We start from the raw sequence: 253,391 nt of genomic DNA, 5'->3' as shown, positions 1-253,391 counted from the left end.
GGGAAAGTAAACAGCATTTCCGTGCGCTGCTCTGGTTTGCCAGAAGTGGCTTAGTCATGCTGGCCGCATGACCCGGAAGCTGTATGCCGGCTCCCTTGGCCAATAAAGCGAGATGAGCACCGCAACCCCAGAGTCAGCCACGACTGGACCTAACGGTCAGGGGTCCCTTTACCTTTACCTTTAAGGGTTGAGAGTTGGAGAGTGCTGAGAGTGCTGAGAGTTGTACAGTGGTACCTTGGTTCTCAAACTTAATCCGATTCGGAGGTCCGTTCCAAAACCAAGGCATGCTTTCACATTGAAAGTACAGTGGAACCTCGGGTTGCAGATGTAATCCGTGACGGAGGCACCTTCGCATCCTGAAGTGCCGCGTCTGTGCAGGCGCCGGCACGATTTGGTGCTTCTGTGGAAGCGGCGAAACCCGAAGTAACCCAGTTCAGTACTTTCGGGTTTCCTGTGGTCTGCAACCCAAAAACGCGTAACCTGAAGCAACCGTAACATGAGGTATGACTGTAATGCAAAACAGATTAACCCGTTCCAGACTTTTAAAAACAACCCCTAAAACAGCAATTTAACATGAATTTTACTATCTAACGACACCATTGATCCATAAAATGAAAGAAATAATCAATGTACTATAAAATAAATAAGGCAGTATTGTAGATGATAAAAATTATCATCCACACAGTCACAAAAACAAATTAACCAGAAAAGCCTCAGAAACAAAAATGCAAAATAAATAGCAAAAACAAAAGTGCCAAACTTAATCCATACTGGAAGTCTGTTTGACTTCTGAAATGTTCAAAAACCAAGGCGCAGCTTCTGATTGGTGCAGGTGCCTGGAAACAATAGCGGACAATTGCAGCAGCCATTTGGCTTCCGAAAAACCTTCAAAAACTGGAACACTTACTTCTGGGTTTTCAGTGTTTGAGAACCAAGGTGTTTGAGAACCAAGGTACCACTGTACTGTGAAGAGTGGGTGATTGATAAATCACTCTGGAAATGGTAGCTATGGGAGGGGAACAGAGTTTTAACAACTCTCAGCACCCTTAGCAAATTGCAGTGCCCATAATACTTTGGGGGAAGCCATGGCTGTTTAAAGTGGCATCATAGTGTTTTAAATGTATGGTGTGGGTGTGGCAAAACTTCTTTTACTGCTCCTCTCCTCTACATGGAACATTTCCACCATTTTTTTTTCTTGTGTGCAGAGAACACACTCAGGTCTGTGCTTCTCCTTAGTGGCCTGCTACCAAGTTTTAGGCCTGATGACTGGCCACACAGAGGTGAAAGTGGGACTCAAGTTGCCTCCAGACGCTCACTATTTTGTGTTTGCCCAGTGAAAGTGCTCTGTCACCCCAGTGCAGCAAATTTGCTTAAAAAATAAAACTAAATAAAACAGTAACAGACTTTTGCATGGGGGAAATGCACTGAAAAGTGGGGGATAAATGATAAATGGGAAAACAGCCACAAAAGAAAGAAATCAGTTGGCCGACACACTCTAACTCTGTGCAAGCTTTGTGAAATCAAATCAGGATGAGTGCTCAACAAACAAGTTTCATTTGAGCTGGAACTCTCAGTGGTTTAGCGCCAGAACCTGTTCTCAATATCGGCACGGAAGCCATAATTTGTGGCTTTATAAATAAGAGTATTGTGGACATGTGCATAATATTTTCTCTCACTGCCCTAACTATCCTAAACAAGCTTGGGGTAGGAGGGAAAGGCTGTCAGAGTGGTCTGGAAAGACGCGGGTTTCCAAGGCAGACTTGGTCCATTGTCTTTGCTTTTTGGAACAGTGTTCTGAAAACATCCTCTCTCCAATGTATTTACGCTCAGCTCCATTGCCTTCAACAGTTCAGTTTGTATCTGGGCAAGCGTGTACATCAGAAGGGCTCGTGATAAGACTATGGTTAGATTAAAGTGTTGTGTAAAGGATCATTTTTTTCAACATTTGTGCCTTCTTACCACTTTAGTGATCTGTATGCCTGTGCTTTGAGTCCCTAATCCCACAAAAGGTGACACAGTTGGTCTGTTTGTAGCCATTCAAATCCCCAGTGCCTGTTGTTAGCTGTTCTATTGAGAGCAGTTCACTGTTAAAAAATCTTTAAACCACACTCCTTCTCAATTGGATTATATTGTAATAGGAGTAGCGAAGCCAGGCAAAGAATCGTTGCACCCACCTCTTTTCTCGAAAACTGCTCAGACTTCCGCGTATGACATCACAGTTGATTAACATAAGGCAACCAGAAGCCTTTGCGACTGCATATCGGATTTGTAACTAAGAAAGTGGGGAACCCACACGCAATTGAATGAAAGTGTGGCTGTGGATATTTTGAGATTCAGGGTATCAACTGATCGGCACCCCATCTTTTGCCTGGTTGACTGCTCACCATAGCCTGATTAATTGTTGCTTGCTTGGGGGCCGAAGGGCCTTGCAAACGAACGTTAGCTTTGCGCAGTGGCAGTATCGTAGCCAATGAGGTTAATCCGAGGCGCGATTATTGCTAATTGAAAACTTTTCCCAATACCCCGCCATGACGACTTGAAATATAGTCGGCAATGGCAATTTTTGACAGTCTCTACGGAGACTGAATTTTCTGGTTTAAAAATAGATTTATGCAATTTCATCTTAGTTGTGAGTGTCGGATGTAGTGCGTTAGTTTATCGCTATAATATTGCTTTTTACTGTTACAGTTTGTGCTTTGGGTTTAAAGTTGTAGCTTGACTTTTCTTAAGAAAAAAGTTTTGTAAAATCCTGAAAAGAGGTAATCATACAAGGAATTAGTTTTTTTCCAACCTGTGTTTGTTTTGGATCACAACTCCAGGTCAGAGATAATGGGAGTTGTAGCCCAAATATTTGGAGAGAACCTGGGTGGTAAACGCAGATGCAAAACATTTGTTGTATAGATGTTGGCTCAGTTTTAGGATGATAGAGTTGTAGAAGGAAATAGTGATAAAGTGGCATTTTCTGACTGTAAATACAGTATGTAATCCCTGCATTGCAGGGGATTGGACTAGATGACCCTCATGTTCCCTTCCAACTCTACGGTTCTATATATAAATTGGTTGTCCGTTTGTTGGCATTAGTCTGTCTTGGGAGCCAAGTCAAACTGTCACAGTGCCTGAGCTGCCCAGACGACAAGACTAAGAGGGGGGGTCTCGGCCTTGCTGATGTGGTCCAAAGGAAACCAAAGCAATACGTTTGGCCCCAGCTTGGCTGCAGGAGCTGCCGAAGGGAAGTGTACAAGATTCCACCTGACCGTCTTAGGGACTCTAGATTTGCACATGTTGTTGTTGTTTAGTCATTTAGTCGTGTCCAACTCTTCGTGACCCCATGGACCAGAGCACGCCAGACACTTCTGTCTTCCACTGCCTCCCGCAGTCTGGTCAAACTCATGCTGGTAGCTCCGAGAACACTGTCCAACCATCTTGTCCTCTGTCGTCCCCTTCTCCTTGTGTCCTCCATCTTTCCCAACATCAGGGTCTTTTCCAGGGAGTCTTTTCTTCTCATGTGGTGGCCAAAGTACTGGAGCCTCAGCTTCATGATCTGTCCTTCCAGTAAGCACTCAGGGCTGATTTCCTTCAGAATGGAGAGGTTTGATCTTCTTGCAGTCCATGGGACTCTCAAGAGTCTCCTCCAGCACCAGAATTCAAAAGCATCAATTCTTTGGCGATCAGCCTTCTTTATGGTCCAGCTCTCACTTCCATACATCACTACTGGGAAAACCATGGCTTTAACTATACAGACCTTTGTTGGCAAGGTGATGTCTTTGCTTTTTAAGATGCTGTCTAGGTTTGCCATCGCTTTTCTCCCAAGAAGCAGGCGTATTTTAATTTCGTGGCTGCTGTCACCATCTGCAGTGATCATGGAGCCCAAGAAGGTAAAATCTCTCACTGCCTCCATTCCTTCCCCTTCTATTTGCCAGGAGGTGATGGGCCCAGTGGCCATGATCTTCGTTTTTTTGATGTTAAGCTTCAGACCATATTTTGTGCTCTCCTCTTAATTCCTTGTATTTTTGTGTGTAGTACCAAGTCAGACCACGAGTTCATCTAGCTCAGTATTGTCTACACTGACTGGCAGTGGCTCTCCAAGTTTTCAGATGGGATACATTCCCATCCTTACCCATCCTTACCTGGAGCAGCTGAGGATTGAACCTGGGACCTTCAGCATTCAAAGCAGATGCTGCACCACTGAGCTATGAGTGACAGCGTGCTGTGGAAGTTAGAGTGTCAAACTAAGGCCTCAGGAGTTCAAGGCTCCTCTCAACCATCAAGAGGAGCTCACTGGCTGACCTTGGAGCAGCCACCCCTCTCTCAGCCTAACCTACCACATAGAGGCTGCAGCAAAGATTAAAACAGGGAGTGGGAGAATAATGTAAGTCACCTTGAGGAAGGCCAGAATGAAAATCATAGAACTGTACACTGGACCATCTAGTCCAACTGCCTTTGAATATTCACATCAATAACTGGACCATCTAGTCCAACCCCCATCAATGCAGGAATATGCAGCTGTCCCATACGGGAGTCGAACCTGCAACCTCGGGGTTATCAGCACCCACCCAGCTGAGCTATTCGGAAGGTATGTTATAACACTTAAGAACACATGGCCAGAGCTCTTGTGATTGTTGACCTCCCAGTAAACAACAAGGACATCTGAAGTAGGGTGGGGTGGGGATGATGGGCACACATTTCAACAGGTCCGTTCAACCTCTCTCACCACCAAAGGACACAAGTGAACGGCAAAGAACCTGCACGAGCAACGCTTACACCAAACCCTACATATATTAAGTAAAATAGAAACATCGTCACCCGACCCCCCCATCCTTCCCCCCCACCTCTTTCCCCCTTTTCTTCCTAATGTCTCAACAAATGAAACTGATTTGTAAAAATGTTACATGGAAAAGAAACAGAGATATTGCACATACTTTTGTAAATCAAGAAAATCTTTAATAAAAATACATTTAAAAAAAAGGTTATGCTGGAGTGGAAGGATCTGTTCCATTATTTACATCTATATCCCACCTTTCAATCCCGGAGCTCACCCCCACGTCTCCCATTTATTATTATTATTATTATTATTATTATTATTATTATTATTATACTGCCCTATACCCGGAGGCCTCAGGGCGCTTCGCAGATCAAAATCAAAACATTAAACCACAAAAATCATCCCCACAACAACCCTGCGAGGTAGGCGAGCTTGTGACTGTACGACGCAGCCTAATGACGGCGTGCGTTCCTTTCTTCCTACCCCGGAGGGTCGAATATTGGCCTCACACACATCCCGCGGGTGGCCGCTAGGAGGCGGTGGCGCTTCTAAGCCTATTCGGGGGTCTCGCTTTCTCTCCCTCTCTCAGTATAGATTTATGTCGCGGGTTGGTTGGGAGTGTGGCGGGGGGGGGGGGGGGAGGCGTGCGCGTACCTGAGTTCGAGCTCGCGGCCGCGTGAGGTGGTTTGCTGCTGCTGCTACGGCGGCGAGAGGGCGGTTTGTGTGTGTGTGTGTGAGCGCGCGCGAGAGAGAGAGAGAGAAGCGAGCGGGGCTTCTCCGGGCGACGCGCTGCCTGCGCGAGCGAAGGGAAGAAGAAGAAGAAGAGGGCAAAGTTGCGGCTGCGCTTCCCTCCAGTCGAGCGGGGAGTGGCGGCCAGGCGGCGGCAACATGGACGACCTCGGTGAGCTTGAAGGGCGGGAGGGCGAGGGAGGGAAGGAGGCAGGCAGGAGGTCCGACATGGGGCAACTTCCCCTTCCCCTCAGGGTCGGACTCCCACCCCCTTCCCCAAACCGCCGCCACAATTTTGTCTCCTTTCCTCTTCGGACACTACCCCCCCCCCCTTTCTCATAACTCCACCTTTCTTTACTTTTTCTTTCCCCAATGGTGCCTTCCATTATGTCCTCTCAACACCGTTCAGGGGTGTGTTTTTTTTTAGGGTGGGGGAAAAGAGGCGTGTAGGTCCGTTATGCCCTCCCTTGTTGTTCCTTTTGGGGAGGTCTCCCTTTGGCCCGCTGGTCTACTTTGATTTACCTTTACTTGGGGTGTTTGGTGGGGATGTATCACTGGCCCGTTTTGAGATTTCCCCTTACTATTTTTATTATTTATTGAATTATTATATACAGTACAGCCCTATACCCGGAGGTCTTAGGAGGAAGTCTCACGGATCCAGTATCTTTCCTTTTCGTGGGGGTAGGAAGGGTCCCAGTAGTTTATTACGTGCTTCCATTGCTGGCTCTTTTTTTTGGGGGGGTGAGTCCCCGCTGGTCCCTAACTGTTGCATCTTCCAACTTCTTCCCCTTCCCTCCTCTAACTTCTTCCCCTTCCCTCCTTACCAGCTTCCTCTCCACCTTAACTGGGCTCTTGCCATTTCCTCCCTCCCCCCCAAAAAAAAAATGAATTTCCATATTGTAACATCACTGTAACATCACCCTCCATAAAAGCCTCTCCGCTAAGCCTAACTTCGTGCCTCCTTCCTCTCACTTTGCTTAAATTCCTTTTGTTGTTAAATTGACTCTTTCTATTCCTCTTGTTGTTAAATTGATTCTTTCTTGCTCCCTCCCTGCGAAACCCTCACTTATTTGCTATATCTCCACGCTGTGCACCTTCTGCGTTCTCTCTGCTTCTCCCCTTCTCTAAGTGGTGTCTTTATAATTTCTTCATGCACCCCACTTGAGTCTCAGAAGTCAGTAAGGAAGCAATCTCCCACCCCCAATTTTCTGGCCGTATTTGAGAGATTTGGGTGAAGTGCTTGACGCAAATGTGCCTTCAGATACATTCAGATACAATTTGGAGGTCATCCTTTTCTGAATCTTGCGTGTACACAATAAAGGCAGGTAGCTGTTTCTGTCCACTAAGAAAACCCCCAAGCTCAGCAGCAGCACACAGCATTTTATTATTATGCCTGCTAAGATGCCACACAAAGTAGTTGGCAAACTTTTTAAACATCCCGAAGCACAAATGTTTTGCTTTACAAAACAGCCTGAAGAAGTGTGCAAGGGAAGTTGTGAGCTTGTGTCCTACTTTGTGCATCTTTTTTAGTCTTAATAAAGGTATTCAAACTCTTCCTGTTGCTTTGAGGTTTTATTTTATTTTATTTATAGGTTCTGCCGACTGTGAAAGTTGTGTAAAGCTTGGCTGCCCCTTTGGATATTAAGTCTGTGATTAAGTCTGCACAGTTCCTTGGGCAATTGCGTAAGCATGTTTAGGATTGTAGTGTTGCACCTCAGCTATATTTAAGCTATGCAGCTTGGGTTATTGCCAACTAAATTCACCTCAGAGGAGACCCGTTGACACTAAGGGACTTCAATCAGTCATGTCCTTTAATTTAGGTCTACTTTAAATTGGGTCTGCTTTGAGTATGACCAGCAGTGGACACAACCCCTTTAGCAGATTAATTTGCGTGTTTTCTCAGTTAGCAGGACTCTTCATGCTAATGATGTTTTTTCATGTTGTTCTGGGCTTTTATTTATTTATTTATTTATTTATTTATTTATTTCTACATAAATATGCTTCCATTTGTCACATGTCTCAAAATAGCATTTTTAGGAACTCATTTTTTTTTCCTCTACAAAAATCAGCAATAAGTAAAAGTTAGGCTTTTTAAAAGTTAAAACTTCCAATCACCTGATTTTCTTGGTTCCTCTCCAGTTTTCCAGCTTTCACTTGGATTCTAGATACCCTTTCCCAGTCTAGGTTACAATTCACCTAGCCCCTTTTCCTTGCAGCTTCATCCTTTCATAGCCTCTGTATGGGCCAAGTTTTTCTCACGGCTCTTCCTGCATCAGACTCTTGGTTGATCATTTCCCTTTGTTGGCTGCATTTCCCACCCCCCACCCCATGGAGGGAAAATTCTTGGTTGGGATAACTGAAAATGTGCCCAAGTCATAACCTGAATGTCACAGTATATTTTCAGTTTCTTATAAGATTTGTTTAAATGTTTCTGCTACCTGCACATGTTGCAGTAAATGTCACATTTTTATGTGGGAGTGGCAAGAAGTTGGCAAGGCAACCAAAGCTTATACTCGTAAAATGGTTACTCCATTTACTGTTATCTTTGCACACCTTATGCTTTCTACATATTGATGGCCCCACACTAATCCAAATTATAGGCTTCGTTCACCAGAATACATTTAAAGCACTTAAAGAACCCTGTGAACTGTATTTTGCTAAGGGTGCTGGGAATTGTAGGTTTGTGAGGGGTAAACTACACTTCCCAGAATCCTATGGGCGGAGTTAATGTGGTTTAAATGTACAGTGGTGCCCCGCAAGACGAACGCCTCGCAAGACGGAAAACCCGCTAGACGAAAGGGTTTTCCGTTTTGGAGGCGCTTCGCAAAACGAATTTCCCTATGGGCTTGCTTCGCAAGACGAAAATGCCTTGCGAGTTCCTGCGGGTTTTTTCCCCTCCCCCCCTTTTCCTAAGCCGCTAAGCCGCTTATCAGCTGATCTGCTGATAAGCCGCTTAACAGCTGATCGCTAAAAGCCGCTAAACCGCTAATAGCGCTAATCCGCTAAGCTGTCAATGGGCTTGCTTCGCAAGATGAAAAAACCGCTATACGAAGAGCCTCACGGAACGGATTAATTTCGTCTTGCGAGGCACCACTGTATAGCGTGTACAAAGCCTGTGTGTGTGATTATTGGCTGTATCCTGTATGCTCAGAACCTAGAGGAAATTCATATCATATCTTCTGCATATCATATTTACTGTAAAAACCAGGCACACTGCTTTCTGATAATATTCTACTTACAAATCCTCCATCTCTACCCCATCAAACCACATTTCTTATTGAGCTTCTCCCTTACCTAACCTATCCCTCCATGTTATTGATTCCTGTTGCCATGTGTTTAGCTAAGATAACTGCATGCTCCCCCAAAGCTTAACAGCAGCCTTGACCCCCAAACATCTGCATGTCGTATGTGGTATAATATATATGTAACATACCTGCTTTCCAATTTCCTCGTTCAACCCTGAATTATTCATTGTTCGGATATGGATGTGGGCTTGTTTTGACTGTTGAGTTCCCTTCATGTTATAGCCTGTTTACTTTAATGTTTTCTAGCACACATCCTTTTACCAGCAGCAACATCTGGTGCAACCTGAGATGGCACACATGCTATTCTTTTTGTACACCATTTTTCTTGCTTTCTGCCCTAAGTTGACTGCCTGTCTTCTTTCTCATGTTTCATGTGTTGGAAAGTTGTTGATAATTGTACCCTCTATGTACTTGATGTGAATATTCAAAGGCAGACCGGGAGGGGTGCTTACCATGTATGCTTATAGCACAATCCAAAATAGCTGCTCAGACATTCTGTTGAATTCAGCTGAATTCTCTTGAGGGGAGGGAACAGGGCTCATTGGTAGGGCACTTGATTTGAATGCAGAAGGTCCTTGGTTCAGTCCCTGGCATCTCCAGGTAGAGCTGTGCTTGTCCCCTACATGAAATCCCAAAGAGCCACTGCAGTTTTAAAAATGCTGTGCTAGATTCACCATTGATCAGACTTGGTCTGCAACAGTTCCTATGTTCCCCCAGGGAAGTGAGGTTAGAATTGCAGCCTTATTCTTTTAGGATTCTCTCACCTATAATAATAACCACCTTAGTCACATGCATCAGTTTCTGAAATTGATTTATCCAGCCACACTTTCCATTCATAGCCTGTCTGGAACTTCTTGTTTCAGCCCTGCAATTCCATTTATACCATTAGACTTCTAGGCATCACACATTGCCTTCTCTTGGCGTTGATATTAACAAGACCTGGCTCCTATATTTAGTTTTGGCTTGTCATTTTTGCATTTGTAAAATGATCCCCTTGGACGTGAAATGAGCCATCTGATTTTACAACTAAACTAAAATACAGCCATGTTGATGTTGGAGGCTCCTACTACCATGTCATCCTTTCTCCCAATGCATGGATTCTGAGTGCCCTTCTCAAGTCATCTTCAGCTCCTCAGGTTTGAACAAGAGTTGAAAAAACTCTTTGAGTGAAGGGCCCTGGAAAGTATTTGCTCCCTACAACTCTCATTGGAGAAAGAATCTCTATCACAAGTAACCTAAGATCCATTTATGGCATCTTCATCGTTCCTCTAATAGCAACCAAATGTTCTGTTCAGATGTGCTCCAAGAAAATCTCTGTTTTATTACTAGACTTAGAGTATTCAATTACCGTGCTAATTTAAAGTCGGCAATAACACCTACAGAAGAGGAAGTCTAAACTGAGCCTGTGACAAATGCACCAAGACACTGTGTCCATCAGCCAGCTGAGTACCTGAGACTGTGCTCTGCACCCTTCATATGGGAGGGTGCAGACTGCTTAAAATGTCTGAGAATCTCAGTAATGTGATAAAACAATTCTCAAAAAAGTTAAGTTCTCTTTTTTTTTTTAAATGATTTTTATTCGTTTTTCAAACACATAATAAAAACAGAACGAAACAAAAAACAAACAAACAAGAAATTCAAAGCACAAACAAAAACATACAAAACATTTAACCCAATATAACTTCAAAATTATAATTTCATACCCTTCTTTCTTTTGACTTCCCCATACCTCCCCATCCCTGCATCCTTGTTTAGTGATCCTTTAGCAACCCTTTAGTCAATTATCCTGATTCCCTTTCATTAATTTTCCTTTAGATTTTTAGTTACAGCTGCAATTCTCTGCTTCTTACCCCATGACATCTTAGCATTCCTCAATTTTACAATAGTTTTTAAGGTATATTTTGAATTTCTTCCAGTCCTCTTCCACTGTCTCCTTCCCCTGATCGCGGATTCTGCCCGTCATCTCAGCCAGTCCCATAAAGTCCATCACCTTTGTTTGCCATTCTTCCAGAGTAGGTAGTTCTTGCGTCTTCCAATACTTCGCCAGTAGAATTCTTGCTGCTGTGGTGGCATACATAAAGAAAATCCTATCCTTCTTTAACACCAATTGGCCAACCATGCCCAAGAGAAAAGCCTCTGGTTTCTTAGGAAAAGTCCACTTAAGGACCTTCTTAATTTCATTATAGATCATTTCCCAGAAAGCTTTAATCTTTGGGCAGGTCCACCAAAGGTGGTAAAAAGTGCCTTCAGTCTCATTACATTTCCAACACTTATTATTAGGCAGATGATAAATTTTTGCAAGCTTGACTGGGGTCATGTACCACCGATAGATCATCTTCATAATGTTTTCTTTTAAAGCATTACATGCAGTAAATTTAATACCGGTAGTCCATAACTGTTCCCAGTCAGCAAACATAATATCATGGCCGATGTCTTCAAAAAAGTTAAGTTCTCATTGGAGTATAGAAGTCCATGTTTTCCTCTGATGTATTTCTCCTTCCCAAGAACCCGTTGGGTTGTAAGGCCAGCCCCTTTGGTAGGCAGACTGAGGTGACTGCCTTAGGCAGGAGGGAGGAGAAATTTGATTCAGTTCGTATTTATTTATTTATTAAATAATAGTTATTAAGGTTTTAAAGGTTACAAAAAGAAAAAGAAAACACACCAAGTTAAACACAAACTTGTAAAAAAAACAGAAAAATAGAAACAATTAAAAAAAAGAAGAAAAAAAACACAACAAACCTTCCCATAACTTATCTTTCATTTGCTTGTTTCCTTGACCTCCTCACACCTCCCTTTTTTGTATTCTAGTTCGGTTAGCTATTTCAACAAATCCTTTCCATCCTTCCCAATTTTTATCCTATAATTTATCTTAATATAATGTAACTATACCTTTCCTCCTTTCATCCATTAACAGTCTATTTTTACTTAGTCCTTTATAATATTTCTGCTAAAGCCACATAACTTCATTCCAGCCTCCTTCTAACATTCCTTAATTTTACAATGTTTCTGTAAATAAACTTTAAATTTCTTCCAATCTTCTTCCACCGACTCTTCTCCCTGGTCTCGGATTCTGCCAGTCATTTCCGCCAGTTCCATGTAGTCCATCACCTTCATCTGCCATTCTTCCCGGGTGGGTAGATCTTGTGTCTTCTAGTACTTTGCAATAAGTATTCTTGCTGCTGGTGTAGCATACATAAAGAAAGTTCTATCCTTCTTTGGCACCAATTGGCCGACCATGCCCAGGAGAAAGGCCTCTGGTTTCTTCAGATCATTTCCCAGAAAGTCTTAATCCTTGGGCATGTTGTCCACCAAAGGTGAAAGAATGTACCTTCAGTCTCTACCTAATTTGCACTGTCTGAAACAATATGTGAATCAAAGCCCAGTCATCCTCTGGCATTCACACTTGTCCAAACTTTGCAGTGCAGTTCTCCAGACGAGTAATATGTACAAAAATGCATATGCTGGAGGCAAAGTGTTCATTAAAATGCATAGATTAGTGAAAATAACATAAAAATGCATGCTGTTAGGGAACATTGCTTTGCAAAAATGTGTGCATTAGGCAAAATTGCATGCAAACATGTGTATATTAAAATAAATTTGCACTAAAATGCTGATTTTTTTTGTAAATTGCAAGTTTATGTGGAAATACGGAGAGCTGATTTTAAGATTACACAAATGAGAAACTGAGAGAAGCCAAAATTGACTGATTGACACATCCCTAGCATCAGAGAGGAGCTGGGGAAGGGAAGTGGCTGCAAGGTTTCAGAGGACAGTCCTGTGTGTGCAAGTGTCACACGCCTTCCCTTTAACTCAGGGTAGTCTAACACAAAGCCCGAGGGCCACATGTGGCTCTTGAGGCCTTTTCATGGCCCTTGGCAACATTCAACACTCGCCCCGCCACCCTTACGTTGCCTTCCCAAAGTTGAGTAAGCGAGGGGCTGGGCTTTGGGAATGAGAATCCTTCCTTCTTCCCAAAGCTTATTAAGCACTTTTCCAGCTTTGAGAAGGAGCTGGGAGGGCTCACACCTCCTTCCCAAATACAGGTGTCTTGCTCAGCTGATTTGGGAAGGCAGTGTGAGGGCTAGGGGGAGGCGTCAAATTTTGGACTCTCTCTAGCCCTCACACTGCGACAAGACTGTGGCCCACAGGTTCTGTCACCATGTCAAAGTACTCTTGTGACCCACTTGGTATGAAAATTTGGACCACCCTGCTCTAACTAACCTGCTGTTTTTAGAGGCAATGGGAGAATGCTACCCCTTTACCACCACTGAAATGTCAGTTGCCAGTTGGGTTGGCTTCTGTAGATGGAATTTGGAGAGTGAGGCGGTGGGGGGGGAGGGGCTTGTCCTTCCTAAGGAAGTAAAATACTTTGGGTTGGCCCTGACTGGGTATATCTTAGACCGCATCTGCTCCATACGTATGAAGGGTAATCATACCACATTAACAGTCATGTTTCCCTCCAAAGAATCTTGGGACCTGTAGTTTAAGGGTGCTGAGAGTTGTAGGAGACCCCTATTCCCCTCACAGAGCTACAGTTCCAAGCTACAATTTTACAATCAATTTTTCTTCACAGAGAACTGTGGAAATTGTAGTTACATGAGAGGAAATGGGGTGTGTGTCTCCTAATAGCTGCCAGCATCTTAAACTACAATTCCCAGGATTATTTTGGGGAAGCAATGACAGTTTGAAGTGGTATGGCACTGCTTAAAACGTGTGGATGTGGCCTTGGCATATGTGGTTCTGTCTGAAGGGTCCTTTGGGCTCTTCCTCCAAGGTTTAAAAGTTTTCCCATAATTGCAATCCATTTTTGTGAACAGTTTTCAACTTTCCGTGAGAGGTTCTCTAGCTAAGCACACACAATTTGATGACGTTTATGAAATGAGCAGAGAAACTTTCCAGTATGTGCTAAGATCATGGGTATTGAAATATACAAGCTACAGCTGTTGCATTCCATAAATTCACTGAGGTATTTGTGACTCTGCCATCTGGTCAGATGGTGTACTGCTGCACCAGTGACTATTCTCCATAGAGGGATGCTTAATCTGTTTCTTTCTTTTCTTTTTGTAGGTTTGTCATGTGTATTGTTAACTTGCAGTATTTGAAATGATTTATTTCCAGTTGTATTACTAGACTTGTTTGTTGGTTGGTGGTATCAATGAAAACATAGGAGAGATGATTGAAATTGTTCCCTTTTTCCTGCTGTTTGTTACACACTTAGATTAAGCATGTAGTAGTTAAAACTATGAACTTATGTGTTTGAAAAGATTGATATCTAGCATAGGCCTGCTTCCATCTAGCCCACTTCCTTGTGAAGTGGGAAGCTAGAATGGCGGAAGAGATACTCTGCCAGATGTAGATGTGCTGTGGTTCCCCTTAAAACATCTTTTCCCTCTCCACCAAAGAATCTTACTGTATGTTTTGAATTTTGGTTTCTCTCCTGGTGCATTTCTCTTTCCTCTTTCTGTGGTAGGGAATTTTCCCCTGCTCCTGTAGAAGGCAGCAATACCTTTGCCTGTTGACTTTGATTGGAGCTCTTTTGGGTCTGAAGTAAAGCACCTACACTCACATACGTCTGTTTTCTCATAGAAAAAAGAGAGAGAAAGAGCCCTATCTTCTGCCTGTTTGAGAGTGGGCTTGATCTGCACAGGCTTCATTATTGTTAGATGCACTGCAGTGTTTGAATGGTGATCTGTTTCTGGACTTAACTGACTGTTGTTGAAACACCCTCCTTGTGAGCTACAACCAGGAAATGGCTTTAGTTTGGAATGTTGGGTTTTTGTTTTGCTTTGTTTTTTTGATTGCTGAGGTTCCTGCGAGTGTTGCCCCAACTGGGGTATGTACTGTATGTAAACTGGTCTGTAACCCCACCAGAGTGAAGAGTGATTCTCCCCTTCCTACTGCCTTCCTCCTTAAGTGCTTCAATTCCCTTGTAAAACAGAGGTGCTATTGTCTTGCAGGACTTGGACGAAGTCCTGTGCCTGAAGCAGTGTGTGATGCAAAGCCCCCCCCCTTGCCCCCCTTTCTGTAGCATTTCCATGGAAAGTCAGGACTCTGCAGATACTTTTTAACTCCTTTGTGTCTCAGAGTATGCAAGTGTCTGCTCTCCCTGGAGCAATAATCTCTGTCTCTGTCTCTCATGATATATATATCCCATGCTTGCTTTCTCCATGTCCTTCTAGCTTTCTGTTACATCACCTATTTCTCTCCATGAAGCTAGACAGAATATTTCAAAGCGAAAGGAGTATACATTCTGCCTTGTCCTTCAGAGGCTTCCCATTCCTTTTCTGGAGTTGTATGTCTTACTCCAGGACATCGCTCCTAGGGGACAGTTAAACCTCAGATTTATTGTTGTTGTTGTTGTTATTTATTTCATTTCATTTTTCTAATTTTAATAAAAAAATCTCAAAGCGGTTTACACCCTAAATTAATACATCTAGTAAAGCAATCCAGAATAAAACATTACTGAAGCAAGTCAAATATAAAGTATATATTCAAACTAACGTAATTAATAGGAACCTTAAAATATTATCTTAAAGATTTCAAAATAAAACATTACAAATGAGGTCTACTACAGAATGCACATTTAATGCAGCAAAGTTAACAGCCTTGGGAAGCCCTAGGAAGAATTGCTTCCAGATTTCTTTAATGCTTTCCTCTGACTTTGCCTGCTTCACTGCTCACAAGTTTGCTCTTTAAGCGTAGACATTTAGCCAGCATCCATGTAATTTGGAATTCACAATGGTGCCTTTATGGCTTTCCTGAACTCTGATGGCTTGTGAGACCTGAAGCTATTGTGCTATGCTTGGATCTCTTTAGCTACTGTAGCATTGGAGGCAGGGCAGGGTGTGGGTGCACATACAGCCAGCGCAAGGACTGCAGCTCACATTTTGTATTGGCTACGTAATTCGCTTGGCTCTGTCATTCAGAGCCAATAACACCATAATTCCTACAGATGTGAACTTCTGCAACCCTGAATGCTAGGAACATAAGCAGAGGGTGGAATGTAGGCTTGTCGACACAGCTAGGAATCCAAGTGGTTATCTTCTGTCCTGGTATTATTCATGGTTCATGAATTCCATAGTATTTCAGTACTCTTCTAGATGTGATAGGGGCAGATGCATGTTTATAAGAACATACGTTAGAGCTGGCTGGATTGGGCCAATGGCCAATCTATTCCAGCATCCTGTTCTCACAGTGGTCATTTATGTACATGACTGTACTGTTGACATATAACACAGGGGAATACAGTCCTTCAAAAAAATAAAAATAAGAAAAAGAGCATGCAGATGAAGGTAACAATTCGCTCCCCCTCACCCCCAGGCCATGCTTTATTGCTTTAAGTGGTTTTTTCCCTAGCTGGCTCTTTACTGAATTTTAGTTGGGACGAAAGTTATTTGAAGAATGGAGGTAAGCTGAAATAATAGAATTGTAGAGTTGGGACCCCAAGGGTAATCTAGTCCAACTCCCTGCAATGAAGGAACCTCAAAACACAGTCTTCCATCCAGTTTGAAACCATACCGGACCCTGCTTAGCTTCGCAAATGTGCTAGTAGGTTGTTTGTTGCTGCACCACTAGGAAGAGGGGGAGCGTTTAGCAATCCTGATCTTCCCACTCCTTTCTGTGTAAAAAATAAAAATAGATGCTCCTCCCTGCTTTAAATGTGAACAGGGCAGACACTGTTCGGCTTTCCCACCCCGTCACCCTTTACTGACTCTGTTGGTTCTTTTTCGGGTCATTGCCTTTCCCTGCAGGGAAAATAGGAATTCCACCCACTGGAGATGCTAACTTGAATTATTGTTCACCTGGAACCCCAGGATTAATGTAGGTTGAGTTAGGAGTCTCCCTGCTGTCATGAGGGATGGTAGGCTGTCTGCTTACTTCAACCTCAAATTCGTCCTTTGAACATGTAAACAAATCGGGCTGAAGTGATTACAGGGGTGTTTATTGCAGCACAATAACCGACTGTGTAAACACGGCGCTGGGATGGCTACAAAAGGTTTTGTTTTGTTTTTAATGAAGGATTTTAGTAGACAAATACCATGGTGTACCAAACCTTAATGCGATTTGAGATTGCAGTTCTGTCTGGCATGAACAAATAGCACAAGTGGGAGTATCAAGTGGGTACTTAGTCTTCTCAGAGAGAAAAAAACCCTCAGACTCACGTCCCTGTGGTCCATTTAGAAAGCTTGTATCTCAACATGGTGTCCTTAAATTCCTTTTCATCCAAAGAAAGGCACACCTGATGGCCCCAAACAAGCTTTAATCTGAGCCAGAGCTCAGAACTGAGCTTGGTAACTTATTTAAAGCACAAGGGCTTAAGCTGTCTGTAACTAGTGCCTTTTAAAAAAAGACCAGTGGCCCATCTAGTCCCTTCATCCTGTTTTCACAGGGTCCAACCAAAAGAAGTACCATGTTTTTCCATGTATAAGACTATATTTTTTCCCTATTTTTTCAAGTTTAAAATTGGGGATCGTTTTATACACGGATAGTGCGTATGGGGGATTTATTTATTTGGAGTCCCAAAAAATAGGGTTCGTGTTATACATGGGGGCATTTTATACACTGAAAAATACGGTATCTGAGAGTGCAACAGCACTCTCATATCCTTCAGTAGTCCCAGTTTATGTGAAATATCCCAGAATTACAGAAGCCATCCGGTGTTTTAGTCTCACGCTCTGGTACAAATTAGCTGGCTCGCACCAGAGCACAGGACCAAAACATGCTCTTTTTTGGGGTCTTGCGCTCACACACAAATCAGCTGACTTATGTCAGAATACCAGACCAAAAGACACTCTTTTTTGGTGTCATTTGAATCAGCTGGCTCCCGCTAGAACTTGGGACCAAAACCCTAGCATCCTGATTTTGATCAGTGGGAAGGGTATGTGGTCTACCCACGTGTGATTCCCAGGAACTGGCATTCAGGGACATACTGCCTCTGACAGCAGATGTAGAACATTGCCAGCATTGTTAGTAGCCATTGATAGCATTATCCTCCATGAATTTATCTAATAAATGCACGGTGTGCCTTTCCCATGCCACTAAGAAACCACAGCTGTCTACTTCACACGAGTCTATGATTGGTGAAAGCACTTTATGGTTCAGAGATGTGGCAATTCGCTCTTATTTTAGAAATGAACTGCTGAGCTTGTCTAAGCAATTAATAGACTCAGGAGACTGGGTTGTATCTAACAAAGCTGTCCTGTTAACACAATGACTTTTCCCTATGCAACAGGTCTTCCTCTTTCTTTGCCTACCTCCAGATCTGTTGTAGGTGTTCTCCCTCCCCTCCAGAGCAGATTTGAGGGGTGGGGGAATAGAAAAGGGAAGGAGATCTTATTGTTCTGGTACATCTGGTGGCAAGTCGTTTTATGGGAGGGCCACTTTGAGGTGGGTTGAAGGAGAGGGGTTGAGCCAGGGGCCCACTTACCAGCCCCTAAATCTGAGATGGGGGGATTTCAACTCCCATCGGCCCCAGTCAGTGGTCAGGGATGATGGGAGCTGTAGTTCCAACAGCATATGGAGGGTCGCAGGTTCCCTATCCCTGCCCTTAATAAACTCCAAGCAAGTCCCATTGCCACAGCCACATCCCTGACACCATTTCTCTTGTCCTCAAGTTGGCAAATGGATGTTTAGCACGTTGATTGGAGGGCTAGATTTGGCCCCAGGGCCTCTGTTTCCTTTTCCTACTGTGTGGGCTTCATGGTCCTTGGCATTTATAAAGCTGGAGCTGTTCCTACTAGCTGTAAGTCTCTCTGGCATTTCAAAAGAAACTCTGCATAAAGAGTAGGAGGGGAAGAAATACCATCTCTTTGACATCACATCATCTCTTATCAGTGCCTCCAGTTGTGCACGTGGGTAAGGCATAACCAAGGACAACTGGTCTCTTTTCACTCCTGTAAAATGCAAGAAAGTCTCGTCTGTCAGTCAAACCGAAGACAGTCATTGTCCTACAATTGGATAATTTTAATTCAAGGGCTGGAACTGCTTTTTAATGGACATGCTCCTTTAACTAGTGTTTCTTTTAGTGTTTTCTTTTGTGTAGCTGATAAGGGCTCTGCAACTGTAGCTCACTGGCAGAGCACAAGGTCTGCATGCAAAAGTTATAAATTTCCAGCATCTCCAGAAAGGGCTGAAAATTCCAGACAGCTGCTGCCAGTTAGTGTTGATTGAACTGATGGATCAAGGGTTTGACTTGGTGTATAGCAGCTCCCTATGTTCAGATCTCTGCTGCAAGCAAGAAGGTATCAAATCCTGATTTATTAAAAGCAGGTTGTATTATGTAACATTTTGTTTTCAGAATGGAATAATTAAGCAAGTTTTCAAGGTGTTAGATGAGAAGCCAGATGCTAGCCTGCTCAGAGGCAAGGTATTGAGTGCCAACAGGCCACGCAGAGTTGTACTATAGCACCTTCTCATTAGCCCTGTGCCCTGCAGCACACAAAAAAGTTCCAGCCATTCTAGTGGAGAAGGAGAAAACTGGAGAAATAATGACATTGGACGACATCAGCTGTCAGATTTTTTACAAAATAGGAAGGGTGGGATATATAAATTGAATTAATGAATAAAATATTTAAAATTAAATAGGTTCAGTTGTTGGAGCCGTGGGGGCTTGGCATTTCAGCAGTGTTGCTGTCAAAGATTCACCACTATTCTTAACTTGCCTTGCTACTGATTCTTGGAAGTGGGGTCGACATTAGAGGAAACTTCCTCAAATGCTGAAGAACAGTGGTATCTCCGGTTAAGTACTTAATTCGTTCTGGAGGTCTGTTCTTAACCTGAAACTGTTCTTAACCTGAAGCACCACTTTAGCTAATGGGGCCTCCTGCTGCCGCTGTGCCGCTGGAGCAAGATTTCCATTCTCATCCTGAATCAAAGTTCTTAAAGCACTATTTCTGGGTTAGCGGAGTCTGTAACCTGAAGTGTATGTAACCTGAAGCATATGTAACCTGAGGTACCACTGTAATTAGTTATCGCCCTGGTGATTCTGGCTGCTAACCCTGGGTGTTGGTCCATTACTTATGTGCTCAAGTCAGAAGTCAGGCAGAGAATGTAGCTTGACAAAATGAAGAGCTTTCCCCACCTCAATAACACATGTATCTGCTTGTTGAACCATTTGGTCCAACATCCTGTTCTCACAGTGGCCAACCAGATGCCTGTGGGAAATCTGCAAGCGCAACTCAAACACAAGAGCACTCTCCCCTCCCGTGGTACTTTATGGATGTATGCTGCTGTGCATTGTCTACATTGAGCCACATTACCTGTAATGGGGGATAAGAGAGGCATATCCATGATGTAGAGATACAGGCACAAGGAAATGAACAACTGCACCCATGGAAGCAGTATTCAGGGACAACCTCACCCTCGTTTACACTACTCTTGGTTGTTGCCTAGGATTCTTGGGTCAGTAAGGCATGCCTGCATTTCACATCCTGGTTGCTTTATATATTTTTCTGCATGTGACGCTTAAAGGGCCTTGTGTTGCCCCCTTCAGCCCTGTTTTCATAGGGTGGCGTGCATAATCTGTGCATGGTACAAATAGGGCTGGAAAGCAGTATGAAATATGCGGGTGGAGGAAAGGAGCTGGGGTGGTGCAGAGAGGAAGTTTTATGTAATTCTTGGCTGCCTTTCTGGTAATTGTTTTAATCAAATGGAATGCAGCATAGTCCAGGGCTCGCTTAGCAGAAATAACCATGTTCCCTCCTCCCGCTTGTTAGATTTTGGATCTGGGTACGTTCTTGTTTGTTCTCCAAGTGGTGAGATTTGGACGTGTGTTTCAGGGAAGGGAGTACAAACAGAAGAGGGCTAGGCAGTAATGAGGAAAGGACATGTATTCTGTTCCGAAGAGCTGGAGAGAGTCAGGGTGGTGTAATAGTGCCAGGCTAGGATTAGGAAGACCTAGGCTCATTCAGACACAAAGCTCTCTTGAGTCATCAGCCACACACACTGCATATCCTATCTCTCAGGGTTGTAGTGAGGAGGAGATCCATGGAAAGTGAGTCTTCAGCTCTTGAGAATTTCCATTTTTCATTTAAAAGCTTAGCAAGCTGCATGCCCTCGGTGTTGTGGAGAAACGTGATCGTAGACAGGCAGGACAAGAGGTTGAGAAAAGCTGCTTAAAAGTATTTGTGGTGCAGGGAGGTTTTATGCATCATATGAACAGTGCGTCTACTGTCCCACTCAGCCGATTCTGTGTAGCATACAGAGCTGAAGGTCACATTATAAAAGTTTGATAAAAAAACCACAATGCTACAAAAAGCAGCAACACCATATGCTTAAGAGGCAACGTGTGTTAAAGCTCAAATGCACCAGCATTGTAAAATAAAAAGCACCAACCCTGCTGTAGGGACTTAAAAACAGGTACTTTCCTTATGGGGAGCCTGTAGCCCTTTAGCTGCTCACACCTTCCCTAACGCTGACGGGAGTCCAAGTCCCAACAGCATTGAGAGGGCCAGAGGTTATTTATCTCTATTGTGCACTCAGGTTTTGGCTTTTGCCCTCCATTCAGAGGTGTTCTCTTAACTAGCGGGCTCGCTGGGTCATGGGGATAAAGTCTGGAACATAACAATTTTATGCAACTGAGGTCACAAGAATGTATCTTATTTCCGCCATATCCTGCTAGTTGTTGGGACTTTGATTATCTCGGTCCATCCAGGCTGATGGTTGCTGGCCCCGATTTCAGGGGTTACAGTTCTCAGCTTTTCAAAAGGACCACTTTTAATCTGTCAAATTAAGCTTTAACACTTTTAAAAACCACATCCTTCTTATCCAGTGCCAGTTTCTTGTCTGATGATTACTTATAAATTGTTTAATCTTTTTGTTTTTGTTTTTAAAAAGCTTCCCTTCTCTGTCCATTTTTTTTTTTTGCTTTGCAGTCTATGGTTAACAAAAGTGGTCTCTCTTAAAGCTTTGTGTGTGGTTAATTTCACTTTGCAAAGTGAAAGGCAGTCCTGTATTGGGAAGTTTTTAACATTTGACGTTTTATTATGTTTTTGTATTCTGCTGGAAGCCATCCAGAGTGGCTGGGGAAACCTAGCCAGATGGGCGGCGTATAAATAAATAAAAAACACAACAGTTGCTGTGCTCTCTTAGCATTCAATCACTTCTGTTGGAAAGAGCCTTATACAAATACCAGCTAAAGATAAACAAAATTCTAAGGAATTTAACCATAATCTACTTGTACTAATTAGTATTGCAAACAAAGCATAGCAGGTTTTTAAATAACTATTTTTATTGAAACGTTTTCAGATATACATTTCCATATTGAAGTATTTCAGTATACCAATGCATTCAATGACTTCCCTTCTTCCCCTCCCAAGGCACCTTTAATTTAACCACAGTTCCTGCATATTCTTATATATCCATTTGATTCAATTTCCCCCCTTTATTATATCCTTTAGATATGTTATACTGTTGAATTTACCTTAATGTTGCCAGCGTTTTCATCTGTGTACAATTATTTTCTACATATTCAACAAAAAAATTCCACTCTTCTTTGAATACTCGTTCCTCTTGGTCTCTTACCCTACTTATTAGGCCTGCAACCTCTGCATCTTAAGTTGCCAATCCTTCTTTTTTGGCTAAGAGGATCCAAGCTGCTGTTGTCGCATACCTAAATATTTTTTTCTGACTTTTGGGTACCTCCGTCTGAAATATTCCTAACAGGAATGCATCTGGGTTCTTTGGGAAGGGTAGTTTGAACATTTTTTTCATCTCATTATAAACCATTTCCCAGTACTCATTGACTTTTTTGCATGCCCACCACATGTGGAAAAAGGTTCCTTCATTTTCCTTACATTTCCAGCACGTACCTATTTCAGATTTATACATCCTAGCTAATCTACTTGGTTTATGCATCTGTGCATCATTTTCATATAGTTTTCCTTCAGGGTGCAGCATGCAGTGAATTTCAGATCCTTCCACAATTTCTCCCAGAGATCAAATTCTATATTATGCCCAATGTCACTTGTATCATTGAGGCTTTTTACCAGCTCATCTTTTGTTTCCCATTCTAATAATAACTTATACATTTTAGATAATAGTTTTTCATTATTCTCTAATAAATCTCTTTCAAAGTGTGATCTTTGGTCCATAAATCCAAATTTCCACCCAATTCCGCCCTACCCCATAACAGTTGTTGTGTTGAATGGGACTTAGTTCCAGATAAATGTATTTAAGACTGCAACTTGAGTGTATTTCAGATACATTTCTGGCACATGGATTTCCTTGCAGTGCAGCTGAAATATACATGTATATTTCATATTATAAATAGATTTTCTTACAAGAATGTAATGAAAAAAATGGCTCTAAAATTATAGACCACACGCATCTCTTTTTGGTTCTCCTCTTTATGATTTCAGGAAATACTGCTCATCTTTATTTATAGAGGTGGTTTGAATTCTTGCTTTGAGCTATTAATAGTGCATCTGATTCTTATTTTTTAGCAATGGATTCATGCATTTCATGTGTGTGTGTTTGTGTGTGTGTGTGTGTGTGTGTGTGTGTATTAATCTATGGTTAATGGTTGGTATGATTTTCCTTTACTCAAATGCTGACTACCCTGCTAATTTCTGAAAGCAATAGATGCTGTTTGTAATTCTTATCTGTATAGCCTAATAATTCCACCTTTGCTAATCCTTCATAATGCTATCCAATGAATTTTGGTTGCTTCATGAAGCCCCTTTTGGAGATTTCTGTGTCTTGTGTTGGTGGCCTGCTTCTCCTCAAGAAGGTCTGAGAATGCTTGTGGCTCCGTAGTCTTCTGCTGTGCCTAGGGGCAGAAAGAAATATTATTTGTTGCTATAACCCCCCCATAAAGGTAGCTAATGTTTTCCTTGGTCCAGGAAACATCCCTGAAGCGTTCCATGTATAGCAAAGGTCTAATTTAGGGTTTGTGTTTCATAGACTAGCTCTATCAGACCTCCCCTCTTCACTTGGCACCTGACAGCAGCCTTTCCCTCAGTGGGAGGGACAATAATAATAATAATAATAATAATAATAATAATAATAATTTATTATTTATACCTCCGCCCATCTGACTGGGTTTCCCCAGCCACTCAGCGTGGCTTCCAACAAAATATTTAAAATACATTCTATCAGCTCTGCCAAAAGACCAGCTCCATCAAACACCTCATACCCCTGAATGGTTTCTGTGCCAGCTGGTCATTATAAGAACTACTATTTAAGAATTGGTGCCTGAGCCTGAGTTTGCTTTTTTCTTCTTCCCTCCCTGTTCCATCCGCCTTGTGTGTCTTGTTCCTTAGATTGTAAGCAGGTCTTGGTTTAACTGTTTTTATGTAAGTCACTCTGAGAGAATTTTTTGGAAGAAGGGTAGGCTACAAATGCGCTAAATAGATAAATAAACACCCTGTGCCATTTGTGTCAAATGGCTTATGTTCTGGTAATGTTTCAATGTTCCTTTTATCCTAAAAACAACCCCTATTAGTGATGTTATTGTAATGCCCTTGCTACAGATTAAGAACAGAGAGAACCTTCTTCAGACACATTTTATGTGTTTTCTTAAGATGCATGTCAAGAGGAGGCCCGAAGAATTGTGATGTCATAATGTGAGAGTCGACTGGTGTGCTTATTTTTCTGTGGCCCACACATAAAATTTAGCATAAGGAACATGTTGGGGGAAACTACAAAAAGGCAGGGAACTTGAGATGGTACTTTTCCTGGCTGTGAGCTGCGTTTTGAGTCTAACTTGCCTGGACACCATGATTTACTTTGTACTGTCATGTTATTTCAAGTAGATTTTTATATAATTGCTTGTTTTTTTAAAAAAAGCTTCTTCTCTGCTTGTGAAATATGGATGAATATGCCACTTACAAAATATAGCACATGCCCAATCTTTGCCCCAGATCCGCTGCTTTTCATTCAGAGTCCCTGTATGACTCTAAGGTCACTTCCTTACATGTTCTTTGCTGCCAGTGAAACACCCGGCATTTATGGGGAGGCAGAGAGAGAGAGAGCCACTTTTCCTGACCAAATGTTGTTTTTGCAGGATATGGTGTGAGCTGTGACTTCTTGAACTCTGTTTCCCAATTTCGAACTAAGTACTGCTTATGAAGCCACAGTTTTGTCGATGACTTTCTGTACTGTTGCTTCCTGCCATTTGTTCATTGGGTGGGATGGAGATCTGTGGTGAGCCCTTGCCTTCCTCTTAGGGAGGCTGGACAGAAAGGAAAATAGGTGCAGACTTTCCCTTAAATGCGAACACTTTCCCCTTTTTACACAGCTTCCCCCTAGCTTTTACAGGGGCTATGTGCATGCTTTAAGGTTCATGTATTGTTAAGAGCTTAAGCAGAGTGCAGCTGGATCAGATCAAAAGGCCCATCTAGTCCAGCACCAGCCAGCCTGATGATGATGATGATGATGATGATGATGATGTAGTAGTAGTAGTAGTAGTAGATGTATTAAATTTATATCCGCCCTTCCTCCCAAAGGAGCCCAGGGCAGCAAATGTATCTGTAATAAAACCAGTTTTTTAAAAAACGGCTACAAACTTTCAGCCAATGATCTCAGGTTTGCCAGGAACAGATCCCTCTGGGAAGCCTACCAGCAGGTATGAGAACACACTCTCCATCTTAATCTCTGGTATTCCAAGCCTTTGATGTTGAAGGTAACATGTGATTATTGTGAGGCCACTGATAGCCTTATTTGAAATGATTCTGTATAATTCTCTTTTAAATCAAAATTGTCAAATCACTGTCATTAAAATAACAAAGTTAAAATTGCATTGCATTCCCTGTTAATATGCTGAAAACTAAGAAACCATTCACAGAATACAGAACAATGCAGCCCACAAAACACTAGTTACCCTTTCTACTCATTTGGTGGCCTAACATTTGATGGCCCTACTTTACTGATCAAAGGCAACCTTTACTCAGACAACCTGACAACCTGTTGTAATCCTAATCAACTTGCATTGGTAAAGTAGTCGGTCTAAAAATATGTGTCAATTTTTAAAAGTCTTTGAGACGAATGTGGGCTAAAGAGCAGGAGATTTCCAGCCAAGAAAAACAGAGGGTTTTTGACATTTAAACCAGCATTTTTCACCGCTTAAACTTAGCCCCCTCCCCCTGCAAACATTTGAATCTATCCTGCCGGTGCACATGTGGAAATCCTTGTGAGCATGTGTGTGCACACGCAGTATATTTCTGTTAGTGCTCTAATGTGCTAGTCGTTAGGATGTCAGAAAGTCTTTTGGTTTGGTATACTGTCTAATGTTACAGGGGACTCACAAGCTCCCTCTGTGATGTTTTAGGTGGTCCTAATAAAAGTATTGTATGGGACGCAGGTGGCGCTGTGGGTTAAAGCCTCAGCGCCTAGGGCTTGCCGATCGAAAGGTCGGCGGTTCGAATCCCTGCGGCGGGGTGCGCTCCCGCTGCTCGGTCCCAGCGCCTGCCAACCTAGCAGTTCAAAAGCACCTCCGGGTGCAAGTAGATAAATAGGGACCGCTTACCAGTGGGAAGGTAAACGGCGTTTCCGTGTGCGGCTCTGGCTCTGGCTCTGGCTCTGGCTCTGGCCAGAGCAGCGATGTCACGCTGGCCACGTGACCCGGAAGTGTCTCCGGACAGCGCTGGCCCCTGGCCTCTTAAGTGAGATGGGCGCACAACCCCAGAGTCTGTCAAGACTGGCCCGTACGGGCAGGGGTACCTTTACCTTTACCTTAAGAAAAGTATTGTACTATGGCTACATTTATATCCCCCTGCCCTATTAGACCAGCACAGCAACCTGCAATTAAAGTCTTCGGTAAAAACTGTGGGGTAAGATAATGGTTCTGATTTTACGAATGAGGAACTAATGTTTGTTTATAGACTCAGGGGCCAGATAGGGAGACCTAGTTGGCCGCATTCAACCCTGGGACCTGATGTCCCCCTCAACTATATTAGATGGCCTCCATCTATTGAGTGAGAAATGAGCACCAGCTCTTGGAGAGAGGTGTCTTTCTGCAAGACTAAATAATGTTTCTGTGCAAGAGGTGGGTCTTGAAACTGTTTCCTGGGCACATTTTGTTTATAAACCTCTGTCCAAAAGAACCTAGTAGAATAAACAAACATTTTGTTTCTTGTAAGTGAGCACACAGCCCTGTGAAGCAGTGGAGGGATTGAACCTTGTGGGGCATGCAGACAAAACTTAATTCAGGTGGAGAGTGCCAAGAGAAATGGAGCCAAAGGGGGCTACTGAGGTAGTAATGCTTAGGGAAGTCATGAGGTTTCAGAAGGAAGAAACTACCACCGGCTGGAAATCTAAGGGGGCTTCCCCCCACCAAAATAAAGTTCCACAGAGGGGGCTGAGTATGCTCTGCAGCCATTGAATGTTGAACAACAGTTTATCGTAAGGAATTTTTTTTTCTTAAGGAGAGCAGGAGTTCCTGCTCCTTACAGATTATAGTATCTTGGAGAAAGTATGGCTGGCAGGAACACTTCTCCTAGGAGAAGAGCTTAATAAAAGCTCTGTTGGATCAGGCCAGAGGCCGATCCAATCCAGCATTATATTCTCACAGTTGCCAGCCAGATGCCCCAATGGGAAACCTGCCAGCAGGACCTGAGCTCATCAGCACTCTTCTCACCTGCAGTTTCTGACAACTGAGGCCGACTGCCTCCCACAGTGGAGCAAGAACATAGTCATCATGTTTTAGTAGCTGCTGGTACCTTTATTCTCCTTTGTGAATTTATCTTACCCTCTTTTGAAGCCATCCAAGGTGATGGTCATCACTACATCTTATGGAAGTGAATAAGTCCTTCCTTTTGTCTGTTTTGACTCTTCCAATGTTCAGCTTTGTTGGATGACCCTGGGTGTTTCTAGTATTATAAGCATGGAGAGGATGCATTGCTTGTTATTTTATTACAGGGTCCCCCTTCAAGGTAATAGTGATGTACGTTGCCATGCCCTGGGCACATTGTGTTCCTAGTCAAGGTTTGGCAGGAGAGGAAGAAAGCTCTTTTTTTTTGGGGGGGGGTCCCTCTCTGTGCATTTGACAGTGCCAGTACAAGGAACTGGATGTGGCTACTGTTTTACCTGTTTTGTATTTCTGGCCTCATTTTGCAAGGGTTGGCTGCACCCGGGGCAACACATCCTTTCAGCAGATCTGGCAGAACCACAGCATGACTTTGGGCAAAAAGCCACGTCTGCTGCAGCTGCATTGGTACAGCCAGTCCTCTTAACTGTATCCCACAATACAGTTCCTTGTGCTTCGAAATAAACTAGAGACCTTCTGATGCTGAACCAAGAGTGCTACCCAGTGTTGGCCTTTCTATAAGTGGGTAAATATTCTAAATTTAAAAGCTTCAAACTTTGAAAGTTAAGCAGATCAAAAAGATGATAGTGAGCATCCTTTCAGATACAGGAAAAAAATATTTAATCTCAGGCATTATTCTTACATTACAATAATTTATATTTAAAATGATGACAGAAGCATATTTGTGTCTTCATTAACAAGAATTAGAAAGTTTATCCAGGGCTAATGAAGTAGCAGGTGCAGGCTGTTTTGTTTCTTTAGTAGGAACAATGCCATGTTAGAAATGTTAACTTGAGTCAAGCAATTGCTTCTTAAGACAAGTTTCAAGCTATTTTAACAACTGCAGGGCTACTGGAATATACATAGATAGTTATGATATCCAGGGCAAGTTAATGTGTGACTCTGTTTTAAATAATACTCCACATGTGGTCCAAGAGCATCTCTGTAACATCACCTATGATTGCAAGGACACCCTTTCTCATGGCAGGTAGATTCTATTCCAAACATCCCTCACTTTTCTTTCTTTAATGCCTTAAGAACTGGGGCATTATCTGGAATCTGCCATGGAGTGAGATTGTTAGGCTGGAAGGGACCTGACCTTACCTGCACAGAATTCATCTTTGCAACTGGATGTTGGCAACTGGGTGTTCATTTTTCTATGTACAGTGGTGCCTCGCAAGACGAAATTAATCCGTTCCGTGAGGCTCTTCATATAGTGGTTTTTTCGTCTTGCGAAGCAAGCCCATTGACAGCTTAGCGGATTAGCGCTATTAGCGGTTTAGCGGCTTTTAGCGGATCAGCTGATAAGCGGCTTATCAGCGGATCAGCTGATAAGCGGCTTAGGGCTTAGGAAAAGGGGGGGGGAGGGAAAAAACCCTGCAGGAACTCGCAAGACATTTTCGTCTTGCGAAGCAAGCCCATAGGGAAATTCGTTTTGCGAAGCGCCTCCAAAACGGAAAACCCGTTCGTCTAGCGGGTTTTCCGTCTTGCGAGGCGTTCGTCTTGCGGGGCACCACTGTAACTGCCTAGTTTTCAGTGGTGATTACCAGTGGCTGCTATGTGAATATGACAGTTGCTGTTAATATTCTGGGGGGCCATTCGCTCTCAGCTCTCCCTGGGATGCAGTGTAAAGCCCTGCTTCCCTGCCTGTATCATGAGCCCTTGTTTGTGTGTATGTAAAATGTCTTCTTTACGGAGTGAACTGAGCAAGGCAGAAAGTGTGCAGGAAATGGGAGGGCTGCTGCAGTTTATTGCTGTTGCTTGTTGGGGATAAGTCTGTTTTTGTGCAGGAAGGAAGTGCTAGGGTAAGAAGGGGAGGATGCAAACTGGACTTCCTTTAAGCAAGGATGAAGAGGGTGGGGGACAGCAACTGTGTGGAAAGAGGAGCAGGACAAGGGAACTTACATCAACTTGTTGATCCTTTCAGATGTCCCAGAGTTGGAGAAAGTTATCTCACTCACAGTCAGGCTTTCAGTAGATTGCGGATATTTTTCATTTATTTTTATTATTACATTTATATCCCACCTTTTATCCAAAGTGCTCATGGTGGCGCTCATGCATCTCCCCCTCTCCATTTTATCCTCACAATAACCCTGTGAGGTAGGTTAAGCTGGCAGATAGTGATTGGCCCGAGGTCACCCAATAAACTTCATGGCTGAGTGAGGATTTGAACTCTGGTCTCCCAGGTCTTAGTCCAGGACTCTAACTACTACAGTGGTACCTCAGGTTACATACGCTTCAGGTTACAGACTCTGCTAACCCAGAAATAGTACCTCAGGTTAAGAACTTTGCTTCAGGATGAGAACAGAAATCGTGCTTTGGTGGCCCAGCAGCAGCAGCAGCAGCAGCAGCAGGAGACCCCATTAGCTAAAGTGGTACTTCAGGTTAAGAACAGTTTCAGGTTAAGAACGGACCTCCGGAATGAATTAAGTACTTAACCCGAGGTACCACTGTACTCTACACTGGCTTTCAGGGTGCTTTTTGGTGCAAATTAAAGTTCCTAACTCAGGCGTTGCCACTTCCTTCTAAAAATTACAGCCTTTGTCCTGCTTCTTGATTGCTATTAACTCCAGGTGAGAGCTGCCCTAGCTGGGTTTGCTCTGAAGCATAGGCATTGAGGAAAGAACTGTGTACTGTATCCATCATGTTGCTGTGCCACCTGGTGAAAAGCACCATTTCATCACTGGCTCTACAGTTTGGCAGGGAACACACTTTTTTTTTTAAATCCGCAGCCTTCTTGCCTTACCCTGTGGCACATGGCTCAGTGCACCCCACCCCTAGCTATGCTGCTCTCTGAGTTAACCTCACTCCTCTCCTGTGTTGGAGGAGGCCTTGCTAACTAGTTCCCTGACTTCCCTCTCTCTCTCTCTCTCTCTCTCTCTCTCTGTTTTTTCTTTTTGTGAGAGCTCAAGGACATGACAAAGAGACAATGTTTAGAACTGGTTGGTTTATATATAGAGATGACTGCTGCTACTTTTCCATGTGGAAATTCAGCTTCCAACTTGGTTTGGATAGCTGCTGTCCCTTTTTACTTTCATTCTATCTCAGGGTCCTAGGTTTGCATTCTGATTAGAGTAATCCTCTCTGGGCAAGCCTACTCCTTTCAGGTAGGAGAGGATCCAGCATCTCTTCATCTGGGTTGGTTCTTTTAGCAGAGGCAGCAAGTGATAAATATACCCACGCCTCCCATTCCTGAACAGTTGCTCACCAAGTAAAACTGTCCTGCTAGGGATTGGGTTACTGCCTGGGATTGTGTCCTCCTTAAATGAGTAGTGAGAGCTGGGGAGGGCCAATTTACTTTGTGCAAAAGGGGTGGGGAGTAGGCTGATGGAGTCTGCCTTTTTTAATGTGAGGGTCTATTTCTGTCTGAGGGTCTCTTCTGTGCTCACAAGGACTTCTTAAATTCAGTCTACCAAAAAGATACCATTCTAAATGCTTCTGTGCTCTCAGGACTTGTGCAAAGTGTTGGGAGTTCAAGCTGTAGAAAGCTGTTTGCATTCATTCTGTTGAGCCTGTAATGAATGAAACTATAGTGCAGACAATTCTTCAGCCATTCTTTTTTGTGGGGTAGGGGCATATATATTGTGAGCATTCCTTTCCCCCCTCACTGCAGTTAGATGCACAGATTCTGCTTCACATGTTACAGACAAACTTGTAGAAGCCTGGTATATTTCCACTTTCTGTTCCCCCTGTATTCCACAACACATAAGAAGAACCCTATTGGATCAGACTACAGATCAATCAAATGCTTGTTGGTAGGGCTGGCTCTGCAATCCCCTGCCTCCTGCAGTGGGCAGTGAATCACAAGAGCAGGTACTGGAACAAATCACGATGTGGGGAAAACCGTGAAACCAGCCAATGCCTCTACATACATAGCTGTCAACTTTTCCCTTTTCTTGCAAGGAACCCTATACGGAATAAGGGAATTTTCCTTAATAAAAGGGAAACGTTGACAGCTATGCTCTACATAGCTCCATCCTTATTTCAGCTATTGTGATATATTCGTATATTTAGCTGGTGATATATCACAGTGTTGAAAACCAGATATCGCCTAGCTCTACTTGTTTGCCACACTGTCCAGTTAGATGCAGGACCCAAACACAAGAACACTCTTTCAGGTACTGGTCTTCAGTGGTATATTGTCTCTAAACCTAGTGGTCGCATATAGTGTAATCGCCACTGTCATTAATAGACTTCTACTCCATGAATTTGTCTCTGGCGCTTTTAAAGCAATCCAAGTCTGGTGGATATCACCATCTACCCACCACAAGTGGACAACGCTACACTATGCATGTGAAGCGTGTGGCCTCCAGTCATGTGATCTGGTCTCCCTGGGGTTTGGGTTGACATCATCCATTCTCCCTCCCAACCCTCCAGGCATATCCTTTGATAATGTGTGGGGCTCTTCCTGGAGCATTAACAAAATAATTGTTGGAGTGAATTGAGTTGACAGCTAGATATGCACACAGCCTGAAACTCCTCTTATCTGTTTCTGTAAATGATGGGTGGAGGAATATGGTTAACGTGGGAGGGGGCAATTGCCAGCATTTTTGTGTGAGTAAGACAATGGCTTTATGTTATAAGCCAGCTGAGTGGGTAGGAGGCAGACAGCTTATTATTTATGCTGGCTGAGCCTGTGCAGTGTAGGGTGGGCTCCATTATGCTCCTTCATTGCACTCATCTTGTCCTTCTGGCAAGGGCATTCCAAGGATGCATAGGAAGTTTCTGCTCTGGGGCAGGAGTTTAAAACACTGTAGCAAGTGCAGTCTCCAAGCTGTGTGTCAGCATAAAGGCAAACCACCCCGTCACAGTCATGCCTCATGTTGCGTCCGCTTCAGGTTACGTGTTTTCGTGTTGCGTCCTGCAGCAACCCGGAAGTACCGGAATGGGTTATTTCTGGATTCCGCCGCTTGTGCATGCGCAGAAGTGCAAAATTGCACTGCACGCATGCGCAGATGCAGCACTTCAGCTTGCATCAATTCCATGTTATGGACGGGCCTCCGGAATGGATCCCGTCCGTAACATGAGGTTCCACTGTACAGTGGTACCTCGGGTTAAGTACTTAATTTGTTCCGGAGGTCCGTTCTTAACCTGAAACTGTTCTTAACCCGAAGCACCACTTTAGCTAATGGGGCCTCCTGCTGCTGTCGTGCCGCCGGAGCACGATTTCTGTTCTCATCCTGAAGCAAAGTTCTTAACCTGAGGTACTATTTCTGGGTTAGTGGAGTCTGTAACCTGAAGTGTATGTAACCTGAAGCGTATGTAACCCGAGGTACCACTGTAGTAGTGTTTCACCTAAAGGCTCCTGGAGAAACATAATTATGTAATTATCTGAAAGGGTCCACGTAGCCTGGAGTCAGTTATCCATGAAAATGGTCTAGAAACAGCAGCTAATGCAGAATGCATTGGCTATCTAGATGACTAACTGGGACAGAATATTGCAGTTATATCACACATGTGCTATACCAGCTGCAGTGGTTCTCTGTTTCTTAGTCCAATTCTCAGTGCTGGTCTTGGTCTTGGTCTTTAAAGCTGTTCATGGCTTAGGACCAGGGCAACTACGTGCCTACCTATATGTTAAAACTTTCAGTAGAGGATCTTCTGTGGCTGCCCTGCAGGGAGCTGTCTTGTGTGCCCGGACCAAGCATCACTGTCCCTTCGCATTAGGCTAGGCTCTCCCTTTTGAGTCCTGTAGAAGGCGCCATTCAAAAGGTAGTCAGTACATTCTGGGAGCCTCCCATAAACACAAACACATATACAGTGGTACCTCAGTTTACGAACTTAATCTGTTCTGGAAGTCCGTTCTTAAACCAAAACCGTTCTTAAACTGAGGCACGCTTTCCCTAATGAGACCTCCCGCCACCGGTATCCTTCCACCGTTCGACTTCCATTCTTAGACCAAGGTAAAGTTTGCAAACCAGGACACTACTTCCGGTTTTGCGGAGTTCATAAACCGAATAGTTCGTAAACAGGGCTGTTCTTAAACCGAGGTACCACTGTATATCTATCTATAAAGGTAAGATGAGAGGAGGGCAACAAGTCCTTGAATTTCCTTCTTTATCTTTTTATTAACCTTCATGTAAATCCTCTACATTCACAGAGTACAATACACTGTGTCTCTTGCATGCTGCATAGGGTCATTCTTCAGAGAACTGGTCTGTAAATGTTGCTAATGATTTGTTAGAAATAGCTATCATTGGCACTATTTTTCTCTGTGTTTGGCTTCACTGCTTTTATAGAGAAATCTGGGAAATGTAGGAAAACGCCTTTTCCTTGCTTATTCTGCCTAAGGTGCCTGCATTCTTGGCTGGCAAGAACCAACATGCAAGGATTGCTGAAAAGCCTGCAGCAAAGTGCCTAGAATGAATGAGCTCTTCCCCTGTCCAATATGAGGGAATGTGTGCAACTAGGAACATAGTGAAGGAATGTTTACTGTATAACTTGGGGTCACTTGTGGAGTTTAAGTAAGGCACCTCTTACTTCACCTGAAACTTGTTCCCCCACATTTTTGTAACATGCCCTCGTCTTAATATAGGGATGGTTTTATGCCAGGCGCAGCACTATTTCACAACTTTCCCACTGTATGATCAGCCAGATACATTGTTCTAACACGACGGTAGAATCTGCTTCATGGTACATGAAACATATATTGCACCTGCTACCAGAGCCCTAGCATTACCTGGATATTATCTGGAGGTAGCTCAATTGCATATTGATTTTGTACAGTTGAGCAACATCCGGGTCAAAGACTAGGAGCCGGCAAGAACAAATAAACTAAGACTTTAAACAAGGGGGCCAGGCTCCATGCTCAGTCAGTCATGTAATGCTCTGGATTACCTTTTGTCTATCACCGCCTCTCATGGTCAGTTCTCTCTCTCTGTAAAAGAGAAAAAAATCACTGACCCACCTTGGGGTTATGAGAATAAATAGGAATTGTACTTAATATATTTCCCATGCAAAAAAATTATATAGAAATTATTGCTGCAATAAAATATTAATTTGATAATGGTAGGATAAATTAAGGTCTAGATGCTTGGGCAGAGGCATATTTTTGGGGATATTTTGCTCATCAAAACCTTTTATCAGGAAAACCTCCAAGCCATTATTGCTTTAATGATATGGGAAATACAAACGTTTTCAAAATAAATGGGGGGATATCATCAACAAACCAATCTGTATTGTGCTGAAAAATTGTGCAAATGCATGAGTTACACAGAACCCTTTATTTGGTTAAGCAAACAGGTCTGCATTTCCTACAAGCATTTTCAGAGTTAGCCTAACTTTGTCATTTGTGGATCCATACATGGCTGATGTTGTGGGGTTTTTTTTGTTTGGTTTTTGTTTGTTTTTTTTTGAGACGTTTGGCTGCAGCCTATGACCTAACATAGGTAGAATTTGCATTAGATCCAGGTAATTTGCCCCTGTTGGCACTGGTTGTCTGTCCTTCAGCTGGCGTGCCTGTGTTGCTGCATATTTTCTTCTCATAGTGAACACAGACTGTATCAGTTGGCTCCTTCAGGACTATAACATTGTAGTCACTGGTTATGCTTCAGCATAATTTGTCACCAGCCCTTTTGATCAGATCCCATGTGAGAGATCAGCACCTAGTATTTCTTCTGTCCTCTTTTACTTCCTATTCCTCAACAGTGGAGCATGCTGCTAAAGTCAGGAAGGCAAAGGATGTGAGGTGGAGGAAGTTAATGAATAAACCTGTGATCTCTGCCACTTAACTGTTTCATAGGCTGGGCTTTCAGTGTTCACTTAGAAACCTCCCCTGCTTTACTTTGCCTGCGTGCCAGATTGCTAAGACCAAAGGAAGATTTTCTCTTTGGTGGAAAACATGTTGCTTAAGAATCCATCTTTGCTCACCACACTTTTCTACTGGCTGAGTTTGCAGCTCTAGCTTTGTTTCTGGCTGAAGACCATTACTCTGCATTTGTTTATAATGTTATATATAATACATTCATATAGAAGATCTGCTTGCTGGAGGAGAAAGTTGTATCATAAACTGAATGAAAACCTAAAGACAGCTGCTTGGAACACAAACTAGTCTAGGTTGCCATGTGGCCTAAATCCTACTACACCAAAAACCCTCTACAGTACTTTTTTATTTACATAGAGTTGCATCCAATAATAGCCATACATAAAGTACATCCAGTGAGATTAATGAACTTGACAAAATTAGATCCACCAATCTCAATAAGTCTAGTCTGAATAAAACTTACTTGGAAGCAACCCAATAGTATATATATATATATATATATATAATCATTTGCACAAGTCATTTACATTTTACATTTACATTTAAATTATATAAATCCCATAAAATTTACATCCTTCAAAACTCATAACAAATCACTGAAGAACAGTTACTAATAGCATTAGCAGTCAGGCCTTCTGTTCCAAACCCCTGCTTAGAGAATTGCCTTCACTAGCTACCTTAAAGTATAAAAGATGGGTCAGTAGGGAGGAAGTTCCCCCCTTTTTAAGCTGCAACTTAAAAAGCTGCTTCCCAGGCCCCCACACTACTTACTTTATACTGTACTGAGGAGGAACCACCAGGAGGGCCTCATCTGTTGATCTTGGAGCTTACCTACCTACCTACACAGAATGCCTGTTTAGAGATGGTGCCTCTTAAGGGACCCAGCTGTGCCCCCAAACTTTTACTGTATAATGCGTGTTCACAACTGCCTTTTAAGCAATACAGTGGTACCTCGCAAGACGAATGCCTCGTAAGACGAAAAACTCGCAAGACGAAAGAGTTTTTCGTTTTTTGAGTTGCTTCGCAAGACGGATTTCCCTATGGGCTTGCTTCGCAAGACGAAAACGTCTTGCAAGTTTGTTTCCTTTGTCTTGTAAGTTTGTTTCCTTTTTCTTAAAACCGTGCATTCAGGGGGTGCAGTTGCGACTTGACTTTGAGGAGCAACTCATAGCATGCGGTGTGGTAGCCTTTTTTGAGGTTTTTGAAGACTTTGGTGATTTTTGAAGCTTTTCCAAAATCCGTGCTTCGCAAGACGAAAAAAATCGCAAGACGAAAAAAATCGCAGAATGAATTAATTTCGTCTTGCGAGGTACCACTGTAGTTGCTTCTTGCCCACCACATTAACTTAAGCAGTAATTTTCTATACTGGGAAAAAAAATTACCGTATTTTTTGCACCATAACACTCACTTTTTTCCTCCTAAAAAGTAAGGGGAAATGTCTGTGCGTGTTATGGAGGGAATGCCTACGAGTGGCATGCCTACAGATTTTCCTCCTCTAAAAACTACGTGCGTGTTATGGTCGGGTGCGTGTTATAGAGCAAAAAATACGGTATATGTCTAGCCTACCTTACCCTTTGGACTCTGAGAACTGCAGCAGTGTCACCCAAAGCTATTGATAAGGCACTGCACCCTTCACAAATCATTCATGAACAAATGTGAAAAACTTGGTAAATAACTTTTTGAAAAAAGTTAGGGAGTCAAGCAAACTGTCTATTGTGCATCACTTCCAGTTCCAAGCAAGCTTGTGTGACGTATTACGGAGTCACTAATCACTAAAAAGGTCAAAGCAAAGCAGTGTCAATTGCCAGAGTTCATCATATGTCAAGTACTTCTTAGTAAGAGCTTGGGTCACATCCGTGTCATACATTTAAAGCAAATAGCTTCTCTCTCCCCCGCCCCCCCCCCCCCGAATCCTGGGAGCTGTAGTGGACACCTTACAGAGCCACAGTTCCCAGCACCCTTAAGAAAAACAGTTCCCAGGATTCTTTGGGGGGGTGAGTATGCATGCTTCAAATGTATGGTGTTGTGACCATGGTCTCAACAGATGTTGGCTGTTTTTACTGCTAAGACAGCTGTTCCTCTTTGATTTACCTCTGACTGAAAAGGGAAGAAAAGCAACTATTCAATAATGAGGACTTGTGTTGAATATGTGGGATATTGTATTTGAAAAGGGCACTCCATCTGACTACAGTATCTTATGCCCAGGAAGACAGAAATAGTTGCAGTTTATTCCAGAATTCTTATCTTTCAGGCACCCTAGAAGGAAACAGTGCATAAACTGCCATAGAGGTGTGTCCAGCTGTAGCTGCAGCAGAAACCTAACAATGTGAACAAACACTCACTGGGAACTAAGTTTCATCCTTTTCAGAGACAATATTAAGCATTTGTTTAAAAAAATAAGGGAAAAGGGCAGTGGAGTGGGAAAATGTGCCTGCATCAACAAAACTGCATACAGGACCGGCAACTCCATTCCCCTCTTTCTCTGGACTGTTGACCTTTGCAATTGAGAATTCCTCCTTTGGTAATTCACAGAGTGGGGTGAGAGGGAGAGAGAGAGCATGAGCGCAAGAAAACATGATTTGATAATCATTTCACGAGGAAAGTTTTTGTCATTCAGAGCCACACCTTCTCTGATAGAGCTTGAATCATAAACTGTGTACACATAGTCACACATTCAAAGAGCAACAGTATTAGAACAACTGCAGCTCCTTGCCCTCTTCTCTGAGGTATGTATTCTGCGCCTTGGGAATCCTTGCTGCATATCGTGTTCCTTAAAAACAAGTCCTCTTTCTAGGCTGTGCTCCAGTTACGTACCCTGAGGGAACTGAGGGGTTCACAGATGACCTTAGAGTCTTTAACTTGGAGCCCCTTTAGGCTTAGGTTATGTTCAAGTGTCGTTAATATGAGGATGGCAGTAATCGTGTTAGCCTGGTTGTTTGAAAGGTATGTTGTGTACTGAGATGACCTCTTGTGGGGAAGGACTGTGGCTCAGTGGTAGAGCATCTGCTTTGCATGCAGAAGGTCTCAGGTTTATTCTCTGGCATCTCAAAGTAGGGCTGTGCATGTCTCCCATCTGAACCCCCAGAGAGCCTCTGCCAGTCAGTGTAGACAATCTGATAGTTGATCAACCGATAGCTGGACTCTGTATATGACTGTTTCCTATGTTTGTCTTACAGACAAACACATTGACACCAACATGTAAAAATGCCTGTGTACAGTGGTACCTCGGGTTACAGACACTTGAGGTTACAGACTGCTAACCCAGAAATAGTACCTCGGGTTAAGAACTTGGCTTCAGGATGAGAACAGAAATCGTGTGGCGGCAGCGCAGTGGCAGCAGGAGACAAGATGAGTGCAATAACAGTTTCAGGTTAAGAACGGACCTCCGGAATGAATTAAGTTCTTAACCTGAGGTACCACTGTATTTCTGAATTTTTCCTTCACAAGCATGCAGCGTGTAGTTTATACAGGCAGTACTCCTTACTCCCGAAGGGAGCGTTTTACCCTGGAGGCACTCTTTTAGTAATCTAATTAAAACAACGCCTACAACATCTTTGTCTTGAAAGACATGCAGGGTGCTCAGACGTTACTTCACCACTCTTCGCTATACATGGCAAGATTTTATATGTGGGCTGAAGCCTTGAGTTGGTGTATACTTTAAAGAAGAATTTAATAACCTGTGACAACTTCATCAGATGAGCTGGTATATTTATTCACCAATGTGTTATTCACCTAGAAATGAATCCGTAGGTTGCAGGGTCCTCCAACCATCAACTTATTTGTTTATTGAAATCTCTTTTTGAGAGAGCCAGGGGAGATAAATAAAGCAAGCAAAAGCAGATACCCCATTGCAAAATCTCCTTGTCTGAGTGTTCAGTTTTGTATGCAGTACAGAGACATAGGTATGCAGTGTTGAGGCACTCTCCTGATCTGGCCACGTAGGTGTGTGTATGCTGAGTATCGTCTTCATAATTGGGTGAACAGTAACCTAAGAGGGCAATAAAGTTTTTTCTTCCAACTCTGAACATCTAAAGATTGCTTTATGCACAACATATTTTGTTAATAGGTGCTATTTCTGCATAGGGAATTGCACATAGACCTTAACAAGGGATGAACATGAAGACTTTCCATCTGCTATGTACAGCAAAATACGTGTATGCCGACATCACATGCAGTTTTGTGCCCATAGTTTCCTTTATGGCTGTGATAGCAACATAAGAGGGAGTTCATAATCAAAATGGCCAGAAATTTGAGTTCATATTTGGACTTCTGAGCAGTTTCTGAAGCCAGCCAGAGTCAACTGCCGCTGCTGCGTTTCCTGAGGACATTAGATGAAATCTAGGGACATTCCGGGGATGGAATTTGTCTGGGGACTTATTTGCAAATCCTGAGACAGTCCCCGGGAAGCAAAACCTGGTAACCCTAAGAGTCCCCTAATTGTTCCCTAGGACTTCCTTCTCAAAGCCTGGGAAGCTTCTGCTTGGCTTAGGAAGGAAGGTGCAATGCTCTGATGGGTCCAAGAACCCTCCTTGCACCTTACCAAAGCCCAGGAAGCTTTGGGAAGGAGGCAGGAGGGCTCCAGTACCCTGTCAGGGGCCTGGTGCCTTCTTCCGAAAGCTTGGGAAGCTTAGGGAGGGAGGTGATACAGGCATGATGTGGCTCCCCACCCCCATCGCCCTCGCCAGCTGGCACCTCTGATCCTACAAAAAAATTCACCACATGGCATTGATAGTTAGGCAGACATTGCCCTAGAAACACAGCTGGAAAATGAGCTTTGTGTGACTCAAAAGCTTACTTCTCTTTTTGAAACCTTAACTGGTCTATTGATAGCGTATTGTCTGGTTTGCCTTCAACCTTTCCTGTGCTCCATTTCTCTTTGAGAGTAGCCTGACTTGGCAAATGTCATCCATTGTTCTTTTCCTTGAAGCGTCTTTTTACAGCAACTCTGGCTGGGATACACTGCAAGTTGCTGTAGCTTGTTATGCTGCAGACAAAACCTTTCATCTGTTGCACAGTTTCGCTTCTTGCACTTTTCTTCCTCCCTTACTAAGCAAGGACAGGCTGTGCTAGCTTAAGTATCCAGATTTCTCTCTGCCCCACTTTGCCTTCCTTTTCTGAAGGTGCATTTTTATCTGGGAGAGGCTTTTCCTCCCCTTCAGGAATTTTCGATCTGACTCAGCATGTTGAAAGCTATTTGCAGGAGGCAAAATTGCATTTACCTGGCAGGGAACCGATCTCGTGTTAACTCTTTGCACCTGGGAAGCAAGTTTGTGGACCGACAGAGTCCTTTCCTAGATGTCTTTGGATTTTGAGGAAGAAAAATCTTTCCCGAGATCTCTGCTTTGCACAAGGCAGTGCTTGTGGCCACGTTTTGAATGAGTTCATGACACAGAACTAGTAATTAGTCTGCTTCAGACTTTGGTGGGTTTGTCTCAGAGAGAGGCCTGCTTAGGTTCCTCTTTAGCAAAGCTGCAGGGGCTGAGGAGTCATTACTATCTGGCTTTTCTTTGGATCTTCAGGGTGCTTTGTTGTTGCTATCACCTGCTGTAGTGTCTTGGTCTGTTTACTTTTTTGTAAAGGTAAGGAAGGTTTTATTAATTGTGTTGGTGCTGTGCTGGAAAGAACAGCAGGTTTCTAGAGACTTAGTTTCTGACAGTATAGTGAAGCTTGTTGAAGGGCTTCATTCAGGATAGCGATGCCTGTTGACTTGGCTGGGAGGAGTGAAAGAAAGTGTGTAGGTCCAGAGGAATGTTTTTCAGTCTGAGGGCTGCATTCCCTTCTAGGAGACTTTCTGGGGGCTGCTGTGGTGGGCAGGGCTGCAGGCAAGACAGAGCAATAGAAGGCTTTGTTCTAGCCATGCAAAAAATCAGAGGTTTCTGCGTACACACACACACCCCTGTCCAAATCACACATGCATGTACCTTTCACTCCTGGTGAGCAAGATGCATTATCACCATTCAAGTACACATTCTAGCCAGCAAAAGCACCAGAGAAGGGCTTGGAACAGGGCCGGTGAGGTGTGTGGCTTGGAATTGGGACATGGCCAGGTTAGTCCTGAGAGTCAGATAAAGAGGCCTGGGGGGCTTCGTTTGGCCCCCAGGCATGAGGTTCTCTACCCCTAATATAGACAAAACCCTCCTTTTCTAATTCTCCTCTTGTATGTCTTCTGTACAGACGCATTGTTAGCAGACCTGGAATCCACTACCTCTCACATCTCCAAGCGACCAGTCTTCCTGTCAGAGGAAACATCTTACTCGTATCCAACTGGAAATCATACATACCAGGAAATCACTATACCTCCTCCAGTGCCACCCCCTCCTTCTAATGAGGCCTTGAATGGGACTGTAAGTGAACCTTTAGACCAGTGGCAGCTCAGCATCCCCAGAAATATTCACCAGCAGGTAATTTTGCTTGTCTGTCTTAGTTATGCTCATGGAACTGAGGGAGCCAGTTGTTGGTGTGTTGTGGAGCAACTTACTGTCTGTTAAAATATTTGTATCCCATATTTCCGCTCAGAGCTGGTTTATGGCCATATTAATAAAAGCATTTGCTCTAATAACATAACATGAAAACTTTACTGCCAAGAACTGAAAATAAATGGCTAGTGATTGTTTAATGCTTCTAATTGGGATTGGACGCTTCCTCGTTTAATTGGAAGAAACCTCTTCTGGCTTCACATTGTGCTTGTTACCAGCTCACTTAAATGCTTACATGGAAACTGACTCTCTCCTCCCCACATAGCTCTGAGTAAACATGGCAGTACTCAGCTTTAGCTGGCAGCATAATGTGAACATTGCTCAATTTTTCTTTTGGTCTGTAAAGCTAGACCTGAAGGTTCACGCCCTGAAAACACTGCTCACAGTCTCCTCACCAGTGCCCTGTCTGAAGCCACAGTGGAATGATGCAGATCTTAATCAGTCACCTTGGGGCTTTTGAAAAAGAGATTGTAGTTTTGTAGATCACAGGTATATGAGCCATAGATCAGATTGGAGGAAGCATGAAATGTGTTTCTGGAGGGGGGTGAAGGCTAGCTCTAGGGAGAACAATTTGTTACCAGGTTGCATCCTGTTTGTTCCACATTCCAAGATCCCAGTCATGCATTGCATGTAAGTAGAGAGTGAGCTCTCAAAACTGTTTGGGCCTGTCCAAATGCAGAAGTGGCAACTTTTCGTAAAACGGGGGAGTGCGGGGAGAGTAGTTTTCTTGCATGATCTGATTTTTGTGTAGATCAGTTCTGGAGGAAAGTCACCATTCTAACAGCTGTACAAGTTGGGTTGTGAGCCTGAGTGAGCAGCTGGCTCAAGGCCATCCAATTTGTCTATATTCCTGAGGAAATAAGTGAACTGTAACTATTGCTACTTTATAAAATAAAAGGTGCTAGGGTTTGATCTGGAAGCCTGTGTGTTAGGGGTAAACCGTGATTTGCTTCTTTGTTACTTTGCATGTTCCAAAGGCTGAATTCACAATGGGTTCTTGGGGTTAAGCTGCAGCTCAGACTAATCTCCAAACCCTGATCTCCCAAATGCTAAGACCAGCAGATTTCACTGAACCACATTGCTTTGCATGCACCCTGAATTGTTGTTGTTTTGTTTGTTTACAGCAAGGCTGGGGAACCTTTGGCCTCCAGACATTGTTGGACTACAGCTCCCATCATCCCTCACCCGTTGCCTACGCTGGTGGGAGCTGATGAGAATTGATGTCCAACAACATCTGTAGGGCTAAATGTTCCCCAGCCTTGCTTTAGTAGTACAACTAAAGAATAAAGTGTGCATTACATGGAACTCCATGTATCTCTCTCCTGATGGTTGAAGGAAAAGCAACATCTGGGGGCTGCATTTGGGAGCTGAAAAAGGGTCTGCTTATTCCTTTCCAGCTTATTCTGCTTTGTCATCCCCCCCCCTTGCCCGCCCCTAGACGGCCTCTCCTCAAGCTGCTTTTCTTGGGGGTGGGAAGAGCACATGGGAGAAGAATATTCTGAAAGAGGCAGCAACCAACAGGGAAAGGCTTAAGGGCCTACTTGCCATTCCTTGGCCTTTGATTTCAGTCTTCAGTGGCAGCTTTTCATTTTTTAAAAAAATGTCAGGCAGAGCTCTATACGAAACCTGGTTTTTACTCTGACGGTGAGCTGTCAGCCACCCAAATTCATCATTGGCTATGAACATACTAGCTGACCTTAAGTAGTCCACCACCTGCCAACCTTTCCCACTAGGGATTTTAATGATGGCTTGCTGTGAAGATTACGGTGACCATGGTTGTGTTTCCAATGCAGTGCTAAGCCAAAAATCTGAGACTCAGATCTTAGCCATATACTTCCCATTATGTTCAGATCTGGAAACTGTGGTCAGTGGCTTACAAACAAATTCGGGTTTTAAAACTGTGTCTTCATATCCTGGCTTGATCTGACCATAGTGTCTGAGTGCTCATATAACACAGGAGCACAGGAGAAGGGTTGTCTGCAAGTGCAGCCTTCTCATTTTGACTTACTTTTGTATGTTAATGTGACAATTTTATAGGATTGGGGTGGGGAACCTCATACCCAGGGGCTGACAGTGGCTCTCCAGGTCTCTCTGTCTGGCCCTTGGAACTCTCCCCAGGCCACACCCATCCCCTCCTTTACTTTGCACTCCAAGTGTTTCTGTCTTTTGCTTGTCTGGAAGAAATATAGAGAGGGTTGTGTACTGTGTGTGTAGAAAGCAGCCTACTGTGCAGAGGTAAAATTGACATTTGTTGCTGTCCCCACTTTCGACTCTGGCTCTGTCCACCACTGATTTGAGGCCCTCAGAAAGTTGTACATGTGGCCCTCGGGTTGAAAAAGGTTCCTCAGCCCTCATTCAGTGCTTTGAATTTGAAAAAGGACTACATACTTGTGCTAAGATCCATGGGCAGCACAGTAGTTGGGTGAAAGTCTCTTGCACAGAGCTGGTTCAGGAACAGAGATTTTGACTCATATACATTCTCTCTGTCTCTCTCCTAATAAATTTAAATGAAATGTGTAAATGGTTCTTTCTGCAGCCACAGTCCCAGTCTCCTGTGTGCAGCTCCAGCACTTCGGTGTCCAGAGAGTGTGCCATCTCTCCCTCACGTGTAAGCGAAGAGGAGCACGTCTACAGGTAGCCCACTATTCCCATGCTTACTCTCCCAAATCCCCCCTACACTCAGCAGCCAGGAGCAGGTTCTACTTGTGGTGGTCGGAAAAATATTGGGCACCCATGTTGATACCACTTCCTGTTTCACTTCAGAGCTAGTTCTTGGGGATCTTTTCCTACTGCGTTTGTGGAATAACATTCCATAAACAGGATTTTGAGGTGGCGAAATGCAGTTAACTTTCTCTAGCACAGCGGAGTTAGGAGATCAGGATTTTTATTTTCTGCTTTGCCATTCATTTTAGATCTGCCTTCGGTAATCGGGTTTTGATCACTGTATCTCCAGCTGTAAAATGGAGATTTGGGTGGCTGTCATTCCCAATTAAAGTTATTTTAAATCTGTAAAACAAAAACACTATTTAAGCCAGTCTAGCAAAATGCCACCAAGGCATCTCAGACTGCATCATAAATTGAAGCTCTGTGTATGTATGTGTGTGTGTGTGAGAGAGAGAGAGAGAGAGAGAGAGAAGGAAGGAAGGAAAGAAAGAAAGAAAGTTAGTTACTTCAGGAATATGCAGCTAACTGCAGCTCCATGGTGATGGTTCTTAGAGGCTAGAGTGGCTCTTTGAGGTGCAATGCAAGCAAAGGTGGCAGGGAGGAGCTTGGATGGATGCCGGCAAGAACAATTACATGTACTTAGGTAATTGTACCATAAAGACAAGTGAATTAAGCTGTATGCTCCCTCACCCCCAGTAGGTTTTGAGGAGAGAAATAAGAGAGAGCTCCACATCAGGTATATTCTGGGGGAAGGGCTATAACTTTGTTGTGGAGCCCATGCTTTGCATGTGGAGCTCTAGATACATCAGCCCTCGTTGTTGCCAACTCAACAGTAAAACCACAAATGGGATGAAAATACAGTGGTACCTCGGGTTACATACACTTCAGGTTACATACACTTCAGGTTACAGACTCCGCTAACCCAGAAATATTACCTCGGGTTAAGAACTTTGCTTCAGGATGAGAACAGAAATTGTGCTCCGGCGGCGCAACGGCAGCAGGAGGCCCCATTAGCTAAAGTGGTGCTTCAGGTTAAGAACAGTTTCAGGTTAAGAACAGACCCCCCAGAACGAATTAAATACTTAACCCGAGGTACCACTGTAAGCCAGTTGGGGTTTATCACTTTTGATGACTTGGAACTGCGTTTATATAGAAGTAAAAACAGCAGCAACCATCCCTGCAAACCTATAATGCAAGTAGCTTAACAAGGTTTAATAAAAAGATTTGTGATCAATTCGCTTTCCTTTTGATCCCTGGAACACCAGTTTCCCCAACAAGCAGAAGTCTGCAGAACCATCTCCCACCCTGATGAGCTCTTCGCTAGGCAATAACCTGTCAGAACTGGACCGACTGCTACTGGAACTGAATGCCGTTCAGCACAACCCTCCCAGCGGCTATGCACCAGGTAGGAAGCAATAGCTCTGGTAGCACAGGACAACCATAGGTAAATTTGATGGCGGGAGTCAAATTCCTGTCCCCTGATCCTGGATCTGTTGCCTGCCCCATTCACATGCTGCGCTCTGACTCCCAGTGTAACTGAGATGCCTGCAGACTTGGAGAAGACACACATATTGGTGGTCCCCAAGTAGCCCTTAAGTTATAATTTGAGGAATTAAAGTACAGGGAACTGAAGTGCCACATAATATTCATTCTGCACTTGTAGCAAATGGGTCTTTTAGCATGACAGTACCTATAATTCGGAGCTCCCTGCCTATTTACACCAGGCAGATGCTTTTATTGTACTTTTTTTGCTGCCTACTGAAAACATTTTCTTTAAGCAAAGCCTATCCAGACACAGAAAATGCTGACATGTTCTTTAATCTCCCTAAAGTTTACTGTTGATCTGAGTTATCTTTTAGATATCTTGTTTGATTGCTTGTTTAGATTGCTTGTTTAGAGGTTGGTTCTATTACAAGCAAGCAAACGTGCATTTCCTTTTGAATAAATAAAATGAATAAAAACCATTTGCCTGTGTCTTTCTGCTTATAAGATGAAGCCACTAGGAGCCCTTCATTGCCTGGTGGGAATGGATCTCACTATGGTGTCCCAGAGAACACTACCTCTTTGAACACACAATCAGCAACCCCACCGAAGGAGAAGCCCAAGCGGAATGGAGGGCACGGCATTGAGGATGTGTGCCCTAGTGTGGAGAGCCTTTTGGATGAACTGGAAAGCTCTGTGCCCAGTCCAGTGTGAGTAACAACTTGGCCACTTTCTCCCTTCTCACTATAATGCGGGGGCTCCCAGGGCGGTGCAGGAAGCAGTGGTGTCTCACGTCAGAGAATGCAATATGGGCCAGTTTCTGGTTCCTCAAAAGAGAAGGGGAACTTCTTTCCAAAGAAGAAATGGAAAACTGGGGCCCATGGGTTATGTCAGGGGTCAACAAATTTCACCAAGAGGTGAAGTGCTCTCATGAGCAGGAGCAGCAAGGGTGAAAAGACGCAACCAGGGAACGGATTGGTGTGATTTTGCAGTTTACAAGAGTGGGTCTGAGAAAAAAGATAAAGAGACTGATGACATTTAGAGGTCAATAGTGGAAGCTTAACTAGAGAGAGGAAAAAGGAAGCCAGTGTAGAGGGAAGGGGAGCATATTGTGTGAGCAGAATGGGTTAAGTAAGCTGCAGAATTCAAGAGGGAGGAAAGAGGTTTCTGAGAGGAAACCGGAAAGCTGAGAAGTGTTGCAGTAATCACTGCAAGCAAATAATGAGTGTGCTCGAGAGCATTACATCATTCAGGAAGAAGAGAAAGGTGGGCTTTGTACATGTTCCAGAGCTGAAAGCAACAAGGTTCTGCAGCTATGACTGTTGAGAGAGAGGGAGGAAGAAAGAAAAAGAGAGAAATTTTTAAATTAAAGATAGAGAAAATTTTGATTAATTACTTTTAATTAATTAATTTTCATTAATTAAAATATCAAGATGCAGAGGCTTGAGGGCAGAGGAAACGATGGAAGTGTCTATTAGAAGGTACTGTGTTTGAGAGAGAGTAGCTCTGTTTCTGTTATATACAGTAGCTCTCTTTCAACTCTCAGCATCTTCAGGTAGCGTTTGGAGAGACCTTGGAGAGCTGCTGCTAGTAGCTGTAGACAGAACTGAGCTAGATGGACCCATGGTCTGACTCTGTACAAGGCAGCCTCCTATGAAAGGGAAGGGGCCATAGCTCAGTGATAGAGCTGCTGATTTGCATGCAGAAGGTCCCATGTTCAGCCATTGGCATCTACAGGTAGGGCTGGGAGAAAACCTCGTCTAGAACCCACTGCCAATCCATGTTAGATGAGCTAACTACTGAGTTAGGTTTGATTTGGTATAAGGCAGCTTTGTGTATCCTCAAACCAGGCCCAGATCTGCACGTAATGGATAGTTGTGCCCATGCATGCCTCAACAGGAGAGTGTACCTGTCTCCAAAAGGATCCAAAGTTTTTATCTTCTGAGTGACAAGAGCCAGATACAAGCAGGAAGATTGTGGATAAAACAGTTCGGTGGGAGGCAGGGAGGAAGCCTTGCTGCGTTTCCTTGGGAAGAAATGGCCACCTCCCTCTTCTTAACAGTGTCTGACTGTCTTCTGTCTTTCCCTTAGTCCAGCTATCACTGTGAATCAGGGTGAGATGAGCAGCCCCCAACGGGTCACCTCCAGCCAGCAACAGACTCGCATATCTGCCTCATCAGCCACAAGAGAACTGGATGAGCTGATGGCTTCACTTTCCGACTTCAAGGTACCCAGTCAATACCATTCTTTCCTGTCCCACTCACTTGTCAGTGTGCCGCCTCCACTTTTATTTTCCTGAACCCCTCTCCTCACGCTGCTGCATAAAGGACCAGCCCTCATTCCTTCTTTTGGTGTTCGTGTCTTAGAGCGAGCTCTACACTGGCGGCACATCTATTAAGACCCTGGACTTTTGGGTCTGTGATGCATGGATTCATTCTTGCCCTCGTGGCATGCCTCAAGAGCCGTACACAGCACATTCTTTTTCTTCTACTGATTTCAGAACTGAGCTGTCTCTTCAAGGAAATACAGTTTCTTCAGTCACACGTACCGTATACTAGTTTGCACATCTCATGCATACCTTGCTAAATATGCAGGAACACTCAGCCCTGCACCCTGCCCCCCCCCCCCCCCCGAAACCCAAAAGACAGGATGGGAGAGAAGAAATTCTAAGCAAGTGCACTAATGCAAAACCAGAATTGTGTGTGTAATTTATGCAGTGCTTGATTGCAATAAAACCAACAACCTGGAAGTCATTTTTAAAATAATAAAACAATTGGTAAAAACAGTTAAAAACAAGTATTTCAAATATTTCAAAAAATAAAATCAGTGATAAACTAAAAATAGATTAAAATATATGTTAAGAAGATACCACTAAGAATGGTATGTTTAATCTCTTTTTTATAATAATTTTTTATTAATTTTCAACACAAATATACAATTATATCCAATTTTTAACAAATTAATCCTTTTTTGACTTCCCTCAGCTGCTCTGACAATCATCCATATTGATCTCTCTATTTCGCATTCCTTATTTTTGTATTGCCATTGTCTTCCCTCCCACTTCTATTTCTTTCCAACAATACATCTTATAACTCACAGTGCTTCTTGGAACCCCACTAGTGTTGTTTGCACATCGCATATACTTTTCAGATAATCCACAAATTTCCCCCAGTCATCAATAAACTTTTGATCTCGGAGATATCTAATTTTTCCAGTTACCGTATTTTTTGCACCATAACACTCACTTTTTTCCTCCTAGAAAGTAAGGGGAAATGTCTGTGCGTGTTATGGAGCGAATGCCTGTGGGTGGCGGGGGGGGGGGGGGGGGTCTGCTGCAGTTGTGAGCAGAGGATCCATGGTTCCCCTTCCTTCCCTCCTCCGTGGTTACAAAGCATGGATCCACAAAAATCCTCAGGATTTTTGCATTGGGCTACTCCAAACTCACTGTCAGATCACATGTCTGTGGCCACAGCATGAACCACAAAAATCATATATCCACTATTTCGTTTAGAATATTTTTTTTTCTTGTTTTCCTCCTCTAAAAACTATGTGCGTGTTATGGTCTGGTGCGTGTTTATAGAGCGAAAAATATGGTAATTTGTCCAACTCTGCATAGACTGTCAATTTCATTCTCCATTCTTCTATCGTCGGTATTTCCTCCTGCTTCCATTTCTGGGCCAATAAAATTCTTGGTGCAGTAACTGCATATTGAAAAAGTTTACTGTCTTTTCTTTTTATTTCCTGGTATTTTTAATCTCATCTCTCCTATTCACAAGGGTGAGGGAGTCAATGACAGCCTTTCACATGCATAGTTCAGCACAAAATCATGATAATGCCATTGTGGGAACATTCTGTTGAGTGTCCAAAAGAATCTGTTAAGAAAAGTCTGGGATAGAACAGTTTCAATATGTGCAGTTTTCACCTGTTCATGATCTTTTCCGTGTGCACGTAGCAAACCTTCAGTTCTTTCTTCCTTTTTTGCTGATTTAAATTCAGTGAAAAATCCAAGGAAGTTGTAGGAGCGTTGTCCTTTTCTGTATTGATGAAAAACAACTTATTACAAGTAAAGTTATGAGGTGTTAAATTCACATTTTACCCAGCAAATGGGGGGCAAGAACTACAACACATGTCACATAGGAACTTGCAGCTTTGGGGATGGAATGGCTCCTTGCCAAGAACAACATAGAGGAGACAGCCTGAGAAGTAGCAGAAGAGACAGACATGCCTGTTGGATAAGGGGTGGGGGAGAAGCCAGAGAGAGAGAGAGAGAGAGAGAGAGAGAGAAGAGGATAGGTTCAGGCTTCAAGAATAATACCATGAAAAGGACCCCTGCTTTGGTGAGAGTAGTGTGAGCTTCATTTGGTGCTGTAAAAGAAAAAGCAGTAGGCTAGGTAGGTAGAGGTGCAGAACCCTCATCTGCGCCCCTGGTGCAGACCCACCTCACCACCCCCTAGCTACAGTCCTGCTGCTTCCCCATGCTAATCACCTGACAGCCCACAGTTATGTTTTTCTGTGCTCTTGTGTGTCTTGCAACTAGCGTAGAACAGCTTGGTGCTTTTTGTTGTTCTTGTTTCTTTTTTTCAAAATAAAGAGATGCCCATTTTGTTGATAGATTAGTTTGGTTGCTGCTGTCTTCTGTGCCACTCCCCCTACAGATTTAGAAAAGCAACAGCAGCACTAACAGTAAAAACAGATATTTTAACTTAAAACAATGATAATTGTAGCCTGCTTGATTTTCACAAGAAATTCAGCATAACTACCAAAATTAAAATAAGATATAAAATAGTCCATAATTGCAAACAAAATAAGATACAAAATAATCCATAATTGCAAACCTAAAAGCTAAAAATATCTCTCCTCCCCCCCTCCCCCGTGTAAGCAATTATTTTTGAGAAGCTGAACTGTCAGCAAACATGCAGTACTAGTTAAAGAAATGGTTGAATTGCAGTCAATAAGTTTGTCAGATCTTCCCCTTCCTGAATGATGGGCATTCATTGTTCCCTCTAAAGTTTGTTGTGCACGTGAGACTGAACATGTGGATTCAGAACAGAGCATTGTTGTTTGGTTTAAAGGGATTTAGTCTCTGGGTTGTATCTCTTTTCTTGTGGATCCAGTTGCATGAGGACGAGCATGTCCCTTGAATCTTCTGTTGCAGGTCCTCCAAGCCTTCACTTTCATAGCTACCTGAGCAAGCAGTGGTGTGTCCGTGTGTGGTGGGGATGGTGGCTTCTTGAGCAAGCTTGCAGCTCGTGTGTCACAGTTATGTCAAGTGATTGTTGGCTTCCGGGTTGGTTTCTGGTATAACCGACTTGGGTGACCTAGTTCTGTGAAGAGGGGAGGACAGAGACAAAACAGTGCCCTATTGTAAGAAACTGCAGCACCCTTTCCAGATTTCCATTCTGCCTTCTTGTTCCTTCTGGCTAGCCTTAGGTTAGAGCCATTTTCCTTTTTCTCATCACTTCCCTACTCCTCCTTTCCCCTTCTTCCTCTTCCTTCAATTCTGTTTCCATCCTTTCTCCCCTCCCACATTTCTTTATCTTTTCACAGACCTCTTCTACCATATCACTGATCTCTGAACCCTCCCTGGAGCTACTTCCTGGCCTGGTTGGCTCAGATGCAGCCCATGTGCTTCCTAGTATATCTTTCCTGACTACCTCAAAGCAGCAAGCCATGGGCCACTCTGAGGGTGTTCTGTCCCCTCTGGCACCTCTCCCACTGGAGGTACTCCATATTGAAGAGGAAAGCAACAGCCCAGTCACTGCTGTGATTCAAGAGCAATCTCTCATCACCCCTTCCAGACTCTGGACTGAGCCACTGCACCCAGAGGCCTCTGCTACTCTCACAAGCTCAGACGGACCAAGCAGAGAGTCCACTTCCAATGTGAAACTTCTCTCATTTTCCAAGGCGGAGTCATTGCCCATTCATTCTGATGTAGGAACCCTGAATCAGAGGTTTGCAGAGCCAAAAGGACCTTGGAGGGATGAGCAGAGAGATGAAACCCAGGCTGCAACAATGCTTGTTTCAAACTCCTGCATAAGTGGCAAGGTGAAAGTGCCAGTGCCACAAGAGTTGGAACCTGTGTTTGATCCAACAGCTGATGCTCACAAAGGGATTGGCATCAACAAAGGAGATTTGGATGATCTGAACAACTCTAAAGCATCTCACTTTGCACCAAGACTACAATCAGAGGGAGATGGTGTCGTGCCAACAATGCACAGACCTGGTCCTTTGAGTGTTGATCAATGGGAGAACTGTCCAGGTACCAGAAGCCACTTGGGCCAGAACATACTGCATGGTACTGAAGTCCAAGATCCAGCCAGGGCAAGCAGCTGTCCTGATGTTGCTGAGAAGAAGCAAGGTCCAGAGAGGATGCCTAGGAAAAACAGCCTTCAGAGTGCTCCGACGAGTGAATGGAAAGAGCCACTCTCCTGCGTAGCAGCTGCTCCAGGGTCTACGGGAAATGCCTGGAAAGAGGAAATGGATCTGATTCCTTCTTGCAAGATTCCTGTGGAGAGGATTTCTACGTCAGGCCAGGCAGGCATCAAAGTGCATGTAGTGGCGAGTGAGCTAGTGTGGATTTCTTCTGCCGGTACATCTCATTTGGCTGTGCATGGTGTGCTTTTGAGCCCTCTGAATTAAGCTGCTTTGCATGCTTCTCTGAAGTGAGACTTAGTAGCAGCTGCATGGGACTGTGAACTGGGAAAATGCTGCAGGGAAACAACTTATTTTGGCAACCCATTGCACATTGGCCCCCATGCTCAGCTCCCATAACGTTGTGAAGACATACCAGCCACTTTCATCCCTCTTCTTAGTGGAAAGTGTGGCTTGGAGAGAGAGAGGGCCTTGGAAGCTTATAACAATTAGAGCTCAATGGATCTCTTCCTAACAGCAACCCACTTGCTAGATTATTTGTTTTGAGCAACTGGTGTAGTGGAACATTACCTATAAAAGGTCAAGCTACAAGAAAATCAAACCACCATAAACTAGACTGTTTTGATGCTGCATCTGTTCTCCTACCTATGGAATTATTATGAATATTATTATTTATTAAATTTGTATACCGCCCTATACCCGCAGGTCTCATGTTGTTTCACACCTTGATGAATCTGTACATCTTGATGCTTTCACTTAGCTGGCAGTGCGGGATAGTCCAGTGCCTCCATGAATTTACAGTGCATTGTGCATGAAGATACTGCCATTGGTTGTGGTGTTTTAAAGCTGTTCCTAACACTTGATCTAGCACATTTGGCCTAGGAACATAGGACGCCACCTTACACCGAGTCAGGCCATTGGTCCAGCTACCTCAGTATTTTCTATGCTGTCTAGCAAGAGCAGCTCTTCAGGGTTTCAGGGTTTTCCAGCCCTACCTGGATATGCTGGGGATTGAACCAGGGACCCTTTTGCATGCAGAGCTTGTAAACTACTGAGCCATGGCCCTTCCCCTACTGCAACAAATTATTTGCTCTCTGTAATCAGTCCTGTTTGTTCAGCTGGCATGGCTGCCCTTGGAAGACCTAGCTCAAGGTTGACTTGCTGCTTGGGGATGGGCCAAAAGGATTTGTTGTTGTTGTTTTCATCCCTCCCCTTGAAGAGGCAATGGCTGCTGTTTTTCCTGCTCCTGGTCACTAACCGTTCTTGAGCTTGAAGCGTGTGCATCCTGTGTTTTTGTTACCACTGCAGCTCTTGTACTGAAACTGCCATTTCCCTCCTGTTAAGATAAAATCTGTAATCAAGCAGACAAAAGAGACTTCCCACGTGCACCCGATGTGCCGCGATCTCTCGCCACGGCGCAAGCTGGGCCCAGCCATATTTCACAAGACGGTCTCCCAAGACCGCTTGATTGAGGAACTGCAAGACAGGTTGGGCATCAGCAAACCTGAACAGGAGGAGTGGAGAAGCCCAGACAACTGGATGACCGAGGGAGTCATCATTATCTCCAGGCCACAGAAGAAAGAGCAAGATGGTAGTCAGCAGGTAGAAAAGGTAGAGAGCATAATGCCTTGTGGGTTTTCTTGTCTCTCCTCCAGGAGTATCCTATCTGGTATATTGAAAATGGCTTAGAACACATCCATACAGCACTTGTTAGCATTCAAAGTGTGGAGAGGTAATCCACATCACCTAGAAGCTCAGGAATTACCTTTCACCCTCTTGGTCCAAGAGAAGCAGCCAGCTGTGTAAGCTTCACAGCTTACTGTGCGCATCCACCATGCTGAATGCTCAGGGACTAGCTCAAGCTTCTGGAGTAGCAGATGAGCACATGCAATTCCTGAAATGAGAAAAGTACAGATGTGCCATCAGAATGCTTATATGAGTAAGAATCCGTCCCTGACCACCAGTGTTTCGTTGAACACCAGGAGAAAGCAAGGGGATTCAAGATGGGTTTGTTGGCCAGATGATTAACAGCAAGGTCTTAGTGTGTCTTGAGTGTTAAACCTGCTGGAAACCTACTGGAGAGTTACTTTTTGTCTAGATGACTCAGATCACCCTTACTGTTTTTCCATGCTGGCTTGTGACCTAGATCCCTCTATATGAACATGGGAACTTGCCCGTTTTCACTGGAAGGCATTTTAAATGAAGAGTGTGGGACCCTGGATTTATTAATTTTTGTTCTGTAGGTATGGCACACTCAGAGGTAGAACAATATTCTAATTTTTTACTAAATGAAACATGATTTCATTGCCACATATGTTTCTGCAGATTGAAAGTGCATAAAGGCAGATTCTGGCTATTATTCCCCCTCACGTTTGATTATACTTGACTATTGCATTAGTTTTTTATAATTTCTGCTTGTTTTGCGGCCAGACTAAGGCTCTACACTCAGAAGTGGGTCACTTCTTTCATTTCATGTTTTCTCCTTGGTCGATGCAATTCCTCTGGACTAAGTGCCTCTGGACTTGTTTATGTTTTCTTCCTGCTTCTTTCCTAGGTTATAATTCCTGCAGAGTCACCCCTCCCTCTAAGAAGGACAATTGCTGTTCCACCCTCTCCCCCACCACAGTTTCCTAAAGATGTTTCAAAGGCTGCCTCTGTCAAGGCTGCCTTCTCTTCTCCACTCCCTCACCCTCCGCCGCCACCTCCTCCCTTGCCGCCGCCACCACCGCCATCTGTGCACGTCCCCCAGCTGCGCTATGTGCCATCAGCTCCACCTCCTCACCCTCTGCTCCAGTGGGAAATGCTTCTGGAGGAATGCCCCCCTTCCCAGGCACAGATCCCAGCAGAACCAGTTGAAGTGGCCTCTCCTTCCAAGATGGTGGTGTCAGTTGGTTGCCAAACGGATGAGGATTCATTCTTCCCGCCAGATCAGGCATGGTCTCCTTTCTTTGGGCTCCTGACTTACTAGAGCCCAGCAGATACAAGGTTGTTCATTTTTTGGGGGGGGGGGTCCTCCTCTTAGACTGAATGTTTGGGCGTAAGCTTATTCTGAGCTCACAGGGAAGAGCAACTATTTGGATGCTCAGGACAGAAAACACATTTTAGCTTTCATAGTGGTGCTGAATACACATGAGTACACTTTGCCATGTGCGCGGAGTTGGGAGTAGTGCCACAAAGGGAATAGTGTGTGGCCCACATTGCGGGCAGTGGTTGGGTGAAGACTGAGCTAGATGCACGAAGCAGTCTGTGTAAAGCAGCTTACTATGTGTCCCTATGTGGCCCATAGAAACTTATTGCGCAAGCAGTTTTCTTCTGCGTTCATGAGCTGTTCAAAGGTTTTTGGGAGCATCTGAGCTTTTCCTACGAATCCTCGTTTTAGTATGGTTGCATACTTGCTCCATGCTGGTGTTTTTATTTTTAAAAGTGCTGCAGAACCACCTGTATGCCACATAGCTGAGTGCTCAACTTTCTCCATCAAGTGGCAATGATCCCAGGGCAATGATCAGTTCCAGTTCACTGTAGAAAAAAGGCTGCATACAGGTTATGGGTGGTAAACCCACCTTATGTATAAAGTCGAGAAAGACTTTCCTTATCTCACACACCTTTGTAATACATTTAATGGACAGCCATTATTTCCATTTCACAGATGTGAAGGTTTGGACTCTTTAGCCCTTCATGACTTAGCTAGGACTGGGGTACAGGACTTTCCGTGAATCCACGTCCAGTGGCCTTTCTGCTGGCTTTCTCACATCACTGCAGCTTTCAGCCTGCTAGCACTCACTGTGAATTATGCTTTTCAGGTCTCATATGCTCCACCTCTGGAATGGGGCTCCCAAGTTCTTGCCGTTCGTCCTCCCACTCCTGAGAAGGCAGGGCATCCTCTCTTTTTTTCTGTAGCATGGTGTGTGGGAAACACTTCTCTTGGCATAGATTTGATTCTTGCATTGGTAGAATTGCAAGTTTTCCGCAGAAATGCAATTTTGTGCTTTTTCCTAAGGCTCAGCCTGCTTGATTCTAATTAGTATGGGGAAGCAACAGTTGGTCTCTTAAAACCAGCATGATTTTTGAGAGCTTGTGGCATGACCTTTTCAAGGACGTGAATTTAGTGGCTGGAGAATGGGAGAAGAAGCAACAAACGTTCATGCAGTTTACCAAGTAAAAAGTATGAATGTCTTCCCAGCATGTATTGAGCGAGGCATTTTTAAACAAGGTATCAAATGCTCAAATATATTTAACAATCCCAATGAAGAGAATATATGTTTGTTAGGACTTCTCCTTTATTTTTTGCTGTGTTGCTTGAACATATGTATGTCACCGGAATAAAGTAGAATGATTTTCTGGGAGAAAGCATGCTGTGCCCCAGTCTTATCAATCACCAGTCACCTGTGGCGAGTAAAAACTGACCACATGTTAACCAAGCAGGAAAAGATGTACAAAATCTGGCTTACTCTCTCTTCTTTTAGGCCATGACTAACTAACATGTGTGATCAGGTGGGCTAGTAAAAAACAAACAGACTACTAATATTTGCAGACTTGCATGTAAACCTGTCATTCTAACCAAGTCAGTAAAAAGTCCAGGAGGAATAGTTTGAAAACATTTTATACATCAACCTTTTTGAAGCTAAGCAGGTCTGAGCCCATTCAGTGTCTTGATGGCAGACTTGTATTTATAGCACCTTGATTTCATTCATGGAAGAATATGGTGTAGTGGTTAGAGTGTTTGGCTAGGACCAGGCAGACCAATGTTGAAATCCCCACCTACTCATGAAGCTCACTGGGTGACCGTCGGCCTGTCACAATTTCTTAGCCTAACCTACCTCACAGGGTTATTGTGAGTATAAAATGGGGCAGGGGATGCATGTCATACCTTGAGCTCCCTGGAGGAAAAGTTAGATAGCCAATATAATCAGTAAATAATAAATGGGGAATGCAAATATAATAAATAAAAGTTCTGCTATGTAAATGACTAATACCTACTCTGTGTCCTTTGGCATCACACAGAGCAGCCTTCACCAACCTGATGTTCTCTAGATGCTTGATTAATTTATTTGTTTTATTAAATTTATATGCTGCCCTTTCCCCTGAAGTGGCAAACCCTTTCTGTAATAAGAATGCAAATAAAATTAAAATAAAACCAAATTTAAAAATTGGTAAAAACAATAAAACATCCGAAGCAAATTTAAGAGATGATGGGAGTTGTAGCTCAATGGCATCTAGAGGGCCCAAAGCTTCCTCATCTCTGCTTTAACCTTAGAAACGCATAGTGAAGTTAGTGTGTACACATGCGAGGATCAAAGGCTCTTGTAAGTGTGAGGTGTGACTTGTAGAACAGCACACGCTTCCCATCTGCCAACCTTCCCTGCACCCCATGTGTTAATTGGAACAGAAGGACTTACACCAATAGACTGGCTTTTTTGTTTTTTACAAAACTTAATTTCTTTTGGATGTGAAACTGCCTACAGAGGTATAATCCTGAACCACGACACCTCACCCCACTGGGATGTACATTTACGAACTCAAGCTTCATTGTAAATCATTGCCAGGGCACCCAGGAAAGTGACGTATTCCTGGAAGTTCACCACTTGGTCCCCATTGCGGTCCAGATCTTTCATTAATGCCTGTATCTGTGCATCCTGCAATTTCAGTCCAATGGTGAGCTCCTGCTGTATCAGCTCCTTCAATTCCTTCTTGCTTAGGGTGTCCTTATCGCCATCCTTGCCGGCGTAATTGTGGAAGGTGACAACCAGCATGTCAGTAGCTTGGTCAAGAGGTGCTGCCATGGTGAGAGATTAGAAGCAGGATGGTCCAGTGCTGAGTGGCAGGAAGAAAAGTGGTCCACCAGTAGACTGTGTTATAATCAAAAGTACACTGTGGTGTAACATCTCACGATCTTAAACCAAGTCACACATTCCTTTGGTTGATGTTAGAGCTGGAATTGTCATTGTGTGGATGTCTTGCATATTGTGGCACTGGCAGAGAAATCTAATTTAGGAATATGGTTTTATTGTGTTTACCTTGGGAAACTTGAAAGCATGCTCTGAGCTCAAACAGCCTTCTCATTTTCTTTAATCTGCCTATGGGAAGAGCCTTTTCTTGTAACTACCTAATCCATGGGTCTGTTAATTCGAGGAGACTTGCTCTGACAAAACTGCTGGAAACCATTCATCCTAGCCTTCACTGTTCCCTTCACCAGCTTCTGCAATTACACTGTCCTTTCTGTTATATGTTAATGGAGGCAGGAGGTGGCTCAACGAACTTCCACAGGGAGAGAAGAACTCTAGCATGGTTCTTAACTTTAATAGTCTCTGCTTTGACTCTCTGTTGTTGCAGTTCATGTCCCAAGGGAAAGGTGGGAACAACTACCCATCCACGACTTCTCCAAAGCCCGGCAGCCAGTTGGATAGCATGCTCGGAAGCCTCCAGTCAGACTTGCATAAACTCGGGGTAGCAACGGTTGCCAAAGGTGTATGTGGAGCCTGCAAGAAGCCAATTGCTGGACAGGTGAGTGTCAAGGACAACTCCCACCTGTTGAGAGTCTCAAGCTACAACTGGGAGGGCTTTAAAAAATCATATGGATGAACGGACTGGCGATGCTGAAGAAACTGAAGTACTCTATTTATCCACTGGCTAGGTACGCTGTAAGCTCCTCCAGTGACCTCTACCCTGCCCATGAGGGACTGCCCTCTTCTGAGATGATAGGTAATTCAGTTTTCATGCTACCCCAGTCCAGGGATCCACCTGTTAGTAGAACGTTCTCTCTCATTTGTTCTAGACTCTGTGCTTTTTGATGTCTTTGTCACACATATGATGCCCATACTTGAGAGGTGGAGCATCTGCTGGAGCCAGGACCGTTTTTTCCTCTCTCTTTCCCAGGTTGTCACGGCGATGGGGAAGACTTGGCACCCTGAACACTTTGTCTGCACCCACTGCCAGGAGGAGATAGGATCGCGTAACTTCTTTGAGCGTGACGGCCAGCCCTACTGCGAGAAGGACTATCACAACCTCTTCTCTCCTCGCTGCTACTACTGCAACGGTCCTATCCTGGATGTGAGTTCATGGCGTTTATGTGGTCTTATTCCTCTGGCTGTCCAAACTTACACTTTCTACCTTACCGATCCCATAGCTATGCACACATTTCATTTGCTTGTCCAGTGGGTGCCAGTAATCCCACCCTAGTCACTGTGGTTTAGAAAATTAAATGACAGTGGGGGATTTCGGCCCACTTCCAGCCTGTAGGTCTCCTCTGCATCCAGCCCAACAACCACTCCACAGGCCCTGCCCATACCCCCATGCTGCTGAACTGCAGTTTCTAATCAGCGGAGTAGTGGGGTTGGGGTTCATGGGGGAGGATACCTTTAAACCTCCCTTCCTCATAATCTTCCCCCAATCCTTGTGCTGGCCATCTGATCAGGGATTAATTTCTCCATTGCTGAGCTGTAATCTTGTAAATTCTGATCTCTGTGTGCATATAAGAACACAAGGCGAGAAGGTTTAGAGTATTTATTTTATTACTACTTTTCTACCCCAACCTTTCCTCCAAGGAGTTAAAGGTGGCACACAAAGTTCTCCCCCTCCTGTCCTTAAAGCAATTGTGTGAGGTAGGTTAGACCAGGGGTCCCCAAACTAAGGCCCACGGGCTGGATAAGGCCCGAGGGACTTGTTTATCTGGCCCGCGGTGAACCCTGTCACCCGCTCTTGCCAGCGCTGCACTGTGCGGCTGCCCACTTCCGTGTCAGAGGAGCACCGGAAATAGCTTGAGCGCATGCATAAGCGTTATTTGTGCATGCGCAAGTGTTATTTCCGGTGTACATCCGGGTCGGAGGAGGCCTGTGCACATGCGCACAAGCTATTTCCGGTGCTCCTCTGACACGGAAGTGCACCGGAAATAGTGTGTGCGCACACGTATGGGCACGCGCTCCTCCGCTCTCCGGCCTACTGCGCAATCAGAGCTGGAGACACCGGCCCAAGGTGCAGTAAGTTTGCTGACCCCTGGGTTAGACTGTGACCGAATGACTGGTCAAGGTCACCCAGTTGCCTTCATGGCTGAGTGGGAATTTCTACACTCTAACCACACCAGTGTCCTAGTTCCACACTCTAACCACGCCAATGCATTGACTGGTGGAGTGAGCTGCTCATGGAGGAAGAGATTGCTTTCTTAATGAGTTGCTTGCTGTGTATCATTTATCTGTTTAACTTTTATAATGCTTTATATTTCAACCGAAATACCTGTCCGCATCCCAACAAAAATAACATTTTAAAAAATACAATACAAATTCTGCATTCCGTAGTAAATACAGTGCTACTGTTACTGCCTCTTTCTCATTGCACAGCACAGAAATGAAGTGAACTGGGTGTGTGAATGAATGGGTAGGGTGGGTGTGCATGTGGATGTGCTTGTACCATTATACATACAGTCCCTGGCTACTTTCCCCAAGGGAACAGTGGCGTAGCGTGGGTTGTCAGCACCCAGGGCAAGGCAAGTAATTTGCACCCCCTAACCCGTGGATTTGCGCCCCCTAACCCTAACCCCCAGATGTTGCGCCCGGTGCGGTCGGCCCCCCTGCACCCCCCACGCTACGCCACTGCAAGAGAATATGGCCTTTGGGCTGCTGGGAGGGTGGAACTCTTCACCCTTGCCTGTATACATGCATGGGCTTCCCTTAAAATGGCCAGTGAGCTCCTAGCAATGTCGTGGGTTCATGTTGTCAACACTGCTACATCAGTTTCCACATTTACTTACACGTGGCTACTTTTCGTATTATATGGAAATGCTCTAGTCGGACACAACTGGAGACTGGCAACACACACATTGGGAACAGCGAGTCTAGGAGTTAGACGCCCCCATGTGGCAGGTTGAGTGACACCATTCTAGTGTTAGCTTGGGTGTTAGCAATGGGATCCCCCCTCATTGTCCTTGGTTCTCGAACGTAATTCGTTCCAGAAGACCTTTCGAGATTCGAAACGATTGAAAACCGAGGCGCAAAGGGCTGCCTGCAAATTCAATTGAGGAAATTGAAAAACACACAGCAGAAGCCGTTCGACTTCCGAGGTGCATTTGAAAATGGAAGCATTTACTTCCGGGTTTTTGGCGTTCGGGTTCCGAAATGTTCGTTAATGGAGGCATTCGAGGTACTACTCTATGTGAAACCGCTGGATTCTGTAAATACAGTGGTACCTCGGGCTACATACGCTTCAGGTTACATACGCTTCAGGTTACAGACTCAGCTAACCCAGAAATAGTACCTTGGGTTAAGAACTTTGCTTCAGGATGAGAACAGAAATCGTGCTCCAGCAGCTCGGCAGCAGCGGGAGGCCCCATTAGCTAAAGGGGTGCTGCAGGTTAAGAACAGTTTCAGGTTAAGTACGGACCTCCGGAACAAATTTAGTATTTAACCCGAGGTACCACTATATAATAAATTGAGATGATCTGTCAAAATGAAGTGAAAGAAGTGAGATTAAATAACCATAGAATCCCATATATGTCTCTCTCCCCACCTCACCCGCCAGTCTCATCAGAAGGAGCATAGGAGCCTTATGCTAGGTCAAACCACTGGTTCATCTAGCTCAGCACTGCTTCAATGAGTGGCAGCAGCTCTTCAGAGTTTCAGGCAGGGGATACTTGCAGCCCTTCCTGACCAGGGATTGAACTTGTGCACTCTTGAGTGCAAAGCTGGTGCTATGCCACTGAGCTATGGAAAAGGCCCCCTCTCCCTTATGACTGCCAATTTTACTGGCACTGAACTAGGGTTCAGAGTGGACACTGCACAGAGGATGGCCCGCTTAGTTAAATAGCCACATCCCTCGCCTACTTGCAAGATGCAATTCTCTAGATTCCTAGTGGTGATGCTCATGCCCTTCGGTTTGTCAGTTCCACTCTGCCACCAAGAAACCAGTCTTGGTGCAGGGAGTGGCATAGCTTGACAGGAAAGCAGGCAGGAAGATCCTGAGGGATCTCAGGATCAATCCAGGGTAAAAAGCAAAGAGTTCCCTTGCAACTTCTTAGGCTGTAATTCGGACATATTTTGCCCAAGGGTGTGCAAAATATGGAAAACTAGAATTGATTCATAACAACAGGCTTTGATTGTATCATTGGCCATATTTGCAGATTTTAGATGCCGCATTAAACACAACAACTGATGTATTGAAAAACTGCAGCGGGATAAGGAGAGGGATCAATTATATTCCCAATTTTGTGCTTGAAGGGAGGAGAAGAGCTTTTGTTCACCTACATCTTCACACTCCATTCTCTTTTTCTTAGTTTTATCCTCATTTATGCCTTAGTGTACTGTTTCATCTGTTTGCGTTCTACATGGGTAGGGCCCATGAGCAGACATACCACAGCAATCAGCCAGTTAATCTCTGTACACGTCCCAGGATGTCTATCTGTCTGCTGGGGAGTTCATTGACCTTCCAAAGGCAACAGGAGAGAGAGATTGAGATCGGAAATGCATGTTCATGAAATTCTGGGCTTAATCCAGCCAGAGATCACATTACAGTGGTACCTCGGGTTACATACGCTTCAGGTTACATATGCTTCAGGTTACAGACTCCGCTAACCCAGAAATAGTACCTCGGGTTAAGAACTTTGCTTCAGGATGAGAACAGAAATTGTGCTCCGGCGGCACGGAAGCACCCCATTATCTAAAGTGGTGCTTCAGGTTAAGAACAGTTTCAGGTTAAGAACGGACTTCCGGAACGAATTAAGTACTTAACCCGAGGTACCACTGTATTGGGATGTTAATAGTCCAGTTTCCCAGGGTCAGAGGATTCCTCCCTTCCTCTCCTTGAAATGCACTCAACGTGTTTCCTTGCATTTTTTTTTTTTTTTTTTGGCTACTCATTCATGGTTTATGGTTTCTTTATATCAGAAAGTGGTGACGGCGCTGGATAGGACATGGCACCCTGAGCATTTCTTCTGTGCCCAATGCGGAGCATTCTTCGGCCCAGAAGGTATGGTCCCTGAAGGCTGATCCACAGCTTGCATGGCTTGCTTATTTTCAGATGTGTAAACTGTCTCCCAGGTATTGAGCTTGAGGTCTTGTGAGGTGACATTCAGGTGCTGCGAGTGGAATTTCAGCTCAGATTTGCCATTTCTCCCTTGCAAGTCATTACTTGATGTTGCAGACACTGGTAGTAATGGGCATGCATAAATAAGCTTAGCACAGGCAAACACAATCCTCCCCCTGACATTCGGATTGCATAGACTCGTGTAGCCTTGCTCCCCAGGAAGTGGAAGTGTAGTGTAACCGCACTGTTCTCAGCCCCAATAGGCTGCTTCTTTGGTAAGTCCAATCCTGTTCATGTTTACATGGAAGCAAGCCCAACCCCATTCAGCAGGGCTTACACCAAGGGAAATGTACACCAGATTGCACATTTGCAGTAGCCTGATGATGAAGAGTGTTGATTCCAGCTTTGATGGTCCTCTCCATTTCTTAGGAACTTTTGGTGATGCCTTTCTTTTATGTCTAGGCTTTTATTTTTGTTTATTTATTTTCTTCTTTCCCCCCTTTCTATCCCCCCACCAACTTTTTATCACATACAAATATGTTTAATTTTTAAACGGCTGTTTCTGTTTATGACAGCAGTAATTCTGGGGTGTAAATTTGTTCATTTTTATCGAATGTTTTCTATGTTTTTTGAGTTCCACATTCAGATTTGGAAAAACATTTTATAAATTCCTAAAATAAAAAGGCCAGGCAGATACTAATTTTCTTCTTTCCTTTTTTGCTGCTTACCCTTCTGCCCTGGCAGGTTTTCACGAGAAGGACGGCAAGGCCTACTGTCGCAAGGATTACTTTGACATGTTTGCTCCTAAGTGTGGAGGCTGTGCCCGGGCTATCTTGGAAAACTATATCTCTGCCTTGAATACCCTTTGGCACCCTGAATGTTTTGTCTGTCGGGTAAGAGCACTTCAGGAATTCATTCCCCTTCCCTTCCATTCAGCCAGCTGAGGACATCTATCATCCTGACCAGTCTTGGTGTAATTCATGGGTCACCAATGCAGTGCTCTCAGGCACACAAGTGCCAGCGGAGGCCTTTCTTGCTGACCACAGGGTTCCTTCTTTCTCCTGCTGAAATTATGCTTGTAAGAAGCCTTTCATTGCAGACAATAGGAGGCTTTAAAACAACTTAATTGCTGGTGGTAGGAGAAGATGAGCGTGCATGGTTGCATTGAGTGTGCATGGTTGCAGTGTTTGCATGACGCTCACAACGGTTTCTCCAGTTTGCAAATATGCCTGGGGGATCGGAAAGATTGGCAACCCTAGAGGGCTCTGAAGCGGGAGGATAAGGGCATCCACAAGTGCCTATCTGTAACAGCAAAAATGATACCTTATTCCATCAGTGTGACAGTACTGTACTTTGGAACTCCTTGCTTATTGATATAATGCAGCCACCATCATTGTATTCTTTAAGACAGATGCCTGATGAAAACTATTCTGTTTTGGATGACCTATTTTGTTACAACTGTTCTTAATTTTGTTATAGATGTTTTCTTATCGTGCTCTTATCATGAGTGGTTTTCCAGAGCTGAGCTCTGGAGCTGCCCTCAGCTACTAGCGCCATGTTTTTCCATCTCTGATACCTGATTGCAGTCTTGCTTCTCCTCCTCCACAGGAATGTTTTACTCCATTCATTAATGGCAGCTTCTTTGAACACGACGGGCAGCCCTACTGCGAGGTGCATTACCACGAGCGCCGTGGCTCACTGTGCTCCGGCTGCCAGAAGCCCATCACAGGCCGCTGCATCACTGCGATGGCCAAGAAATTTCACCCTGAGCACTTCGTCTGTGCCTTCTGTCTCAAGCAGCTCAACAAAGGAACCTTCAAGGAGCAGAACGACAAGCCCTACTGTCAGAACTGCTTCGTGAAACTCTTCTGCTAAGGCCAACATTCAGCGTCGTTTTTGTTGCCTTTTCCAGGAAACCTTGACTCTTTGGACATTGCCACAATTTGGCAACCTGTGGCCTTGGTGGGCTAATCTAGGAGAAGAGGAGGAGTGTGTGTGTGTGTGTGTGTGTGTGTGTGTGTGTGTGTCAGTCAGGGTGGGGTGGGGTGGGATGGGATGGGGCAGGATGAGATGCTTACCACTGCTCTGGAAAAGTGGTAAATCCAGAGAACGAATCACATTGGACCATTCACTTAGAAGCTGTATTTTAGCAAGGAGATGCTGAGACTGCCATTGATGCACCAGATGGACAGCTTAGCCAAGCCGAGGCGGTTTGAGTGGGAGGCTCTGTTTGGTTGTGGTGGTTGGTTGATCAGTTGATTGGTTGCATTGGTAGCAAAGGTTCAGGCAGTCAAATAAAAATGGTTTGGGTTTCAGCTTGGGGGCAGTGGAATTTAATTCTCCTCCCCAAGAATGCTAAAATAGTCAGGAGGGCTGAGAATCCCATTATGGATTCTACTTAGAAATGGGGAATGGGAAGGGCTGTAGCTCAGTGGTAGAGCATCTGCTTTGCATGCAGAAGGCCCCAGGTTCAGTCCCTGGCATCTCCAGGTAGAGCTGGGAGAGAGTCCCTGTCTGAAACCATAGAGAGCTGCTGCCAGTCAGTGTGGACAGCACTGAGCTTGATAGACCAATGGTCTGACTCAGTATAAGGCAGGTTCCCATTTTCCTAAGTTACCTCTCCCAAGAACACTGTGAAGGGTCAAAAGAGAGTAGAGAGCGCATCTTGCACTTCCACATGGCAAGGGCCACATTGGCAGATACTGATCTGTGCAAGACTCTTGGGACTGGGTGAGCAACTCCTTTCCTGCCTGCATCCCCCTCCAGGGAGATGAGGTTCAAATGATACTGGAAGAATGCCCAACACCCCTTTCTGTCACCACCTGCATGTACAGAGTGGATCACTGACTCTTGTTTGTACTTCTACCCTTTTCAAATAGGACATCTCCCCATTTGGGGATGTTAATTTCGCCGCCATTGCTGCCATCCACTCCTGAGAAATCATGAGAGTGAAAGTGTGCTCAGTGGGGCGGAAGTGGTATTTGTTTTATACGACAATCCAGAGAAGCAAGGCGTCCCAGCCTTTCCATGTTTTAGGCAGGGATGTAGCCTGTGTTGTGATTTTCTCTCAAAAGGCAAGAGAAGCTTCATTTAACAGCATTGACTTCTTTTGCCTGTCTCTCTCTTGCAATCACAAGCACATCTCTCACTCATGTGAAATATGCCCTAGAGAAACACAGTTCTGAGCAATAATTCTTTTTCTATTGACATAGTAAGTTTCTCAGTGTGGGTGTGGGTGTTCTTTCTCTCTTCTTGCCTCTCGTGATTTTTATGTCTGTGGGAGAGAGAGAGCGTGTGAATGACTTTTGCTATGAAACTGAATACTGTGTGTTTGGGAGAGATGCTGATTTCTACATTGAGTCTTGAATTCATAACAAAATGACTTTTAAATCTCTTGTATTGAAAATTTTAGTTTTTTGAAATGATTTTCAACAGATGACTTTCATACCTGACAATATCTGGGCAGGGCCCTGGTTGTGCTGGTTCCTGCACCTGCAAGCCTTTGGTGCTTTGTTAAACACAACTATTAACATGACAAGTATTGTCTTTTTAAAACTGGGGTGGGAGAGGGGGAATGTGCAAGGAGCGTGTATGTGTGGTTTTATTTCATTTTTTGCTTATTAAGTAGCTTTTCTATTGATCAGAGCTCAACTGGAACAGATTTCTTTTTTAAAAAATAACTTGTAAACTGCTGTATTTGGAATTGTTTGCCTTTCTCTCAAAATCAGAGCTGCAGATTTTTTTTTGAAGCGAGTCTTAAGTTACTCCAGCAGGGAGAAAGAGCTCAAATCTTACACGTTTGGTGTCAAGCTTCATAATCTGTTTCAGAAGCTGATGCTGAGCCTGTGGTTTTAGCCCTCCCCTACATAGTGTTAACATAGTTGACCAGCCTTTTTTTTTTTGCCCGTGTGCCATTACTCAACTTTGCAGTGTGAGACTGCTGTGCTAGTGTATGCCACAGTGTGCATGTGCATACACTGCTGTAACCTATGTGTCCTCTGGTGCCTTTACCTCTTGTCTACTGAGCCAGGGAGCAGGCAGCAGTATGGCATGGGAGGTGTTGGCAGAAACATACTTTTGTCTCTGCCGATCTTCTGGGCCTTGTGTAACTCCACGTGCTATGCTTTGCAAGCCCTGACAATCTGCTGATACCAGCATTTTTCAAAGCGCTGTGAACTGTGCTTTGCACTGCAAACCCCCTTTGGCCCCAGTGCGCCTTTACATGCCCTGTGGTGGTGGTTTGGTGGGATGAATGAGGGAGGCCTGGTGGGCTGGAGGCTCTTTAGCCAGGCCTGTGGATCCTCATATTCCAGCCCAGGAGTGCCATCAATTCCTATTGCCTCTCTTGCATGTGGTCCCCTCCACTACTGCAAGCTGGCCATTTGTACATTGGCGCCAACAGGCTGTCCTGAAAGCTCATGTCTGGATTGCTCAACTTCTATGCACATGTTCTTGCTTCGCCAACACATAACCATACCAAGCACCCAGGCAAGCCAAAGTAATATCGAGCTTTTCTCAAACTGCTAGGGGCAGGCAGGGAAGAGCCATGATTTTGTATAGCTGTTTCCATAACTTTTCTGCACCTGCTTGCCTCTGTAAACTGGGAATTTCACATGGGGGTGGAGAACAGGATCTCAGGCAGAGGACAGTGAAGGGTGGGGATGGACTGAGCTGGGTGTGCTGGGCCACCAGCTCCACATCCCATAAGCTAGCCTGCTGTCCTCAACTGCAGCAGAAGATGCTCCCGCTCACCAGCTTTGAAGTCTGATTCAGCTGCCACTCTGGTCAGCTTTTTTTATCTGGAATGGGAAGCGGCACTATTTTGTCCTTTGCGACCGGAGCTGGCCTTGGTTGGGGAATGATGAAAAACACTATTGGACAAAAAGTCTGTCAGCTGGCGAAGTGATTCTGAGAGCGGCCGAGTGGGTCTTTCAGTTTTGTGGGAGAGGAAAGCCTGCATTGTTTTGCTGGTACCAGACTGCTCGGGTTGTAAAGGATTGTGTGAAGTTGGGCCTTTTGGAAGTCTGGGGTGTTGTTGTTTTTTCTGGATCTGGGCATGAGGAGGTATTGCAATCTGAGGGAATGGCTTGGTGCTGCCTCTGATGGGTGTCAGATGAAGATACACCATTGTTTTTCTGAAAATACCCGCTCTGCTACCATAGCTTTGTGACATTTTAGGCCTGGGGCGCGGTTTCTTTCTTTCTTTCATTTAACTTTTTAAAATGCATCAGAATGAAGTGGGTCTCAATTAAAGCTTCAACAGATCTTCTGGGAAGGAGGAGGAGGAGAGATTCTCCTGTGGAATGACATTTCTCTCCCCTCTTCCTGTTTTCCCCTTTTGTAAACTTCTAACTCTGCTGGTTTTTTACCCCACTTTTAAAATTCCTGTGATGATGCTAATAAATTTTATGATAATTTTCAGTGTCATTGGTTGTGGCCTTTCTTAAATAAACAGTAAAAAACCAACAACCCCACTTTCGTAATAAAACAGCAAATATAACAGCATACAAACCCGCACATTTCAGTACTGTAAATATAACATTAATTATGGCAAGGGGCTTGACAGTTTCACTTTGGACCTAGAAACACCCTTCTCATGATGTTGCTTTCAATCCCTCTCCTGAAGCTGCCTACAAGGCTTCGAAAGGCATGGGGCTGAGACAGCTGGAAACACCTCTCCCATGATGTTGTTGCACCATAAAATACTTTACCATTTTATTTCTGCATTGGGGGGAAAGCCAGCCAGCAACTTACGCAGGGGCTATGTTCCAGGGATCACACCTAAAGCCAAAATTGGGTTCAATGGAGGATAGGATTGCCAAAGTCTTATTTTCTTGTACTCCCACCCCCTTTCCATTTTTTTAAACATTTTTTTTTTGCCAAGCCTGTAAATGGGCACTAGTTAACTCTGCCTAAGTTGTGGGCTTACTGAATTCAACCTTCTGATCTCAAATCTTTCCTTTGGGCTCACTTACTGGCCTGGGGGAATTCACTATGCTAGAAGCAAAGGGTTATCATCCTACATATGCAAGCAATATTGTAGGGAAGGGCCTTCACTGTGAAACAGAGTATCTGCCTTGCGTGCAGAAAGTCTGGGAAGCTCCCCTGCATGAACCCCTGGAGAGCTGCTACCAGCCTTAAATATTTAGTAATGTCTTTTTATATTTTAATGTTTAGTAACTTGGCGTTTGCAAAGTATAAACTGCTTGGAAGCCTAAGAGGTATAGTAGAATTAGTAGGTTTTATTTAGTGAGGAACTGCAACCTTTCAAACTTTTCGGAGGTCCTGTTAAGTGCTTTTAAAATTTCCTATTCTTTCATATAGTATCACAGAGTTGAAAGGATCCCAAAGGGTCATATAGTCCAGTGTTTCCCAACCTTGTGCCTCCAGCTGTTTTTGGACTACAGTTCCTATCATCCCTTGCCACTGGTCTTACTAGTCAGGGATGATGGGAGTTGTAGTTCAAAAACAGCTGGAGGCACAAGGTTGGGAAACACTGAATTATAGTCCAACCCCCTGCAATACAGGAATTCTAAGAAATCACTGACAGATGGCCACCCAACCGCTGCTTAAAAACCTTCATTGAAGGGAGAGTTCACCACCTTCCAAGGTCATATGTGGAATGTTCCACTGCCAGAACAGCTTTTGCCCTCAGAAAGTTTCCCCCCCTAATGTTCAGCTGGAATTTCCTTTCTTGTATTTTGCATCTATTGGTTCAGATCCTCCCACCTGGAGCAGCAGGAAACAAGCTTGCTGTATCTTCCATGGGGCAGCCCTTTGGATAGTTGGAAGATGGCTCATATTTACATGTGTTTGTAAATCTATACACGTACTTAAGTTGCAAGTCCCTGCCTATATTGTTTTATTTTTTGTAATTGTTCTTACAACGAAATATTGTTTAATAATTTTTGTAAACCGCTTTGAGGTTTTTCCCTACCATCAAGAGGTATATAAGTCTGTCTGATTAAATAAATAAATAAATAAATAAATAAATAAATTTGTAGCCTAGATTAGAGGTTTTCAACCTTTTGGGGTCCATGGCTCCCTTGACCAAACTATATTCTTTCTGCGGCACCCCTGTGGGGCTCAGGAGTCCAGTTATGGTCACCCCTTGCCTGCAGAGCTGGCAGCCTCTCACCCCTTTTCGAACACCCTCCCCTTGTGGAGTGTTCCCTCATCCTCTCCTCTCCCCTCTCCTTGGAAGTTCCCTGGTCTCTAAGCTGTCCCCCGGTCTCTAAGTTGCTGCCCTTGGTCTCTAAGCCGTCCCCCACCGCAAAGAGAGGTGCCTCCTCACACTGCCCCACAAGGGCCTGGGAAGCACCCCCTGGCCAGCCCCAGAGGCACCATTCGCCTGGGAAGTTTGTAGCCAGGACTGCTGCAACAAACAGCCATGCTCCGTTGTAAACAGAAATCTGCCCTTTTTCCCTTATGGGGTATCCAAGAGCCCATATAGAGTACGTAGGTTCCCTATTGGTAGGAGAAAATAACAGAGGCCAACCAGAGAATATTGAGAAGCAAAGCAGCTAGTAAGCCTGATCTTTATTGATCTGTTGCAACAGGGTCCTCACCACACGAAGGAGGGAGGGGGAACCCAGAACAATGGTGTGCAAGGCCTTATATAGACTTTTGAAATTGCCACCCTGTAGATCAAGACCACCCCCAGATACATCATACCTACATCACAGAAAAGGCGGTCTAAAACAGAAATTTGAATGTTGTTTATCTCCTGTCTGGCAGGTTACTTGATTGGATGCCCTGCTTATTTGATTGGATACCCTGGGAAGCCTGGCCAGTCTTTTGTAATTATAAATACTTTGTAATGATAAATACCGTAGTTCTTGAGTCAGGTCACAGGCTCACCCTATTCAAACCTTAAGACAGGATATGTGAAGGAAAAGTCAAGAAAAACATGCAGAGAAAACATTTGGTCAGTTTGGGACAGTTTGGGAATAAAAAATGGTTCCAGGTCGGTCTTCCTGTGCTGATCTATCTATGTGCTTGGTTGGTACACTTATGAACATTTAACATATATCTAAGACCTCAAAATAGGGACGCGGGTGGCGCTGTGGGTTAAACCACAGAGCCTAGGACTTGCTGATCAGAAGGTCAGTGGTTCAAATCCCCACGATGGGGTGAGCTCCTGTTGTTCGGTCCCTGCTCCTGCCAACCTAGCAGTTCAAAAGCACGTCAAAGTGCAAGTAGATAAATAGGTACCGCTCCGGCAGGAAGGTAAACGGCGTTTCCGTGTGCTGCTCTGGTTTGCCAGAAGTGGCTTAGTCATGCTGGCCACATGACCCGGAAGCTGTACGCCAGCTCCCTCGGCCAGTAAAGCGAGATGAGCGCCGCAACCCCAGAGTCGGCCACGACTGGACCTAATGGTCAGGGGTCCCTTTACCTTTAAGACCTCAAAATTCCTATCACACAGCCATGCAAGCCTTTGAGAGGCAGAGATGCAAGAGAGCATCAGAGGAAGGGAGGGAAAGAGAGAAGGACAGAGGCCAGTGTTGCCTGCAGCACCCCTGACCATTCAAGGCACCCTGGCTGAAAACCACTGGCATATATATTTCCCTCTACATCTATATGGGTTTCTGCCCCAGCAGGGGGAGCATGCCTCTCTCAGCCTGCACAGCTACGAAAGCTTCCTCTCCCTTTAAAAGGCGGGAGAGGAAGTTTCTGGGTATTTGGAAGGATGGCTCTTTAGACCAATGAGAGCTGAGAATAGCTCTCTCCCCCCCCCCACGCTCTCCCGCCGCTTCCTTTCGTCACCGACAGACCTGTCCAATCCGCAGCGAGAGGAAGGGGGAGGAGAAAGCTGTTGCTCGCCGCCGATTGGCCGCGGCGCTCGGGGAGGTTATAAAAGCGTGGGGCGGGGCGGGGCTAGCTCTTTTGCTCCACGGAGGCCTCGTGAGGTAGGTGTGTTGCCGGTGGCGGGCCGGGGAGGCCTTTAGGGCCTAGGTGGGGCCGGGCCTAACCGGAGCCTCTTTTGTCTGTCCTCTGTAGAGAAACACCGGAGTCTTTAAACCGCTGCCGTGCGATCCTTGGGTCACCGCGATGCCCAGGGAAGACCGAGCCACGTGGAAGTCAAACTACTTCCTCAAGATCATCGTGAGTCTTTCTGGTGGCTTGGGCGAGGGGGAACAGGGCTGATGTTCTTATTTCTCCCGTTGGAAACCTTTTCTTTGTGGCACAAGTGGAAAACAAGACAAAAAAGAGATGCCGGCGAGGGTTTCTCTGAGCATGTACAAAGTACCATTAGTTCCTAGCATCCATTAGATGCCTCATAAAATACATCCTTTGGGGGCCGTGCAGAATAATAAAATAAGATTTAAGAAGAACACTGGCTCACTATTATTTATCACTTCATGGAATTTCTCTCGTGCTTAATTTTTAAAACAGCAACAACCTTTAAAGCAGTTAGTGATAAGATATCATCAATAGGTCTAACATAAAAAGAGCCTTGCTGGTCAAGGCCAGTGTTCCATCTTAGTTCAGCATGAAACCCACAAGCAGGATTTGAGCTCAACAGCCCTTTCCCCTTGTGTGGTTTACAGCAACTGGTATTCAGAGGCATTGCTCCCTCAGACTCTGGAGGCAGAGCATAAGCACCTTACACCTTGCAGGAATCATGTAATTAATTTCAAGAGAGATGCCTATGATTATAAGTACATTGTATGATTTGCCCTGAAAGCTATTGGGGACAGAAATTAAGTTGGGAAAGGAATAAGCAATAGGAGATGCATTGAAGGCTTCTGTCACCAGGTAAAGAGCACTTTTAAAAAAAGTAATAAATTAATCACAAAGCAGTACAGTGATCACAAATCATTGTAATCACAAAGCAGTACAGTACTCTGGTGAAAGTAATCCTCTTTGTATATTCTGCAAAAAACTTAAGTTTCAAAAGCAGCAGCAGTAATAACAATACACAATTAAAAAACACTTCCGTATGTACAGGATGCTTTTCTATTTAAGTTGCATGTATAAGACCAAACCTGCTGGGTAAGACCAAAGGCCCATCTGTCCAAAATACTTTTTTCATAGTGGCCAACCAGATGCTAATGGGAAGCCTGCATGCAGGGCACAAAGACAACTCTGCCCACTTGTTACAGTATTCTGAATGATATTGTCTCCATGATTAGTAGCCGCTAATAGCCTTATTCTCCATGAATCTGTTTATTCCCCATTTAAAACAGCCAAAGTTGGTGGCCATCACTGAATAGTCCAGCAAATTCTGTGGGCTCAACACACCATACAGCTCTGTCCTTATGTTGCAGCATCGTCTCAAGTCTGGAATGTTGGAGTCTTAAGAATAAGGATCTCTCAGTGCATACAGAATAATGTGGGATTGTAGCCAGACCCTTTCAGTGATGCATGGTTGGAGCAGGGCTCAGATGTACTATCATATTGCAGTATCCGAGATCATAATATGAGAAGCAGGAATCGATGGTCCTTCTGAGCGTGTACAGTAAAGGGTGACCACAGTTGGCCCATAGATCATAATCAGCATAAATTTGTCTACAGCAGGCATGTCCAAACAGTAGATCGTGATCTACTGGTAGATCCCCGGCTGATCCTGGTAGATCGTAGGATTAAATAAAGTTTACCGAAAGTTAACAAATAAAAGTTGAAGAACTCGGGGCAATCCTACCCTTAAAAAAGCTGCTCGGCTCTGGGCAATCCACCCGCCCCATGCACACTTCCTCCAATGACAATGGGTAGATCACTGCCAGTTTTTTTATACTGGGAGTAGATAACAGTCTGTTGGGAGTTGGACATGCCTGGTCTACAGGACTGGTGTAATAATGGGCAAGATAACGTATGTGAAACCCTGAATGCACAAAAATGCTAAGTATTGTTACTGTTACTAATTTGACTATATGCAAAATTTTGTACGTGTTCAAAGTGATTCGTATGTGCTAACTTGATTGTGTGCCACAGGGAAAGCCAGCACTTTATTCGGAGTTAATTTTCTAATTTAAATGTTACCCCTGTTTGATGTTTGGTATCTGCATCTTATTGCAAGCAGACAGTGTGCCAGCCCTAAGTTTGAAAAGGTTTTCTCAGGGTTTGCTTTCTTTCCGCAGCAACTCTTGGACGACTATCCAAAATGCTTCATTGTGGGAGCAGACAATGTTGGTTCCAAGCAGATGCAGCAGATCCGCATGTCCTTGCGTGGGAAGGCCGTGGTCCTGATGGGGAAGAACACCATGATGCGCAAGGCAATCCGGGGACATCTGGAAAACAACCCTGCTCTGGAAAAGTTAGTGATGCAGCATTTCCTAGATTCCTTTGCATTAGCTGTAAAAAAATACGCATTTTTAAAATAAGATTGAGCCAGTAAGTCCTTTGTTCAAAGTGTGCTTGAGCTGCAAATTCACTAGATGACCCTCTATCAGTCTCGCGGCCAATCTCTGCAGTATAGGGATAATACTGTCCTACCTTAAAGGGTTGTTGCAAAGGTTATTGAGAGCATGTATGTAAAATTTGTTAATTCTACAGCTGGATGTTATTGTTACCTGCCTATAATTTTTGTTTGTTTATAAAGAAATCAGGTTAGAAATGATGTTGCTAATAGAACATGTCTTGTTTCTCGTTAGGCTTCTGCCTCATATCCGTGGTAATGTGGGCTTCGTGTTCACCAAGGAGGATCTGACTGAAATCAGGGACATGTTGTTGGCCAACAAGGTAAGTAGTAACCACTTAGGAGGAAGAGAGTGGCTCTTTTCACCTAAATTGCCCCAACCTGGTGGTCTCCAGATGTTGTAGAGTACATCTGATATAACAACAAAAACAAGTTATTATTTATACCCCAGCCATCTGGCTGGGTTTCCCCAGCCACACTGGGTGGCTGCCAACAAAATATTAATACATTAAAACATCAGTCGTTAAAAACTTCCCTTAAATAGGGCTGCCTTCAGATGTCTTCTAAAAGTCAGATAGTTGTTTATTTCCTTGACATCTGATGAGAGGGCGTTCCACAGGGCAGGCGCCACCACTGAGAAGACCTTCTGCCTGGTTCCCTGTAACCTCACTTCTCACAGTGATGGAACCACCAGAAGGCCGTTGGAACTGGACCTCAGTGATAAGGAAATAATAAGAGCTTGCTGGATTAGGCCTATATAGTCCAGTGTCCTGTTCTTACAGTTGCCAAGCAGATCCTCAAGTGGGACTTGAGTGCAAGGACACTCCCCTTCTGTGGTTTCCAGCAACTGGAATTCAGAAGCTTACTGCCTCCAGTAGTGGAAGAACATCAGTCACTGTGGCTTATAGCCATTAATAGCCTTATCCATTAATTTATTAAATTGTCTTTAAAAACCTCCCACATTGGGGACCATCACTCCTGTGGGAGTGAAATTCCATAGTTAATTTCACCTTTTTGAAGAAGTACTTTATTCGGTCCTGAATCCTCCCAACATTCAGTGCCAAGGATGACTTGGGTTTTTTTCCTCCCTCAGGTACCAGCTGCTGCTCGTGCAGGTGCCATTGCCCCCTGTGAGGTCACTGTGCCAGCTCAAAACACCGGCCTTGGCCCTGAGAAGACCTCCTTTTTCCAGGCTTTGGGCATCACCACCAAGATCTCCAGGGGCACCATTGAAATTCTGGTGAGTACTTAGTGGCTGTCTATGGTGATTGTGCTTATACTTCTATTTCTTTTTTTTTTAAAAAATAGCTACCCCAGGTTTTCATGAGAAGAAGGCAAGTTATAAGGGGTGGCAGGACAAGGCACAATAATAGCAATGTGTACTCCCAAGGCTGGAAGGATAAACACCCATTTGGTGCTCTGAAGATCTCACTGACCTTTCTGCATTTGAACGTGTATCTTAACCATTGTCAATCTTGTTTGGCTTGTATGGCAGCTTATATTAATAAATTGTCTTAAGTGTGTGTGTTGTTTTGTTTGTAATTATGTGATATATTTTTGTGTTTCTGTATTGTAAACCACCCTGTGTTCCTTGAATGAAGGGCAATATTTAAGTGTAAAATAATAAGTCAGGAATGATTTATTGTTTTTATTGTTAACATGAGCTGATTATGTTTCTTTCCTTTTGTTAATTTTTCGAAATATAAATGGTGTGTGTGAATGATACTCACTTTCTGCAAAAGTACTTGACATGAATGAAGCAGAGGGGCCAAGAGGGACTTGGCCTTAGCCAGCCTGACAGGAGAGCGTGTTGTTTTCTCCTTTCAGCACTTCTGACTCAACTGGACTAAACATACATCACCTTGCTGAGATGGTGTACAATTCTTGTTCTTGTAAAGAAGTTGCTGTTGAATTTGCTGGTTTTTCTCCCCCTCTTGTTTCTCAGAGTGATGTGCAGTTGATCAAGACCGGAGACAAAGTGGGTGCCAGCGAAGCCACCTTGCTGAACATGTTGAACATCTCCCCCTTCTCCTTTGGGCTCGTCATCCAGCAGGTGTTTGATAATGGCAGCATTTACAGCCCTGAAGTCCTGGACATCACTGAAGAGACCCTGCATGGGCGCTTCTTGGAAGTAAGTGATGCCTCTTTTGATTTGCATGGACAAGTGGTCTGCCTTCGCTTGGTGTGGTCTGATTCAGTGGAAGGCAGATTTGTTGTGCCTGAAGTTGGCCACCCCATATCCACTTATCCTAGGAGTAAGTCCCACTGAATTTGATAGGACTTCTGAAAAGGCATGTATAGGATTGTGCTGTGAGTGTTCCAGAAGTAGCACTGAAAATTGCTTCCTTTGTATGGGTGTGTACCTAGTTTGAAGTCACTAGACTACAGTTGGAAAGTAAAAATGCCAGTTGTTGTTTATTTTGCATTGTGAATTTGGGAGAGTACAGGGAGCGCCTAAAACATATTGGAATTGCCACGGGATGAACAGGAGTAAAGACGTGCACTTTTTCTCCTACCAGGGTGTTCGCAATGTTGCCAGTGTTTGCCTGCAAATTGGCTACCCGACCGTTGCCTCTGTGCCCCACTCCATCATCAATGGGTACAAACGAGTCCTGGCTGTGGCTGTAGAGACTGATTACTCTTTCCCATTAGCTGACAAGGTAAGGATGATGATATGTTGAACTGGATGATGAGTGCATAATGTTGAATTGGCAAGAGTGGTTCCAGTGGCTACAGCTTTCCTTTTTGTATGTGTGCATATATTATTTGAATTTTACATATAAACATAATGGAGAGCAAGCTAACATAGCGTGCATCAAGGTACAACTTCGAAACATTACCTAACACCCAAGCACATCAGGTGCTCTGCTACAATTATATTGTTCGTTTTGAAATTATTAGGTATAGTAATAAGTCTGCAAACCCCGAAGTCCTTGAATTCTCTGTTGTCACTTTAACACCAGACAGCTTAAGATTCTGAAATTCACAGGTGTGGAAGTTGTAGTATTGCCCTCCCTCAAAAAATAATAATTTAAAAAATCACATTTTTCACACTAAAACTTATGTGTGAACTGCAACTTAATCTGGTTTCTTGTGATTGTAGTCTTTGAGGCAGGTTTTGCAGAAAGTTTGGAGAAGCCCACGGGAAAATTCTACCACAAGTTAATCACTCTTTGGTTCCTCCAAACTTCCCCCCCCCCAAGCTGTTTTAGGCACCAAAATCCCATTAGCCCCATCAAGTGTGGGTTAGGGATGATAGGAGTTGTAGTTCAGACACACCTGGAGGGTCAATAGTTCCCCACACCTTCAAATGTGATCCAACATAAATAGGGAGATTGTTTGGAGGAGAGCTCAAGTCTATTTTTGAATCAGGGTGGGGAATCCTTTTCACCTGTAGGGCTATATTTGCTTCTAATGGTGGTGCACATACCAGTGGTGGGAAGGGCAAGAGACAAAAGTGGGTAGAGCAACAAATGCAGATTTTACCTTCCTTTGCAGTACATTAGTTTCTACACACACTTGTGCACCCCTCTCCATCCAGGCAAACATGATCCGAGTTCAAGTGACACATTCCTGCCAGCAGAAACCATTCATGGCACAAAGTGCCAGTGGGGGATGTATGAAGCTGACCTTGCTTTTTTTTAATTTCTCCACAGGTAAAGGCCTTCCTGGCTGACCCTTCTGCTTTTGTGACTGCTGCCCCTGTGGCAGCTGAGGTTGCAGCTCCCGCTGCAGCAGCCCCAGCCAAGGTGGAGGCCAAGGAGGAGTCTGAAGAGTCTGACGAGGACATGGGATTCGGTCTCTTTGACTAACTTTCAGAGTTTTGTTGCCAATCAGTCGGAGCAGAATGAAACAATAAAATAAAAGTACTTCTCTACACACCCATGTCGCATTATCATTCTTGGTTAGTCCTCTGCCAGGGGGAACTATCAACTTCTCTCCTTCAGTGGTTATGGCACTCCACCTGTTATAAAGGCAGGGCTATGCAACTGGGACGCAGGTGGCGCTGTGGGTTAAAGCCTCAGCGCCTAGGGCTTGCCGATCGAAAGGTCGGCGGTTCGAATCCTTGCGGCGGGGTGCGCTCCCGCTGTTCGGTCCCAGCGCCTGCCAACCTAGCAGTTCGAAAGCACCTCCGGGTGCAAGTAGATAAATAGGGACTGCTTACCAGCGGGAAGGTAAACGGCGTTTCCGTGTGCGGCTCTGGCTCTGGCTCTGGCCAGAGCAGCGATGTCACGCTGGCCACGTGACCCAGAAGTGTCTCCGGACAGCGCTGGCCCCCGGCCTCTTAAGTGAGATGGGCGCACAACCCCAGAGTCTGTCAAGACTGGCCCGTACGGGCAGGGGTACCTTTACCTTTATGCAACTGAATGCATGCCTGGTCCACAGTCAGTGACCTCCCCCTTCCACAATTCAGGGGACCACCTCCGTCCACAATTCTAGCCCTCCCTGATCTGAAGTAACAAGGCTTTCAGAATTTTTTTTCCAGCTCAGGAAGCTTGGAATGATCTGCAGTTTTGCAGATCAAAGAGTAGTTTCGCCCTGGGCCTCTTACTCCCTTGAGCAGAAAACTAAGGGAGGGATATGTAAATCTGAGATAAGGAACCTTTGGACTAGAAGATGTTGCTGGAATGCGGTGAAACCCCAGCATTTCTCATTCTTTGCCCCACGGAGGTGAAGAATAGGTAATATCCTATATCGTATGTATGTACATAAGTATTTTCAAGCTGCTTTTCCAGACAAGTCCAGCCTATCTTAGGTGTTGTGAGGATAAAATGAGGGAAGGAGAACCATATGTATTCTACCTTCAGCTTAATTCAGGGAAAAGGTTTGGGTATATTGTGAGTGAGTGAAGAATATGGCAATCACTGTGGGGAAATGGATGTTTACTTTGAATCAGCAGGGTGGCTATCACACACCCCTACCTACCTAGCAGGGATAGGCTTGAGGGAAGTTAGGGATACTTCCTAGTAATTGCTAGAGATGTAGCTGTTACAGTCTGTTGAAACAAACAGTATTGTGCTGCCAATTTGTGAAAGCCTTTGTAGATGGAAATCCTAGCTTTTACTCCATCCTGAGCTTGTTTTTTCTCCTCCCTCCCATTCCCTTTTCCTTTGGTGCTGTCTCTCAGGCCCTACCCTCCAGTGTCAAATCATCTTCCTGATAAGCCACTTTGGAAACTTTTTATGCCTGGGGAGTGGCACAACTTGCCCCCTATTACTAATAAACAGTCATCCACAGAAGTTTATACCATAGCGGATTTTTTATCTTTAATTAGAGTTGACAAGACTGGGAATTAACGGGGGTAATTTACAGTATTTGGAGTGGTGGCTGCTTGTAGGCCGCAGCCTCACTTTAGCTTAGCCACCACAGAAGGCGTGGTAAAAGGAGGAGGAGCCTTACTTAGCTTACGTCAGCCTGCCTCGCTCCTCCCCTCCGTCTAACAGCTCAGCAAGAAACTTCGTGACGCCATTAAGCTGCGCCCAAAGCTCCCCGGAAGTGACGGAGAATTATTTCCGGGTTGGAGCCGGCGCTATGGCGGCTGACACGCAGGTGGGTGCTGCTTGAGGCGAGGCGACGGGCGGTGCGAGGAGGCGAGAGGAATGGAAGCGAGCCGTGGGCAGGCGAGGGCGGAAGGCAGCGCCTCTTCCCTCTCTGGCCGCGGGGCCGCGTCCTTCCTCCCTCCGCCCAGCTGCGGAGCCCCTTGGGCAGGGCCGGGGGAGGGGGAGGTCAGTAGTTGGAGCCCGTCCAGCTTGTCTGTTGGCTGTCAGAGGGGGAGAAGCAGGTCCCAAGGAAGATAGGAAGCGGCCTTCTACCACGCCAGACGCCACCGAGCAAGAGCCCTTCTGCTAAAAATAAAGCAAGATTCCAGTCCTTAGGGTTCTGGAGAAAGTCCTCGTTTTAGTAGGCGCCTACCTCACGCTTAACCAGACTGTTGCTCCGTCTAGCTCAGTGTTGTTAGCTCAGCGGCGCTCCACGTTTTCAGACAATGACTCTTTCAAGCCTTGCCAGGAATTGAACCTGGTACCCTTTGCATGCAAACTAGGTTCTCTGTTGTTGAGCAAGGACCGCTCCCCAGGAACATATGAAGCTGCCTTATACTAATGGCTCTTCCAAACTTCCTTTTGTGCCTTGCGTCTAGGCACAGATCTGGGATTTCCAGGTCCATTTTGGAGCAGGTTCCCCCCCCCCCCGTTTTCCCTGGTGAAACCTGCGTTTTACCACTGAATTGGAACAAATAGCAATTGGGTTTCCCCGCACATTGTTGTTTGCTCTGATGCAGTGATAAAACTGGGTTTTCCTGGTGAAAGTGGCATGGCAGTGAAACAAACAAAAAATGCACCACTGCTTAGACATGGACCTGGAAATCCCAGACCTGTGCTCAGAAAACACGGAACAAAGAGGAGTGTGGTTGAACCCTCAGACCATTGGTCCATATAGCTCAATATTGTCTGTGCAGAATGGGTTTCAGACAGAAGACATTCTGAGACGTACTTAGGGATTCCAGGGATTTTACTGCCCCTGCATCCGTTTCTTACCTGCCCGTCACCATAAGATCCCAGGGTTACAGTTATTTTAAAATGTAGTGTTGAAAATAGTTAAAAACAAATTGAGCTTGAGAGCTGCTGCATGCAGAAAAAATGCTGTGTAACTGAGCCACAGTTTCTAGTTCTCATGGTTCTGAATTAAAGACTGGTTTTAAATAGAAGCATAGGAAGCTGCTTTACAATGAATCAAATCATTGGTCCATCTAGCATAGCGTTATCTGTCTGCAATGACTGGCAGTAGCTCTCCTGGGTCTTAGACAGGGAGTCTTTCAACGCCCTACCTGGAGATGCTGGAAACTTAACCTGGAACCTTCTGCATATAAAGTATATGCGTCACCATTGAGCTGCATCCTTTACCACTAGTTCACTATTTTCAGGCTCTAATTGTCAGTCTCTTATTTGACAGTGGGCATACCTTAGTGGCATAGCACTTGCTTTCCAGTCAGAAGATACCAAGTTCAGTCCTCTCTGTTAGCCTAGGAAAAACTCCCATTGGAGGTTCTGAATAGCCTCTTCAGTTTAGCCAACATGTTGCCCTTGAGGTGGTGTTGTAGTACTCCAACTCCCATAGTTCCTGAGCATTGGTCATACTTGCTGGGGCTGATGAGAGTTGGAGTCCAACAGCATCTGGAGGGCACCATGCTGACTACTGCCAACACCACAGTTAGACGAATCGAAGATCTGACTCTGGGCCAGCTTCCTATGTGGTGACAAGGTGACAAACCTGTTGGGTACCTTTGTATTTTCTGCTAAACGTAGTTTCTCTTGGAACAAATGAAATTTGAGAAAACAAAAACTTTTCTAATGTAACCACTGCAATACACTGCATTGCGACTTTCCTGCTGGGTTGCTAGGGAAACCAGGCCTACAGGTAGAGCTACAGGAGAATAGAAGCAGATGGAACTGGAAACATTTAGTGGACAGACTCTGCCAGAAATAGGTTGGATTTGAAAACCTCCTCTGTACTGAATAGATGGTTTTGAGCAAGCTGCTAAGAGTCAGCCTGGTCAAGCTCATAGAGTTGTTAAGGATAAAATGGGATAAAATACAGGAAAGAACTTTATACCATGACAGGCTATTGATCTACTCAGCTTGATATTGCCTTTACTAGCTGGCAGTGGCTCTCTCCAGGATTTCAGACAGAACTGCACTGCCTGGAAATGCCTGTGATTGAATCTGGGACATTTTGCATGCAAAGCAGATGCTTTGCCACTGATTTTCTGGCTCTTCCTTCAACACACACGAGCATAGGAAGATGCCTTATTTTGAGTCAGACTACTGAAACATCTAGCTCAGTATAATGTCTATGCTGTGGGTTTCATATAGTAGTCTTTTCCATCTATGTCTGGAGATGCCAGATATTGAACCTGTGACCTTCTGCATACAATGCACATACTCTGCTTTCTGACCTACAGCCATCCCCTCATCCATCTCTGCCTTGGCTTGTTTTCCTGACCAAGGTTGTTATGTCAGGAGGAGTAGCTATCCAAGGGTCTTGTTCATTTATTTTATTAAATTCTATTCTCTTTTTTCTTGATTGGCTCCCACTAGTTGTTGGCTCACTAGGAGGCAGACCCAGGACCTGCTTGTCTTTCTCAAAATTTGATACTGTGTTAAGACCTTTCCCTTGATTTTCTTTTGAGTCTTTCTCCCTTGTTTTCTTTGCCTGCTGTGTGTGTGTGTGTGTACGTACACACTACAAAGAAATAATGAGTAGTAAGGAATTCAGTCAAAAACACTTTCAGGTGAAACTGGCAACTTGATCTGATACATGTTAAGCTTGCAAGCTGATGCACACCTACCTGAGACTAAGTCTCAATGAACTTTTCTCCAGAAGAAACACACATAGGATCAGGGTCTTAGTTCAACCAAGGAGCTCTAATGTAGATGTACATTGGCCATCTGGAGAGGACTAAACTAGAAACCCTTCTCTCCTTCCACCCCGATTGGCCGTTTAGGTTTCTGAAGCACTGAAGAGATTTGCAGTGAAAGTGACCACATCCAGTGTGAAGGAACGAAGAGACATCCTCAATGAACTTGCAAGATGCATCACTGGGAAAGGTATTCACATTGCGCCACAGCAAGGCTCAGATCCTAGAAATCTCTGAGCCAAATCTGGTCTCATCTGGCCCCTTCATTGCAAACTCCGAGGCAAAAAAGTTTGTTGTTTCATATCCATCTCTTGCTAAAGAATATGAAACAAAGTCCTGCAATCTGAAGATTCTCAGGGTAGCACACATTTTATAAAATGCACATCAATACAAAGATCATTAAACCCTCCACCTTGTTTCAGATCTTCCAGAAGGTGCCGTGAAGGGCCTCTGCAAGTTGTTCTGCCTCACCCTGCATCGATACAGGTAAGAGTGTGAGCTTAGAGTGTCAGAAGATATTCAGAAAAGACTAACCAAAATAAGGGCTTGTAGCAGCTGCTCTCTGAGGAAAAGTTAACAATGTTTGGGGACATGAGGGAGGTGTTCTTCCTCCCTCCCTCCCTTTGTGATAGCTGTTTATTGGCATTTCTGTTTGATTCATGTAAATCAAAGTTGAGAAACTTTTTTTTAATCCTGAGGGCCAGATTCTTTTTGGGGCAGCCTTCCAGGGGGCTGCATGCCATAGGTGGTGTCATGGACTGGCTGGATGCAGGGAAATGGTAGGAGGCACCAGATGGGAAAAAGACTCAGAGCCTGGGGATTGGTGGTGGGACAACAATGAGTGGTCAGAGGGAGAAGACTGGGAAGAGAATGTGTCGGAAGCTGAAGCGGTAACTAGGTTTAGTGAGCAGAAAGAGGCTGTAGCAGAGAGCAGTCCAGAAGTGGAGGCTGGAGAAGAGGAGGCCAAGAGGCAGAGATCAGACAGGCTGCTGAATAAGCCGGGGGTCTCCCCCTCCTGCCTCAACCAGCTCCCTTCCCCCTTGGTCACCTAGAACCAGAAGAGGTATGAAGAGGGTGGAGCAAAGACAGACAAGGTGGAGGAGACTCAGGGTGCTTGGGAATAACCTGGGGGAGGAGGAGTTTCAGGGAGCTGGCGGGGGGCGGGGTAGACTTCACAACTGCCTCATTGAGGCAAGACCTACTGGGAAGAGTTGCTGTGTTCCCTAAGCCTAAGCTGTTTTGTTTCTTTGAATAAAGAGTTAACTTCCCCAACACCTTGTGAGTTATTCCTGACCTATTCCCGACTCCTGCCTTGACAGGCAGGCAGAGCAACAAATGTGAATCTTACAGTACACACACTTGCATGCACCCTGCTCCATCCTCCATCCAGGGAAGCAAGAGGCATTATCAGAATTCAAGGGCATATTCCAAAGCATAGGCCAAAACACCCAAAGAAAGCAAAACAGAGCTGGTTTGAGGGGTGTGGTCTGGGAAGGATATGGGGCCTGGTTAAAGTTTTAAGGGCCAGATAGAGAGGCTTGTACATTTGACCCCTATGTCGGAAGTTCCTCATCCCTGATGTAAACATTTGCCATGCTCAGTGAAATAACTATTTTTAAAAGACTGCCGTATAACAATCCAGTAGTCGTCATTGTTTACCTAATTGAAAAATTATGTTACACGTCTTTCCATTTCAAAGAGACATTGATATTGAGGTCCGATAACACACAGATTTGTTTAAATTTACTTAATAGGTTAATCAGTTGAAACGCAGCTTGTTAATAATGTAGGCTGGTAGGAAGGTGCTTCCAACCCTAACCTTAAGGATAATCAGCTGATTATTTCTGAAACCCTCCAATTTCTTCCCCCGTCAGAGATGCAGCCTCCCACAGAGCCCTCCAGGCAGCGCTTCAGCAGCTTGCAGAATGTCAGCCGGAAGCAACTGCCAAGAACCTTCTGCAGTCCCTGCAGTCTTCGGGGATCAGCAGCAAGTCTGGAGGACCCAGGTGAGAGTCGGAATTCAGTGCCATGGCATCTTTGGGAATCATTTCTTGAAAAGGTGGCTGTCTGCTTCCCAAGGCCCCTCCAGACACTCTCTTTATTGTGCATTCATGACAATTTGCATTTGTAATGGTGCTGGGGCAGTTATATGTGATTCCTGCTTTCAGTGCTGTTTGCTCCTGCAAAAGCTTTAGGGTAGGCATGCTTCTTCATTTCCGATCACCGCATGCCTTGTAGCTTCCTGCTGAAACCCTGTAACTTCTTATATCACAGATATTACAGGTTGGGAGTTTTTTGGCTCAGCTTTTGTTGCACTCAAGAGAGCAATAATATAGCTGTTAACATTATTGACTGTTTTTCCTGGAGTTGAGGCCTCATTTCCTTCTCGCTTTTTCTGTGGCAGTAAAAGCAGTGGATCTGCGGCCTTGCAGGCCCTCTCCTGGACTTGCCTGCTCGTTCGCATCGTCTTCCCCACACATGAGAAGAGACAGGGAGAAACCTGGGAGAAACTAGTAAGAAACCTTGACCTCCACTTTTTGATAATGCATCGTATACGTGTATATTGCAAAGCAATTAAAATACAAAAATTGAAAGCAAAAATGAAAAAAATTACCCACACCCTCTGCATGAGATGAAGTCCACATCCCAATCAGATGTCCATTCAAGTCCACATCATATATCCAGATTCCATAGGTCCACAAAGAAAGTAAAGCAACCAAAAATGCTTGTATGGAGTATTTTATACTCATTCTTCACTGTATACAGAATGAAGCAAAATGGCGCGGGCAGCACTGTGGTCTAAACCATTGGGCTTGCTGATCAGAAGGTCAGCTATTTGAATCCCCGCGATGGAGTGAGCTCCCGTCGCTCTGTCCCAGCTCCTGCCAGCCTAGCAATTCGAAAGCATGCCAGTGCAAGTAGATAAATAGGTATTGCTGCAGCAGGAAGGTAAACGGTGTTTCTGTGCGCTCTGATTTCCATCACAGTGTCCTGTTGTGCCAGAAGCAGTTTAGTTCTGCTGGCCACATGACCTGGAAAGCTGTCTGTGAACAAACATTTGCTCCCTCAGCCTGAAAGCCAGATGAGCGCCGCAACCCCATAGTTGCCTTTGACTGGACTTAACCATCCAGGGGTCCTTTACAGAATGAAGCTATGTCAATCAACCATAAAGGGGTCCTTTCGTTCTGCACTTTGTGCCATTCTAATTTTATTGGTGTGTTCAACAAGTGCAAATTTCCATACTTTTTCATGCCAGTTCGTCGAAGAGACCCCATCCATACTTTTCTAGTACATAGTTACATTGGAGTTCAGCAACATCTGGAGGACCAAAGGTTCCCCATAATTTATACTGGTCCGTTCTCTCCTTTTTAAACAGGTGGAAGTTCAGTGTCTGCTGCTGTTGGAGGTTCTGGGTGGCTCTCGCAAGCCGGTGGTGGACGGGGCTGTGAAGAAACTGAACAGGCTGTGGAAAGAGGTGTTGTATACATCTTCTGAGAGCATGACACAGATTCTGATTATTTAGGTCACGGGTGGCCAGCATGGAACCCTCCCGATCATTGTTGGACTGCAACTCCCATCAGCCCCAGCTAGCATATCCAGTAGTTGGAGATTGTGGGAGTTGTAGTCCAACAACATATGGAGAACCCCATGTTTGCTACCCCCCAATTTGAGCTCCTTGAATTAGCTTCTTGGTTGTGCTGATTTGATGTCTTCTCCTCAGAACCCTGGGCTGGTGGATCAGTACCTCTCTGTTATTCTCAGCCTCGAAGCCAGCCAAGGCTACGCAGGCATGTTGGGCCTACTAGTGCAATTCTGCACCACTCAGAAAGAACTTGACGTCATTAACCGATACAAGGCAAGTACCCCAGGGCAGCCTTGGAGAAAGATGTGACTTGTTAGCAGGTTGCCAGCAGGGGCATGGATTGAGCTTGCACCCAGGGTTAGAATCAGCTGGTTGTGGGTCCTTAAAGCAGGTTGTGGAGAAGTGGATCCAGTCAGTGGCTTGCATCCTTATCTCCCCAACCCTCAATGCCGTCAAGTGACCTGTTTTTGCCCATGCTGATGATCAAGCAGATTGTTTGGGCTTGCATAGCCCCTTTGACTCAGCAGCATCTTGTAGAATTCTCTTCGTAGGGCAGGTTGGTGTGGCTGGGCCAAATTGTGGGGCGAAGGCAGGGCACTGGTGAGCCTTATTTGGACGGAGTCTAAGATTTTGGACGGAATCTAAGATTTTGGAGGCTCTTTCTGGTGGGGGAGGTGTCAGTCCTGGGGAATGCTACCTTTTAATACCTGGAAAAGTAAAGCACCTCAAGTTCAGATTCCTGTCTCTTGTGCATCAAGTACCAGAAATTCTTGCACACTTCTTTCTGGGGAAATAGGGTGGTGTTTGCAACTGTGCCTGTGAAGGGGGTGGGGGCTCATGCAGCGGTGGGGTCCCAAGCCTCTAAGCAGATACTCTGTAGCCTTGGTGAACTGCTACAGCAAACCGTTGCTGTTTGTCCAGTGTAGTGGTACATTGCTGAATGATTATAACAGGTGTTCTGTCTTCCCTAGAGCGCCCTCCTTGATTTCTACATGAAGAACATCCTGATGAGCAAGACAAGACCTCAGAAGCACCTGCTGGTGAGAGAAACTCCTAGCCTTGAGCATCTACGGCTGCAATCCTAACTCCACTCACCATGGGAGTAAGCCTCATTGAATTCAATAGGACTTACTTCTGTGAGTAGACATGGTTAGGATTGCGGCCCCAGTCAAAAGTAGTTAGTTAGCTCACTGGGTTAAGTCTGCCACAGCAAACAAAAACAAGAGTATCTTGGCACTTTTTAAAGGCAAGCAAATTTATTGTGGTGGAAGGTTTCATGGCCTAGGGCCTGCTTTATCAGATGAATGGACTGTTTTCCTTAGTTGTCAGGCATACATATGCCAAAAAGGACTGGAAAGCCGTGGAGCAAAATGGCTATGAAATGTTTCCAGCGTTTCTGTGCTTTGCTCAGCTTAATAATAATAAATAATAAGTATTTTTGTATGCCGCTCATCTGGCTGGGTTGCCCCAGTTATGCTGGGCAGCTCCCAACAGAGTATTAAAAACACGATAAAATATCAAACTTTACAAACTTCCCTAAACAGGGTTGCCTGAATACAGACATTAGAAACAATCCTTACTTAAAAACAACACTTGGTCTTAATATTGCATTTTGAATTTCTGTTACCTGCCCTGGAATTTTGCGGAGAGTGGATAAGAAATCATAATCGTCATAACAGTTATGCTAGGTGCCCTCATAGTCTTCCTGACTTGTAAGTTAAACATCCATATTATTGCTGAGTGGAAGTCAGCTTGCTGGATGGGAATTTGTGCTCTCCCTAGGTGACCAGGCAAGTGGCTATTTAACTGTTCTTAATTATTTATGTTGCAGGTAGGTAGCCGTGTTGGTCTGCCATAGTCAAAACAAAATTTAAAAATTCCTTCCAGTAGCACCTTAGAGACCACCTAAGTTTGTCACTGGTATGAGCTTTCGTGTGCATGCACACTTCTTCAGGTACATGAAAGCTCATACCAATGACAAACTTAGTTGGTCTCTAAGGTGCTACTGGAAGGAATTTTTTAATTATTTAAGTGTAAATTGCTTTTGGACGGTGGTTTGGAAGGCGATGAATAAATTGTAACAACAGCAGCAATAGTAATATTTGCACTAAGGATCCCGATCCATGTATTGCATTAAAGTGGGTGGGTTTTTTTGCAGGACAACTGTGCCCCTCTGCTCCGCTATGTGTCTCATACTGAATTCAAGGACCTCGTCTTGCCAGCTTTGCAGAAGTCCCTCCTGCGGAGCCCTGAGAACGCAATTGAAAGTGAGTGGCCAGTGAAAGCATGTGCGGTGGGGGGGTGGGGTACATTGCAAAGGAAGTTTGCACCAAGGTGATTTGTCAGCACCTGAGACCCACATAGTGGCTCTTCATTGCATGGGGGTCAAGAATGAGCTCCAGCTGGGTTAGAGAAGCAGCATTTGGTTCTTGATGTCCATGTGTGGGTGGATCTGTTTTAAGTTTATGCAATAGGCCTTTCATGTTTTTGGCTTAAGGTACAGATTCTGTTCATCTGTGGGGGGGACATGTCACATGCCGATGATGCATTGGAATTCTGTGTTTCATTGGATCACATAAACACAAAATCTTTTGAAATGCCCTGTGCTTTTTTTATTATTCACAGTATTAAAAAGCAACTTGCCATGTAGGTTTTAGACAAACATACAATTTCCTGCAGGTAGATAAAAACCAGGGGGTTAACAGTTTGCTGGATTGTTTCTCTCGCACCCTGGTACAGGTTTCTCATTTTTTAGGAAGCAGCATCTCAAGTGTCAGCCTCTTTGTAGTTCCCAGTTACTTTATTTTGGTTTTTGTGCATCGACCATGAGTGCTTGTTGCGTTCATGTCCCATTTGCAGGCTTCCCTTTGGGGGCACCTGGGTGGCTGCTGGGTGAGAGAACAGAATGCTAGACTAGATGGGGCCATAGGCCTGATCCAGCAGGTCTTATCTTACAGAAAGCTTGCTGTTGTGGACTCTCAGAGATTGGTCCCCGGCCAGCCTGTAAGCTAATGAATGTTAGCACACTTCTCTCCTTCCTGTCTTCAGCTATCTCCTCTCTCTTGGCGTCTGTGACCCTCGATCTCAGCCAGTATGCTCTGGACATCGTGAAAGGTCTAGCTGGTAAGTTCCATTGTCTGCGCTTACAGAGGCCAGGAGAAATTTCCCTCTATTGCTCCTGCTCTTATCTGTACCATCCTGTACTGCTTTGAGAGTGGAGCTTTGTTATAGTGAGAGCAATTGAGAATGGTTTGAAGCACTTGAAGCCTGGTGGTTGTTTGCCATTCCAAGCAGGTGCTTTTTGGGAGGAGACGGCGCTAGTCTTCAAGGAGAAGGAAACAATGAGTAAGCGACCCAAGCTTTTCATGATTGGCAGGGACCAATTTTTAATAGGTGGAGAGAAAATTTAAAAGATGGGATGTGTATGTTTTTCAAAGAGGGGAACTAGGCTGCAGTAATCATGTCCATGTCTCTTATTCCCAACCCCAGTTGTTAGTAAAGATAATTGTAAGCTTCCATACAGCTCCAAAGATTTGAGCGTTTGTGTTTTGATTTTATAGGCCAGTTGAAATCCAACAGTTCTCAGCTGATGGACGAGGCTATTGTAGCATTGAAGAACTTGGCTCGGCAGTGCAGCGACCCATCAACAGTGGAGTCACTTGGGAGACACCTGCTTGCCATTTTGGGAGGTGAGTGGCTCTGATCATTCCCTTTTCTTGTGTCACTTGCTCCTTGCCTGGGAGATAAGCAGTGTTAGTCCTACTCACAGTAGACCCATCAAAACTGATGGGCAGGTAACTTAAGTTCATAGATTTGAACGGAGCTTCTCTGAGTATGAGTTAGGCTAAATTCACATCATACTTTTAAGCTGCAGTGGTGTCACTTGAAACAGTCGCAGCTTCTCCCAAAGAATCCTGGTAGCTGTAGGTGCTGAGAATTTCCAGGGGACCCCTGTTTCACTCCTAGAGCTGCAATTCCCGGAGTGGCTTAGCAACCAGTCCTCCTTTCCCAGGGAACTCTGGGAATTGTGGCTCTGGGAGGAGAACAAACTACAGCTCCCAGAAACGAAGCTGTGAATATGGCCTTAGTTGGATATTGCCCTCTGCCCTGTTTCGCAGTGCACCTAACCTCTGCTTGTGGTGTCTCAGTTGTGGGATTTGAGGAATGGCCAAGGTCAGGAGAGCTGGGAACAGACTTAGTTGCATATTCCCATTCTACATCTGGCTTCAGAAACCTTATGCCTCTTCATGGTTCCTGGAAAGCCTTCCAGTGGGGCACTTTTGGTGGCCCCCGCCAACCCCCAAGATTTCCTGGTTTAGACATAATAGGACGCTGATTATGCAGCAGGTTTCTTGGCTTGTGCCCTAGTTTGCATGAAGAAGGGAGAGGCAAAGTTTTTTCCTGTTGGTACCCAAAGCTCATTAATATCTTGGCCTATTAAGCTGAGATGTGATTTCCACAGTCAGAGCATTAAAATTTGGGTTTAATGTCTTTTCGAACTTTGAGTCTACGGCTAACCCACAATTCTTGTTGACAGGTGCCGAGGGAAAGCTAACAGTTGTGGCACAGAAAATCAGTGTCCTCTCAGGTAAGGGAAAACTTCTTGGATTGCCTTATAGGCGTAGTGGAATGTTGGAAGATTCAGAACAGATGAAGTACTTATTCACACAACGCATAGTTAAACTGTAGAACTCCTTCCGATGGGAGGCAGTGATGGCCACCATCTTGGATGGCTTTAAAAGAGGGTTGGACAAGTTCATGGAGGAGAATAAGGCTACCAGTTGGGCTGTTAGCCATGATGACTATGCTCTGGTTCTGTGGTCAGAGGCAGTAATGCTTCTGAATACCAGTTGCTGGAGGGGAGAGTGTTCCTATGCCCAGGTCCTGCTTGCAGGTTTCTCAAAGGCAGCCAGGTGGCCACTGTGAAAACAGGCTGTTGGACAAGATGGGCCGTGGGTGTGATCCAGCAGACTTTTTTTTTAAATTAAATAATCTTTATTAATTTAAATTACACACTTATACAAAGAATTTACAATCTCATACTACAAAAAGAAAATTAAAGAAAAGACTTTTCAATATGTTCCTGCAGATACAGAGTATTTTTCTTTCCTTCTTTCAAAATGCCAAAAGGAAATGTATTTCTAACCTAGGGAGTTTTTCTGCTTTTAGGGATCGGCAGCTGTAGCCACCATGCAGTTTCTGGGCCTTCAAACCAAGTTGTAAGCGGAACTATAACAGAACTTTTCATCCCTTTCCTTCAGCAGGAAGGTAAGGTGTCTTTATTTTGTGGCACACTGTCGACTTCAGTGATTGGAATGTGATTGTGAAAAGCACACTGTTGATTGACAGGTTGCTTTCTTTGCCCCAGTTTCTTTTCATTTTCTCTCTCCTCAGTCCATGAAGGCACTTTGGTGCACGCCATCTCTGTCCTCGCACTCTGGTGTAATCGGTTCACCACCGAAGTGCCCAAGAAGCTGGTCGAATGGTTCAAGAAAGCCTTCAGCCTTAAAACCTGCACTTCCGCTGTAAGGCATGCGTATCTTCAGTGCATGCTGGCATCCTTCAAAGGCAAGAAAGAGCCTCTTCTAGTTCCATTCCTGTGTCTGTGCAATCCCCTCCAATAGCAGGTTTTTGGGGAAAGGCCTCCCTGACTTCTCTTTCTGCTTCCACAGGCAACGTACTTATGCAGGGAGTAGACTTGCTGCCATTGCTGATGCAGACGGTTGAAAAAGCAGCAGCTCAGAGCACTCAGGTTGCCCTGGTTACGGAAGGCGTGGCAGCAGCCTTGCTGATTTGTAGGCTCTCAGTAGCTGATGCACAAATAGGTAAGGTCCCATGATGTTTAGAAACAAGTTTCCCTTTTTTGATGAGGTGAAGGAACCATAGGTACAGATGAACAATCTTAGTGCAACTGCATAATTCAGATGTCTCTCTTTTTCCTCTCTCTTCTCCTTGCCCACCCCTACAGTCTTCACAGTTGTAAGATCTGGTACAGAATTATTACTCAGAGACAATTGTGGTGATTCACTTTCCTGCGTTCTGCACCTGTGGATTTATATATTTAGTTGTTACATTTTTCTCCCATCTTTTTCTCCAAGGAGCTCAAGGTGGCATACACGGTTCTCTCCCCTGCCATCATTTAATCCCTACAACAACCCTGTGAGGTTGGTAGGTTAGGCTGAAAGGCAGTGGCTGTGGCTCAAGGTCACCCAGGGAACTTCATGGCTGAGTGGCGATTCGAACCCTGGTCTCCTAGGTCCTAGTCCAACACTCTAACCACTACACCAACATTGGTTCTCATTGGATTGCAATGGCCTCAGACCATTCTCCCTCCCACCACCCATTTCCCCCCCTGCCTATGGAAGTGTGGCACTGCCGATCAGCCACCTGAGATTCCTGCATCTCAGGAATTGGTCCTCTCCAGTTCTATGATTTCACGTGCCCTGGGTTGTAAGATTCATTGCAGTGTTTCATTCATTTTACTAGTTGTTTTGGGTTGTATCCAGCACAGCGGTTTCATTTGCACAACGGAACTTCCCCCTCCTCTTCCATGGTTGGAGCAGATTTTGGGGCCACGCAGGGGAAGAGGAGAAGGAAAAGAGGAAATCCCATTATGCAAGAGAACACTGTTTGTGCATGTTGGATACAACCCTTTGTTTTTTATTGATGTGTTTTTATTTTTGCTTATGGTACAGTGTTAATAGGAAAAATAAAGTTTTATTGTAAGTAAGCCACTTAGGATTTGCATGCTAAGTGGTATATAAATATAGTAAATAATAGGGTATAGTTTTCTTTATATAATAGGTGCCTGCAGGGCTGGTTGCCACATCTTCTTTTTGTTATCTACATGGCCACAATCTCTTTCTTTTCCTCTCCAGAGAACAAGCTGAGCAGCTTCTGGCCCCTCGTTCTGGATGAGAAAAAGCAGATTTTCACTTCTGAGAAGTTCCTGCAGTCTGCATCAGAGGAAGGTGAGCTGGATGCCTTTGCTTTAAGGGGTCATCCTCAGGTTTTGCAAAAGGGCTTCCTAAGATGGACAGGCTTCTGTATTTTGGGGCTTTGGCGCACTGTATGTTCTTCTCTTCTACTGCTTGTAGGCAAAGCTGAGTGAGGCAGGTTAGTCTGCCTTGTGGACAAAGAAGATGGGCTACTAGCTTTTGCACCTCCCCTTAGTACACTTGCGCAATGGATTGTGTTGCCCAGGTCTTTGCTGGTAAAGGCTTAATATGCACAGTTCTGCCTCTCTTGTTTCTTTGTTCTTTGGAATCAGATGTCTTTTTTAGTTAATCTTTAGCAAGAAAAAATCAACTGAAAACATATGGGAATACTGATAACATCATAGTAAATTAAACACAGTGTAAGGTTGTACATTGTCATGAAACATATTATTCTGGAACATCACAAAAAAATCCTCAATCTCTACATAAACTTATTGGATCCAAAAGATCCAGCCCTTTATGATGACGATAAAACTAAGCTGCTGTAAAAGAATACATGTAAATCAACCAAGTGCCTCTTTTTTAATTTTTTTGTTTTTAAATTATTTGAATATCATGCTACAATATCTTAGGCAAACCTTTTGTAGCTATTAAGTTGCTTTTTTTGAAAGGAAAGCTGTGACTCTCTTGGGGAAATGACTTTACGATTGTGATTTACATGCAAGGAAAGGTATGGTGAATGCAACAAGGCTGGCTTCCATACCTTTTGTGTTTTTCCTCCCCTCCTGCAGCAATGTGCACAGTTCTGCAGCTGACAGAACGCCTCCTCTTAGACCATGAGCATCGACTACCTGGTGCTAAAGTCCAGTACGTACAGCTTGGTCTCCTTCTCTTGCTTATTATCAAACTCTTGAACCTTCCTCTGAGGGTGAGGGCACCCCCAGAACTTTGCACAAAAGGCTGGTATGCTTTGGGTCATGATCACCCTGTTGTTGGCTGCTTGCCTCCTCCCCATACCGAATCAGACCATTGGCCCATCTAGCTCAGTACTGTGTACACTGACTGGCAGCAGCCTCTCCGGGTTTCCTGATGGGACATTCCCAGCCCTAGATTGAACATGGGACCTTCTGCATGCAAATCAGATGCAGTGCCCCTGACGCATGGCTCTCCTCCCTCCTATATCTCTCCCTCCTTCCCCTCTACCTTTTTTTCTCGCTTTCAGGCAATATCACAAAGCCCTGGCTGCAATCCTCCTCAGCCGATCATGGTGTGTCCGAAGGCTCGCCCAGCAGACTGTGAGGAAGCTCCTGTCTTTGCCCAGAGGGTTCAAGTTGGCTTATGGGCTCTTAGAAGAGCTGAAAGTAGTGCTCAGTTCTCACAAGGTAAAGTCCATACAACTTTTGGGACGAGGTCCAGCCTTTTAAAGCCTTCCATCCTGAGGTCCATGGAGGATAAGGCTAATATCCACGATGGCTAGGTTCTGTCTCCGCTGCTGGAGGGAGCGTATTTCATGGGGACACGGGTGGCGCTGTGGTCTAAACCACTGAGCCTCTTGGGCTTGCCAATCAGAAGGTTGGCGGTTTGAATCCCCGTGACAGAGTGAGCTCCCGTCGCTCTGTCCCAGCTCCTGCTAACCTAGCAGTTCGAAAGCACGCCAGTGCAAGTAGATAAATAGGTACTGCTGCGGCAGGAAGGTAAATTGCATTTCCTTGCACTCTGGCTTCCCTCATGGTGTTCTGTTGCACCAGAAGTGGTTTTGTCATGCGGGCCATGTATGACCCGGAAAGCTGTCTGAGGACAAACAGCGGCTCCCTCAGCCTGAAAGCGAGATGAGCTCCATACCCCATAGACACCTTTGACTGGACTTAATCATCCAGAGGTCCTTTACCTTTTTTACCTTTACGGGGGTAAAATTTACATCCATTGCTTTGCTATGCAATATTGTGCAAGCGAGGGGATTGTTTTTGTTCCAATCAGGTCTAGTTTGCAGGCTTCCCATAGCCATCGGTTATTCATTCGTTCAGCCTTTATTTGCTTAATTTAGACAACAAGACTGTGTAAAGGAGAGAAAAAAGAAAACCATCCCTAAAACATTGATAACCCAGATATATTAAATACATAAAACATCTAAAAGATCCATTAGCTACCATTAAGTACATTCACGTAGTTTTAGATTTGACTTTAAAAATCTTGGCTAAATAACCCTGAAACAATCTCAGTAATTTTGGGTAATACCATCAGCAGATAATTGGATTACAAATTCTTTGCAAGTAGATACTTTGAGCTTCAATGGAGTTGCCAGTTGATGGGGACTACAGGAGGGGGAGAGTGTTTCTGATGCACTTGCGGGCTTCCCACAGACATCCGATCAGCCACTATGAGAACAGGATCCTGGGCTGGATGGGCCTTTTAGCCTGATCCAGAAGTCAGACTCTTGCTGCATTCGGCTGTGCTTTACTCTACAAGACTTGGATCGACATTGCTCTCTCTACACTCCAGCACTTGTCTTACTATTGCATTTATATTCACGAATCGTCAGGTTCTGCCCACCGAGGCCTTGCTCACTGAGACAGGAGAGCTGTCAGAACAAGGAAAGACCTACATCCCTCCTCGTGTCCTCCAGGAGACGCTGTGCATGATCTCGTGCGTGTCGGGGCTGGAGGGCGATCCAGAGGAGAAGGAAAAGTTAGCCTTGGAAATGTTGCTAGTAAGCAATCACCCTTCTCTAGGTGAGTAGGAGAGGGGAAAGCTCCCAGTATGTTATTCTTTGAAGGAGAACTACTTGAAAATGGTACAGATGGTATTTACCTCTGAGTAGGCTTGCTAAGAGGGGACGCGGCTGGTGCTGTGGGTTAAACCACAGAGCCTAATGCTTGCCGATCAGAAGGTCGGCAGTTCGAATCCCCGTGACGGGGTGAGCTCCCGTTGCTTGGTTCCAGCTCCTGCCAACCTAGCAGTTCAAAAGCACGTCAAGTGCAAGTTGATAAATAGGTACCGCTCTGGCGGGAAGGTAAACGGCATTTCCGTGCGCTGCTCTGGTTCGCCAGAAGCAGCTTAGTCATGTACACCGGCTCCCTCGACCAGTAAAGCGAGATGAGCGCTGCAACCCCAGAGTCGGCTACGACTGGACCTAATGGTCAGGGGACCCTTTACCCTTTACCTTTAGGCTTGCTAAGATGTATAATAAGACTAAATCAGGTAAGTGCTGGAGATGCAAAGAGGTGGAGGGAACTTTTTTTACATGTGGTGGACTTGTAAAAGGGTAAAAGAGTATTGGGAAGTAATCCATAATGAACTGAAAAAAAGTTTAAGCGTTCTTTTCCAAAAAAAATCCCAGAATCCTTTTCCTTGGGAATAAATCAGACTGAAATTCCCAGGTGTCAAAAAAGGTTATTTATGTATGCTACTACTGTGGTCCGTGTTTGGTTAGCCCCAAAATGGAAAACAAGCAAGGTCCCAACTAAAGAAAAATGGCAACTTAAGCTGACAGAATATATGCAGCTTGCAGACTTAACATATAGAATAAGGGACCAAGAAGAACATACGTTTAGAGAAGATTGGTAAACGTTTGTTGAATATATGGGGGAAATTGTGTACACATGAAAACGTTGGCAGCATTAAGATAAATTCAACAGTGTAAATAAGTTCTGATAGATGCAATAACGGAATACTGAATGGTTTAGTTTTTGTAAAAATATGCAGGGATATAGGATATGAACAATGGAAAGAGAATAAGGGATGTATTGAGGATTTTAAAATGAGTATTTTAAAATGTAAAACAGAAAATTTAATTATATATTTTACCAGTTGGGTATGTGACAGAAGTAGGGTCTGTTGTGCCTCTTGTAAGTCTTTCCCTCCTTCCTTCCTTTTTCTCCCTTTCAGTAACAGGGCAGTCTGGCCTTTGGACAGCCCTCCTGATCAAGATGAAACTGGACCCTGTCGATTTCATCGCCAAGTACCTGGAAAAGATCTTTGACCGGATTGTCACCCAGAGCCCCATGAATAAGGTGACTGGGTTTGATTCTTCTGCAGAGGTTTTCAAGGGCATCCTGGGCTGAGAGATGATGAAGCTGCCATAGTCAACACAAACTGTGGTCCACTTAGTTTCAGTACTGCCAGCTTTCCAGAAGTGGGGGAACTTTTTCCAGGCCGGAAGCCTCATTCCCTTCTTGGCATCCTTTCAAGGGCTACATGCTACATGGGGGACGGGGCTAGAGGCAAAGGTAGGCAGAACAGTAAGCTAGTTTTTCCACCCCACCCCCAGCAGGAGGCATAATCTGAGTTCAAGGGCACATTCCAGACAGGCAAAGCTACTCAAGGTGGGTGCAGAGGGCCAGCCAGAGAGGTTAGAGGGACCAAGGCTCTCCCCACACCTGGTCCACTCTGAACAGGCTCTCCAGGGGTGCAGGCAAAGGGTCTCTTTTTGATCTGCTGCTTATAAATTTTAATTGGAAATGGCAGGGATTCGACCTGTGGCTTTCCTCCCTGCAGAGTTGATGCTCTACCACTGATCTGTGCTCCCTTCCTAAAATGCTTCTTAATGGACCTAGTGTGATAAGATCTTATACCTGGGGGTTGCGGGTTGAAAAATCTTGCTGATGCTGCTTCTCTCCTGTCCGCAAAAGGACACAGAGACCACAGGTGCATGCAGTGAAGAGTGCTGCAGATTAAGATTATCAGCCCCAAGTGTTGAGAGAATATTATGTTGTTGTTGTTTAGTTGTTTAGTCGTGTCCGACTCTTCGTCACCCCATGGACCAGAGCACGCCAGGCACCCCTGTCTTCCACTGCCTCCCACAGTTTGGTCAAACTCATGCTGGTAGCTTCGAGAACACTGTCCAACCATCTTGTCCTCTGTCGTCCCCTTCTCCTTGTGTCCTCCATCTTTCCCAACATCAGGGTCTTTTCCAGGGAGTCTTCTCTTCTCATGAGGTGGCCAAAGTATTGGAGCCTCAGCTTCACGATCTGTCCTTCCAGTGAGCCCTCAGGGCTGATTTCCTTCAGAATGGATAGGTTTGATCTTCTTGCAGTCCATGGGACTCTCAAGAGTCTCCTCCAGCACCATAATTCAAAAGCATCGATTCTTCGGCGATCAGCTTTCTTTATGGTCCAGTTCTCACTTCCATACATCACTACTGGGATAGTGCTGTAATCCTTGACAAGTGGCTGTTTTCCCTCCCCTTCCTTGTTTCACAGTCGTCCCTGAATGCAGTGGGTCTGCTTTCTGCCCTCTCTCCCAGCCAAGTCCTCCCTCAGGTCATCAGCACCATCTCCGCCTTTCTAGAAAACCCAGCGCTGTGTCTTGTGACCCAGGAGGAGTTTGCTATCATGAAGACACCTGAAGGGGAACTTTATGACAAGTCCATCTTGCACAGGTGAGGACGAGCGCTTGGATACAGGAAGCTGCCTTATACTGAGCCAGGCCATTAGTCCATCTAGCTCAGTGTTGTCTACACTGACTGGCAGCAGCTCTCCCATTCCAGACAGGGAACCATTTTGCCAACCTTACCTGGAGATGCTGGGGTTTGAACCTGGGACCTTCTGCATGCAAAGCAGATGTTTTGCCATTGAGCTACGGCCCTCCTTATTTTTGACAGGCCATGCCAGGTTTCCAAAGCACTTTTAGGAGAAAAAATCTCTTTAATCAAGACATGTATGCCACTAACCTATGGACCTTGTGTACACAGACCACTAAGCCATGACCTTTCCCTTTGAAATGTGTGTGGTATAACAAACCACCAATAACGAAACCGCTTCAATCTGTGGAACTGGCACTTACAAGTGAAGCATGATACTCATTCTGCACTTGTAAGAAATCAATCTTTTAGCGTAGCAATGCTTAAACTTCGGAACTTCCTGCATATTGACATCGGGCAAGCACCTTTGCTGTACTTTTTTGGTGCCTTCTAAAAAGGTTTCTGTTTAGGCAAGCCTGTCCAAACATGTAGAAGTTACATGTGTCTGAATCTTTTCCCCCCTTATTGTTGATTTTCTTAAGTTTTTAAAATTTCATTTTAGCTGTCTATATATAGAGAGATATAGTTTGTGTAAAATGCTTAGAGTGGTCTTTATCACAATCAAACCGTATATAATTTCTGTTTAAATAAATGACCAATATTAAATGTTTTCTGTTCTTTTGTGGTAGCTGTAATTGAAGCTGATAACCTGAGATTATTTCACTGGATTGTGTTAATCTCTCTCTCTCTCTCTCTCTCTCCTTTGCTGTCTTCAGTGCTCAGCAAGACAGCCTGAAAAAGGCCAACATGAAGAGAGAAAACAAAGCTTATTCTTTCAAGGAGCAGATCATTGAACTGGAGCTGAAGGAGGTGAGGTCTTGCATGGTGAATAATGCCATATTTAGGTCTAATATAAGCCCTGTTTTAAAGCAACTGGACTGGTTGCTTCCCTTAGCATTTAATGTTTGTTAATGTTTGATGTTTTATTATGTTTTTATATATGCTGTAAGCTGCCCAGAGTGTGCTGCTGCTCCTCCGCCTCCTCCTCCTTCTATATTACAGTTGTACCTTGGTTCTCAAACACCTTGGTACTCATACATTTTGGCTTCCGAACACCAAAAACCTGGAAGTAAGTGTTCTGGTTTTTGGACATTTTTTGGAACCCAAACATCCAACGCAGCTTTCACTTGAGTGCAGGAAGCTCCTGCAGCCGATCGAAGCCACGCCTTGGTTTTCGAACATTTTGGACGTCAAATGGACTCCTTGAACAGATTACATTCGAGAACCAAGGTACAACTGTATTATTATTAAAGCCCTAAATGACTCAGGCATGGACTGGAGGAAAGTTGGATTTCAGATCTTCACTCAGTTCTGCAGTTTTTTTTTGGAACACTCACCTTTTCTCAAGCCTGATGAGCCACCTCTCAGGGGATAACAGGGAAAACATCCCATGTAAAGCTCCCTGAGTTTCTGGGAGAGAAGGGGAAAGAAAATGAAGATGAAAAGAAGACTGAATAGTTTTAAGTTGCATCAAGACCTTTTATGGTAGCATTTGGTGAGCAACCTGTGATAAACTAAGTCAGATTGCATAGAGCTAGGTGTCTTTTTTTCTTTCTTGCTGTTGTCATCCTGAGCTTGTCTGTCTCTGGGCACAACTCCCAATTCACTCTCATTTTCTCTCCCATCATGTTGCCCGTTGTCTTTGAACTGCTGAAGCTGCTTCCTTTGGGGGGAATGCTGCTGCCCGCTTCCCCATTATAACCAAATAGATGGTTTTCTCTTCTTCAGGAGATTAAGAAGAAGAAGGGGATAAAGGAGGAGATCCAACTAACCAGCAAACAGAAGGAAATGCTGAGTGCCCAGCTGGAAAAGGAATCTCAGACCAGGAAGCAGTTGAAAGAGGTAAGCTATAGCTGGGCCTAATGTTAAGAACGTAAGAGGATCCTGCTGAATCGGGCCACAGGCCCATTGTGTTCTTGCAGTGGCCAGCCAGATACCTGTGGGTGTTATAGGAAAATCCTTGGGCTCACTTGCATTGTCAAACAAAGACACCAGCCAGGAATATAGTAGTAGTAGTGGTAGTGGTAGTGGTAGTGGTAGTAATAATAATAATAATAATAATAATAATAATAATAATATTAATTATTATTATTTATTATTTATACCCCGCTATCTGGCTGGGTCTCCCCAGACACCCTGGGTGGCTTCCAACAAAGTATTAAAATACAGTGGTCTGTTAAACATTAAAAGCTTCCCTAAACAGGGCTGCCTTCAGATGCCTTCTAAAAGTCTGGTAATTGTTCTTCTCTTTGACGTCTGATGGGAGGGTGTTCCACAGGGCGGACACCACTACCGAGAAGGCCCTCTGCCTGGTTCCCTGCAACTTGGCTTCTCGCAGTGAGGGAACCGCCAGAAGGCCCTCAGTGCTGGACCTCAGTGTATATAGGAGCAAAACAGCAGCCTGTAGGCCTGATCTTTATTCAAAAGACTGTCGCAACAGGACTTCCACCCACCACATGGAAGAAGCAGGAAGAAGCACCGAACAAAAGGGTGCCCCTTCTTTTATAGGCTTTCCCTTTTCCCACAAACCCCTTTGGTGAAGCTTCATGCACGCATCACAGATACATCATACATATGTCACAAAGGGGGAGGGGATTTCTTGCTCCAACCCTCCCTTGCCCTCCACTTTACACCCATCAAGTGATAACAATGGAAGTATTTACAAGTTCCTACTTTTCCCTGCTCAGGTAATCACACTTCTTTGTCCTGACCCAGAACCTAATCTGTTCCTGGGTGGTTTGCTATTGTCCACAGGATGACTACCTGTCTGGCACCCATTTGCCAGGATGCCAGTCATTATCTCTTATGTAAGAGGCTGCTGAGTACGTGGTCCTGGGTTTCAGGGATTATGGCTGTCTTTTACCAGTTTCCCAAGTCCCCCCGCCTTTGGTAGCCATCTTTTCCCTGAGTAAAATGAAATTGGAATGGTGTCGATTTGGGCGGTTGGTCTGGGGGTGTAGTGTCCCATTTAACTGAAAACAAAACACCACCACCACCTTTGTAAAAATTCCGGTCACATGGGAAACCCACAAGCAGGATCTGAGCACATGAGATTTCTCCCCTCCAGCATTGAGATGAGAGGGCCTGGGGAGAGACCTTGAAATTACAAGCAAGAATAGGGTCTCTCCTCTGAACTGGCACATTTCCACACTCAAGGGCAATGTTTGCTTCCTGGCCGGTGGTGGTGGTTGTTTTAATAAATTAAGTTAAATTAAATTAAATTTAAAAAATAACGTGGGCTGGATCACACAAAAGAGGGTAGCCTAGCCCGCTGCAGAGCATATGTCAACAAATTGTTACCTGTTGCCTCTGAGGACCCTCTTGACTCTGTCTCTGAAGACCACCCCCTCCATCTCCCATTAGCAGATCAACCGCCCCACCATATCCACTGGTCACCAGCTGCTGCTGCTACTATGGTCCAGTATTGTCATGCCATCTGTTTCTGGGTCAGAAAGTCCCTTTTCCCCTCTTACTGTGCTGAGAATATTGATAAAGGAAGAAAATACATAGAAAGGATTGAGCTTATGGGTGTGTGGATGTGTTAGTCCAAAGCTTGGCTGCTTCCTTCAAGATTGCCTTTCACCAGTAACCACCGCAGTGTTCTGTTGCAGCTTGACAATGAACTGGAATCAATGCTGGGTCTCCTGGATGCTGTTCTAAAGAGGAACCCCCCTGGTCTCTCCCAGTACATCCCCAGTCTCATAGGCTTCTTCCTGCCTCTGCTGAAGTCCCCTCTGGCGGCTCCAAGGATTAAGACCCCTTTCCTTTCTTTGGCATCCTGTGTGATGCCTGATCGGTTGAAGACTTTTGGTTAGTGTTCTGCTTTGTGTGTGTTTATATCTATCTATCTATCTATCTATCTATCTATCTATCATCTATCTATCTATCTATCTATCTATCTATCTATCTCTGTGATGGGGGAAAACCTCAGATAAGATAAGCTTTTGTAGCATAAATCTGCAAAAATACAAACAAACGTAGATTGGGGTAGCCAGCCAGGGTTCCTTCTCCCATCCTCAATTTTGGTGCTGGACTTACAACTCCCTTCACCCCTTTCCCCAGGTACTGTAGTGAGTCACGTGACCTTGAGGATGATAAAGCCTGAGTGTGTTTTGGATGAATCCTGGTGCCAAGAGGACCTGCCCACTGCTGTGACCAGAGTGGTGACCTTGTTGCACACGCACACTGTGCCTGTCCGGATGAGCAAGGGAGAGGCAGGTGAGGACCCGCTTCTGATTTTTTCCACCTGATTTGGTTGCTAAGCAGTGCCTCCCCCCTCCTCCCCGAGCAGCTGACTAGAAGAAGAAGAAGAGTTTGGATTTGATATCCCGCTTTATCACTACCCAAAGGAGTCTCAAAGCGGCTAACATTCTCCTTTCCCTTCCTCTTCCACAACAAACACTCTGTGAGGTGAGTGGGGCTGAGAGACTTCAGAGAAGTGTGACTAGCCCAAGGTCACCCAGCAGCTGCATGTGGAGGAGCGGGGAAGCGAACCCAGTTCACCAGATTACGAGTCCACGGCTCTTAACCACTACACCACACTGGCTCTCTACTGAGAACAGAATTAACTCTTTAAGTTATGAACTGAATAATCACTGCTGTTGCACTCCCAACGTCAGCCATGCCCATTGATTTCTACTCTGTCAGTGGCTGACGTTGGCATGTATGGGCATGTCCTTCTGCGTCTGTATCTCCCCTCTTCTTTTCTGCCTGTTGCAGGTCCCGTGCCATTAACGGCCCCAGCCTTTTCCTTAGTCTTCCCTCTCCTCAAAATGGTGCTGCTGGAGACTCCCAACGACAGTGAAGAGAAGGAGGAGCTCTTGGTCAAGGCTCTGCAGACGATCACGGTCCATGCTCAGCTGAGATCATCTGCCAGCAGCCAGAGTTTGCTGGTGGACGAGGTCAGTGTTTTCCATGGGGTTGCATCATCTTCAGAAAGCAAGCTGCCATTTTTACTTGGTGGCAGACAGATGTGCCCCCCCCCCCCCAGGAGGTTCAAACGAAGCTGAAAATGCACAGCCGAACAAAGCTGATGCAGGTGTTGAGATACTTTCCTTCTCATCACATCCCTCCTCCTCTGACTCTTTGTCTTGAGAGCCGCCTCCCTCGCCTGACCCCAGATGCAACATACAACAGCTTGTAGCCATAGAAGAACAGGAAGTACTTCAACATGAATTTAAAATGTTGTAACATTAATGCAACTGAACAGAGTTACAGTGGTACCTTGGTTCTCGAACTTAATCCGTTCCGGGAGTTGGTTCGACTCCTGAAGCCGTTCGAAAACCAAGGTGCGGCTTCCGATTGGCTGCAGGAGATTCCTGCAGTCGAGCAGAAGCCGTGTCGGATGTTGGGCTTCTGTAAAATGTTCACAAACCAGAACAGTTCTGGGTTTGCAGCGTTTAGGAGCCAAGCCATTCAAGAACCAAGGTACCACTGTATTTCCTGGATATGGGTGTTACATTTTAGTATTCGGCCACTATTTTAACGATGTATCGATTCACATTTTGTTCTGTTGCAAGGCGCTTTGAAAAAGCAACATATACAGTATTTTTCTGTGTGTAAGCCGTGGTCCCCCCCTAAAAATAATGTCTTACACACAGATACATCTCCCCAATTTTCTTAAATCTGAGTCCCCCCAAATAGGGGGTGTCTTATACATGGGGGTGTCTTATAGACGGAAAAATACGGTCAATGTAAATTATAACAGCAACTTAGTAAGTCGACCAGTATGTAAATTTTGTTAAGTACATAAAATACAGAATGCTCACCTGCTGGGAGCCATTCCAAATCCCCCAGCTTCATTGCATGATGAGGATGATTATTCATTGTTGGTTGGGCAGTTGCCTTTTTTAAAATGACAAGTGTTTGCGTTTCTCTTTTGCCCCTCTTTCCCCCGGTCACCTGTCAGAACGGACCCGAGTTACTGCCTCGCACAGAGATGCTGCGGCTCCTGAGTAAAGTGATTGGGACAGGCTCTCCACGCTTACAGGTGAGCTGGCCACCCATTCTAGTACAGCAATAGCTCACAGACCAGATGCAGAGCCCCCGTAGCTCTTTTTATCTGGTCTTTGTTGGCCCTGTTAAACCTGTATTCAGCTCCCACACTTCTAATGGTAGCTGTCTTCCGGGTTTTCTGTACAGTGCCCATATTAATATGTTATGCAGTGCCTGAGTACATGTGAGCCAGTGTTTCACAGTGGTTAGAGTGCTGGATGGGGATTTGGGAGACGGGTTCAAATCCTCACTTGGCCATGAGGCTCACTGTCTCTGAGCCCTAACCTATCTCACAGGGTTATTGTGGGGATAAAATTGAGAAGGGAAGAACTATGGATGCCACCTTGAACTCCTTGGAGGAAAGATGGTTTATAAATGCAATTGATTGATTCACTCATGGATTTTCCAGTTTGGTGCCATTAATGAGATTATATTTAGGTGTCTGCTGAAAACATTTGTGCTTTCCCTTGAGGGTGCAACCCGGCCATTCATGGAATATCAATTTTATATCTGATGAAATTGCTTTGTTGTTGTTTTGGTTTGTATGGGTGGTTCCATGGTTTTTAGTTGGTTGAATCAGTTTTTATTTCTTTCAGAGTGTGTTTTAATGTTATTTTTGTACCCCTTTGGTGGCTTTGTGCCTATGAATTTGTATGGCAACAATTATATTCCTTCGCTGTCTGATTTTAAGCTCTCTTGCCTCTTGTCAGGTCTTGGCGTCCAACGCCCTGACCGCCCTGTGTGCCAGCAGCAGTGGAGAGGATGGCTGTGCCTATGCAGAACAGGAAGAAGTGGATGTGTTACTCCAAGCCCTTCAGTCCCCGTGCATGAATGTCCGAGATGCAGCCCTCCGGGTCAGTTGGGATCTCTTTCCAGCCAGCACAGGGGAAGAGATGGGTGGGACGGTTGGCTTCCCATCCACCACTGGAGGAAGATAAGTTTGTAGAGCTGTGTTAGGGAATCCCAGGCCTGGGGGCCTAATGGGCCTTCATGCCTGGCCCTCGGAATGCAGCACGCCCTCCCAATCTTGCTGCAAGCATGCGCCTGCAAAGTAATACCTGAACAGCCTTAATGCATGCTGGAAAGGGGACGTCACTTCTCATTGCAGTTTTGGAATACAGGGAGGTTGGGCAGGAAGGCTTTCTACTTGTCCTGTTCTGATCTTCAGGGCTTGATGGAGCTGCAGTTGGTGCTGCCAACACCAGACAGCGATGAGAAGAATGGGATGAACCTTCTACGCCGTCTCTGGGTGGTGAATTTTGACAAGGAAGAAGCAATCAGGACGCTGGCCCAGAGGTGAGAATTTGCTGTTCCACCAAAGAGATGCCTTTTTTTTTTTTGCACCAGATGCACATTGCAGATGATGCTTCTCCGCCAGGACCTGAGGAAGTGCTTTGACCAATGGACATAGGAAACTGCCTCTGCAGAGCATTGCCTAACAAGTGGAACCCTCCTAAGTCTTGCCAGGGCCTAACAATTATTGGCCCACCTTGACGCAGAGGCAGGCTTTTTCAGTGGTCGCAGCTTGGTTGTGGAATGTGCTACCTGCTGAAAACTCCCCTCGTCACTGCCTGATATGAGACCGGGGTGGATCTTTGATACCCGGAGGATGACCTTTGGCTTTCGTCTCTTATAGGCTTTGGGAGTCGATGGGTCTGGAGTTGCAGCCTGACATCTGTTCGGTCCTCATTAAAGATGTCATACACTACGAGGAAGCCGTGCGCCAGGCTGGGGCCGAGGCGCTTTCCAAGAGCGTTGAGCAGTATCGAAGCCAGACGAGGGACGTCATGACCAAACTGATGGAGATCTATCAGGAGAAACTCTATGTAAGCCATTCGTGAGGAGGGACTGGGGGGAGGTCTAGAGCAAGAGTGGGGGGAACCTCTGGCCCAGAGGCTCTGGCACTGAGACCTCTAGGTGTCTGTGTGTCCAGTCCTCAGGACCCTCCCTAAGCCATACCTCTCCTCTTCCCAAACTACATTCTTGTGTACTATCCTTGCATTCTTTCACCTGGCAGCAATGTAGCAGTAGTGGTGGCGGTGGTATTTATTTTTTCATTCATTCATTCATTCATTCATTCATTCCCTGCCCATCTGGCTGAGTTTCCCTAGCCACTCTGGGCAGCTCTCAACAGAATATTAAAAACACGATAAAACATCAGACATTAAAAACTTCCCTCAACAGGGCTGCCTTCAGATGTCTTCTAAAAGTCAGATAGTTGTTTATTTCCTTGACATCTGGTGGGAGGGTGTTCCACAGGGCGGGCACCACCACCGAGAAGGCCCTCCGTCTGGTTCCCTGTAAGCTCACTTCTCGCAGTGAGGGAACCACCAGAAGGCCCTCGGAGCTGGACCTCCATGTCCAGGCTAAACGATGGGGGTGGAGACGCTCCTTCAGGTATACTGGGCTGAGGCCGTTTAGGGCTTTAAAGATCAGCACCAATGCTTTGAATTGTGCTCGGAAACATACTGGGAGCCAATGTAGGTCTTATAGGCCCTTCAGTGTCCTCGTTCTGTGATAATGAGCATAAGAAGAGCCTGCTGGGTCAGGCCAAAGGTCCACCTAGTCAAGCATCCGCTGGCCAATCAGATGCCCCAATGGGACAGCTCTCCTGACACGGTTACCTGACAAATGATGACCATAAAGCAATATAGTAGTTCAAGCACCAGGTGTGGGGAGAGCAATACTGTTTAAAGCATTGTGGAATAAAGCACAAGAGAACACAGCAAGAGCCTGGCTGCTGGATCAAATGCCCATCCAGTCTAGCATCCTGTTCTCCCAGTGGCCAACCAGATGCCCCAATGGGAAGCCTGCAAGCAGGATCCAATCACAACAGCGCTCTCCCCACTTGTGATTCCCATCACCCAGTACTCAAGAGGTGTGCTGCCCTTGACACCATGGCTGGTAGCTCTTGAGTCATATAGTCCAGCCACATCTACAGGGCCACAGGTTCCCCACGCCCTGGTCTTACAGAGAAACTTATGTCTAGCACGGTGTGCTTCTGTCCCTGCCACCTCCCTCCCCCTTATTTATTTTGCACCTGGATTTTGACCGTGTTCAGCTTTTATAAGCTCCTTTGCTGGGTTTTCTGACGGAATGCCTGTTTCTCTTGAACAGAGGCCTCCACCGGTTTTGGATGCTCTGGGACGTGTGATATCGGAATCTCCACCCGACCAGTGGGAAGCCAGGTAATCCTTACTTAAATTAAAATTCTGACTCTATCCAGCTGAGGTGCTTCAGCCCTCTGACGTTATAAGGCGAGATGTAAATGTAATAGTTTAAATCAGGGTTTCCCAAACTTGCGTCTCCGGCTGTTTTTTGACTACCACTCCCAGCATCCCTGACCTGGTAGCTAGTAGGGCTGGGCGATATCTGGTTTTCAACATCGCGATATATCACCAGCTGAACATCACGATATACTGATACAGCACAGTGTCTGAAATAAAGATGAGGCTATGTAGAAGTACTGGTAGGCTTCATGGTTTTTCCTACATTGTGATTTTTGCATAGTACTAGCTTCTTCTTCTTTGGCGATCACTAGTAGCCGAGTAAGATTGTCTTCCATAAACACGGTTTTAACAATGAGTCCATAAGTGACTGTGGAGGCCAGTTCTGGATCCACACGTCCTTCCACAGTGGGGACATTGGTTTCTGGGCAGGAGCTGGTCACGGTGTGGATTTGCCAAGCATGCCTTCCTCCTAGCACGATCGTAGCTATATATATATATATATATATACACACACAACATCATATTGCCAGGTGAAAAATTATGAAACCAATATCACAATAGGGACTTCAAACTGGTTTTGGATGAAATATTGATATATTGCCCAGCCCTAAACCCTGGTTTAAAAGCATAGGAACACAAGAAGCCTCCATGAGTCAGTCTGTCTAGCTCAGTACTGACTTAACTGGTCGTGCCTCTCCAGGTTTAAGGCAGGAGATATTCCCAGCCCTACCTGGAAATACCTGGGACCTTCATGCTGCTCTGCCACTGAACCATGGCCCTTCGAACCATAGCTACCATGTTACCTTTACAGGTGTGGCATTGCGTTGGCCCTGAACAAGCTCTCGGAGCACCTGGACAGTTCGCAGGTGAAGCCTCTCTTCCAGTTCTTTGTACCGGATGCCCTTAACGACCGCAACCCTGAAGTCCGGAAGTGCATGCTGGACGCAGCCCTCTCGGCGCTCAATACCCATGGCAAGGTAGGCATTAAGATACATCGAAAGGAAACAGCCTTATATTGACTCGGTCTTTTGGTTCATCTAGCTCACCATTGCATCCAGGTCTTTGAAATCACGGTTAATGCTATTGTGTGTGTGTGTCCTACGGCTTTTCAGGACAGTGTCAACTCCCTGCTGCCTGTGTTCGAGGAGTTCCTGAAGGACGCGCCAAACGATGCCAGCTATGATGCCGTCCGCCAGAGTGTCGTCATTCTGATGGGCTCCCTGGCCAAACATTTGGACAAAAGCGATCCGAAAGTCAAGCCGATCGTTGCCAAACTGATAGCAGCCCTTTCCACTCCATCCCAACAGGTAAGCTCTTTCTCTTTTCCTTTCCACCTTTTGCGGAGATGGGAGCAGGGTAGGAGATTTGGGGGGCGGGGCGGGTTCAAAACACTGAGAAGAGATCTCTGAACCAGTTTTTGCATTTTCGGTTCGTTTTGACTCTTTTGGTAGTTTGGTTAATGCAGTAGTCCCCAGGCAGTTCACCAGGGGGCAGTGGCATACCACGAGAAACAAATCAATTAAACACGCAGCTGCTGGGAATAGAATGGTGCTTAAATATACTGTGAAATTTGAAGATTATTGCTTCTCTTTTTGCTTCATTGCAGTGTTATTTTGTCCAAATTGAGGTTGACGTTAACTGGTTCCGCGTTGCCTTGTTTCAGACTGCAGTTAATATTAACCACAGTTTGTCAGTTCGGGTGAAATGACAAACTGCGGTTAAGCCAAAGCGGAAGCTTGCTGTCTCCTTTCCCTGGCTGCTTGAGAGGCTTGCTGTGACTCATTTGACTCTACTCGCACTAAACAACGGTTTAGGGTGTTGTGCGAATGTGGTCTCTATCTCAGTGCGGGAGAGCTACAAAAGATTGAAAATGAATTCACATAAGACATAGGGTCCTGATAATGGTGAGGTCTTTGAGCTTTGCTTTCAGAATTTGGCTGCCCGTGATACTTTTTCTAAAAAGGAAATAATAATAAAGAGGCACATTTTGAGGAGGTTGCTCCTGACCCCACGTTGCTCCAGGAGACGCAGGAAGCAGTGTCCCTTTTACCTGGTTTATCTCATGGCCCTTCCTTGCTAAAATGGACTGGTCATCAGATCTTTTTTAAAAACAACAACACCTGCCTTAATTAGGGTCAGTTATAAAAGTATTTTAAACAATGGGGGACAGTAATAAAAAGTGCATTATATTCCATTAGGGAGCAAATTATCCACCTGCCTAATCATACCAAATTCACTGGGATGCGGGTGGTGCTGTGGTCTCAACCACTGAGCCTTTTGGGCTTGCCGATCAGAAGGTTGGCAGTTCAAATCCCTACTACAGGGCGAGCTCCCATTGTTCTGTCCCAGCTCCTGCCAACCTAGCAGTTCGAAAGCAGACCAGTGCAAGTAGATAAATAGGTACCACTCCGGTGGGAAGGTAAATGGCGTTTCCATGTGCTCTGGTTTCCGTCACGGTGTTCCGTTGCACCAGAAGCGGTTTAGCCATGCTGGCCACATGACCCGGAAAGCTGTCGGACAGCTGTGGACAAACGCCGGCTCCCTCTGCCTGAAAGCGAGATGAGCACCGCAACCCCATAGTCGCCTTTGCCTGGACTTAACCGTCCAGGGGTCCTTTACCTTTTACCAAATTCACTTTCTACGACTGGCCCCCGAGTCAGCCCAAGGTAACTTTTGCTTGAATTGCATTCTTGTCACGGTGATCCCTGTAGGTCCAGGAGTCCGTGGCCAGCTGCTTGCCACCCCTGGTGCCTGCCATCAAGGAGGATGCAGGAGGGATGATTCAGAAGCTGCTGCAGCTGCTGCTGGAGTCCGATAAGTACGCCGAACGGAAAGGAGCCGCTTACGGGCTGGCTGGCCTGGTAAAGGGCTTGGGCATCCTCTCCCTGAAACAGCAGGAAATGATGGCCACGCTAACAGATGCCATCCAGGACAAGAAGAACTTCCGGCGGCGAGAAGGTGAATTGATTGGCAGATTCTCCCCCTGTTCTCCCCATCTTAACTTCTTCAGGACTTTTGCCCTTGATGTGGGTGGGTGTGTCTCTTGCTCGGAACCTCACCCAATGTTCTCTGCCTGCTAGACGAAGGGCTCTTGCGCTAAGGGACGTGCAATTTTCTTTCTTATTTATTTCTTATTTATTAACTTTCTTATGTTACATATGCATACATTACCATATTACATTACAGGGCTTATTATAATAGGATTTTCCAACATGTATACAAAGTTTATATACAAAATTTATATACTTGAAAAAAAGAAAAAGCAAAGACACAAAACTATTCCAAAATAGTATTTGTACCAGGACTACGGACTTCCTGTCAAATCTCGTCGTATATTCCTTTTTTTACAAGTGAATGTACTCTTCTTATTGTATGTTTCTTTACATTTTATCTAATACATTCCTACATCAATATGTACCCTTGATATTGTTTCTCAACTCAATTTTTCTCCAACATCAATCGAATGCTAGCATAGATAACATACCTTTACTATGTTTTTGAACATATATCTTATATCTATCCCATTTTTCCATAAATTTTCATTTTGAATTGCCTCTCGGGCTATTTGTCAACTGTGCCATTTCAGCAAATTCTTGTAGTTTATTAGGGACATTCAAATTTTAATGCTTCGCAATGGGGATCTGGTAGAACGTTTCCGCTGCTGGGAATTTGTTGCACAACGGATTTCAAAGTCTTATCGTGTGACAAAGTTGCCAGCGGCCTGACGCCTTCTTTTGTGTAAAAAAGTGTTGTGTTGGCACAAAACAACACTCACGACTCACACCAAAAGGAGAAACCATGAAGCTAAGGTGCAAAGCCTTGATAGATAATCTGCTTTGGACGAAGACAGGAAATGGGCTGAGTGAGGACAGGAAGCAGCTGCATACTTCTCAGCTCTGAACATTTCCTGCCTTGGATACCAGGCGGCGATATTCACCCATGTGACAGCCTGACATGCATCAAAACCACCTTTCATAGAATCATAGAGTTGGAAGAGACCACAAGGGCCATCGAGTCCAACCCCCTGCCAAGCAGGAAACACCATCAGAGCACTCCTGACATATGGTTGTCAAGCCTCTGCTTAAAGACCTCCAAAGAAGGAGACTCCACCACACTCCTTGGCAGCAAATTCCACTGTCGAACAGCTCTTACTGTCAGGAAGTTCTTCCTAATGTTTAGGTGGAATCTTTTTTCTTGTAGTTTGGAACCATTGCTCCGTGTCCGCTTCTCTGGAGCAGCAGAAACAAGACAAGACCAGGGGTCCATTCTGTTGGTGCAAAACCTGTTGCCAGCAGAACAGCTGTACTGCTAAGCAACTTTAACTCAGCACTGCTTTGGATACAACCCTTAGTTCAGACCGAGGGGGTCCCGGTGCAGTCTTGGCCTGAACTAAAAGCAAACCCCTGTGTTGCAATAAGAACCAATCACAACAATACAAACACAACACGTAGGCTAATAGTTAGTAGAGAATATATAATAGAATAGTGATATCATTCAAATTACAAGAATAAGCCAATCAAAGTTCACATGTACAATATAACAGAATGGTAGTGAGAACTGTCAAGCCGTGTGTTCAAAACAGACATCTAAGGACAGTCTCACAATAGTCTTTCAAAAGTTTCAACAGAAGACGTCTCAAAAGTTTCAAAAGTGAAGTCTCTCAATAGTCTTTCAAAAGTTTTAACGGAAGAAGCCTCAAAAGGACAGTGTCTCCGGAATGATACTACTGTTTTGTGATAGTCTTCTTCTACTGGAAATAAGATACAAGGCATACAATCGATGAATGATAACTAAACTGAGCTACCTGCATACACATTGTAAAGCAGAACATACAAAACAGAATAAATAAATAAAGTTACATACCCGATATTTTTCAACAAATTGAAATTTTAATGATATCATTATTCTATTATATATTCTCTACTATTAGCCTACGTGTTGTGTTTGTATTGTTCTGATTGGCCTGAACTAAGGCAGTTGTAGCGTTTCTGGACTAGCAGTTGCAGCATTTCCCTATTTCAGACTACGTCCAGTGGCTGGGCACCGTGATCTTGCTTTTTTTGAGAAGGGTGGTTGAGACGGAAATTAGAAGGGTGGGGGGGAAGCGGAGATAAACTGCACGGAAAATTCCAACCCTTTCCTTCATTTCATGTTTTGTGCTTGCAGACTGAGAGAAAGTTGGTGGGGACAGAGCCTCGTTTGCCAGTCTGCCCCTTGCCCTGACAAAAGCCTTGTTTGCCTCCCATTTAGGGGCCTTGTTTGCCTTTGAGATGCTCTGCAGCATGCTTGGGAAGCTCTTTGAACCTTACGTGGTCCACGTCTTGCCCCACCTGCTGCTTTGCTTCGGAGACGGGAATCAGTACGTCCGAGAGGTAAGAAGTGCCTGGTTTTTCCAGGGCAGTAGGTTAAGGACGGAAGAAGCATTGGGCTGCTGGATTAGGCCAAAGCCCCACCCACCCCCTGCCCAGGTCCAGCACCCTGTTCCCCATGGTGGCAGTAAAGGTAAAGGGACCCCTGACCATTACGTCCAGTCGTGACCGACTCTGGGGTTGCGGCGCTCATCTCACTTTATTGGTGGAGGGAGCCGGCATACAGCTTCCGGGTTATGTGGCCAGCATGACTAAGCTGCTTCTGGAGAACCAGAGCAGTGCACGGAAACGACGTTTACCTTCCTGCTGGAGTAGTACCTATTTATCTACTTGCACTTTTGATGTGCTTTCGAACTGCTAGATTGGCAGGACAGGAGCTGGACCAAGCAACGGGAGCTCACCCCATTGCGGGGATTTGAACCGCCAACCTTCTGATCGGCAAGCCTAGGCTCTGTGGTTTAGACCACAGCACCACCCATGTCTCGATGGTGGCAGTAGCCTTCCCTTATTGCATAAGAACATAAGAAGCACTTGGCTGCAGGATCAGGGTCATCTCTTCCAGCATCCTGTTCACACACTGGCCAACCAGATGCTGCTGGACATAATAATCTCTTAATTAGCATACATACACAGTAAACACCCAAGAAGGAATTCCTTAAAACTAGGTGAAAATCAGATAAGAGTGCAACTGTATATCACAAGCATAACACCTTTAAAAACATTATGTGGGTCCTGGCTGGAGACAGAGAAACTCGCTCCAGTCTGCTACTGCTGATGAGTGTAAAAATGCATGACAAATAATTGTATGGTGATTCCCTTGGCCCAGGGGCAGCCAGTGCTGTGTCCTCTGGATTTTAATGGACTCCAAATCCCATCAGCCCCAGCCAGCATGGCCGGTGTACAGGAATGATGGGAGTTGTAGTTCAACATCACCTGGAAGTCACCGCAGTGGCTACCTCAGATTTAGTTTTCTGGTGCCCCCACACCTGCACACACAGTTCATTGCTGGAGTTGAGAGTGATCCTCTATAATGTTTGGCTGCTGGATCTCGAAGTGGATTTGAGGCCAATTGTGATTTCTCCATTTCCTTCCTTTGAGGCCGCAGACGATTGCGCCAAGGCCGTGATGAGTAACCTGAGTGCCCACGGTGTGAAGCTGGTGCTGCCTTCGTTGCTGGCTGCGCTTGAGGAGGAGTCTTGGAGAACCAAAGCTGGTAAGAACTTGGGACTGGGTTCCTTTTTCATTTAAGGGAAGGGAGGCTGACTGACAGCTTTTGGAATGGCTGTAGCTCCTTTGTTCTTGCAGGAAGATTATACCAGCGTTGCCTTATTTTGCTCAGGTATTATTCTCTGCAAAGAGCCATCCTAACTAGGTAGGATCTTTACAGCTTTTGGGAAACCTTAGGCTCTCGAAGTTTATTGTTTAAGTAGTCGTAGTAGGGTCCACTGAGGATGAAATTTAGTCTCTGCTGATCGCTGTTTATCTTAGCTGTCCAAAAACTTGTGAAGCTGCATGCTTGACTGCAGCTATAATCCTCTGTACACTTAATTTTGGGGAGGAAGTTCCCATTGAGCTTGGTGGATATGACTTCTTAGTAAGGCTGCTCTGTGGACTGACTTCTAACTTTGCCTGTATCTATCTTTCAATCATTCCATCATTCCCTGCCTTCCTGCTCTTCCTCACCAGGGTCAGTGGAGCTGCTGGGTGCCATGGCTTACTGTGCCCCCAAACAACTCTCCTCCTGCTTGCCAAACATTGTGCCAAAACTCACCGAGGTGCTCACAGACTCCCACGTGAAGGTCCAGAAGGCTGGGCAGCAGGCGCTCCGGCAAATTGGGTCAGTTATCAGGAACCCCGAGATCTTGGGTAAGAGCTTGTAGTTTGTGTTTGTGTGTGTACTAGCATCTTCCTCTTGAGGCGTGCAAGGTGGAACAAATGGGACCACATTGCAAATTAAAAATAAAGCACAATAAAACATGAGATTCAGGGAGCCAACCAGCTAACTCTACCCTACCCTATTCCAGGATACTCCATTCCCCCGCCTATTTCCTATTTTCTGCTCTAGATAGTTGGCGTTCCATGGTCCCTAAGCATACACAGTCCTCACTGGACTGTTTCAACAGGGGTTGCTCCTTTGGGATTCCCTGCCCCCATTTCCTCCTCCATAGTTCTGAAAATCGTGGGGTTCCTCCAGGCCTGCTGACATCTTCCTCTTGTTTCTCAGCCACCCCATTGCGTAGTACATAATGGCCTGGACTCTACTGAGTTTGCTGTTGGAGGGAGCAGGTAGACCCAAGCATGGAGGTTGGATGTATCAAAGGCTATTAATTATGGAGTCTGGATAGAACCTCCATGTACTGAAGCAGTATACCTCTGAATACCAGCTGCTGGCCTGTGTCCAGAATGGAACAGGACTTTATAGACATCTAATGAAACCTTGAATCTAGCCAGGTCGAAAACAGGCAGCTGGTGCATCACTTTCAACAGAGGCGTCACAGGTTGTTGCCAGCAGCATTTTGCATATGGGTTACCAAAATACAGACTGTTGTCTATCAGCTGGCTCTTTGCTCCGATCCTGACCATGTCCTCCTCCTTTTCTTCCCCTCCATACAGCGATCGCGCCTGTCCTCTTGGATGCCTTGACAGACCCATCCAGAAAGACGCAGAAGTGCCTGCAGACCCTGCTGGACACCAAATTTGTCCATTTCATTGATGCCCCTTCACTGGCTCTCATCATGCCCATCGTCCAGAGGGCTTTCCAGGATCGCTCCACGGACACGAGGAAAATGGCTGCCCAGATCATCGGCAACATGTACTCTTTGACAGATCAGAAGGTGAGCTGGAGAGAGGCTTCAGAGCCAGGGGTGGGAGCCTTTTTTCGGCTCGAGGGCCACATTATCTTCTGCGGGGGCCACATGCCATTGGTAGGTGGGACCAGACTCAAAAGGAGGTGGAGCAATGAATGTAAATTTTACCTTCGTACCGCAGGCTAGTTTCTACACACATGCCTCTCTCTGTCCTCCCATCTGGACAAACAAGAGCCATTGTTGCAGGTCAAAGACACATCTCAGCCAGGCAAAAACATGCAATACATTCAGGGTATGAGACTGACAGCCAGAGGCAAGAAGAGTTCTGCAACTCCTGACATCCATTTATCTCCTATGTGAGATGCAACGATCAATCAAGGCAACCTCTCCAGACCCACAGAAGCACCTGGAGACTTACTGGACTTGAATTGTTCATATGCATCATAAACTTGTTCAGAGTAGTGGTACCAGCCTTAAGCTGCAGTTAGGACTCTTTTTAAGAAATGACAGACCAGCTGATATTGTTGTTGCTGCCTCTTGTCATTTAAATTATGCATATGAAAAAGCAATGATAGATAGATAGATAGATAGATAGATAGATAGATAGATAGATACATACATACATACATACATGCATACATATAGAGGCAGATAGCCAGTGGTTTTTCTGGGGGGGGGGTGCAGGTGTACGCATACCCCTAAACATTTTGTGAATCTAAGTTTGGCCTCACAGAGTTTGGCCTCATGAGTAGGAAAATGAGAGTACCCCTAAACATATTTTTTTAAAGAAAAAAAAAGCACTGCAGATAGCTATAGATTTAGATAAAATACACGGGGTGGATCATGACTGGTGAGAGGTGCATCCTGGGTAGGGTTCCGTGGGCCAGGTAGAAAGGCCTGGAGGGCCACATGTGGCCCCTGGATCTGTTGTTCCCCATCCCTACAGGAACTGCAGCAGATCCACATATGTAGAAATGGTTCCCCGAGGACAGAGCCTCTACAGGCCATGACTTTGCTGTTTGTTGCCCTCCCAGCTGTGTTTGGAAGGGGACTGGATGCTAAGCGAAAAACAGGGTGCACGTGGTATCTGCGCTCTTTGCCATCGGCACCCTTCCAAGGTCCACATGCACTGATCCCAAAATCCCAATTGTGATGTTCATCCCACTTAACCTGTCCCCCTTCTCCATTTCAGGATCTGGCTCCTTATCTGCCCAGTGTGACCCCAGGTCTGAAGGCCTCTTTGCTGGACCCGGTGCCTGAGGTACGCCGTCTCTGTGCAGTTCCTTCCTGGTGGCCTTTTCCTCCTCACCTTTTCCTCCCAGTTTCCCACAATCCTTTCCTTTGGACTCTCAGGTGCGCACGGTATCCGCGAAGGCGCTGGGAGCCATGGTGAAGGGGATGGGCGAGTCTTGCTTCGAGGACCTGCTGCCTTGGCTGATGGAGACCCTGACATATGAGCAGAGTTCGGTGGATCGCTCTGGGGCCGCTCAAGGCAAGGACAGCAGGCTGTTTCCTGGCATTTGATAAAAACAATGGATTTGGCTGCAAGGGGGTTGGGGGCTGGTTGGCTGCTCAGCTCACCAGCATTTGGGCAGCCTCAGGCAAAGTTATTTACTTACTATAGAAGAGAGCCGTTGTGGTGGTGTGGTTAGATAAGAGTCTTGGACCAGGACCCGAGAGAAAAGGGTTGTGCTAAGAGGCCGTGTCCGGCCCCCAAGGTTGCCCAGTGAGCTTCACAGCTGCCAAGTGGAGATTTTGAACACGGGTCCCTTCCAGGTCCTAGTCCGACACTTTCGCTTGTACAGTGGTACCTCAGGTTACATGCACTTCAGGTTACATATGCTTCAGGTTACAGACTCCGCTAACCCAGAAAAGGTGCTTCAGGTTAAGAACTTTGCTTCAGGATGAGAACAGAAATTGTGCTCCAGCGGTGCAGCGGCAGCAGGAGGCCCCATTAGCTAAAGTGGTGCTTCAGGTTAAGAACAGTTTCTGGTTGAGAACGGAGCTCCAGAACGAATTAAGTACTTAACCCGAGGCACCACTGTACAACCACACCAGCTTTCAAGTTACTCTCCACCCCGTCGCACCATTTTGCAAGATCGGGTTTCTAAATGGCTTACCTCGCAAAGTTGTTGTGAACGTCGAAAATCTGGGAAGCTGCTTTATATGCTGAGAGAGACTTATTTGTCAATGTAGATTCTGTGCCAATATGCGCTCAGCCATTTTGCTGTGGCTCTTCACCCACAAGAGACAGGGTTTACCTCACCAAGGCATTTCAGATTCTGCTATTCCTGGGCATGGGTGGGGCAGGAAGCTGTATACATCATTGAAGTCCTCTAGTCACTGAAATCCCGATTCGGCAAATCCTTGGAGGCTCTGGGATTTTACCAGAGGCTGCCCACACATTGTTTGATGACATTTTCACAAACATATGGGCTCGCTATTTGCTTTGTCTTATTAAACCCAGAAAAGTAAGAGAGTCTCAGAAGGCTGTTCTGAACCCAGTGGCACATTCTGCATTTCTATGGGAAATATATGAGAAATATACCTTTTGTGGATATACACACCTGTGCGATCCTGAGCAAGAGAGTTACACCAAAACACACCATCTTTTCCAGGTCTGGCTGAAGTCATGGCTGGCTTAGGAGTGGAGAAGCTGGAGAAACTTATGCCAGAAATCGTGGCTACAGCAAGCAAAGTGGACATCGCCCCCCATGTCCGGGACGGTTACATCATGATGTTCAACTACCTGCCCATCACCTTTGGGGATAAGTTCACGCCTTATGTTGGGCCCATCATACCTTGCATCCTTAAGGTAGGGTTTTTGGGGCAGGTTTTTGATCCTTCCATCCAGAAGGGACGGAGGCTTGAATTCAAGTCATGAGAATGGAGGAGCCTCCAAGTCTCTGACGGCTGGAGATCCCACTCTTAGCCGCTGTGCTGCGCCCACAAAACCAACCCTTGTTGGTAATTTGTACCCTCCTACTTAGGCGCTGGCAGACGAGAACGAGTTTGTGCGGGACACGGCTTTGCGTGCCGGGCAGAGGATTATAAGCATGTACGCAGAGACAGCCATTGCGCTCCTCTTGCCTCAGCTGGAGCAAGGCCTCTTCGATGACCTCTGGCGAATCAGGTTAGAGCCGACTTCCCATTCATGTGGCTTCCCATTCATGTGGCGGGGAATCTCACGGCCTAGGACCCGCGTACCTAAGGGACTGCCTCTCCCGGTATGCCCCACGGAGGACCTTAAGGTCCATAAATAGCAACACCCTTGAGGTCCCGGGCCCTAAGGAAGTCAGATTAGCCTCAACCAGAGCCAGGGCCTTTTCAACATTGGCTCCGGCCTGGTGGAACGCTCTGTCTCATGAGACCAGGGCCCTGCAGGATCTGATTTCTTTCTGCAGGGCCTGTAAGACAGAGTTGTTCCGCCTGGCCTTTGGCTTGGAGTCAGTTTGATTCCCTCCCCCTCTTTCTTTTTTCCTTTTTCCTCCTGTGATGAGGCTGCATTTTAATGTTTTAATGTTGTATTTTAATGTTGTTTTTTAAGTTGTATTCATTCAACTTGTTTTTATTATTGGTTGTTAGCCGCCCTGAGCCCGGCCTTGGCTGGGGAGGGCAGGGTATAAATAAAATTTATTATTATTATTATTATTTAGAATGGGGACAGAGAACCACATGCGCAGGGGACCAATGTGACCCTCCAGTCCTCCCTCAGTGCCCTCGGGGCTCTCCAGAGGCCACACCCACACTCTGGTCCTGCTTTGCTGTTTACTTATTTGTTCTTGCTCGACTGGGGTGTGTACATCTACCCTACTGTACAAAGATAGAATTCACCCTCATGGCTGCACCGACTTTTGTTTCTGACCTTGCCCAGGGTCATGTGACTCCCAGAGGTCGTGCAGAAGGAAATGCTGCCCTCTGCTGAAAAATGCTTTCTCATTTGTGCTATACATCAATCTTGCCTTACCTGCCCTCTTTTTAAATTTATTTTTCAAACAGGTACAGCTCAGTTCAGCTACTCGGGGACCTCCTCTTCTATATTTCGGGAGTCACAGGGAAGATGACAACGGAGACGGCTTCTGAGGACGACAACTTTGGAACAGCCCAGTCTAACAAGGCGAGTGCTGTCCTTTCCTCTCCTGGCTGTTTTGTGAGCAAACAGCTGGAGTCCAGACTAGGCAAGACGGTGGATATTTGCAGTGTTAGAAACTCAGGTGTATAAGCCAAATGGCACCTTAAACTTAGGTTACGGTTGCCACAACAGAAGGTCTGTTCGCCAGGGGTTGGGCTAGACGACCCCTTTCTAATGTTACAAGTCTACATTTCTATAATTCTATTGTCTCGGCCATTGCCTGACTGTAGCTTGCTCTTACAACAGTTCACTTGTCCCAGTGTGCACGGAGGAGAAGCACACACAGTAGAAATGAAAATGGTATTAACTATGGACTAGGGCAGGGATTTTTAAACTGGTTGCCAACCCTGACGCCCAGAAATCTCAACGTGCAGTGGTACCTTGGTTTAATAACAGCTTAGCTTATGAACAACTTGGATTAAGAACACTGCAAACCCGGAAGTAGGTGTTTCGGTTTGTGAGCTTTGCCTTGGAAGCAGAACATGTTCCACTTCCTGTTGTGTGCGTTCCATTTGTAATTTGAGTCCCCCGCTGGCTATGAGAAAGCACGCCTTGGTTTAAGAACGCTTTGGTTTAAGAACGGACTTCTGGAACGGATTAAGTTCGTAAACCAAGGTGCTACTGTAGTCGCAATTGGACCTGCACTAGTAGCAAAACACACATGGCACCTGGGGAATTTCAAACACTTGATATATGACTACCCTTTCCCCCCCTTTTCCTCTTTTTTTTTTCTAAATAGCCGCCGCCAACCTTATATTAAAAAATCAGTGCCTTTTGCTTCATTGGTAGATCACTCCACCCAAAAATTATTGCTTTCCCTTCTTTTGGGGTAGGGGATGTGAAGAAATGAACATTACGATTCGAGATCTCCCAATGAATGCCTTCCCTAGTTTGGCCCTGTAGTATATTTCTTGCTAGTGCGAAACGTGGTGGGCTTTATCCAGAAATCCATGCATCTTATGTTGCTGTTGCTGCTCGTTTGATTTCTTACCTGCCCTCCACCATGAGCTCCCAGGGCGCTGGTTACAACAATAAAAAAAAATAATAATAATATTAAGAATGGTTGAAGCAGTCATAAGAACAGTCATAAGACTGCAGTCATAAGAACAGCCTGCTAGATCAATGCAGCATCCTGTTCTCACAGAGGACAACCAGAAGCCTTTTCTGGGAAAACCTGCAAACAGGACCTGAGCACAAGAGCCCTCTCCCCTCCGGTGGTCTCCAGCAACTGGGATCCTGAAGTATTACAGCCTCCAACTGCAGGGGAAGGGCATAGCGGCCATTGATAGCCTTGCCCTCCAAGAGTTTGTCCAGTCCTCTTTTTAAGCCATCCAAATTAGTAGCCATCAGTTCTTCCTGCAGCAGTGAGTTCCATTGTTAAACTGTGTGCATACAAAGAACGCATACATTTTCAGTGTGCCTACTCTCAATGTGTCTAACCCTGGATGCAAACCGAAACTTGTTTTCTTGGCTGCGCTCCTTTTTTTTTTTTTAAACCACATTCTTTTTATTTTTCCAGGCAATCATTAACGCACTCGGAGTGGAGAGGAGGAACCGGGTGCTGGCGGGGCTGTACATGGGCCGCTCGGATACGCAGCTGGCCGTCCGCCAGGCATCCTTGCACGTTTGGAAAATTGTCGTCTCAAACACGCCTCGCACGCTTCGCGAGATTCTGCCAACGCTCTTTGGCCTCCTCTTGGGATTCTTGGCCAGCACCTGTGCAGACAAGAGAACAGTTAAGTGTTTGGGCCAACCAACTTGACTCTGCCACTTTTCAGGTGTTAACAGAGTTTCGCTTTATGATTCTGCAACACAGGGGTGCCAACTTGAATAAAATATTGTGGGGGCCCAGGTAAGCCCTGTCCCTCATAATCGACCACATGATGCAGTGCACACACACACACACACAGAGAGAGAGAGACACCATTTGAATAGGAATGTCCATCAACTTTGTGGGGGCCCGGCCCCCTCAAATATTTTATTGTGGGGGCTGAAGCCCACACGGCCCCTAGTAGTTGGCTCCTAAGCTGCAATGTAGTGTTGATTTGCACAAAATTGGGACTGTGGGGATCAGTGCTAGATAGGTTGAATTTGTAGATGTTCTGCTATGTATTCCAGTGGGACACAGTCTGTTGGATTTCTGGGAGCAGGTTAGGCATGTGGGATAAAGGGAGACCTCAGCACCTCATAATGTGTAGGCTTTACGCACGTGTAAAACGGATATCTTCTCTCTCTCAAAATCTCCAAATGAATCTGAACTTCAATGTCTAAAATCCCTGGTAAAGGACAAGGATCCTGAGATCACGTTAAAGGTAGCCAAATTCTGTGTGATTGCCATAAAACTTAGGGAACAAGCATTAAGGTTTTAAATGATAATTTTAGGTTATATGTTAATGACTAAGTTTAAATTTATATATTTTTAAACTGTTGCTATATCTGTATTGTCCCTGTTACACCTAATTGCAAATTCAAATGTATCCCTATCATGTTTTATGACTTCCTTGATATTGTATGGGGGCTGGAACTAGTATGTGACCGAAATAATCAAATTCAACCCCCCCCCCCCCCGAGGGGTTGTTCCCTCTTTTCCTCTCTACCCTTTCCTCCACCTTTCTCCTCACCCTTAAAACTTGGAATGTGAGCTCCATGAAGCAGCGATCTGTTGCTACTCAGTCAATAGCAGATACCAACCTATCAGGTGGTCTGTTTCATGCAACATAGGAGTCTTGCCTTTGTTGTGGTGACACCACCCTGTGGAAGCCATTCTTGTTAAATATTATACGGGTCTCTCTTGTTTCCTTTCCAGCACCCACTGAAGACCTTCCTTCCCCAACACAACTTTTTAGGTAGAGATTTTTCAAAGCCTGCATCTGTATTGGAATCGTTTAGCAGATGCTTTAATTGTTTCAACCCCCCCCCCTTCTGTCATCTCTCTCTTGTAAGAATAATTGTTTTATCACGTGTTTACTGCCCTGGGCTCCTTCGGGAGGAAGCGTGGGATAGAAACGTAATAGTAATAATAATAATATTTGGAAAAGTATAATGGGACATTCACAGTGAATAAGAGTGGGGACAACCAGCCCTTCTAAGTGCAGTTGTTTTTGCTTCTTTTAAAACCTTGTGACTGGCTCTGTTTTGACACACCTAAAACTATCTCTCGGCAGATCGCAGCTCGCACGTTGGGGGACCTTGTCCGAAAGCTGGGGGAGAAGATTCTTCCAGAAATCATCCCCATTTTGGAGGAAGGTCTGAGGTCGGAGAAGAGCGACAAGAGGCAAGGAGTCTGCATTGGCCTGAGTGAGATCATGAAGTCCACTAGCAGGGATGCTGTAAGTTCTTATTCACAGCAGCGGTAACTTGGAACCTGGTGGGGTGGGCTGCTTTAGTTATTTATTTTAGTCGTCATTATTATTATGCTTTACATGGAAACCAAAATAAAAAAGAAGGATGCAGTTAACTTAAGGAATGCCAGAAGATAGTAAATATCCAAAACCAAAATCAGACATGAAGCAGATTTAGCATATTTAATCAAATTCAGAGTTCCAAGCAACAACTGCTCTAGTAAATTATGAAAAGATTCCGTTTTTCCACAAGGACATTGTTACCTTCCTTCTCTGTTTATTAACCATATTTCTAAGTTTACCATGTTCAAAACTTTAGTTATCCATTCTCTCATAGAACCTTTTCTCCTTTTCTTCCCATTTTGGCAGATAATAATTATTGAAGGAGCCAGGAAATGTATCAATTCCAATAGTGTAGTACTCTGGGGTTTTGGGTGGGTCAAAGACCCTCGGCTATTTCTGCAGCAAGGTCCCTGTCTCCAGCGTCAGTGGGCATGAAAGGAGAACTTTGTAGCCCCTGAGAAGTCTTCTCTCCCTTTGTGCTCATTGGAGCCGATCAGAGCGAAAGGAGGCAAACCAACCACTGAGGATGGGTTCCTAGGGTCCTCAGGGACCCTGAAAACACCAGGTGCTTGAGTTTCAAGGCAATTGTGTGCATGTGTGGCGCTGTGGTCTAAACCACTGAGTCTCTTGGACTTGCCGATCAGAAGGTTGGCAGTTCGAATCCCCACAATGGGGTGAGTTCCCGTTGCACCGTCCCATCTTCTGCCAATCCAGCAGTTTGAAAGCACACCAGTGCAAGTAGATAAATAGGTAGCGCCGTGACGGGAAGGATAATGGCATTTCTGGCTGCTCTGGTTTCTGTCACAGTGTTCTTTTGCACCAGAAGCGGTTTAGTCATGCTGGCCACATGACCTGGAAAGCTGTCTGTGGGCAAACACCGGCTCTCTTGGCCTGAAAGCGAGATGAGCGCCACAACCTCATAGTTGCCTTTGACTGGACTTAACCATCCAGGGGGTTCTTTACCTTTTAACCTCTTTCTATTATATACAATGGAACTTAACAGAAAACACAACTTTGCATAGGCTTCCTAGGAGTCGATTGCACCTTTTCCCACCTGGAAAGAAAACTTCCAGAACCCTCCTGAACTAATCAGAATAGGAAAGATCTCTATACATCGGATCAATACTTTCTGTACTAAGAAATGATAATTTGACTGCACCTTTCTCCTTGTAATCGCCATGGAAATCCACCCAGCAGCGGTCTTCATCTGCCCCCTTTCCAGGTGCTGTGTTTCTCAGAGTCTCTGGTCCCAACAGTGAGGAAAGCTCTATGCGACCCTTTGGAGGAGGTCCGGGAAGCAGCCGCAAAGACCTTCGAACAGCTGCACTCTACCGTCGGATACCAGGCTCTGGAAGACATCCTGCCCTTCTTGCTGAAGCAGCTGGTGAGTGCATCAGAAGTTCTTTCCCTCTGTGTCCTGTTGAATTAGGAAATATATGCAACAGTAGCTCTCCTTATTTTGAGGTGCTGCAGAGAACACCCCAAAAATAACTGCAGAACTTGGAAGGTGGACTGATTGATGAAAGCTAAGCGGGAACCTCTGTGTATAGAGACAGCGAATCTCTGAATGTCAGATGCTGAGGACCAGCATCATGGCTTTGGGGACTTCCAGGGGCATTTGGGTGCTGGAAGATGAATCGCTGGGCTTGGATGAGTGCTCGGGAACCTGCGAGTGTCCATATGCTACAATTCCCATCTTTGGTGGCCATTGGCTGGGGGGCTGCTGGGAGTTAGCAGAAGTACATATTCTCCCACCATTGGCTTAAATGGGTCTCCATCTGCTCCAGCAACACCGTTCTTGACATCTTTGCTGTAAGAGATGGATTTGGCAGGTAGAGAGGATGGGGCAGGCCTCCCCCTGCAGTGATCAGACCATCAATGGAGCTGATGAAATCCAATTTCATGTTTAAAGTGCTTTTAGCTTCCTGGACAAAGGGACACGGGTGGCGCTGTGGGTTAAACCACAGAGCCTAGGACTTGCCGATCAGAAGGTTGGCGGTTCGAAGCCCCGCGACGGGGTGAGCTCCCGTTCCTCAATCCCTGCTCCTGCCAACCTAGCAGTTCAAAAGCACGCCAGTGCAAGTAGATAAATAGGTACCGCTCCAGCGGGAAGGTAAACGCCGTTTCCGTGCGCTGCTCTGGTTCGCCAGAAGTGGCTTAGTCATGCTGGCCGCATGACCCGGAAGCTGTACGCCGGCTCCTTTGGCCAATAAAGTGAGATGAGCGTTGCAACCCCAAAGTCGGTCACGACTGGACCTAATGGTCAGGGGTCCCTTTGTCTTTGTGCTTCCTGGACAAGTAATGCTTACAGTAATGCTTGCAGTGGCTGTAATGGCTGTACATACAATGGCTTCTTTCCTTTTCCTCCTCGTAGGAATGTGAAGAGACGTCGGAGTTTGCTCTGGATGGCCTTAAGCAGGTGATGGCTGTGAAGAGCCGAGTGGTGCTGCCTTACTTGGTGCCAAAGGTACGTGTGTGAACACTCCCCCCTGCCCCACCCTTTATGTAACCTTTGAAAGTGAGTCCCTCTCGGCTCAGTTTCTGGATAAGCTGGTGGAATAGCTCAGTTGGATAGAGCGTGGTGCTGATAATCCCAGCGTTGCAAGTTTGATCCCCGAAGGGAACAGCTGCCTATTCCTGCATTGCAGGAGGTTGCGCTAGATCAGGCTTCCTCAAACTCAGCCCTCCAGATGTTTTCGGCCTACAAAATCCCCAGCTAGCAGGACCAGTGATCAGGGATGATGGAAATTGTAGTCTCAAAACACCTGTAGGGCTGAGTGTGAGGAAGCCTGCACTAGATGAACCTCAGGGTCCCTTCCAACTCATGATTCTGTAACCAAAAATATCTTAAGACTTTTCAAACACTTACATGAAAATCTCAAGGTTTTCGAAAACACGTTTCCATCAGGAGTGAGGAATGTCTGACTGGCTCTTGGAACTCTCCTCCGTCCACACCCCTCACCAGCCCTAAATTTACACCCTCCTTGAGTGTTTTTGCCTGGCTGGACTGTGCCCTTGAACTCTGACACTGCCTTGATGGGCGACAGAGAGAGAGGGGTGTGTAGAAAGTAGTCTACTATTCAAAGGTAAAATGTGTGTCTTGTTGCCCTGCCCACTTTGGCCTCTGGCCCCTCCTACTGCTGACATCTGGCCCTGAGGAGGGAATATGGCCCTCAGGTAGGAAAAAAAAAATCCTACCCAGGTGTAGGTGGACCCTCCAGAGTAGGCATAGGCAAACTCGGCCCTCCAGATGTTTTGGGACTACAACTCCCATCATCCACACAGCACTTCAAACAGGCTTCAAAGCAGCTTCCTCTAATTGCAGTGACTATAGTCCATAACCTCTTAAGAAAAGATTTATTGCTCAGATAAGTCCTGGCGTCCAGCCCGCTTCGCTGCGCAGCTACCAGGCAGGCCTTCGGACTTCAAAGCCACATTCCAAAGGCTCTGAGCAACAGCAGAGTTCAGCAGCGGCAAGAGAAAGCTGCAAAAGCTTCTTCAGTGTGCTTAAATAAAGTCCACTGAGGATCTTAGCAGCTAAAAGCAGTTTTATTTACAGCAGACTATCCATTATCTATCACAGCGAACAGCATCGTGAAAACACGTCCTCTCTCCTCAAAAGCGAAAGTAGAGAGAAAAAAAAAAAAGGCTGGAGACTCTTGGAAATGATGCAGAATCTCCCCCCTCTCAAATGGTAGGCAGGGCGTACACTCTGAGCTGTTTAACCCTGTAAGCTCATGTTCTCTTCACAGACTACTGGTCCTGTTAGCTAGGGATGATGGGAGTTGTAGTCCCAAAACATCTGGAGGGCTGAGTTTGCCTATGCCTGTTCTGGAGAGCCAGGATTTGGCTGTTTATGTATTTCCCATTTTTCTTATGAGGAGCTGAAGGTGGAGTACACTATTCTTCTCTCCCAGTTTTATCCTGACACCCATCCTGTAACGTAGTTTAGGCAGCATCTGGCCCAAGGTCTCTGTCCACCAACTTGGACAGCTTTGAAAGGGAGCTAGACTTCGCTCACAGAGGATAAAGTTGCCAGCGACTGCCAGTTGTGATGGCAGTGTTGCTGCCCCCAGAATCGGAGGCAGTATGCTGGAGAACATGGCTGGGGAAAAGCTAACGGGCTCAGGTCCTGCTCGTCTGCTTCCTGTATGGGAAACAGGTTGCTAGACTAGACAGGCCATTGGTCTGATCCAGCAAGGCTCTTTTTGCAGCATTCAGCGAGGTTGTGGCCAAGCAGGAATTTTTAAAATATATTTTTATTAATTTTCAACATATCATTTTCAACAGTAATCCACATTTTAACATCTTACACAATTTTTTTGACTTCCATCAATCTCATCTGAAAATTTTCCAATCTAATCACTAAATACACATTTCCCACTTCTTCAATTACATTTAGCTCATAACTAATATCACTGTTCTTTCTCTAATTTGCAACGCTTCATACATTTCTCCTTACACAGCTTCTTGTAGTCCTACTAGCGTAATTTGTTGGTTACAGTTGCTCTTCAAATAGTTCGTATATGTCTTCCAATCTTCTGTAAATCTCTGGTCCCGCAGGTTTCGAATCCTCCCTGTCATTTTATCTAATTCTGCATAGTCCATTAATTTTGTTTGCCATTCTTCTTTCATCGGAATCTCTTCTTGCTTCCATTTCTCGGCTAACAATACTCTTGCCGCTGTTGTTGCGGGCCAAGCGGGAATTTTAATCTGGGTCTTGCACGCTGTATGCCAACACTCTACCCGCCGTGGCACCATGGTTCTGAGTGTGCACACTCAAGAGCAAGCCTATTGGTTGGTTGATGTGCAAAAGCACCCTTGGGAATTTGGGGTCACAGAACAGTGTCTGGGGTCAGTGTCCAGGCTGTAGGTCAGACAGAGATGGGGGAACCTGTAGCCTTTCCATTATTGTCGGACTCCATCTCCCATCAGCCCCAGCCAGGGAGGGTGGGAGTTGTAGTCCAACAACGTCTGGGGGGCTGCAGGGTACCCCACCTGTTACAGGTCAGTAGTTTAAAATATTCTTCTTATTTCTAACTTCTTGTTTCCCTTAGCTTATTTCTCCTCCTGTAAACACCAGAGTCCTGGCCTTCCTTTCATCTGTAGCTGGCGACGCTCTCACCCGGCACCTTGGCGTGATCTTGCCTGCCATGATGTCGGCGCTAAAGGGGAAGCTTGGGACTAACGAAGAGCAGCAGGTAAGAATGTTTTTGGAGATAAAGATGAGCTGAAGCTATTTCATTTTCTCCAGTGTGCTCAAGGTGGCATACAGGGTTCACACCTCCTCCTTTAATCCCCACAACAACCCTGTGAGGTAGGTTAGGCCAAGAGGCAGTTACTGGTCCAAGCCCACACCCAGCGAGCTCCATGGCCAAGTGGGGATTTGAACCTTGGTCTCTCCCAGGTCCTAGTTTAAACCACTACTCCATGCTGGACCCCCAGCTAGAGTCTGGCACTGATAGGAATTGTGTTAGTTTCTGTTTCTCACTGAGCAGCTGCGTGGAGTCACAGGACTCTGTTTACATTCCTGGGATTCCATACTATTGGAGTCTCACGGGAAAGGAGACGGGATGTGACATTAGTGGTTTCCTGTTTCCTTTGTTCCTTTGTTCAGTTGCTCTCTGCTTTCATAGAGGATGTCTTTTCTGTTCTGCGTAGTTTAGAAATAAAACTCTTTAAAATGTAGCTCATACTATCTCATCCTTCCCTGTGCTGGGAGGACGTGCCTTGGAGCCTCATCAAAGGCTCGAGGTCGTTAGACACGTTGGGAGGCGATTCCGAAGAAAAGCCTTATCAGCTCAGTCGAACGGAGTTCCAACAAATTCTAGTCCAAAGCAGCAGTAGCGCACCGGGTTGGTGAAGGATGCTGGCAGTGATGTTGCAAGTAGAAGGTGGCACAGGAACAGAGAAGCCAGAGAGGGACAGAGAAGACTGCCAGTCATTGAGCTGCCAGTTGGCCATTGCCAGCGATAGAGGATTTGTATCATTTCTGTGACATCATTATTATTACCATTGAATTTATCAATTGCTTCCTAAACCACTGTCTCAAGGTGATTTACATATAAGATGGTTAGAAACCATCAAGACACCAAAACAACCAGTACATTTAAAATAAGGCTAAAACCCAACAAGGGGGCACTTGTGGTAAAGACCCATTCATTCAGATGGGAAAACCTGTTGGAACAAAAATGTCTCCAGTTGTTTCTGGAAAGTGCAGGTAGTGGATGCTTGTTGTGTCTCGCCAGGAATGTTGTTCCGCAGAACAAGGATGGACACACTAAAAGTCCTGCTGCAAGTTACTCCAGAGGAGGCTTCTGAGATCTTTGGAACGTGGTCTGCTGGAGTTTCTCCTATAGGGTCTCTAGAGAGGTGGTCTCTCAAGTAACCAGGCCTTATATTTTAGTGCTAGCACCTTGAACTTGGCCGAGTTGTAGATTGGCAGCCAGTCTAAGCAAGGGGTTATGTCCCAGCAGTAGTCTGGCCCCACAAGCAACATAGCCATCGTATTCTGTAGCAGCTGCAGCCCCTGGGGCAGCCCCACAGAAAGCAAATTGTAGTAATCCAACCCTAAACATGTCGCTCCACCACCACTGCCTTTTGGTCTTCATATGTCCATTGAACTGTGTGACTAAATCCCACCTTTAAGATGGCTCACTAAATGGGGAGAAGAGGTCTATTTCCTTTAGGCTTTGGACAGCAAGGTGAAGGGATCTCCGGCGCGCCATCTTGGGAAGGACTCATTCCCAGGATAAAGTTGTGGCCGAAAACCAACAGGACACCCATTGCTTTCCCAGGAGATGTCAAACTGCCAGGTGGTCATCCTGTCGGTGGAGGACGAGGCCGGGCAGAGGATTATAATCGAGGACCTGCTGGAGGCGACACGCAGCCCCGAGGTGGGGATGAGGCAGGCAGCCGCCGTCATCCTCAACATCTACTGCTCCAAGACGAAGGCTGACTACACGGCCCACCTGCGGAGCTTGGTCTCGGGCCTGATCCGGCTCTTCAACGACACAAACGCCGTGGTTCTGAACGAAAGCTGGGACGCTCTCAATGCCATCACCAAGGTAGGAGCCAGTTGCTTCTGAGAGGATGATGATGCTGTGATTGGTTCAGGGACATTAAAATTGAATTAGATAAATTAAAATTGAATTGATTAGATAGAGTTTGGTTAGACGCTTGGAAGAGCTGATCTCCGATCAGTCAGTTGGTAGATTTTTACCGTGTTGTGTTTAAGGCAACAGCTTTGTAATGCTATTATACAAAGCAGCAGTATCAACAAGAAAGTTGATTGCCTTCCCAAGGATGAAAGGTTTGCACCTTGCACCCTCTTGAGGGTGTGGACAACATCTGAATGTTGTCGGGGAGGAAGTTCTGTAATTGGGGATGCAGGGAAGGCAGCCACCACCAGGAAGGCCCTGTCTCACATCATCACCTGCCCAGCAGAATCAGAAGTTGGAATAACAAGCAGGACATCCCCAGCAGATCATAGTGCCTCGCTGTTGGCTGCTAGCTGTGATGGATATGCTTTGCCTCTACAACTGGAAGCAGCAATGCTTCTAAAGACCAGTTACTGGAAACTGCAAGTGGGGAGAGTCCTGCTTTTGGGTTACCCGCAGGCATCTGGTTGGCCACAGTGAGAACAGGGTGCTGGACTAGATGGGCCATTGGCCTGATCCAGCAGCAAGGCTCTTCTTACGTTCTTACGCTGGAAGCAGCACACCCCTGAAGCACCAGGCCTTCCTTGTGAGCTTCCAATTGGGGCATCCGGTTAGCTGCTATGAGAACAGAATGCTGGACTAGATGGGCACTTTTTGTTGTTGTTTAGGGCTGTACAGTGGTACCTCGGGTTATGAACTTAATTCGTTCTGGAGGTCCATTCTTAACCTGAAACTGTTACTTAACCTGAAGCACCACTTTATTTATTTATTTTTTAATAATTTTTATTCGTTTTTCATACAGATAACAAAAACAATACAGATCAATATAGTTTCAAAATCATCATTTCATACCCTTCTTTCTTTTGACTTCCCCATACCTCCCCATCCCTGCATCCTTGTTTAATAGTTCTTTAGCAACCCTTAGGTCCATTGTCTTAATTCCCTTTCATAAAGTTTCCTTTAATTTTTTTTAATTACTGCTGCAATTCTTTACCTCTTACCCCTGACATCTTAACATTCCTCAATTTTACAATTGTTTTTAAGATATATTTTAAATTTCTTCCAGTCCTCTTCCACTGTCTCTTTCCCCTGGTCACTGAAGCACCACTTTAGCTAATGGTGCCTCCCACTGCCGCCATGCGATTTCTGTTCTCACCCTGAAGCAAAGCTCTTAACCCAAGGTACTATTTCTGGGTTAGCGGAGTCTGTAACCTGAAGCGTCTGTAACCTGAAGCGTCTGTAACCCGAGGTACCACTGTATCTGCTAATCCTAGTCCTATCTCTGCTTCTTCCCCCAGAAATTAGATGCTGGCAACCAGCTGGCTCTCATAGAGGATCTTCACAGGGATATCCGTATGGTCGGCAATGATGCTGGTGGAGACCACGTCCCTGGGTTCTGCATTGTGAAAAAGGTAAGAGCTCTGAGCTCTGGTGGGACTCTGGTATGTTACGGTGATCTCTGCTCTGTTCTGGGTTTTTAATCATTGCTCATTTTTCTGTTTTTATTATTGTTAAGCCCGCAAAAATCTTTCGAGAAGAGTGCAAGGCAGGGCTGCCAGCCTAGGTGATCTTTTCCTTCTTCTGGCCATGAGAGGGAGAGAATTGGGGTGGTGGTGGTGGTCAAGGGCAGTGGTTTTCAACCAGTATGCTGTGGCACCCTGGGGTACACCTTGAATGATGGTCAGGGGTGCCGCAGGCAACACTGGCATCTGTCCCTCTTTCCTTCCCTCCCTCCCTTCCTCTGATGCCCTCTTGCATCTCTGCCTTCCAAACACTTGCACAGTTGTGTGTTGCAGCAGCCCGGGCTACAATCTCCGCAGGTGACTGGTGCCTCTGGGGCTGGTCATGGGGTGCTTCCCAGGCCCCTGTGGGGCAGTGTGAGGAGGCACCTCTCTTCATATCTGTTAACTTTCAGATTTGAAAATAAGGGATCAGTAGCCTCACCTGTCCTGGGGACAGTCTACAGGATATCTAACAATCCGGGATAGCAGCAGGAAGCAGTGGGAAATGGCGCTGGAATAAGGGAATTTCCCGCAAAAAAAGGGAAGGTTGACAGCTATGACCTCCCTTTGGGGTGGGAGGGAGGCAGCTCAGGGACCAGGGACGGCTGCAGCAGCTGCCCAGAGGACTCCCACGGAGAAGGGAGAAGAGGCTGAGGGAACACTCCACAAGGGAGAGTGTTCAAAAAAGGGTGAGGGGCTGCCAGCTCTGCAGGCAAGGGGTAACATAACTGGGATCCTGAGCCCCACAGGGGTGCTCCAGAAAGAATGGAGTTGGTTAAGGGAACCGTGGAATCAAAAAAGTTTGAAAACCTCTGGTCAAGGGACTTCCTTGAAAAGGCAAGCAGGATGATTAGTTGGCTGACATCTTTCAACCCAAGGGCTGCATGCCCAGTGATGGCTGGGTGGAGCCAGAGGCAGAGAAATGGGTGCAGATTGTACCATTGCTCAGGAAGCTAGTCTTACCACACACTCACATGCCCCCCCCCTGTCCTCCATCCAGGCAAGAAAGAGACATGGTCAGAATTCAGGGACACTTTCCAGCCAGGCAAAAAACACTCGAGGGTGCAAAGCAGGGTCATTGAAGGGTGGGGCCTGGGGAAGAGGGCGTGGCTAGGGAGGGTGCAGGTCGAGGGGCGAGTCCTGAAAGCCAGCCAGAGGAGCCTGGAGGGCCGCATTTGGCCCACACACCTGGATGAGGGACACCACTGGAATCGCAAAAGAATGCCCCTCTCTGGTCAAGAGAAGGCAAAGCAGAGAGAAGTGAATATGGCCCCCTTAGGAGCAGGCCAAGGTCTCCCTTTCTCTGCTTGCTCTCCCCCACTAGCTGAGCAGAGCATAAAGGGATTAATAATAATAATAATAATAATAATAATAATAATAATAATAATAATTCCCCTCTTTATTTTCAACTTTCTTGGGCACATGAAACTAACCACAATTACCTTGAATTTCTACTTAACCCTTAAGAAAGAAGGGCATTTTCGCTGGCCAGGTTTAATTCAAACCCATCAAACCTCCTTTGGGGAAGGTTCTCAGGCAGGGCAGGGTGGAAGGAGAAAGAACTTGCCCATGTGAAGACCACCTGGTGGAAACCCTTACACACATGTTTCTTAATTGTAAACTATATGCTGATCTCCGTCAGCAATTTCTAGATCAACTCTGTATCCCCAAATGGAAACCAGAGTTGGAGGTCATACATTTTCTATTACTGGGGAATGATCACGAGCTCACCGAGTTAGTGGCTAAATATCTCTATTTGGTTTTTTGTCATCGAAATACACTGCAAACGTCTGATCTCCCTGGAGACCTAGAGATGTGACGATAGACTGCTCTGCCTCCTTTCTTTTAGCAAATGTTTTGTGCCACTGGGGAAGTGGTAATTCTGTATTGATTAGTTTTCGATGTTTGTATGGGATGCCAATAGAAGGTTTGATGATGATGATATTATTATTATTTGTATATCGCCCTATACCTGTGGGTCTCAGGACGGTTACAACATAAAACCACAATATAAAACACAAAACTCTTACGACTTCCCTCTTCATTTATTTTCCCACTTGTCTTGTCCCCCTCCCCCCCCTTTTACACAGGGCGTGACATCCATCCTTCCTGTGCTTCGGGAGGGAGTCCTGACGGGCAGCTCGGAGCAGAAGGAGGAGGCGGCCAAGGCGCTGGGGCTTGTGATCAAGCTGACCTCGGCCGAAGCCCTGAAGCCCTCCGTCGTGAGCATTACGGGGCCGCTCATCCGTATTTTAGGAGACCGGTTCAGCTGGAACGTCAAGGTGGCTCTTCTTGAGACGCTGAGCCTTCTGCTGGCGAAGGTAAGTGGCAAGCGCTTTGGGCGGTCGCTGTGCGTTGAGAAACATTTTGAGAACAGCATTATCAGAATGAGATCTTCTGGATTGAAGGTTGAGGAGCCCTGCTTAGAAGCTGCGTGCTTCTTTCCTCCAGCTTTCCTACTCACAGCAGACCTCTAGTGCCAAAACCTTGAGGAGGAGCCCCAGTAAGATCAGCCTAGCAAACAGGCCAACAGAAATCACAAGACTGCTGTCCCACAACAGACCCCCACATTAGTGATTTGTAGCCTGAAAGAGAGACCTTTACTCAAATTGCTTTGAGTAATTTTTGCAAAACAAAATATGGTGTAAGAGTATAAAATAGAGAGAAAAGTTGGAAAAAGGAAATGAGAAAGATACAGTTTACCAAATATGACATTAGACCCACGTTGAGGAAGAAGGAAGTCAATTAGAAAAGAATAAGAACTGAAATATGGATATACGTTTATTATTTGTTTTGTATCTGTATTTTTTTTAAAGTCTGTTTGTTGTGTGTGTTTGTGTTGTAATAATAAGCTAATAAAAAGCATATACATAAAAAAGGGACATCTAGTTTTTTAAAATCACATTTCCTGGCCTAGTCACCTCTAAGAGATGCTTACTTGCCAAAGGCGACTAGAAGAAAGTATCTGTTCTCCCTTTTTGCTGGGCTGGCTCAGTCGGGAGAGCATGAGACTCTTAATTTCAAGGCCATGAGTTTGAGCCTCGGAACTTGCCCTTTAAAGCAATCCTGTGGGTGCGCTCTTGGAAGTGGTGGTCACGCTTTTTTGCTGTCGGTTCTGCTGATGTGCTTTCTCCGACACGTTACAGGTGGGCATTGCTCTGAAGCCGTTCTTGCCCCAGCTGCAAACCACCTTCACGAAGGCGCTGCAAGACCCCAACCGCATTGTCCGCCTGAAGGCCGCCGACGCCCTGGGGAAGCTGATTGCCATGCATGCCAAAGTCGACCCACTGTTCACCGAGCTGCTGAACGGCATCCGAACCAGCGAAGATTCTGGCATCAGGCAAGCAAGATTCTGGGGGCTGAAGTGTCGGGGGACCAGAAGCCACACGGAGTGGTTGCTTCCTGTCTCTTGGCTTGGGGCAGGAGGGGTATCCTGTGACGAGGGACTTCTCCCAGGCAGGATTTCCAAGGCTTAGGCTTGACTTGAAGGAAGTGATTCTCCCTGACCGGCTGGCGGACGTAACATTTTTTTGCTGCTTTCCAGGGACACGATGCTCCAGGCCTTGCGGTTCGTCACTCAAAGTGCTGGTGCTAAAGTTGATGCTGCTGTTAGGAAGAACATCACCACGGTGCTCCTGGGCATGTTGGGACACGACGAGGTATTTTTAATTACCCTATTTACTCGAGTATAAGCCGACCCGAAGATAAGCCAAGGCACCTAATTTTAGCACAAAAGACTGGGAAAACTTATTGACTCAAGTATAAGCCAGTTCACCACACCACAAACCTGGTGGTGGCAGCAAAGGCGGCGGAGGAGGAAGGAGCAGCCTGAAAGGACCCTCACTCGAGTATAAGCCGAGGGGGAATTTTTCAGCATTAAAAATGTGCTGAAAAAGTCGGCTTATACTCCAGTATACGGCAGAAGCTGATCTGCCCCATATTGTGAGAAGGCTAATAGCTCAGCGATGGCCTAAAGGGACGCTGCCTCCAGCCTTGGAGAGCCACAGCTAGTTGTAGTCATTGATGGGCCAAGGGCCTCTTGGCAGCTTTGTGTGTGCTCGTGCAAAAAAAATACTGCCACCTTTTCCTCCTCCCGTTCTTCCAAGGAGCTCAGGGCCATATACACAGCACTTGATAGAATTTGGTCTTGTCTGAAGTCGATCTTAGCAATGAGTCTCCACTTACATCAGCACCTTTTATATACCCTGAATGCGATCACGTGGAGACTTTGTGTTTAGGAAAACAAGGACGTTTATTAAAGGAAATACTTGGTTGATAGAACTAGGATATTTTCATCTAACTAAGGTGGGGGGTGCAAAGAGCCCTGCTTGTTCTTTTATCTCTGTAGGGGGAGGGAGGGAGGAAAGATGTCTCATCCCCCAAGGGTGGTGTGGTGGGATAATGAGCTGCTTGTGCGTTGAAACTGGATCCCTCAGAGCTCACTCAGTGTAGTGAAACCCTGCCTTGAGCGGAGCCCTTCAGCAAGGCTCCGTCAGTCGCTGGTAGAATCTGACAGTGGGCGTTTGCGGAAACGTTTCCAACATAAAAGCTGTTTCACAGACATGCGCCTCCTGGATTCCCTGCGTGACAGTTTCCGGCGAGGGGTGGGGGTCCTTAAAGGCTGTTCTGATACCTCCTCGCTGTTCTCACTGGAAGTATCCCAGAGCCTCCCCTCCGACTCCCTTTCCTTTGGAGCTCCCGCACTCCCCCTACTGGTTCCCTCTTCTGCTGAAGAAGAGGCTCTCCTATTCTCCTGAAGCCTTCTCACCACCTGTCCTTCCGATGGCAGTTCCCTGACATCCACCTCCCCCCCAGGGCCCCCTTCACCCCCTCCCGCCTCCTCTCTTACTGGCGGCGAGGACGGAAATCCCTGGAAGGAACTCCCCTCATCCTCCGAGGATTCAAACACTTCTAACCACGGCCTTCCGCCTCTTTCCCCTTCTTCCTCTCCTTCGTCGGAATCTGTTTCCACCTCCACTTCCGACTCTGGGAACCCTTCAAATTCCCCTTCCTCATCTGTGGTCCCGAAGTGTTCCCTCCCAAACCTTGCCACTGGTTGTGGTTTCCTTGGGAAACGCCGATGAAACGTTTCTATTAAAATCTCGTCTTTGACTTCCTCTGCCGGTACCCATGCGTTTTCTGACTCTTCCTCCAGAACCTAGAAGTAAATTGTTTTCCTCTGTCGCTCAAAACCCTCAAGGGGGCGCCATGCAACCTAAAAATGTGCTCCACAAACAACCTTGCGGTTTCTTCCGCTGTCACTGCATGTGAACAAGCTATAAAGTGGCACATCTTAGTTAGTAGATCCACCACCACCATGACCGCGGTTTTCCCTTTGGATCTCGGTAGATCGGTCATGAAGTCTATGGATACCATCTCCCATGGCCTTTCTGGGGTGGGTAAGGGTTCTAATAACCCCGCTGGCGCCAACCTCTCTCCCTTTGCTCTTTGGCACCTGTCGCATCCCCTGACATACTCCCGCACGTCTTCCCGCACCTTGGGCCACCAAAACTCCCTGGTAACCAACCACATGGTCTTGTGCTGCCCGAAGTGCCCCGCCGTGGGGCTGTCATGCAACTGTTTAAGCACCCGCCCTCTTAGTCCCCCACCTGGTATGTAGAGCGCCCCTTTGTAATATAGTTTTCCGTTCTTTTCCTCAAACCCCCCTGCGTTCTCACCTGTCTCCCTGAGTTCCCTAAGTTTCTCTTGGGCATATTCATCGTTTTCAATACCCTCTACCAGTTCTCTTTGCCCCACCAATGCCGCCCCACAAACCCAGTGGTCCTCTGAGATGATATGTCTTTCTTCCGCCCCTCCTTCCCCCTCCAAGTACTCAGGTTTTCTGGAGAGAGCGTCCGCCCTGACATTCTCAGCCCCTGGCACGTAGCGAATTTCAAAATTGAACTTGGAGAACTCTTGCGCCCATCTTACTTGTCTCTGGTTCAATACTCGGGCTGTTCTCCAGTATTCTAGATTTTTGTGGTCTGTCCGCACTTGAACCTTGTGTTGCGCCCCAATCAACAGGTGTCTCCATCTCTTGAACGCTTCGTGGACAGCGAGTAATTCTCTGTCGTACACCGTATAATTCCTCTCAGACTTGTTCAATTTCCTCGAGAAGAAGGCACACGGCCTCCATTCCGACGTATTCGCTCCTGGCTGCAGAAGCACGGCGCCCACCGCTCTGTCAGACGCGTCGGTTTCCACCCTCATCGGCTGCTGCAGATCCACGTGTAAGAGTTGTTCTTCCGAAGCAAACGCCCTCTTTAAACTTTCGAAAGCTCGCTGCGCTTCTTCCGTCCAGACAAATTTCTTCTTGCTGCTGAGACAATCCGTGATGGGGGCTGTTAAATGGGCGAAGTTCTTGATGAACTTCCGATAGAAGTTTCCGAACCCCAAAAACCTCTGCACATCTTTCTTAGTTTTCGGTGGCCTCCATTCCAGCACTGCTTGCACCTTGCTAGGATCCATGGCCAGCCCCTTGTCCGACAACCGGTACCCAAGGAATTCCACCTCCCTGGTGTGAAACTGACACTTCTCCAGTTTCACCCACAGCTGGTTTTCTTGCAGTTTGCTCAGTACTTCTCTTACATCTCGCACATGCTGCTCTTCATCCTCTGAGTACACCAGCACATCGTCCAAGAACGCAGCGCAGTTCTTGTACAGCAATGGTCCTAGTACGTGATTCATGAATGATTGAAATACTGCGGAACCCGCCTGGAGGCCGAAAGGCATAACGCAGTACTCAAATGCCCCCAAGGGGGTGAACATAGTGGTTTTCCACTCATCTCCCTTTCTCATACGTATCAGGTTATACGCCCCCCTCAGGTCCAGCTTGGTAAAAATCTTCCCTTTTCTCACCCGGGTCAGAATGTCATCGATTCTGGGCATAGGGAAGGTCACGGGTTCGGACACTGCGTTTAGGGCCCTGAAATCCACAATTAATCTCGGTTTGTCCGAGTTTTTTTTGTCTACAAAGAACACTGGGCTACCCCCCACCGCTCGTGACTCCCTGATGAACCCACGCTTGAGGTTTTTGTCAATAAACTCCCTTAGCTCCTGCATCTCTCTGTCAGACATTGCATACACCTTGCCCACTGGCAATTGCGCTCCTGGAAGTAAGTTGATTTGGCAGTCAAAGGGTCTGTGCGGGGGTAGTTTATCTGCTTCCCTTTCGCTGAAGACGTCGGCAAAATCTGCATATTGTCGTGGTACCCTGCCTTGTTCCATTGCTTCTATCTTTGCTAACGTGGCCTGAGTGCCTACTTGGCCCCCTTTTTCTGTGCAGTGTCCCATACAATGTGCTGACCCAAAGGAAACCACTCTCTGATGCCATCCCACAAGCGGATCATGCAGCGCTAGCCAGCTCATCCCCAAAATGATGGGCGCTCCTCCCAACGTGGCTATATTAAACGCTATCCGTTCCGTGTGTCTTGCCACCCTCATTGTCATGGGGACAGTCTGCTGGTCTACTTCTCCCCCCAACAGCGCCCTCCCATCAATCGTGGTCACCTGCAGGGGATTTTTTAAAGGAATGGTTTGTATCTGATGGGCGGCTGCAAACTCCTTACTCATAAAGTTGCAGGAGCTGCCTGAGTCTAATAGCGCCTTCACTTTTAGTGGGTGTCCGTTTGCCAGCTCCAGCAATACCTCTATTACAAGAGCTGGTCTTGGGGGTTCTGGCGTGGGCACATTTACTGTTCCTTGGCCTGGCTGCTGTGCCCCGTCGGTGGCAGCCAGGCGTTGGCTTTTACTTGCTCCTTAGCTCCTTCCCCCTCCTCCCCAACAGCCCCCGCCATTCCTTGCCATTCCTTTCTTTGCGGACAAACTCTGGCAAAATGACCTGGCTGTTGGCAGAGAAAACATTTCTTGGCGCCTTTTCCCTCCTTCTTCCGCCCTTCACTGGGGTTTGAAATTGCGCGCGCGCGCGCTGTTCCGATTTCCATCGGCTCTGCTGGCAGAGAGGGCTGCTCTGGCATCTCTGGAATGCGGAAATCCCTCCAACGCTCCCCTTTCCCTTCCCGCTTCTCCAAGGCTCTGGCCTCCTGGCGTGACCCTATGGCCAGCGCTGATTTAGTCAGATGGTCCATAGACTCCGCCCTGGGCCCCCGGGAAAGTTCGTCTTTCACTGCCGAAGATAGTCCTTCTTCGAACAGCATTTGTATCGGTTCCGCTGACAAATCCCATCCTAATTTATGGATCAACATGGTGAACTCAGTCCAGTACTCACGGACAGATCGGTTCCCTTGTTTACACGCCATTAACTGCCTGCGCGCCACTCCCTGCTCAATCTCGCTGGAAAACATCAGATCCATGGCGCGAAAAAACTTCCTTGTGTCCCTTAGGGCTTCATTATTGGCTGCCATTAGTGGCCTCACCCAATCTCTGGCCCCGCCTTCGAGATGCCCAATCACAAAAGCAACCCTCGAATCCTCATCAGGAAAATCATCAAACTGCAGATTGAGGGCATATTGCATCTCTGTCCTGAAGGCTTGATAATTCCTGGGATCACCCCCAAACTTCTGCACCAGTCCTGGCACTTTCCTCGAGAGCTGGGCGGCTTTCCCCTTTTCTGCATCATGAGCCCTCCTCTCCTCCAGCCTCGCTGTTTGCAGAGCTAACTGTACCTCCAACATCCTGTACCTTTCTTCCAGGCTAGGACCGGCTGCAGCTGCTCCCCCATCTCCGGCTCCGGCTGGGTTGCTCATGATGCCTCTCTTTGCACAAGCTGCTTTCAGGGACTGTCAGATTGCTGTGGTGGGATAATGAGCTGCTTGTGCGTTGAAACTGGATCCCTCAGAGCTCACTCAGTGTAGTGAAACCCTGCCTTGAGCGGAGCCCTTCAGCAAGGCTCCGTCAGTCGCTGGTAGAATCTGACAGTGGGCGTTTGCGGAAACGTTTCCAACATAAAAGCTGTTTCACAGACATGCGCCTCCTGGATTCCCTGCGTGACAGTTTCCGGCGAGGGGTGGGGGTCCTTAAAGGCTGTTCTGATACCTCCTCGCTGTTCTCACTGGAAGTATCCCAGAGCCTCCCCTCCGACTCCCTTTCCTTTGGAGCTCCCGCACTCCCCCTACTGGTTCCCTCTTCTGCTGAAGAAGAGGCTCTCCTATTCTCCTGAAGCCTTCTCACCACCTGTCCTTCCGATGGCAGTTCCCTGACAGGTGGGAAGTCAGAAGTGAGAACAGCAGCCCTAAGGGTTCCAGTCCAGCATCAGACCTGCACAGGACAGGAAGATTGGAGAGTCTTCACTCAATCTTCTTTATCTATACCTTAATACAAGATGAGTTTGTTTCCCAGGACTTTCAACAAGTCCTCTCTTCCCTGTCCGTCCCCCTGCCCCGCCGGGCCTCATTCGATTCATTTTTTCACTTGTTCGCAAAATTAAGTCACCCCTTAAAATTGAGTGATTAACATGAGAGTGACTGCAAAAGAGCTGTGGTACGAGGGTGACCTCATGCTATTCTTTTGCCAGGCATTAAGCGTATAGGAACAGAACCTAGAGAAACCCAAGTGTGTTCTTGCTAGAACCTCTGTTTTGCTGGAAAGCCTCAATGTTACTTGAAATATTTCCTTTTAGGATGCCACCCGTATGGCCTCCGCTGGCTGCCTGGCAGAGCTGTGTGCGTTTCTGTCGGAAGAAGAACTTGGCAGCGTTCTCCAGAATCACCTGCTAGGTATGGTTTTGCAGGTGGTGCAGAATGATTCCCAGGAGCAGAAAAGGTGTCCTCCCTGCTTGTCACCATAGAGTGATCCAGACCTGGGTGGGGAAACAGTACTGTCTTCTCTGTCCACTAGGAGGCAGTAAAAATTATTATGATTGGGGCACTCCATTACATGCACAATGACAACAGACCTCAGACTGGGTGGCATGCTAGGGGTTGGGTTGGCTGGAGTGCCCTGGTTCAGTTCTTAAGTTACGGATTTTAAATTTACACTGGGAAAGCTTTTTCAGGCCATTGCCCCCTCGGTTGCACAAACACATTCCCAGTGCCCCCTACCCTCTAAAAGAAGCATTGTTCAAAATAGCAGTTTCCACATCCCACTAAGGAAGATAATAACACAATAAAATTCAAAAGAGTAACAATTGATTGCACATTTATTCAGTATGCAATTAAGATTATTTAGTTAACTTAACAAAATTGACGAACTTGATCACTGATTGACTGAGTTTATATACTGCTCTATACCCCTGGGGTCTCAGGGCATTTGACAGAATAAAATCAAGATATAAAACCACAAAATACCTAATAAAAATAAAAACAACCACCCAATTGCCCCCCCCCCCCAAAAAAATACATTTTAAAAGGGCATAGGATGTAAATCGGATCAACCAAAGGCCTGGTTAAAAAGGAAGGTTTTTGCCTGGCGCCTTAAGGTGTGTAACGAAGGCGCCAGGCAAACTTCCCTGGGGAGAACATTCCACAGACATGGAGCCACTGCAGAGAAGGCCCCGTTCTCGTGTTGCCACCCTCCTGACCTCTCGAGGAGGAGGGACACGAAAAAGGGCCTCAGAAGATTATCTCAGGGTCTGGGTAGGTTCATATGGAAAGAGGCAGTCCTTGAAGTATTGTTGTCCTAACATCTGTTCAAAGTTGGATAGCCATTTATACCTCCTGTGCCCCCCACCCTGCTGTCCCCTTGCCTCTTAGTGCCCCCTTCAGTAATCCCAGGGGGCAGTACCACCCAGTTTAGGAACCATTGTTTTAAAATGATTGGCATCCTGAAATGTCGATGCCATCCAGATTTGGGGGGGGGGGGGAGAAGTAGTGTTGGCCTGATGCCATGCTCAGAAACTCTCTTCCTTCGCTCCTGCAGCGGACGTCTCTGGCATTGACTGGATGGTGCGGCACGGGCGCAGCCTGGCGCTTTCCGTGGCTGTCAGCGTGGCCCCCGGCAGAGTGTGCGCCCCCAAATACGGCAACAGTGTCCACGAAATGATCTTTAGCAATACTACTGCGGACCGGGTAAGCGTCTCCTTCCAGCATGGCTGTCGGGTGTTTCCTAACAGCTTCCTGTTAGGCCTTAAATCCAGGAGGCCCTGATCTGAAAGACAAAACGAGCACCGCCTCGAGGTTGCGAGGTCCAGTGGCAAGGAGTTCTGAATGTCACTTTCCTGCTTCTTCTTCTCCAGATCCCAATTGCGATCAGTGGCATCAGAGGGATGGGTTTCCTGATGAAGTACCACATAGAAGCCAATGGGGGAAATCTGCCCCCCAAACTCTCCAACCTCTTCATTAAGGTGAGCCCCTTTCTGAATGTATGGACTTTGCTGGTAATCAGAGATCTGCTTTCCAGGAACCAGCCAGATGTGGTTTGGATGAGCACAGGACTGTGGCCTGTCCTTTGGTGGCTCCTTCCTTGCTGTGTACAAAGAGCCTGCATGTAAGCCCTAGAGCAGAGTGGTCTGATGCATGGCCTGAGGGCCACATGTGGCCCTTGACGCCTTTTTTGGGGCGGGGAAATGCGGGGGGGGGACCCTAGGACCCTGCCAGAGCCTCATGCCTCCTTCCAAAAGCCTGGCACAGTGCTTAATCCAGCTTTGGGAAGGCAGCATTGAGGCTTGAGGGGGGTGTCAAATTTTGACCTCGCACCCCGCCCCCAACCTGGCAGAACAAGGCAGTGTGCAGCCCCCAGGTTCCATGTTGAAGTACTCTTGCAGCCCACTTGGTATAAAAAGTTAGACTGTCCTGCCCTAGAGCAAGAGACTTGAGCGATGCCAGCAGGTTCCAGGAACCCTCTTCATTGTGAGATTTAGCAGGGTGATGTATGAGTTTGCTTGGGGCCAGGATGGGGAGTTGGGAGTCCTGGGTGAGAGCCAGGAGGCCGAGAGGTGCCGAGTGTGTCAGAAGAAGGAAATTGTTTCAGGATACAATGAAGTTATTTGTATTATCCCCTAGCTATTGCCTAGGAGAGAGACCTTCTCGGTGGCTGCTCCCAGACTTGGGAACTCCCTTCCACTGGAGGCTAGGCTGGCCCCTTTTTCGTTTTCCTTTTGCGGGCACACACTTTTTTTCTTCTGACAGGCCTGTGGCCGCCACCGACTGTTTTCTGACGGCGGGTGTCCTGTGACTGTACAGTGGTACCTCAGGTTAAGTACTTAATTTGTTCTGGAGGTCTGTTCTTAAGCTGAAACTGTTCTTAACCTGAAGCACCACTTTACCTAATGGGGCCTCCTGCCGCCACCACGCGATTTCTGTTCTCATCTGGCAGCAAAGTTCTTAACCTGAGGTACTGTTTCTGGGTTAGCGGAGTCTGTAACTGTAAGAAGCGTATGTAACCTGAAACGTATGTAACCTGAGGTACCACTGTAATGTGTTTTCACTGTTTTTAATTCTGAATTGTAACTTGTAAATATCATCATTCTTTCTAAGCACAACCTGTAGTTGTTTGTGTTGAATTGTTTTGTTAGTAAAAATTAGCTTCCTGGTCGGAACTGAAGTTTGTGTGTGTGTTTTTCCCCCCTGCAGTGTCTTCAGAATCCATCCAGCGATATCAAGTTAGTGGCAGAGAAGATGCTCTGGTGGGCCAACAAAAGCCCCCTCCCTCCCTTGGATCCCCAGACCATGAAGCCCATCCTCAAAGCGCTTCTGGACAATACAAAAGACAAGAACACCAGCGTCAGGGCCTACAGCGACCAGGCCATCGTCAACCTCCTGAAGATGCGAGAGGGCGAGGAAGTGCTTCAGGTATTGGCCCGTCTTGGAGGAGGAAGTCAGTTTCTCTTCCCCCTCTCCCCTCCCTTCCTCACGCTCTCTACTAATGGGCAGAAGCATCTTCTTCCTAAGTTGTAAAAATCTCCCACTCCCAGTTCTGTGCTGGTGCTAACGCCAGCCAAGTCCTTTGTAATGTGTGACCTCTGTCTTCTCTGCTCGCCCCTTTTGATACGGAACTGTGGCCCTCCATTCCCCCACCTCCAGCTACCCCATCAGAATGACGCCGCATCGCGGTGTCACATTGTTTAGGGATGATAATTATTTATAATTTCTATGCCGCTCATCTGACCGGGTTGCCCCAGTCACTCTGGGCAGCTTCCAACAAATTAAACCACTGTAAGACACCAGACATTAAAAACGTCCCTATGCAGGGCAGCCTTCAGTTGCCTTCTAAAAGTTGTATAGTTATTTACCGTATTTACTTGAATCAAATGCTCACCTTTTTTGGCTAAATTGCATCGCAAAAATTAAGGGGTGTGTTACATTTGATGGCACATTTACGTTCGCCAGCAAATACCTTTTGTGGATTCAAGCGTCTGAAAATTGAGGGGTATATTAGATTTGATGGCACATTAGACTCTAGTAAATACGGCCTTTCCTTGACATCTGGTGGGAGGGCGTCCCACAGGGCCAGTGCCACTACCGAGAAGGCCCTCTGCCTGGTTCCCTGTAACCTCACTTCTTGCAGTGAGGGAACACCCAGAAGGCCCTCGGAGCTGGACTTCAGTGTCCCGGCAGAACAATGGGGATGGAGATGCTCCTTCAGGTATACAGGGATAGAATGGAAAGTTCTGCTGCTGCCTGTTCAGAAATGTTTGCTGCCTCCCCAGATTCCTAACCGCTACTTTGGTTTGCCACTTGTAAATTGGATGCAGAACAGGAGGAAGAGGGTTTTCACTCAGCCTTAGCTTTAATAGTACTGATTGATCCATTTGGGCAAACAGGGCACTGCCCCACCAATCCCCACCTGCCCTTAGCCAGTCCCCCACCTGCCTACCTTCTTCTTACAACCAGTCAGAGGGTGGCTGTGCCCATCCATGGCTCTAGCTCCACCTATTGCTGATCTCCTTGCTTTCCCCCCTGCCAGTCCCATTAAGCATTAGCCGCCGCCATGATGAGCCACAGAAGTGGGCTTCGTGGCCACCTCCCACACCACACACCCTTTCCTCTAACAACAATTATTTCCTGCAGTCCGTCTCCAAGATCCTCGATGCCGCCAGTCTGGAACTGCTGAACGAGAGCTGCCGTCGATCCCTGAAGAAGCTTGCTAGCCAGGCCGACTCCATTGAGCAGATTGACGACACGATCCTGACGTGATTTTCAAGGCGCAGAAGGGAGAGGTGGCCCTTTTACCCATCACTGCATCAACATTACAACTCAAAACACCAGTGGAAATGTTTTCATTTTCGAAAATGCTAAATTCTGATGGGAGATTATGGAAAACAAAGAAAAAAGGGCTTCCGGAGTATTTTAATAAAGAAATAAACCAGAATAGCCTTAATAAGAGTTCTGATAGGTTAAGTAAATAAATAAATAGAATTTGGCTCCCCCCACTTTAATTTTTTTTTTTAAAAAAAAACCCCACAGAATTACATGGTGAAGGAGTCCTATCAATTGTGAACCGGTAATTGGTAGTTGGTCCTGTTGTGAATCTCCCTCCCGCACCTTTGTGTTAAAGGAGCAATTCCCACTCTGTGTAAGTGGAATTAAAGAGTTCTGTGGAAGTTGAGCAGTTTGTTTTGATGTACTGCTGATTTGCTGTTGTTGTAGCTCGGGGGGCTGCAAATTCTGTAAATCAAAACTTAATTTAAAGAGCCTCAGAAATTAGAGGCGAAAGGGGGATGAAAAGTAGGCTGTTTGGGTGACAGTTTAATAAAAAGCTTTGAAACGAAACTGTAGTGCTAAAGCATTATTTGCAGATACGCACTTCAGCATGGCACAGATATGGTTTGCTGTAATTCATTAAAAAGAGCTACTTGTGGTTTTCTAGAATCCAGTGATGTGCTTCCAGGATCATAAGGACTTTCACTGGATAGTGAAATCATTTTTAGCAAATGCCTTAGCAAGGTTTTCGTTTTCCTCTCTGTCAGTTGGTGAGATCATGAGCACTGACCTTTGAAATACCACCAGCCCTGCTTAAAAATCACGTGCAAGGTTGTTCGGTAAGATCCCTCTCTTGTACAGAAGATGGCAGTAGGAGACAGTGTGTGTTATCTGATGAGCGAGTAAATCCCACCTGCAGATACTGGATCCCTAAGTGGAAGCTCAGTATATCATAGAATTGTAGGTTTCAAAGGGACCACGAGGGTCATCTAGTCCAACCCCCTGCAGTGCAGGAGTCTTGCCCAATATGGGGCTCAAACACACAATCCTGAGCTTAAGAGTCTAATGCTCTACTAACTGGGTGAGAAGCTGCCGGGAATGCATACTGCTAAAACATTTTTTTTAATAATTCAAAGCATACAGAAATAACAAAACATTTGCAAATGCTGGCATTGGTCTGAAGCCTCAGAACTGCCCCTTTCAGCAGAGAGCTGATCACCACAAGCAAAGGGATCTGCTCCCTTTCAGCAGAGAGCTGATCACCACAAGCAAAGGGATCTGCTCCCTTTCAGCAGAGAGGGCTGATCACCACAAGCAAAGGGATCTGCTCCCTTTCAGCAGAGAGGGCTGATCACCACAAGCAAAGGGATCTGCTCCCTTTCAGCAGAGAGGGCTGATCACCACAAGCAAAGGGATCTGCTCCCTTTCAGCAGAGAGGGCTGATCACCACAAGCAAAGGGATCCGCTCCCTTTCAGCAGAGAGGGCTGATCACCACAAGCAAAGGGATCTGCTCCCTTTCAGCAGAGAGGGCTGATCACCACAAGCAAAGGGATCTGCTCCCTTTCAGCAGAGAGAGCTGATCACCACAAGCAAAGGGATCCGCTCCCTTCACTGAACTGCAGGTTGCCGCAGGCACGTAATTCCATGCCTCCTGTCCCAAATTAAATTAAACATCTAAAAGTTAAAATGGCTTTGGCTGTTCAATTCTCTTCCTTGTCATTTTGAGCCTGCAGCTGCAAGCGACGGTGGTGCAATTCCAAATGAACCTTTTTGAAAATGAGCAATTCCAGCCTTTTGAGAGGGTTCTAGAGTGTGGCCCTTGGGCCCTATCCATGCATCATTCCAGGTGGATGAGCAAGAGTACGTTCTCCAAGTAGACACTCCGGGTGTTGGCTTCATCCAGCTCTTTCTCAGCCCGTGTCTGATTTCTTTCTTTTTTTACAAAAAATGAAGCCTTTGTCCTTAGTCTTTTCAACCTGGCCCTTGCGGGGAGGGGGGCTTTCAGCATATCGGCGGAGCGCTGTGTGCTCGCTTAGGGATTGTCACTCGAGACTGTAACCATTGTTTGTAATCGTCCATGGGCATCTCCACAATATATTCACGCAGGAACTATGAAAGAGGTGAGAGGGAATGTGTGACAGGTTGTAAAGGAGAAACATACAGGCCACCGAGCAGGGGTGAAGAACCTCAAGCCCAGGGGCCAAATGTGGCTCTCTAGGGTTCTCTATCTGGCCCTAGTAACAGCCCTCACCTGTCCTGCTTTGCACCTTCCTTGAGTGCTTCTTGCCTGGCTGAAATTTGCCCTTGAACTCTGATAATACCATTCTGGTTTGTTTTTTTGTTCCGCTGTTTGCATGCATGAGGTTGTTGCTATACCTTTGCACGTATACACCTTTTATAAACAAAAATCTCCAGGAAGAGCACGATGGCAAGTGGTACCAGCCTCGGTCACCGTTCTTCACACCGGGCAAAACGGAAGTGTCTGCTTTTTGGGGGGACAACAGGCAAATGCCCATTTCATTTCCTGAAATAATAAGAGTGAGGTCTTGCGCAAAAGTGATGAAGAGGTTTTGCACAAGACCTGGAACTCACATGCTTTTTAAAAACAGCCCAATTAGGAGTGATTAGGCTCCACACTAGTTTCCCTACCATCTACTGGGTGGATATCTTAAAGGAACGGGTCTTCCTAACCAGGTTACTGGAAGCCAAACGGGCAGCAATTGGTGGAAATTGGCACTGGTATTGTTTGGATTGCCGGAAACAAAGCTGTGGTTGGGGGACAAGTAAGTGGGTTTGGTAGTGGTACATCATTCCTGCTGCAATGTCACCCTGGCGGGAGATCTGGCTTACGAGCTACAAGGCTGGACTCTGAGAAAGGTGAGGGTTCCCTCTGCCTCTGCTGCTATAGCCCTCTAGCTGCACCCCTAGGGGAGGGTGGTAGCTCAGTGGTAGGGCAACTGCAGAAGATCCCAAGTTCAAATCCTGCTGTCTCCCAAGTAGGGCCCTGCCTGAAACTCTGGAGAGCTGCTGCCAATCAGTGTGGACATTACTGAGCTAGATGGACCCAAGGGTCTGACTTGATATGAGGCAGCTACTGCGATTGTTCCCTGGAGATCCAAATCACACTCGTCTAGTCATTTGTTCAGGACTGGCCAGGAAACTCCTAGTCACAGATTTACCTCCCTTCAATACCTTGTCAGTCTAAACAAGTAAATCCAACACAAAGCGAGTTAAGTATGCCATTGAGGACGAATGTAGGAGGTGTGTGCATCATCTTCCCCCAAATTTCCTTTTTTCCTTTAAACCTAAAAGCAGATTCAAAAGGCTGTGTGTATAAACAGGAAAAAGTATGAGGACCCTCGGGCTCTTTTTCCACACAAGGTCATCCCGCTCTTCTCCACCTGCCAGAATTGCTTGTACCCAAGGAGAGGGGTAGTTTCTAAAAACAAGCCTGCAGGACCACGGCACTTATGTGAAAGGAACTGTATTGGATATCTTTTGTTGGATGTTCTCTGTTCTCACGTACCCGGAGGCACTCGAGACAAACGGGAAATAGTATTCCTCTGCTGTCCAAGACTCCCCCTGCCCCCTTTTGCCTCAGGTGGTTCTTTAGCAAACTCAGGTGTTCTCCTCTCGAGGTGGTACTGAAGCAGCTCCAAGCCCGCTGCGTCCTCAATTACCTAGGACAGGAGACAGAGCCCAGAGGAAGGGGGGAGTTGTAGTCCAACAACAACTGGGGACCCAGGGTTGAGAAAGGGTATCTGCTTGGCCACAATGAGCACAGGAAAGATGCTGGACTTGATGGGGGTATATTTGGGGGTATATTTTTCATCCCAGGAGTTCAATGGTGCACTATGTGAAATTGTCCATGCTAATCTTACCCTAGATCAATTCCACTGTGCGACCCTCCTTGAGCTTCCAGGATTTATACAGAAAGAGGAGAGGAGGAAATGCCTCTCTCTCTCAGCTCCCTCCTTTGCAAGATGTCAATAATAATGCTGACCGATCTTGCAGAGGCTTTGTACCGATCGCTCCAATAAAACAAACGTGGAGCCTTCTGAGCACGTTTAAAAAGGTAATCTAAATCCTAAATCATTCTGGATAGAAGCAGAGGCCTGCAGAGCACAGCATCCCTCCCAGAAGGCCAAGGATTTCTTACCAGGATCCTTGAGCTAGAGCCTAATGAACTGAATTTGTTTTCTCTCTCTCGTCATGGAGAAGCTCAGGGATGAGCATATCTGTCTTGGGCTCTCTCGGCCCTTTCAGACAGACTCTCCTTTCGCATCTCTCACCTCCACAGCCGCACAGATGTCCGGAGAGCAGATTTCCCAGATCCGAAGCTCCCCCAACACTTTCAGGAAGGTGGGCGGCCGGATGCGCAAGTCCGGATTCCTCGCAAACCTCTCCAGTTTCTTTAGGACTTTCTGGGTACGGTGGTCTCTCTTGACGTCATCTGGGATCCTGGCCAGCAAAGTGGAGAACCTTGGAACAGATACGAAAACAGGCATTTCAACACAAGTGTCCTGGACGGCTTGTGGTGAGCTGTTAGGCCACTGTTTCCCAAACCTGGGTCTGCAGCTGATTTCAAACTATAATTCCCATCATCCCTGACCACTGGGGTTGCTAGCTAGGGATGATGGGAGTTGTAGTCCATAAACGGCTGGAGACCCAAGTTTGTATTAGGTTCTTCCAAGATGGCATTTCCTCCACAACATGATGGAGAGCAACTGCATGTCAAAACAGTTTCTTTCCCACCCACCAAATGCCCATGACAGGTCCGCAAGGTGGTGTCTTAAGGCTGCAAAATCCTAACATGGGGAATGGCAAAACCTGTCTGGCCATATCCACCTCCCTACTGGAAACTGAGATGGGAAGGCAGAACTCTGCCAACTTCCTGGTTTTAAAACACCTTGCTCACCGTTTTAGCATGTTTTTATCCCGCTGGAAAAATGTTTTACATGCCTGCTGCTCATTGAGAAGCGACTTCCTGTGACAGCTGAAATTCCTGGCCCCCCGGAGGTTACCTGTAAATGCCTCTGTGCTTTCAACTGCCTCCTGACAAGCCAGAAACTTTGGGTTTTATTTTTTAAATGCAAGTGCCAAGGTTCTTAGGAAGCTGGCTCCTGATGCCAGTACCCTGTTTTGCACTCTCCCCGTGGCAAAGCGCTCTGGCTTTTAATAATATTAATCATCATCATAATAATAATTTATTATTTGTACCCCCCACATTTGGCTGGGTTTCCCCAGCCACTCTGGGCGGCTTTCAACAAAGACCAAAAATACACTAAAATGTCACACATTAAAAGCTTCCCTGAACAGGGCTGCCTTCAGATGTCTTCTGAATGTCAGGTAGTTGTTTATCTCTTTGACATCTGATGGGAGGGCGTTCCACAGGGCGGGCGCCACTACTGAGAAGGCCCTCTGCCTGGTTCCCTGTAGCTTTGCTTCTCGCAGTGAGGGAACCACCAGAAGGCCCTCGACGCTGGACCTCAGTGTCTGGGCTGAACGTTGGGGGGGGGGGGGAGACGCTCCTTCAGGTATACAGGACCAAGGCCATTTAGGGCTTTAAAGGTCAGCACCAACACTTTGAATTGTGCTCGGAAATGTACTGGGAGCCAATGTAGGTCTTTCAAGACCGGTGTTATATGGTCTCGGCGGCCGCCCCCAGTCACCAGTCTAGCTGCCGCATTCTGGATTAGTTGCAGTTTCCGGGTCACCTTCAAAAGTAGCCCCACTTAGAGCGCATTGCAGTAGTCCAAGCGGGAGATAACTAGAGCATGTACCACTCTGGCGAGACAGTTTGTGGGCAGGTAGGGTCTCAGCCTGCGTACCAGGTGCTCTGGATACAGAAGCCCCTTTACCCATTTCCTCACCAGTTCTCGGACTCGGCGTCTTGTTCCGGCTCCGTCCCCACCATCGACTGCCTCATCCGCTCGAGATCTTTTCGGAACTTGGTGATGCGACTCAGGCACAGGTACTTCCTTGTGCTCTTCTCTTCTCGCCTCCTGCCAATTTAGCTCATGTGTTGTTGTTTTCTAAAGTGAACCCTTTGAGCAAGGTGGGATTGCCAGCGCCCACCCAGCTGCAAGTTCAAATCCGCCCTGTTCTGGGGACAGGGCCATAGGGACGCAGGACAAGCAGGGCTTAAGCTGGGAGCCGCAGAGTAAAAACAGGAGGGGTTTTTAGCGGGGATGCAGGGGGACAGTTTCCCTAAGTAGTAGCAGTTGCCAGGACATTACCCTGTTTGCCTCTACATAGTCACACTGTTATTTTAGACATTGTGATATATTGGTGCATCATAATATTTAAGTGGTGGTGTATCACGATGTCGAAAACCAGACATTGCCCAGCCCTAGTTCTGGGCTCGGGCTCATAACCAAGATGGAAGACGAAATATGATTTACCTCTCTAGGATGTCCAGTTGATCGTGCAGCCTGAATGCAGACTCGTGGGCCACCTCATGGAAGATATCCTTCATGTTCTGGAAAGTCTGCTCTTTCCTTTTAAGGAAGAGGCTGGAGGCGAGAGAGGCAGAGGGATTAACCCACAGGCTCCAGATCTCTAGAGAAGTGGAAGAAGGGTAGGCCCAGTTTATCTGCCCAAGCTGGCCAGTTTGGGAAAATGACCTCTCTGGGTCAAACAAAAGGGCTTGGATTGGAAAACCCTCCCCTTGCCTGAGATTCACAGCAACGGCACACCGCCTGGGACAATGGAACTGGAAGAATGTAGTTAGCAGCCACAGATAGCTTGATCCTCCATGAATTGGTCTCATCCTCTCTTAAAACCATCGCCACACCTTGTGGGAGAGCGAGTTCCATACTATGTACTCCATGGGAAGAAGCCCATTCTTTTGTCTGCCCTGAATCTCCCACTGTTTAGCTTCACCGGATGGCCTCTGTTTCAACTCCTGGGACAAAAAAGTCCCCTGTCCTATGTTTCTCTCCTATGCTAACTCAGCTGAACAGCCCACTAAACCCCCTGCTCTAGAGACAAGTATGTAGAGAGGTCACCTTCATCACCGTACTTTCTGCCACTGAGACTTCTCTGGGTGTGTGCAAACTCCTCCTCCTGGGTGATGTCAGAGTTTGTGGGAGGAGCCTCTGCGCAGCCAGAATAGAGTCCCTCCTATTGACCCTCAGGAAAGAAGCCTACCTCCGCACACCTACCTTTGAGGTTTGTTGATGTGCTCAGTGGTGTCTTCGTCCGAGTAGGTCGCTGTCATCGTTTTATCTTCCCGGACAGTCACTGTCATCGAACTGCAAGGAAATTCAAAGGGAAATGGACACACACAGCTAACAATCAAGGGAGAGCAGGTCTGAAATCAGGGGGCTTCTTCTGTGGAAGGACGAGGATACAAATGTTTGCAGACCCAGGATTGTTAGCTCGAGGAATTCAGCCTCGATTACTCAGGCAAAGAATCCCGGAGCGCTTCTCTAATACACGATTGCTCTTGGCGCCTGTCTCTTCCAGACATCCAGAGTTAGGACTCTCAAGTAGCTGAGGACCCGTGCTGCTGTTTTGCAATGAGTGCAAGTCTGGAGTTCAAATCCCACCAACGCTTCAGTTTCAAGAGAACGGCCTGCAAGATCTGTTATGTACAATGGAACGTCACAGAAAACACAATTTAAGTTGCTCTGAAAGAATATACTGGAGCATTTCAAGTCATTTGTCCCAGTATGTGCACAGAAAATAGAGCTAGCTGAAAGGCAGCACATGGAGAGCTAGCTGCACTGATTGTAGCAAGGCATCCCTAATTACCGTTGTTTTGCTCTATAAGACTCAATTTTCCCTCCTAAAAAGTAAGGGAAAATGTTTGTGCGTCTTATGGAGTGAATGCAGGCTGCGCAGCTATCCCAGAAGCCAGAACAGCAAGAGGGATTGCTGCTTTCACTGCGCAGCGATCCCTCTTGCTGTTCTGGCTTCTGAGATTCAGAATATTTTTTTTCTTGATTTCCTCCTCCAAAAACTAGGTGTGTGTTGTGGTCTGGTGCATCTTAAAGAGTGAAAAATACGGTAGTATTATTGGGTCATTATGAGATGGTTGCATAATCCTAGGATGATGCTGAAGGCACCCTGGCTTTCTGAACTTGCCACTACATGGCTGCTCCCTGTCCCTACCTCTTTGGCCTCTGCTCCCCTGAGGTCTCCTCTTTCGCGACTCCTGTGCTGGTCTTCTCTTCCTTCGAGGACGAAACTGAGCTGAAAAGGAAGACACTCGGATTTACCAACATTAGAGCAGTGGCAGACAAAGATGATGGAATGTGTGTTTTAGGCAAAGCTGCATTTAAAAAAAATCACAGAGTTGGAAGGCACACCCAGGACCGTCTTGTCCAACCCCCTGCAATACAGGAATCCTTTATCCAATATGGTGCTTAACCCACAACCCTGCGTCCTGTGCTGTACCGACTGAGCTGTCCCTTGAGATAAATTTGCATTAAAAAACACTGGTGAGTTTTCATATGGACGTTTTTTAAACACACACACAATCTAAAAACATTTCAAAGCAATCACACTGACTCCTGGTATTGCCGTTGCACCCATAATATTCGCACTGAAGAGCTCCTTTGAACATAAGTTCTTGCAGTGGCTTCCAGCAACTGCATGAAGAAAAATTGTGTCTGAATTTCAGCAAAAACTGCAAAAACAAATGATATGGCGCACTGTTCAGCTGCATCGCTGCCATGTGCACTGCACTCTGTCGCGTTCTCTTGCAGAGTCCCTACCTTTTGCCCTTCTGCCCAAACGAAAATTCACTCTCCAGCTCGCGTCTCGACAATATGGTGTGCGAGCTGCAAAATAAGGAGCAGAAACTGAGTCTTGCACGTGGCCAGAATGCAGGGACTGAAGCAAAAATGCAATAAGAAACGCCCCCCCCCCCCAAATCTGGCCTCTCTTTTGAGATACACAGTCATCCGATCCAATTAATGGGTATAATTTTCCGCAGTTGTCCACTCGGGGCTCTCTGGGTAGGGCCTTTCGAGGAAATTGGGGAGATGGAAAGACGCTTAAGCCACACTCACATCATAACGTGAATGACAATGTCACTTTAAACTTTCATGGCTTCCCCAAAAGAATCCTGGGAGCTTTAGTTTGATATGGGTCACTAGAAGACACCCGCTGTTGTCCCAGAACTACAATGCCTAGAGTTCCCTGGGAAGAAGGATCAACTGTTGAACGACTCCGAGACTTGTAGCCCCACGAGGCGGAACAGAAGTTTGCTAATAACTCTCAGCACCCTTGGCAAAACACGACTCGCAGAATTCTTTGAGGGAAGCTGCGACTGTTCAAAGTGTTCTCAGAGCGCTCCAAATATATGGTGTGATTGTGGCTTCACGGAGCAAGCAATGGAATGAGCTGCTGGCTGGGTATGGGGAAATGGCAGCTTGACTTGCCAACATCCGTTTCTCTGGGATGACATCGGGTGTCAGGGACTGGCCAGAGGAAGAAGAAGAAGAAGAAGAACAAGAAGAGGAGGAGGAGAAGGAGGAGGAGTAGTTTGGACTTGATATCCTGCCTTGCACTCTCTCTTTATACTGTGACCGCTTCCACAAAAGGCGCGACGTACCAGCCGTGCGTCAAGTTCCAAAACATATTTTCTTTGCTAAAATTCTTTGCCACGTCTTCGTGTATCATCTGAAGCAACGTCTGCAGTTCTGAGAAGGGGATGGGGGGAAAAAAGGCAGGTGATATAATAAATAAATTCTGGAGAGGGGTAGCTGTGACAGCCTAGAGGGGAGTCGCTGAGCTCTCCGGGACTCACGGTAGCACATTGGCTCCTCTTCTTCCCTGGTTGTCTTGCTGAAGATGGACTCCATCTCCTCCCCTTCCTTGGCACTGTCGGAAGGGGGCTGGGCCGCTTCGTCGTAGATGGGTGACAGGGAGCTCGTGCTGGTCAGGGTCGTTTTGCTGTGGGGAGAGGAGATGCTCATGGTGGAAGACCTCTTGGGGATTCTCCTGCCCCGGTACTGTCCTTTCTGGGTGTATTTTCTGCTCTGGAGAAATGCAACAGAAAGCCCTTAAGAGGCGGTGCCTCATCAGGATGGTCCTACTGTTTGACGGAGACACACACACACACACACACACACACACACACACACAAAATTCCACAAAGTATTAGGAAAACATGGGAAACCGATTTAGGCACCTGGCTTGAGGATGAACAAAGGGGGAGAAAATTTGGTCAGATTTGCCATTTTGGCACGCATTCAAGGAGGTGCTTTGAAGATGCTATTCTGCTGGGACCGGACGCTTGTAAAAAATTCCATATGTTATAAAACTCCAACCATACTATGGCAGAGAAGAGGATTGTTGCTTTGCCTGCAGTGGGATTGCCCGATAGGTCAAATTTTTTTGGAATGAGGTCTTTTCTGAACAAGATCAAATCCTCTGCTGAGATCTGATTCTAGCACTCTTCTTGACCGGAAGGAGAAATAATCATGGAATTCAATACTGAGAATTATTGGCTGCGTTTCTGGTTGCTGCATGGATGGGATGCTCTCCCCAGGGAAGTTCGCCTGGAGCTTCCTGCACTCAATCGGAAGCCGTGCCGGACATTTGGCTTCCAAAGAACCTTCACAAACCAGAACACTCACTTCTGGGTTTGCGGCATTCGGGAGCCAAAAGGTTTGAGTCGCAAGGCGTTTGAGAGCCAAGGTATGACTGTATTTGGAAACTGGCATAAAGCGAGTTACCTTTGTGTGCAAGAGAAAGTGCTCCCATCGAGCTTTCACCGTCTTTTCTTTCGCGATGACTTTCAAGGAACTTTTTGCACCGCCGTAGTGCCTAAGGGGAAAAAAAGAAGGGGGCGAGCTTTCAGTGGCTACACCGTGGCTTTTATTCCATACTCCTTTTGGCACCACAGGGACACAACTGACTCTTGGGCCTAGCCACAGATTCTACATCCAGTGGCAGGATCCAGTTGTGGAAAGTACCCAGCTTCTGGCTCTAAACATGTGCAGAGTGCTTTTCTTATGGCTAGTGGCCTGTCCTCTCTTGAAAGTATAGAATACGAAATTTACAGCCGTGTAGCCTTCTAAATGGGATGTGGGTGGCGCTGTGGGTTAAACCACAGAGCCTAGGACTTGTTGATCAGAAGGTCGGCAGTTCGAATCCCCATGAGGGAGTGAGCTCCCGTTGCTAGGTCCCTGCTCCTGCCAACCTAGCAGTTTGAAAGCACGTCAAAGTGCAAGTAGATAAATAGGTACCTCTCTGGCGGGAAGGTAAACGGCGTTTCCGTGCGCTGCTCTGGTTCGCCAGAAGCGGCTTAGTCATGCTGGCCACATGACCTGGAAGCTGGACGCCGGCTCCCTCAGCCAATAAAGCGAGATGAGCGCCGCAACCCGAGAGTCGGCCACGACTGGACCTAGTGGTCAGGGGTCCCTTTACCTTTAGCCTTCTAAATCCATGGCTAAATTCTTCAACCCAAGCTCATGGGATGATTTTTTGCATAGTTTACTCACAGCGGTGAAGCCACACTCAACCCCAACCAACGGAGGAGTTGCTCTACCCCATTTTCAGAGCCGCCTGCCCATTTTCAAGGTATCTCCGGGGGGGGACGACCAGCCCACCCCCCAAACACCATCACCTGGCCTAACTGCACCAAGACCCACCTGGGATTCCAGCATGTCATCACAGGTTTCATGCTGCTGTTGGGATCCAGAGTCAAAGCTTCCAAGAGCCAGTTGAGGGCGCACAGCTGCCGGAAGATGGAGTCGCTGTCAAAGAGAAAGAGGGAGAAAGGCAGATGGTGAGTTGATTGGCAGATGGTGGGGCTGATTGGCAGAGGAGGTGGGCTCAGGGGCAGTGAGTTTGGAGAGGGGGAAATGGGCCACAAAGCAGAAAACTACGCTGGGCTTTGGGCTTTGGGCTTTGGGCTTGTGGTCCTCAAAAACAACAGTTTAACTAGGTATAACAATAACCACAATAATAATAAATTACTTAAACAGCACTCATCTGACTGGGTTTCCCCAGCCACTCTGGGCAGCTTCCAACAGAATATGAAAAAACTCACAGCAAAACACAAAACTTTAAAAACTTCCCCTACAAAGCTGCTTTCAGAGGTCTACAGAAAGTCGTATAATTGTTTATCTCTTTGGCATTTTGATGGGTGTTCCACAGGGTGGGCACCTCTACCGATAAGACCTTCTGCCTAGTTCCCTGTAGTTACACTTCCTGCAGTGAGGGAACCTCCAGAAGGTCCTCAGAGCTGGATCTCAGTGTCTGGGCTGAATGATGTGGGTGGAGACGCTCCTTCAGGTATACTGGGCCATTTAGGGCTTTAAAGGTCAGCACCAACACTTTCAATTGTGCTCGGAAACGTACTCGGAGCCAATGTAGGTGTTATATGGTCCTGGGGGCCACTCCCAGTCACCAGTCTAGCTGACACATTCTGGATTAGTTGTAGTTTCAGAGTCACCTTCAAATGTAGCCCCACATAGAGCGCATTACAGTAGTCCAAGCGAGAGATAACCAGAGCACGCACCATTCTGGCAAGACAGTGTGCAGGCAGGGAGGGTCTCAGCCAGCATACCAGATGGAGCTGGTAGACAGCTGCCCTGGACATAGAATATATGCTAAACTCTCTTGCAGGTACTGTTCAAAGGAAACATACACTCTTCCTTTAACCACCTGCTTAGCACCTTCATGTTCCATACATGGTTATGAACCCCCTTTCCCCAGGGGAACAAATATAAAAGAGCCAAAGTCTGCGCTGAGCATGTACAGAGAGCCTTCCCCAGACCAACAAGCAAACTGCAAGTGGTCTCTGAAAAGAAATGGCATGCAGAGAGTCGGAGAGTATTCCTGACGTTATTAACGCCTTCAAACGTACAAATGGGCATCGGGATGCTTTTCCGACAGCAGGCCGTTGTAGACGGGGGTGAAAGGTCGGACAATTTTCTTCTTCTTCTTTTTCTCCGTCTCTCTCAGAAAGGGACATTCTGTTAGAAAGAAACTGGGGGGGGTGTGGTGTGGAGGTGGGGGGGAGATAGACAAAGAGACACAGCTGTCAGAAAACAAAAGCACAATCTGTTCTAGACAGGAACTGCTTATTGATCTGATTTACACCCACTCCTGGCACTCCTCGTCCTTTCTGAAGAGCACCCTGACCTGCAAAATTAGCACCCCCATAGACATTTACAACTGCGGAGTCCTGCACAAGGAAAATGTCATAATAGCAAAATCACCCTCTTCTTTGGTCTCCTGCATGCTTAACAGCTAAAGATGTTCCTTTAATGAAAGCTGGGGGATCTTTTTTTTAAAAAAAGGTGATTTATATTGCGAAAAGTGTCTCATGTTCTTCGGGCATAGAGATATTATCATAATTCCTTCTAATACTGATTCAAATTGTGCCATGCGGAGCCTCTACTTGTTCCCCCATACTAATGTCCGGTCTATGAGCGCCACTGCGTGTATTCCCTAAACCCATGTGCAAGAGAGACGTTCAGGGACAGAGCACACGATTCGTTGGCCAAAAGGTTCAATCTCTGGGTAGGGCTGTGAGGAACTCCGGCAGAGCTGCTGCCGGCCCGTGTAGAAAATGCTGAGTGAGCCAATGGTCTGATTCGGTATAAGGAAGCCTCCTATGATTGGGGAAAGGGCAGCAGATCGGGGTAGAGCATTTGTTTTGCAGGTCAAAGGTCTGTGACTCGATCCCTGGAATCTCCAAGTAGGACTGAGCTCCTGGAGAGCAGCTGCTAGACAGTGTAGATGACATTGAGCCAAGAATCTCACTTGGTGTATGGTAAAGGTAAAGGACCCCTAGATGGTTTAGTCCAGTCAAAGGCGACTATGGGGTTGCAGTGCTCATTTCACTTCAGGCCGAGGGAGCCAGCATTTGTCCACAGACAGCTTTCTGGGTCGTGGCTGGCATTACTAAACTGCTTCTGGCGCAACGGGACACTGTGACAGAAGCCAGAGCACACGGAAACGGCATTTACCTTCCCGCTGCAGTGATACCTATTTATCTACTTGCACTGGCGTGCTTTTGAACTGCTAGGTTGGCAGGAGCTGGGACAGAGCGACAGGGGCTCACCCCGTCACAGGGATTCAAACCACCAACCTTCTGATTGGCAAGCACAAGAGGCTCAGTGGTTCAGACCACAGCGCTGCCCACATCCCACTTGGTGTATGTAGGGCTGCCATACATCCTGGATCTTAGACCTAAGTCCATCGACAAGCCCTAGTTTTTACTTTTTGAAATACGGCAGCCCTAGGTTACACGGCCGTTTCTCACACTGTCTAAAATGTCTGGAGGGCATCGCATTGGCCAACTCTGAGCTAGTCAACCTTGCAAAAAGGTGTGTGTGGATGATCTTCTGAGACGCCGTCAGCTCAGCTCTCAATCGAACCTCAAGAACCCGATGGCGCCACTTAAAGGTCACATTTGGAAAAAGGAAATGGCTGTTAATAGATTAAGAGCCTCGAAGAACACCTACTCAGTCAGTTCTTCATCCCCTGAGTCTTCATCGGAGGATGAGGATGATGGATATTTCGGTGGCTGACAGTCAGTCCTCTGCCTTTCCTGCTCCTTCCACTCTTCCAGCCTGGTTGCCTCCTGCCTCTCCAGAGTTTCTCTGCGAAGCATATGGAAGTACCCCCGCCCAATCTTCACTGAGTTGATCAGATACCTGTTAAAAATGGCGGGAGGTCAAGCACTGAAGTGATGGCAAAGCTACCAATATGGAGATACATTATTCCCCTCCAGCAACCCTCCAGAAGAACTCTATGTCTCTTTATGCAAAGAGTAAAAGAACACATGTTGAAAGAAGTCCAGGACCCAAAGGATTATGGGTTGTCTCAGAGGCCTTCCTCCTCCTCACCCCTGTCAGGAGAACTTATTTAAATTCATTATTTTATTTTATTTAGATCTTTGTGAACACTATTTGCAACCCTGAAAGTGCAGTAGCAGGGCGTTACATCACAACATAAACAGGGCAAACAAAGAATCAATAATAAGGAAAAGAAATGGTGACGTGCCAGAATAAAGCAAGACGTTACGAGCTGCAGTGGTTGGTGAATGTTGAGCATCTAAGTCTAACGTAGAGCTGGGTGATACATCAATACATCGTCCAAAACCGGTTTCGATATTGGTTTCATAATTTTTAACCTGGCAGTATGTTTGCGGATCATGATGTTTGTGTGTGTGTGTTCTGCAAAAATCGCCTTGTTATAAAAAACATGAAGCCAGACAATGCCTCTACATAGCTCCATCCTTATTTCAGACATTGTGATATATTAGTATAGCACAGGCATAGGCAAACTTGGCCCTCCAGATGTTTTGGGACTACAACTCCCATCATCCCTAGCTAACAGGACCAGTGGTCAGGGATGATGGGAGTTGTAGTCCCAAAACATCTGGAGGGCCAAGTTTGCCTATGTCTGGTATAGCACAACGTTTAGCTGATGATACATCACGATGTTGAAAACCAGATATCGCCCAGCCCTAAATCATAGGAAATAAAATCCTACTGGATGACTTAAAAGCATTCTGGACCGTCCATTCCCCTGGAGACGCATGGTTTTTTATGCCATTTTTCCCATGGTAGGCAAAGTCCGTAAGTTATAATACCACACAGCCAAATGCGGATTTTTTTCAAGGTTCCCATTGCTGGGCTGTTGAAATCCCAGCAGCAGCTAAAATCCAAATCAAGAGCTCTTCGGAGTGACAAGCTGTCTGTCCACATATTGACGAATGACAGTTGTGGGGAAGCCTGAGCAGGTGATTTAATTGTTTTGGATATTTCTTAATATACTCGGGACCGGAATAATGAAACCTGCTGGCATTCCCACCAAAGGTGGAAGGAAGTCCCTCAGAGCCTGCAGGCCCTCCAGCAATCTTGTGTTGATTGCAACGCGATAGGAAACATCTGCACAGGTGCGCAATTGCCATCTGTGCTGCCAACTCCCTCCCATATAACGAAACGGATTTATAGGAATTCGCTAACCGCCGTGATTTCCATTCAGATTCCTGTACTAGAACTGATGGACACACTGTACGCCTAAACACAGAACCTATAAGGAAGGCGAGCTATTGAATTCCCTAGAGAGATTCTAGCCCACAGATAGGCAAACTAAGGCCGGGGGCTGGATCCAGCCCAATCGCCTTCTAAATTCGGCCCATGGACGGTCCTGGAATCAGTGTGTTTTTACATGAGTAGAATGTGTCCTTTCTACTGTGGGTTATTTGTGGGGCATAGGAATTCGTTCATTTTATTTTTTCCATAATATAGTCCGGCCCCCCACAAGGTCTGAGGAATAGTGGACTGGCCCCCTGCTGAAAAAGTTTGCTGACCCCTGTTCTAGCCCATAATGGAGGAGTCTGAGGATGGAAGGTAACTCCGAGGAGCACATCATCCTGACCCAAGTGTTGGACTACCTACAACAGCCTTTTGTCAACCTTACATGCCTATAGACATCTGGCAGGCTCCTTCAGTCTGCTCTTTCTGGCACCTGGCAAGAACATTTTCACTTAGGCAAAGCCTACGCAGACATATTGAAAGTTGCCATGTGTTTTAATCTGGCCATTGCTGAATTTTATTATTTTTGGTCATTGCTGAATTTGATTATTTTCTGGAGGTTTTTAATGGCTGTGCTTAACTGTTTGTTTTAAGATGATGATTTAATCTTAACTCTTTTTGTAAACTGCTTTGAGGTCCATTATTCATCATAGAATCGTAGAATCATAGAGAAAACCATAGAGTTGTACAGCTGAAAACGCTGGCAGCATTAAGATAAATTCTACAGTGTAAATAAGTTTTGATGGATGTAATAGTGGAATACTGAATGGTATCGTTTTTTGTAAAATATGCAGGGATTTATGATATATAAAATGAAGACACTTCCCTTCATTTTTGTATCCTTAAGATATCAAATGAGTACTTTAAACTGTAAAACAAAAATATTATACACACACACACATATATGATGAGAAAATGATAGTTGGAAGGGACTGCGAGGTTCATCTAGTCCAACCCCTGCAGTGCAGATTATTATTATTAGTAGTAATAATAATAATTCCTCATTGCATTTCTGTCCTTTTCTTCAAAGGAGCTTAAGGTGGGAAACCTTCTTCTCTCCCTTCCTCATTTAATCCCCACAACATCCCTGTGAGGTAGTGTAATGGTTCTAGGGGTTGCTCGTGCGTAAGTCGTCGCCACACCTGGCTGGGTTACCTGGGTGAACCCTTTCTGTCCGGACAGCCACCCATCCGTGGCTGTCTCAATCGCTGGCAGAATCCGTCAGTGGGCGTTTCTTGAACTTCTTCCAGCAAAGAAGTTCTTTGACTCCAAGTCTCCGCCTACTCTCCCTGCGCGGAAGTCTTCTGTGCAGGGAGGGTGTGGGCAGTGGAGGACCCATGCTCTCCCCACTGGTCTCCGGGGAGGAGTCATGGAGCCTCCTCACCAATTCCCCCATCTGCCCCCCTTCTCCACTGGTGCTATGCTGATTTCCTTCCCCCACAGATGGGCTGCCTCTGTCCCTCCTGGGACGCTCTCCAGCATCCCTCTGGAGCCCTCCCTCCTCCTCTGGCTCCGATGGCAGTTCCCTGACAGGTAGGTTAGACTGAGAGGCAGTGACTGGCCCAAGATCACACAGGGAAGTTCATGGTCGAGTGGGGATTTGAACCGTGGTTTCCCAGGTCCTAGTCCAGCACTCTAACCACAACACCACACTGGTATATCATCATCATCACCATCATAGGATCATAGAATTGTAAGGGACCATGAGGGCCATCCAGTCGAACCCCCTGCAATACAGGAATCTTTCGCCCAATGTGGGTTTCGAACTCACAACCCTGAGATTTAAGTCTCATGCTCTACCGACTGAGCTATCCCATCACCACGATTTATTTATATCCCACCTTTTCTGCAGAACAGGGACTGAAGGCGGTTCACAAAAAATAAAAGAAACACAAAAAGCTAAAAAAACTATAAAATATAACAGTTAAAAAGCAATTGTGCTAATGATGACTATGTAACAGTGGCTTCCATCATAAGACGCATTTGTGCCCCTACAAGCCTGGTGTTCATATATTTAATAAATATATATGTGACATATAAGGGGAGAAGACCTCATCCAGATTCTAGGCAAATAAAGGCTTGTGGTTCAGAGAGAGATGAAGACAGTTGAATTTTGCATTGGCTATGAGACTGCAGTAGAAGATTTCTTTCGTCTCTCTCTCTCTCTCTCTCTCTCTCTCTCTCTCTCTCCCCCCCCCCCTTTCTATTTTTAAAAGAAGTCTTTTGTCGGATGACAGACGAGACAGACAACGCAAAGCGCTCACTGCCCGCAAAATGGATACATCACGACAAGTTGTTCTGCAGTCCGCGTGCAAAACATATTTCTACCCTGTCCGAATCAGACAAGCCCATCCATCTCCCGAAACATTGTGCGTACCTCCTCAAGTAATGGCTGCAACCGGGTTCAGAACACCCTCTTCCTTCCCAGCAATGCATTAAAACTACTCGAAGGCTACTAGACACTTAACAAATGGCGCTTCTGAATCTCAAGGTGATTCTCTGTCTGCCTGTAATGTCTGTGAAATTCCAGACGTATGGGAACCCACGGTGGAATGTATAGGTTTTGGAAAATTTCCTTTTAAAAAGTTCAAAAACTTTTGTTTCATTTAAAATATATATTTTATTTATGATTTTCAGGTTTATACATTTCAATAATTTTACTGTTGTTTTAACATTTCAAAACTTGACTTCCTTCCCCCTCTTTCTGCTGTTCCTTAAATTTACTTTTAATATTTTCTGCATATCCAAATTAACTTAATTTGTTCATTTATTCATCTGCTTTAAATACATATTCTTACGAAACTGCAGGTTATTACAATAATCCTGCCAATGTTCTTACAGTTTGTTTGTAAATATCCAATAAACCATTTCCATGCTTTTATGAAAAGTCTTGTTATCTTGCTTTCTTATTTTTCCAGTAAGTTTTGCTATTTCTGCATATTCCATATGTTTTTGTATCCATTCCTGAGACGTCTTCTTTCCATTTTTGGACAGGTAACATTCTTGCTGCTGTAGTCGTATACATGAATAAATTTCTATACAGTTTCAGTAGTTCTGTTCCTGTAATTCCCAAAAGGAAAGCTTCTGGGGTTTTGTTTTTGTTTTACAAATGTTATTTTAAACATCTTTTTCAGTTCATTATAGATCATCCCCAGTAAGCTTTAACCTTACTTCAAGACTTCTTTTTCAGATTCTGCAAAAGCCCAACAACATTTGTGTCTGGATTTTCACTTTTGGAAATATGGCAACCCTAGAAATGTATGCCTCTGGCAGTGGAGGTAGAACACAGTCATTGTGGCTAGCAGCCAATGAGAGCCCGCCCTCCCTGAATTTGTCCAACTGCCTTTTAAAGCCATCTGAGCTGGTTGGCCATGCCTCCCTCCTGCGGGAGTGAGTTCCATCGTTCAACTATGTGTTGAATAAAGAAATACTTTCATTTATCTGTCCTAAGTCTCCCAACTGTACGGAAGCTCTCCATTTCACACACCACTTCCAATATTTTAAGTTTGTTGTGGTTGTTGTTTAGTTGTGTCCGACTCTTTGTAACTCCATGGACCAGAGCATGCCAGGTAGCTTCGAGAACACTGTCCAACCATCTTGTCCTCTGTCGTCCCCTTCTCCTTGTGCCCTCCATCTTTCCCAACATCAGGGTCTTTTCCAGGGAGTCTTCTCTTCTCATGAGGTGGCCAAAGTATTGGAGCCTCAGCTTCAGGATCTGTCCTTCCAGTGAGCACTCAGGGCTGATTTCCTTCAGAATGGAGAGGTTTGATCTTCTTGCAGTCCATGGGACTCTCAAGAGTCTCCTCCAGCACCATAATTCAAAAGCATCAATTCTTCGGCAATCAGCCTTCTTTATGGTCCAGCTCTCACTTCCATACATCACTACTGGGAAAACCATAGCTTTAACCTTTTAAGTTTAGTTCTCCACAATTCCATAGAGGTTCTGATGTTTTTTGTTTTTGCTTTTAAAAAGCCTCATTCTGCAGCATTTAAGGGTCGTTTTCTCCAAATATATGTATACCGTCCCATGCAATTTTGCTTTGCTTGTTCCTTAAACTTCAGCAGCTGCATCCACACAGGAAGGGCACTGCTGCGACGGGGACTGCAACCATGAATTTTGAACGATGACTGTGTTTCAGTTTGCGTATTGTTTCAGAAACTGCAAATCAGAACTGAACTGAATTTCTACCCTGTCTCCACCAGGCAAGCATTATGTTATGACAGCTCTCTCTATCTCTCAACACACACACACACATTCTGCGCTGCCCCTGGCAGGTGGCACAAACAAGGACTAGTCATTTTCACACAAGGGGTGGGGAATGGGCAAAGCAAATACCTTTCCATTTAAATCCTCGTTTCAAAAGCATCGTATTTATGCAGCAACTTAATAAAATTAGCCTCTGCCGCCAACTTGACGAGGAGGTAAGAATCATTCATTAAAATGCAAATGCATTTGAGATGAACTTTGGAATGCATTTATTACAGTAATTGAGCTCCAGCCGGCTGGAAGTCACAACACGGATTTTCCGCCACCTTGCCGACAAAGGCCATGCCTTTCTTGTAAACTAATAACTTCGTCACTGGGAAAATTGAGAGAGCTTCTCCCCCCCCCACCCCCCACCGCCTTTTTGAGTGCTAATCATTTTCGTCGGAATACTCTGGCTCCTTTATAGGATTAAATTAATATAGATAAAGGTCAGGCTCGTACTGTACCAAAATAAAAATGACCTGGCAGCAAACTAGGTGGATGGCAAGCTGACGAGAAGCTCGCTTTCATGCTTAATACAACATCATGTGCGTATAATTATCTTAAAACGTCTGACCGCCCCACTGATCTATTCGTAAATTTGTAACACGGAATAACAAAGGAGTCGAGTTTGAATAGGCCAGATGCATTTCTTTGAAGCAGGAGTGAAAACATACTTATCCGACTATTATTATTATTATTATTATTATTATTATTCCTGCGGGACCTGACATCTTTCCGCAGGGCCTGTAAGACAGAGCTGTTCCACCAGGCCTTTGGTCAGGGCGCAGCCTGACCCCCTCCTCTGGCAATCTGCACAGAATTTTGCTCAATGGTTGCCGTCAATTTGATTTTAATTAATTTTTATAATGAAAGGTTTTTAGAATGCTGGATTATTTTGATTGTTGTTAGCCGCCCTGAGCCCAGCTTCGGCTGGGGAGGGCGGGGTATAAATAAATTATTATTATTATTATTATTATTATTATTATTATTATTATTATTATTATTATTATTGACCTGTACTTCGCTCAGAGGTCCCAGAGCAGGTTACAATAGTAAAGGTAAAGGTAAAGGGACCCCTGACCATTAGGTCCAGTCGTGACCGACTCTGGGGTTGTGGCGCCCATCTCGCTTTATTGGCCGAGGGAGCCTGCGTACAGCTTCCGGGTCAAGAGGCCAGCATGACTAAGCCACTTCTGGCGAACCAGAGCAGCGCACGGAAACGTCGTTTACCTTCCCGCCAGAGCGGTACCTATTTATCTACTTGCACTTTGACGTGCTTTCGAACTGCTAGGTGGGCAGGAGCTGGGACCGAGCAACGGGCGCTCACCCCGTTGCGGGGATTCGAACAATAGTAAAACAATAGTAAAACACAGTATTAAAAACAGGTTTAAACAACTGACAATTGCAGAATAACACACCTCAAGTGTCAAAAGCCTAGGTAAAGAGGTGTGTTATCAGCACTCGACAGAAACAGTATAATGAAGGTGCCAGACTCACCTCTGAGGGGAGGGAGTTCCACACTTAGCGACCACATATGGGCATCCCCAGAACCACAATACACACTGCCCAGGCTTGCACCCTGGGGAGGTCACTTTGGTGCAGCTATTGTAGCAGTTTGGCTTCACCCCCATAGGTGCACTCCATTGTCTCACAAAACAAACAACATATAGAGTCTGCACTGTGAGAACAGAATGCTGGACTAGATGGGCCATTGGCCTGATCCTACAGGCTTCCCCCATGTTCTTATGTTCTTTACAGAGTTCCACTCCAGGGCAAACTATGTCTCGGGTGCGCAACTGGGAGATGCAGTGCTGTTGCTGGGCCCAGAAAATAGCGCTTTCCTTTCATGACTGATGGCGTAGGTAATATTCCACCCATCCAGACACTCCGCTCCCTGTCTGCTGATGTCTGCTGTCTAATTAACGTGAGCTGTCATTCACGGAGAAAGAAAGTCTCTCTCTCCCCCCAATGCTCATCCACTCTCTTTCTCCCCTCTTTCTTTCTGGAACAGAATTTGCGAACCTCCAGCCGTGACCACGCAAGAAGCATGCCAATTAGAGCGCTGGCTGCCAAATGGCAAAAAAAGGGAAGAAGCCTAGGATACGAGGCAACAGAGCACCTGTTTCCAAGCAACTGGCATTACCAGGCATTAGCTGCAGAGGAAGTCTAGCGCTGCCAGGTAATGCCAAAGTCCCCAAGCGGCAGCACAATTTCTCTCTTTCTCTCTGTCCTGTAGGTGCTCATCGTATCTCCGGCCACGATCACGGCCACACCGACAGCCTGATCTGCTCCGGCTGATTTGCTGGTGTTGGGAGAGGAGGGAATTGACAGAGTACGAACAGGGGCTTACAACAGCCGAGGCTGAAAAGCAGTGGGCTGAAGAGGAACAGAAGAAAGAAAGAAAGAAAGAAAGAAAGAAAGAAAGAAAAGGGAGTTGAAGCCAGGCAGAATACCAGTGAATACCAGCTTGGCAAAGGAGCAGGAAGTGTCTTAAGCCTGGAGGTCAGCAGAGAACAGAATGAATACATCAGGTCCATGCCTGAGAATCCCGCAGTTTGACTCTCTGCGTTTTGAGTGCCTTATCTGTGATGGACTGCAAGAAGATCATGGACCCATGACCCGTGATGGACTGCAAGAAGATCAAGACCCATGGACTGCAAGAAGATCAAACCTCTCCATTCTGAAGGAAATCAGCCCTGAGTGCTCACTGGAAGGACAGATCGTGAAGCTGAGGCTCCAGTACTTTGGCCACCTCATGAGAAGAGAAGACTCCCTGGAGAAGACCCTGATGTTGGGAAAGATGGAGGGCACAAGGAGAAGGGGGCGACAGAGGACGAGATGGTTGGATAGTGTTTTCGAGGTTACCAGCATGAGTCTGACCAAGCTGCGGGGGGCAGTGGAGGACAGGAGTGCCTGGCGTTCTCTGGTCCATGGGGTCACGAAGAGTCGGACACGACTAAACAACTAAACAACAACAAATCTGTGATGCTGCTGTTATAGGAATTCTAAGGTCTCATATATATAAATCATATGTTCATAAATCTACAAGGCAAATACATACATAAGTATATAAACCACGTGTCTGAAATAGTAAAGGTAAAGGGACCCCTGACCATTAGGTCCAGTTGTGACCGACTCTGGGGTTGCGGCGCTCGTCTCGCTTTATTGGTTGAGGGAGCCAGCATACAGCTTCCGGGTCATGTGGCCAGCATGACTAAGCCGCTTCTGGCAGACCAGAGCAGCATATGGAAACGCCGTTTACCTTCCAGCCAGAGCATTACCTATTTATCTACTTGCACTTTGACGTGCTTTCGAACTGCTAGGTGGGCAGGAGCTGGGACTGAACAACGGGAGCTCACCCCGTCATGGGGATTTGAACTGCCGACCTTCCGATCGACAAGCCCTAGGCTCTGTGGTTTAACTCACAGCGCCACCCACGTCCCTTAGTCTGAAATAGTACAGGAGAGCAATCCTGAAGCCATTTTGACTCTTCCAGTGACCTCAAATATTCTCTGCAGTGAGGAAGGAAACAGGAAAGCCTCCCCATTGTTTCTTTACTCTAATCCTGTCTTAAGGGTGTATTTGTGCATGAATAGGGTGAGCCTGTGACCTGGATTCAGGAACTAAATATTTAGCATCTCAAAAGGAATAGCCAGGCTGCCCAGGTAAAGCAATCAAGTGGCCATTATCAGTATCCTGCCAGACAGGATTTCTGTTGTAGACTGCCCCCCTGTGATGTATGTATGATGTTTTGGGGTGTGGTCTTGAGCTGCAGAATAACAGAAGCGAATCAGAGTATATTGAGAAGCAAAGCGGCTAGTGAGCCTGCTCTTTATTAAACTACAGTGGTGCCTCGCAAGACGAAATTAATCCGTTCCACGAGTCTCTTCGTCTTGCAGTTTTTTCGTCTTGCGAAGCAAGCCCATGGACGGCTTAGCGGCTATTAACGGCTTAGCGGCTTTAAGAAAAAGGAAACAAACTCGCAAGAACTCGCAAGACGTTTCGTCTTGCGAAGCAAACCCATAGGGAAATTCGTCTTGCGAAGCACCTCAAAAAACGTAAAAATCCTTTCGTCTTGCGAGTTTTTCGTCTTGCGAGGCATTCGTCTTGCGGGGCACCACTGTAATGCAACAGGGTCCCCACTCCCCACACACAGGAGGGAGGAGAACCGAGAACAATGGTGTGCAAGCCCTTATACAGACTCTTGAAACTGCCCACCTTGGAGCCCAAGACCACCCCCCTAAAATATCATACATACATCACAGATGGAGGTGGTCCACAGCAGAAATCCTGTCTGCCAGGATACCTGATGACGGTCACTGACTGCATTACCTGGGCAGCCTGGCCATTCTTTTGTGATGGTTAATACAGTTGATCCTGGAAGGAAGAACGGCAAAAGAGGCTTGAGCCCAGGCGTCAGCCTCTTTTATTTTGGCCTTAGGCCCACCCCCGGCCGGCCATCCATTGTCCTCCCTGGCTGAGGGCGGGTCAAAGGCCAGCTCAAGCAGGTGGGTGGCACCCACTCAGGTGAGCCTCGCTCAGTGCCGCAAACCCCGCTCACCTGTGGGGAAGGGAGGGCGGATATTGTGATGGTTACTACTTTAGTTCCTGAGTCCCAGGTCACAGGCTCACCCTATACATACACAAATACACCCTTGAGACATGACTTGCAAGCAACAGACCATGGGGAGGGTTTCCCATTTCCTTCCTCCTTGCAGAGAAATATTTGAGGTCAATTTGGGAGAGTCAAAACGGCTTCAGGATTGCTCTCCTATACTATTTCAGACACGTGGTTTATATACTTATGTATGTGTTTGCCTTGTACATTTACGAACATTTAATTTATATTTGAGACCTCAGAATTCTTATAACAAGCCCTAAACCTACTTACTAGGGGAGTCAGCCCCATTGAACTCATTGGGACTTACATCTGAGAGTGTTAGGATTGCATCCTGCTCTTGCTTGCTTTCTCCACATTAAGCTAGGCAAGCCACTCCTCTTTGCTCGCTGGGATTTGGATTCCATTTCTTTGTGCACATTGTGCTGACTGGGTTCATCTTGTGCTACGTCTATAGCTGACATTTTTCTATTTATTTATTTTTGCAGTTACTTTATAATGTTGCGGGTTGTGTTAGAATCATAGAATCATAGAGTTGGAAGAGACCACAAGGGCCATCAAGTCCAACCCCCTGCCAAGCAGGAAAGACCACTCCTGACATATGGTTGTCAAGCCTCTGCTTAAAGACCTCCAAAGCAAATTCCACTGTCGAACAGCTCTTACTGTCAGGAAGTTCTTCCTAATGTTTAGGTGGAATCTTCTTTCTTGTAGTTTGGAACCATTGCTCCGTGTCCGCTTCTCTGGAGCAGCAGAAAACAACCTTTCTCCCTCCTCTATGTGACATCCTTTTATATATTTGAACATGGCTATCATATCACCCCTTAATCTCCTCTTCTCCAGGCTGTTAATAAAGCTTTTAAAGGCAATTTCAACAGCCTCAGTCTTCAGTGGCATTTCAGTTTAATTACCTGTGATTCATGCCGGGAGCTGAGGAGTGTATCACTGTCAAATCCTCAACAGTCTAGAGATTGGGATACATTGACCTCAGCACCCTTTCAGATGTTTTGGACTAAAAATCTTATTGGTCAAAGCCAGCAGAGCCAAGTTCAGGGGTTGTCTCCTCGCTCCCCAGAACACTATTGATGATGGACCGGTTCAGAAGCGGCATTGACGTGCCCAAGGTGGTGTAGTGGTTAGAGCGTTGGACTAGGACCTGGGAGACCAGGGTTCAGTTCCCCACTCGGTCATATTACAGGGGTCAGCAAACTTTTTCAGCAGCGGGCCAGTCCACAGTCTCTCAGACCTTGGGCGGGGGGGGGGGCGCAGAATATATTTTGAAGGAAAAAAATGAATGAATTCCTATGCCCCACAAATAACCCAGAGATGCATTTTAAATAAAAGGACACATTCTACTCATGTAAGAATACCAGGCAGGCCCCACAAATAACCCAGAGATGCATTTTAAATAAAAGGACACATTCTACTCATGTAAAAACACGCTGATTCCTGGGCCTTGCGCGGGCTGGATTTAGAAGGCGACTGGGCCGGATCCGGCCCCCGGGCCTTAGTTTGCCTACCCCTGGTCATGAAGCTCACTGAGTGACCTTGGAGTCAGTCACTCACTCTCAGTCTCACCTACCTCACAGGGTTGTTGTAAGGATGAAATGGTGAGAACTATCCCCCCCCCCATTGATTGAGCTCCTTGGAGGAAAGGTGGGATGCAAATGTAATTAATAATTGTTGTTGTTTACCTGCCTGGGATCTGCCTCTTTAGGGAAGCTGACATTTCTAGCTTTCATTTATCATTGGAAAATGGAAGAATTTGCATCCTTGTTTAGGAACCAACGGTTGCTAGTAAAAGAGACCTCTTCACATCAGGAAACATTACTTTCAGGAAACAACTGGAGACCTTTTCGTTCCGACAAGATTTTCCAGCAGGATGAAAAGGTCTCTGCCTTAGGTACTCCTTTTTTTCCATTGTTTTTTAATGTATCTCTTCAGCTGGATTTCTGTACAGCTTTCAAAACTGTTTTTAGCATTTTTCATGGGATGTTTGAAAACTGCCTCAAGGCAAAGGTAAGGAATTAAGGAATGAATCAAAATAGAGCTATTATTTGTTGGGATTGAATCTGTACCCTGCCCTTCGTCCTCTAGGAGCTCAGGGTGGCAAACAGGTAACTTGGAGATAAAAATGAAGCAAAAACATTCTAAAACAGATTCAAACATTACAAAAAAGAATTATAACTAAAGACATTATTCTAGCCCAGTGTTTCCCAACCTTGTGCCTCCAGCTGTTTTTGAACTACAACTCCCATCATCCCTGGCTAGCAAGACCAGTGGCAAGGGATGATGGGAATTGTAGTCCAAAAACAGCTGGAGGCACAAGGTTGGGAAACACTGTTCTAGCCAATGATTTCAGGGTTGCCAGGAACAGTATTCTTCAGCCCCCAAATGCCTGGGTAAACAGGACTGTTTTCAAATTCCTCCTGAATGCTGATCATGATGGAGACGGGCACACCTCACATGGGGAGGCCATTCTGCAACTGGGGAATCACCACTGAAAAGGCCCTGCCCTGGGTCAACACCAACAAGGCAGCCCCCAGTGGCGATATTATCACCAAGGTCTCATCCAATGTTTGTAATAACAATGCTTTCTGCAAAAGCCCAGTCACCCAGCTGCTTCTCCTATCTTCTTGCTCAAAGATAACATAGTTCTGCTCCTGATCTCCCCAGTGTTCAAAAAGCTACTTCCGATGTAGAAGGAGGTGGGGTTGTGGGCTGGCTCTCGGCCTCCACGCGATTGAGGGAATCCCGATTGCATCATCCCCTGTCCAGCCAATCGGCTGGCCTGGGGGGTGAGGTCTGCTCCATTTAACGCAGGGGCGGCCTGGGATCTCCCTCTTTGCCGCTTCCAGCTGCTCCAGTTTCCCACCCTCCCACCCTTTAAGGTTGTTTTTTTTGGTCTTTGACCTTGCTATGGACCTCGGTTGGTCCCCATTAAGGGGCCTGGTAGGAATTTTTCCACTTGGCAAATTGGCACCAGCCACTTGGTTTTTCGCCTACTTCGTAGCAAATCGTCACAACTTCCTTGGTATTGGCGGTTAGGCATTGGTATTGGTATTGTTATGTAGATGGAAGGGGGGGAGGAAGCGCCGTCACCTGCCCCGTATATTTAAGGGTAGTCCGATAAAGGATTCCGGGGGGCGTGGCCCTGTCCGAAGCCTATGGAGGTGAGGGCCTAAGGCACGCCCCCGAGCGGTGACCCTGGGGGAGTTCCTAATTGATGTGCATCAGCAGGACTCCCCTTACTGGTGGTTAACCCTTCCTGGACTTCAAGCGAACAGGCTGAAGCCGGATAGTCGGTTAGGACCAATGCCTAAGCCAATACCGCTCATCACCTGTAACCAATAAAGTTGTGGCCATATTTAGCCCATTAACCTTAAATATCTGTGTCATGTGTCTTTATTTCCACTGGGGGGAGGCGGGAACTCGCCACGCAATACGTGTACTTCTTCTGCCCCATCTGATGTCTTGAGGAAACCTAGTACAAGGGAGACCTGAAATAGCCAGCCAAAAGAATTAGGACAAATTGCCTGAGCACAACTGCCCTAAGATTAACTAGCACCTGCCTCCTTTCTGTTGTTTACTGTCTGTTCTCTGCAGAACTGCTTTTGAAAGATGCTACTCTGGATGAGAATGTGAGTTTGGGGATGTATGTGCCCTTCTGTGGTTGGCAGCGATCGTTTGTCAGCGTTCATTTTGCATCGGGCTGTTGCTAAACCCTGCAAGCGGTAAATCATGGCATTTGTACCCACCGCTGATGTTCTTGCTGCAAAAGTCTGATATTCAAATTAATGAGTATATGAAGACCAAAGGAGCCATCACGTGCAACGAGCATACAAATGGAAATTTCCATCAGTTCCAGCCACCTCTGCTCAATTTTAAAGTGTTGTCGCTGGAGGCCACTTCATTTGTGACTCCCCACCCCCCCTTAACTGGCATTTCTCTGCTTTAGAAACCAATGCATGCACCAGCCAAATCAGAACATGAGATGGTCTGTTTTGCCACCTGTGCATAAGTCTGAACATCAGTCGGTAGCACCTGAGTCTCTTAATCTAAGGGTTATGGGTCAAGCCCCACATTCGGTGGAAGATTCCTGCGTTGCAGTGCTGCTGGACAAGATGGTCCCAACTCTAAGAATCTATGATGGAATATTAAATTCCCACCAATATAAAGGTAAAAAGGTAAAGGACCACTGGACAGTTAAGTCCAGGCAAAGGCGACAATGGGGTTGCAGTGCTCATCTTGCTTTTAGGCCAAGGGAGCTGGCGTTTGTCCACAGACAGCTTTCCAGGTCATATGGCCAGCATGACTAAACAGCTTTTGGCACAACTGAACACCGTGATGGAAACCAGAGTGCATGGAAATGCCATTTACTTTCCCGCCACAGTGGTCCCTATTTATCTACTTGCACTTTTTGACATGCTTTCGAACTGCTAGGTTGGGCAGAAGCTGGGACAGAGCAATGGGAGCTCACCCTGTCACAGGGATTTGAACCACCGACCTTCCAATCGGCAAGCCCAAGAGGCTCAGTGGTTTAGACCACAGGCCACCTGCGTCCCTATTATAAGTGCTTAAGAACATAAGAGGAGCCAATGGCCCATCTAGTCCAGAATGCTGCTATAGTTTGAGGACATCTCAGAGATTAAGCTTCCATCCAGGTCAGTTCTAGGGAGACTAGACCTACTGAACTCAATGGGCCTAAGTTAATCATGCCTTTTAGTTTCAGTGGATCAGTATGTCAAACACTCAATACAACTCAATGGGCTGCATCTAACTAAATAGAGCCACTATAGAATCATAGAACTGTAGGCGCAGAAGGGACCCTGAGGATCATCTGGTCCAACTCCCTGCAATGCAGGAATAGGCAGCTGTCCCATATGAGGATCGAACCTGCAACCTTGGAGTCATCAGCACCATGCTCTAACCAACTGAGCTATCCACTAGCGCAAGGACTTTGGGCTGTGCAAGGGAACTCCCCCTCCCTCTCCTCTCCCTGTGTTCCCCCTAAATGGGAGGGCCATGGCTCAGTGTGGGGTGTGTGTGTTTCCATCAACCAACTGCAGAGAATCTTCTTTGCATGAAGGAAGTTGCAACATCTCTAGGTAGGACTGAGAGAGACCCCCTGCCTGAAACCCTGGAGAGCCACTGCCAGTCAGGGAGGGCAGTTCTGAGCTGGATGGACCAATGATCTGACATAGTGTAGCGAAGGGCTGTAGCTCAGAGGTACAGCATCTGCCTTGCATGCAAGGAGGTCACAGATTCAATCCTTCGAATCTCCAGGTAGGACTAGAAGAGACAAGTGGCCTGAGTTGTTTTCAGGCAGCTTCCTACACTCCTAAATCTGTTCTGGAGCTTTCCTCAACCCTCCAAAGCAGATTTGAGGTGCAAGAGAAGGCAGGGCAGCTCTGTTGCTCAAGAAGAAATCCTTGCACTGGCAGATCTATTTAGATGGATACCGCCCAATATCTCTGATAATAAGAGGATGAAAAGTCGGGTTCAAAACCTGTGGCTAGTACAAGGGCGATAAAGCACATCACCTACTTCTGGGAATGAGCTCAGAAACCAAGAGTAGAGTGCAGGGATTCCTGCAACTGCAGCTACAGATCAACAATTTCGCTAGACGTTGACATATGGTATCACGCCATGTTCCTACCTTGTGTGTGCAAGGTCTTTATGGAGGGTCCTCAGGTCCTTTTCTAAGTTTCTAAAAGGCAGGAGCTTCTTCTCAGGTTCCTGCAGACATGGAACGTAATGTTAGAACAACCTTTGCTGGATCAGGCCAAAGGAGCACCTAGCCCACTGTTCCGTTCTCACAGGTACCCAACCAGAGGCCTTTGGGAAACCCGTAATCTCTGAGATCCCTATTGGCAACCCATCATGGCTCCCTGGCAACTGTGGCTGTGTGATACACTTGGTGGCATTAAGCCTAAACCTCAAATCACAGGCTACTTCAGGGACTGCCTTATCCTTTATACCCCCAGGTGTTAGGGACTGGGCAGAGGGGGAATGGTGGAGACCGCCTCCCCATTCTGACCCTTCCAGAGAAGAAGGTGACTGTTCAGAATTACAGCAGGGGTTTGAGGGAGGTCACAGCTCAGAGGCAGATGAGGGAGAAAGCTGGGAGAGGAGGAAGAAGCTCCAGAGAGGGGACAGATGACAAACTCAATGTCTTTAGAAAGCATTCCAGACCCCACCTCTCCCAGAACCTGGTGAGCATTGAAAGTAGGAGAGCAAAGAGCTCAAAGGCAGAGGGCACTTTTCAGCACCTGTAGCGATGATGCATGAGGAAGTGGGAGAAAGGGAAGGGGTGGAGACTCACTCGGGGCAACGCCATTATTCCAAGAGGCTGCATTCCCAAGCCTCTCTCTGTGAATACTGAATAAAAAGCAGTTGGTAAGAATTTTTCCTTCTTATCTGTTCCTGGCAACCTGCCGTGGGGGTTGGATCCTCTGCCGCCTGACACCAGGAGATCTCTTGCAAGTTCTAAAGATCAAAGAAGCTTCCTCTGCCATAACTTGGAGCAGGGCTTTCAGTGTGGCTGCCCTTGTTTTGTGGAACAGCATCCTTGTCAAGATATGACAGGCACACCCTAACTACATCTTCCAGAAAGAAGCGGAGGCATTTCTACTCCATTTCCCAGCTGGATAAACAGGACTTTAGCACAAATGTCTACTTGTTGGGGTTTTCATCTTGCTTCAAATTGTTTTTGTGTTTCTAATGATCTTATATGTCAATCGCCTTAACGCAGTGGCTTAGAAGGCAATTAATAAATCAATACAGACAGTCATGTGAATGTGAGAAATGAAGTGTGGGGGGGGCACAAACACACACTTGTGGGTATGTACACTGTCCTGTCTGAGTGTGCATCCTGTGATAAATTATAACCAAGGTGTGCACCAGTGAAATCTGCCCTGAGCCAAAACGCTCACCATTACCCTGCTAGTATTTGGTGTTTCCCTAGGTGGGGCCGCTTCTCCATTTGGGAACCGATATATTGATTTATTGGGACGTGGGTGGCGCTGTGGGTTAAACCACAGAGCCTAGGACTTGCCAATCAGAAGGTCAGCGGTTCGAATCCCTGCGATGGGGTGAGCTCCCGTTGCTCGGTCTCTGCTCCTGCCAACCTAGCAGTTCGAAAGCACGTCAAAGTGCAAGTAGATAAATAGGTACCACTGTGGCAGGAAGGTAAACGGCGTTTCCATGGGCTGCTCTGGTTTGCCAGAAGCAGCTTAGTCATGCTGGCCACATGACCCGGAAGCTGTACGCCGGCTCCCTCGGCCAATAAAGCGAGATGAGCGCCGCAACCCCAGAGGCGGCCACGACTGGACCTAATAGTCAGGGGTCCCTTTACCTTTATATCGATTTATTATGCATTTATTGCACATCTATCCCACTTTTTTCCTGCAAGGAGCTCAAAGTGGCATGCGTGGTTCTCCTCCACCCTATTTTAACCTCAGAACAACCCTGTCCAGTAGGTGAGGCTGAGAGAAGCAGGCCCTGGCCCATGGTCACCGGGTGAGCTTAATGGCCAAGTGGGGATTTGAACCCAGCTCTCTGACCCGTACACCATGTTGGCTCTCAAGACAGAGATACAGATCATATTACATTTACCTTTGGTTTCGGCTTCTTAGCACTGACTGGTTCCACTGGTTCTGCCACTTCTTCGGGGCCAACATCCTCTCTGAAGAATCCCTGCAAGAAGAGGCAAAACATTGTCATCAGTACGGAGCGTTTCTGCTAAGAACCTGAGGCATTCTGGGAGGAAAAAAAGCTTCCAGGACCGGCGGTGCTAAAACGATACCTATAAATACGAGAGATAAATGAGCATAATGAAGATTCAAAGATAGCTGAAGGTATGTCTAGCAAATATACCAGCCTCTACCCTGCCACCTGACACGCCCTCCAGATATTTTGGCCTGTAACTCCCATTAGCCCCAGTAATGGGAGTCTGAAACATCTGGAGGGCACTGGGTTGAAAGGATGGAGTAGAGTAGACAAAGGCGGCTGTTTTGGGGAGCCAGCCAGGCACAGTGACTGAGCACCAGGTGGAGCCTGGAGCTGCCTAATTGATCTCTTCTGAAAGCGGAGCTGCAAAAAGCATTACAGGAGGCTATCAAAACGAATCTGGGCAGTGAGTATCACAGAGCGGTTGTTAGCCATACGGCGGGCTTAATAGGGCAGCAGCAAACCAACGACCAGCCTGGTAGAAATGAACCCCTTGTCCTCCTATAAATAAAGGCAATCAGTTCTCTTGAAACACTTTTCGAGCTTGGCAGCCTGCAGCTCATCTTCCTAGAATGCGCTTGAAAAATGGAATCCCAGGGCAGGGATTCGTTTTTATGCTACCACTAAACAGATACACACACACATACACACACAGAGCTATCACTTAGGTACAGCCCTTTAGGTATTGCCTTGAACAAGGAAAAGAAGTTTTTGTTGTTGTTTTGCATTCAGATGCCAGAACACTCTGTTAAGATTGCAAGGAATGAAACCGAGCATATCGAGAGAATTGTGACAGGGGCAAACTGTAGGCCCTCCAGTTCTTTAACCATGTCATTAACATAAAAATTAAACAGGAAAGGCGCCAAGATGCATCCCTGTTTGACTCCAGTAATGGTCTTAATTCTAGTGGTGAGATGGCCAGCCAGATCCACCTTTACTTGTCAGTATATAGTGTTTTGATGAGAAATAATAGATGGAGGTCTATATTTGTCTTTTCCAATTTTTGCCACAATGCGTGTCTTGGGACCGTATCAAAAGCTGACTTTAGATTGATAAAAGCGACATATAATTTTTGCTTCAAATTACGGATGTATTTACATAGCAGAAAGTTCATCACAAAGCACTGGTCCAATGTGGATTTTCCTCTTTGGAAACCTGCCTGGACTTCAGATATCACCTTATTTGTATCTGCCCATTCTTCCAGTCTGGAGCCTGGCATATAGTTTAGAGGCTACATCTAACAAACTAATGGGTCTATAATTGGCAGGGTTTTTCTTATCACCCTTTTTATATATTGGGGCAATTCTACTCAGCTTCCACCCTTCCGGTATGCAACCTGAGTTGTTAATGTATGAAAACAGTTTTGCAAAAATGGGTGACCAGAAATCAGGGATCATGCTGAGCATATCTGGTGCTTGTTTTTTTGTTTTGTTTTAAATGAACTGAAGCATATTGTTTTCCTCAAATACAAAATCCGGACATTAAAGACATTACTTAAATGTCCTTATATCTGAGCGCTGGAAGGCTCACAAAGACACAGGTTTGTGGAACGGGAAAAATATTCCAGGAACAATCCCTCTCCAAGGGATGAGCCATAGCTCGGTGGTTAAAGGTAAAGGTAAAGGGACCCCTGACCCTTAGGTCCAGTCGTGGCCGACTCTGGGGTTGCGGCGCTCATCTTGCTTTACTGGCTGAGGGAGCCGGCGTACAGCTACCAGGTCATGTGGCCAGCATGACTAAGCCGCTTCTGGCGAACCAGAGCAGCGCACGGAAACACCGTTTACCTTCCCGCCGGAGCGCTACCTATTTATCTACTTGCACTTGCTTTCGAACTGCTAGGTTGGCAGGAGCAGGGACCGAGCAACGGGAGCTCACCCCATTGCGGGGATTCGAACCGCCGACCTTCTGATCAGCAAGTCCTAGGCTCTGTGGTTTAACCCACAGCGCCACCTGCATCCCTAGCTTGGCGGTTAGAGCATCCAAATTGCATGTCGAAGCTCCCAGGTTCAATCCCCGGTTTCTCCAGGTAGGGCTGGGAGAGACTCCCTGTCTGGAAAGCTGCTGCCAGCCAGTGCAGACAATACTGAGATGGACAGACACACTGCAATCAACTATCTGCAACCAACCAGAACTTCTGGACTTTTGCACCAGCTGCAAAAAAAAAAAAAAAAAAAAAAAGTAGTGGTACCTTGGTTTTCGAACGTCTCTGTTGATGAATGTTTCAGTTTTTGAACACTGTAAACCTGGAAGCTTTGGTTTTCGAACTCACCTCGGAAGTTGAACATGCTACGCGGCTTCCGTATTGAATTTTCCATACTGAGTTTTTGGTTTTTGAACATTTCGGAACTCAAATGGTCTTCTGGAACAGATTACTCAGAAACAGAGGTACCACTGCACCTGTTTACATGACGCTGACACAAAAGCTTGGGCTTGGGATGGTTCAGTTGGTAGATCATGAGACTCACTATCTAAGGTTTATGGATCCCAGATTCCTGCATGGCAGGGGGTTGGACTAGGTCAGGGGTCTGCAACCTTTAAGACAAAAAGAGCCACTTGGACCCGTTTCCGAAGAAAAAAAAACTGGGAGCCGCAAAACTCGTCATTATAAAAATAACTTTTTTGTCACTTTTTAATTATTTCTTTGTTTGACCCCTCAGAATTACTCCTCCTCATAGAAATAAACGTTAAATTAACAAGTTACCTTTTGTGAGTGTGTGTTCTTCACTCCCCTTCAAAACAGTGACCAGCGTACATGCCCCCTTTCAATGCAGTGACCAGCGTACATGCCCCTTACAATGTAGCGGGCGGGCGGGGCAGGCGGGAAGGTGACGTCGGGATGGTGCATGACTAACACACGCACGGCCCCCATGCGACATCACAGCCAGTACAGCGCCCGCCACAGTGGGGAGTGTCGGGGCGCACAATGCGCCTCCTCCCCTCGCTATTACCCGCCCTGGGGCCGCGGCAAAGGTGTAAAAGAGCCACATGCGGCTCCAGAGCCGCGGGTTGTAGACCCCTGGACTAGATGTTCCCTGGGCTCCTTTCCAACCCTATAATCCTATATATAGGATTATACAGCCTATATATATAGGATTATATACCCTATGATATGCTGTGTAAAAGAATGACATTTCACTGCCTCCACCCCTCTCTCTTCCCACTTTGATTGCCTCCCCTAAAAAAAGGTCAACAACTGCCTCTGAGGCTTTACTGCTTTGCAAAATTATATAATTTATTTATAATAATTCTAACATTTCAAACCTTGACTTCCTTCCTCCTTTTTCTGCAGTTCCTTAAATTTATTTACATCATTCCCTGCATATTCCAAATTATCTTGACTTATTATTTTATGCATCTGTTCTCATATATGTCTTTTGAAGCTACAAGTTATTACAATATTCCTGCCAATGCCTTAATCTCTTTACAGTTTGTTCATAAATATTAAACAAACCACTTCCATTCCTTTATAAAAAGTCGGTTGTCTTGATTTCTTATTCTTTGGGTAAATTTCGCCATTTCTGCATAATCCATTAGTTTCTGTAGCCATTCTTCTCCCATCAGGACTTCTTCTATAGTATATTGTGTTTCTCTACAGTTTATGGAAATTTTATGGAATCGCATTTATGGTATTTTTTAATATATTAATGTTTTGTAAGTCTCCCAGTAAATTTATTCTGAAAGTAAAACAACAACAACCACATAGTAGAAACTGTGTCAATTATTTATCTACTTATTAATTCAATTTATATCCAGCCCTTTATCAGTTTCATCGATCCCAGGGCAGCCGCCATTGTAATACCCTATTAAACAGGATGGTAACATATTGAATAATTAATCCCTCCACTAAAATATAACCAAATAATTAAATAGGTATTAAGCTGTCATTAAATTAAATAACTACTGGTGGGCTCACTGTGTTTCTGGATGGCCTGTGGGGAGTAGATTTTAGGATGCCAGATGTTGCTGGACCACAACTCCCATCATCCTTTGCTCAGGTTGGCTGTTGGGAACTGGAGTCCAACAGGTTAACCACCCCCAAGGGAGGGGGAAAGAGAACTTTCGGCTTTGCAATTCCATTGTGCGCAACTCTGCCTCTTTCGTTTATTTCAATGTTCATCCTTCCGCATCTTGAGGATTCAGACCAGGTATGAGTGAAACAAGGGCTGCCTTAAATGGATCCAAACCATAGATCCATCCAGTTTTATAGGTTTCTGTCACTGTTTTGAGCATGCACCACTCTGATGAGACAGTCTGTGGACAGGTAGGGTCTCAGCCTGCGTACCAGATCGAGCTGGTAGATAGCTGCCCTGGACACAGAATTGACCTACACCTCCATGGACTACTGTGAGTCCAAAATGATTCACAGGCTGCATACCTGGTCCTTCAGGGGCGCAGTTACCCCATTCAGGATCTGGGAATCCTCCACCCCTGCCTGTCCCCCAAAGACAGTACTTCTGTCTTGCCAGGATTCAACCTCAATCTGTTAGCTGCCATCCATCCTTCAACCTCAAAAACATTCTAAAACAGATTAAAACATTATAAAAAAAATCCAATTACAACTAAAGACATTTTTCTAGCCAATGATCTCAGGGTTGCCAGGAACAGTATTCTTCAGCCACCAAATGCTTGGGTAAACAGGACTGTTTTCAAATTCCTCTTGAAAGCTGATCGTGGTGGAGACAGGCGAGCCTCACATGGGGAGGCCATTCTGCAACTGGGGAATCACCACTTAAAAGGCCCTGCCGTGGGCCAACACCAACAAGGCAGCCCCCAGTGGCGATATTACCACCAAGGTCTCACCCAATGTTTGTAATAACAACGCTTTCAGCAGCAGCGCGGTCACTCTGCTGCTTCTCCTCTCTTGACATGCAAGTCCCCCTTGGTCCCCCTTAGCTGGCGCCCCTGCTCAGGGGTCAGAGCTCTGTGTGCAGAAGCTCCCAGGTTCAGTCCCTAAGGACATCTCCAGCAGGGATGGCAATGTCCCCTGCCTGAGAGCCTCTACCAGTCACTGCAGATAATACTGAGCTAGATGGAGCAACAGTCTGACATGGCATAAAGCGATTTCCTATGTTCCTAAATGGTTTTAGTAAATCAGCATCTTCCTCCTCGCCAGTAGTGATTCTCCAACATCTCAGGTCAGGCAGGAACCTTTCCCAGCTCTGACTTCTGAACAATGAAAGTTTGTGTAGATGCTCACCAAAACATCAGGCCCACTGCATTTGTGGCATTGTGCAAAGAGCTGTCCCCTCCTGAGAAGTGAACGGAGGAGCTCTTGTGAGCGATAAGTTTCTGCACCAGTAAAAAAAAAAAAAAACCAAGCCTCCATGAGGGCTAGAAGCTTGCTTTTAAAGAACAGAACAGTGAGGCCTTGAATCTTGCTGGTAACTTAATTCCACAGCAGAGAGAGACCTTATTCTAAGTATGGACTGGTTAATTGAAAAGAAAAAGATTCACTATATTCTGCCTGTTTTAGCAAGAGGTTTTTAAACTTACGTTGTATGTTTTCCCAAGAGGCTTTTAATATATGCATTATTAATGCTAACTGCTAATGTCTCCCTTTCATTTTTCCACAGCTTTCTGTTTTATTTTTACTAAATTCTCATGTCTCTTGAAATAAGCTTAATTAAACCAGCAAACCAAATGGGAACAAAACGGGAAATGAATTAGTCAAGCTTGAAAAATCCTGATTGCCTTTGAGCTAAAAAGCCTTTGGGCATGATCCAGCCCATGCTCTTAGGCAGAAATTGTGAACGTGCATATGAGGGAGTAAGGCTTCCATGCTGTATACATTACCTGGGAGTAAGTCCCATTGAAATCAAAGGGGCTTTCTCCTGCGTAGACATACTGAACACATGGGGCTTACTGAGTAAACATGCTTAAAATTGGTCTGAAAGTCCCACTGATTTCAATAAGACAAAGGTGACCCAATTCAAACATTAACCACCTCAATCTGATAAACCATGGTTTACTGGGCAAAGAATCAAGGTGTCCCTGTGCTTCATCCTCCCTTTTCCTTCTCTCTGCTCTCTCACTGCCATACATCTGAGGTTTGTTAAGCCACAGTTTCTTCTTCTTACACCTGAACCAGGAAACTGTAGTTTAAGCTCCAACTACAAACTAGGATTTCAGACTATTGATGACGGTTCGCAAGCCAGGGTTGTAGTCCGAGCATCAATGGGAAACTGTGGTTTAACAAATCCCACATGTATGGCAGTTAGGCACTTGAGAGAAGGGAACAAGCAGCCATAATGCTCATTCTTGGTCCTACAGGCCAATGTAGTTATGACTGAATCAGGCCTCTATTTTGCCTAAGTCACTCCAGGAAATCTATAGGTCTTAAAACAGCCAGTGTTTTGGCAGATTGTGCCTTAGATTTCTTGCGTCAGACTGTATTTACCTGTGTAGTCTTAACACTGAAATTTCAGCATGACATTGTGTTGTCTTTGGGAGCGTCCAAACAATCTCATTTTTTTCTGCTACATCCTCATTTCTATCCAGTTCTCTCTTCCATCTCCCGGTCTTTTAAACCATTACATGCTACCACCAGCCGTAGGGGCAATGTGGCATTGATGTAGTAATAGTGCATTGGTGTGTCAGGATATGGTGATGGGTTTATACTGGGCCGCCCACACACATCACCCCACGTTCTTAGTTGCTCAGCAATGTCTCCCCAATGTTATCACATTATTGCTGCTTGGAGGGGCACTACAGCACAACAAAAAGGGAGGCGAAAACTTAACCGGAACATTTGTGCTATAAAAAGCTACAAGACTTCAGCAGGAAATTACAAGACAAAAAAAATGTTTAAAATAACCTTTTTGAAAAAACCCAAAGCCTTCCTTTCAGGAATTCTAGGTGCCGAAATCCCAAAGGAGCAGAAAAGGCTATTTATGTATGCAACCATGGCTGCACAGATGTTACTGGCTCAGAGATGGAAAAGAAGATTAAGTCCCTACCAGAGAAGAATGGAAGATCAAGTTGATGGATTATGCCGAAATGGCTAAAATGACCGGAAGAATCCGAAATCAGGAAGACCAAAATTTTAATAACAAATGGGGAAAATGCATAACTTATCTTAAAGACCATTGTAAACTGTTAAATTTTTTAGTAGGGTTGTCATTTAAGGGTGAATTCTGGATACGATGGAGAGGTAAAAGGTTTGGATTATTATAAAAGTTGCAGGAGGAAATGACTAACAGTAGGACCCACAAAGGGTAGGTGGGAAGTCCAAGAGATTGTTTGGAATGTTGCTTTTATGTTGTATGTTTTCAGTCTGAAAAACCAAATTGTTAAGTTGTGGGTGAACACATCAGACAACACAGAGATTCTTCAAACAGCTCTTGTTTATTCACAGGCCAGAACAGAACTGAACTGAAGGGTTCAGCCAGCCTGCTTATATAGAGCTCCACTACAATGCAACAGTAACCACTTTCTGTAACTATCCAATCACTGAATGTCACTTTCAATCCCTTATTTGCATATGTGGACCTGAGTGAAAACTATCTACAGTATTCCCCTGCTGGCCCAGGGTGAGAACTTCAGCACATAACACAAATAAATGAAAAAATTGGGGGGCGGGGTTACAAGATGTGCACCAATTGGAAACAAGAGCAGCAAGTTAGCCCTGAAACTTCTGCAGGTCCAAACAGTATTGAAAAACGGCAGCATGTATAACTGCCCTGATACCATCACAGATGGAGAAGGCTGTCAGCAACTACTAGACATGATGGCTATGTGCTGCCTCCACGGTTGGAGGCCATAATGTTTCTGGGTACCAATTCCTGGAAACCATAGGAAGTCAGAGTGCTCTTATGCTTGGGTCCCGCTTGCAGGTTTCCCATTAGCCACTGTGAGAACAGGATTCTGCACTAGACGAGCCACTGGTCTGATCCAGCAGCCTCTTCTGAGGTTCTTATCTTGAGCACAAATGAATGCATGATAAAAAGGACAACCGCATGGGGGGAGGTCCCTAAACCTACTATCTGCCTACTTCCAGAGCAGACCAAATGAATGCAACGGGGCTGCTTCTGCAGTCAATTAATTCTGGATTGCTGCCTTTCAGAATTAAAATGCCAGAGCCATTTCCGATGTAAATCCAATTAGTGCCATTCTTAAATTTAGGCTTAGAAACCCTGAGTTATTTCAGTCAGCCTTGGTTCTATTCCCAGGCAGGGTATCTGAAAAGCACAGTTTTTTCTTTCTTTTTTTCTAATCTACCCACGCGAGCCAGTGCTTTTGTGTAGGCACATTTTTTAAAAAATAATAATCATAATCATCCTATTGTATACAACATCTCCATTTCTGCTTCTCAAATTCCTTTCTCTCTCGCTTTGCTTTGTCTCATTTCCATGACCGTTCGGAGGTGTGCCAAAAATTTCAGATTCTTCTTGCAAACATCCCCCACATCTTCTGTTTGTTGCATGTTACCAATGAAACTCTTATTGTCCTTGGCAAGTTTCCTCTTTATCTATCCTATTCAGTTTCTAGCTTTCCATCCATCACCTAAACAAGAGGAAAGTGGAGATTATTTCTCTCCACCCCCACTCCACCCCCAAGTATATTTTCCAGGAAGCAACTACCTCTGGCCACGGCACTGTTATTATTTTAAAAAACTGCTTGTTGTCAGGACATGCTCATGAAGTCATTTTTGGCACGGGGATGAGCTTTACTGGAGCCACAGTTGCGGACCTGATTTCAAGACTCTCAATAAGCTGTCTCCAACTTTGATAAAAAAAATAGAGGTAGGGCGGCGAGGTGGAGCCACACTCCAGGTGGAGGAAAGTCAGGCTGCACCTGGGGTATAATTAACACATTTTAGAAAATATGAATAATGATGATACAGTGGTACCTCTGGATACGAACGGGATCTGTTCCGGAGCCCTGTTCGCATCCTTAAGCGAACGTAACATGTGACTGCGCGTCTGCGGGTCGTGTTTCGCTGCTTCCGTGCATGCGCGTGTGTCATTTTGAGTGTCTGCACATGCGCGAGTGGTGAAACCTGGAAGCAACGCATTCCGTTATTTCTGGGTCGCCGCGGAGTGAAACCCAAAAACGCTTAACCTGAAGTGTATTCATCCCAAGGTATGACTGTACTTGCAGAGCTTTCTAGTGCCCCACAAACCTCCCTGCCTGCCTTCTTAGCACTGCTACAACAACTATTTTCCTGCTCTTCACCCTAATGTGCCAGTGCAGATTATAACAACTTAAAATCAGAAAATAAAGTGTGTTGTAAAAATATGCATTTTGTGTGTCAAAGAGGTGTGTCTTCAGCGTTCACCAACATCTGGAGAGTTGCTCCGAAGGAGGCTGCTTGGTGCCTTCAGAGCCTAGATGCTCAACTGTCAGACCAGTGTCTTAGCACAGCAAAATAAACACACTGACAATCCTTACAACATAAAAAAATGCAGCGTGACAGGGTCTCTTGGCACTACAGCCTCACAGAGCAGCTGGTCCTAAGAAGAACAGAAACATTTGCTCCAGATGAGAGAGAGAGAGAGAGTGTCATATATTAAGTCAGATCATGCGTGTCTCTTTCTGCTCACTGAGAAGCAGGCGTAAAAAAATGCATGGGTAGCTCACGGAGAATCTGTTGGAAATCAAAAAGCCAGCAATCAAGGACAGAGTCAATTCGGTCTGCATTTAAAGGCGAAACTACGTAATTCAAGCTTTTTGAAAAATGAAAAATGACATCATGGGCATAGCCGGGATTTATGGGGGGGGGGGCAGGACACCCACCTGTCATCATCCTCTGTCTGGCAAATTTGGAATGAAATGTCTCAACAACAGATGTTTTAAATGACTTTCTTTTGACCCCAAGTGCTCAGTGAAATCTGTCAAAGCATTTCAAATATTCTAATTATTTCTACTTTTCATTTTTATTTATTTATTCGGGGTTTTTTTTGGGGGGGGGCGGTGATAGTTGCCCACCCATGCCTCCTTCAGCTAGGCCCGTGGATGACATGCCCAACTTGTATAAAAGTTATACACAGCAAGTAGAAAGCGAATAGAAAGAAGTTGTTTCTCCCTCTCTCGTAACACTTCGAACAGGTGGACATCCAATGAAGATGAATGACAGATGAAAAGAAAGAACTTCTTCATGCAGCGCATATTTAAACTGTGGAACTCACTCACTCCCACAGGAGGTAGTGATGGCCACCAACTTCAGTGGCTTCAAAAGAGGACTGGATAAACTCAGGAAGAAGGCCATCAATGGCCACTAGCTATGAGGGCAATGGTCTGCCCCAAAGTTCAGAGGCACTATTGCTTCTGAATGCCAGTGGCTGGGAACTACGGGACGGGAGAGGGCTCTTGTGCTTGGATTCTGCTTGTGGGTTGAACACAGGCATCTGGTCGGCAGCTGTGAGATGAGGATGTGGGGGTTAAATGGGCCGTTAGCCTGATCCAGCTGGTCTTGTAATTTTCTTTTTTAAAGTTTCTTTTTTAATTTTTCATTAATTATTTCAGCATCACATTTTATAAAAAAAAAAATATCATCCTTAAATCCCCCCCGTTTCCCCCCTCCTCCCGCCCCAAAAACCTGACCCACCCTCCCCTCCCCCCCAGACTTCCTTCAGCTCCTCTCTCTGGTTTATCAACCTATGTTATTTCCTGCATGTTACAAAACTGTACAGATCCTTAATTTATCTATCTGAGTGTTATCAAGAAAAAGTTTGTGAATGTTTATTCAAAGCCTGCCAAGGAGTCCAGTTCATTTTGTTGTTTCTTTAAATACTTTGTAAAGGGTTCCCATTCATCTTTAAAATCACAGTTATCCTGGTCATGTAGTATGTGTGTCAATTTTGCCAACTCTGCGTAGTCCATCAATTTCTCTTGCCATAGTTCTTTAGTCGGGATTTCCTCATTCTTCCATCCTTGTGCTATTAAGACTCTTGCCGCCGTTGTTGCATACATAAAGATATTTTTCAATTTCCTTGGCAGGTCTTTTCCTACAATCCCTAACAAAATTGCTTCAGGTTTTTTAACAAATGTTAATTGGAACATTTTCTTCAGTTTGTTATATATCATTTCCCAAAACGTTTTAATTTCATTACAATCCCACTACATATGATAAAAGGTCTCTTCTTTTTCTTCGCACTTCCAACACATATTTGAACTGGTTTTGTACATTCTTCCTAGATGTACTGGTGTTATATACCATCTATACATCATCTTCATATAATTTTCTTTCAGCAAGGAGCAATCTATAAATTTTAAATCAATTTTCCATAACCTTTCCCAATCTTCCAGCCTAATATTATGACATATATCTTGTGCCCATTTAATCATAACTGATTTCACCTCTTCATCTTTCGTCTCCCATTCCCCCAGACAGTCTTCTGATTTTCTTAAGCAATGCACAAACCGAAACGGCAGCCATCCTTTCGGAATTTGCACTCCTTCAAAGTTTGCAAATGCAGTTCTGTGTGCACACTGGGGCAAAGTCTGCCTCAAAATACATAAAATAACATAGAAAAATGTGCAAGAATGTAAGCTGAGCCTGCTGGATTGGGCGAACGGAAAACCGTTTTGCAAAAAATGTGCGCTTTAGGGGAAAAAATTATATACGCAAATGTGTATATTGGGAAGATATCGCACCGAAATGCTGATGAATGAGCCACAAAACCCATGCTCACCCCTCCTGTACATAGATATTTCTGCAACACACGTAGGAGGCAGGGACATGCAGTGACATTATGTATATTTAAAAAGGCAAAGAATAGAAGCAGGTTGAGGTTCTGAAAGACAGAGATTCAGCAGTTTAGAGAAAACCTGAGACAGAGAGAAAAGAGCTCTGGAAAATTAGAAGCATCCAAAAGATCATTCTGACTAAACATTAGGAAGAATTTTCTGACGGCAAGAGCTGATCAACAGTGGAAGCTTGGAAGATAGTGTATTCTCCTTCATTGGAGGTTTCCAACCAGAGGCTGGATGGCCATCTGTCAGGGATTCTTTAGCTGTGATTCCTGCATTGTTGGACCCGTTAGGACCTCCCAACTCTATGATTCTGTCTTGGGGTGCCTCTCTGGAGATTTGATGGGAACCAGGCAGAGGGCCTTGGGGGGGGAGTACAATTAAAACGAAAATGCATCCTAAAACTGATAAAAATGCAGTCTAAAAATACTTAGGAGCAAACAAGAACAAATAAAAGATTCGGACCCACAAAACAGGGGCTGATTCAATGGGTGATAATAATGATAATGATAATGATAATGATAATGATGATGATGATGATGATGATAATAATAATTGTACCCCGCTCATCTGACTGGGCTGCCTGAGCAAAAAGATAAATCTGTATATGCCTTATGCTCACCTTTTATATCTGTAAATAAAAGCACATTACAGAAATGCCTTCAGCCATCTTTCTCCCCAAGGGAACGGAGGCCTGATAAACAGAGCCCCGGGATCTTGTCAAATTGAGAAATGCACAGCAGTATGTTCTGGTTTAAATTTTGTTATACATAAAAAAATTGTAGGAAACATGAGATCTGCTGCCTTGGAGGATGCTGGTCTCTTGCTTGAACCCAGCCCTGGAATAACTTTATGCTGACATGCAGAAGGAGTGGTCCTATCACAGCAAAACTGCAAAGTATCATGAGAGCTGTCCACGCTTTTGCCCACTGGTACAGGCTTACTGTCACCACGCAGGCGTCCTCCTCGCCATTGTTATTTGACCTTCTGAAAGAGAACTAATCGCTGCTGACATTTTGTGATTGTAATGACAGCTGCAGGCAGAGACTGTATCATAATTGCAGCCTAGGAGCCTTAAAACATTCACTCGGCTTCGATTTCTAGGTTGTGTTCCATTAGTCCCAGGGCCTTCATGTCACAAAGCCATTAAATCATTGTTTTCGCTTGACAGTATCATCTTTAGCCAACCCTGCAGTGAGGGGAGGGCGGTTGGGATTACAGTGTTTCTTAAAACTCGCGGCGAGGGCAATTGGCTGTTCTGGGAAATCGGGCTCAAGGAGAGTCATCCCAAGGCCGGGCTCCTGCCAACCCTCTGTCGGCCAAAAGAAGGAACGCTCCAGAAGTGCTTAAGTAGTCTGTACATGTATTTTGTACATGTATTTTGCCGATGGCTGATGCAAACATCTAACTATCTAAAAATCAGGTGCTTAGCTTGGGATCACTGCCTTGCCGTGGCGAAGGGGCTCGAATAACTCAAAGAGGCTATGAACTATGCCGTGCAGGGCACCCAAGATGGACAGGTCATAGTGGAGAGTTTTGACCAAATGTGATCCACCTGGAGCAGGAACCGGCAAGCCACTCCAGTATCCCTGCCAAGAAAACTCCATGGACAAAGACAACAGGCATATAAGAATTATGGAGTTGGAGGAGACTCTTGAGAGTCCCATGGACTGCAAGAAGATCAAACCTATCCATTCTTAAGGAAATCAGCCGTGAGTGCTCATTGGAAGGACAGATCCTGAAGCTGAGGCTCCAATACTTTGGCCACCTCATGAGAAGAGAAGACTCCCTGGAAAAGACCCTGATGTTGGGAAAGATGGAGGGCACAAAGAGAAGGGGACGACAGAGGACAAGATGGTTGGACAGTGTTCTCGAAGCTACAAACATGAGTCTGACCAAACTGCGGGAGGCAGTGGAAGACAGGAGTGCCTGGCGTGCTCTAGTCCATGGGGTCACAAAGAGTCGGACACGACTAAACGACTAAACAACAACAACAAAGCTTGGGAATGCTCCTGGATGCCAAGGAGGTTGCTGTAACAAGAAATGCCTGTCCCCACCACTTTCCTTGGTAGAACAGGTGTTAAGCTAAAGGTAAAAAGGTAAAGGACCCCTGGACAGTGAAGTCCGCTCAAAGGCAAATATGGGGTTGCGGCGCTCATCTCGCTTTCAGGCCAAGGGAGCCAGCATTTGTCCACAGACAGCTTTCCGGGTCATGTGGCCAACATGACTAAACCGCTTCTGGCACAATGGAACACTGTGACGGAAACCAGAGCGCACAGAAACGCCATTTACCTTCCTGCTGCAGCAGGACCTATTTATCTACTTGCACTGTCGTGCTTTCAAACTGCTAGATTGGCATGAGCTGGGACGGAGCAACGGGAGCTCACCCCGTCGCGGGGATTCAAACTGCGACCTTCCAATCAGCAAGCCCAAGAGTCTCAGTGGTTTAGACCACAGCGCCACCCGCGTCCCCAAGGTGTTAAGCTACTACTGCACTGAATCAGTGTCCACAATATTTTTCTAAGTAAGTTGCGGGGTGGGGGACCAAACCAGAACAGGTTGACTCCACCTATGGTGACACCTCACCCCCAGGTTCCGCCTCCACTTAGGTACCCTACCACCTGTCAGGGACTGGACTGAGAAGGAATGGTGGAGACCGCCCCCTCCTCCCCCTGAATCTTCCAGAGAAGAAGAAGACAGTATAGATTTAAAACAGATTGGAAAACTCAAAGGAATGTCAAACCAAAAGGTATTTAGGGAATGGAAAATATATAAAGAATACCGGTACTTGAAAACGTACTGTACGAACAATAAGATCATAGTCCACCCCGGGGCTACACCCACTTGTGCTTCAGTAAAGTTCATTGCAGAAGATCAACGGGGAACTTCAGCTGTTTCAAAATGCAGCTGCCAAACATGTGACTGGAACCAAGCAGATGGAGCCTATCGCTCTGCATATTCTCTCACCTGCCTCGACTACCAATTTACTCCTGAACGGTTGTCCTTATCTTTAAGGACCTAAATTCTGTACCTCAAAATTGCTTTCTGAACGCAAGACGTTCTGTCTGAAACAGAAAGAGCCTTGGGGACTCCTTACCCCTCGGCTGTGTGACTGGTGCTCTTGTGTATCAGCCATGGTGACTGCAGGCCTGGGATGAAGCAAGAACGAGAATTTACTAAATGACTGGCATGCAGCATAAATGCACTTATTTTGCTTTGTACCCTGAACTGGTTCTGGGAAAGGAACGGATTTGGATCACTTAAGGAAAAGCGCTCCACAAAATCTCTCTCCTTTGAAAAAACGCACTTGGCTGCATTTTGGCTACACGCCAATGCAAAAGATCATTTTTCCACAGCTGAAAACCAACAGTAATAACAACATTTCCATCCCAACTTTCCCCCGAAGAGCTCAAGGTGGCATACACAGATATCCCACCTGTCTCCATTTTATTCTCACAGCCACCCTAGAGTCATAGAATTGTAGAGTTGGAAAACTTGTCATATGCGCCACAGTAGACTTCAAATAGTTTGTTGTGGGGCAAGCTTAGCAGCTGCGCTGAACAGGCAGGGGAAAAAACCACATCGGAAAATGCAAGTGTACATTAAAACTGAGCCTAACCCAACAGCATTAAGGGGCCACTCAGAAAGGCTGATTCACAAAGCCTGGCAGCATGACTAAGGCGAGCCAGAGGTCATTTGGCAGAAAATATCGGGAAGCCATTGGAAATGGTCAGGAAAACAAACAGACCCAAGGCGTGAGTTACATACCCTTGGCTAAGGAGTCCCCCATTTCTCGTTTTTCATAGATAACTGTCATGGCTAACTGCTATGGCTGGCTGCTTGATGACACCGAAGGACAAAGCCATCCTCTAGAAATAGCTCTGATGATGGTTTAAAAATGAGCTCATTTTTCCAGGCCACTTCTGAACTTTGCCCACAGACAACGGCGGGCTTTAATTACACAGAGCAAATGGCCAAGTGTTAAGGAAGTGTGTGCCAGTTGTGCAGTGAAAAGCCAAAACAGCCTTGATCCCGGGGACGGTTCAGTTGTCAACAACTTCAGACATTACTCTCTCCCGTCTGGGAGACATAACAAGCGGCCTTTGACAGAGATTGAAACATATGGGAATATAATGATCTCCGTATGCCTCTGATTGTGGGTTTGATGCTGCTGAAGACAACCCCTTTGAGCATACAGTACCTGCACCATGCCAACTTAAACTTGCTTAAGGGTTACCCTCTCCGACCCAGAATCTACTGGGAAATGAAGTTCACCCAAGATGACTAGGGGTCCAAATTATTCTCCTTTACACCCTAGCCAAATTGAATCTCCCAGACACTCTGGCAGCTAAACCCAGCCTTGCAAATGGGCATACAAAAATTACTAGCCTTCCTCCCCTTACTAGCCCCCCCTTTTTTACTTCTTTTCAACAAGTACCTGTTAATTCCAACTGAAATCAAGATACACTGTGCCCATAGCATTCCCCTGATCCACCAAACCTGTAACTCTATAAAAAAAAAAGAAATGCGATTGGTCTGGCATGACTCGTTTTTGAGAAATCTTTGTTGGGTCTTAGTAATCACAGCATCCTTCTCTAAATGCTCAGAGGCGGAATATTTAATTATCTGTTCTAGGACCTTTCCTGATATCGAAATCATGTGGTTGAGTCTTCTTCCCCTTTTTGAAGATGGGGACAACATTTGCATGCCTCTAGTTTGCAGGGACCTTACCTGTTCTCCAAGAATTCTCAGAGGCTCAGCAGTTTTATTTTCAAGATCTTTTCTAATAATAATATCTGCTCTGACTGGTAATTTTAATGCATATATTGTGCAAACTGATTAAAGGCTTTGAAAATTCAGCAGTATATAAATCCTTTAAGTAAATAAACGAAACAGCACGTAATAAAATGTCTGCCAAAGCCTCTAAAGTCGTTCCTTGTAAGTCAAACAGCTTAGTTCCCGTTTTGGCTCCCGAATGTCGCAAACCCAGAAGTGATTGTTCCAGTTTGTGAACTATTTTTGCAAGCCAAACGTGCGAACGGGGCCTCTGATTGGCTGCAGGAGCTTCCTGCAGCCAATCAGAAGCTGTGCTTTGGTTTTTGAACATTTTGGAAGTCGAACAGACTTCTGAAACGGATTCTGTTCAACTTCCAAGGTACAGCTGCACTGTTGTTCTGACCAAGAAAGAGTAGGCTAAAGAGCCCTTTGTCCTCTTAGCACATGCGGGAATGAGCCACGGCTACTGACCCCACAGTCCCCACTTAATTCAAAGCCTGCCAACTGAGGGATCTAACTACAGGTGCAGAAATTACGCCAGTCAACAAAAATGGCTCCATTTTCTTCCTGGATAGATGTAGTTACCCATCTCATTACCCATCTTCTTTCTGTATAGCACATAATTACCCAGCGGGGTCTGATTACAAGCGCAGAGCAGGCTTGAAGCATCCATGATGCTCCAAATTGAAAAGAACAGAAATGTTTTGAGTGTGTCCAAAAAAGAAAAAGAGAGAGAGAGAAAAAAAGAGAGAGGAAAAAGTCACCTTTCTTTACTTGGAAGAAGTCAACAAGCCGGCTCCTGGGTATCGCAGACAAGCTTGCCATGGCAATTAACTCTCTGAACGGATAAAAAGGGGACTAATATCCCCCTGTGCCGGCTCACTAAGGAATCAAGCCAGACCTTTTAACACAGAGCTTGGAACGCTCAGGTAATCAAAAAGCCTGTCTGGGGACGCAACGTTCCTTGATTTTCAATGAATCAGAGCTGCCTGCCTAATGCACGCCCATCTCTGGAGAGCAGAAGCCGGGATTCTAAAACCAAAATGGGTCATTTCACAGTCCTTAAATGAATACTAACAGGGCTCTGCTGGGCCATTTGGGGCCAGATGCAGAAGAGAGGGGGGCGAGAACCGACTGCATTCAGCAAGCACTTTCAAGAGTAGGCTAGAGGCACTGTGCTCTAAAATCCGAGTTAAACATGGAGGGGAAATGTTGGGGCTAGGCCAGCACTGAGGGTGGCTGACCCCAAACTCTCACCTGAGTTTCTGAACCCGACAATGCAGGCTCTCTGAGGGGCACAAATCGTCCTGTTCCATTAATCAGCCAGAAAGAGAGGTTCCTGGTATCTATATATGAAGGAGCAACCATCAATTGCTTCGGGTGCCTTGTAAAGACGTATTTTTTAAGCCCAGAATTTCCCCGCCATATAAAATCAGACCCTGTTTTTATCTATACGGATCCCCCAAATTTCACCTTTATTTGCTTTCATAACAGTCTTTTAATTAGCCTTCCTTTGTTGTTGTTGGTATTCAAGTATTTATCAGCCACCTTTTTGGGTGCAGCCTGTTGTGTATTGAGTCAAAGGATTTTATATCTGTATTATTATTGTCTGTATTTGCATTAGGGTAAAGTAACTGCCTTTTGGTTCCAGAGGGTACAGCTACTATTGGTTCATTTAAGCTGCTGTATTTGGATCCTCTGTCTTATTGGTTTCCTCCAAAAGGCAGGACTGTGATTGCCTGATATTGTTCCCTCCAAAATGTATCCTTTCTAGCTAGTTCCCTGTCCCTATAAATGTAGCTCTCCCCTCCTCAGGTCTCAGTCTTGTTGCTTTAATAAAGAAGTGTTACTAGAGAACTGTCTCCAGCATATTATGTCAAGAGAGCTGAAATCACAAACCCCACGTCACAACACAGCCCTCACAAGGAGGCACCTTTATTCAGATGGGAAATATTATGATACATTAGAAGCAACAAATCCTAAGAGGCTCAGAAAGCAGCAACACAAAAGCACTGTTACAGAAAGGCAGCCTGGAACAGGTACATTTTGGAAGGCCTGTTTGAGGACATATGCAGTTAGGTTAGAAGGGAATTCCGCAGCAGTGGAGCCACCACCAAAAAGCCTCCCCCCTCACACACACCCCTAGCTTATCTTAGTGGCAAGCATACTACAGTGCCTCTGTAACATGAAGGCAAGATCACAGGGGCGAAGGTAGCTCTTTAGTTAAACTTGACAGCCCTTTAGATAAACCTTTAACTCAGGCCCAGGGGCCTCTTCAGGTCTCTTTGCCCAGGATTCAGAACCTGGCAACCAGTGCTACCTGCTGTAATAATCATGTCTCACAAGTAATAATATTAGTATAATAATTTATTATTTATACCCCGCCCATCCGGCTGGGTTTCCCCAGTCATCATCATCATCATCATCATCGACTTTTATTGCGCTAGCCATAGGCCATGGCATCGTTTGGAAAAATAACAGAAGGAAAAACAGCATTAACCATAAAAATCATCAGGCACCACACATACAATATAAACCAGGGTCACAACTACAAAGATTGTTTGTTGCATAAAATTGAATAGCAGAAGATTCTCTAGTAAAATGTGCCAAATTAAATATCCGAACCCCCTTTGCAGTTGACCGCTATTTTGGGTTTCCCCAGTCACTCTGGGCAGCTCCCAACGATTAAAGACAGAATAAAAAAAATCAATTATTAAAAAACTTCCCTGAACAGGGCTGCCTTCAGATGTCTTCTAAAAGTCAGGTAGTTGTTTATTTCCTTGACATCTGATGGGAGGGCGTTCCACAGGGTGGGCGCCACCACCAAGAAGGCCCTCTGCCTGGTTCCCTGTAACATCACATTTCGCAGTGAGTGAACCGCCAGAAGACCCTCAGAGCTGGACCTCAGTGTGTGGTTTCTATGGCTTAATGAGGTCCACCACCTACTTTTTAATATCACAAGCAAAGAACATACTAAGAGAGCACTGTGCTTACCAGCGGGAGCTGTCCCAGACCGTAGAGGGTGAGTTTCCTCGGATCGAGGTAAAGAGGGTCCCCAAAATCCTGATAGGGCTTCCAGCTGGGAGTAAAGTAGCCTTGTTGCGTGAGCTGTTTGATTCTCCGATGGTAGTTCTCCCGGAAGACCTGCTCTCTCGTGACATCCCAGCAGTTGTAGATGGTGTTGCTTCGAGCTTGGACCTTGAGGCCTTTTTGGCTGGGGATGGGCAGAGGCCGGATCACGACAAAGTAACGGGGGTCTGACTTTGGGTGCATAGGCATATTGACGGTGTTGTAGAGCCACCTCACTTCCTAGGAAAAACCACTCCTTTATCCAGGCCTCTGATCCTTCGTTTCGGTTACTATAACGGTACCCCTTCTCACACGCACCTCACACCACAAACAGCGCCTGGAAGGATAAAATGCAGCTTCAAAAGATAAAGGCTGCGGATTTGGGTTTGTTTTTTTTAGCCGCTCGCAAGTAGGAAATAACAACCAACACACAACACCCGCTTTTGATTCACATCAAACTAGGACCATGATTCCACTAAGCGAGTCCGGCTGCTGCACGGAACTCAGGTATAAACATCTCTGTGCCTTGGGAACCCAAAGAAAGGTAACTAATTGAAAAGGCAAGGCAGATTTGACAGCCTCATCTTTGTCCAGGGCTGACTGACAGCAACTGCCCGCAATTAAAATGCCAGCAAGACTGCACGATTCCCCTTCAGATCCAACTCAGAACTGCCACAAGTCTCAAACAACTCGGCTCATCATTTCTCTTAAGAAGTTGCTAAACACAGGCCCTGGGGTGGGTGGGTGGCTGTAGCCTCACCCCAACACAAATCCAGTCCTTCCTGAGGCCACTCTACTGCCCTACTGATCAATCTTCCTACTGCTAAAGACAACCAGATCTCAGCTCAAATTATCCTCTTTTCTTTTTAAATAGATTCTAACCCCTAAGTTTTCCCTACCAACCAACCCCACTGATTTCCCCCTTTTTTCTAGAGTGCTAACTCGAGGATCAAATACACCCCACCTTTTAAAAATAGGACAAGATTCTAGTCCCTAAGAGTTCTCGACTATTTCCTGTTTGATATTCCCAACGCCAGTCGCCAGCTGGCATCACCCCCACTGAACCCTCTTTCCTATAAAGACCCCCTGAACTTGAGACTTCTTTCCCAGCCCCCTCCTCTCTTTCAGAAAGCCCTAACTGGGACGACCCTTCTCACTGAGTGGTTTATTTACAACCAAGCTCAGTCCCAGAGAGGGCGGTTTCATGAAGTGAAACACACCCTTAAAAGACCCTAACCCTCCTCCCGGACCCCACAAACCCTCCCCCCCCGGAACACCCCCCCCCCCGACGTCGCTTTCAAGGCCTTACCCCCCATCTAGAACTTGAGCGCCTTCTCAGCCCCAGCTGGAACGCTCACAGTGGGGAGGGAGCAGGGAGGAAAAGGCGTCGCCTGTTGCCCTTGGCAACCGCTTGGGAACGCTCCGGCGCCGGCTGGGAATGGTCACTCGTCGCTTTCCGTAGCCATGGCAGCGGCGGCTCGCTGAAGCCGTTTCCGCCCTTACAATTTTGCCCTCACTTTAATGGAGGAGATGGGCGATCCTATCGCTCGGTAGGATTGCGTCCTAAATGAACTGAGAATCCCTCGTGGCAGAATGGAAACAAGAACTTTCTATTCATGACTTTCTCTTCCCCGTTAGTTGTAATTTCTTTTAAATGACCTCATATGGTTTATTTTAATTACGTATTGGTGAAAATAGAAGGGTCCGTGGAAGCATGGGCGTAGCCAGGATTTTTGTTGGAGACTTTGGGGTAGGCAGAACCTCAATTTGCTATGTATTTTTCTGAATTTTATTGATTTAGGGGAGCATCTGCCCCTCCCTGCCCCCCACTTGGCTACGCCCATGCGTGGAAGTGGGTATACGTGTAGATCATGGGTAGGCAACCTAAGGCCCGGGGGCCGGATCCGGCCCAATCACCTACTAAATCTGGCCCGTGGACGGTCCGGGAATCAGCGTGTTTTAACATGAGTAGAATGTGTCCTTTTATTTAAAATGCATCTCTGCTTTATTTGTGGGGCATAGGAATTTGTTCATTTCCCCCCTCCAAAATATAATCCACCCCACCCCGCCACAAGGTCTGAGGGACAGTGGACCGGCCCCCTGCTGAAAAAGTTTGCTGACCCCTGGTGTAGATTCTCTCCTTTTCTCCCCTTCTACACTTGCATGCTTCCTTTACTACAGTTGCAAAGTTCCTTCTTTGGTAGTTCAGTGAGATCTGCTGCTTGAGACAGTGGTTTTTATTGGGGCCTACCCAAATAATATTGGGACGCAGGTGGCGCTGTGGGTTAAAGCCTCAGCGCCTAGGACTTGCTGATCAAAAGGTCGGCGGTTCGAATCCCTGCGGCAGGGTGCGCTCCCGCTGCTCGGTCCCAGCGCCTGCCAACCTAGCAGTTCGAAAGCACCTCCGCGTGCAAGTAGATAAATAGGGACCGCTTACCAGCGGGAAGGTAAAAGGCGTTTCCGTGTGCGGCTCTGGCTCACCAGAGCAGCGATGTCACGCTGGCCACGTGACCCGGAAGTGTCTCCGGACAGCGCTGGCCCCTGGCCTCTTAAGTGAGATGGGCGCACAACCCCAGAGTCTGTCAAGACTGGCCCCTACGGGCAGGGGTACCTTTACCTTACCTTTTACCCAAAATAGTAAGCCAGACTTTGGCTTTCACAGAATTTTTCTTCAAGCCAAGTGGTGCTTGTACTGTATCCGTTTAAAGGTGGAGATCAGGAGGGGGGGAGAACCTCTACCTTTTTTCGAGTCCTCTAACTCGAAAATATGGGTGGGGGAAAAGTTTTTTTTCTCCCTCTTAAGGCTAGATCTTGTGGACGTTTAGTGAAGCTGAATGTTGGCAGATTCAGGACAGATAAAAAGAAAGTCCTCCTTCACACAGAACATGGTTAAACTATGGAACTCACTGCCACAGGACAGGAGGCACTGATGGCCACCACCTTGGATGGCTTTACAAGAGGAGAGGAGAAATCTCCATGGGAGCAATTTTTTTAAAATGAAAAAGTTCAATAAGCTACTTGTACGTTTCAGCCTCTTTTCTCCTCAGTATATGGAGTTGGGTATGGGGGGGGGCGGGCAGGTAGAATCTGGAGGTCTGTGGACTTGTTAACAAACTTGAGCTGAACTGGGGGGGGGGGGTTAAATAAATCCTCCTGCTGGTGTGGGGGCATCCTTCTCCAACTGGGGAGGCCCCAAAATAGCATTGATTATCTGCACCTGCCAGTACAAGAACAGGAAGATTTATTTATTTACAGCATTTCATATATATCAAACAATAATGAATGTTCTCTAGAGGGTTTGCACTTTTTTATATAAAAAGGCAGTAAAATATATATTGCAAAACATCAACCTATGGTTCCCTGACCCAGCCAGTGCTACTGCCATTGACAGACACTGCTCAGACAGCCCAGATTAGATTAGACTTTAATCTGTAAAGAACTTTTCCGCAACTGAAATCGTGTTCAGAATGGAAACAATGACAGCAATTATTATTATTTTAAAAAAATGTGCTCTTGTCCGTGGACATGCCAACAATGTGCGAAAACATAAAAACAGTTCTTTGCAATGGAGTAATGTTAGCATTTCAATCACATTTCAATAACAGCTTATGGGAAAACAGAATCTTAACAGCCAAAACAAAAATCAAGCCAGAACCTCTGTAGAGATATTAAAGTGTCAACACACTACTCCTGTGTTAAATCTCTCAAATGCTTCTTTTTCAGCAATTCCGGCAGTAGGGGAGGTTAATTGAAAAGGCTGGGAGAAAGAGATCTACATCAATATTTTGTGGGGCAGAGGTATCTGTGTATGAGGTACCCAAGAGGAAAAGGACCTCTTCTGTATGAGGAAAAGGACCTCTTCTAAATTTTTACAGTTCCACGCCCCCCAGTGCAATTCACAGTTGCCGTACCACTGAGCTATGACGCTTCCCACAGAGGCTGAAAGTTTTGTTGTTGTCATCTCGAGAGACAACAGAGTGTGCTACTGGGGGTGAAGTCCAACCTCTGGAGAATCACAGCGCCTGAAGTGGCTGCAGAGACCAGTAACTCATAACTGCTGTCTCCTGCATTGTTTTTGCTGCTTTTGCAGCACTGAAATGACCTCATTGGGGTGTAAGCCTCAGCAGTGCATGTAGGTCCTGGGGTGCCCAGACAACAATATGATGTTGTTGTTTAGTCGTGTCGGACTCTTCGTGACTCCAAGGACCAGAGCATGCCAGGCACTCCTGTCTTCCACTGCCTCCCGCAGTTTGGTCAAACTCATGCTGGTAGCTTCGAGAACACTGTTCAACCATCTCGTCCTCTGTCGTCCCCTTCTCTTTGTGCCCTCCATCTTTCCCAACATCAGGGTTTTTTCCAGGGAGTCTTCTCTTCTCATGCGGTGGCCAAAGTATTGGAGCCTCAACTTCAGGATCTGGCCTTCCAGTGAGCACTCAGGGCTGATTTCCTTCAGAATGGATAGGTTTGATCTTCTTGCAGTCCATGGGACTCTCAAGAGTCTCCTCCAGCCCCATAATTCAAAAGCATCAATTCTTTGGCGACCAGCCTTCTTTATGGTCCAGCTCTCACTTCCATACATCACTGCTGGGAAAACCATAGCTTTAACTATACGGACCTTTGTTGGCAAGGTGATGTCTCTGCTTGTCAAAAGGAAAGCAGAGCAATATGGCACCAACTTGGCAGCTGGAATTACTGGAAGGAGGTGTACAAGACGCCATCCAACCATCTTAGGGACTCCACTCCAGATGCAGCGGTTCTCAACCTGTGGGTCCCGAGATGTTGGACTACAACTCCCGTCATCCCTAAGCTCTGGCCTTGGTAGCTAGGGGTGATGGGAGTTGTAGTTCAACAACATCTGGGGACCCACAGGTTGAGAAAGGCTGTGTGTGGCGTTTACTCTAGGCTTGCCATACGTTCGGGAATTCCCAGACATGTCCTCTTTTGGGAGGCCCTAAAAGCTCAACAACTTTGTTCACCTCTTGCAACATGGCAACCATAGTTTACTCCTTAGCCTTTTCTTCCCCTGAAGATGTCCCACAAGGCAGCTGGTAATATGCTTTAATTGTTCAAACTTAAGTTTCTGGCATGTGACTGAACCACTCCTGCAGAACAGTGACAGTCTGGAGGCAACCCTGGTGGGTACTTGAAGATGAAAAGCTGTTACGGTGAAGTCTCTGACAGGTTCTTAATGTACTTGGAAAGTTTTGTGTTCATGAAATTGTTCCAGGGCTCCAGGGGCGTCATCAGAACAAATGCCGTAAGAGAGCATACCAAAGGAACGCAGTCATCAGCTGGCTCTTTGACAAACGTTATTACCAAATGTTCAAAAACATTTTCGCTCCCTCGACTCTCATCTTTACATAAGGAATGTTACCCTGAGCAAGGCTGTGGATACTGGGCGAGATTCACCTTGTGTGCACCGTCAGTGAAAGCACCGTGGGAGGACTTTTCCTTGAACAATGGGGCTTCCTCTTCTCTGTTACACCCCTGAAATGGGGGGGGGGGTGAGTGTTGGGAGAACCCCCAGAATAGCCCCCTATTTTTTCTATAACACCCCCCTCCCACAACACGTTTAAAAGGGCATCGGATGTTGATTAGCCAAAGGCCTGGTTAAAGAGGAACATTTTCGCCTGGTGCCTAAAGTTGTGTGATGAAGTTGCCACAAACCTCCCTGGACCTGCCTGGGGAAAGCACCCCACAACTGGAGAGCTGACCTCTGGACCTCATGTGGAGGAGGCACATAATAATAAATAAATAAATAATTTTTATTTATACCCCGCCCTTCCCGGTTCAAAAACTGGGCTCAGGGCGGCTAACAACAAATTTAAAACATTTAATTGTAAAAGCAGCATAAAATACAGTATAAAAACATGAATAACAATAACATTCCAAGTTCAGAAATCAATTTAGAGGAAATCCATCTAATAAGCATTAAATAATCACCAGGGCTAGCTGGCTGAATTAGTCCTACTTGGGCCAGCAAGGAGGCCAGGGGAGAATTAGCTGTGGGGTCTCAGAGTGGGTAATCTTCATAAAAGGGGAGGGGGAGGGAGAAAGGAAATAAAAGATCAGGCTGAATTCAAATTAAAGGCCAGGCAGAATAGCTCTGTCTTACAGGCCCTGCGGAAAGAGGTTAAATCCTGAAGGGCCCTAGTCTCATGGGACAGAGCATTCCACCAGGTCGGAGCCATCACTGAAAAGGCCCTGACCCTGGTGGAGGATAGTCTGACTTCCTTAGGGCACGGGACCTCTAAACTATGGTTATTCATGTACCTTAAGGTCCTTTGCAGGGCATACCAGGAGAGGCGGTCCCGTAAATACGAGGGCCCTAAGCCACAAAGGGCCTCAAACGACCAATATGAATTATGCCAATCAAGAAAGTTGCAATTTTCTTTCTAGGTTGCATACTTAATGCTGCTGATTCTAATCATAAGGAGGAGCGAGAGCAGTGAAACTGCCTCTCCCTGCTCTAGAAACCTTATTCAGCACTTCCTTTGGCTTGCTTCAGTAGCCCTTGCCTACCTGCTTCCAAGTGTGTTGTTGTAACCCTGAAGGCTAGAAATTTGCTCTTTGGACTAGCACTGCTAAATTTATTTCCCACATATGCTTCTGTTCACAAAGCAGAGAAAAGAGAAACAGGCTAAACACAGTTGTAGAATAAGGATAGGATCTATCTATCTATCATCTCCTTGGAACTGTAGGATGTTAAGGGTGTTTGAGAGACGCCCATTCCCCTCACAGGGCGACCATTCCTAGAGTGGTTTAACAATCAGCCCCTCTTCCAACGGAACTCTGGGAATTGTAGATCTGTGAGGGGAATGGGGGTGTCGCCTAACAACTTTCAGAACCCTTAGCAAGCTTCATTTGCCAGGATGCTTTGAGGAAAAGCCACGACAGCTAAAAGTGCTTTAAATGTATGGTGTACAAGTTGCTTTAAATTTGCACAAATTTGCATCGAGGTCCTTTTGCCCTACAAGTTTTAATCAGCTCGTAATGCACTTGCTTCACATCATGCATCATTTTATGCATTTTGTGTTCAATTTGTCCCTATGAGCAGTGCATAGAGAGAGGTTCGGAGAGCCAGATGGACTCATTCCAGAAGTCCTCATTCCAGAAGTCCATCTGAGACACACTCTGAGAAACAACCTCTGGAAAGGTGAGAGGTGGTGGTCAGCCTCTTACTCTTCTTTGGTGATCACTCGTAGCCGATTGTCTTCCATAAACACGGGTTTAACAGTGAATTTGTAAGTGACTGTGGAGGCCAATTCTGGATCCACATGTCCTTCCACAGTGGGGACATAGGTTTCCAGGAGGGAGTTGATCATGGCGAGGGTTTGTCAAACGTGCCTTCCTCTTAGCTCGTTTCTCCCTTGCGTCCTGAGTTCAAGTGTCTTCAAAGCCCATGACACCTTTGGCAAAGGCTGTTCTCCAATTGGAACGCTCACAGGCCAGTGTTTCCCAGTTGTCGGTGTTTATACTACATTTTTTTTAGATTTATCTTGAGAGAGTCTTTAAACCCCTTTTGTTGACCACCAGCATTACGCTTTCCATTTTTAAATTTGGAATAGAGTAGTTGCTTTGGAAGACAATAATCAGGCATCTACACAACATGACCAGTCCAACAAAGTTGATGTTGAAGAATCATTGCTTCGACACTGGTGACCTTTGGTTCTTCCAGTACACTGGTATTGGTTCACCTGTCTTCCCAAGTGATGTGTAAAAAAATTTGGAGATACCGTTGATGGAATCTTTCGAGGAGTTGGAGATGGTGTTTATAAGTGGTCCACGTTTCAGAAGCATACAGTAAGGTTGGTAGTACAACAGCTTTGTGAACAAGCATTTTGGTTTCCCAGCGAATGTCCCGGTCCTCAAACACTCTGCCTCTAAAACCGTGGTGGTTTTATAACAATAATCGGCGCTATATTTTTTTTAGAAAAAAAAGGTGCCAGAACACCTCCCTTGTTCTCTTATAATGACAATGGTGCCCACCTGAGAGGTGCCAGAATTGAATTCCGGCAAGTTCCGGTTGAAAAAAAAAAAGGCCTGCCTATGAAGGAAAGAAAATGGTTTCCGTATATTGATCTGAAGCAGCCAGGCATTGGATCCCTTACTACTGTTCTTAAATTACACCTTTCAATCAATAAATAGAGAATACAGAGAACTAACCTCTTACATGATCGTGGCTGTAAGCTTTCCATTTACTCAGGGAACAAACTGGAAAGCTTTAATAATACCTCAGAGTAGAGATTGGATAAATGAGCTTTGGGAATTAGCTTTGATGTCAAAATCATTGTGCTACTTAAGATCAAAGAAAGGGGATGTCGGCAAAACAGATTTCCAGAAGCGTGGTGTAGCAGTCAGTCAAGCTGTTTTCGGTCCTGGTGGCGTAGTGGCAAATTCAGAAGTGTACGGTCCCTTCACGGTAACCACAGCCAGGCCCCTTCACAGCCACACCTCTTCTAAGATTATACAATAACTTTATCATTATGCAATAATGATAATTAGGGATCTCCATCAGCTTTGATCTACTATTTTCTGTGCACGTACTGTTCTTGTGCTCGGACGCTGTTTGAGGGTTTCCAAGAAGCATCTGGTTGGCCACCGTGAGAACAGGATGATGACTGAAAGGGCCATTGGCCTGATCCTGCAGGCTCTTTTTATGCTCTTAAACTCTGCCCGAGCCTTTATTGCTGTCCCAAATGGGGCTGAGTAAGTTAAAGATCCCTTTGTCCTCTTAGTGCATGTTTAGAAGAGCCATTCCTGCTGATCCCTCAGCCCTCACGTAATTAAAAGCAAAATACTTGCTGCCAACTGGGGTTCTTTGTGACTGCAGGTGCAAAAATACCACTAGTCAACATCTCTCATTGGCCTACTGTGAGAACAGGATGCTGAACTAGACGGGTCACTGTCCTGATCCGTCAGGGCTCTTCTTAGCATTTATTTTTTTGGAGCCCTCTGTCTTCCATCTCTAAGCGCTACCTCCTGCAAACTTTGTTCCAGCTCCGTTTCTGACACTGTTGTGTTTGTGGCATCGTGGTCTCCATGGCAGCTGAGCGGATGATGCTGGAAAGCAAGCTCTGTGTGTGTGTGTGTGTGTGTGTGTGTGTGTGTGTGTGTGTGTGATTCGAGGGGTGCTGCCGGCTTTGCCAAAGGCAACTGGGCAAAGATTCCTTAGACAGCTGTATCAGACCAAGAGACATGCAGACTGCCATAACTTTTACTAAGAAACCAGAGGCTTTTTTTTGTTTGGGAATAATAGGGGTAGAGATACCTAAAGGATACAAAATTTTATTTATGTACGCAACCATGGAGACCTAAATGATTTATGCCCAGAGACGGAAAGAAGATAACGTTGCAACCAAAGAAGAATGGCAGCAAAAACTGTTGGAGTACGCAGAAATGGCGGAACTTACTGGGAGAAAAAAGAAACAATGAAAACAGAGTTTTTAATTTAGAGTGGAAATAATTTACTGAATATCTAAAAAGTTACTGTAAATGGATTAAATTATTAGCTGGATTAATATAAAGACGTGCAGTGAAACAAAACTGGTTTTTACAATACTGGATAAATAGTAATTAGGTTTAACTTGGATATGCAGTGAAGTAATGAAACAAGCAACCACAGAAAGTGGGGAGGGGGGTCGAAACTGGGTACAGCGGTACCTCGGGTTAAGAACTTAATTCGTTCTGGAGGTCCGTTCTTAACCTGAAACTGTACTTAACCTGAGGTACCACTTTAGCTAATGGGGCCTCCCGCTGCCACCATGCAATTTCTGTTCTCATCCTGAGGTAAAGTTCTTAACCTGAGGTACTATTTCTGGGTTAACGGAGTCTGTAACCTGAAGCATCTGTAACCTGAAGCGTCTGTAACCCGAGGTACCACTGTACTGGAATTTGATGTAAAAATATTTGTTTTCTGCAATGGTAAATGGAGAGAGAGAGAGAGTCATGCAGGCTGCCTCACTGTGGAACTGGGTGCCAATTGGCATTTCCTCAGCAACCCTGGGCAGATCTGATCCCTACGTCACCCCACTGCAGAGCCTCCCTTCCCTGCCTCCTAGGTACCAGGGCTTGTTTGTTTTGTTGACTGGCAAGGATGATCGGTCGTTGTCAGGGCAGGTGGCAGTGCAGTCAAAAGCATGTCCTGCCGTGGACTCCTGTTATCTAAGGGCACAGCGAATGTAGGCCTCACTTGAGAAAAATGGTTGCTGTTGCAAGAGGAATCATGATGTTGTGGTTTCGGGAGGCAGTCTGGATAATGACCAGTTTTTTGGCTCCTGTATCCATGGGGGTAGAATGCAAGGAACTCAGGATAGCTCAGTCGGTAGAGCATGAGAATCTTAATCTCCGGGGTTGTGGGTTCCAGCCCTATGTTGGGTAATAAATTCCTGCACTGCAGGAGGTTGGACTAGATGATTGTGGTCCCTTCCAACTCTACAATTCTCTGAATGTGTAAGAGCAAGCTTGCCAAACCAGTCCCTTTGTCTAGGCAAAGCCTTTGGCTGGCTAGTTAAGCACCAAAATCAACATCACCAAAGAAGTTGCTGAGTGCCATAAAATAAGTGGGTGGGCCTCCCCACTTTCCCTTCCCTGCCACCATCTCACCAAACTAGTAGGTAAGAGAACAATAACCAGTGGTATATGTAAACATTGAGCTGGGAGCAGGCAGCACAGAGATGAATGGAGAAGCAAGATCTGCTGGGGTGTTAATGCTGTGAGCCTTTCCATCTTATGCTCAGGTGGTAAAGGGAAAGGGACCCCTGACCATTAGGTCCAGTTGTGACCGACTCTGGGGTTGTGGCGCTCATCTCGCTTTATTGGCCGAGGGAGCTGGTGTACAGCTTCCAGGTCATGTGGCCAGCATGACTAAGCCGCTTCTGGAGAATCAGAGCAGCGCATGGAAACGCTGTTTACCTTCCTGCCAGAGCGGTACCTATTTATCTACTTGCACTTTGACGTGCTTTCAAACTACTAGGTTGGCAGGAACAGGGACTGAGCAACGGGAGCTCACCCCGTCACGGGGATTCGAACCACCGACCTTCTGATCGGCAAGTCTTAGGCTCTGTGGTTTAACCCACAGCGCCACCAGCGTCCCTTGCTCAGGTGGTATATCTGTGTAAATAAAATCATATATCCCGGCAAGTGTCCTGAACAAACTGGGAAATCTTGGGGGTTTTTTCTCGTGAGAGGACGGCGGCCATTTTGAGCAACATAATCTAGTGCAATTTCAGGCTGCGATTAAGACATCGCAGCACAAAATTGCTCAAGATCACAGTGCCCAAAATAGCCGCTGTCCTCTCGCAAGAAAAAACAGGAAGGTGGCATCCCGGAAGACAGTGTCCCAGTTTTTTTGCCTTTAATGTGTTGGAGGGTATGATACCCTTAACACACCACAGTCTCTGCTGACCTTCGTACCAAGGAAACTGAACTCAGGGTAAGTGCTTTGAACTACTTGGGTAGTGCGCAACATTGTTTTAAGGGCTGGGAAAATGTGACAGTGATTTGGGGAATCGACTTCCTCCCCCATGGCTGTAAATGAGCAGATCAAAGAAAAGGAATTCTTACCAGTTAGTTTCTTTAATAAACACAGCAAAGGACAAAGGAAAGTGTCCATCCAGAATAGAGGTGCTCCCAATTAAGGTTTACACCTCCTCCGTCCCTATTAATCTACATCACTCCTACGTCTTGTAATCTGAGTTTGTACCCTCTGCGCTTTTTGTTCTAACACTTTATGAGCTCTCTGTGTCTTTGGAGATGGGTGTGTGTGTGAATGCTGTCCAGAGACTGTGAATCTGTTAACTCTCTCTCTCTTCTGTTTCTTCTGCTAGCTGTTCCCCATCCAGGATTTCCCAGCTTCTGCCTTCTGAATTATCCCCTTCTACAAACCACTGCTCCAAATCTATACTGTCCTCCTGCTCTTAGGAACACTCAGGATCCGGATCGGGGAGGGGTGGCTCCCACCATTCCTCCTCAGCACAGTCCCTGACATGTATTCTGTTTGAGTGTGTAAACCAGCAGTGAGGAACCTCAGGTTCGGGGCCCAAAGTCAGCCCTCCAGGCATCTCTACCTGGACCTTGGCACTCTTCCCAGGCCACAGCCCTCCCTGGCCTTGCTCCACCTTATTTCACCCCCTGCCTGGGATATGTTCCTGAACTCTGATAACTGTCACATCTGCACCATACAGCAAAAGCACACTTGTTTCCTTACAAAGAATTCTGGGAATTGTAGTTGGTTAAGAGTACAGAGAATGGTTGCTCTGTGAGGGGTGAACTGCACTTCCCAGGATTCCTTGGAGGAAGCCATATGCGTCAACTGTGTGGTCTGGGTGTAGGACCAAACCTGCTTGCTTGCCTGGATGCAGGGTTGAGAGGGGTTTGCCAGCAAACTAGTCTACTGGACAGAGGTAACCCTGCCCCCTTGTGCCTCTGGCTTTGCTCACCTCTGGGATGTGGCCCTGGGAAGGCTGCCTTGGAAGGATTGCGACCCTCAGGCTGAAAAAAGGTTTCTCCATCCTTGGACAAAAATGGAAGAAAAACCTGATCGCATACGAGATGCCATTGAGATTCCAGTCACGCCTCTCCAGAGTTTGCACTGATTTCCGAAAGATTGCAGTATGTCTATATCGATGTAAATTGCGGGTCTTGATGAAAAAGGAAAACAAATGGAGTTTTAAAATGCAGCTAATCAGGGAGTTAAAGAGAGGTTAATCCTTATGGATTAATCAAATTGCATGTGTAAAGGGAGGGGAAGGAGGTGAGAGGTAAAGAGGGATGAGAGAGGAGACGAGAGGAGGGAAGGAGATTGAAATTGGGCTTGGCTGTTTTGAAGCAAAGCTTTCTGAGGAAACTTTGGGAGAAATTGATCTTCCGGCCTTCGTTTGTCTGCTGAGCAAAGAGTAGGGCCACTTGGTTCTTTCTCAGGTGAGGGTTTAGGAACTATTGAGGGATTCAGTTTGCCTCTTGGAAACATCTCAGGGAAGGGGGGGGGGGTCTGGACAACCTCAGACTCTGCCCCAATCCCTGATAAATGTGTGAGTCATTGAAACCCCACAAGGCTACTTGCTGTGGTGTAGTAGTTCGGACTAGGTCCTGGAAGAGCAGGGTTCAAATCCGCACTCGGCCAAGAAGCTCGCTGAGTGTCCTTGGGCCAGTCATTGCCTCTTAGCCTAACCTACCTCAAAGAGTTGTTGTAGGGATTAAATGAGTGGGGGGAAGGGAACCACGCACATCACTTTGAGCTCCTTGGAGAAAAAAAGGGGGGTATTTATTTTATTTATACGTATACCCAGTGCTTTTTTTCTTTAAAAAATGTTTAGGGGTACTCTCATTTTCCTACTCATATTGAGATAAAAGGTAAAGGTAAGGGGACGCCTGACCATTAGGTCCAGTCATGACCGACTCTGGGGTTGCAGTGCTCATCTTGCTTTATTGGCCATGGGAGCCGACGTACAGCTTCCGGGTCATGCGGCCAGCATGACTAAGCCGCTTCTGGCAAACCAGAGCAGTGCACGGAAACGCCGTTTACCTTCCCACTGGAGTGGTACCTATTTATCTACTTGCACTTTGACGTGCTTTTGAACTGCTAGGTTGGCAGGAGCAGGGACCGAGCAACGGAAGCTCACCCCATCGCGGGGATTCGAACCGTCGACCTTCTGATCGGCAAGTCCTAGGCTCTGTGGTTTAACCCACAGCGCCACCCGCATCCCCTCGTATTGAGATACTGCCCCTCAATGAGGCCAAACTTAGATTCACAAAATGTTTAGGGGTATGTGTACCCCTGCGTCACCCCAGAAAAAAAGCACTGCGTATACCACCTTTTCCTCCAAAGAGCTTAAGGTGGTGTACATAGAGTCACAGAATTGTAGATTTGGAAGAGACCCCAGGGGCCATCTAGTCTGGCCCCATGCAATGCAGGAATCTCAGCTTAAGCATTCATGACAGACGGTTCTCCTCCTATCCCTGTTTCTTCCTCACAACAATCCTGTGAGGTAGGTTAGGCTGAGAGATGCTGACTGTCCTAAGGTCACACCCAGTGAGTGTCAAGGTCAAGTGGGAATCTGAACCCCTGGTCTCCCAGGTCATTGTCCAACACTAACCAACACAAGACACTGGCTGTCTGGCGGGGAGGCATGTGCTCTCTGTCCCTCTTTCAAATGAATTGCAGAGGTTACTCTGCACAGAGGAAATGCGTGCATGGTAAAAAGTTTGCTTTTCCAAACAGGGTGCAAAGCAATGTGCAAGTTTGAACGCAACAGATGCCAGCAGCATGGCTTCCTTCTTTGTGGTGGCATGTTTGGCCAAGAAGGGAGTGCAGAACGAAGGCGCCACCATCAAGAGTAATCGCCCATCTCAATTTGCAATCGCCCTCTCCTGTTTCATCCTGCCGGGAGCCCGTTTCCCCCCTTCCAGATGGTAGCGGGCTCCCCTCGTTAAAATTCTGAGCGCCCGCATCTCCGTATTAAAGCAGATATTAAGCCATAAAGCGTAATATGTTATGACACCATAAAAGGCAGTGTAATTGCTACGGAACCATAAAATGTAATACAGTTGGCTCAGCGGCCATTATCTTCCCCTCCTCTTGCGGCTCTAAGTATTTGAAAGTGTTATCGAACAGCCCGGGTGAGGGCAAAGAGAGCAGCTCAAAAAGCCTCTTTGTTGTTGGAGACTGCAAGTGGAGGAATGACCTCAGATGCCCTCTTCCCGCTCCTAGAGGAGTCGACTCCATTTCTATGCAGTAGGCAGCCCAACCGAAAGTGAACTGGAAAGTAGGGCGCTAATACGCTCAGCTGGTTCGAGCATGGTGTTGAGAACGCCAAGGTTTGTGAGTTCAATTCCCATACGGGACAGCTGTGTATTTATTTATACATTGCAGGAGGTTGGACTTGTTATAGAAATTCTAAGGTCACACACACACACACACACACACACACACACACACACACGATGTCCATAAATGTACAAGGCAAACACATACATAAGTATATAAACCACGTGTCTGAAATAGTACAGGAGAACAATCCCGAAGGTTTTTTTTAAAACAACAACAACAAATAATTGTTTTAAGATTGCTGATTTTTTAAAACAACAACAACAAATTGTTTTAAGATTGCTGATGTTAATCTGTTTTGAATATATATTGGTCTTTTTAATGTAGTCTGTAGCTTGTCCTTTGTAAACTGCTTTGTAAACAGCCGTCTTTTTAAACTGCGAAAGCAGTATACAAATATACTTGAGTAAGCAGTATACAAATTTCATTGAGTAAAAAATAAATATAATATGCTTGATATATGTACAATATATCTGAGACTTTTCTCCCAGGGAGGTGGGGATAATGGCAATGCTAGAATGGGGCCTTTTTAGTGGTGGCACCCTGCTTGTGGAATGTTCTTCCCCCTCACTGTCTATTTTCAGGTGCTGTGCCAGGCAAAAACATGTTTTTTTTTTACCCAGACTTTCTACCCAGAGAGTTTTAAGTATTTATGGCCTCTTGTAGTGGGGTAGGATCTGCTATACTGACCTTTTATATAAATGGATGGAGGATCTGCTATACTGACCTTTTATATAAATGGATGGAGGTGGTTTTAGGTACTTATTCTGTTTTGGTTTGAAAATTGCTTTGGGTCGCTCTTGTGAAAAAGGGACTAATGAATACTAATCATAATGCTAATGATTTATTTATCTTATATTTCTTGCATTTATCTCCCACCTTTTCCCCCAAGGAGCTCAAAGTAGCTGGCATACATGGTTCCCCCATTTAATTCCCACAACAATCCTGTGAAGTAGTTTAGGCTGAGAGACAGTAACAGGTCCAAGGTCATGCAGTGAGCTTCATGTCTGAGTGGTGATTTGAACCCTGGTCTCTTCCAGGTCCTAGTCCAACCCTCTAACCACTGCACCACATACAAATGGTATTCATAATAATAATATAGGATTTACACTCATGAAAAGGTAAGAATGCTGAGCTGAATGGAGCGGTGATTTCTAAATCTGTTGCGAATGGGACAACAATAGATGACATTGTTGTCTGCCAGAGAGGGAACTGGTAAGGCTTTTTTTACAGGTGGTGTGAATTTCACAGTTCATGGTTTTCCATAATGATACATTACATCTTTCGAGGACACGCTACTGCATCCTATAATTCTGGTCGCAGCCCAGGACTCAGAAACCCACAATTGTACAGCTGTATTCATTAGACATGCTCCAGGAACATATCCCAGTAGGATCCGGTTTTTATCTGAAGATTAAAAGCTCAATAAAGCCTTGATTAAAGAGAGAGAGGCTTTATTCTCAACACACCCTTGGATCGCAGGGTTGCCACAACCCATATAAATTAGGAATCTTCATAAATGCGATTGCTCACGTTTCCTGAAGAAGGCGGCTTGGCAATTTAAACAGCTGCGGAAAGAAATAAGCAAATACTTTCTCCCCCACATTTCCCTCCCCACTCTGGAACTGTAACAATGGGGCACCTGTTTGATTGTTGCCTGTTGGTCAGAGGCCTTGCAGTCTGTTCAACAGGAGTAGCTATGGCTAGGAAACGTATCGGAGAGAGCACTTTCAGAGCATCCAACATGACATGGGGAGAGGTGATAAGGCAGGTCAAACATGCCCGTCTTGATACAATTTGGCTTCCTTTATTAATCTGTCAATAAGATCAATGCCCCCACCCTGGCCACTCACAGTCATCTATGGAGGGGCTTCATAACAGGTAAATATGTTTATTTGTACAATGTCATACATATGTGCCAAAAAAGATAAAACTTCTGCTTATGTGCCTTCCTATATACATAGAAACGTAAGGCTATCATCACACTGCAGTTCACATGGCCATCAATAGGTGGCTCCACCAACTGCACTGAATGGCAGGCAAGTGAGTGAACAAGCAGCATGGAGGGCAGGCAGCCCAGAAGAGTTGTTTAATGGAGGGGTTGAGGTGCTTCAGAGAGCAGTTTGGCAAACCACTCTTTAAAGCACCTACCCCCTCCTTTAAAAAGGGAATGGGGCTGGGGGTGAGCTGTGAGGGGATAGCCGAGGGCGAGGTGTAAAAAGAGATGTATTGGGTCAGGTATAAAGCCCAGTTGTTCTGGATTACCACCAGCCTTAGCCAGCCATGGATGGAACTAGTGGACCAATCTGAAAACCTCCGAGTTAGGATGTAGCAGATATACATATACACACAACTAAAAACTTCAGTTTGGGTTTATTGTTCAATAAAAGCACAAGTCTTATTTGGAAAAAAAAGGACATTGCTCCAAACAAGGGCATAATTTCACATGTTTAAGTATTTTCAGACTAATGACATCCTGCAGGTCTAGAACGTACCCACCCCACTCAAAAGTAGCTAATCTTGCAGTTCACATCAACTTTATGGGGAGCTGGATTGCCTTTAATTAAAAAAAGAAAGCAGGAAAAGCTTCCTAAAAGCCGAGAATACCGAACATTTAACCTATCTATTCCTACTGTCATAAATATCTTACATACACCAAAATTATATTAATGACAAACGACTTGTTGCTACGTTCCACATACAGAGACAAAATGCTGGAGCATGGCTTGTAAGACCTTGATAAAACCAGGGGTCATAGAGGCAGTTGTACCCAATTAAATCTTGCAGAAAGTAGGCCCATTGAAATGAACAGAACCAAGTTAGCCATGCTTATTATTTTGAATGGGTCTACTCTGAGTGGGATTAACATGGCCTACAACCCCAGGCGTTAATTTGCAACTAGGGAGTGTTTCTGTAAAAAGGATCAGTTGATAAGGTGTTGTTGCAATCCCGAGTTTCTGTAAGACTGGCTTGGCCTGGCCTGTCCCAACGCAAGGACAGCCCTTGAGAGAACAAGAAGCAATCATGAGAACCTGGCAGGGAACGGGTTAAAGACCAGAGCACTGAGGACTCCGCGTCTCTCAAGGACCAAGGCGTTCTCAGTCTTAATCAGTAGTTAGACATTGACGCTCCAGGAAGACTCGTAAACTAACTTTAGTGCAAAATCAGGGGTGGGTGTGTTGGTGAACCTCCCAGGAGCAGCCCATGGTTCAAAGGGCCCAAGAACAGCGCTCGATTGTAGTGAATGGGACACGGAGGAGAGCCAAGTTTTCTGACACATTGTGAGCTGTCTGGTGGCTTCCAGAGCATCACATTGAACAGGGCATGGGATTCAGTCACATCCTTGCAAATTCAGGTGATGCCAATAAAAAGAGGGTTCTAAACCCGCTTCTAAACCAAACCAAACCAATGGATGTTTTTGCAGGAAGGAAAGTGATGGGGAAAGGAACAGGGAAAGTGGGTATAACAGCTGCTTGAATCAGCATTGTTTGCCTGGCAAACAGATCAGAATGGTTACTCAATAAATGACGGATGTTGTATAACCTCCACATAAGCTTTGTGCAAATAAAAAGGAGGATGGATACTCAATAAACGGGCTGTCTGAGAGTGATTTCTGACCCTACACTTTTGTGTGATTTCTTCCAGGCAAGGGGACTACATCTGATCTTAATATACGAGCCATAGGAAGGATGCCCTGGACCTGAGCTCTCTTTGGGAACACAAGCCAGGAGCTTTCAAGTAGGGAGAAAGACCTTAGTTAACTGTGGCACCAGGAAGAATGTGCAGCTTAACTGAGCAGAGGTGGGAAGGCATTTAACTGCTGGAGTAAAGGCAGCTGGACTTAGACCAGTTCTGCCTTCAACATACTGAGTCAGACCTATTGGTTTATCTTGCTCAGTATTTTCCACACTGAGTGGCAGCTGAGTCCAGGGTTTCAAGCACAGAATCTCTCTCAGTCCTGTTGCCTCCTCAACCTCTGGAACACCTGGACAGCCTTGGGATGTTGATGGGCTGATGTAGTAGAGATTCAGGAAAGGTTGGGCATCACCTGGGGGAAGCTAAGAAGGTCTCAGCACCTGAGAAAGGGCCCACTCCCACCACCCCCTCTAGCCAGTGTGACAACCTGAGTGAGTGTTTGCAAGCTGGGTCAGTGGGAGCCACCATTTTAGTGCCCCCAACACATCACAGCTGCTAGGAATTGTGGGAAATTGGAGCTCACCCAGGCTCCAAACGATCTGAACTGCCCTTCAGATGCCAAACAGATAAATAACCACACAACTTTCCGAAGACATCTGAAGGCAGCCCTGTATCAGGACGTCTTTAATGTCTGATGTTTTGCTGTGTTTTTATTATGCTGGAAGCCGCCCACAGTGTAGCTGGGGCAATTATTTCTTATATAACCACCACGGTTTTAGAGGCTGACCGCCACCTCTCACCTTCCTCCGAGAAGCCTCCCAGAGGTTGCATCCCAGATGGTGACAGGACTTCTGGAATGAGTCCCTCTGGCACGGAGGTGGGGAGCCTCAGGTCCCGGGGCCAATTCTGGCACTCTGAACCTCTCTCTATGTGGCCTTTGTGGCTGTCCCCGGGGCAATGCCCCTCATTGTCCCTATTTTGCATTCTCCTTGAGTGCTTTTCACTGGTTGAGAAGTGCCCTTGAACCCCAATAATGTCGTTTTGCTTGGCAAGATGGAGGGAGGGGTGTTTGCGTGCCTGTGTGTGCAGAAACTATCTGGCCACACAAGGGTAAAATTAGCATTTCTTGCCCCGCCTACCACTGACATATGGCTGCCTAGAGGGGAATGCCCTACTCATGGCAAGGACCTGGGTCATGTGATTTTAAAAGGCCACTGATACGAAAGCCGCACACTGATCTGATTGGAATACTGGGAGGAAGCAGCAGAATGTTTTGAGGAGGAAAAATGCTCTTTATAAGAAAAAAAATGTACAACATCAAGTGGCAAATGCATGTAGGGAGAGAAACACGGGGTGGGGATGAAGGGAGCTGGGAACTTCTAGATGGGCTATCCTTCAGGCACAAGTCGCTTCTTGGTTCTCCAGAGGTATTTCATTACCATAGCTGCCATCTCCGTACTGGATGTAAGGAGGTATCTGAGGAGCCTCAATGATCAGCAGCCCCTCTGGTGACAAGGATGCGAAAACTGTGACGGGATCCACTTCTCCAGGAAGCCTAGGGAGGGAACATAATGATTCATAAATAACACACACATTATCATTCAGCCCAGACACTGAGATGCATCTCTGAGGGACTTCTGGTGGTTCCCTGACTGCGAGAAGTGATGTCACTGGGAACTAAGTAATAGGGCCTTCTCAGTAGTGGCGCCTGCCCTGTGGAATGCCCTCTCACCAGACGTCAAACAGATAAGCAATCTGAAGGCAGCATATAAATTCTAATAATTTTCTTCTTCATCATATATTGTATGTATATACTACATTTATTTCCCACCTCTTTCTCTGAGGAGCTCAAGGTGGTTAACGTGGTGGTTCTCCTCATGGTCTAAACCCCGCAACAACCCTGTGAGGTAGGCTAGACTGGGTGAGGGATTTGAATCTTGATCTCCCTGGTCTGACATACCTACCACTAACCCACACAACTAACAATGAATGAATTAGGCATCCCTGGTAGCTAATCATTTGGCCTTAAATGTTAATTGGGTACACACCCTACATTGAAAGGACATGATTCCCCCCCACGAAAAAAGGTCCTGGGACTGTAGTTAAGAATTTGGGAATTGTAGCTTTGCAATTGGGTAAAAGCGACACCTCCCAGTATTCTGTGAAGGAAGCTATGTGCTTTAAACATGCTTTAAATTTGTGGTGTGTATCCATAAAGGGGGGAGAGTTTAGAAGGGAAAAGGCTTAGGAGAGGGATTATGCTCGCTTTTCTTGCTCCCCCCCATTTTTTTAAAAAAGGGGTGTTGTATTGTAATACAGGCTTTGTGTTAAATCTGTGCAAATTCTTTGGCAAGCCGGTTTGGCTGGATGCCTTCGTTTAAGCTGAGTACAAGCACATCAAAGTAAACTTTGGCCGTTGCAAGCAGGAAAGAAGCATGCCCAAATAAGGAGCTCTTGTGAAACTCCAGAGACAGGCCAACCATGGCCTAGTTGGGTTCTCAGCGAGATGGTAAACCTGGAGAAGACTCTTCTACCCTTTGTGACTTGCAGTCCTCTGCTGCTATTTTTTTCTTAATGGCAGAGAAAGTTCCGGAGAATGACTCATCGCTTAAAAGTAAACAATGAGGGCCCGAGAGCATGATGAGGCATAGATTCTAAAATAGACATCAAGAAGCAACTTTGCAGATCAACTCAAAGCCCTACCTAAACCATCCACTGAAAGTAGTATGATACAACTTTAAGCAATCTAGGCTTCCCCCAAAGGCTTCTGGGAAATCCAAGTAGCTCAGTATTGTCTACATGGAGGCCTCTTCTGCACCATACATTTAAAGTGGTATCATACCAATTCAAGGGACGCGGGTGGCGCTGTGGGTAAAACCTCAGTGCCTAGGACTTGCCGATCGTATGGTCGGCGGTTCGAATCCCCGCGGCGGGGTGAGCTCCCGTCGTTCGGTCCCAGCTCCTGCCCACCTAGCAGTTCGAAAGCACTCTTAAGTGCAAGTAGATAAATAGGGACCGCTTTATAGCGGGAAGGTAAACAGCGTTTCCGTGTGCTGCATTGGTGCTGGCTCGCCAGCTGCAGCTTCGTCACGCTGGCCACGTGACCCGGAAGTGTCTTCAGACGGCGCCGGCTCACGGCCTCTAGAGCGAGATGAGCACGCAACTCTAGAGTCGGACACGACTGGCCCGTACGGGCAGGGGTACCTTTACATTTACCTTTATACCACTTCAAACAGCCACAGCTTCCCCCCAAATAATCTGATGGTCATTTATACCTCTGGCACCCCCCTGCTGCTGCTCTCTGGCTTCTTAGCACCCCCAAGGTAACCCCCACTGCCCAGAGGGCAGTGCCACCTGCTTTGGGAAGCACTGCCCCACAGTGTGGAGCTCTGGCCAAATGGCACCCTGTCCTGTGAGGGGTGGGGAACGGCAAAGGATTTCCATGAATGTGCAGAACGCCCCTACTCCAGTGTTCTGAGGGGTCTGTCCTCCTCCTCCCCTCTCCCAATTAACCTCTGTCTCCAGACAGCCTGGGGGCTCCTCAAAAAATGCCTATCAGCTCAGAGCATAGCCATGAGAGTGACCATGCTGCTGTCAGCCAGGAGGAAAGGTCAACATTGCTCCAGCCTTACTGGCACCCAGAGAGCCCTGTATCATCTTTACAGGAAAAGGTTCCAGGAGCGTGATGGGCAGAGGTCAAAGAGTCAGTGAGCAAGTGAGGAGAGGCTTTCAATCTGCTTGCCTGGTGAGCTGATTCTGTAATAAAATCCCGCCAAGAGGGGAAGGGGAAAGCCTGAATGTCGGTTCAAGGCAAGGAGCCCATATTCTTGAAATCCAGAGCAGGCTGGACTCCGCAGCATCTGATGCATTCAGCATCCCTAACAGCTGACCCTGATCAAACTAGTGTTCAGAGAAGTTAACCTAAAGGCAACCATTTACAGTGGTACCTCGGGTTACATACGCTTCAGGTTACAGACTCTGCTAACCCAGAAATATTACCTCGGGTTAAGAACTTTGCTTCAGGATGAGAACAGAAATCATGCAGCGGCAGCGCGGTGGCAGCAGGAGGCCCCATTAGCTAAAGTGGTGCTTCAGGTTAAGAACAGTTTCAGGTTAAGAACGGCCCTCCAGAACGAATTGAGTACTTAACCTGAGGTACCACTGTATTTATTTTTTCTGTTAAAAACAGGTTTCCACTAATTTAGTGCCCTTCAGATGTTCTGGAGCATGCTGGCTGGCTGAGGTTGTCAGGTCAGGATCATCCCAGACCCTGAGATTTCAGGGCCCAAACCGGAGACCTACTCATAGCTGTCAACTTTTCCCTTTTCTTGCGAGGAATCCTATTCAGAATAAGGGAATTTCCCTTAAAAAAAGGGAAACGTTGACATCTATGGACCTACTGGCGGTCTCTGGTGATGTCACGGTGACAGGCCCCGGTGATTCTTCCTCTGCAATCTCTCCCACCGCTGATCTCTGGAGACAGAGGTTAATTGGGAGAGGGGAGGAGGAGGAAAGTCTATGTAATCATTTGTAGCTTGCTTCTGCCAGGCTTAAACTTGCAAGGTGCACTCATAATAGTTTGCTTCTGCTTTGAAGGCATTCCCAGCCGGAGATTCAAGCCCTCTCTCTGCCACCTGGAGGGGGCCAGGAAAAACATGGCGACTTCAAGTCAGCCCTGGAGGTCTGGCAACCCTATTGATGGGAGTTGTAATCCCAAATATCTGGAGTTGGAGTTGGCTCAGAGTCGGGGAACTTGTGGCTAAGTCGTCGTTGAACTCCAGCTCCCATCAGCCCCAATCAGCATGACCCACCCCCTTTTAATTTGCCCAAAGTTGAATGCCCTGTCCTATAGATCTATGAAATCTAGGTGCCCAGTGAGGAGGGTGGTAAGTGGCGGCATAGCTGGGTCATGAGAAACCCTTCTGAGATGCTGGAGACCTTGGCTCACTGACTTGGCTAATCGGTGGCACTGGACCCAGGCAGAGATATACCGGGTACTTTCCCCGGACATACTTAGAAGTTCCTTGGTAAGGTAAGGTAAAGGATTCCAGGATGGTAAATTCCAGTCAAAGGTGACTTTGAGGTGTGGCACTCATCTCACTTTCAGGCCGAGGGAGCCGGAGTTTGTCCACAGACAGCTTTCCGGGTCATGTGGCCAGCATGACTAAACCGCTTTTGGCGCAACGGAACACTATGACGGAAAGCAGAGCGCACGGAAACGCCGTTTACCTTCCTGCCATAGCGGTACCTATTTATCTACTTGCACTGGTGTGCTTTCTAACTGCTAGGTTGGCAGGAGCTGGGACAGAGCGACGGGAGCTCACCTCGTCATGCGGATTCAAACCGCTGACCTTCTGATCGGGAAGCCCAAGAGGCTCAGTGGTTTAGACCACAGTGCCACCCATTTCCCTGGGAAATGAAGCTGTGAAATACTTACTGGATTTTCTTGGTAAAGTTTTTGGATACAATTCCGCCTTCCACCTGTTGTTCTTCATGTTTACCTGCAAAGAACAGAGGGTTTTTTTGGTGTAGAAATTCCACAGCGCAACAAATTTCCATCAAGCTTGCCACACATTCTGGTTTGTTAACTCAGCTGGTTATTAAAATTTCATGTTGCGGAGGGGGGGGGGCGTTAAAGCAGCAGTTCTCAAACATTGCCCCCCATCCCAAGCAGACCATCTGAAAATTGTAGGGGAGTCTCAGTGGACTACTTGATCTTTCATTCATATAGCACCAGCATAATTTTCAAATCTAGCATGGAATTATCAAAATCACAGTCCGCAGAGGAGGGCCATTTACCTAGTACGTTTTAAGAAACAATTAGCAATTACACCAGCTCCATCTGCACTATACATTTAAAGCTGTACCACCCCACTTTAAGCAGTCATGGATTCTTCCCAAAGAATCATGGGAACTGTAGTTTGTTAAGAGTGCTGGGAATTGTAGCTCTGTAAATTCCCAGGATTTTTTTTTTTGTGTGTGGTGTGTTCTTTAAATGTATGGTGCATATACAGATTCACTCAATCTCACCTCATGTTGAGTTACGACAATTTTTTTTTTTTACTGTTGCCTTCTAAATAATGTTATGACTTTACACAATTTCAGCTCTGTGGGGTTTCATTCCTCTGCCCTTACTTGTTAAAAATTGATTTGTCCCTGTAAAGTTTCTTTCCCTCTGTTCTCTGTCATAGCTTTTTAAAAAAGTGATCTGTTAAACTACAATGAAGGCATTTTGTTGTTGCAATTTTGTTTAATTCATATATAAACTGCTTTCAGGTTTTACTACAAATCTTGAGAAACAAACAAACAAAAATAAATTGCCCAGAGAACTTGGGTTATAGGGTGGCCTATGATTGTATAAATAAAATAAACAGTGGGATAACATGGGGCATAAATAACATGGGATGCAAGCTGAACTCCTCTGCCCTGAAGCAAGGCAGGATTATTTATTATTTTAACTACTAAATGTTGATCCCATTTCTTCCAAAAGAGCCCAGGGTGACAAACAGTGAAATATAAACTCTCTCTCTCCCTCTCTCTCTTGCTCGCTCGCTCTGTGTGATATCATATATCTATATAATATATAAAAAAGCCAAATATTCTCAAACTAAATTAATGGTTTTTTTGCTCATTAGTTTTTATTAATTTTTCAAAACTGTCAACAAATTAACCTCAAATTACCGTATTTTTTTCGTGTATAAGACACCCCTGTGTATAAGACGCCCCCTATTTTTTGGGACTCAAAATTAAGAAGATGCACTATGAACTATCTGTGTATAAGATGACCCTTTATTTTAAACTTGAAAAATTTAGGAAAAAATATAGTCGTATGCACGGAAAAAAACAGTAATTCAAATTTAAAAGCTGACTTCCCACCCTTCTCCCACAATATTGCCACCCCCCCCCCTTTTCGGGCCGCATTATATAACATAAAAAGGTAAAGGTAAAGGACCCCTGACAGTTAAGTCCAGTGGCAGATGACTCTGGGGTTGCGGCGCTCATCACACTTTACTGGCCAAGGGAGCCGGCGTACAGCTTCCGGGTCATGTGGCCAGCATGACTAAGCTGCTTCTGGCAAACCAGAGCAGCACACCGAAACGCTGTTTACCTTCCCACTGGAGTGGAACCTATTTATCTACTTGCACTTTGACGTGCTTTCGAACTGCTAGGTTGGCAGGAGCAGGGACCGAGCAACGGGAGCTCACCCCGTCACGGGATTCAAACCGCCGACCTTCTGATCGGCAACCCCAAGAGGCCCAGTGGTTTAGACAATTCGGAACTAAATTAATGATTTCACAGTTTTCAGAAACAATGGATTTCAGGAGAAAGTTTTTCTCCCTATCTCAGCACTAGAACTCAAGAGTCATCTGACGAAGCTGAATGAGGGAAGATTCAGCACCGGCAGAAAGAAGGATTTAGTCACACAGCGCATAGTTTAAACTATGGGATTCAGTTATTGATGACTACTAACCATGATGGCTGTGTTCTACCTTCACTGTCAGAGGCAGGGTACCCTATTTTTGGGAATCACAAGTGGGGAGAGGTGATGTTGCACCCAGGACCTACTTGTGGGTTTCCAAAGAGGCATCAGACTGGCCACTGTGAGAACAGGATGGACCTTTGGCCTGATCCAATGAGATTTTTATTATGCTCAGACACCAAATGTATGGCTGAACAGGAATGTTTTAAAACTCTACCTACAGGTTAATAATAAGGGAAGAGAGATGCAGGTCTTTGCCAGCCAGGGCAGCACCCAGCAGTGATTTAAAAACATGCTGTGCTCCAGTTACTGCGGACGTTACTGATATCCTGTTCAGCTGCTGCGTCTATTTTTGACCTGGCCAATCCTTGTACCTGGATTGTTTTCTCCTAGCTACTGAATGGTAGCGAGATACCAAGGTGGGGTGGTATATCTCTGTATTAAATACATATACAGTGGTACCTTGGTTCCAAAATGGCTTAGCTGTCAAACAAATCAGCTCCTGAACGCCACAAACCCGGAAGTAAGTGTTCCGGTTTGTGAATGATTTTAGGAAGCTGAACGTCGGACGCGGCTTCTGCTTGAGTGCAGGAAGCTCCTATAGCCAATCGGAAGCCATGCCTTGGTTTTCGAATGTTTCAGGAGTCGAATAGACTCCCAGAATGGATTAAGTTTGAGAACTAAGGTACCACTGTATAAAGAAAAGGTTGTAGCCAACTGAATTTTACTATGAGTAGAACTATTGAGATTAATGGACCTAAGTTGGTCATGATCATTAATGTCAATGAGTCTACAATGAGTAGGATTAGCACTAGACACAAGCAAGTACAGTGGTACCTTGGGTTACATACGCTTCAGGTTACAGACTCTGCTAACCCAGAAATGGTACCTCGGGTTAAGAACTTTGCTTCAGGATGAGAACAGAAATCGGGCTCCGGCGGCGTGGCAGTAGCAGGAGGCCCCATTAGCTAAAGTGGTGCTTCATGTTAAGAACAGTTTCAGGTTAAGAACGGACCTCCAGAACGAATTAAATACTTAACCCGAGGTACCACTGTATCTTCATATTTGCTCCATGTTTTGCTTCTGATCACATTTCACTTGTGGGCAACTCTCACTTGAAGCCATGAATCCGGTTGCAGCCTTTGTGCTAAGCATAGGATTGGAGAATAGGTTCGTGGCTACTAGCCAATGAGATACTTCTCCATGAATTGGTCCAAAAGTCTTTTAACAAATCCAAGTTCCTGTGGGAGCGAGTTCTGTAGTTCAACTATGTACTGTACAAAGAAGCCATTTCTTCTGTCTTTCAGTGCCTTCTAAACACATTCTTGTTTAGACAAGCCTACCCAGATTCCTAGAAACGCTGGCATGAATTTTATCTTTCTGTAAACCACTTTGAGGTGCTTTTTAAACCCAACAATCAAGCAATGATTTTATGAAATAAATATGGCCTGAATCTTCCAGCATTCAGCTTTGTTGGATTCCCCTGAGTTTCAGTGTTATGAGAGAGGGAGAAAAACTTTTCTCTATGCTGTGCATCGTTTTATACATGAGGCTCCAGCATCGCCAGGAACAGCTGCTGTCTGAGGCACCGCCATAAAAACGCTCAGAAAATCTCTACGGGATGGAATTCCCTGGCAAGAGTCTACCCACAGACTGCCCTCATGGCAGACAGGTTGTCTCTGCCATCATTCCCAACAGCTTCTGGGTGAACTAGCAAGAGCCTCAGCAGGAGCGAATCCACCTCAGATACGGCTCTGGAGAAACAGCTGCTGCTGCTGACATTCTCTCCCTAGGCCACATTCATACCGCACATTTAAAGCACTATGGCGACATTTTAAACACCCTCAGCTTCCCCCAAAGAATTCTGGGAGCTGTTGTTTGCTAAGGGTGCGGAGAGGAGACACCCTTTCCCCCTTGCAGGGCTACAATTCCCAGAGTGGTTTAACAACAATTTGTTATTTATATGCTGCCCATAATAATAATAATAATTTATTATTTGTACCCCGCCCATCTGGCTGGGTTTCCCCAGCCACTCTGGGCGGCTTCGGCTTCCATAGAAACCAAAAATACACTAAAATATCACACATTAAAAACTTCCCTGAACAGGGCTGCCTTAAGATGTCTTCTGAATATCAGGTAGTTGTTTATCGCTTTGACATCTGATGGGAGGGCATTCCACAGGGCAGGTGCCACTACCGAGAAGGCCCTCTGCCTGGTTCCCTGTACCTTTGCTTCTCGCAATGAGGGAATCGCCAGAAGGCCCTCGGCACTGGACCTCAGCGTCCGGGCAGAACGATGGGGGTGGAGATGCTCCTTCAGGTATACTGGGCCGAGGCCGTTTAGGGCTTTAAAGGTCAACACCAGCACTTTGAATTGTGCTCGGAAACCCATCTGACTGCGTCGCCCCAGCCATTCCTCCTTCCTGGGCAACTCTGGGAATTATAGTTCCGGGAAGGGAATAAGGGTCTCTTGACAACTCTCAGCACCCTGAACAGACTGCAACTCCCAGAATTCTTTGGGGGAAGCAGCGAAAGTGGTATCACAGCGCTTTAAATGTATAGTGTGAAAATGGCCTCAGTACATTCAGCATAGATTTCAGTCACCACACAGAACATGGGCATTTATTCTAGGCAGGCCGGATCGCTGACCAGCCCTGTGATTATCCATGAAGCACCTGTTGATGTGCAGAACAATAATGTAGGGAGAGAGACAGAGATTGCCATCCATCAACAACCTGATTAAAACTGTTTGCACACTATACTTTAAAGGACATTCAAAACACATTCCTTTCCTCAGAGAATGACAGGCACTGTAGTTCCACCCCTCACAGAGTTAAAATTCCCAGCAACCCTTAAACTGCCCAGAATTCTTTGAGGGAAAGGATGCGCTTCAAGTGCATTTTAAAAGTATAGTTTGTACACAGCAGGTCTCCCAATTGGCTGCTATTTGCGGCTGAGATTCAAGGCTCATCCATACTGTCGTTCAATGTTGATAGCCAGTTTCCTGTACCTCTGCATATTCTCCGTTGTCTGTATGACATTTCTCCTCTAAATCAATGTCTTCACAAACTTTCTCCTCCTTCAATCTGGATTTTTAAAAATACCCTCTTCTCCTTTTTGGAGTGCCCTTGGTATGAGGAAATCCAAACTGAGAGAAGGGTGTATGATGGCCGCGATTTGTCGGAGAACACCATATGGTCAATACGGTGGTCATCAAATAGCCTGCTTTGTCTAACCTCCCTGAAAACCAATCATGATGAATGCTTATAAAGAGATTGTCTGGAAGTGACCTAAGGGATGTCCCCAACTTAAAAATAAATGCAGGAATTCTTCGACCCCAGATATCTCTTGCCTTGAGTGGGCATCTGTGTGCTGTCATAGCACATGGCATCGCATGGAGATGGTGAATGCATGTACAGTGTTACGCACATTCCAGTGCCAAACTGATTAGACTAGCTTTCCCCAGCCAATGACTAGTGGTGTGTGGTAACACAGAGGCAGGCTTTTTCACTGGAGACACCTGCTGAAATATGAGAGGCCCCATCACTGTTGGCATTCCGCTGGCTCCTGAAGGCACACCTGCTTAGGGAAGCGTTCCCCTGAGCTGAACTTGTGATTTTATCATTGTAACTGTTTTCTTTTTTTAAAACTGTATTAACTGTCATGCGTCCAAATTGTTTTATTGTATATTTTAACCGAGGATGCTTTAACGTGATTGTGTGTGTGCGCGCGCGCACGCATTTAAATTATGGATTGGCTTCATATTTGCAAACCACTTAGAACGTCATTTTGTCATATAAGTGGCATCGATCTAATCATCACCATCATCCGATGCCTTCCATATGTTTTGGACCACAACTTGCCTCAGCCCCAGCTAATATGATCTAGTGTATAATTTACATGCATTGTGGATGGGGGAATCTTAGAACTGGTTCAGACATGCATGTTGATGACTAAACCATCCAACGAGGCTGGGCAGCTTCAGATTTAAAAACAAAAACAAAACACTACTGGGGAAGTGCCATAGCTCATAGTTAGGGCAGTTGCTTTGCTTGCAGAAAATCACAGGTTGGATTCCTGGGACTGGGAAATACTCATTGCCTGAAACCCCCAATAACTGCTCCTTCTCAATGTAGACAGTATTGAGCTAGATGGCTTAATGGCTTGACTTGGTACAAGATGGCTTCCTAGGTTCCTTTTATATCAGGGAAGGGACGTAGCACAATGATAGAGCATCTGCTTTGCATGCAGAAGGTCCCAGGTTCAATCCCTAGCATCCCCAGAGAGGGCTGGGAGAGATCCCTTGCCTGAAGCCCTGGAGAACCTCTGCCAGCCAGTGTAGACAGTAGTGAGCAAGGTGGACCAATGGTCTGACTCAGTATAAACCAGCTTCCTAGGAACCACAGAACTCCAAACAGAAGGCATCTCAAAAACAAGCAGTTCACACATATGGCAACCGGCCAGGAATCAAATGACGCACTTTGCTTTCATTCTCCCTGTCTCAGAAGCCCGACAGGCTTCAACTAGATGTTGGGGATTGAATGTCACTAACCCCATGCTGCGGAAAGCAGAAGCCTCCTCGCTTTCAACTTTGTCTCTTGAAGACCCTTGTTCAGGCCTTTGCAGCTGCTGAATTATTCTTATAAAGAGCCAGTCACGTTAGTGAACATTCTGCATTGTTTTCAACACTCCTTTAGGCTTCACTACATTCCTCTACATTCTTACACATCACCTAGGTATTTTATAGGAGTGGGTGGTATATAGATACTTTAATATCAGATGGGCAGCATATAAATAGTAATTTATTATTATTATATCAGACTTCCTCAGCCTCGGCCCTCCGGATGTTTTTGGCCTACAACTCCCATGATCCCTAGCTAGCAGGACCAGTGGTCAAGGATGATGGGGATTGTGGTGTCAAAACATCTGGAGGGCCGAGGCTGAGGAAGCCTGTTATATTATTATTACAGTATTAATGCACAGATCCCAGAAAATCCTATTAAAGCACATTAATTCATTTCCCCCCTGGTTGGGGCAATGAAAAAAAGAAGCTTTGGTTGATTAGTTTCCCCGCCTCCCCGTCTTCAAACGGAAATTGAATTTCAGTTAATTTGGAGATTATAAAATGAATCACGATAGGTGCTTTCTGGAGATAGTGAAGGCTGTTCAATCAGCAACATACATTTCTTCCCCCACCCCCCAAAAAATCCTGGGCAGTTTGTTAAGGGTGCTGAAAGCTGTTAGGAGACCCTAGTCCCCTCACAAAACTACAATTCCCAGCATGGTTCAACAGTCAATCCCTCTTCTCAGTGAACTATAAATCTAAATCTAAATCATCTAAATCTAAATAAATAAACCAACCCTGTCCATCTTGCTGGGTTTCCTCAGCTACTCTGGGAATTGCAGCTCTCTGGGAGGAATAGGGGAACTACAGTTCTCAGGATTCTTTGGAGGAAGCCATGACTGCAAAGTCAGTGATTTAGTGGTTAGAGCATCAGATTAAGACCTGGGAGACCCAGGTTCAAATCCTCCCTTGGCCCTGTAGCTCACTAGGTAACCTTAGGCCTGTCACCACCTCTTAAGCCTCACCTACCTCACAGGGTTGTTGTGGAGGTTAAAGAAGGAAGCGAAGAATCACGTACGTCCCCATGAGGGGGGAAAGGTAGGATAATATAGATGCAATAAAACAAATAATAAATAAGATGTGACGACACTGCCTTAACTGGGTAGTGAAGATGGGTTCTTAGTCTTACACACGTTTCGAAGGCTTGCTCTGACATGTACCTTCCCTCCCCCAAATCCAAAATGACAGCCCTCTGCTTAATTTCCCCATCACTCACCTGAGACTTCCACGTAGCCGTCCTTGGTTTTCACCGTCAGTTCCTCGGGTTTAAAGCTCTGCACGTTGACACACACTTTCCAGGGCTCCCCGGAAAAGGGGGGAGGGCTGCCCCCAAAGGCCGGACCTTCTGTATACTCCCCAAATCTGGGGCCATATCCTGGCGGGGATAGGCCAGTGGTCCGGGACCTCAGCGACCCCGGCCACGCTGGACCCAGTCGGGAGCGGGTCCAGTCCGGCCAGTCTGAGGTCAGGCCTGCGGGGAAGGAGGACAGGCCAAAGTCATCGTCCAGAAGCCGCGAAGACAAGCTGGGTTCCCGGAACGTGTCTCGAAGGATCCGGTACCGGCCGGGATAATGGCATGAGAAGGGGGTCTGGCTGTCAGCCATGACAAGTTTCTTCCGAGTCGGAGCCGAGAAGAGTCAGAGACTAAGGGAGAGAAAAATCCAAGAAAGATAACTTGACTGAATTTGGTTTGGGACCCAAAAATATCACTCAAGTGCTGTATGTGAAATTTCAGCTTCAAAGGTGCTGGTTCGACTGATACCTGGATACTTCCCCGCTTTTAAAGCACCCAAAATGAAAATGTTCCCGTCCGCAAATCTGAAATGAGAAAGCACCTCTTCAACGCTGAGAAATAAACCAGAGGAGCTCCTGTTTGCTTTTGAATTCCAGAGAGGCGACGAACAATCCTTTGGCCGCAAGGTTGAAAAGAAAAGCACCTGGCTGCTGCGCTCTCCTGATTAAAAAACTCCCTCTCCTGTTGCTCACACAGGAGCTTAAATAAACCTCTTTCGTAAGAGCCGCGAAACTTCTCTGAAGTTCCAGGCAGCTGCTTGCCCTCTATTTATAAGCGCTTTAGTGCTGCTGCTGGTGTTGCAATGCGTGCCCTGCAAAGCCGTATTTTTGGAGAGGGTGAAACAGCCCTGGAGAATCTGGGCTGAAACAGCTGACTTCACCCCAGTGGGACAGACAAGCCCCAATGGAGAGCCAAGTTTAGACAGCCTCTCTCACCAGCCCCACCTTCTCCTTCGCTCCTTCCCTCTTAACATAAAGCAGGCAAGGCGGCTATTATTAGTTTGGGGTGTCAGGCCTGTTCCTCTGCGAACGTCTCTTAATATCACCTCTTGGGGGTTTGCCCTGAAAACAGAGCCTTGTTGTTGTGGCACCTTTAAAAAGGCAAGTGGACATAGAAAGCTGCCTTATGGTTTTTTTGGGGGGAAGCCTTTTAGCTCAGTGCTTTGCAAGCAGAAGGTCCTATGTCCAATCCCTGGTTTCAATCTCCAGGTAGGGCTAGGAGAGATTCCCGGTTTGAAACCCTGGGGAACCAATCAGTGTTGACAATCCTAAGATAGATGGAGCAACTCAGTCTAATGGATTGGGGGGAAATCCATGGGTCAGTGGAAGAGGACCTGCCTTGCATGGATGAAGCTCTCAGGTTTAATCCTTGGCAACTCCAGGTAGGAGAAGGTTCTGTGCCTGCTCAGTTATGCTAATGCATGGGTAGGCAAACTAAGGCCCAGGGGCCAGATCCGGCCCAATTGCCTTCTAAATCTGGTCCGCGGACAGTCCGGGAATCAGCATGTTATTACATGAGTAGAATGTGTCCTTTTATTTAAAATGCATCTCTGGGTTATTTGTGGGGCACAGGAATGCGTTCATTATTTTTCTCTCAAAATATAGTCCGGTCCCCCCACAAGGTCTGAGGGACAGTGGACCGGCTCCCTGCTGAAAAAGTTTGCTGACCCCTGTCTAATGCATCAGGAAGAACTACCTGGACAAAACTGCAGTAAACTAAGATACAAATAGGAAAACATTGCATGCTTTGTGAAGTCCCTAATCTACACGTACATCTGCATTTTATGATTGGGTTGGTTCAGGCAGCGGCTCTGCTTTTTATATACAGTTGTATAGTTATATAGATATTTCTTTTCCTGACAGTGTTTGCATGGTTTTGTCATGGCCTTTGGCTAGTACAGTAAAGCTTATTTTGATTGATTTGAGGTAGGCCTGGGAGAGCTGCTGCAAATCAGTGTGGGCAATGCTAAGCTCTTATCTTTTGTTTATTGGGCATTTGTTCTGGGATAGTTACCGTACATGACAAAGAGCATGACCACTATTATTTATTGATGATGATGATTATGAGTGGTTACATTCATTATTATAATTATATTATTTTTAATTATCCCAATTCATTCATCATGTAGTCATTTTGATTTGAGGGGTGCTTATACCATCAGCCATTCATCCACTTTTCAGTGAGGGGTCTCCTGACAACTCTCAACATCATTAAAAACTCAGGATTAAAAAGTGCTCAGGATTTTTTGGGGAGAAGCCATGACTGCAGAGGCAGAGTGGTGTAGTGGTTAGAGTGTCGGACTTGGACCTGGAAGGTCAGGTTCAAGACCCCCACTCAGTTATGAAGCTCACTAGGTGGGCTTGGGCCAGTTGCTTCCTCCCAGTCTAACCAACCTCCCAGTACTGTGGAGGAAAAGGTGGGATAGAAATGCAATAATAATAATAATAATGAATATATTGCCTCATCTTGTGGCAGTGAGTCCCACAAGTTAATTACACACCATGTGAAGAAGTACACAGCTAGGTGGGGCGTTGAGGACACTTCTCCTGGGTGCAACCCTGTCTGGGGGCAATAGGCATCAAAGATTATGCTGTAATAATATTATTTTAATACCTGTAATTATCATTATGTAATGTTTTCCTTTCAGCGTGGAATAATTAAAGATGAGCCAGCATCGTGCAGTAGTGGTTAGAGGGTCAGATTAGAATGCAAGAGATCCTGGCTGAAGTCTCCACCCATCGAATAACTCCAGTCATTTACCTCAGTATCGTCTATCGAGGGAAACTTTGGCCCACCAGATGTTGCTGAACTACAACTCCCATCATTCTTGACTATTAGCCATGACTGCTGAGGCTGTTGGGAGTTGGAGTCCAACAGCAACTGGAGGGCTGAAGATCCCCCAAGCCCTGGTCTCTTCTGACTGGCGGTCTCTACAGGGTTTCAAAAAGGAGTTTTTCCCAGCCCAAGAAACTATTGACCACCCATCCATCTTCCCTTTGTTTTGTGCATACGGTGGTACCTCGGTTTTCGAACGCCTCCATAGTCAAACGTTGCAGAACTCGAATGCCAAAAACCCAAAAATAAATGCCTCAGTTTTCGAACGCGCCTCGGAAGTCAAACAGGAAACGCGGCTTCTGTTTTGAGTTTTCCGTTTTGAGGCTTTCGGTTTTGGAACGTTTTGGAACTCGGATGAACTTCCAGAACGGATTATGTTCGGAAACCAAGGTACCACTGTACTAGGAATGCCCTCAATGAAGCCCGGGTAGAGGAATTCAAGGTAAGCATTTCAGTTTTCCCCAGCCCAAAGCATGTGCTGCACTACTGAGCTATGGCAATTCCTCTGGCGCTCAGTGTCCTTGAATCTTATGGGGAGACCCTGGGCCACAATCTTTGAGTCTATCCCACCTCACAAGGTTGTTGTGATAAAAGATGTCTATGGGAAGAAGATCAAACCTATCCATTCTTAAGGAAATCAGCCCTGAGTGCTCACTGGAAGGACAGATCCTGAAGCTGAGACTCCAATACTTTGGCCACCTCATGAGGAGAGAAGACTCCCTGGAAAAGACCCTGATGTTGGGAAAGATGGAGGGCACAAGGAGAAGGGGACGACAGAGGACGAGATGGCTGGGCAGTGTTGTCGAAGCCACAAACATGAGTTTGACCACACTGTGGGAGGCAGTGGAAGACAGGAGTGCCTGGCGTGCTCTGGTCCATGGGGTCACGAAGAGTCGGACACAACTAAACAACTAAACAACAACAACAATGGGAAGAGCCTCAGGCCCAGGGGTCAAATGCAGCTTTCCAGGCCTCTCTGTCCATCCCTTAGCATATTCCCCAGGTCATACTCTGCACTGGTCCTGCTTCATGCCCCAAATGTTTTTGCCTGGCTGGAATGTGTCTTTGATAATGCCTCATGCTTGTCTGGGTTGAGGACACAGGTGTGTGTATAGAAGGTAGCTTAATGTACAAAAGTAAAAATTGCATTCATTGCTCTACTCACTTTTGCCTCTGGCCCTGCCCACCACAGACATGTGGCCCCCAGAATCTTGCCCACAAGAGAATGTGGCTCTCTGGTTCTAAAAGACCCCCTGGTTTAAGCCTCCCTGATCTCCTTGGATGAAGAAAGCAAAATGAGCCTACTAAATATATAAAGCTTTCCAGGTAGTAGATTAAAAAAGCTAGACGTCAGCTTTCTCGGAGGCTTAGTCAGGGCAGCAGGCCACACCCGCAGCCTAACCCAGCGTAGCACATTCAGCTTTGTCAAGAAGGATAAAATTAGGCGGGGGGGGGGGGGCATGACATTGAACTGTGGCAGCAGCCAGCAGGGGTTACAGTGGTACTTCGGGTTACATACGCTTCAGGTTACATATGCTTCAGGTTACACACTCCGCTAACCCAGAAATAGTGCTTCAGGTTAAGAACTTTGCTTCAGGATAAGAACAGAAATCGGACTCCGGCGGTGCGGCAGCAGCAGGAGGCCCCATTAGCTAAAGTGCTGCTTCAGGTTAAGAACAGTTTCAGGTTAAGTACAGACCTCCGGAACAAATTAAGTACTTAACCGGAGGTATCACTGTACTCGCAAGCACCTCTCGACAGGAGCAGTCTTGCCTAAGCAGCTTCAAGAACATTTCTTCAGTAATATCTTTAAAAAGCCCATGACTATGTGTCTTAACCCAGCGTTGGTTCCGGCTGAAGGGGGTGAAGAGTTCAGAGAGCTTGTCTCAGGTGTAGGAATGTCTATTTATGGCACCGAGTGCCAAGGCTGTTTATAAAGCACTGCTTTTAAAAGTTGGCAACCTTATTTGAAGGCAATAGCCTACTTCTTAGGGTTGTATCGCATTGCCTGATGTTGAATCAGGTCATCTTGCCCAGCCCTCATGACTCTGACTGGCAACAGCAACATATCACCCGAGAGCTCTTCTTAAGTTGAAATGTGGAGGATTAATACCTTAGATTTTCTCCATGGATGAGATGAACGAAATGCACGAGGTTACAATAAACAGGGTGGATTTGATTTAAATCATTTTTTTTTACAAAAAGACTCATTTTTGCTGGTATAATCTTAATATTTACAACCAGAGGAAGGTTTCATTTTTGGAATTATAAATTTTCAGAGTAGTTTTTACAAAATTTTCTGATTTGATTATATTATTAGAAATACATAGACCGATGATTATGAAATTATTGTGAGGTTTAATAAGTTAACTGTTTATATTTGGGCAACTTTTCTGCTGTACTTTTATTGGAAGGAGAAAAACAATCATTTCCTTAATAACAATTTAAACTATTTATTTAACTAAAACAATAACATTATAGCATATAGATCCATGTTTGTTAACTGATTTGGTTGAACAACTAAAAAAAATCCCAAAAACTTAGACTGAGTTTTAGCACACATGAAAAACTTAAAGCAAATCCTATTTCCTGATGAATAGCCTTTGGACTATAATGTAACTTAAATAGAAAACTATCTTTAGAAAGATTTTTCCTCCAAAAGCACTTTATTTTAAAAATCCAATTTAAATAAGAAAAAAATCCGATTTAAATAAAAGAATCTGATTTTTTTTTTAAAATCATTGATTTTTATCCACCCTGGCAATAAAGACACTTGATATTATTATAGAAAAATACGGGAAGGGCTCACTCAGAACAAAATATTGCAGAGTGGAGTGTTTTAAACTGTTTTTAAACTGTGTTTTAAATGTTGTAACCTGCCGTGGGACCTTAGGGTGAAGGACAGGTACCGATAAATAATAATGAGTTAAAAGGGCCCGACCCCCTTTTGGGATTGTTTTAGGATTCTCCTCATTCCAGAAACTATAGTTTACCCCCACAGGGCTATAATTCCTGGCACCTAGAAACAAACTTTACTTTCCAGAATTCTTAGTTTTAAGTGTATGGTGTACAGGCAGCCTAGGAAAGAATACTGAAACTGTAGAAGCTCTGTGTCTTTACTTAAGGTCTATACAAACTGCTCGCTTTCAATGAACTATGCATTCTGGTTTGAGCAGTTTAGAAAGCAGATTATGTCTCGCCACATGTGCGAAATTGACTGAGCCTGAGTCAGCACCCAAAGGGAGAGTCCTGCTGTCAATAGGTGTTGACAGCTGGTATCCAAGGCAAAGTCTGGAGCTGGTGGAGTAACTGGGAAGGATGAACCTTCAGGATAAGCTGGTTTCTTGGGGTACTTCTGCATAATCTCAAGATTTCCCCAAGCCTGCTGGTGCTCCCATCTTGTGCCTGGATACTGTGTTTTTGACAACATAAACAACAGCTCTCATAGCTCCAACACTGGAAATAGAGGGAATTTAGTCCGATTGGGCTCTGAAGTAAGCAACTGTATATTCTAGGCTAAAACTGTAGTCAAATCCATACCACATATAGTGGTACCTTGGTTCTCAAACTTAATCCGTTCCGGAAGTCCGTTCCAAAAGGAAAACGTTCCAAAACCAAGGTGCGCTTCCCCATAGAAAGTAATGCAAAATGGATTAATCCGTTCTAGACTTTAAAAAACAACCCCTAAAACAGCAATTTAACATGAATTTTACTATCCAACGAGACCATTGATCCATAAAATGAAGGCAATAAACAATGTACTGCAGTCACTCAATCAATAAGTAGCTGAACTGGGTTTCACACAGTCACAAAAACAAAACAAAAAGAGCCACAAAATGAATAACAAAAACAGACAGACCTCAGCGTAACACTCAAAATGGAAGTGTGGCACTCAAAATGGAAGCGTAACACTTGAAACGGAGCACGTTCGGCTTCTGAAAAAAGTTCGCAAACCGGAACACACACTTCTAGGTTTGCAGTGTTTGGGTTTCAAGTTGTTTGAGTACCAAGGCGTTTGAGAACCAAGGTACCACTGTATTTTAAGCACACAGTTCCCTCTGCCGCAAGAATGCTGGGATACTTCCCTTAACAAACTGCAGCTCCCAGAATTCTTTGGGGAAAGCCATGCACTTTAAATTTATGTTGTGGAAGCGACCCATTGTAATGAAAGTTCAGAAGCTGCTGCCAGTCAGCGTAGACAGTACTGAGCTATATGCGCCAGTGGCCTGACACTGTATAAAGCAGCCTCCTATGAGAGGGAAATTAGCTATGTGACAGGGCATATGATTTATATTCAAGCGGTCCCAGGCTCGACCCCTGGCGTCTCAGTGTAGGGCTGGGGCAGAACCCCATCTGAAACCCTGAAGAGCTGCTGCTGGTCAGTGTAGACATAATGGAGCTAAATGGACCAATGGACTGACTTGGCATATGCAGTTTATTTACTTAATTATTTCAGGTTTTTATATATATAATAAATAAATAAATCACCAAACCATTTTTTAAAAATACATCATGGTGGTATACAACATTCCCTACTATTCTTAACCTTACAGTGGTACCTCAGGTTAAGTACTTAATTCGTTCCGGAGGTCCGTTCTTAACCTGAAACTGTTCTTAACCTGAAGCACCACTTTAGCTAATGGAGCCTCCTGCTGCCGCTGCGCAATTTCTGTTCTCATCCTGAAGCCAAGTTCTTAACCCAAGGTACTATTTCTGGGTTAGCAGAGTGTGTAACCTGAAGCATATGTAACCTGAAGTGTATGTAACCCGAGGTACCACTGTATTTTGCTAGTAGTGTGTGTGTGTGTGTGTGTGTGTGTGTGTGTGAGAGAGAGAGAGAGAGGGGGGGAGGGAGGGAGGGGGGGAGGGAGAGAACTGAGACTGAGTGAACAGCAGTTTACATGTAAATCTTGTTGAAGGGCGGGGTATAATAAATACCTAAAGTTGGGAGGCTCTAGACGATAAAAGGAAATACCATTCCTGACTCAGTTGAGTTTAACAAGATCTCCATCGTTTGACCACCCCTGGAGACTTAAAGCATGCATGCCTGCTATCCACAGTCTGAATCCAATCTGCCTAACATTACATCACATGTGAGATAATTACTGTTTATAGTAGGGAACTAGGCACTCCCAATTCTGCCTGAGGCCTAAAAAGAGGCAGCATTGAATCCCTCTGTGAACTCAGAACTCAGCCATTCTACGCTCTGCAAACTGGGCGGAGGACGCAAATTTTAATCTCACTTTTTAATCCTCTTTCATTTCATAAAATTTATACACCCCTTGATTGTAGAGTGCTCAATCCCTGTATATTCCAAATTAGTTCCATCTCAAAAGGTTGGTGATGGAACTGAAGCCTTTTGCTGTTGCCTAGCGACCGCAGGGCACCCTCCCAACTCTCTTAGGGCTGGCCTGGAAGAGAATGGGGTATTTTTCTCGCTGCTGTTGCTAGGCAGCCACCAGTGTTTCCCTGTCCTCTGAATCCACAGCACAGCTGGCTAGGAACAGTGAGATGCAGGAGGTCTGCAATCATATCCCCTGACATTTTTATTTTTATTTTTTACTTCCTTTAAAGCAGCCAGATTTTAACTGGGGAGAAGTTCCATTGTAAGACCATGACCTCAGCTGACCACTTAAAAGTGCCCTCATCAGCACCCACAAAGAATAGGCTAGGTTGCAAGAGCTATCCCTAAGGAACGATGCCCTCTGGGCTAATGGGTGGGCATTCCCTCCACCTGGCCCTGTCCTAGCTGCTAGGAGAACAGTAGCCATAGGGATGTGAGTGATGTTACGTGGGAAACAGAGAGACAGTCAATTCACAGGGCAATGCACCGGAATTAGCTCAGAGTGTACAGGAGGTGTTTGTCTCTTGACTGCTGGAGCTTGAAGAGAGCAGTCATGTTTTCTGTTATGCTTCAAAGACAGAAATAAAAGCATGTAAAAACGTTTCTGTCTATCTCCTTTTCCCTGCCGGGAGTGCAGGAAGGAGGGGGTGTGTTCTTCTGACGCTGAGAAGAATCGCCTATCGCGACCTAGCCTGGATCTTGCTGGGAATGCAGCCAGGAAGGTCAACAGGAGACCAAGCCGGGTGCCTCGGAGTGTTGCCAGTTACTCCCGAGATAGGCTTGATTACCGACAAGTGACTGAGCTGGAAGCGGGCTGGGAGTTGGAGACACAGAGACCTGCTTGCTCTGTCCTGGATCTAGAGCTGTGACTAATGGAGAAGCAAGATCTGTTGGGGTGTTAATGCTGTGAGCCCCCTCCATCTTATACCCAGGTTGTTCAGCCCGGACACTGAGCTCCAGTGCCGTCTGGTGGTTCCCTCATTGTGAGAAGTGAGGTTACAGGGAACCAGGCAGAGGGCCTTCTTGGTGGTGGCACCCGCCCTGTGGAACACCCTCCCTTCAGATGTGAAGGAAATAAGCAGTTATCCTATCTGAAGACATCTGAAGGCAGCCCTTTTTAGGGAAGTTTTTAATATTTAATGCTGTATTGTTTTTAACACTTGATTGGGAGCCTCCCAGAGCGGCTGGGGAAACTCAGCCAGATGGGCTGAGTATAAATAATAAATTATTTAATTATTTATTATATTATATTATATTAATTATACAGTATGTGTAAATAAATCTATATATCCTAAAGATGCCACAGTCTCCAACGAAACAGTATTCTTTCTGTTGTGAGACTAATTATAGCACTTTTTCCTTTCTTTTTTTGCTGGAAGATAGAGCAGTGGGAGGTTTACTTTAGGAGGGTGGCAACATGAGATTAGGCTTTTTCTTTAGTGTAATGCTCTCCCCAGGGAGGTTTGGCGGCGCCTTCATGATATACCCTTAGGTACCAGGTGAAAGGGACGTGGGTGGCGCTGTGGTCTAAACCACTGAGCCTCTTGGTATTGCCAATCAGAAGGTCGGCGGTTTGAATCCCTGCAACGGGGTGAGCTCCCATTGCTCGGTCCCTGCTCCTGCCAACCTAGCAGTTTGAAAGCACATCAAAGTGTAAGTAGATAAATAGGTACCACTCCGGTGGGAAGGTAAACGGCGTTTCCGTGCACTGCTTTGGTTCACAGCTTAGTCATGCTGCGGACAAACATTGGCTCCCTCAGCCAGTAAAGTGAGATGAGTCCCGCAACCCCAGTCATTCACAACTGGACTTAACTGTCAGGGGTCCTTTACCTTTACCAGGTGAAAATGTTCCTCTTTAACCAGGCCTTTGGCCAATTGACATCCGATGCCCTTTTAAATGTGTTTTGGAAGGGGGCTATTATTGGGTTGTTTTTGTTTTTATTATGTATCTTCTGGGTTTTTTAAAATATATATTGTGATTTTATGTTGTGAACTGCCCTGAGATCTACGGGAGTAGGGCAATAGACAAAACAAACAAACAAACAAACAAACAGTGTTCTGTAGGGCGGGGAGGGTTAAGCAGTCTACTACATGCAGCAAGCCTGGGTTGCGAATTTAGGAATCTTATTCTAGCAGAAGGGCCACCTCTTCATGGGAGAGCATCTGCATTTGCAGGTTCGATCCTGAACGGCATCTGCAGGGAGGGTGAGATCGTTGCCTGAAATCCTGGACAGCTGCTGCCATTGTGGTCTCATCTGCACTCCATGTTTAACTAAGTAAAGGTAAAGGTAAAGGTACCCCTGACCGTACGGGCCAGTCTTGACAGACTCTGGGGTTGTGCGCCCATCTCACTTAAGAGGCCAGGGGCCAGCGCTGTCCGGAGACACTTCCGGGTCACGTGGCCAGCGTGACATCGCTGCTCTGGCGAGCCAGAGCCGCACACGGAAACGCCATTTACCTTCCCGCTGGTAAGCGGTCCCTATTTATCTACTTGCACCCGGAGGTGCTTTCGAACTGCTAGGTTGGCAGGCGCTGGGACCGAGCAGCGGGAGCGCACCCCGTGAGATGGGCGCAGGGATTCGAACCGCCGACCTTTCGATCGGCAAGCCCTAGGCGCTGAGGCTTTAACCCACAGCGCCACCTGTACACCACTTTAAATGTTCAACAAACGACACTTTGCCAGACACAGAGGTCCAGACCCAGACACAGAGGTCCAGCGCCCAGGGCCTTCTGGCGGTTCCCTCCCTGCGAGGAGCCAAGTTACAGGGAAGCAGGCAGAGGGCCTTCTCGGTAGTGGAACCCTCTTTGTGAAACGCCCTCCCATCAGATGTCAAGGAAATAAACAGCTACCTGACTTCTAGAAGACACCTGAAGGCAGCCCTGTTTAGGGAAGCTTTTAATGTTTGATGTTTTACTGTGATTTTAATATTTTGCTGGAAGCCGCCTAGAATGGCTGAGGAAACCCAGCCAGATGGGTGGCATTATTATTATTATTATTATTATTATTATTATTTTATTTTTATTATTATGTGGGATGATACAGCCTTAGGTCTATATGCAGCACAAATGGTGAGCCACATGACCATGGCGGGCTGGGCCGCAGGAAAAAAGGTGAGTGGGGCAATGAATGTAAACGTCACCTTTATACATTAGACTGCTTTCTACACAAACACACACACACACACTTTTTTTTCTAGAAAAAATAGCCCTGCATCCAGGCACGTAAGAGCAGTGATCAGAGTTCAAGGGCACTCATGACATGGGTGTAGCTGGGGGGGCAGGGAGGGGCAGTTGTCCCCCCCCCCAAATCAATAAAAATACATAGCAAGCTAAGGTCCTGTGTTTGGTAGCTATTCAGCTCAGACCTGAAACATAGCAAGGTAGAATCATAGAGTTGGATGGGACTCCCAGGGGTCATCTAGCCCAACCCCCCTTTGCTAGAAGTCCTAACACTCTTTGCCTCCTTAGCAAATCTCCATCTGGCACTTAACGCCACCACACCTCATTATTCCATTGAGAGTCGCTCAGCAAATCGCCTGTATGGCAAAGCCACAGGGTCGGAGACGCCTGCCCGCCCCTCCCTTCCCCTCGGCAGGAATGAAACAAGAAATTGGTTCCTTCCATCTGCTCTTCTCCCCATTTTGGTTTGCTGCGTCCTTTCCTTTGACAGGTGGTCGCTCTGGTTGCCCCTCCCTCCTTCTCCTGCCAAGGCCGTTGCTAGTTTTTTTTGAGAGGGACCTGGGCAAAGTTAAACAGAGGTTAAACAGAGGCAGATGAGGCTGGGCAGTGGCAGCTGAGAAGGGCAGGCAGCTGTGCAGATGCCACACACTCCTTGAGCCCCAGAGCGTGGCGTGATTATCTTCCTTGAACCCAGTGCTTCTGGGACCTGCCTCGGATACAGTGGCGTAGCGTGGGGGGTGCAGGGGGGGCTGGCCGCACCGGGCGCAACATCTGGGGGTTAGGGTTAGGGTGCGCAAATCCACAGGTTAGGGGGCGCAAATCCATGGGTTAGGGGGCGCAAATTACTTGCCTTGCCCTGGGTGCTGACAACCCACGCTACGCCACTGCTCGGATATGTATGTCTGGGCCCAGAGGTGTAAGTGTAAGGGGTGGGGCAGAAATTCCATGCAGTTTGCATTTAAGCCCTTCCGAATTTGCACTTCTTGGAAGAATAGACAAACTAAAACACAGCCAACCTTCAAAGTTTGCGATGCAGTTCTCTAGCCAAGAAGTGTGTACAAAAATGCCTGTACTAGGGTAGTCTCCATAAAAATGCATACGACATACAATAACGCATTATATCAGGGAAGATTGCTTTGCTAAAAATGAGTTCCTTAAGAGCCACTGCATACAAAAATGTGTTTATTAGGATGTTCACGCAAAAATGCTGATGAATTTTCATGACCCTTCTTTTCTTTTTTTAAAAAGGCTAACTGATGAGGAGAAGTACAGAACTGAACTGAAGACTGGAGAAATGAGAAGCAGAAAACAGAAACAGATGTTATCTCACCCATCCTTCGTCAGGGATAAAGAAGATGCTGGTTGCAGCCATGTGACCTAGCACTTTAATTTCACGATTTATTTGTTTAACAATATGCATATACCGCTTGACTGTGAAAAAACAAGAGAACCTTCTCTCCACAGTAGAAGGAAAACCACGGTTACAACTAATGGCTAATCTGGAGAGAGCTAAACCATGAGCCCGGGTTTGGACAACATATTAATCCAAACTACAACCATATATGCACTGCACCTTTAAAGCAGTATCACACCACTTTAAACAGCCATGGCTTCCCCCAAAGAATCTTGGGAAGTGTAGTTTGTAAAGGTTGCTGAGCGTTGCTAGAAGACCCCCTATTCCCCTCACAGAGCTACTGTTGCCAGAGTGGTTTAACAGTCAATTCCTTTTCCCAGGGGACTGAGGGGAAAGGGGTCTCCAACAACTCTCAGCACCATTAACAAACTTCACTTTTGAGGTGCCATTGGGGGGAAGCCATGACTGTTTAAAGGGGGAATAATCCTGTTCTGGGGACGCAGGTGGCACTGTGGGTTAAAACCTCAGCGCCTAGGACTTGCCGATTGAAAGGTCGGCGGTTCGAATCCCTGCGGCGGGGTGCGCTCCCGCTGCTCGGTCCCAGCGCCTGCCAACCTAGCAGTTCGAAAGCACCTCCGGGTGCAAGTAGATAAATAGGGACCGCTTACCAGCGGGAAGGTAAACGGCGTTTCCGTGTGCGGCTCTGGCTCTGGCCAGAGCAGCGATGTCACGCTGGCCACGTGACCCGGAAGTGTCTCCGGACAGCGCTGGCCCCTGGCCTCTTAAGTGAGATGGGCGCACAACCCCAGAGTCTGTCAAGACTGGCCCGTACGGGCAGGGGTACCTTTACCTTTTACCTAATCCTGTTCTAAATGTATTGTGCTTCTGGGGATCAAGATTTCAATCCTATATATGTGGGGATAAGCCCTACTGATGCTGGTAAGACATACTTCTGGGTATCACACACATGAATCCTGTGCTGCAAGGTTAAATTATAATTTCATCATCAAAACCTCAGGGCCTATGGCTTTAATCAGCATGGTAAATGTAGAGAGCAAGGCTTATCTGAACCAAGACACCAACATATAAAGAAGTAAGTCATGAGGGAAGATTTGTTAACAGGCTTACATCTAACATTCAGAAACCTGTGAAATAACATTCTAGTTTCAGACGATACTCTTCTGCTGACATGAAACCTGCTGCACCTGAATTTATTGGCAAGTTTGATTTAACTAATCTAGGACTCAGTTGAGCCCAGGGTCGTCTCTACTGCTAACACTGTTACCACCAGTCAATACAGAACATTTGCTCCGATTTATTTCCCAATCAGCCTTTTGTCCATCCGTTTCAATGCATTCCTAACCACACTTTTTCAAAAAGTGATTATGTCATGCCAGGGCGACAAAGCTCTTCATGCCTTTTAATTGCACCAACCAAAAGTTGCAGTATACTCTTGAATCCCTCCTGCAAAAATACCGACAAGTCTGGAGGCATTGTGCGTTCTCACCATTAACAGCTGTTGTGAAAGGTCACTGCAATAAACTAGGAGACATTTGAGCTTCACAGAAACATGCCCTCTTATCTCTGGCATTTCTTAACCCACTTTCCCTCTCACACACAGGTGTAGAGAGAGTATCTGCCAACCAGTAACAGCACTTCAGAGACGAAGAGCCTTGTGGCGTCTTAAAGACTTTGTTTTCTGGTGCACAAAAGCTTGTGCTACAAGAATATAGCTGTTAACCTTCAAGGGAAAATGGGGCAATTTTATTGCTTTCGTTGCAATAGCCCTAACACTGCAAAACCCGCCCCAGGAAAGTCTAAAACTTGGTGCAGGCATAATAAACCTTTAAATTAGCATGTGATGCTCTGTTTATCGTTGTGGTTTGCTCTCCCAGGCTAAACCCCACCGGGACTGGAGGTCTGAAATGCATCTTTCTAAACTCTGAAGCATCCACATATGCAGTTTGAAAGCATGACCCCTCCCATAGCTCAAAGCATCAAGTCTCTCTCCCCCCCCCCCCCCCCCCCGCTCCCTGGCGCCCTAGTAGTCTCTTACCCACAGAAGCCTCTGTCTGGAAAGGTCTCCAAAGGATGCCAGGCAGTGCCCAGTCACTGAAGTAGGCTCTGGGGCGTTCCCTTCCCAACTGAGCAATGGCGCCTTCAGTGCTGAATCAGACGTGCACCACTCAGTCCCCTACTCCTCTTGACAGTTCAGCAATGCAGATAGAAAAAGCTTTCAGCCGTGTCCCTGGCTTCCCTGGGCAGGCAGCCACACAGCAAAGCGGTGTTCTCACACTGGGCAGAGGTGGAGCGAGGCAATGTGCCAGGAATGCTATCTGGAGAGGCCCTAGGAAAAGGAGCTTGGAGGTTGTCGGTTTTATTTTTGCTTGGTTTTTTCCCCCAGCAGAGATGGCCTTGGCTCAAGCCCAGCTCTCTCCGGAAGGCCTGCGGTTTTCGCCCAGTCGCTTCTGACCCTGACACTTGGAGGCCGGAGCGAGGAACTGCATTTAACTCCACCCAAAACCACCCAACCTGCATCAGCTGGAAACTGCTGATAGCAATTGGGCTTTTATTGGATGGAGGGGGAAAAGAAGGGATCAAAGAAACAAACGCAGGCTGGGTGGCTGCAGGCTGTTTTTCAATTAACCCTCTGGAAAATAAAAGGCCTTGAAATACCTATTGGCCGAAATGCATTTCCTGGAAATAAAAGCCACATTTTCGCCACACCTGCACCCCTTTCTAGGATCTTGAGATGCCTTCTCTTTCATTTTGGAGTCCTGGATTTGAGGCAGCTGCCAAAATAAAGCAGTGAAATGAGAAATGAACAATGCTTTCAATTTCATTTCTCTCTCTGTTTCCCTCCCCCACCAGTCTTAAATTCATTTCTGCACATTTCTGCATCTGTTTGTGACTGGATAAGAAGAAACCCTCAAGGAAATTTATCAGCATTTTATTGTGAATTTCACCTAATATTTTGGGCTCCTTTTTTTGGGAGAAAGGACAGGATATAAATTCAATAAATAAATAATGTACACGTTTTTATATGCAGCTTTAACTAATATACACGTTTTTGCAAGTGATTTTCCCTAATGGAAAGAATCTTTTTGTATGTTACTTTACTAATGCATGCCTTTTCAATATATGTGTTTTTGTATAAACATTGTCTGTCTGGATGACTACACTGCAAAATTTGAGGCACTGTGAACGTTGAAGGGCAGCTGTGTTTGGATTTACACACTGATCTGAAAAGTGTGAATTTGTTTTTCGTTAAAATGTAAGCAAAACAGCAACTCTCCCGCGTCCCTGAGCCAGATCACTATTCCTGGGCCTTTTTAAAATGCCGTGCCTCACATCTTTTTCAGCTGTGATCAGCGCTGCCATTATTTTGTATTTACAGTTGTACCTTGGATCCCAAACACCTTGGTACTCGGACTTCTGGCTCCCGAATGCCACAAACCTGGAAGTGAGTGTTCCAGTTTGCGAACATTCTTTGGAACCCGAACGTCTGATGGGGCTTCTGCAGCTTCCGATTGGCTGCAGGAGCTTCCTGCAGCCAATCAGAAGCCGTGCTTTGGTTTCCAAATGTTTTGGAAGTCGAACGGACTTCCGGAACAGATTCTGTTCAACTTCCAAGGTACAACTGTATAAAGTAAAGGTATAGGGACCCTGACCATTAGGTCCAGTCGCAGACGACTCTGGGGTTGTGGCGCTCATCTCGCTTTACTGGCCGAGGGAGCCGGCATACAGCTTCCAGGTCATGTCGCCAGCATGACTAAGCCGCTTCTGGCGAACCAGAGCAGCGCACGGAAATGCCGTTTACCTTCCCGCCGGAGCGGTACCTATTTATCTACTTGCACTTTGACGTGCTTTCGAACTGCTAGGTTGGCAGGAGCAGGGACCGAGCAACGGGAGCTCACCCCATCACGGGGATTCGAACCGCCGACCTTCTGATCGGCAAGTCCTAGGCTCTGTGGTTTAACTCACAGCGCCATCCACGTCCCATGACTGTATAGGGTACTTTAATATTTGGGGTACTTGACAAGAGAGGCAGCCAAAAGTACATCATTACAGTCTACCACAAGTTCTCTGGGTAATTGGCAGAAAATCAGTAATGGCCTGACTTGCTAAGATTTCAGCAGTAACAGTAAAGCTGCAAGTAAAAAAACAACAGCCCTGTTGTATCTGCTCCTCTTGGTGTTTATCTTTTGCGTGGTGTTCTAAATAAATTTTGCTACCAGTTGCTGACACAGTAGTTCTGGCTTCCATCCAGCCCACCATGACATAGGCTCTTACTCGAGAAGAAGGAAGAGGTCTTTATCACAACAGATAAGAGATAAGAGGTTCAGCAATAGGGAAATGAATCACAGCAGCTTCTACGTCCAGGTTTGATGATGGGAAAGCCAAGGTTAGACAGACTAAAAGGATTGCTCCAAGTTCGAGGAGTCCCAAGCTGTAGGCAAGGAGGTCAAAACTGCATGGAAGCCACAAAATTGTCCCAATGGGTTGGCACACCCACCCACCAAGCTTTTAAAGATCAGGCAAGGTGCTCTCACTTGCCCTTGTGCCTTGCTAGATTGTCAAATGTGCAGACACTCCCTGTGCCAGGGAGGGTGTGTCTAGGTCCTCGGTAACCATACTGTCCCTTTCCCTTCTGACTCCAGTTCCTCTACCCCTAGCGATGGGCCATTGCCCAGCCCAGATTCCATTGCTTTGCTCCTTTCTCCTGGTAGGAAGAAGGGAGCTGGGAGTCTTGCCTCCCCTGCTGTGGCAGCTGGATCTGGGGAAGGGGAAAGTACCTACCTTCTCCAGCCATTGTTCCCTGGTCTCAGCGCCCCCTCCCCATGCTACCCTCGTATTCCCCCTGTTTCAGCCTTTCACTCCACTTCTGAGAAACATGATACCCGAGGATGACTGACAAGAGCATTGTTTTACTTTATACAGCTTAGGGAGAGGGAATCTGTGCCCACCCCCTCCTCCAGATTAGCCTCCCCCAACCTGATGCTCTCCTGTTTTGGTTGGTGTTATGTACTGGAATTCTCACCCTGGGCCAGCAGGGGGATACTGTAGATAGTTATGCAAATGAAGGATCGAAAGTGACATTCAGTGATTGGATAGTTTTAGAAAGTTGCTACAGTAACGTTGTATAAGCAGGCTGACTGAGCCCTTCAGTTCAGTCCTGGCCTCAGAATAAACAAGAGCTGTTTGAAGAATCGCTGTGTCGTCTGATATGTTCACCCACAACTTAACAGTTAGAATCCAGCTCCCATCAGCCCCAGTCAGCATGGCCAATGGAACCAAGGATGCTGGGAGTTGTTGTTGACATCTGTTTGTCTCAAGAGATGATGGAGTGTGAGGATGAAATCAAGCTGCTGCATTAGCAGCACTGAAGTGACCTCTCCGCAGTGCAAGCCTGGGCAGTGTGTATAATGTTACCGGAAAAATCTGAGGGCTCCCTTGGACAAAAAGTAAAGACACCAACCAGAGTAAATTGGAGCAAATCAGCAGCCTGTAGGCTTGGTCTTTATTGAAGAAAGACTGTCGCGACAGGGTGCTCCCCTCACTTGCAGGTGAGAGGAAAGACCCAGAATAATGGTGTGCAAGACCTTATAAAAACTTTTGAAATTCCCCTCCTCTAGGTCTAGCCCACCCCCAGAAACATCATGCATACATTACAGAAAGGAGGGGTTGAGGGAGGAGTTGTGGTGGTAACATCATGCATACATTACAGAAAGGAGGGGTTGAGGGAGGAGTTGGTGGTAACCTGAGTGTCTTGTCACCTGGCTGGTTCCTCCTTTCCCCCTCCCCATGAGTCACTTCCAGGAACTTCCAGGAGACAAAGGGGAGTTTGCAGTTTCCTGCCCCCTGAGGGAAGATCTGATCAGTGTCCTTTGTTTCAAGTCCATGCTGAATCCACTCCCATATGCAAATTCTTTGTGATCTTGATTGTCTTCTGTCTGGGACCATCAGGGTTGGCATAGCAACTGGGCAGGGCACCTGTGTATGTGCTGGGATGCTGAAGGGATTATGGCTGCCCTGTATCAAACCTGCCCCATTTTGTAGTCCTTCCTTCATGGAGTAAAATAAAAGTGGAACATTGCAAATCCAATGTATGGTTGATTTTCTATGAATTTATAACAGAAGCATAGCGTATGTAGTGTGTGAGTGTGAGTGTGTGTGAAGTTTGTACAAACAGAATGATTGGGGTGGGGTGGGGTTCCTGCTACAACAACAACAACAACAACAACAACAACAACAACAACAATAATAATAATAATAATAATAATTTATTTATACCCTGCCCATCTGGCTGGGTCCCCCCAGCTACTCTGGGTGGCTTCCAACAAAACACTAAAATACAATAACCTATTAAACATTAAAAGCTTCCCTAAACAGGGCTGCCTTTAGATGTCTTCTAAAAGTTTGGTAGTTATTTTTCTCTTTGACAACTGGTGGGAGGGCTTTCCACAGGGCGGGTGCCACTACCGAGAAGGCCCTCTGCCTGGTTCCCTGTAACTTAGCTTCTCGCAGTGAGGGAACCGCCAGAAGGCCCTCAGTGCTGGACCTCAGTGTCTGGGCAGAATGATGGGGGTGGAGACGCTCCTTCAGATATACTGGACCTGAGCGATGATGAAAGAGGTTTATAAAATTAGGCATGGCGTAATTGGCCAGAGAAATGTGTTTCTGCGTCTCCCATGATACTAGGACTTATGGACTTCCAATGAAGCTGAATGTTGGAAGATTCAGATAAAAGAAAGTCCTCCTAGTTAAACTATGGAACTCGCTGCCACAGGAGGCAGGGATGACCACCAAACTAGATTGCTCTGAAGGAGGACTGGACAAATTCATGGCTGACACGGGTTTCAGAGAGGGTTCTCACATAGCCCTACTTGGAGATGCTGGCACCTTTTTCATGCAAGGCAAAAGGGTCTCTGATAGCAGTGATGGGTAAAGAGTAGACTGGGGGTGGAGACGCCATTTAGGGCTTTAAAGGTCTGGAGGTCCTGGGCTGGCCAGATGACAAGACCCCCTTCTGGGCCTCACTGGTGTGGTCCAAAGGAAAGCAGAGCAAGATGTTTGGCACCAGCTTGGCTGCAGGAGTAGCTGGAAGGAGGTGTGCAAGGCACCATTCAGCTGTCTTAAGGATTTAACTCCAGATTTTTTTAGGCTTTACCCCTTAGCCTTTTCTTCGCCTGAAGATATCCTGCAAGTGGTTTCGGATCAGAGTTTTCCTACTCCTAAATGGAACCTGGGCTACCTTCCCAAGTTGATGAACCCCATCTGCCCCTTTGCAGTTGTAGTCCAACAATACTTGGAGAGTATTGACATTTAGAGGGCATCTGAAGGCAGACCTGTTTAGGGAAGTTTTTAATGACTGATGTTTTAATATATTTTTAATCTTTTGTTGGAAGCCGCCCAGAGTAGCTGGGGAAACCCAGCCAGATGGGTGGGGTAGAAATAATAAATTAATATATTATTATTAAAGGTGAGCTAACAATGCCCTGTGATAGGAATGGAAGGTTGTGTCAACTTCACTTATCTCAGTTTCTCATTTCCCCAAATTTAAATTCAGTTCTCCACATTTTGCAACATTTTGAGGTTTTTTTTTAAAAAATCCTCATAAACATTCACCAGCAAATTTTGTGCAAATTTCTCCTAACATATACAATTTTAATATGCAGTTCTGACTAATGTGCATATCTTTGCAAGCAATTTGCCTAATATAATGCATTTTGCATGTAATTTTCGCTAATATTTTCATGCACCTTTCCCCCTAATCTGATTTATGCATTTTTAGAAGCAATTGATGTGGGAACTGCATTGCAACATTTCAGATAAGCCTGAATTTCCAAGGATAGCTGTGTCTCGCTTTGCATTTTGTTTTGGAAGTTTTGGATTTGATAGATTTTACTTTAAACATGCATTGAATCATATTTCTCTTCCACCCCTAGCCTGACTGTGTGAAAAATAGAATTGCACCATGGGAAGAAAACCCTGGGAAGGGCTAGGAGGAACAGAAGCTATGCAAGGAAAAGGCAAATACTGTATTGTTAAAGGGTATTGTTACAATATAAAAACAAACTGGGTCAAGGTTGCTTTAGCTTCATATGTAGCTAGAACAAATATTGTGGTTGCTCATGTTATGGTCATGTACTTATTTTTTAAAAAACTGGTGAAACAGGAAGGGAGTCAGAGAGCAGGGGTCTGATCTTAATGGAGACAATATTAGGAGTTAAGCATACATGGGTAGATTTACACAAGAACAAAATAATGTAAGAAGTGTTAAGTATAAGGGAAATTCCCATATTCCGAATAGGATTCCTCGCAAGAAAAGGGAAAAGTTGACAGCTATTATTCTGGAGAGTTCTCTAGTACAGTGGTACCTCGGGTTACAGGTGCTTCAGGTTACAGACGCTTCAGGTTACAGACTCCGCTAACCCAGAAATAGCGCCTGGGGGTTAAGAACTTTGCTTCAGGATGAGAACAGAAATTGTGCTCTGGCGGCGTGGTGGCAACAGCGGGAGGCCCCATTAGCTAAAGTGGTACCTCAGGTTAAGAACAGTTTCAGGTTAAGAACAGACCTCTGGAACGAATTAAGTTCTTAACCCGAGGTACTACTGTACAGTATATAGAAATGAGCAAACCAGTGATATTTTAGGGAGCAGGATAGCAGGCTGGGCCCATTACTTACATCATAGCAGCCTACACAATGCAAAACAGTGTTGCTGTATGTAGGTTTTATTTGTTTCTTATCTTATATTTTGGAAATGTACATCCAGTGTTGTTTTCCTTTATTTTATTTTTTTTGGGGGGGCCAAGATAGTGGGGCCCTAAGCTATAGCTTGTTTAGCTTATACGTGAATCCAGCACTGAGCAGGATCTGAGCATAAGAGCCTTCTCCTCCTCCTGTGGTCTCCAGCAACAGGTATTCAGAAGCATTACTGCCTCCCGATGTGGAGGTAGACAGGGGTCAGCAAACTTTTTCAGCAGGGGGCCGGTCCACTGCCCCTCAGACCTTGTGGGGGGGCCGGACTATATTTTGGAGAGAAAAAAATGAACTAATTCCTATGCCCCACAAATAACCCAGAGATGCATTTTAAATAAAAGGACACATTCTAGTCATGTAAAAACAAGCCAATTCCTGGACCATCCGTGGGCCGGATTTAGAAGGCAATTGGGCCGGATCCGGCCCCTGGGCCTTAGTTTGCCTACTCCTGGTATGTCCCACAGAGGAACTTACGGTCTTCAAACAAAAACATCTTGAAGGTCTCAGGCCACAAAGAGGTTAGGCTGGCCTCAACTAGAGCCAGGGCTTTTTCGGCTGTGGCTCCGATCTGGTGGAACGCTCCGTCACAAGAGACTAGGGCCCTGCGGGACTTGACATCTTTCCGCAGGGCCTGCAAGACAGAGCTGTTCCACCAGGCCTTTGGCCAGGGCACAGCCTGACCCCCTCCTTTGGCAATCTTCACAGAACTCTAGCCCAATGGTTGCCATTAATTTGATTTGAATTAATTTTATAATGAAATGATTTTAGAATGTTGTATTATTTTATTGTTGTTAGCCGCCCTGAGCCCGGCTTTGGCTGGGGAGGGCGGAATATAAATAAAATTTATTATTATTATTATTATTATTATTATTATTATTATTATTACCCATGAGGTAGAGCATAGCTATAGTGGCTAATAGCCACTGATAGCTTTTTCCTGCACAAAGTTGTCTAATTGTCTTTTAAAACCATCCAACTTGATGGCCATTAGTTACCAGCCTTTGACAGCCTCATTCTCCACGAATTCATCTAATTCACTGTGATTTCTTGGTGTTGAGGTTATACAACAAACTGCATCCATGCTGATTCGCTTGCAGGGTGTTTCTACATCTGCATGTTAAAATCATTTCTACATCTGAATGTCAATCGCTCAGTGG

At 45.9% G+C, this 253,391-nt stretch overlaps 5 protein-coding genes, 1 long non-coding RNA gene and 1 pseudogene across 14 annotated transcripts; 4 read left to right on the top strand and 3 right to left on the bottom strand.

Moving 5' to 3' along the window:
* Positions 1–5,434: 5,434 nt before the first annotated feature.
* PXN (paxillin) lies at positions 5,435–68,728 on the top strand. 3 transcript variants are annotated; one of them, XM_079956489.1, is made up of 15 exons: positions 5,440–5,663; positions 41,475–41,701; positions 44,313–44,410; positions 45,706–45,845; positions 46,431–46,632; positions 48,014–48,149; positions 51,470–52,456; positions 53,639–53,905; positions 54,849–55,226; positions 56,095–56,163; positions 58,625–58,795; positions 59,168–59,341; positions 63,163–63,244; positions 64,046–64,194; positions 64,910–68,728. In XM_079956489.1, exons 1-15 carry the CDS (start codon positions 5,651–5,653, stop codon positions 65,174–65,176), a joined length of 3,360 nt encoding a protein of 1,119 aa, XP_079812615.1. In that variant the 5' UTR covers positions 5,440–5,650; the 3' UTR covers positions 65,177–68,728. The 3 variants fall into 3 exon arrangements, with proteins under 3 accessions (XP_079812616.1, XP_079812615.1, XP_079812617.1); XM_079956490.1 differs by lacking the exons at positions 63,163–63,244; positions 64,046–64,194; positions 64,910–68,728 and adding an exon at positions 58,926–58,993 and having other exon boundaries at positions 5,435–5,663; positions 59,168–59,306; XM_079956491.1 differs by lacking the exons at positions 51,470–52,456; positions 53,639–53,905; positions 54,849–55,226; positions 56,095–56,163 and having other exon boundaries at positions 5,458–5,663.
* LOC307205056 (protein S100-A6 pseudogene) lies at positions 57,771–58,140 on the bottom strand (annotated as a pseudogene). Its single transcript has one exon. The product of its transcript is annotated as a protein S100-A6 pseudogene (transcript).
* Positions 68,729–72,167: 3,439 nt separating the features above from the next.
* Positions 72,168–78,539, top strand: RPLP0 (ribosomal protein lateral stalk subunit P0). Its single transcript, XM_079957686.1, has 8 exons — positions 72,168–72,210; positions 72,302–72,406; positions 74,383–74,558; positions 74,896–74,983; positions 75,754–75,900; positions 76,606–76,791; positions 77,180–77,320; positions 78,317–78,539. The coding sequence occupies exons 2-8, from the start codon at positions 72,353–72,355 to the stop codon at positions 78,470–78,472; spliced, it is 948 nt and encodes a 315-aa protein (XP_079813812.1). The 5' UTR covers positions 72,168–72,210; positions 72,302–72,352; the 3' UTR covers positions 78,473–78,539.
* A 1,593-nt stretch (positions 78,540–80,132) lies between these two features.
* On the top strand, positions 80,133–147,319 carry GCN1 (GCN1 activator of EIF2AK4). The gene is made up of 58 exons (XM_079957339.1): positions 80,133–80,210; positions 83,164–83,266; positions 83,499–83,562; positions 84,951–85,082; positions 85,481–85,589; positions 86,453–86,551; positions 86,798–86,932; positions 87,631–87,699; positions 88,818–88,926; positions 89,708–89,782; positions 90,220–90,348; positions 91,197–91,247; positions 91,829–91,927; positions 92,054–92,227; positions 92,332–92,484; positions 93,538–93,630; positions 94,389–94,464; positions 94,820–94,979; positions 96,137–96,326; positions 97,483–97,607; positions 98,796–98,974; positions 99,832–99,925; positions 100,844–100,957; positions 102,727–102,925; positions 103,178–103,333; positions 103,835–104,016; positions 105,024–105,104; positions 105,820–105,963; positions 106,278–106,405; positions 106,746–106,935; positions 108,227–108,297; positions 109,151–109,316; positions 109,452–109,646; positions 111,051–111,297; positions 113,590–113,711; positions 114,807–114,921; positions 115,395–115,574; positions 116,322–116,542; positions 117,708–117,776; positions 117,869–118,007; positions 119,134–119,330; positions 119,506–119,648; positions 120,515–120,632; positions 122,167–122,382; positions 123,812–123,976; positions 125,274–125,435; positions 126,426–126,518; positions 129,109–129,252; positions 130,849–131,118; positions 132,510–132,623; positions 134,804–135,034; positions 135,860–136,053; positions 136,258–136,372; positions 142,291–142,387; positions 143,529–143,677; positions 143,845–143,952; positions 145,181–145,399; positions 146,618–147,319. Exons 1-58 carry the CDS (start codon positions 80,193–80,195, stop codon positions 146,741–146,743), a joined length of 8,016 nt encoding a protein of 2,671 aa, XP_079813465.1. The 5' UTR covers positions 80,133–80,192; the 3' UTR covers positions 146,744–147,319.
* CCDC60 (coiled-coil domain containing 60) lies at positions 147,009–200,165 on the bottom strand. Of its 4 annotated transcripts, XM_079956672.1 has the most exons (17): positions 198,823–200,165; positions 179,248–179,328; positions 177,290–177,369; positions 161,186–161,377; positions 159,580–159,702; positions 158,360–158,464; positions 157,442–157,532; positions 156,511–156,742; positions 156,316–156,403; positions 155,474–155,539; positions 154,869–154,949; positions 153,917–154,006; positions 153,155–153,265; positions 152,624–152,755; positions 151,043–151,232; positions 150,277–150,430; positions 147,009–148,859 (listed from the first exon to the last, which is right to left on the bottom strand). In XM_079956672.1, exons 1-17 carry the CDS (start codon positions 199,105–199,107, stop codon positions 148,849–148,851), a joined length of 2,112 nt encoding a protein of 703 aa, XP_079812798.1. In that variant the 5' UTR covers positions 199,108–200,165; the 3' UTR covers positions 147,009–148,848. The 4 variants fall into 4 exon arrangements, with proteins under 4 accessions (XP_079812798.1, XP_079812799.1, XP_079812800.1 ...); XM_079956673.1 differs by lacking the exon at positions 150,277–150,430; XM_079956674.1 differs by lacking the exon at positions 177,290–177,369.
* Positions 200,166–216,078: 15,913 nt separating this feature from the next.
* Positions 216,079–245,910, bottom strand: HSPB8 (heat shock protein family B (small) member 8). 3 transcript variants are annotated; one of them, XM_079957258.1, is made up of 4 exons: positions 245,527–245,910; positions 230,680–231,107; positions 222,798–222,861; positions 216,079–218,915 (listed from the first exon to the last, which is right to left on the bottom strand). In XM_079957258.1, the coding sequence occupies exons 2-4, from the start codon at positions 231,065–231,067 to the stop codon at positions 218,756–218,758; spliced, it is 612 nt and encodes a 203-aa protein (XP_079813384.1). In that variant the 5' UTR covers positions 231,068–231,107; positions 245,527–245,910; the 3' UTR covers positions 216,079–218,755. The 3 variants fall into 3 exon arrangements, with proteins under 3 accessions (XP_079813384.1, XP_079813385.1, XP_079813383.1); XM_079957259.1 differs by lacking the exon at positions 245,527–245,910 and adding an exon at positions 231,299–231,450; XM_079957257.1 differs by lacking the exon at positions 245,527–245,910 and adding an exon at positions 231,226–231,447.
* On the top strand, positions 242,930–245,327 carry LOC307205105. The gene is made up of 2 exons (XR_013833871.1): positions 242,930–243,912; positions 245,092–245,327. It is a non-coding gene; the product is annotated as an uncharacterized lncRNA (long non-coding RNA).
* Positions 245,911–253,391: the final 7,481 nt, after the last annotated feature.

The sequence above is a fragment of the Podarcis cretensis genome, assembly GCF_951804945.1.
Source record: "Podarcis cretensis genome assembly, chromosome: 16".
In the NCBI taxonomy this organism is placed as follows: Eukaryota; Metazoa; Chordata; class Lepidosauria; order Squamata; family Lacertidae; genus Podarcis; species Podarcis cretensis.
The sequence above is the reverse complement of the archived record's forward strand: the minus strand, read 5'-3'. Positions and strand labels throughout refer to the sequence as shown.

Excerpts from the sequence above, each read along its gene's own strand:
- CCDC60 (XM_079956672.1), bottom strand. The coding sequence starts at position 199,107 with ATGCCTATGCACCCAAAGTCAGACCCCCGTTACTTTGTCGTGATCCGG. Across the intron at positions 177,370-179,247 it reads CTAAGAAGCCGAAACCAAAG|GAACCTGAGAAGAAGCTCCT; the intron begins GTAAATGTAATA and ends CCATGTCTGCAG. Across the intron at positions 155,540-156,315 it reads TGGAACTTGACGCACGGCTG|CTCGCACACCATATTGTCGA; the intron begins GTACGTCGCGCC and ends CTTATTTTGCAG.
- HSPB8 (XM_079957258.1), bottom strand. The coding sequence starts at position 231,067 with ATGGCTGACAGCCAGACCCCCTTCTCATGCCATTATCCCGGCCGGTAC. Across the intron at positions 222,862-230,679 it reads CGGCTACGTGGAAGTCTCAG|GTAAACATGAAGAACAACAG; the intron begins GTGAGTGATGGG and ends TGTTCTTTGCAG. Across the intron at positions 218,916-222,797 it reads AACTTTACCAAGAAAATCCA|GCTTCCTGGAGAAGTGGATC; the intron begins GTAAGTATTTCA and ends TTCCCTCCCTAG.
- GCN1 (XM_079957339.1), top strand. Across the intron at positions 88,927-89,707 it reads CCCTGAGAACGCAATTGAAA|CTATCTCCTCTCTCTTGGCG; the intron begins GTGAGTGGCCAG and ends TCCTGTCTTCAG. Across the intron at positions 129,253-130,848 it reads GGACTAACGAAGAGCAGCAG|GAGATGTCAAACTGCCAGGT; the intron begins GTAAGAATGTTT and ends TTGCTTTCCCAG.
- PXN (XM_079956489.1), top strand. Across the intron at positions 52,457-53,638 it reads GGATTTCTACGTCAGGCCAG|ATAAAATCTGTAATCAAGCA; the intron begins GCAGGCATCAAA and ends CCTCCTGTTAAG. Across the intron at positions 64,195-64,909 it reads CTGAATGTTTTGTCTGTCGG|GAATGTTTTACTCCATTCAT; the intron begins GTAAGAGCACTT and ends CCTCCTCCACAG.
- RPLP0 (XM_079957686.1), top strand. The coding sequence starts at position 72,353 with ATGCCCAGGGAAGACCGAGCCACGTGGAAGTCAAACTACTTCCTCAAG. Across the intron at positions 76,792-77,179 it reads TGCATGGGCGCTTCTTGGAA|GGTGTTCGCAATGTTGCCAG; the intron begins GTAAGTGATGCC and ends TTCTCCTACCAG. Across the intron at positions 77,321-78,316 it reads CTTTCCCATTAGCTGACAAG|GTAAAGGCCTTCCTGGCTGA; the intron begins GTAAGGATGATG and ends ATTTCTCCACAG.